The 281,588-nt window shown below is 36.5% G+C and overlaps 10 protein-coding genes across 17 annotated transcripts in view; 9 read left to right on the top strand and 1 right to left on the bottom strand.

The window, feature by feature from the left end:
- The window catches only part of LOC127968540 (WD repeat-containing protein 18), a 55,268-nt gene extending 19,930 nt beyond the window's left edge, over nucleotides 1-35,338 (top strand). Inside the window, exons 5-10 of the mRNA XM_052569823.1 lie at nucleotides 1,365-1,508; nucleotides 7,999-8,063; nucleotides 9,721-9,845; nucleotides 27,604-27,770; nucleotides 31,201-31,269; nucleotides 34,824-35,338. Of these exons, the coding sequence (XP_052425783.1) occupies nucleotides 1,365-1,508; nucleotides 7,999-8,063; nucleotides 9,721-9,845; nucleotides 27,604-27,770; nucleotides 31,201-31,269; nucleotides 34,824-34,952 (699 nt within the window). The 3' untranslated portion in view covers nucleotides 34,953-35,338. The remainder of the gene's footprint in view (nucleotides 1-1,364; nucleotides 1,509-7,998; nucleotides 8,064-9,720; nucleotides 9,846-27,603; nucleotides 27,771-31,200; nucleotides 31,270-34,823) is intronic.
- An 18,153-nt stretch (nucleotides 35,339-53,491) lies between these two features.
- grin3bb (glutamate receptor, ionotropic, N-methyl-D-aspartate 3Bb) lies at nucleotides 53,492-123,603 on the top strand. The gene is made up of 9 exons (XM_052568732.1): nucleotides 53,492-53,950; nucleotides 100,450-101,078; nucleotides 108,398-109,490; nucleotides 111,910-112,055; nucleotides 113,643-113,758; nucleotides 116,183-116,334; nucleotides 120,532-120,696; nucleotides 121,618-121,685; nucleotides 122,549-123,603. The coding sequence occupies exons 1-9, from the start codon at nucleotides 53,492-53,494 to the stop codon at nucleotides 123,048-123,050; spliced, it is 3,330 nt and encodes a 1,109-aa protein (XP_052424692.1). The 3' UTR covers nucleotides 123,051-123,603.
- Nucleotides 123,604-124,231: 628 nt separating this feature from the next.
- LOC127968080 (membralin) lies at nucleotides 124,232-134,122 on the bottom strand. Of its 2 annotated transcripts, none has more exons than XM_052568960.1 (11): nucleotides 132,809-134,122; nucleotides 131,507-131,800; nucleotides 130,320-130,482; nucleotides 129,200-129,310; nucleotides 128,446-128,568; nucleotides 128,256-128,356; nucleotides 127,698-127,755; nucleotides 127,466-127,549; nucleotides 127,193-127,325; nucleotides 126,625-126,724; nucleotides 124,232-126,540 (listed from the first exon to the last, which is right to left on the bottom strand). In XM_052568960.1, exons 1-11 carry the CDS (start codon nucleotides 133,016-133,018, stop codon nucleotides 125,869-125,871), a joined length of 2,049 nt encoding a protein of 682 aa, XP_052424920.1. In that variant the 5' UTR covers nucleotides 133,019-134,122; the 3' UTR covers nucleotides 124,232-125,868. The 2 variants fall into 2 exon arrangements, with proteins under 2 accessions (XP_052424920.1, XP_052424921.1); XM_052568961.1 differs by having other exon boundaries at nucleotides 130,374-130,482; nucleotides 132,809-133,841.
- A 1,173-nt stretch (nucleotides 134,123-135,295) lies between these two features.
- Nucleotides 135,296-143,607, top strand: med16 (mediator complex subunit 16). Of its 2 annotated transcripts, none has more exons than XM_052568959.1 (14): nucleotides 135,296-135,759; nucleotides 135,962-136,069; nucleotides 137,141-137,310; nucleotides 137,392-137,823; nucleotides 138,305-138,410; nucleotides 139,045-139,200; nucleotides 139,284-139,501; nucleotides 139,573-139,779; nucleotides 139,874-140,084; nucleotides 141,315-141,448; nucleotides 141,538-141,730; nucleotides 141,835-142,048; nucleotides 142,526-142,609; nucleotides 143,248-143,607. In XM_052568959.1, the coding sequence occupies exons 1-14, from the start codon at nucleotides 135,618-135,620 to the stop codon at nucleotides 143,372-143,374; spliced, it is 2,502 nt and encodes an 833-aa protein (XP_052424919.1). In that variant the 5' UTR covers nucleotides 135,296-135,617; the 3' UTR covers nucleotides 143,375-143,607. The 2 variants fall into 2 exon arrangements, with proteins under 2 accessions (XP_052424919.1, XP_052424917.1); XM_052568957.1 differs by having other exon boundaries at nucleotides 135,296-135,801.
- Nucleotides 143,608-144,855: 1,248 nt separating this feature from the next.
- On the top strand, nucleotides 144,856-153,212 carry LOC127967831 (phospholipid phosphatase-related protein type 3). Of its 2 annotated transcripts, none has more exons than XM_052568554.1 (8): nucleotides 144,856-145,418; nucleotides 147,726-147,829; nucleotides 148,222-148,407; nucleotides 148,661-148,790; nucleotides 149,018-149,213; nucleotides 149,423-149,480; nucleotides 149,947-150,120; nucleotides 150,773-153,212. In XM_052568554.1, the coding sequence occupies exons 2-8, from the start codon at nucleotides 147,749-147,751 to the stop codon at nucleotides 152,024-152,026; spliced, it is 2,079 nt and encodes a 692-aa protein (XP_052424514.1). In that variant the 5' UTR covers nucleotides 144,856-145,418; nucleotides 147,726-147,748; the 3' UTR covers nucleotides 152,027-153,212. The 2 variants fall into 2 exon arrangements, with proteins under 2 accessions (XP_052424514.1, XP_052424513.1); XM_052568553.1 differs by having other exon boundaries at nucleotides 147,722-147,829.
- Nucleotides 153,213-158,383: 5,171 nt separating this feature from the next.
- Nucleotides 158,384-185,234, top strand: LOC127968594 (paralemmin-1). Of its 2 annotated transcripts, XM_052569892.1 has the most exons (9): nucleotides 158,384-158,712; nucleotides 167,696-167,741; nucleotides 168,863-168,943; nucleotides 174,182-174,309; nucleotides 175,282-175,390; nucleotides 176,686-176,719; nucleotides 177,023-177,088; nucleotides 180,965-181,096; nucleotides 184,080-185,234. In XM_052569892.1, the coding sequence occupies exons 1-9, from the start codon at nucleotides 158,708-158,710 to the stop codon at nucleotides 184,643-184,645; spliced, it is 1,167 nt and encodes a 388-aa protein (XP_052425852.1). In that variant the 5' UTR covers nucleotides 158,384-158,707; the 3' UTR covers nucleotides 184,646-185,234. The 2 variants fall into 2 exon arrangements, with proteins under 2 accessions (XP_052425852.1, XP_052425853.1); XM_052569893.1 differs by lacking the exons at nucleotides 177,023-177,088; nucleotides 180,965-181,096 and having other exon boundaries at nucleotides 158,389-158,712.
- A 6,700-nt stretch (nucleotides 185,235-191,934) lies between these two features.
- Nucleotides 191,935-198,670, top strand: LOC127968383 (uncharacterized). 2 transcript variants are annotated; one of them, XM_052569566.1, is made up of 5 exons: nucleotides 191,935-192,080; nucleotides 193,796-196,172; nucleotides 196,756-196,997; nucleotides 197,250-197,288; nucleotides 197,379-198,670. In XM_052569566.1, the coding sequence occupies exons 2-5, from the start codon at nucleotides 193,814-193,816 to the stop codon at nucleotides 197,463-197,465; spliced, it is 2,727 nt and encodes a 908-aa protein (XP_052425526.1). In that variant the 5' UTR covers nucleotides 191,935-192,080; nucleotides 193,796-193,813; the 3' UTR covers nucleotides 197,466-198,670. The 2 variants fall into 2 exon arrangements, with proteins under 2 accessions (XP_052425526.1, XP_052425527.1); XM_052569567.1 differs by lacking the exon at nucleotides 191,935-192,080 and adding an exon at nucleotides 192,171-192,892.
- A 134-nt stretch (nucleotides 198,671-198,804) lies between these two features.
- On the top strand, nucleotides 198,805-203,321 carry si:ch211-262i1.4 (thymic stromal cotransporter homolog). Of its 2 annotated transcripts, XM_052569568.1 has the most exons (5): nucleotides 198,805-199,173; nucleotides 200,165-201,156; nucleotides 201,836-201,919; nucleotides 202,023-202,179; nucleotides 202,275-203,321. In XM_052569568.1, the coding sequence occupies exons 1-5, from the start codon at nucleotides 199,019-199,021 to the stop codon at nucleotides 202,312-202,314; spliced, it is 1,428 nt and encodes a 475-aa protein (XP_052425528.1). In that variant the 5' UTR covers nucleotides 198,805-199,018; the 3' UTR covers nucleotides 202,315-203,321. The 2 variants fall into 2 exon arrangements, with proteins under 2 accessions (XP_052425528.1, XP_052425529.1); XM_052569569.1 differs by having other exon boundaries at nucleotides 198,805-201,156.
- Nucleotides 203,322-215,373: 12,052 nt separating this feature from the next.
- Nucleotides 215,374-230,736, top strand: LOC127968281 (polypyrimidine tract-binding protein 1-like). The gene is made up of 16 exons (XM_052569382.1): nucleotides 215,374-215,470; nucleotides 215,982-216,032; nucleotides 217,332-217,362; nucleotides 222,094-222,154; nucleotides 222,248-222,420; nucleotides 222,710-222,856; nucleotides 223,415-223,570; nucleotides 224,318-224,428; nucleotides 224,947-225,124; nucleotides 225,221-225,301; nucleotides 225,401-225,546; nucleotides 227,293-227,326; nucleotides 228,088-228,180; nucleotides 228,711-228,927; nucleotides 229,011-229,088; nucleotides 229,513-230,736. The coding sequence occupies exons 1-16, from the start codon at nucleotides 215,463-215,465 to the stop codon at nucleotides 229,643-229,645; spliced, it is 1,698 nt and encodes a 565-aa protein (XP_052425342.1). The 5' UTR covers nucleotides 215,374-215,462; the 3' UTR covers nucleotides 229,646-230,736.
- A 3,661-nt stretch (nucleotides 230,737-234,397) lies between these two features.
- Nucleotides 234,398-236,723, top strand: fam174c (family with sequence similarity 174 member C). 2 transcript variants are annotated; one of them, XM_052569958.1, is made up of 3 exons: nucleotides 234,404-234,826; nucleotides 235,248-235,376; nucleotides 235,545-236,723. In XM_052569958.1, the coding sequence occupies exons 1-3, from the start codon at nucleotides 234,552-234,554 to the stop codon at nucleotides 235,546-235,548; spliced, it is 408 nt and encodes a 135-aa protein (XP_052425918.1). In that variant the 5' UTR covers nucleotides 234,404-234,551; the 3' UTR covers nucleotides 235,549-236,723. The 2 variants fall into 2 exon arrangements, with proteins under 2 accessions (XP_052425919.1, XP_052425918.1); XM_052569959.1 differs by lacking the exon at nucleotides 235,545-236,723 and having other exon boundaries at nucleotides 234,398-234,826; nucleotides 235,248-235,380.
- The last annotated feature ends 44,865 nt before the right edge of the window (nucleotides 236,724-281,588 follow it).

Genomic DNA, 281,588 nt, shown 5'->3' with positions numbered 1-281,588 from the left:
TTGTGTCATTATTCATTTCTAGTTTAATCAATGCAAATGTCAAAGAATCTAACGATTTTTATTTTTTTTGTTCCACACAATAGTTTATTAAAACCATTTCTTGATAACACCACTTCTCTGCAGGATTTCTGCAGGTCTTAAACAAAATCTTAATCCACGCTTTAACAAATTAAGGCCTTAAAAGGTCTTAAATCAGAGCAGAAAGTGCTAAATTCAATAAGTCAAGACATTAAATGTTGCATGCACTATGAAACAAAAAAAATCTTTTAGTATTTTGTTTTGTTTTCCAATGCTAATATCTAAACATCTGTAAGTAGAGGTACAGACTGAGTCCTGTTCAGAGTACGATAGTCAAATCACATATACAGATTTATTTATTAATGTGTAATATGTATTTGTTATATATATATATATATATATATATATATATATATATATATATATATATATATATATATATATATATATATATATATGTATATATATATATATATATATATATATATATGTATATATATATATATATATATATATGTACTCTGGTCTTCAGTGTCACATGATCCTTCTGAAATCATTCTGATATGCTGATTTATTATTAATATTTGAAACAGTTGTGCTGCTATATATACATATATACATATATTTGGCAACTGTGCTAAATGTTTTGACCATTTAGCACATCCTTGCTGAAAAATAGTATTCTTTACATTAAAAAAAAAGAAAGAAAAAAATGTACCGACCCCAAACTTTTAAACAGTAGTGTATATTGTAACACCAGATTTCCATTTTGAATAAATTCTGTTTTCATTTTAAAATTTAAATTCAAAATCAAACTGATTCCAAACCTTTTAACGGTAGTATATATATATTAAACGGATTATGAAAATGTAAATACACTGAATGAATGGTATTTAGAATTGTTACAACTCTGTTGCTTTAAGTTACATCATCTACAAATGTTAAATCTACAAATAAAATTAATGAATAAACAATGAATAACAAAAAATAAATAATAAATTGAGATTTATTCTTTACATTTTCTTTGCTTGGTCTTAAAAGGTTTGAAAATGTCTTAAATCTTCTTAAATCTGTCTATGATGAATGTGTACATCACCTGATTCATTGAAAGCTCTAACGCAATAGACCTAAAAAATGATTTATACATTAATTTTATGTATTCTTATAGGCAGAATATTGTATTTCTTGAAAACGCATAACTGTTTTAATACCAAACCTATGAGAACATATGAAACCAACTAAGAACTTGGCGTGTGTTTCAAACTTGATTATTAAAAGACCGTTGTTGTCATCTTGGACGTTATTTTTTTCGCTGACCATCCTTATTCTCTCTCCTCATGTCACAGGTCTGGGAAGTTTCCTCTGGGGAGATGCTCCTCTCTGTTCTCTTCGACGTTGGCATCATGTCAGTGACCTTTGACCCCTGCGAGTATTTCCTATTCTGCGGAGGCAGTGATGGCAATATTTTTCAGGTGTCTCTCTGCAGCACGGTAAGCACTTTAGACGCCGGCATTTCCTGATCAGTGGCATTTATCCAGGTCTGATGAGACCTTTGCAACAGAGTTTTTGTCACCATTGTGAAGTTGTTTATGAGATGTTTAATTGGCCAACAGCATATGGACAAGCAGCCTGTTGTGGTTTCATAAGCAATAATGCACCCTGTCTTATCTTCACTGCATTAGACGGAGAAGATTACAGTCATTTTAACTGGACTCCTGCTCGGCAGCGATTAGATGTAAATAGTTTCAAGTCATTTTCTGTCAAATCTACATTTCTTTTCTTTCACATAGTTCTCAGAGTAAACTTCTGGTGTGAAACGTTTATACGCTGATCTTTGTGATCCTCTGTCCTGATCCTTCACATGTCTCCTCAGCACTGCTGAGAACTGAGTGGTTATTTTTTTATTTTCTGGTGAGCTGTCTGTTTCAGTCCAGGTCAGGGCATCTTAGAGAAATCTCTCAGTGCTGGAAGGCAAAATTGAATGTGAAATGAATGTGTTTCCTCACATTCTCACCTCGCTTCACCTTTACGCTTCTCTCAAAGGGAATTTCAGATGAAACGTATGCAGGTGTCATGGCCATTGTCAGCTTCACTTAAAGCCTGTGTAGTTTTCCTGGATCATTGGAAGTAGGTTATTCCCCAGCAGGTGCCTTCAGATTTGAGAAGATATGAGGCTCTACCATCGGAAACATCTGTTTACAGAGAACATTGGTATTGGGAATTTTGTGTTGTGTTGAAATTAATGTATTTTGAAGAGATCTTCGATAATGCATTTACTAATTCTCATTTTGTTACAAACCTTTTGTGGGAGATGTTTAGCAGGAATGTTCATGCTAGGTGGGCGATGACCCTTTAGACACACACACACACACAAAGAAAAGAAAGTTGTCAGTTGAACAGTGTTAGAAAGATTTTGACATGCTTTATATTTAGTGTCGTGGTCAGATAGTCCAATAAGTTTATATTAAGTTTTATGAGCAATTTGAACCTTTATAAAACCAATTTTTCCTAAAAGAGTCTTTATCTTTTGAGTCAAATTTAAAGTCAAATTGTTACATTTTAATCACTGAATTAGAATAATAAGACATTTGGCTTAAACTAAGCAAATGAGATCAGTATCAATGAAATGAATCTTTGCAATGCAGAGGAAATGCAGAAGCTGCTTCTGAAGTGGCATTTAAATCTATTTACTCACTGTTTAATGCAGGACATGAATGCATTCAAAGCTGCAGTCCATTTTTGAGTTCAAAATATACATAATAAGCGAGTACATGAATCCATTTTGCTAACCGTGTTTTTGGCTTGTCCTGAATCACTACTATATTATAGGTGCAGCTATAATAAGTGTTTATATTCTGACTATTTAGACTGGTTTGGGTAGGTACTGCTGTGGAGTAGCCCAGTACCTGCGTGATTCGCCATAGAACATAGAACATTGAACTGTTGTAAAAAATCTATATCACATTTGTAATCATGGTAAAATTTGGACAAATAACAACACTCTTCATATGAAATTTTCTTGAATTTGTGATTATTTGAGTCTTGCAGTGAAAGAACACACTCTAAATACGCACATGCACTAGTCTAGACTTCATCATGTAATGCATACATGCATGCACTCTATAGATATGGCTTGTTTGGTTTTTGCAACAACAAAAAAAACAATGTCAAATTGCACATGGTTAAAACATCAATTACGATATTATCACAGACAATATATATCGAACAACGCTAGTTGAAACACAATTTCAGCAGTAAAAGAGGACTCATTGTGGGCTGCCTTAGAGGTGCTCATATACCGTATTTTTCGGACTATAAGTCGCACAGGTGCGACTTATTTATAAAAATTAATATGACATGAACCGAGAAAAATTAACCAAGTGAAAACATTACCATCTACAGCCGTGAGAGGGCGCTATATACTGCCAGAGATGCTGCTCAGTGCTCCTGTAGTCTGCACTGAAGACATAGAGCGCCCTCTCATGACTGTAGACGGTAATTTTTTCTCTTGGTTCTTGGTTCAAAATGAATGCGACTTATATTCCAGTGCGACTTATGTTTTTTTTCCTCATCATGACGTATTTTTGGACTGATGCGACTTATACTCAGGTGTGACTTATACTCCGAAAAATACGGTAGGTTAAATACAAAAACTTTTATTTGTCAAAATGCCTTGTCTTGTATTTTGCAACAGTATAATAGATCCGGGCAGCTCTTAAAGTGACAGCAGTCTAATATTCCTGCTGTCTGTCATTCATGTTAATCAAATAACGAAAGAGAGAACATTTATCTGCGTGGAAAATGGTTATTCATTTTGAGAATTACTAAGCTAAACAGAAGTTAGCATGCACAATTAAATATGTCATATCAGCCACAGTTCTTGCATTCGCATACCATTTTCACATTTATTAACTTTTGAAATATATTTTCATTAGTTCGGTCATTTGGGAATTTTTTTTTAATCATTATAAATCGCATATTAATATAACACATTTAAACTGTTATTAGGGGTGTCCATGGTTAACCGGTTAACCGATTAACCGTTAAAAATTGCGTAACCGAGTGAAACATTTTGCTCGGTTAAGTGACGTCAATGGCGTGCATTGAATTTAGTTGTAATACATTTTTGCACCACCAGAGACCGCCAGAGCGCTCCCAGACATTTGTAATGTCCACAAGAAGAAGTCATTTTTCTAATATGAAGCGGGCAAAAAAAAGTACAGCGTTGGAGCACTTTAAAATTGAGAGTGACGGGGCAAAATGCAAGTATTGCAATACAGTGCTTAGATATACTTCAAGTACAACCTCGTTGTTGTAATCTCAACAGCCAACACCCGGGCATCATTAGGCCGGTCAGGACACACTGGATGTGTGGTGATGAGCGAAAGCATCTCAGCTGCGTGGCGTGTCTGTTTTTAATTCGGCTCCCATGTTAACAGGTTAGAGCTTGCCGACTGCCTGCGTGAGACGCGCGGCTCAGGCGCGGCTCGACGCGTGCATGCTAGAAATAGAACTGACGCCTTGTTGGAAGCGTTTCCAGGCAAAATATAATAGGAAAATATGTTTATATGTCATTTTGTACACAAATACATATTAATTCATGACATTTTTATATTTGAAAGTCTATAGGTTGACATAAATTCAGATATAAATGTAATAAAAAAAAATAATTATCGATTTTCAAATATTGTACCTGTCAAACATATCATAGTCATAGCCTTAGCGAGGCGGCCGCGGAGCCTGCTTGTTACCTTCGCCTAAACACGGAAAGTTACATAACCATTACTAGAGCCTGTTCCTTTATAACATAGCCAAAGGTGGGTGTATATTTGCTTTATACATTTTAGGCTTATTCTCAAATACAGATTGTGTTAGTGGGCGGGATTATTAGGTAGTTTTAATAGGACAATTTGACCGGAGAGATTAAATTTTGTCGGACATTTCTTTTTTTTCTTTTTTTTGGCCAATGTCTGGAAATTACTGGACAACGGAAACCCTGGCGCACACTATGGTTAACCGATTATTAACCGCTAAGGGCCTCGGTTAACGGTTAATGAAAAACTTGAAAACGTGCAGCCCTAACTGTTATGGTTTCACGTTGAATCTCTGAATCAGTGTAGAAACAACATAAAATGGTATAGGCCTATAATAATGATTTGAATGGCATCTTAGTAGCCTGTTATTAATGAAGGCCAGTATCATTGAAGCTTGAAAGAGCAGGCTGTCTGAAATGGCTTTCTGATCCGTAATTGTTGAAAAACTCAATGATAGAAGAAGGAAGAAACGTTTGGAAGAACCAGTATTTTCTGGTCAGCACTTAATATGATTTGTCTTATAGCTCTCACCATATCATAAAGTATTCCTGAGCTCCTATTGAGAAACCGCAAGCTTAACAGGAGATGCTAGAGGCAGAATTTTTTATGAATAAACATGTTTCTTCTTGAGACAGTGTTTTCCGATTGAAGATTTCTTTCTTCTTTTTGTTTGTCTGAATGCATTTTTGAATTCAGTGTATGTGTGTGAGAGAGACGGCATGTGTTTCTAAACACCTTTAAACAGAGGTGAAACTGTATGCGATTCCCAATCTGTCCAGATGCGTTCATCATCATTCTTGAACATTAATCAGGGCATTAATTAGCTGGTGCTGATGTGCTTTTTCTCAGCCTCTTCGGTTTTTCATTCTGCTTGCGTCTGGAATCTCAGCCAGCCTTATTAGTCTGTAGGGTTTCCTGATTTATTTATTTTTTCATGTTTCTAAAACCTTTCAAGATGTTCAAAGGCTATTCATTGATAGACTCATATCTCTTTGACGTCTAAGGCTGGTTTTCACGCTTAACACTTTCGGTCTACTGTCTTAAAGTTGATTTCACAGGAAGATTAATTGGTGGGATGTAAGAAATGTGAGGATGCTTGGAACGAGGCGTCCTGACTTCTTTCCAAAACATCGGCCTCGATCTTTGCATTCTGATTGGTTCAGAATTTTCCCTTTGAACAAAATACAATACCTTGCTGGTAAAATTAGTGGAAAACTAAAAAATCTTCCACTCGGGACTACATAATGTGTCTTTATGGTGTTCAGTGGTTAGATTTCATGTCAAAAATGATTGTTTATTATGCAGTTGTGTCCTTAAACACTTCTTCTAAGCTTCTCTTCTCAGTCCAGTGGTTTCATTGACCTCTTCACCCTGTTGAAAGTGCTTCCTCAGCTCTGTTTCTTTCCCCTTGTTGTTCGGATTGTCTTGTCAGTGATGAACGAGGGTTGAATTTTTCATATTTAGATAGAAAAAGACTTTCTGACAGGAAAGCTTACAACTCCCTGGCTGCTCTAAAGACAGAAAGACAGAAAAAAGACCTAAAGAGAAGAATACAGAGCTGAGAAGTGTGTTACTGCTGAAGATTTTTAAAAACTAATCCTGTCAAGGTTTCTGACTCAGAAAGACATCTGTTTAACTTCGTTCTGAACAGCCCCGCTCTATACAAACACTTTAATGTAGCGGTTTCACTTAATTTAACTTTAAATTGAATTATTAGCATTGAGTATTATAAAATAGTAGCATTTTATTTTTGTTTAATACTCACTTTTTATTTAAAAATATAATCGTATGATCACACCATTTATTATTTTATTTGAAAATATGAAATTGAAATGGAAATGATAATAATACTAATCAATTTAATATCAAACCGTTTTAGTTAAGTTGTAGCCATTTTATACTAAATTAAACATGGGAGCAAATTACTGTAGCATTGCGACGATTTAACTAAAATGAGGGAACAAATTAATAAATTGTGGCTACAAATGAAACAATTTAGCTAATTATTTATTAATTAATTCCACTATGTGTGGGGCTCAGTATGTTCTAAAAATATCCAGAAATATATTAAGCAGCACAACTGTTAATAATAAGAACCACTATTAATAACTGAGAACCATTAATAATGAATAATAATTAAGCAGCAAATCAGTATATCAGAATGATTCTGAAGGATCATGTGACACTGAAGACTGGAGTAATGATGCTGAATATTCAGCTGCGCATTATAGGAATAAATAAGTTTTTTTGTGTGTGTTTTGCATTTTTTCATAATTTTACTGTTTTAACTGTATTTTTAATTCAGTAAATACAGTTTTGGTGAGCATAAGAGACACTGATTCTCACTCACATGCCTTCCTTGTGGTAGCTCTTTATTACGCTTTAATGCACACAGTGGTTTCACGTGAATCTTGGTAGAGTGTTTGTCTAGCATGTTTAAACTGGCTTTTTGAACAGTCTTTTCAAGTCATTTTAACCACAGACCTCCCTTTAATCTTAAATCAAAAAGAGCTATTCTGAAACCCCATTAGATATTCCAGAAGGAACTCATAGCTGGAAATTGCCAATTCTCTTCTGGGTTTCACGACTATAAACTTGAACAGCTCTATTGTTTGAATTATAACAAGGTCTCTCAAAACTATTTCGGGACCAGTGCGATGTCTGTCCGTATTAATGTGCAAATCTGAATATGAAAGACGTGCATTTCCTACTGGAGATCTCCTGCTGGCTTTAACTCTTCCTGTCATGTATTATTGATGCTCCTTATTGCCAGGCTTTAAAGAGGTGATGTAATGATTTGAGTCAGCAGTGGTCCAGTCCAGGCCACCGGACTTCTCCCACAGCCTCTTCCTTAATTAATGCCATTAAGTCAATCGATCAGAGCGTTTAGGAGACAGTCGGGACTAAAACCCATGCTACCTAATGTAGGCTGTGTGTACCAGGACTGTAAGCTAATTTGCTCTAGCCGGTGATCAACTGTAAGGATGTTTTTCAGCTGCCCTAGTTGGCATAAAAACATGTACTTGATCAACGAGACCCCAAACTCTCACCCCAAGCCAGCAGGCTGTCGTTATTGTTGACCCATGTTAGCATTTGGATAGTTTTCTCCACATTGTAATACTTTTTCTCTTTTGCTCTTTTTCTGTCTTTCTTTCCTGCTTGGCAGAGTTTAAGCCGGGATAAAACCTTCCAGACGGACAGCGACGGCAATCAGGTGTTCAAAGGACACAGGTGAGGTTGTCTGTGCTTTTTTTGTGACCCATGTGTCTGTCCTCGGTTATTACTTCAGGAAAAGACATGCGTTTTTGTGCCGGAGCTCAAAGATCAGACAGTGAAAAGGAAGAAAAGGTGAACGTTTCTGGCTTCTGCTCTGGAGTGAACTCATTTTGGATTAAGCTCCTTGTTTCTGTGCTTTGTACAGGAGCTCCGCCTGTGAAGCGGTGCAGGCAGGAGGTGTAATCACAGCCTCCATTTGTGCTGGTGTTTTCAGGTTACACACAGCGAGAAACGCAGAATGGCCGATGCTGGTGGCAGAAAAGCTGTCATTTTGGCATCATACTCTAACAAATACATGTTCATTTTTGTGACAGCTTAATATGGATTTGACTCTATATTAAATTATGTTTTGTATATATATATATATATATATATATATATGTCTTACAAATATCATTCATATAATTTTTTTGAACTTTCTATTTATCAGTGAATCTTGGACAAATCTAATAGATATTTTATAAATAGAATGTTAATGTATGTTTATATATATATATATATATATATATATATATATATATATATATATATATATATCAGTCCCTCCAGAAAAACGCGATTATGCGATCGCTTGATTTAATGCATAATCAGCCAAAGGCCGCATATTTATGCGGGGTCGCATTTTTTCAAATACGCCACTCTTTTGCCGCATAAATTACTGATTTCAGAAAGCAAAATATGCGGGGCTAGCATTATTTCATAATCCCTGTATTTTAGTTGCAAAAAACTCACATATATATTAGCAGAAAGATGAAACATGTTGCGTTTACTTCACACAAGTAAAGCGCCATTTCCCCCTATTGCCATTGGAACCTTATGAAGTGACATAATTATGTGATGTGAACATCATCTGCAAACCCCGCGGTGAAACCAGGGTGAAACTTGAAGCGCGCAAATAAAAAATAAGCGCAAAAGAACGCGCAAAGCAGTTTCCCGATTTGTTACATGACAGTGGAGCCAAATTATATTGCGAGAATTTGCGAAAACTGCGGTTTGATCAAATAGAGAAAAAAAGGTGATTCCCCCAACATCTCGCATATTCCATCGCATTTTTTAAGAAAACGTGCCGCAAAATCAAGGATTTTTGCCCGCAACAATCACAAAAAAATCCTGCGTTTTTCTGGACATAAATATATAATTTTAATGAAGGAAATTTTTAATTTTATAAATCAAAAATGCAAAATTGATTTAGATTTATTAGATAATATTGGAAATATATAATAGATATTTTTAGAATAGTGAACACACACACACACACACATTTATATTTATATAGATATATTTAGATTTTTTTATCTTGATACAAATTTTGCTCTTTCCACACACAAAAAAAACTATATATATATATATATATATATATATATATATATATATATATATATATATATATATATGTATATGTATATATATATGTATATATAACTGAGCATGAGCACAACATGTCTGGTGCATGTCTGCTAAGTCCCACACCATGATTTTATTTATTTATTATTTTTTAATACACAGTAAACCGTATTAGGTAGGCAGACTTGTTGGTTTGTAGAGCAGATAAACCTGTAAATAAATCTGAACCTGCTCTCTCCACTATAACATTCTCTCTCCTCCTGGACAGAAATCTGGTGACATGTCTGTCTGTGTCTATGGACGGGACCCTCATGCTGTCCGGCTCCAACGATGAGACTGTCAGGATGTGGGACGTTCAGAGCAAGCAGTGCATATGGTCCATCAACCACAAGGGTAAGCATCAAACACTCTCTCTTTCTCTCTGCATGATTCCCTGGTCTACAGGCTAGATCTGCTCTCTGTCCAATCACCTCTCAAGCGTCCCAGCATCCTTCAGTGCTCAGCGATGCTCGCTGACTCTTTCTTGCTCTCTGGCAGCTCGACCAGTCTACTCCAAATTGACGTGCCATTGGACACCTGCATCTTTTTCAGTTCTGGTGTCTGATCTCTCGTGCTTCGGCTGTGACTGGCTGGCAGTAGTGCAGGAATGATGAGATTCTGCAGCGATAGTGACACAGCGTGCTCTGTTTTGGTTCTTATCCGTGAATACATTCTGTCAGCGCCGCTGGGGTTTGACAGTAGTTCACCCTCCAAGGAACACTAAACAACCTCATGTTCCTTTCTGGGTTCCCTGGGTTATTTTTTTTTCTTTCTTTTCCTTGTCAATTATGGACACTGTGCAAAAATGGAAAATGGAATATCTAGGACACTTGAGTAACCAATTTAAGCAATTTTTAAGTCAGCAGGAAGTCACTATTTGGTCCTGATAGCTTTCTATTGCTTGGACCTGGTGTTATTGTGCACAATTCACCAATGCACATTATTTCTTCCAAATAAAAAACAATATTTTTCCTCTTTTCAGCTTGTATTCGGTTAATGCCAAATAGGTATTTTGGCTTTATTTAATAAGTCAATGTCATATAAATCTATCCAATATGTAAGTTTGTATTATATTTTTATATTAATATAGACAGAAAATGAACATCATTTTATTAAGCCTAGTACTGATGCTATATTGAAGATATGAAGACCCCAAAACTTGGGAACTGGCAAAACAGCTGCTAAAATAATAATTACTATAATAATAATATTAAAAATAATACTAATAAAATAATACTAATAAATAATACTAAATAATAATAATAATGTACATGGGTAAATAATTATGTAAAGTCCTGCTGTTCAGTTTGGTTTATTGTGGGTTGCAGATGCTATTTCTTTATTTTCTTGTATTTTACTTTGAATTAAATTTTTAACTATAGCAGCTGAAAAGCTGTGAATCTGTATTCCTGATACTGTATTAATAACGCTCCTTCAGCACTCCAAATATCCTTCAGCCTTTGAATGAGTCAGTGTTAAGACCTTGGCGATTCTGACGGACTACTGAATTCTCTCTCATTTTTCTCCCGTGAGGTGAAATCACTAATTAGCTCGCTTCACTCTTTCAACATACAGATGAGCTTTGGTCGTCCTGGGTTACAGGCGGGAGGATGAAAGTATTTTTCCATTAATTTCATTCCAGCAGACTCTAGAGAAACTCACATAGCCAGATTGCGTTGCACGGCCACTTGTCCTCAGCACGTTGTGTTATTTCCAGTATTGCTATTGAGCTGTTTCTCTACACAACTGCTTCACGCTCTATTCGATTATTTTGTTAAAAGAAAAAAAATCTATTGCTGGAAGGTAATTTGTCAAATGTGGAGGTGAAGGGAAAACGTTATTGCGATCTGAAAACTCGAGCTGATTAATTGGTTTTAGTTCTCGCCATTGTTGCCCCCGGTGGTCAATGAGGGTTAAAGGACCACAGATGGCAGGTCTCTTTGAGCAGGCAAGAGCTTTTTGAAGGCCATTGAGGGCTCTTGAATTGAACAAATTAGCACCAAATTATTGTGATAACCCCTAGCCTCTAGTTCATTATTTATACTTCTAGAAAGGGAGGGTTAGAAGAGTGAGCAGGGCTGTGGGGTTGAAGCAGATTTAGTTCATATGTTCTCAGATTGATGCAGGCTAAATTACCCTGTTGACTTTGAGGGCCTTTGATCAAATACCTGCTGTAATTAAACCGCTCTGAGAGGTTTAAAGGTTTTAATGAATAACCAGTGTGTTATGTGTCAGACTGACTCCCTCATTCCAAGAATTTTGTTTTGTTAAAAATTATTTTTCTGGGAAATTAATGATCTCATGGTGGTTCAAAGGTTTTGGGCAGTTTATGTAAATCCCTGCTATGGGATGGGCCAAGATGGTCGACGAATCAGATACTTGTCCAACTTTTGAATTGAAACTGTAACTGTTGAATTTGAAACGCTGTTTTCAGTAGCACGATTAATGGATAAACCCAGCATTCAAGAACAGATTAAAAGCTACGCAGGAGAGTCGTAATGTTGAACAAAAGAAAATTCTAATTGTTTATCATCTATCACTACTAATGTGTATGAATTTGAAATACTGTTTTAGATACCACCATTTATAGATCATGGATATCATAGATATAGATCATTTATGGGTAAACCCAGTATTTAAGAACTGATTATTAAATAAATAATCTGAAGTCATAATATTGATAAAAAGTTAAGGTCAAATCAATTGTCATCTATCTCTGTGTATGAATATTTATATTCACACACACACAGGTCAAACCTATTTTACTGGAACTAAAATGTCACCATTTATTGGAAAACCTGAATTATCTCTTTTACTGTATGGATTTGAAACAATGATTTAGATGCTACCACTTTTTCAGTAAACCTGAAATTTAAGTGTAAAAACAAGAAGTGTTAATAATGTTAGAAACTTTTCATTTCTAGTATTTCTGTGGCACTTGGCCATAAATTGCATTTCTTTCAGTCTTGCACATCATGTTACCCTCTTTATTTGAATTTGTGACAGAAATCCACTCTCCTGGGTCTGTTGACAACCAGGACAGGGTGCAAGCTTGTCTCTTATCTTCACAAGGAGATGCATCTCCGAGCGAAGTGGGTCCTGTGTACTCGCTCTAGCTGGACAAGGGGCAACGAATCTGTGCTCAAGGCTCTTGATCATGGAGGCAATTAAACTCAGTTTCACGCCTCATCCCCAGACGCAGCTGATACCCCCACTCCTCCTTTTATCTGTCTTCATTAAAGCCAGCGGGCAGCCTGTCAAATGACGGAGCGAAAAGAGAGCGACCCAAACAAACGCCTCAGCCAAAATGTCCAGAACTGAAGTGTCATTTACAGACATTTTGTGTTCAGAAGGCTGAAGGGCATAATTGTTCAGTTTACTTTATGTACAGCCTAATATTAAGTTCCTCTTAAGGAAGCTCAGAAATGGACCAAGATAGGGCTCAGCCATATGTCCAAAAATATTATCATGATATTTCTTTCCATATCATGCAATATCAGTATTTATCAATATATTAATTTACCATTAATGGGGAAATGCCTTCCACATGTTTTTAGACCTTGAGAACGAATGTCAGTGAGACTTGTTTGCTTGCAATTAAACTATGCCTAGTAGATGTCTTTTAATTTTGGGTTCTGTGAATTTTGTTTTACTTTACACAAAATTCAGTTTTCAGTCTTTATTTTTTCTGTATTCTTCGATTTCATATTTAACACAAAGTAACCATCAAAATGATGTAACAATAAAACTTTTTTTCAGATAAGATGCTGCACGACAAAACTGTATAAATTGGATGTAAAAATATCTTGGCTGTTTGATATTTCTTTAAAATAATCGTAATATTATATTGAGAAGTACATAATAGTAATATATTTCTGTCATAATTTCTTCAAGTTAAACTGAACTCTTATTTTCGTTGTTTGTCTTGAAGATCTATGAGCTTCAGTGTATGTTTGTTAGTTGTTTTTTTTTCTCAAATGAAATGGTGTGTGTGTTCATGTCTCATATTGAAACACCAGATGGTGAAAACGTTGTTAGCATCATGCCTGTTTGGGTTTTTTGTATAGTGGACAAAACAACAATACCATTTGTGTACAGAGACACACGCAGAACATGCAGACATAAGACACATGCACTGACTCGTTGTTTATTTCTGCTTTGTGATCCGCTATAAAGATTGAGGAAAAGTGTCCAGAACTTATCATTGTTAACAACATAAATTATATTGGTATCTCTATGATATTGTTCAATCCCTAGACCTAGACAAAGATAACCTTTTTTCTTGACCTTGCTTTTTTTGAGGGTGGGATGTTGATGTCGTTAAGACGCGGGAGGAAATTGAAAGGACTGCTGGTTCGATACCTGCAAGAAACGAGCCATGCGGCTCACTGTTGTGCCCTTGAGCAAGGCACCTATCTCAGGGTGCTCCGTGGGGATTTTCCCTGTAATAAGTTAATGAGATTGTTCTATGGCAAAAGTTACTCCAGCAGATTCAGCTGGCCCTGGTTGTTTGATGCGACTTGTTACAAGGAGTTTCTGATGCATATTGCTCTATACACTGTAAAAAGACCATGACTGGCTGAAATTGCCTGGGAATAAGTGCCCAGGGTTTTTTATAAGTCTGCCAGGAAACAATGTTTTGATTACAAGCTGCCAGGTTGAGTCAAGTAATTACTGGATTTGCCAAGCTTTTTGCCAGGTTAGTGGCTTCAGTGAGTGTTCATTTGAAGTATGTGAAGGCTATGACATTTAATTGCTCACTTGCCGTTAAGTTGTGCTATTTTGCATAATGGAAACATATTACTTTGAATATTTATATCATTTACAGAAGAGAATATTACAGCAAGATGCAGTGTCCTGCCGATAAATTGGGTTCAACCTCATTAAACAGTGCGAGCAATCTGTCAAACAACTTGACATTGCAATCCTAGCTTATGAAACTATTGGCTTATGACTTCAATTGAAATATTTAGTGTGTCCATGCTTTGGACAGCTTGGGTAGTACACTTATTTTTTTCTCTCTGCCACTTCACTCACAATCTGTTTTTCCACCCTGTATACACGAACATTCAAAAATTTGGGGTCTGAGATTTTGTTCATCAAAGAATTCTGAAAGTGGTTCCACAGACAAAAATATTAAGCATATTACAAGCACAGCTGTTTTCTACTATATAATACTAAGAATATTTTCAACATTGATAATGTTAAGATAATATATTTTTCTTGATCAGCTAATCAGCATGTTAGAATAATGTCTGAAGGATCATGTGACACTCAATACATGCATCACAGGAATACATTTTTACAATATATTTTAATCAAAATCCATTTTTTATTGTAATAATATTTCACAATATAACTCCTTTTTTTCTGTATTTTTGATCAAATGAATACAGCCTTGGTGAGCATAAGAGGATTCTTCCAGAAACATTAAAAAGATTTTTAAAAGAAAGGTTTTTGTGGTGCTAATTATTATTGTGCTATTTATTTAATAATGAAGCATTGGTTTAGTGCAGATAATTATTTGTATTAATTTTGTGTTTGTGTTTTTTTTTTAAAGATATTTTGCAACATTTTAGAAGTTTCTAAACATTCTGTAATATTCTAGTGGTTTCTGGAATATTCCAGAACATAATGGGAGGAGTCATAACAGACAAAAATTATGCAACGTACACTGAATTTTGTATGACTCACTTTTGTAAAATGTTTGATAAACTGTTGTTAATGGAGTATTATGCCATTTTTTTATGCATGAGTTATAACAGATCAGCTGTTCTTTTTATCATTCATTTTCATGATCATGTCAAACATTATGAAGAAACCTTGAGAAAAAAAAGCAAAACAACATTTATAAAAGTCCTCAGCTCTAAAGTTGCATGCAAATACCACTTAACTTCAAGAACCACAATGTAGAGTTTTATCACGTGAAACCACTTAGTTAGAAAAAGTAAATGGAAAAGCAAGAACATTTTGAAATATTTGAATAACTTTCACACGACTGAAAGTTATGTTTTAGTTACTCCCCAGACATCGAGTGATTAGTTCAAAAGTCATAGTGTAATGCAGAAGAGGTCAGGTTTGTTGACCCCTGTGTTAATTACTCAGCACTGGCAATTAACTACTGCTCATCTAATCTCTTAATCCCATCTGACCTAAAGACAAGAGCGCTCTGAAAGAAACCAGGGTTTAGAGAACACTAAAACGGCTCAAAACCAAATGGAGATGTCAGAATCACTCCATTCTCCTCCAGTCCCGTCTCCTGCTCGCTGGCCGTCTGTCTGCCACTGGATTATCAGATGGGATGGATTTTTCGGATTTTATTAGGCACGGCCTCAAATTGAGTTCATGTTTCTTGACCTGGTGATATATATGTTTTAAATATATGTTGAACAGTTGTTTATAATAGACCAGATTAGTGGAAAAAATAATGTATTTGCATATTTATTTCTTTTAGGTATTCAGATGAAATACAACATGAAACAAAGGCAAAACATACAGTTTTTTTTATTTATTTTAATTTACACATAAAAGGTTGTCTGACACCTAATATGCATGTGGATACTTTGCGAAATATATCATGCCTCGTGATTGCAATCCAAAATAAAGCATTAAAAACAACAGAAAGTTTGCATTTCATAAAGACATTGCGTTAAATGTTGCATGCACTGCAAAAAATTAGTATCATGCTCAGTATTTTTGTCTTGTTTTCCAGTACAAACATCCTTAAATCAATATTAATTTTTATTTGAATACATTTACTTAATATGCAGAATTAATACACGAAGTCTTGTTTTCTAAGAAACTGAACACAAAAAGTGAGTTCATGCTTGAAACAAAAACAAATATCTGTTAACTGGGAATGAAAACATGTTTTCCCTTTGAATTAAGTTCATTTTCTGAGCCCTTTGGCAAATATTTATTATTGTTTCATGCATAAATTCATTTCATTTTGATCTATTTCACAGTAAACAACATTTCTCGTCATTTTGCTTCCCAAATAAATATGTTTTGATTTAAGAGTAGACATTTGGATTGGTAAACAAGACAAAAACATTGATAAAAAGCAGAAAGCTGTGATCAGTAAACATGATTAAACTCCAGTTGTTTGGAGCAGAGCCATTCAAACCTTTTAACTGTTTTTTTAAATTAATGAATAGATGAATGAATAAAAAGTAATGGAATTTTTTTTTTTTACAAATACAACTCATTGTGGTCTCTAGATATTTACATGTATAAATTGATGTATTATGTTCCATTCAATTTATTCCTTACATTTTCTTTACTTGTTTTAAAACATATTATATTTATCTTCATTAAACCAGCAGAAACCTTGAGAAATTATATTACTATATTACTACTACTTAGGGATATGCCGTTATCACATGTTCATGTTGCGATTAATTGCTGATGCTTTTATCACGGTAAACGGTATTATCACAATATTGAAATTTTGTTTCAAAAAGTGGCCATAATACAGTATAACAGGTTTAATAACTTTTTTCATATAACAAAAATAACTCAATATTTAAATACAATAAAACGGTACAGAAAAAAATATAAAGTTAAACGTTTTACACAGATTAAAGTGCAGAAGAACTATAAAGACCAGTAGGTATTACTTTACAATAAGACCTCTTTAGTTAACCTTGAGCAATAGCTACAATTGCTACAGAAGTTATTAATCTTTGTTAAAAAATACAAGTCTTAGTTCATGTTAGCTCATTAAATAACACAGCTGCAACTTTTGATTTTAACAATGTGTTATTAAATATTGGAAAACCTATAATTTATATAACCTATAATAATTTTTTATTGGCAGTTTATGTTAACTAATGAATTAACTAATGTTAATTAATGAAGCCCTGATTTAAAGTGTGAACAATAAAGAATCAAAACATTTTCAAACAATATCTAAGGTATTTTGTAGTCCAGACTAAAATGAAAAAAAAATGAATAGCCCATTAAGTCTAAATAATTAAGTATATGGAGCTGTGATGAACAACACAGCAAATCCACAAATCTAAATAGCTATGTAAATCTATTTAACAACATTTTAGAAAGTAGCACAGCTGCTTTATTTATGGGGTTTCCAGTGTAAGGGCTGCATTTTCTGCATTTTAGCGCCATCTGCTGTCATAGAGTGGATGTGTTTTCACATGTTCCCTATGTACTACTGCCACTTGGTTGTTTACATCAGAGTGCACACCTGTCTTTCAAGCAGCATACAGCGGTGTTGTGCATTTTGACCAGTTGATGGGAAAAATATTCTTTAAATGCATTTCAAATTCTGAATAATTTGTAATGTATAATTGTTCACAGTATTTAGAAGTGCCCACGATAACGGTATACATTACCGTCATATATCGCATTACCGAATACCGGCACATGTCTACTATATATATATATATATATATATATATATATATATATATCTCATTAGTAGCAGTGCGATGTGTCTGTAATGTGTTTATACAACAGTTTGACGACAGAAGTTTTTTTTTTTTTTATAAAAAAGCAAGAATAACGGAATGCTTTTTAAAAACCTTCTTTTTTACAGAACTATTTCCATTTGCCACAGATTCAAATCTCAAGCTGAGCCCAAGCCTATGTTACTAATTCGAAAGCGAATTTAGAACTAGTAACAAAGTAACGTTGAGTTGCTTCTTTCAAAGCTTATTGCTTTATGTTTATTGTATTAAAAGCTCACATCTCTGAAAACATCAACAAGCTAATTTTCAAATAAACATTATCTTTATTAACAAACCGCATATTTGAAGTCTAAACAAATAAATTCTCACCTAAAAACTCTTAAAACTACATTCTGTGAAACAAAAACAGTTCTATTTATAAAATGAAAATGGGTCTGCATGTCAGCCATGACCGGCTATGAAAAATACTGCAAACAGAATGAAACAAACGGTGAAACATTTGGAATGCTGTTATCAGCACAATATCGCATTGCTGGAAACAGAAATCAGCCAATCGGATTTAAACTAGAGAGAACGGTTGTAGAAATGTATGTAAACATATATTTCAACTTGATAGCTTATATGCAACTCAGTTTTTATTTAAATACTGATTATTAAATAAATGCAATTCATTTATTATTAAATATTACTTTTGTTCTTGGTTTTCTTTTCTGTTAACATTGTATTATTGTATTATTTTGTTTTATTTCATCACTAGGCTTTTTGCCTTTCCTTGGATGTTATTTCCCTACTTCTAACATGAAAGACTATCATATTTTCTCTGGGAGCTTTTAAGGAGTCATGACAAAGGGCTATAGTAGTAATGGACATGTGTTGTGAAAAGCACCATTCAAATCAAGGTCCAAAAGCAAGATTAAAGAAAAAGCTCAAAGCCTTTGGGAAGGAAGCCTCTTGGACATTTGGCAGAATTACGGCCACAAATTTAACATCCATTCCGCCCCATTCCCTCTGGGGTGTCGTCATGCCAGGAGTCTCTGCAGTGCGCTGGCAGAGTGTGCATGTTACCCACCTCTTTGCACTTTTCCCCATCACTCCCAAGCGCCACGTTATGTGACCCGAGAAGCCGGCACACACAATTTATGACCGCGTGTCAGAGTAGCCTGCACCATTAGTGTAATTCTAGGACTGGAGCCAGTATCCCGTGAATCAATTGCCATGATTGAGTGGGAGATAATTAGCTGGCCCTGATTGCACACAACAAAGAATAATACTTTTGCTTAAGTACGCAGCACACAAACTACATTTCATGACTCAGTGGAGTTTAATTTGGGAGTGTTTATTGCTCCAAAACCTAGTGAGCTGCCTTTAAACGCAGCATCTAACTGACAAAGAACTTAAGTGAATGATTTGGAACAAATTATGTTCCTCAGGCGAAGCACATCACATTTAATTCAGTGAAGTTTAGTGTTAGCATGTTGCTTAGCTGAAGACATGATACTAATGCATAGCTTTAACTTGACTGTTTTATGATAGCACTTTATAGTTGGGTCTCATTTGCTAACATTAGTTTAACTCACATTGAACAATATAATTTTTAACAGCATTTTAGTTATTTATTGTTTCGTTTAGTTCATAGTGCATTAAGAAATGTTAAAGGGATAGTTCACCCAAAGATGAAAAGTCTGTCTTTTTCACTTTTTCCCCCCTAAAGTTGTTCCAAACCTGTATGAGTTTTCTTTCTTTTGTTACACACACATAAAATGTCTTTTGAAGAATGTGGATAACCAATATATTGCTTTCTTTTGTGTGCCACAGAATAAACTCATGCAGGTTTGGAAAAACTTGAGTTTTCATTTTTGGGTGAACTATTCCTTTAAAAGATGAGCTTGATTTTAGTATTACCAAATGTTGAAATTGACTAAGATTAATAAATGCTGTAGTATTGTTCACGTTAACTAATATAGTTACAAAAAAGAAAAAGATTGTAAAAAATAAGTACCGACTTTCCTAAAAGTTGCAATAAGTGTGTATTTATTCCTATTTGGATCTGATTTCTCTCCCTACTTTTCCTGAGTTTATGATTATTCATTAGCTATTTGTTTTCCAAATACTTTATTTCACTTAGCAGAGCATTTATTAGCACACCAAAACTCCTGGGTCCTGGAGGCACTCCAACACTGCAAGTTTTGTGTGTATTCTTAATCAAACACACCTGATTCAGGTCATCAGCTCATTAGCAGAGACTCCAAGACATAAAACATGTGTCAGAGAAAGAAGACATGCAAAATGTGCATTGGTGGGGTGCCTCCAGGACCAGGGTTAGAAACCACTGCATTAATGAACTCCCTTGTCAATGCAAAAAATAAAAATAAAAAAATGAAGCAAAAACTAAACAAACAGAAATGGGCACATTTATCTTGATTCTTCAAATCTAGAGACCGTAAGCAGTTTTGTGGAGGTTGCCTGCTCTTCACCAGCTGGCATTTTATGGGGTTTAAAATGTTATAAAAATGTTTCCGCTTTTGTAGAAGTGGTATATTTCTCTCTCATTTCGCTGAATGACAACCTTCGAAAAATCTTAGAAATGTCACTTCCAGTCTGGTTCTTTCCCTGTGACAGACGTTTATGGCATTACTTTCATGAAGCCTTGTCACGCTTTGTTCAGCCAACCTGCTTCAAGGTGTTTTTCTTAAAAGCTGTAGATGAGAATGAACAGACTGCATGGCTGAATGGCTAGTAACATAATGCAGTGCATTATTACAAGGCCATCAGCAGACGTTGCCATCATGTCTTCAGTGGTGTGTATAATTCACAAAATGCTTCGTAAATGGGGCTGAATCAGTTCATGTGTTCAGAGCTCTGCTGCGGTGCTCCTCGTTGTGCCGCATCTTTATAATATTTACTCTATTATAACATATGAGTCATTTATAGTAGGATACTTTATGGAGATTTTCATGCAGTATTATTATTATCAATAAAAATACATTTTTGTTTAATTGAAAAAAAAAAATCTGAAAATTAACTAAAATGTACATTTTTTGGGGATTATTTTTAAGTTTGGGGTATGTGTTGTATTGAAAAACGTGGAACATAAAGACTTAAAACACATCACTGTGCTGAGAAATGTAACATTGTTCAACATTTTTGAATTTCAGTGTATTAACTTTAAATGTGCTTAAAATATTTAATGCTTAAATTAAATACTAGTTCTAAAATAGCAGTAATAGATTATAAACAAAATAAAACTATACAAAATATTAAGAGAAAAATTAATTAAATAAATACTAATTTAAACATTTTAAATTACAATAAACCTTTTTTCTTTACAATAAGTCTATTTTTCTTTTAATTTTATGGTAAGAGCAACTAATACTGTATATATACACCGATACTAAATTTTTTCTGCCATTACCGATTATTCAGAATGAAATCTGCCGATACCGATAATCTATTTTTCTTACGGGAAAAAAAGCTCTCCAAGCTAATGCTGTAACCATGCAGGGACGCTTCTTATTTGGTACATTACTATAATATTAGAGGGTAAAATTAACAAAACTAAACTATTATATTCAACTGAGGGTGAGTAGATGATGACATAAATTTCATTTTTTGGGTGAACTATCCCTCTAAGTACAGTTCAGCTTTTACATTTCTCTATGCGTCAAATAAAATAATTTTGATGAATTTCAGCTAGCAAACTGGAGTTGTGCCAAGGGAATATATGATGAGGGGGGTTCCCTCAACATTTCCATGTTTGAGTGCTGTAAATCCACCCGCAGGCGTCCTTAATTTTACTACAGGAGGTCTTAAAACCTTCATTAACATTCATGTTATGCCTCCCGCATACACCACCAAAAATAATAGGTATCAGCATGGTTCACCCTGTAAGTCGCTGCTTGATTTGAAATGTCTCCTGCAAGTGTTATCTTTTAGCCTTGATTAATGAAGAGTGTCATTGAACATAATACAGCGTGACACAAGACGTGGGTTGCACCAAACCATCTTTTTCATCTGTAGTATTGTGATTTTGAAATATTATTCGTGTGTTAATTGAACATCCCAGCAAAATCTCAAGCTGACAATCATTCATTTCATCTTTAGATCATGACTTTCTCTCTGTGTAGGTGCATAAATGTGGCAAACACACACATACTGTAATCTTTATTTGATTGTGGGGTATCGGTGATTTTTGTTTAGTTGTACAGTCACTCAAAAAAAATTTTGGAGGCCATCACAGTTTCCCCTTTTGATTACTCAAACACTCAAGAGATGCAAATATAAATCCAAGTCTCGAACAAATGAGTAATTAAAATTTGAAGGGAATCAATCATTTCCCAAATCCCATCTGAATGAAATATTCTTGTGTGTTCCTGAAAATATGAAAAACCAAACAATCGTGGAGCTTCACTGTGTTGAAAATATGCCAAACGTTTTCACAGGGGTCTTTCAAAGGGGATTTACTTGATTTGAAATATTTGTCATTATTAAACTTGAGATGACTGCTGTCATGCCATCAAACTCATTTCTTCACATGTGCACCTTCTGAGAAATTTCTTTAGGCTATTGAAATTCATTGCATTCATTTGTTATGTACTTATTAGCAGACTGATGTGGAATCTGCACTCACAGATTTTCATTCAGTTTGAATGTCATCTTTCATAAAGTTATAAACATCCCAGTCCCTTTTAAGTTATTAAATTCATTGATTTAGATAAATGTTATGGGTCACCATTTACTAATGTAATTTGTTACGCGTACAATGGGGTCTACAAGTGAAAAGGCTACCATTTGTATTTTTAATTTTATGTGTACACATTTTTTGTTAATTTGTTAATTTTGTGCAATTAATTATGAAAAAAAAAATGATTTTAATTAAATTAACACATTCAATGCACAGTTTTTAATGAATGAAATTGTGATTGATTTTGTGCGATTAGTTGTGTATAGTAAACATTTTTTTTAATAAATATGCGATTAACGCAGCGCACATTTTCTGTTTGACCCGTTGCGTAGCCCATAGTTGGAGAAATGGAGATGCTGTGTTGCCAACTTAATGTGCTTTTACTAATAACAAATGTACTTTTGCATAAAGCATCTATATTTGTCCATGCCTATGTTGATTAGAGTAAAAAAAAAAAAAAAAAAGTATTAATTTAAGGTACATTTATAACATAAAATGTGTGATTAAGTTGCGATTAGTCACGAGTTAACTCATGACAATCATGCAATTAATCGCGATTAAATATTTTTATCGACAGACAGCCCTAATTTAAAAACATACATTTAATAATTTAGAGCACTAAAGTAGATATAATGAATTGTAGTCTTATATTTAACAAAATGCTTTTCATTAGATTTAATCTCTATCAAATACGAGCAGTAGACAGTGATGACTTGTCTGAGGTACATAAAATGCTACATGACATTTTGTTTAAGTGGTTTTAATGACGTCCTTTGTTGTTGAGACACTATTGAACGATAACATGAGGGGTGCGATGTTTATTCATTTATATTTTGCCTTAAAACTGGTAATAAAGAGGATGGGGTGTTCATTTGCTCTCCTATTGCCTGTCCACGCACTGTGAGCCTCCGCTGACTGCACGCACACCTCCTCAAATAAACGAGGTCTTAACACTTGTCACAGCACATCAAAGAGCATCACTGCAGCATGCACCATGCAACACATTTTTTCTTATTTAAATCTAATGCACATAATTCCACAGACTTCTCCATAAATAATGTGCACAAAATTTAAAAAGTCAGCAGTTTCCATCTGGGCCTAGTTATTGGACACATTAGTTCCACAAGCAAGATGGTGGTATTGTAGGCCTGAAAGAGGGCTTGTGTAAAGCGTGGGCTCTGGATCCTTTCATAACAGTTCTGATCCAGGTTGAATTGATGAAAAGACCCATATAATTTAATTGCCTTCGGAGAGGAGCGGCGTGTTTCTCCCGCCAAGTCCGCACTGCCGAGAGACCAGCTGCTGCATCACTGCTTACCTGTTTTATCATAATTGTTTTGGCATCGTTCAGAAACAGGGATTAATGTAGACACAGTTCACTGAGCCGCTGCTCTGCAAAAAACCTATTTATCACCGTCTTTTCTTTTCGCGGAAAGTGCAGGGCTGCTTCGGAAGCTCCCATTGCAAACGTGGCTTTGTGTTCATTTGACTGGCCTCAATAAATCAACAATTCTGAGTCGAAAGGCTTCAGAGGAAACGGGGGAGTCAGGTCGCTTTCTTTAATCGCTTCAAAAATAAAAATGGCGATTTGAACGCAGCCTGATGCTGATCTTTTAATTAGACCACATGGGCACACACTCATGCATTTTATATATTTTTTTTTAATGATTATTATCTTATTTTAACAAACAATTCCAGCCTGGCGAGATGCTTCCTGTGTGGCCAGTTTCAACTGTTGATGTCATCAGCGTCTGGAATGACTCAGTCCGTGAGTGATGGAGCTCATTTTTTAATTTTTCTATCAAACGCCAACACAGTTTATGAGTCTAATCTAATCTGCCAACAGACTCTTCTGTTTGATGGATCTCCTCACTCTGTCTCTTTCTGTGAAATTATGCAATGATTAATCTTTAGAGGATATCAGGATGACAGGACAAAATTGTGCTGTTGAAAACAGTTACTCCACAGCATCTTTGAAGTGTGGATACTTACCTTAATTATGTTTGCTTAATCCAGAAGAATTGTGGCAATGTCTCCAAGACACTTCAAGAAACCTACCTGCAAAGCTACGTGAAAAACAATGTGCAAGTGCACCTAGGACAAAAGCTTTTTTTTAATGCATAGTGTGGTCACACCAAATGTTGATTTAATTTAGTGAAGTTAATAGAAGTTAATTGATCAAATCTATTTTCGAAGGCATCCTCACTTTACAGCTTTTTTACACAAGTGCATAAAACTTTGCATAGTACTGCAGCTTTGCAGGTTTCTTGAAGTGTCTTGGAGACATTGCCTCAGTTCTTCTGGATTGAGTCTGTCTCAGTTTGTTCTGTTTCTTCATGTTATTCCAGGCAGACTAATGATGATCAGATCAGATCTCTGTGTGGGGCACTGGCTGCTGTCAGATTCCTTGTGCAAACAAAAATCTGACTGGATTATTACATTTAATGGCAAAAATAATGTTTGGAAATGTAAACCGATATTTCCTACTGACACACTACAGCAAAACATATAAATAACTGACTTAAAATCATTTTTTCCTGGTGAAAATACTAGTGCCCTAAGATTGTTTTATATGTGACCAATGTACTGCATGCAGCATTTAAATGAGGTATATTTGCATACATCCTGTTTTCTCAGAATTAGGTCCGTAAGTCTGCGAACATTTTGAAAATCTGTGTCAGAATTGAATGCAGACCTGCAATTCATGGAAATAGTTTCAGAATTTTTCCATGAAATATATTTGTTTGTATATATTTAAAATAATATATTTAGCTTGTTTATTAAATGGGTGGGAACTTTTGAACACAATGAAGATGGCCAAATTTGTCTTATTTTGTTGAAATATAATTTTTTTCCATTTAGTTCTGCCCTTCGTAAGCAACAGAAGATACTTGTATGTTTCCCGGTACACAAATGAAGTACAATTTACCTTGATCTTCAAATTTCATGTTTTCACCCCCCAGCTCTTAATGCATCTTGTTTCCTTCTGGAGCATCAGTGAATGTTTGAATCTTTTTAAATAGTTGTGTTTGAGTCCCTCAAATGTCCTCAGTGTGATAAGGTGTATCTCAAAATCATAAAGTCACTGCTGGAAAGGGATCAAATATGTAAAGATGTTGGAAAACTGAATAATCTACAGGACCTTAAAGATTTTTCTGAAGAACGCTGCTCAGTTTAACTGTTCAGAGCAAACAAGGGACTCATGCACAACCATCAAAAAACAGAAAGACAGTCGAGGATCATCAGGTAACAGAACACAGTATTAAGAACCAAGGGTTCCCAAACTTTTGAGTGGGGTTATTTTAATAATTTCTGCATTTTTTTTGTCTTGTGGAATAAATGTTAAAATATTTTATGTACAATATCTTACTCAGGACAGTACTAAATAAAAAATAACATGCATTTAGTATGATCTCTCTTATTTTTTGAAAATTACTCATATTTTCACAGATTCTGCAAGGGGTGCCCAAACTTTCGATCCCCACTGTATAGTGGGGCCAACAGATCTTTGAAAAAATGATTTTTTTTTTACTGAATTTAATTCTGATAATTAAAACCTTAGAAAACATTAAAACCATGGGCTATGATTCTGGCTGAATAAATGTTATGTTTTTTTTTGTTTCTAAACTTTTAAACATTTGAACAGTAGTGTGTAATATATTTACTTTATATTATTATCAAATGTATCAAAATTCCTTTGTACCAAAGTTCCAGCTTTCAGTGAATCATAACATGCTTTTTAGAACTTTCTCAAATCATGCTGAAGAACATGATTATCTTTTCTTTACACTCTTTTGTTTTGATCCATCAGTCTGCTTCAGGGTGATATTTAGTACCTGAGCTAATATATCTCCCTGGTACAGATGATTTGTGTTTAGCCCTTTTATAGAGGAGAACAAACAGCAGATGCCAGAAGCTCAGTTGGACCTGGTTGCTGTTAATTAATCTCAGGTGAACTGCAGGAATGCTCTTCTGTCCCTGAGAGTGTGTAGACACTGCGTCAAACTCTCTCCTGCCAGTGTGTTTCGGTCAGTGTGAAAGACAGGTTTCAGACACACAGATGCTGTTGTGATTGGTGTCGGTGTGTTCTACACTGACAGTAATGGGCAAATAAAAATGTCCAACACTGTAAGCGGGACGTGAAGAGCTCTTCAGTGCCTCCGAGTGCAGAGTTGTAAAAGATTATCTGCTGGTTTTATCTCCTCAGCTTCCAATCCAATTCCACTCAGCAGGGGAGAAAACTGAAGTGAAAGAATATATATATATATATATATATATATATATATATACTACTACACACACACACACACAGTATATGTGTTTTTTTAATTCTCTCTTGTTCACCAAGACTCCATTTGTTTGATAAAAATATACTGTACAAACAGTAATATTGTGAAATTGTATTCGTTTGACTGCCATCACAAATAAATTAGATTTAAAAATATATTACAATAGAAAGCAGTCATTACTTCTATCTTCAGTGTAACATGATCCTTCATTTCTTAATAGATTGTTATTATTCCTATTTACTATGTGTCCTGTTTAATTGAATTCATTTATTTTGATTTACAGAAAACACTCTCATTCATGTTATTCATTGTACAAATTGTAGATATAACAAGATGTTAATTAAGTGTCATTTTAAAGCGTTACCACTATCCTTCAAACCACTAGGTTTGTCCCATTTTTCAGCAAGAAGCATTAAATAATTAAAAATTTGAGAGAATATGATTTATTTTATATATTTTAATAAGTACAGGTTGGAGTTTGTTGTTCACTTTTACATAAAAATATATTTTACACTGAATAACAGTAGAGCACCATTTCACTGATATTATTATTTACATTTCATTTAAAACATTGAAGTTGAAGTTATATTGCTATATTAGTTATTTTGACTGAGGAAATGGTTTTTGAAGATTTCAATATTCACAAACCTTTACTAAACTGCAAGGGTTTTCATAGAGAACTGATATTTTAATCTATCTCGTCTCTTCGACAGGCCCCGTGACCAATGCTGTTATCATACCAGCACCTGCCAACATGTTCCTTGCTGACAGCCATCCATCCGTCCCACTGCCTCGGTTCAGTCGCCACCTGAACCCCTCCGAACAGGGTGACGGCACGGGCCCCGGAGGCATGTGTCTGAGACTGGGAGCCGACACACAGGTAACGACTGAAACACCGCTTGCGATTTAAAGGCCACATCTCATGGAAAATATGATGAGGTCCACTGTGAATGTTTATGAGATGTCACAATCGCTCATTTAAAACAACAGAGTTACATTTACTTATCAATTCATATTTGGTATGCAGGAACTTGGCCTTCCCTGAGAAATACAAAAGGTCACATGCAAAGGTTTAGCCAAAGCCAGAGCTCATTTACATATAAATGTGTTAAAAGATGCGGAAGCATAACATTCTCTGCTTCTATAAATCAGACATCATTAAGAGCTTGCTGTATGTTAGGACTGAATAATGTAGCCAGAATATTTGATAGTGTATAATAAATTATTTATCTATGTTCTTTTTTTTTTTTTATCGTCTTATTTAATAGTTTCAAAGGATTATTCTTGCTGTGGTTCTGTTCTTTAAATGCACATTTCAAAGTATAAGTAAATAAGGATGTTTCTTGATTTTTACTTTCACTTAAGCACAGTAAGATTTGAACATTATATTAATAATTTGCAGTTATGTGCAGAAACGTAATTTTCTTGAAGCAGTTTGAAATGATTTACAGAAATTAGCATAAACATGTTTTTGCTTCAAAAATTTAAATCAGCAACTGAATTTATCAGTTTCTTTATTTCCAAACTTTTCAATGGTAGTGTATAACATATCTTCTGTTATATATTTAAAATCTTTCTTGTCTTGATTTAATGAAGAAATATAGATTCCATTAGTGCCCGCCCACTTTTTCAGCACTGTTGGTTCTGGAAGAATTTTTTTCCCCAAAGTGATTTTAAAAAGTATTTGTTAAAGCATTATAAGTCATGAACCAAACCAAGAATGCTGCGAATCTTTTTTCTGCTGTGACTCTGATTGCTGGGATTTTCTGTACAGCATTGTAGGAGCGGGTGATATACTGTTCCAGTAGATTAATCAGTAGAAATCTGTCAGCTGGTTGAGATTGTTGACAGTCCTCTCTAGCAGTAACACGCTCACATGCCATTGCTGTGCTATGTGATCATGATAGCGTATCATTTGTATACATTTTTAAGCATTTTGGTTTAAAAACAACTAATTTTAAGCCATTGAAATGCAATACACATGCTCTCAGAGAGGCATGTGCACTTGATGATCATAGAGCGCTGGAGTATTTTATATTAACAAACCATACATCAATGGAAAACTTATTTATTCAGCTTTCAGATGATGTATAAATCTCAATAAAAAAAGAAAAGACATTTATGACCGGTTTTGTCTTCCTGGGTCACATATATATCATTACCATGAAATAAAATTACTCATATTGTGATATAAATTTTTTGGTCATATCGCCCACTGCTAGCATCATGGGAAATGTAGGTTTTATTTTTATTTATTTATTTTTTTTTACCAGCGATTGAGCTGTTAAATATGATTATTTTAAAACAGAAGTTGATGATGGACTGAAGATGAATGCAACATTTATTAACAGCCTCGGAGCTCTTTAGCTACCTAAATGTTGCTAAATATATCTTCTAAATAAATAATATTGGTCACAAAATAATTACAAATCCAACATGAATATCCAGCCATCCTCAAATGCATATTCAGGTGGTTGTTCTTTTCCTTTAATGCAGATGTTTAAGTTTCACTGACACTTGTAGAAGGTGTAACAGCTGCATTTGGGTGATACGATTAGTTCCAACCTTTTGTTATCTTTCTTTCCTTTCTGCATATCTGCCGTTTTCCTCTTCCTCCCCCCCTCTTAGCTTATTTACAGAGCGGCTAATCTTCCAGCCTCTGGGAGAGCACATGACATCTGGAAAACATGCTTCTTTCACCTCTGCACATTGAGAGGGATCTTAAAACAAATGTGCATGAATACTTCTACCAGGAAGCAGGAATAACTTTGACCCAGAGGCTGCACCCAACATCACATATTCAGCATGACTGGCGTTCCACACGGCGTCTAAATTAAAGCTGCTCTGAGAAAATTAATTTCTCTTATGGAATTGTTTCTCTTATTCGCTCGGAAGGCGAAACCCGGCCTGAATTGAACCGCTCGACGCTCTAAATAATCGCGACTCGAGGGGAAAGTCTATTAACAGCCTGACTGACTCTATTCAGATGGAGGTCAGCGGTAAGATGGGTTTCCATCAGACCTGTTGCCATCCTGAGTGGAGCTTGAGGACAGTGGGTTATGACTCTGAACTTTGCATAAAGATATTAAAGCTCTTATTTGGCCCTGAATTAGGCAGCTCATGATGGTGAGCTAAAGGTTACTGCCGGAGCTACAGAGGTCAACCGCTCTGCTTTCATAACTTATTCTGAAGCTATTTTTTATTAAGCTTAATCGTCTGCGATATTTGCCAGCTGTCTTTTTATCCTGAAAACATTTCACTTTAATTGAGCATTCGTGTTATTTTGCATTGGTAACAAGCCTCCACAATCTTTCCTGGTTGCGGTTGCCAGATTACAAGAGTTTAAATCCTCTGTCCAGTGGATTACTTGATGTGTCCAGCTTGGCAACCTTGCACATGTGCTCTCTCTGTATTACAATAAAAATGCTTCTGAGCTGAAAACACAGACAAAAAAATGTAAGTTTCATTTTGTGGTGGAAAAAAGTGCTAGTGAAAATTAGACTCCTAAAACTAATTCTACAGATTTATATGCACTTTGTATCCTACTTAAAACTTGTTCTTAATTTTGATTAAAAAGCAGTTGTGCTGCTTACTATTTTTATGGAAACAGTGGTTCATTTTTTCAATTATTGGTTCATGTTTTTTTTTTTTTTAAACATTATAAATGTCTTTACTGTCACTTTTGATCAGTTTATTTTGTCCTTTCTTTATAGTATTAATATTATTAATTGTTTAAAAGTATTTCTTTCAATACAAATTTTTACTGCACACATACTTAAATGGTAGTTTAACCAAAGCCTCCACAATAAGGAAATTATGTAGTGTCTTTGGGTGTTTGTATGAGCACAATCAAACTACTATGCTGAGCAGCAGCACCTGCTTTACTCCTCTTTCTGTGAAATCAGCAGCTCTACTGTATCCATCGAGGCAGGAACGGTAAATTCCCACAGACGGGCACTGATGGTCCGTAAATCAGCAGAGTAAGATGGCAGGATCTGGGAAGGGCTTTTAAAAAGAGATTGACCTTGCTGAGATTTTCATTGTCAGCCTTAATAATCTCGTTGGACCCTTGGAACAACGTCATCCCCTGCACAATCCCCCAGACACTTATTCACTGTCAGCAGTGATCAGCCTGCAGGAGACGGCCATGATTAGACTTGGTTTGTAATTGACCCTCTACCGTTTGGCACAGCTACTTCAGGGAAATGCCACACAAAAACACCTTATTTGCACAGTCGGTCATTATTGTAGCTTAACATGCTATTATGTTGATGTTTAAAGTGATTTGCTTTGTCTTTTCACTCTCTCAGGGGCTGGAGGGGACATATTTGGAGAAAGCAGACGAGCTCTACTCTCTGATGTGTGCTGTCACTGACAAGGTAAGCGGGGAAGTTCACCGCTACTGTCGTTACTGTGAGCTGAATTTTAGCAAGGCTTTTAAGGCGGAGATGGTTTGTAGCCTGTTGGCTTTGATTTTTTAGATGATCAGCTTGACGAGAGTGGAGATGGAGCACTTGTCATGAGTAGTGTGGACTAGTGCTCATCCAGGCAGAGTAATCAACACATAAATGCCAATTTAAGATGGCTAACAGCTATACCCATCTGGGCAAAGAACTCAACCTTTTTATATGAATTGCAATCAAATATTGTTTAAATAAAATGTTCAGCAAATTAAGGTTCTTTGCTATGATATCCAATGCGAAATTTCTCTGCCTATACCGATAACGGATTATTCAGAAAACTGATGATGATAGATTGGTTTTCTTAAGGAAAAATCTCTCTCATCTAATGCTGTAAACTTATACAGGGAAGCAATTAATTTGTTACATTACTATAATAATAGAGGTTAAAATTAACAACAGAGACCAAACTACTGTATTCAACTGCTATTTATGTTCAGATATAATAATCGCAGTCAAATAAAAACTGAAATGTTTGAGTACAACTCATTTGCACGTACGGTAGTTTTCATACAAACTTTTCTTTGTCAGATTTATTCAAATACACATAATTATCAATATTAATCTCCCTCTAGTGTGTTTTAATGCTAAATATCCAACTGTGAACACTGGATAACTTTCCTTAGTTTTACTTTATATTTCCTTTACTTTAACATAGTAGATGTAGTACGTCTGAATTTCCTTCAGACTACCCATATTCATACTACATAGAACGCACTTTTTTTGTCTTAAAGTTCAAATTCAAATGTAGTACCTATTCCGACAGTACGCGATTTCAGATACACTGTTTATTTCTTGTAACAAAGAACAAATCTCTTTGTGAGTACTGGACAGGAGGTGCATTAGATATAATGTTTGTTGAAGGGAAAAACATGGACATTTTCCATATAAGCATATCATTGCTTTTATCAGACGTCACAAATTATTGTCTGATGTGCTGGTGCATCCCTAATTAAATGTGGCTTCAAGGCAAGCCAACCAGGCAGGGTAGGTGATTTGGTTCAAAACCATTTTTTGTTTTGCTGGTTGAAAGTGTTCACATTCCGATAGCAATCACCAAGTTAAGTGGTCTAAATGTATTCATATCGTGTATGGAAGCCGTAGGATCCTTAAATGTTTGCCCAATCATAACGCTCAGTCAGAGGCCTGCAACCCTCCACCAACGCCATCTCACGTTCACATGTTTTTTGGAGGAGGCTTGGCTTTAGAGAGTGATCTGCAGATAGTGTGGGATCTTATGCTTTTATAGCTAGCTCGCTCTCTGAAATCACCAACCTTTAATTTTTGACGTGATCTACCTTCCCATTCGACTGGTAGACTGTAAAATGAGCAAAACAAAAATCACATAGACTATCATTCACTGAGGAATAAATGAATAAATTCTGAATTAATTGATAATAGTAGTGTGTTAGGAAAGGGTTTCCTGGGACAAGTCGGCTATACAAAATATTTACAGCAGCACGCTGTGATTTACAGAGGCGATCGATACAATACTACAATCTGTCATATAGAGCATCTCACTCACTGGCTCTTGCAGGAAATGAGCCACTTGCACACATCTGTCAGAGTCTCGGCTGATTCACACCGCCGATAGAGCAGCTCCACTGGGCCGCTCTTATCCCAGAGTTCTGCCTCTCTCCTCGGGATGTTGAAAGTGTATTTGAGAGCAAACGAAGGAGAACACCATCAGACTGGGCTTGAAGCTGAACTGATTAACACACAAAGCCTACTGTAAGAGTTTATCTTCTCTCAGCTCAAGCCTTTAGAGTAGCGGAGTGCCTTCAGTAGCCAATCCTACTGAAAATGTGACACCAAATTGTTGTATTCTTAATTTTATGAGCTTCCTTAATTAAGAGGGGGTGTCTGTATAATTTCGGCCTTTTTGACATCAGTTGTTCAGGGAATTAAATACAGGCAAAAGCACAAGCTGTGTACCTCATAACTCTGTCCAAATACATTATTTTAGCCTCTTTAAAATGTCAAAGTACAGTGAGGCCAGATGGTCCCAGCAATCCTGTCCATCTGGAGGGACCGACGGGTGTTTTGGGGTTTGTTGCCGTTATCTGCCTCCAAACGCGTTCAGGTCGCCATAGAGGTTGTTCCCTCTTCCTCATGGACCTCCTGACGCTTTTAAAGGGAGTTCAGCTCTTGCAGGACCATTAAGTGGATTAGTTTCACTCACTCAAAAGGGAGCTGGATCCTGCAGGAGAGCTCAGAGCCTGCTGTGTTTATTCAGGAGATGTACAGTATGTAAATAAATATTTAACTGGAGAGCAGGATAATTTTTTTTTACCCTCCCTACCGTCTTAATCTGGGGGAAATGTGCATCGCTGTCACCCGCCGTTTGCCTGCATGGGAGGAATCGAGCACAAAGGGAATGTCAATATTTCCTCCGATGGATTAAGGAAGCTCTAAAACGGGATTTGATGACCTCAGCGAAAATATATGATGAAACTTGAATTCTTAGCCGCAGGTGCAGTTTTTTTTTTCTTCTATATGAAATAACCTCACCTCCTCATTTACACAGCTCATCTTCTAATTTATATATGCTTGAGATTTAGCTCTTTTAGATTAAAGGAATATTCTGGGTTCAGTACAAGTTAAGCGCATTCGACATCTGGGACGTTTTTTTCAGTAACCACAGAAAATAATATTCTCTTTGCCAAGTTCTTTAAAACAAACACATTGTTTTTATAGTAATGCTTTTACAACCTAAGCGTATGACAAACTGCTGTACTAATATAATGAGCTGTGGTTGCTCCAGTCACAATATAATATAATATAATATAATATAATATAATATAATATAATATAATATAATATAATATAATATAATATAATTAGTTCTTTCAAATTATTAATCACGATTAATAGCATCCAAAATGTTGTTTATATAATATATGTGTGTGTATTGTGTATATTTATTATGTATACATGAATAAACACACCTACTGTACAGTATATATTTTGAAAATATTTACACTTATTTAATATAAAAACGTAGGATATTTTTCTTAAATATATACATGCATGTGTGTGTATTTATATATATGTAATAAATAATATACACAGTGTACACACACATATATTTTGTTAGCAAAAACTTTTATTTTGGATGCGATTAATCGAGATTAATCATTTGAAAGCACTAAAATAATATATAGAGTAAGATAAGCTGTAGTAATTCCTGTCACAAAGTTCATGGAAATATGATATATATCAAATTTTTGTTGATTGAGAGTATTATTTGAGACATTTGTACAATAATATGTTTGTTTAAATCTATTAATTCTGACGTATGTGCCTCACATACAAGTGAATATCTGTCCCAATAATTTCTAGAAAGTAATCCATAAGAACACGTACAGTATGTGTAATTGTGAACGACTGGAAAGGTCATGGAGATTGAAAGTGTTGGGACTCTGTTTGTCAAACAGCGATGTGATGATAAGTGTGGCTCTGTTCTCTGTCAGAGTGTGTTTGGTGATGGGGAGAACACTAAAGTTCGAGTGTCTGAACTGGAGGAGGAGGTGAAGACCCTGAAGAAGATCAATAAAGATCTGTATGAGTTCTCCACTCAGCTCCTGACCAAACCCAGCTAGAAGAGCTTCCAGCTGCAGAGGTCCTCCGTCAGAACAGTCGGATCAGTACCAGAACAACGGGAGAGAAAAATGCATCAATTGTGCCCAATTTTTACGTCCTAAGTGCAGGATTTTTTTCACATCCTTAAGCACAAGGACCTGGAGGTATATTTGTAGTGTGTTTATGTGGTGACATTTACTTTCTGTATTATCGTAGGCATAAACTTCAATTATTTGGTGTTTTTTTCTTAAAAAAAATATTTTGAACTGTACACTTCATTAAAAAAAAAAGTTGCCTAAAAATCACAGGTGTGACATTGTAATCATTTTTCAGCCTCTTTATTTTCATTCCAACCAGCACGTAAGACACAGATCTTTGAAAAGATTAAAAATACTAATAAACTGGTGATGTGTCTACCTAAAAGCTTATTTATTTATCGTTACCAGCCTTTGAGAACTTGAGTTTAACCCCATCACGGTAAATTTGGGAATTATTTACTGATAATTTGATTGGTAACTGCAGTATTTCTCTGTTTTGGTGTGTTTTGTGAAACGTAAGTCACACAATTAATATAGAATAATATTCCATAACATTTCCTTATTTTTTTTTAAGGAGAAAATGTCAGAGTATAACATGATTGAAAAGAAAGACAAAATAAGAATAATCTTCTCACAAATTGCATTTTTTTTGTGTGTTATTTTTATTGTTACTAACATTTAAATGCTTCTTTAGTTCAGCCCTGTCAAGGGAAATAATATAAATTATATACTTGTTGGCTAGATAACTGCAGTATTTTGTAAAACCCAATTAATAAATAATACTATTCCATCACATTTAAATAATTTTTTAAGGAGAAAATGTCACAGCAAAACTGGGTTGAGCAGAAATGCAAGTAAAGAATTCTTTCAAATTGTATTAGTTTATTTATTTATTGTTACTAACCTTTAAGTGCAAATTTGGAAATGATATACTTACTTTGATAGATAACTTGCAATATTGCAATTATGGTTTTGGAGTGCTTAGTAAAATGTAAATCTATACACAATATATAAAAATGTGTCAGAAATGGCTAATGCTAAAAGCATTTTTAAAACAAACAAAAAATTCCAAATAAAATGTTTACTTAAAAAAAATCCTGCAATAAAAAAAAAATCATTAAATGATGTGTGGGCATTTACAGTAGTATCAGAAACTTTCAGTACTTTATCAGAAATCTTTGTTCTGACCTTTGTCTTCAGTAAAACCTGAGACATGAGCTCATTCTCCTGCTGTACATCCAGCAGCTGTCAGCAAAGTCATCGTTTTGTAATTTGAAGCTGGCCAGAAAGATCAGATTAGCCGTGTTCATACAGCCTCACACCGTCGTCTTGTTCAAATGACACTTCGATCTGGCTTCCTCCACATATGCCTCTCTTTCGCTTTGCAGTGCAGCCTAAAACTTCATAAACACCTTTCCCCCGCACAGCGGCTTATTTTCCATCTCTTGTTACAGGAGAGTAAAGCTGCCCTCTCTGTGACCCCGGGATTTAAAATTCTGGAAACATCCACAGAATCTTAAAGAGGAAATATTAAAGCCTTTAAAAACTCAAATAAATAAATAAATCAATAAGAAACGAGTGGGAAAAAGACATCAGTATTCCGCCGGCATACTGTTGTGAATGCAAAGAATGCTTGATTTCTATCTAGTTAACTCAATTAGACCATGTGATGCAGATAAGACCCATCTGAGTATCATCGTCTTAGGATGGAGAGACCGACAGACAGAGAGAGACAGAGAGAGAGAGAGAGAGAGAGGAAGCAACACTGATAACAATTACAACTACCTCTCAGCACTTTCTCTTTGAAGATTGTTCTACTTCAGCTGTTCCTGCTCACAAGAGGGAAAAACAGTTCACTCCAATCATCGTGTGGAAACTCATTCTTTCACCTTGACAGAGTCATTCTGTGGCCCTCAGCTGCGGGAAGCATTGTAAGCAGGTGGTTCATGGAGGAACAGCTTCTTAAGAGCTTATTTAGTTGCAGTGGATGAGAAGGAAAGGTGTGCTTTGAGCCGCATGTGACGTGAAACACCTGGTCCCTGGGGAGTTTCTTTCTTCTGTTAAACTCCAAAGAAGATATTTTGAAGAATGCTGGTAACCAAACAGTTGTTGGTCCCCATTGTCTTCCAAAGTATGAAAACAAATATTACGGAAGTCAGTGGGGACCATGATGTTTACCACATTCTTCAAAATATCTTCCTTAGACAAAAGAAACTCATGCAGGTTTGGAACAACTTGAGGGGTGAGTAAATGATGATGGCATATCCCAACATGTATATTAGGAGAAAATTTTATTTTTCTGAAAGGTAACGCACATTTCCACCACTTTAATGTAATTCCCATTACATATCAAGCGATGTTATTGTGGTAGAAACTATCCGAGTCATTTATATATTACTATTTTTGGAATAAAATCTCCAAAAACGTTGGAGCAAATTTTTAAATAGGCTTTACCTTTATTAACAAAGCACATATTGGAAAACTTAAGTATTCTTGACTAAAATAAAATCTTAAAGCTACATTACATGACACAAAAAGAGTATTATTTATAAACTTCAGTGGATTTGGTTGTCTGCCATGACACTCGCTTGAGAAATACTGCAAGCGGAGTGATACAAACGGTGAAATAGTTGTAGTGCTGATATCAATCGAATATCAGATTTGAGGACATGAAAGAACTATTGTATAAAACTAAATTTACTTAATTTACCGTTGAATCCAAGCTAATATCCAAGGATATCATATATCCTTCAGTGCCTTTGATTTCATTTAATTTCTACCTAGAAATAGACGTTCTTCTCAAATATTCACTTGACTAGCTCACTTAAATATTTTCCAGATCATCAGATGTTATGTTTTGACGTCTTGAAATGTGCTCTGAGACCAGTTGCTTTTAAAAGTGCCTTGACGGTAGATACAATTAAGTCTATTAAATGAATAGTTCACCCAAAGATGAAAATTCATGTAGTATTACCTGCATTTAAATATATTCTTTTCATTCTAAACCTAAGACTTTCTGTATTCTTTGGAGCACAAAAGAAGAGTTTTGTTTTGAGCCCCACTGATTCACTATATACTCAAAAACAGATTAAACATTTGTATTGACGTTTTCGGTTTCTACAGGTTTAGTGGCTATATACATGAGCCTTGCATTATTGAACTTTCCCCAAACTCGATTCTTGATTACAATATCATTATAGCACTCAAATCTGTGCCGATTGCCGTCTCGCTCCATGCAGCTGTCATTCAGCGTATTTGTCATCAGCACTGCAGAATACTTCAATTCTCTCTGCTGGTTCCTGCATGCTGACCAAATCAAATGTTTTCTGAATGTCCTATGCAAATATAGCCCTCGAATTTCAACATGTTCTCAAGAAGGACGTGAATAATTTAAACGGCCTCTGTTAAACGGCTAATGTTGCTGTGAGATGACCCATCTGGGCTTCTGGGAAATTTGTCACAGCTGCATATCAAGGCTGAAGACGATGTGTGGCGAAAACAGCCAGCGCTTGTGTTTACCACCGAGAGCTGTTTCCCTTTCATGCAGAGCGCTCATTTCAATGCCAGCTTGTGTCCTTATTTACAAACTTCGCTTATTTAATGTCAAGAGATTTCGTGGATTTACTGCATGTGCTAAGTAGAAATCTGTCTCGTGCTCTTTCTTTGAAACACTAAATGTCATGTAATCTCCAAATCCATGTATAAATACTTTCTGGTAAACAAATAAATATAATAATATATAAAAATAAATAAATAAAAAGCAAAAAGGTAATGGATCTGATGTCCTTTTGGTTAGTTTACTTTCAAATGTCAATCGCTAAGGGCTGGGTCCTAATGCAGTAAATAAATACAGGTTAGCACTGAGCATGAGCATTTTTTTTTTTTTTACAGATTTTAATACGTCAAATCAGGTTTCAGTTAAATCAAACTTAAAGGGTTTGTTCCCCAAAATGTTTACAATTAGACTGTGTTTTACTCACCCCCGAGGCATCCTGGGTGTACATGACTTTCTTCTTTCAGATGAATCCTTGAGTCTTTGATCTTTCAAACTCTATCATTGCAGTCAGCGGGTGTTACATTCCTTCAGTCCAAAATAAGTGAAATAAAATTGTCCCTCCATAATAAAAAAAAAAAGTGTTTTACATGCCTCCTGTAGTGAATCGATGCATTTATATATATAAAAAATACCTGTATTCAAAATGTAATAATCACTTTTTTCTAGCTTGTGCTCACAGTTGTAAAACAGAAGCAGTTCCGGGGGAATGATGTAGAGGTCAGCGTTGCGCATGCGGCGGTGAGTCTCGTGAAAACCAACGTTCGTTAACAGGAGCAAAAAAGCTAAGTTTCCTTACTATAGCAAAGGCAAAGCAGTGTCCTCTTGGATTATATCAAAATCCTCCGACATTCTTCTTTACAAATCCTCATTTTGTACTTCTAATTAGTGACTGTAATTGGTGTTTTGTTTTGATCTCTCTGCTGCATTCCTGTGTGAGTCACATCTGAGCGGCGTAAGTCTACGTCATTCCCCCAGAACTGCTCTGTTTACAACTGTGAGCCCGAGATAGATTAAAGTGATTATTACATTTTGAATATGGGTATTTCTCTTATAAAAACACATAAATTTGCTACAGGAGGCCTTTGTTCACCGCCAGAGCAATGTCACTTTTTATTTATTTAATTTTTTTTATGTAAGGGCACTTTTTATTTAGTGTCTTTTGGGCTGAAAGAATGCAACACCCATTGACTGCAGTAATCGGGCTTGAACGATCAAAGACAATTTTTTATGTAACTCCTACTGGATTCGTCTTAAAGAAGAAAGTCATATTCACCTAGGATGACTTCAGGGTGAGTAAAAGCCTAATTTTTCATTTTTGGGTGAACTAACCCTTTAAACCTACTTCATTTTATAGCTCCCAAGCATGCACGTAATTTGCAGGGGGGTTACGGGGGTCATGACCCCCCCAAAAATCTGATCCAACTAATATAACCCCCTCAATATCATAACATCATTCAGATTAAAATAATATGAAATATTCAGAATGAATACTTTTGTTCGTTTTCTTTATTAATTTCATTTGCCAGCAAGAAAGATAGTATCATATTTTAAATAATCTGTAATATAAATTAGCATGTTACCTTTTACACAAGAAAATTATTCATATGCCGCGAGTTTAACCCCCCCAATGGTAGACCCAAAGTTACGCCCTTGCTCCCAAGGAAATATTTATCATTCTCATTCATTTATAGTAATAAAAATCTAAACCAAATAGGCATATTTAAAAATAACAGAAACACACAAAATTGCTAATACTTTAAATTAAATGAACATAAAAAGAGATCATTAGAAATGTGGGATTAATGGATCAGTGCTTTCATTGCAAGACATTTCTCCATTGATTTTATTAAATAAAAAAGAAAACAGTTTAAAACATTTGATTAAAAGCAATAATACAATTAAAAGTAATTTAATATTGGCCTAAGTGTGAATTAACTGCTCTTCTAAAAAAACACGGCAAATTAAACTACACTCTTAGAAAAATGGGTTCAATGGGGTTCTATATAGAACCGAAGGGTTCTTTACTCAACTCCAAAGAACCTTTTATGCTAAAAATATGTTAGTTTTTGAATATACTTGATACTGTTAAAAGGCACATCATTAAAACAAAAAATACGACTTCACATATCACACCTAACCACGCTCGGAAAACGTAATTAGAAATAGCTACTAAATTAGTAAAAAATGCCTATCCATATACAGCTATGATTATGCTCCGAACTCCCAAACTGACTCAAATGATTCGCGATCCAGCTCCGAACTCCCAAACTGACTCAAATGATTCGCGAACCCGCTCCGAACTCCCGAACTGATAAAAATGATTCACGCTCCGAACTCCCAAACTGACTCAAATGATTCGCGAACCCGCTCCGAACTCCCGAACTGATAAAAATGATTCACGCTCCGAACTCCCAAACTGACTCAAATGATTCGCGAACCCGCTCCGAACTCCCGAACTGACTCATGATTCGCGATCCCCAAACTGACTCAAATGATTCGCGATCCCCAAATTGACTCAAATGATTCGCGATCCCGCTCCGAGCTCCCGAACTGCTTAAAATGATTCACGCTCCGAGCTACCAAACTGACTCAAATGATTCGCGATTCCCAAACTGACTCAAATTATTCGCGATCCCCAAACTGACTCAAATGATTCGCGATCCCGCTCCGAGCTCCCGAACTGCTTAAAATGATTCACGCTCTGAACTGTCAAACTGACTCAAATGATTCATTCTCCGAACTCCCAAAAACTGACTCAAATGATTCGCGAACCAGCTTTGAACTCCAGAACTGACTCAAATGATTCACGATCCCGCTCCGAACTCCCAAACTGACTCAAATGCATATTGTGTCAAATGCATAAGATCAGTGAATATTGCACCGATCTTGAAGTTTCTGTGGTCATGATTGTTTGTGAGTTGTGTGAGCAACCTAGCCAGTGAATTGGCCCTTACCACTGTGGTAAAAAATGGTCAGTCACATCCCTAGTTGTTTGGAAGAAAGTATGCAAGATTCTAAGTTATCTCACAAATAATTTATGTTTTCCAACATGCAGGAATCAGTAAAGCCAACTCCGACTATAGTTTTTCATGAAGCTTCAAACCCCCTCCATGCAAAAAGAGCCAGCATCAATATGGAGGGAGCCAACATTGTGAGCGCAGAAATGGATGTGATGGAGGCAATGGATTGCCTCTTTGCTACTTATTTTATATTCAGTGTGGAATACCCCAGGCACATCACTCACATGATCAATTTTGTTGAAGAATACCTATTTAAAAAAAAAATTTAAAAAATGGTTTGTCCCAGTGCTCAAAATGTATAATCAATTATCATAATACTTTGATATTTTGTGAATAGTGCTAATGTAAATTTGTAAATATGAGGCGATTGATGTTATTCTGAAATGCTGATCGGAATTTGAATCTGTAATTACAATTCTTTATGAGTGATATTAATGTAAATTTGTAGATTTGAAGTACTTCTATATCAGTATATTTCCATTGTGAGTTATATTAAGATGGATTTGTAGTTTTGAGGTACTTGATTTTGTTCTAACCCTGATGTGAATTTAGATTAATCTGTATATTTGCATTATTTATTAGTGATAGATTATTGTAATTTAATAATGGACTTATTTTGTAATATGTAGATGTAGGCGAAACTCTATTTTCATTATTTATGAGATTTTTTTAAATGGTTGGTGTTTTAAGGTTGATTTTTGTACATTTAAAGCCTTGAATATTTGAAATTACTTTTTGTTGATATAAATAAATGACTAGTTCTATGCACTTTGGTTGTGCTTTTTTTCAGTATTCATGGGTGACTTTTTTATGTGAATTACATTTTTACATTTTAGGGTCTTGATGTTTGTCAATTATATGAAATATTTAATCCAGAAAGGACAAAAAAAATAATCATGAATGAACCTCTACAGGGTTCTTTTGATTGAAACCTTAAAAGGGTTCTATATAGAACCTTTTAGGGGTTCCAAATACATAGCGTCTGATAGAACCTTTTAAGGTTCTATATATAACCTTTTCTTCTAAGAGTGAAAAAAAAGAGTGAGTCAGTGAAAAATATAAAACACAATTTTATACAAGTAGATGACTAAAAGTATAAAAATATATTATTTTAGAAGTTAAAATGAGAAAATATTCAAATAAGTGACAGGTTGGACAGTTTGGGCTTATGAAAGATGACTGAGAGAGCCTTCTATTAATAAGTCGAGGTATTGATATTAATGTTAATTAATCAGTTACGGACAATATTTCTTAGGATCCATAAAGATGTGCACAGATCTGTTTTAACCCTCGCAGTGCATTATGTCCACTCAGACTCTGCTCTTTTTTTCTTTTCTTTTTTTTCTTTTTTGCCATTTATGTGGATATTTCAGGGGTGTATTTTATCACAACATTTCAGATGTCTGTTTTATTTCCGACTCTTAAAAATGAATTCAAAAAACTTCCATAAAGTGGATTATGCATAGCTGGTGTAGAGCAAACGACCCATGAGGCTTGTCTAATGTCTCATGATGAGACTACTGCTGTAAAAAATAAAATAAGTAAATAAATAAAAAGATATTTCACAATGTTTTACTGTATTTTAATGAAAGCAGCTGAATATAAGAGACTTCTTTCAAAAGCATTGGTATATATTCTTATTTGGATGGGCACTAAATAAGTAAATGTAACTGTGTGAGGATTGTGGAACATATTGTGGCGTTCTTCCAGTCTTTATACACTGGAGGAATTTGACCGCATGGCAAGTTGGCTGTCGTTCAGCAGGTTGGGCAGCGCAGTGGGATGTGAATATACTGTATAATAAAGAAGTTAATCCAGAATCCTCTCGAGCTCACACAAAAGAAACAAATCCACCTGTTCTACTACGCTTTGCTTGAGTTTCTTAGAGCATGGCCTGATCGTGACAGGATTTCTCTGTGACATTTACAAGAGGCCGGAGAAGAGAGTGAATGTGGTTTCATTGCTGGTCAGATTCCTCTTTTTTTAATGCAAGTCAAGTGAGCAGAATATGTCTTAGAATGTTTACATGTTTGTTACAGATGTAAAGTGTTAGTTTCAATGAGATACTATTATAGTTTGAATTATGGTGTATTTTAATTTTTGTTAAAGTTTGTTTTTGTGCATGTGAGTTTTTTTGTGTTTAATTTGTTTATACGTCTAGTTTTTATTATATATTTTTTTTCAGTTTACATTTTTAAAGCTTAAAATAGATTTTATTTATTTTTTACAAATTTTAACAAAAAAAAGAAAAGTTTTGTATGGATTTAGTCGTCATTCAAGTTCCAAATTCTGTTATTATTCTGATATTATGAAAACCCCACTGACAACACATACCAGCCTTTAGCTGTGGCTAGAAACCTTTCTGAAGATTATTTTAAAATGTCATGTGACATATTTAGAAAGGGGCACTGTCCCAGTGCATGTGCCAGTCTGACTGAAATGTCATACCCAAAAACCGACTCCATACTGTATATTTGAATATTGTGTTTCTGAGTTGAAGTATCTTTCTAAAAAGAGAAGATAAACAAAATGAATTATAGAAATGGAAACGAGTGATGCAGTTTTATATACAGTAAATAGGAAGATGAAATACTGAAATGGAATCAGAGGAAACGAAATGCACTGTAAAAAACTTAGGCAAACAAGCTAAAATAAAGAAGACAAATTCTTTAAATGAAATATGTGACTGCATTATTTTAAAGATTCTTCTCCATCTGAAACAACTGCATTGATATTTCAGAGGCTGGTCTTGTTTGTGCCAGCTTTGTTTCCCACATGGCTCATTATTTTGGGTTTACCCTTTGTCTCCACAGGTTCTCGCCGCAGTCACCGGTGTCCAGGTGTCTAGACCTTGTTGGTCTCATGGTTTCTTGTTAGGCTTCCCCGTAATGAGGCAGAGAATTAGGAAGGAAAGTCTTGGCAACAAGTTAACATTACTGAGATCTGCCTCAAGCTCCTCTGGCCCCCATCCAGTTTCACTGAGAACAGAAATCTGATTTTTAAGTGATTGGCTGAAAACAGAAGAGTGAAAGAGGGGAGGTTTATTGAAGTTTATGCCCGAAGGACGAGAAATTCTGTGCCTCACTGTTGCTTTTAAATAAAAGCTAGAGGGAGCTACAACATTTAACTTATCAACTACTGCATCAACACAAACAAAGTCACATTTCTGAAATTACCTCAAGAGTAAGAAGATGCCTGTTAGAGTTCAGATCATGACAGGACACGAGATGGATTGCAGTTCATATTAATAAAATGGGCATGATTATATTAAACAACTCTGAGGATTGTAATATGTAACATTTTAAGCAACATCATAAGCAAGAATGTTGTTGTTCCTAAATATCAGTCAGTAATAATAATAAATGTTGCAATTTGAAGTACAGGTAAGCTATTACCAATTCATGAGCATTGTTGGATAAGCTACTCTAAAAAAATGATTAGTAGCTATTAATATATTTGTAACATTGTAATTAGATTACTGTACTAATTACACTCTTTAAAAAGTATTGCATTACTTATTTACTTTTTAAATCCCATATCAACCGTGACCAGCTGAACAATACAAGGATAGGCATGCAACTGCTTTTAATTCTTTCAAATAAAATTGCATAAATTCATTCTTGAATTGCTCAATGTATTTAAAGATTTACGTTTTAACATTAGGCTAGACACTAAATTTTTCTATCAAATCCACTGTTGTTTTATATAGGATAGAATTGGTCTGTGTTGTATTGAATGCAATTGCATGAGAAGTAGCCTAACTGTAATTGAGAATAAAATTAAAAGCAACCCTTTACTTCACTGCACACAAAGCGCCACATCACTTGATCCGCTCCTGAACGAATCAGCTTTTTGAATGAATAGATTGAATAAATGACTGGTGTTATGATATGGCCTATCCTACACAGTATATTTACTGCTAAATGGTGCTGTGATTTTATTAAATAGTATAATATCTCTGTCAATAAAATAGCCTGCCTATAATAAAATATCACTGCAGACATTTTCTTATTCTAGCCAATCAGAATGCTTTTGAGGCACGCTTAGGATGTCCATATATGGGAAACCGGAAGTTAAAAATGTGGTAGTTTGAATATTTGTCTAATACAATGACATTCATGTATTCCACACCTTTCAGGACATTTTCTGAACAAACCATATGCTGATTCTGAATAACCCAGTTTGTAGGTTCCAGCATGACTGCTTGCTAAATTCTCAAGGCTCTTAAATACCCGAGGTGCTTCAACCATCTGACAGGTTGTTTATTAAGGATGGACGAATCTGACAGATGCACGGTGAATGAGAATTTTCAAACAGTGAGAAAGAGACAGAAACATTCACTGTTATCTGAGAGGATAATGAATAGGCTGCGAACGAATTGCATCGGCGATTCAGCAAAAAACATCTGTTTACTTCTTTCAGACGTGTGTGACAGTAGTGGCATCCTTTACTGTATTTTGAATCATTTATACTGTGAATGATAAATTGACCTTGACATTTTACAGTTTTATACCAGTGAAGTAACTTTGTAACTGGGGAGAAAAAAAAAGCATTTTCCTTTCAATTTATTTAAAAACCATCATCTACATCTGTCATCCCCAAAGAACAGCTTGGGTCATTTCAACATTTGTGGCATTTGTGGAAAATCCCCTTTCTTTTCATAAGCTTTGAAGATTTGTGATTCTCCTTGCTTCAGTCACCTGGCTTGAAGAGTGCACAAAGCACCCCCTTCATAGCCTGCTACATTTCACGCTCATGTGGAACTGTGGACGTCTCAGGAATGTTGAAACGGAAACATGACATTTAAAAGCTGACCGCCTTATTGCATCGTCACGATTCTCTCTGTCAGAAAACAGAAGGGTAAGACGGGGTTCCGCTTCACCTCAAAAAGGGACCTCAAGAAATGGGGTCTTTTTACAAAGGTGGCTGGCCATGCAGCATTTAGATTCTGGTGGATGATCTGGGGTGATTTATCTCTGCCATGTGCAGTTGATGATTTTACAGTAATACTGAAATTCAAATAATGTTTTCACAGCAGTGCCTTGTGAACCTATCCTGTATGGGAAGCCAAAAGCACTGAAAGTGGGATGAAACAGAGTAAACTCACAAGTGCGTGCTGATCAGTTAAAAAACACTTAATGTAGACTACGCACACAAATACGGTTAAAATGCTATGCAATATGGTGGTTGTGTTAACACACTGCCAACACATTTTGCATAATAGGTGCCCTTTAACTGTGACTTTTGTCTCAAGAAACAACTACTTTGCTGCTTATTAATAGTTAGTGAGGTAGTTGTTAAATTAAGGGATTGGGTAGGATTACAGATGTAGAATATGGCTATGCAGAATAAATGCTTTATAGGGTTACTAATAAACAGCCAATATGGTATTAAATAGCATGCCTATAAGCAACTAGTAAGGATTGATCCCTATACTAAAGTGTTACCTTTTTGTAACCATTGCATGAATTGTTTTGGAGGGCTACCCTTTATGTAATTTGGCTATTTGTAATTTTATATGATTATTTCTTTTAAAAAAAAAAATAGAATATTTAATTCAATGTTTAAAAGTAAAGATTTTCCCTTTTTATCACAAACCCTTCTTTTTCATTGTCCCTTTGAATATTTACACGTTTCAGCCACAGTCTGGTGTCACCTTCTGAAAGTCACTTTTTTTACAGGTCATTTATAACACTTATTTCTTTCAGGAGTTAACGCACAGTCCTGAGCTCTTAAGGCTGCTTATGTTCTCAAATGTTTGTGATATTGACAAGAACATGGGTACTCCATAGACAGGGAGTTATGTGATAGGTGCAGACATGATTTCAGCAATGACAAAGTCTGCATATTGGTTCTGGCTCAGGCTTTTTTTTTATCTTGGAGAGTAAAGTTGCATTTAATTGGTGTTGTCCTGTGTTGGCTTTTGCACAGGCTCCCTGTTAATCTCACCTCATTTCCTCTGCTGTTAAAACACAGCACAGTTGATAGGACAGTGGATGTTCACCTATTATCAGAGAAACTTTAGAGACAAGGAGACCTCTCTGGTGTGTATTAGCCGTGAGCAGAGCTCCAGATCAGTTGATCACGCGCTCTGATCAATATGTGGTCTCGAGGAAATTGGCTGGGGTGGTTGTGCTACATAAAAAGGTTTCAGCTGACAGCTGTGACTGAGGGGCTCCTAATGAGGCTGAGTGTTCCTGCAAGCTGGATGATGTTGCAACCTGATTATGTACTTTGAGGAGGCCTGATTGAAGAAACACACACACACAAAACAATATCTAATAACTGCTATGAGTTTGTACATGATCAATTATCACTTTCCAGGAGTTTTCTCATGTTCTTGTAGTTTTGTCAAAACTTTTCACTTGTGGACAGTAGTAGCCAGAAAAGAGACTCTGGGTGTGCATATGAAAATCTGGGTGTGCCACATTTATTGTCAGATTACTGTGCAAAATTATGGGATAGTATTTTTGTCACACTGCTTCCGTCCAACCATACTCCTAGTGTTAATTTGCAGGTCGTGTCAAAATGTAGTTAATTGTTAAATGTAATAATTTTCTTCCAAATACGATAATTTTGAACTTTAGCTATTTCATTTTGTTTATTTTTCATTACAGTTTATTCACTTTAAACAAATTATAATATATAATTATAGGATTAAAATGAATTGTAGTTGCTCAATATAGATCTTTTTTTTCATGTTTTTGTAATGTCTGGGAAGCCAGAATGCGCATGCATCAACAGAAATATTTATTAGCTGAACCCTGTTTTTTTTACGTGCCATTTATAGCAAGACATATTACAGATGATATTACAGATGCTTTGTCAGATTTAAGTTGAAGCGCGTGCCGAACCGTGTGTGGTGAACCGAACGGTTTGTTTTTTTTTATTTCAGCGAACCGTGCCATCCCTAATACCTCAATAATCAATCAATTACAGGCCTAAAACAATCATGTCCGAGCAGACGGATATTAGTACATCTCATCACACCGGCACCCGCGTCTAAATCAGTTGTATGGTCTGGTTTTCAGTCTAAAACAGTTGCATCAAGTATAAATGTCTCGCCTGTTTCGGGAGGTGCGCGCGCAGTCAGCGGAGGCTCGCACCTCCAAACTCGCACCGGAGGCTCGCACCTTTTTTCTCAGATTTTGAAAAATCTTCGCGATCGACTTAAAATGCTTCCAAGATCGACTTGTCGACCGCGATCGACGGGTTGGTGACTACAGATATAGCGACCAACTTTTTTTGAGCAAGCATTGATTATGCGTGACACAGTCTCAATTTGTGGGACGCATGTATTGGGCTCAAACGCTTTGCGCGCACGCGCTATGCGGGACGGGTGGTCACCCTACCTGGCACACCCGTCTAGAGTGTGTCCACCTTTGTGTGTGGGTCCATGTACATGCTGAATCGACAGGTAAAAAAAAAAGGCTCAAATATTCATTTATCACCAATTAATTGTTTGACATAACTTTCTGCTTCGATGTCCAGATCTGAATGTAAATAATCTCAAACAGGCTCCGAAGTCCCGATCTGAATCAACCGAGTCGCGAACAGGCTCCAAAGTGCCGATCTGAATCAACCGAGTCGCGAACATGCTCCGAAGTGCCGATTTGAATCAACCGAGTCGCGAACAGACTCCGAAGTGCCGATCTGAATCAACCGAGTCGCGAACATGCTCCGAAGTGCCGATCTGAATCAACCGAGTCGCGAACATGCTCCGAAGTGCCGATCTGAATCAACCGAGTCGCGAACAGGCTCCGAAGTGCCGATCTGAATAAACCGAGTCGCGAACAGGCTCCGAAGTGCCGATATGAATCAAACGAGTCGCGAACAAGCTCCGAAGTGCCGATTTGAATCAACGGAGTCGCGAACATGCTCCGAAGTGCCGATCTGAATCAACCGAGTCGCGAACATGCTCCGAAGTGCCGATTTGAATCAACCGAGTCGTGAACAGGCTCCGAAGTGCCGATCTGAATAAACCAATTCGCGAACAGGCTCCGAAGTGCTGATCTGAATCAACCAAGTCGCGAACAAAAAAAAAATATATATATATTCTAAGTAAACAACAATAGCCCAAGTTTAGTAAACATTTTTTATTGAGACTATAAAAAAATAATTCTGCATCTATTTTTAGGTGTGCCAGCTGCCACTGTGGGTGGCACAGGCACACCCTGGCACACCCGTGGCTATGCCACTGCTTGTGGATACAAAGCAGCTGCGCCGGTGATGTGGAGATTTAAGTGCGTATGTGTATAAATTAATATTATGTAAAAAAAAAAATGTAATTTTTATTCAAACATACACATTTACATTTATTTACATGCATTTATAAATTAATTATATACATTTCATTTAGAATTGAACTTAATTTTTCAAGTAGTTATATAATTCCATATCTTATAAAAGTGTATTATTATGAATGATATATCTTCAGTTATGAGGCTGAGTGTAATATGATTTGTTTTGTTTTGTTATATTTCATTTGCTGACTGAATGAATCACCATTATGCTAAATGAAATATGCTAATCGTGGCCTATAGCTTTATAGCCTATAGCAGGCACGTGCACACATAGACATCAAAGGGGGCTTGAGCACCTGCCCTTTTTATTCCTGGAGAGAAAGTGCCCTTTTTTCTGGGGTGTTTTTTTTTTTTTAAATAATATATATTCCTGTTTGCGCACAGCTTCCCTGTCAAACAAATATATTTATTGAAGAATAGTATATCTAAATATCAGGTCAGGAGTTCTCAAGCGCTCATTGAGAACCGTTTCTGTCAGACGCGTCTGATTCGTCGAGAACCGAGGAGCTGATGATACTGCGCATGTGTGATTCAGTGTGAAGCAGACTGACTCACAGCTCGTCTGAACCGAACTGATTCTTTTGGTGATTGATTCTGAACTGATTCTGTACTTATGTTATAAGCGCGGGTAAACTGAAGGCTTGAATTAAGGGCAGTCATCGCTAATGACAATACATCGAGCGCAAAAGAACCGGTGAACCGTTTTTTTTTCAAATGGTTTATTTGATCGAATTGTCCGAAAGAACCGTTTCACTTGAGCACCTGCTCCTTTGCCCCAAAAGTGCCCTTTTGTCAAAGCAAAATTTCCTCGAATTTTTTTTTGTAATAACATACCCTTTTGTGAATGCCTGCCAACGCCCAATCATAATATTATTACAATTTATTAATAATAATTTAGTCGTAAATAAATGACCAATATGATGACCTTTCACCTGACCGGGAAAATTCCTCAGGCCGCACGCGGATTTTTAATTGTATTTTCAGAACCGTGGCAGCTGGTAAGTGGTGTTTCATTCTCAGCGAAGTGAATTTGATGTTTATTTACTTATTATTATTTTACAAGAACGATATGATGTGAGAACATGCAGATAAGTTGCTGTGTGTAGCCTGCCCTGTAGTAGTAACACTAGCGTGCTGTTTGAGGGAGAAAGGTTTCACAGGCATCGAGGGGTCTGGTCTTTTTTATGTTATTTGACTAAACTTTTATTATATTACAGCACTTATTTATTTTTTAACACGTTGAGTGTCTTAAAAATAATTATCACAACACTGGTAAGGACTATTCAGATTTTCTCATTCTCTGAATTATCATTATAAAAATTCAGGAATTAATTATATAATTATATTTTAAATGTGACGCAATTTTTTTTTTCTACAATAGCAACAGTGTTTACAACAGCAAGACCACTTTAGCCTTTAAACTCAATAATATCTCTCTGGAAATAAATGTAAAAGTATCAATGTCAATAAAAAAATGCATAATATACCTGACATCAAAGTGCAGTGTGAAGGATATGAATAACAAATGTAGCCTGTCATTTGTTTACGTTGCAAAGGTGTTCAATTTTAGACAATAACAACTACAACAGTAATAATAATATTAATCACTATATTCCAGTGGATCAGTTTTTTATATTTTGTATCAATATTTAAGGTGGACTTATTGATTAGGTGCAAGAGTAGTAGTGATGGTTAAAATAATAGATTAATGCTGAAACAGAGAAGAAAAAGCCATCAGGTTGGGACAATTTAAGACATTTCAGTTTCTAATCCCAGAGCTGTTATTATTTTAAACTTAAAATTGTCTTCTCTATTGTTTCTTTGCTTCAAAGCATTTGCTGCTGTATCAATACATAACCATCCATATCGATACGTGAATCCGCAAGGAACGCATCACAATATATTGCTGTATTGATATTTTGAACAGCGCCATTTAAAACCTTGTTCCATGAGCCCCTTTTATACTTTGAGCACCTTCCCCTCCAAAGGTCTCTGCACGGCCCTGGCCTATAGCTTTACATACACTTTGAAATACAGCTGATAGGGAGTGACATTAAACTTGCACCTTTCTTTCCTCTGACTAAGGTAATCCGTGTTGCATAATGATTACTTTTTTTAGGGGAAAGTGGTAGAATATTGATAGTGGATTTTTTGCCTTTTGCTGTTGAGGCAAACCCCGCTATTGTGTACTTAGCACACAAAAATATGAGAAGGGTCCAATTTCAAACAATTGAGCATATTTGCTGACTCTCTTTTTTTATTCACTTTAAATCCAAAGATTTTTTTTTTTACTTTTGCTGACATTTCATTCACTACACTTAAGGAAAATCAACAGACAAACACGAACAGTGACTATTTCTATTCAGCTTTTAGTGCTTAATATTAGTAATTAAGGGAAATTCTACATTAGCTACACATTCCATGCTACTCTAGTTCTTTATAGCGTATTAACAGGGTGTGTGATTGGCCGAGGCTTCAGTCCACCTTCATCAGATTCCATTTTACCGCATGACTGGCCCGTATCGAATCCCTAATACCCGGGTCCAAAACAGTGACCCACTTACCATGCCCTGTCTTCTGTTAACTCTCTCTCGTTGTTTTTCTTTGTTAATTTAAATGTTTTCATCCCTCAGTCAGCTTGTTTATTCTATAATTACAGACTTGATTATATGATATTCTCCATTAAATGTTGTAATGTTTGTGTAAAACTACTTTGTAATATTTTGAATAATCTTCATACAGCTCACAACAACATTTATACATTTATGTTATATATATAACAGTATGTCAATGAAGGGCCTTCAGCATCCATGGAACCATTTCCATTCCACAAAAAAATTATTTATTCAAAAAAATAAAAAAATAACAAAAAACAGGAAAACAAATCGAATGTTCTTGCATCTGCTCACTGAAACCAAGTTTTGTGTGTGTGTTTTGTTTTTAAAACCCATTTAGAACCTTTATTTTTAAAATAATAATCTACAAAACTCCTGAAAAAAAGCTGTAAAGACCGAGTTTCCTTAAAAACTGACATTTTAGTGCTGTAGCAGAGGAGAAGACAATGATGACTAAACTTTTCATTTTTTTGGACGTACTGTTCCTTTAAGGAAAGGCATGGAAATTTCGAAGTGTGCGTGTACCTGCTGCATCCAGTAAATGTCTGTATGGAGGACTTCAGCATAAGATCCTGAATTAAGTTGGAATCTTGTTTATAATCAGCTACATATATGAGACTTCCTTTCTGAAACCCCGAACAACATGACGACTGAACAGTAAAAAAAAATTTTTATAATAATAATACGTCTTTGGTTAAAGAGAGGTTTTAATAAGAGAGTTTCTGTATTTCCGCTCAAGTCGTTCTCTCTCGCGCTGTTCTCTTAATGATTGCATTACTCCTCTCCAGCGCTTCTCTGTGTGTGAACGCAATGACATCCCCGCCTCTCGAGAAACCCCCTCCTCTCCTGAGCAGAGGATCACATTCACACAGTAACTCCATAGATCACTCCTCATACACTACCCTGCACTAAAATAAATTAAAACAAATAAAACAAAACAAAGGACGTTAAAGAAAAGCGCAGACAACAAGGCGAGCAATGCTATCTTCTGACAATGCCTCATCACCACCGTTGAGAGTGAAGCAGGATGAATTTCATCTTCTACACATTCTTGGCATACTTTTATTTGGGATCGCAAATATTCCTTCTCCATACCCTGCTCGTCCGGCCCGCTCATTCTCACCCGCAGCCCTGCCACATCCTAGCGCGGATAGGACACACCGTGCGCCTGGGTGCCCTCCTGCCTCCCCGCCAGTCGGTCCGGGTGCGCGCGGCTCTCCACCGCGCCCTCAGCGGTCTCGCCGACAGCGGCAACAACTTTCTTCCGTACAACTTGAGCCTGGACGTGGTGTCTCGGGAAGCCCCGAGCGGAGACCCCGAGTCACTCTTCAGGTGTGTGTGTCAGGATATAGTGGTCCAGGGGGTCTCGGCTGTGCTCGCCTTCCCTCAGACGCAGGAGGAAATAGTGCAAATGGAATTTATGTCCTCTTTTTTGGAAATTCCTTTTATAAGCATCATTGAGCACGGAGAGCCCCTCAAAACTCAGGTAACGCGTTTCATTTAAGCAGCAGACCTGCTCCTGATTTTAACCTGGTGTTGATTTGTTGACTTTTTAACGCTTGCAGCTTACGTCTGTGACGCGTTTTATGCTCAAATGCGACTTTCGCGCATCTGTTGACTGGGAACGCACAGGAACCGGTGTGAGTTTAGGGCTGTTTGGAAGCGAAGGTTTATTAAATACACCCCCTCTCCAAAATATTCCCACCCTTATGGTGGCCAAAGCACTTTGTGGGGCCGTATGTATGTTTTTAACATTGAACATGAATTTCAAAGTTGTTTTCAAACAACGTTTAAATAACAAAAAAGTTTTGCCGAATGCGCAAATTGTACGACGCAAAGCAGAAATCACTATAACCATAGCAACAGTTCGCTGCTCTAACACTTTCCATTAAGATTACTAAGATTTCTACTGGACTGTTGCATCGACGAAACATTATCACTTTTTAGATGCATGTAAAATAAATATATACATTTTTCAGTGTTTTATTTATAACGTTTTAGTTGCATTGCATTTAGTTGCATTGTTATAACAAAATAGTTGCATTATAAAAAAAACGTTGAAAATGTAATGATCTGGAATAGGTTATATTTAGTGGATAAACGTGAATTCTTCAAGGACAATATTCTCCTTTTTTTTTTTTTTTTTTTTTAATCACTTTGTTTTATATTTTGCCTGTTAGTAATAAGCCTCTAGTAAAAAATGGCTTAGTAAAATGTATGTCATTGTTTTTTAGAATAAACACATCTTCTAGTGTTATGACCTTGAGCACAAGGCTAATAATGATTCAATGAGCTGTAGAATTCATATCCCTGTTACTGTCATCCCTGTTATCCTTGTATGAAGGCATAGCTAAATCCAAAAATGTATTCATGTTTTTAGATTATTATATATTTTTGCTTATCCTTGACAATGAAAATGAAATCCACTTAACAAAATGACACAAGACAAAATGTTCAAAGATGGCAGGCTTGGTGTAATCGCCAAATCAGGTGCTTGTCAAGCAATTTATGCAAGACCTGATCTAACTAATTATCTACCATGCCCTCAATTTATGTGCTATCCGAAATGGCCTATAATATGGTTCAGAGTTTTGTGTTCTTTTTTCTCTCTCTTTGATGTCAATGTAGATTAATTTTGTGGAGATTTTGGCTTCACTCTGAGATGCAGCTTGATGTGGACTAGCTGATCATTCCCTCAGGTCACAACAGATCTCCTCTGCTTGTGTGTTAGGTTTGTGTTTGGATTGTTATGATCCACCTGCTCTATAGGAGAAAATGTTTCTCTGACAGGTGTGTTCTCTCAAGCAGAAATAGATGCCGCATCGCATTACACTCAGTCAGGTATGTCACACGCTGAGACAGTTTCACAGACATCCGTCTCAAATGAGAGGTTCTGCTAAAATGCTGGAGTTAATGATATGGACTGGAATACATTAGATGGTTAAAATGACATTTGCATGTAGCAGCTGTGCTGTTTCCAATTGAATTGTATTTCTCTCATTTGTTTGTTGTCATGTTTGATGCTGAATTGTTGGCATACCTAATGAAATATTATGGAGTTCTTTTGAGTGTATTAGATAATTTGCACCTGTCTTGGCTGCAGAGGGAAGCTTCATGTACTGGTGTATTTGGCTTGGAGCACTGGCTGAAAAGTGCTTACATCACAAGGTACTTTAAGAAATTAAAAAGGGAGAAAATACTTTAAATCTTACACCCAGATGGGGAAACGCATACATTTTTCTTGTTTAATATCTATCCATTAAAATCTCTTCAGGGGCTTCTTAACTACTGTACAAATGTTTAGTGAAAATCCAGTGAAATTCTCCACATCTAGTCATTCAGCTTGAACTCATGAGTATTCGTATGCCTTTCTAATTAAAAAATGTGTGGTTCAACAACACATACTCTTACTTACATTTGCATAGATGCTGAAATATACAATATTGACATACTGACAGCATCTAAAATATAAAATATTTACATTTGAACACTTATTAGATGTACCAATGTGTACAAATCTAAACCGTTAACTCTTCTGCTTATTGAGAATTGATAACATTTCGTTCTGTTCAGTGTGATTTCTGTTCAGCTGACACAAAAGAACGTAAACTGCCTGCATTCAGCTCATTGGAAAAAAATGGCACTATGGTGATGCAGAGAGAAACAGGAGACGAATTGCTGAAAAAGTGGTTATTTTTGTTTTCTTAGTTTACAAAAAGTATTGTTGTCACTACATAACGTTACAGTTGAACCACTGATGGCAGACGGACTATTCTTACAATGCTTTTCATACTTTTCTGGACCTTGACAGTGTAATTTACTTGGCAGTCTATGGGACAGTCACAAGCCTCCCCGTTTTCATCCAAAATATCTTCAATTGTGTTCCGAAGACGAATGAAACTTTTTCAGGTTTGGAATGACATGGGGGTAAGTGATTAATGGCAAAATTTTCATTTTGGGTTGGAGTATCCCTTTAATCGGGGGGGGGGGGGGGTGGGTGGGTGGGGGATGCTATTTCATGCATACTGAGTTTTTTTACACTGTTAAAGAGTTGGATTCCCATGCTAAACATGGACAAAGTTTCAAAAATTAAGTTGTACGTTTGAAGGAGTATTTTTGTTCCAAAAATACTCCTTCCAGTTTGTCACAAGTTTCGGAAAGTTTTTTTTCGAGTATAGCTCTGTGTGACGTTAGATGGAGCTGATTTTTCATTATATGGGTCCTAAAGGCACGTCTGCCGGAAGAGCACGCGCTCCCGTATAGCAGAGCACGGAGAGCACAGACATTCACTGATCAGAGCGAGAGCGTCGCGAAAAGTCACAAAAGAAGTGTGTTTTTGGTTGCCAGGGCAAGACAACCCTGCACAGATTACCAAAAAAAAAACCAGCATTAAGGGACCAGTGGACGGAGTTTATTTTTACAGAGCATCAACGGAGTTGTGCAAGTGTTTTTGTTTGTTCCCTGCATTTCGAAGATGCTTGTTTTACAAACAAGGCCCAGTTTGACTCCGGGTTTGCATATCGTTTATTTCTTAAGGATGATGCAATCCCAACGAAAAAGGGTCACGATCGTGTGTTGGAACCGCAGGCGGTGAGTAAAACTGCTTCAAATATCTCTGTGTTGTTAACTTAGCTATCGGCGCGTAAGCACATCAAGTAAACAACATGCGATGTTGTCATCAAACTGCACTTTCCACATGTACAGCTTAAAAAAAAAAAAAAAGACGACATAAAGTGGAACTTAGTCATTTTCCAAAACCGCTAAGCAAATATATACAGTTTCAGTACATACCACATAGAGACGTCGTTGCTGATGCTGCTCTTGTTAAATTTCAGCCTCTGGATCTGATTCTTGATCATAAATATACGCTGAAACTGACTGTTAGCCATGGTTTGTTTGGGATGATGGTTTTTTCCTCGCGGTAATGTCACAGCTTCCAAATGCTCTCAACGCAAAAGTGATTCTTTAGCTCCGCCCTCACGTCACGCCTCCAGCCGGTCGTGTTTTTCCGGGAAAAATCGGTACAGACTATCTTTCTCTTATGAATATAATAAAACTAAAGACTTTTTGGAGTTATGAAGGATGCAGTACTACTCTATAGGTACTCAAGATTAACAGGATATTGAGTGAAAACAAGCATTTCACCCCCCCCCCTTTAATGGCACAGACATCAGAAGGAATATTAAGCTGCTGTCCCTTTAAGACTGAATGCATAGATCCAATTTGTGTGTATTTGTCCATTCAAGCACAAGTGGATGTGAAAGATAAAAAAAAATTTTTTTTACTAAACGAGAGGCAGCTTTGGGTGCACTTTTTTTTCTTTTTCGCGTCTTCTTGTGCTTTAGTGCTTTAAAGTTGTATTAAGACATGCACACAGGAATTGATGAGCAAATTTGAAATGCATGTGTCTTATAGAATGCACAGTTCTTACTTTGGAACCGGGTTCTACAATGGAATTGTACTCAATACCCAGCCGTACTTGTTACAAGTTCAAAAACTGCCACCTCAATAAGTTTTATGACAGCTTTTATGGTAATGGCATAAAAAGCTCATTGGCTCTAGCCAGCATCATCACAGATGCGATGTGCTGTGTTTAGTGTGCTGCGTTAGACTCAGAAATGCCAAGATAAAATTTTTAACGAATGACGACTTAAAATTCTGCTCTGTAATTTACTCAAAACTATTGTATTTAGTCAGAGAGGACTGCGACTGCAGCACTGCCATAAACAATGAGACCAGACTGAATCATTTTTCTTAAATGGAAAGACTTACCAAAGCCATTATTTGAGGCTGAAGCCATACCTCCAAAAGATGTTGTCCACTAATTATTACATGACGCTGACACTGGAAAAATCAGACATTGACAGATCTCACTGTGTAGGCTGAAAACCTCTGTCTCTGTCCTTCTGCAATATACCAATCAGTGTAAAAGCTCACGGTGCTCTTAGTGTGCAACATCACTCAGGCACAAATAAAGGCAGGGTGATAATGGGGCTTGTGCTCTGGCTGCTGCTGTGATGCTTACAGGACACTCTGGAGCTCCAAACTGCTTGGATCCTGCTTCACTTGATCTGCTAATCTTGTTCTTTGAGGAGAAATGAGTGTTCTTCAGCAGGCTGGGCTTTTGCCTGTTGTGTTCATCAATTGTTTGAGCTCCATGAGGAGATGTGCACAGGGCAGTGTTGCAGTGTGAGTTTTTTTTCTCTTTCATTGTTTTGTCCCTCACAGTTTGCTCTGTGGTTGCAGTTCTAGCACATCAACTTTGAAGCTTCAACTCTTCTGTTAGAGGTCCAAAAGACCCCAAGGCCTTTTTAATTGACCCCAAACAGAAACAGTATTACTATAGTGGTTGACAATGACTTTCTGACAGAGAGCATGGCTGCTTGGTACAACAGTGGGGCAATGCTTCAGTAATCTCAGCTGCGTTTCTATTAGATCAGAGGAGATATTAAAAGAATGTGATGGAAAGATAAGAAGTTAAAAAGATTGTTCACACAAAAATTAGTTATCTGGCATCTTAAGTTTTTGTCTGCTGAACACAAAAGAAGATATTTTGAAGAATGTTGGTAACCAAACACTTTCTGGTCCTAAATGTACTTTTCCCCCCAAACAAAGTCAGTGGGGACCAGAAACTACTTGGTTACTCACATTCTTCAAAATATATCATTTTGTGTTCAACAGACAACAACTGAGTAATGACAGAATTTAAATTTTTGGGAGAACTATCTCTGTTATTAGTATTAGATACAGCACTGCAATCTGAAGGATTAATACGACAAAATACAGTTTGATGCAACAAGAAAATACTATTTTAGTCTTTCGCTTTCCTTCCATCCCAGATCTGCTTGCAGTGAGCCCAATTAAAACAATAAATGTTCTTTCTTGTCTCTAATCTGCAGTAGAAATGTAAAGGAATTACCAGAGGGGATGCCGTAAAATGAAAGAGAGACCCAGCGCACAGAAAAACCCAAAACACAAAGCTCTTTATTATGTGGAGTCTATATCTGTACAGCTGTAGCGATGTCATGCTGCGGAAGTATGCCATAAAGACCTACATGATAAAAAGAGCTTCCACTGACTGTTACAGAGCTCATAAAACGTCACTTTATTTAATCGCAGTTTATCACAACACTGTAAAATTGATCACAATAAGAGAATTGTTAAACTGGCAGTTGCTAAATAGGCAGTATTCGAGTGTGTTTGATTAGAAACCGTCTCCGCACACCAGCAATGATTTTGAAGCCAAAACCATCTAGATATTTTACCCCAATCATTGCTGTGTGTGTGAAAGGTCCCACATTTAGTTTGCTTGACACAGAAAATGTGAGATTTTAAAGGTCACCCTTGGGCAGAACTCAAGACTATTATTTGCTCCATGAAGTTATAGATCATAAAATCCAGGTCTTTTCTGAAACCGCACAAAATTGATCCAGCAATTGCATACGACTCTAGGTACTTTCATAAGAAAAAGTATGCAGTTCAAGGAGATTTTGTTGCTGAACAGTTAAAGAAACTTCACTTAACAGAATCAGCTTCTTTTGAAGGCCGTCTTTTGCTGATTGCTGGTTAAACATTCAATGTTCAGCGATCTTATACAATCTAGTGGTCATTTATTATTATGAAATAGGTTTTATTTTAACACCAGAATCGCAAGGTGAACATTTATGAAGTAACATATTGTTAGCTGGTGGATCTTAAAGATGCATGTTCCTGCTTTTCCACATTTTTTTGAATTTAATTGATGTGTAAGATCCATAAATATACTACTTCAGACTGTGTTGGTTTGTCTTATTCATTGCATTTCCTTAACTTCCCCCGCCTATGAAATAACCTCCGTGGATTGCCTGATAACTTGGTGGATAAAAATCAGAGCTGTTAATACAAAATAAAAATCAATTCCAGGCAGAGGTGAATCCCATGCGCTACCTAGCTACTGTAATTACTGAGATCCCAATCTTTCCACTGTTGTGACCTTGAACAAAGCGCTTGACTTCATGCTGGTCCAGAGGGACTGACCCTGTGATTGCTGTACTGTGGAGGCTTTTAGATAAAAGTAATGTTGCTTATCTTTATGTTGGATAATGTTATTCTCAAATTCTAGAGAGGAAAATCATGTCCCAAACTGTCACTTGCCTTTTGTTTTAAAAATAGTATTAATTCCAGTTCGATATTAATCAGAGATCATCAGTAGATTGTTAATTATACAAATGAAAAAAATAAATAATTACATTTGCTTATTATCTTAACCCCACTCCATCCAAAAACACTCTTTCAGACTGGAAATCAACACTTTATATATGTATAAAAAAAATCATAAAAATATGTTTATGAATAAAGACATTTCATAAAATAGATTTAAATGAAAAGCTTATGCTTTCTGTGATTGGTTGTATTTTATACAAAAAGTAAATAAGTCTATTGCACAAGTGGTTTCGATTCACTCTTAAAGTGCCTTTTTGATTATGACCTTTCACGCAGTGTGTTATGTAGCTGAATGTGAACATAAACTATCTGCATAGTTGCATGATAGATAAAGTTATTTTCTGTCAAATAAAAGGATCGGCTCTATATTGCCTAAACGAGTCATCAGGAATTGGCTCTACATCACGAAGTAACACATTTGGATAATGTTATGTCGCCAACTTGCCTGCCCACAAACTTAAATAAAAAATAAAAATGTATATGTGGTTCACATAATTTTGAGAAGACGGTGTATCTTACTCTGTTGATCACATCTCATAATCACACAAACTTGTCAACGCTTGACACTTACCCCTGAGAAACATCCTGTTCCAGTTGTGCTTGTGAATCAGTCTCTTGTGATCAGCCAGTTCAACCGTTTCATCATCAGACTCCGGCTCAAGTTGGCAAGCTACAATAGATACAATCTTTTCTATGTATTGGCAAGTCTCCAGTGCTGTTTCTCTATCATGGCGATTGGCGTTTCAATTCTGACACGCACTGTATGCGATTCAGAGAGTAATTCTTTGAACTGCTTCGCATGAGTCGTTTATGAATCATTTAGAAATTAGGTAAAATAAAATATATTTTCGGAGAAAACTAACATGTTTTTTCCTCTTGCATACATGTAAACCCGTTTTACCTGTTTCTGCCCTGGAAACTAGCTCAAATAAAATAGGTTTGTTTTAATATTAATATTAAATAAGTTATATTATATGAGGATTTAATTACAACAATGCTTGTAGACATTTTGCCACTTTACTTACTTGTTCTGGGTCAACACAAGTATCATGTTAATTACAGTTTAAGATAATATTTTGGCTTTTCAATATTTGGAGACCGTTTATATGCTAGCTTCAGAGATGAGTTTTTTCACAATGTGAGAGCTGCTCTCAAGCAACACATTACCAAACTTTAATGCTTCAATCTTATTCTCAGTTCTAACTGAATTATCTTTCTTAATTCACTCCCCCAATTTCAGTATATGCTGCAATAGAGTCAGGAGTTATTTGTGACATAGAGATCAGCGGAACGCAAAAATCAATATGAATTTAATCAAAATATCCAGGAGCCAGTTATTGGGCAGGATGATAAGGTTTGTTGAAGAGAGCGTGCTCTTTAACTAGCTGTTAATTTGGCCGATATACACACTCCATGACCTCAGCGCTCGGTGCAAAATGAGCGAACCTTACCTGTATCTCAGCATGGGAACTGATCCACCACACACGAATCCTTCAGAGAGCCATCTATTGTCTGAGATGTTTATACGCTTTCATGTCTGTTTACATCCATCCTCCTTACCTAAACCTCGACAAGAGAGTGATCAAGGAGGTCGAAAGTACCTGGAGAGAGTATGCATTAGCATTCCCATTCCCGTCAAAGAGAGTTGCTCGGCTGGCACAAGCCGGCCTGGGAGTACATGACCTACATGCCGTGTGACAGAACACACTTGAGCTACAGGAAAATGACATCCTGACAGATCTGACTGACTGATAGCACCCTGAGAACGGTCTCCAGTCCTTCACTAGCAGAGCAACAGATCTCTTGCTCCAGGCTAATGCATGAGCTGTGACGTGAAAAGCAGCAGACAGGGAAAAACATAAGTCTATTTCATGCTTTTAAAACCCTCTTAAATTGGACTCTGGTGAAACATGTAATGTAATGAATTTCTTGATTCATGTGGTTTCGTCGTCAGTACGTGGCTGCTGATGAATTGAGCAGCAGAAGACTTAATTACATAAGTCCAACTTTCTGACCACTAAATATAATGATCTCTTTGTAAAGGAACCCCTTTTTAATATATAAAGACAGGTATTAAGTACTGCAGTGATATTTTTTAGGCTAACATGTACATTATCATCCCTCAAAACCCAATATTTTCCATTTGCTTTTAAGTTATTGCAGAAAATATGCGACCAAGTGATGTTTTGAAGATTATTATTCTTACAGGATTTGTTCTTCATTACGATGAACACAACTTTTGATGATTTTGAAGCCTAAATACAATCAACATAAGTAAAAGTTCACTGTAGCCCGGGCTAGACATGAACTAGATGCTTTATGAAGTGTCCATTCATTTTTTAGTTGGAGTATTTCATTTTGTAGTTTAAAATGTAAAAATTTCTTGAGCTTTTGTTAACCCTAAACCGTATTAATGCCCAATTTGTGTGCCCAAAGACATTAAAAGATATTTAATTTTATTACATGTTAACTAGTAGTTTGTAAATGTCCTGATTGACTAAATTGACTAAAGTCCTTTGTCAATGGAGCTTGACAGCAAATGTTTATTTTATTGTAACATAGATATTCTACTAAATATCTCTATTGCGTTTCACATAAGAAAGAAAAGCATTGTTTGGAATGACGTGTGTGAGTAAAGTACATTAGACCTCCATTATTAACACCCATTCATTAAATACTCAACATCAAATAGAAACACATTAACATCAGAACCTGAGACGTGCTGCTGTAGCGGTCCCAGAGCGTGCCCTTGACATCCTCACACCATAGTGGCTAGTAATTCCCCTCTACCTGATGCTCTGTCTGCTGTCTGGATCTGTGGCGACCGCTCGCTGTGTCAGAGCGAGGCAGAGTTGATGAGCAGTGACTTGATAAGTAAAAAATTGAAGGAGTCCCTGAAAAGAAGGCTGTAGAGGCGTAGAGAGATAAGTTATAACAGTGCACAGGTGTGAGACAGTGATAGGCAGCATTGCCTCCTGGGTACAAGACTTCTCCGGGAGATTTTCACCCCTGACATTTGGAAGTGACAGTCGGGCCTCTGTGGGAATGTTCTAGCCTGTACTAACCAAATACTGGCACTATGAAGGAACCCAAAGGGCCAGTTTAACAGTGATTTCCTTTAACTCCCCTAACACATGTTAGAATTAGCATGAATCTTTGTTAGAGCATATGCTTGTCAAATGTTTGGCTTAACTTTCGGATCCGTGGGAATAGGGATAATTTTTCATCTGTAGGGAAGAAGGTTTCTGTTTTTAGTATGTCAGTGTTGTATAAATGAACCCTGAAATGACAGACTTCTCTCTGGTGATGTATGTCATCTTCTCAGCTCAAGCCTTAAAGCTGTTCCTTTTCAACAGTTGACTGCAAGCTTGCATTTATTTTTGATTGCATTGGCCACATCTCAAAATACAACCCACAATTGATGGATAGAACCATCATACATTTTTGTTTGTTAATTGGATGTACATCATAATATGGACGAAAATGTCACTGACAGCTACTGACAGCAGTTGTTCACTTTTGTTGATTACCACAAAAACCTCGTCTTCGTTTTATTGTAAAGGTGCAAAAATCAAGGCGAGACACTTAAAACGGAAGTAAATCAGTTATTCAATTATTACAAGATGCAAAACCTGATTTTACATTCTCATATAACAAAATACAAATTTTGCACAATAGACACTAAAGAAAGTGAAGAAAAAAATACATTATTTCTGTTAGTAGAATTTTTATGCCTTAATTATAGGACAGTTTGATGCACAAAAGATGGTTTTAGTCTCACTCAATCAAAAGCATTCAGACAAAAATGAATTATTTTTTGTAGAAATGAAAACAGAAATCTGAAGCTTAGAATTTTAATTAAATTCAATTCTTTAACATGAAGTGATGGTAAAGCTTTTAAGTTTTGAAGTTCTTGTGATTTGTATAGTTGATTTTGGGCTTAAGACATTTCATTGTCATGCAATGGAGAGATCTTTAGTACAGTAAGTGGTTATTTTTCACACAAACATTTCTGATTTGACCCATTTTAACGACCTAATTGTGCCTTTTTTCATTAAGAAAAATACTATATATCTATATATATATCTATATATATAGATATATATATAGATATATATATATATACATATATTGTGCTAATCAACATCCAACAAATGCTATTGAGCTTAACTTGAACTGAATATTCCTTTAAGAGCTTCTTTCATTTCCAATTTTTTTATTTTTTTTTTTTTTTATTTTTTTGTAATATGTTGGTTTCTTACCTGCTCACAGCTGACTTGACATTTCTTGGGGTTTAAATTGGCTTCACTTCAGTCGTTAAATTGGTTTGTAATTACCATGATATACTACCTATGTGCTAAATGAGAGAAAAAAAAAGTCTGTAATTTGGCTGCTTACCCACCGCTATCTACAAGCTCAATACTTATTCTTGATAATATCCCTAAAAGACCCAAGAGCAAGAGAAACATCTATCCACCACAATGCTTCTTTTTGCTCGGAATCAATTCGAAGTGTCTGGCCATGACAGAGTAAATGTTTGTCAGTGATAGCTATTTAGCCTTTAATTGAAGCAATGATTTACAATACTTGGAAGGGCTAGTAACTTGAATTCTTGTAACTGAGTAAAAATTAGAAAAAAAGCAAGAAACTCACACAAGTGAATACATAATATATACTTGAAATAAACGTTTACTTATTCTAAATGAATTCACCCAGAAAGGAACATTCTGTCATCATTTACTCACCCACACGTTGTTCCAAAATGGGACTTTCACCCAAAAGATATTTTGAAGTCCTTACAAGTCAAAACAACATTGGACCCTATTGACTTTAACTCTTTCCCTGCCAGTGATTTAAAAGGGTCATGAACTGAGAAATCAAAATCTTTTGAGATATAAGAGGTTATTATGTTATAAAAACATCATTTAAGTTCAGAACTCGTTATTCCTAAAATAGCTTATATTGAAGCCATTCTGCCAAAACAACAGCTTCTGGAATGTGTCACTTGATATAACATAACATAACATAACATAACATAACATAAGTGCGGCTAAGAAGATCAACGCCTGCTTCTACATCACTGCCTGTTTAGCCCCGCCCACCGATTCGTGCATGTAGTGTAAACAATGAGAGAAACCAAAAGAAGGCTCTGAAGAAAACAAGATGCTGTGCAGTGCCAAGCTGTGAAAAAATAAACACTCTTTGCATTGCCTTTATTCTGATCCCAACATCAGGAAAGAGTGAATTAACTTTATTTAGTTCCAGACTGCGTCAGTAGGAACTTGGTCCTTTGTTCACTATATTTTACCACCGATTTGTTCACAAACAAGTCACAATTCAAGACCGGATTTTCAGAAATATTGAAACTAAAAGACAATTCTGTGCCAACTATATCGACACATTGTCATTCATAATTCCTCACAAGCTTGGTCAGGACCCTTTAGCATCATTTTTCGACATTCAGGGTCCTCCACTGCATGCTTTAAATAAGAAACCCATGGCGTCAGTATTGCAACATGAAAGATACTGGGAATTTAATCATCATGATTAAATTATATATTGGGTAATAATATTGCCATTATTCCATATATGTTGTTTGTAATACTTTTATACTCCTTTTTTGTGGTCAGTTTTTGCAATAAATACCTGTGACTGTACTTATTTGCCTGCTACATGTTTAATAATGTTTCAGAAGTGGGTAGGTTTAGGGTAGGGATGGGGTTAGGTGCTCCAATGAAAATTTAGATCCTTATGAAATTCTTAAAATGTTTTTTATAAATACATGCATACCATTAAATTAAGACAAACAACTGAAAGCAATGGAGGATGCTGCATACCGAAAAATGATGCTAAAAGGATACCACTGTGCGTCGAAAAAAGACTCTAAAGGGGTACCTTGAGTGTCTTAAAGTGACACCAAGGGGTCCTGACCAAACATCAATATGTGACGAGTAATGTCCCACCACACAAGTGTAACTGTTTTTATTACGTGATCACTATTGCTTTGTCTGTTAAACAGATCATTTGATATGAGTATTAATGTGTTTTTAACTTAAATCACAGGAGCATCCATCTTTGAAGACTGGCACACATACACAACTGTTAGCCAATCATAGCAGTAGTATTTTACACAAAAATACAAAATATGTATTTCTATGTAAAAACCTTAATAACATAATAAGTGAACCTCAGAGAACAGTTTTATTTAAAAAATATGTTTATTTATTTATTTTGAACTAAACTGATTTAAAAGAAGGAGAAGAATGTATGAAAAAGATGGCGGTTCTTTTTTAAGGATCAAACCCCAATATTAATCCTTAATCTGTAACCACAAGCTACAACTGCTTTGCATTTTTTCATTTGTAATTTTTTTTTTTAGTTTCTCTGTTTTGAGCCTTTTCTTATTCCTCGTATCCTCTTCTTCTCTGTTCATCTACTCCATTACTCACTGATTGCGTTTCTTCTTCATCTACTCTTCTTGCTCTCTCTGTGAATGAGTTCTGCTGAGTATGCTTTGGCAGGTTGAAGCGTGAGAGGGGCTCTGCATTTTTTTCCCTCCTTTAAAACTAATCCTTTGTTTTTCACTATGACTGCAAACTATCTTTTGGCAGGCGAGAGCCTGGTTGGATTCTAGCAGGGCAGAGGAGCCTGCCAAAGCCTCGTCTCCCAACACAGCACTCTGATATTAGCCAATTCTGTGTCATGTTGTGCTCCTGCTGTTTGGGTCGTGACCACCATTTTCTGAAAATCGCCCCATCTGAGCTTCTTTTCTGATGCGTCGATGTCTGGGTCACTCGCGTGCCTTCGGCTGTCGACTGCCAGGGGTCTTGACAGAGGCTTTGCTAAACTGGGACAGCTCTGACCCAGTTGCTGTAATAGACTGTCAGGATAAAGAGGCTGAGGACAGATGCTTGTGACGAGCATTTCAAACCAGCCACTTCTCACTGACCGATGTAGCAGCAGGGGTGGATTTAACACCAGGCAAAGCTATACATCGAACAAGGACCCCCTTAGAAATTTGATGTATGATGAATTAGAAAATGCAACTGTTATATCATAGGTGGCACTAAAATAACACTTTATTTTCAGCACTGCAACAGTGCAGGTTAGATGCAAGTTAAGCTTCCACAACAGCATTTGTGGGATAATGATGCATGTAACTAATAAAGCTATACAATTCTATAAAATATAAAATATAACTTTTGCACTCCCTCAAAAAAACTTACATTGGCTGACTCCCAAAGTGTCAGAAAACTTCTGTGAGAAACTGGTGATGGAAATAATAATGTGAGGTGGGAAGAAAAACTATATTTCAGTGCTTTTGCAACCAAACGCAAAGTTTCCTGGGGGAATGAAAAATGCTAGAAAACACAAATATGTTTGTAGTTATGCAGAAAAATAAAAATGTTATTTAAAATAAATGCTGTTCTTTTGATCTTTCTAATCAGTATAGTTCTTTTAAAATGCATCATTGTTTCCAAAACATAAAACAACACATTTCTTTTCAACATTAATAATAATCTTGGTTGTTTTTTTCACTAAATCAGCATATTAGAGTGATTTCTTAAAGATTATGTGACACTGAAGACTGGAGTAATGTCTGAAAAAATTCAGCTTTCCTGGAATAAGTTATTTTAAATTGTATTTCATAAAAAGAAATTTACAGATTGGACACATTCATTTTCAATGTAGAGCTTCATTCTAACTCTTTGTTTATTTATGTAAGGAAAAATAAAAGTTTTTGTGCTAATCACAATTATACCACAAGTTTTGCTGTCTGTTGACCCAAGGGGAATATAAATATAATACAATGCATTTGAAATACATTTATTTCACCCATACATTTACATATGTACTTTTACTATACTAAACTGGCATACTTAATGTCTGCTAAATTACTAAACTAATTTTGTATTTAATGTACTTTTATTTGTGCAGAAATAGATAACGTTATACTGAAGTATATTTGATTGTGCTAAAGGAACTATTGCAAGTATAATTCTGGTGTATTTTATCTTGCATAAATCAGTAAGCCTTGAGCGATATGTCAGAAAATATGTTAATAGATTACTTTAAACATATTACTTCTTTTTTTTACTTTAAATCTAGAATATTCCTCTAATGCAAGCCAGATATTAAGGATGGGACTTAGCAACTGCAGTGCGGCAGAAAGTCTCAACCTTAAATGGAAGACCTAAATGATCTTTCAGTGTAAAATCATGATAGGCGATCATTTTAATTAAGCCTACACCTATCACCTCGAACTAAATGAACAGCAAAAAATAGCACAGTGCCAGCTGGGGAGAAACGTAGCTCCGAGAAAACCCAGTCATTGTGTTTTATTTTTATTTTGTGTTCACTTCTGTCTGTGTAGTACGATACGGTGCAATTTAGTGTGCTATAGTGCTGTGTGTAGCTACTGTATAATGGAATATAAAACTTCTAATTTAGAAGATGGAGCAGTTGAGCATAAGATGTTTATTGCGAGTTACGCTCTGAGGCGCTACAACAGTTTGTTTATTGCTTTATAACAGTTTGTTGTGGTGTTTAATGGAAGGTTCATGGGTATGAGTCTTTTTTAGCTCTCCTCACCAGACCACAGGCTTTATTCAAGCATATTTATCTGAAGTCTCCTTCTCATTGCAAAGCCAATTAGGTAAACACAGTAAGCCAGCAGATTCACCAACAAAGCCAGATATTACAGAATAAACTGGCTAGGCTGGTTGACCAGAAAATATTTGGCAAATTGGGATTGCACATTAGTGTCCTCTGATACACATGCCAGCATAGATAATTAACAGAAGAATGATTAAACCTGATTAAACAGATCATGTTTTCCATTGGTAGCACTTTATTTTAAAAACCAATTCTAACTATTAACTGGTTGCTTATTCGCATGTCTATTACTAGCATATTGGCTGTTCATTACTTATAAAGTACATATTAATGGCTTATTCTGCATGACCATGTTTCAGATCCCTTAATACCACTCGACTTAACAACTACCTAACTATTAATAGGCAGCAAATTATGAGTTTTTTGAAGGAAAACCCTTAATTAATTGTGAATATGTGTTCCCTGTTCTAAAGTGTTTCCAGTTTGTCAGTAACGGACACACACACTCACAATTACACATTTTGGCTTGTAATGCTTTAATCCATAATATCTCTTTTTAAAAACATATTTGTTATGAGCTTGAAGGTTGATATATTACATAATATAAGACCATTATTTTCTAATGGGGGAAATGCAGTAAAACTGGGTAGAAGAGAAATTTGCCAAGCCTGTGTTTATTTGATCAAAATATAGTAATATGGTGAAATATTACAATTTAAAATAACTGTTTTTCAATTTCAAAATTAAAATGTTTTCAATTCCTGTGATGCAACGATGAATTTTCAGCAGCATTACTCTAGTTTTCAATGTCACATGCTCTGTCAGAAATCAAGCGTAGCGTTAGTTCTGGAAGGTTATGTTAGTCAAACTCGCATCAGCTGACTCTCAGCTGATCCCCATTACCCAATAGTAATACAACACCTATCTAAGCATTCATATACTGTATAAGTTCCCTCAGTATTATCAGCAGTTTTCCCATTGCTCAATAGAGAATTACCCTCCTCCATCCCCAACTCCTCCCTTTTTTTTAATGACATCGATTTGATATCAATTCTCAACAGTCGCAAATTGATATTTTATGGTATTTTGTTTCAGCAAACATTTAAAAGAAGATCTGATTAATGTGAATCTTTTTTTTCATTAGTCTTCTCCACTTGATGTCACCTTCTTTTTTACTTTGCACAATGTTACAACCTGTTTTTATACAGTGTATGGTAACAGAAAGCCTGTCACTCATTCAGTGCTTGTCATGGCTGAAATACTGTTGAGAGGAACCAACAACAACGCAATATGAGTGATTTGCAATGCTCAGATAAAAATCTAGAGTAATACAAAAAATTTGCAGAAGCATTTGACATAACGTGTAAAGGTGCCATAATTTCCGCAATGAGTGAATAGCGGATGGTGCAACTCACAGTTTTGATTATACAAGCGCTGACGCTGCCCGTGGTGTTTTCGGCATCTGTATTCTCACTATTATGCTATGAATACACTAATTCCATCCCCAGCTGCTCTGAGAGTCACTTCATTAGTATTTTACCAATTAATTTAACAAAACTACCGTCATATCACATACACAGCAGCTGCAAGTTCCTCACGGCAACCCATCAAAATAAAGTTTAGTTTAACATGAAGAAACAGTCAAAAATATATTACTATTCAGCAGTCTTAAGACTCAAAGTAACAACAATGTTACTAGTACTACTAATAAATATTAATAAATTTTTTTTAAAGGAATAATCATGTGTTTTCTTTTTAATTTTAACATTAAACCCCAGTTGTCCAGCACTTTGCCAAAAAAATAAAAGTGTTTTTCATTTGATTAGTATAAATTAAATGGTTTTATTCCTTCATCTGATTACCAGAAAAAATAAGAAAAAGATTTTATATAGCCCAACTATTGTAGAAAAAACGACTCTATACAAAAAAAAGTTTAAAATACAAAAATGTAAAATAAAATTATTTTAATAAATTCACCCTTTGTAAACTTATGTTTACTGGTCATTTTTTAGAAATATCAGGAGCATTTGTATTTAGACTATATTCACTGAAGCTAATAATTTAATAATAATTTAATTTTTATAAAAAATAAAAATAAAGTAATAATAAAATTGAGAATCGAACCAAGAATCAAGAATTGGGACAACTCAATCGATACCAAGCCCTAATGTTTATTGTCAATCATCTTTGATGATAGTGGTCCTGACAGAAATATAATGATTTGGTAAAAAAAACTAAAATCTAATTATTATTGATGATGTTTAAGAACAGTATTTAAAAAAATGTATGTATTAATTTTTTTTGGTGGCAACATAGTTTTAATATTGCTTTTAAAGAATTTAATGTAGTATTGCTGAATTAAAGTTTCAATATTTTTTTTTTTTTTGAATAGTAGTGTATTTTAGTTTATACAACAGTTCTTTCTGGTCCTAGAACCTGATTGGCTGAGAGCCTTTTCCAGCACTGCGATATTCAACCGTTTTGTCATTTGTATCACTCCGCTTGCAGAATTTCTTGCAGTGAGTGTCATTGCAGATGCCCAAATCCACTATAATTTTGTAAATAATACTGTTTTTGAGTCACGGAATGTAGTTTTAAAGAGATTTTAAGGTGAGAATGTACTTGTTTAGATTTCAAATATGCAGATTGTTAATAAAGCTAACCTCTGTTTAAAAATTAGTTTCAACGAGTTGTGAGTTTCAGGGAGTCGACGGCCGTTCAGAGTTCATGAACCCACAGAGAGCAGCACCTCGGCCAGATCTTCTGGAATTTGCCGCTGGCTCTGATATCTCTATCGAGTATGAGAGCAGAGTGGAGCGGCAACAATTTCCCCTCCGCACTCTGGGTTTTTAATAATCACTCTGCTCTGGGTTTGCCATTTCCCGCTCAACTCTTCGCTCACTACAATCCGAAACACGGCTCCGCCTTCCCTCCATGAGGAAATTTATTGCTAAAGTATGTCAGTATGTTTTGAAATATCACAGAGGTTACGTTCATAACAAACAGTACAGACCAAAAGTTTGGACACACCTTCTCATTCAAAGAGTTTTCTTTATTTTCATGAGTATGGATATTGTAGATTCACACTGAAGGCATCAAAACTATGAATTAACACATGTGGAATTATATATGGAATTATATACGTAACAAAAAAGTGTGAAACAACTGAAAATGTGTCATTTTGCGGGGTCTTCAAAGTAGCCACCTTTTGCTTTGATTACTGCTTTGCACACTCTTGGCATTCTCTTGATGAGCTTCAAGAGGTAGTAACCTGAAATGGTCTTCCAACAGTCTTGAAGGAGTTCCCCGAGAGATGCTTAGCACTTGTTGGCCCTTTTGCCTTCTGTCTGCGGTCCAGCTCACCCCTAAACCATCTGGATTGGGTTCAGGTCCGGTGACTGTGGAGGCCAGGTCATCTGGCGCAGCACCCCATCACTCTCCTTCTTGCTCAAATAGCCCTTGATACCTTCAGTGTGACTCTACAATTTTCATAGTCATGAAAATAAAGAAAACTCTTTGAATGAGAAGGTGTGTCCAAGCTTTTGGTCTCTACTGTATATTAAAATAAAATAATTTTTTTTAGCTGGAATTACATTTACATTTTTTTCTTTATAATTCCTTCACAATGAACATCATATTAAAGAACGTTTAAAAACAAAACATGTTTTATTTAACATTTTCTTTACACTCTAAATATAGTTGCTCTTATTTACCAGTGAAAAGCCCTTACGAGTCACCCACTCCAAGCTCCAGTTCTGTTCAAGAGCCTAATAACAGGGTCTTTGGACCCTTATTTGACAGGCTCTCTTTAAGCTCTTTGGAAACACCACTGTACCTTGGCTAAATGCGAGAGGTCGAGGGAAACACAGATAGTGCTGTGTTGCAGCAGCTACAGAGCAGTCAGGATTACTCAAGGGCCCAACAGAAAGGATAATGAAAGCGCATCAGAGCCAGCAGTCCTCCTGAAACCACATCTATATCCTTAGGAGTCCACATAATGATGTTGAACACATCTCATTTAAACAAGGGTTATTATTAACACTAAGCTGAAGCCAAGAAAATTCATTCCTTACTACAAATAGCTCCCAGTTTGCTCTTTAGTTCTCTTTATTAGACTAGTGCAACTGACTTTTCACTGACCCTCGTGCTGCCGGCTGCCTCTGATACAGTCATAGACTTTCTTCTATTCGTATAAACGGGGTCTGGGCCAGCGAAACAACTGCCACGAGATCAGTGAGAAAACTAATGGACAGTTTCCTCTTGATATTAAAGAAACTCCTTCATCTACAGTAGATGCTGAAACCTTTAGCACAGATGATAAAATGAGCTCTCAAACTGTTAGCTCAGCCGCGGGAAGAAAGCATTCAGCTAAGAAGAAATAAATGTAAATGAAGTCAAATCCTCACTTGAGCTATATTAAGAATGGACTAAGCATTCACTGGTTTTTATACCTGGAATTCATTCATAACTTCTTTCAATAATTCATTTATTCTGAAGCAGAAGCTCTTTTCATGTTTACAGACTGGATCATCTGTCAATGGAGGCTTTTCTAGGTCTGGTTTGCTTTTATCTTCTGCATATGTTTGTGATGCACATTGATCTCTCAGTCTTGTGAGAGTTATTAGATACAGTGAGCTAGATAAACTATTATCTAACATAAAAAAAACCTGGCTGTAGCATGATTTGTTTCTTTTTAAGAAGAGCATTTATTCCTTTCTCTGTTGTTTTATTGAGTAATTGATATTTTAATGTTTAAGTAAGATGTTCATGTTTTTGAAAGAAGTCTTTTATTCTCATCAAGGCTGTGTTAATTTGTTCAAAAATACAGTAAAAACTGTGACATTATGAAATATGAGTGTAATTTAAATGAATCGTTTTCTATTGTAAGAAGCATTTCTGATTCTTATCAATGTTGAAAACATTAATTAATATAAATTATATTATTAATACTATTTTTTATCTTTATGTGATACATTTAGTTTAGGATGCTTTGATAAATGTAAAGAAAGTAAAAAAAAAATTCAGCATTTATTTAAAATAGAAATCTTTTGTAACATTATAAATGTTTGTCACTTTGTATTAATTTAATGCATCCTTGATAAACAAATAGATATAGATGAAAATAATCCACTGAGTTGGTATCCCATTCATCGTGATCAAAACTTTAATGATCAAAAATGTCCAAAAATGGAATATTTGATTAAAATTTTTATGCAAATGAAAAATATTTGGATCATTTCTACAGTGTAACGAAAACTGAAAGTAAATTGCATTTTTAGAAATCCATTTTCTATATTTTTGAGCAGTTTCTGGCCCTGTTCATGAAGCAGGCATGAAATCCAGTTTCAGTCTCTGTTCTCTCTCAGTTTCAGTCTCTTCTGCGTCATTTGTCAGTTTACATGCATAATAAATTCATTTGACATGTATTCTTGATTTTGTTGTTGCTAAAAGCTAACAACATAATTAATTTTACTCCCTAAATGCCTGATAACAGCCCAACATCCTGCTATTGTTATCAACACTGAAGCAATGCAGCTTGTTCACTGAACGCTTCTTATTTGCTAGTTGTGACGCAGGTCAAGGCCGTACCAGTGATCACAGCAAATGCAGTATATCTAAAGCTCATGGATTCTGGCAGATTCCTTCACTAATCAATGAATTTTTTATCCTCCACAAGTCAGAATCATCATTCACCTCTTTGAATTGAGCTTTGATTAAGACAAACTTTACATCAGATTTTGACATGGTTCTTTCTCATCCCATTGTGGTACAGGGTTTGCATCTGTCGTGATTGATTCCCCTCTTGTCTAATGAAGCGTTGGGCTGCAGGGGTTGATCTTTGGGCTCATCAATCACAGTGTCAGTCCAGTGACATTGGTTGCTCACACTCATTTTGGAGTCTGGAAAGCATGGCAAAGAACGACACCGGTGGTGTTAAGTCAGATGTGTCAGGGTGATACAACTGCCTTGATATTATCAATCTCATAAGTTAAAAAATAAAAGCAAAAAAAAAAAAAAAAAGGCTCAGATTTAATGATATAAATATATGCACTGTGTGTTTCAGCGTGGCACTGTGTTTTTTTTTACACACGCGAGCAGCTCATGAACCAGTGTTTTCAGTATCTCTGAGGGCTTTGATTTGCAATAAATGGTGTTTGACATGAACTCATCAATGCAGAAATTTCTCATCAATGAAGAACTTATGGTCACTATATTTTAAGATCTTATTCTTGCCATTAACACACCATTGCCTCACTGAACTTATTTGCTGGTTATTAATAGTTAGTAAAGTAGTGGTTAAGTTTAGGTTTTGGGTAGGATTAGGAATATCGTTATGAATATATGCCTTATAAGTACTGATAATCAGCCAATATGTTAATTGACAGCATGCTAATAAGCAACTTGTTAATAGTGAGAATTGGTCCATGTACTAAAAAGTTACCAAAATTATTATATCTTATTATTACCTATTTCTCCTATACAATTAAATTACGAACTCTCATTCAATGCACTGTTATGAATATTCATTTTGTTTACATTTATGTAATAAATAAATATTTACTATGGAAGTTAAATTATAGATTGATGAGAAAAGCTGTGTTCAGCATTATTTATTGATTGATTTAGTTTTGTCCTTTGCACTTTAATATTTATGTTTCTAGGAACTTCATAAAAAAATCTTAAGAAAAAAAAAAAGACAAATCACAGTCTAAATTTTTATACATTTTTATCAATTCATGCATCCTGCTTAAAATATCAAATAATTTTATATTTGATGATAGTTCAGGTTGTAGAATGTCATGTGGTGCTTTCCGAAAACTTAATAACATTTATGGGTTAATAATTTATGATATTTGTGAACAGTTCTTTTAATGTTGAATGTATCTGAAAAAAATGTTGAAGGATTTTTTTTAAATACAATGAGCACATTTGTAAACACTTAGAAATATGTAAAAATGTATGTTTAAAAAGATTTTTAAAAAACATTTGTAAAAATTCTGCTGTGTTATGAGCATGAATTTGAAAGATTCTCAGAATCATTGAACTGAATCATTTGTGATTTATGTGTGAGCAGATTAACACACTTCAATAACAACATGTGTCCCTTAACTTCGGTCATTAACCTTCACCTTGAATTAGCAGCATCACTGACGGAGAGCGCTGTAGCGGAAGATTGTTTTTTGGAAAGCTGGTTCTGGCAGTCTCTTTATCTTTCCAGGTCCTTGGGTCAAATATTAGTTTGTTGTTAATTGGCTCTGATTGGCCTGTAAACCGTGGCTGCTGTTTTCACCTGTTTAATCATTATTGTCTAGAAAGTGGATTAATTAAGATTAAACATTTCCTCACAGTAAGTAGAGATGTGATCGAGCAGTGTTGAGGTGAATGCTGTTTCCATTCCTTGTATTTGGGAAAAAGATTAGTTCCCCAACCAAACAGTTGATGGTAGTCATTGATTTACATAGTATGAAAATCACGTTGGGAAATCAGTGGATAGTCTTTGGTTACCAACATTCTTCAAAATATCTGTGTGTTCAGTGTAACGACTGAAAATACTTAAAAAATATTTTCTCTTCACTTTATGTCGTCTTGACTGAGATTTCTAAAACACTTATCATAATCCATAACAACACATACACGAACACACACATACACACACACACACACACACACACACACACCTCATCTATAATCCAGCAAAACTCTTTATTCTTCTCCGCTGTGTTTGAGGTTTACTGTGTATCAAGTATTTGCGTTCAGGGCTTTAAGTCTCTATTTCTTTTTCTCGCCTTTCTGTCCTTGAACCCCTGTGTTCAGTGTCTGTGGGAATATCAAAGGATTTACACTTCAGCATAGTCATTCCGATTACAAAAAAAAAAATTGGAGAGGGAGAAAAAGGTGTGGAATTTTCCATTCAATCTCTTTTATCTCCCAGAATGTCAGTGCTGGCATTGAGGGATGAGCACACTCAATCCGAGAAAGGTAATTTTAAGAAAAGAGAGAAAGGAAAAAAAGTCATGGTCTCAATCAGTCCATGTGTCCTGCACGCTTCACACGATGGGAACAGGAAAGAAGAGCACCAAATGACTCCTCTTACTCTGTGTAGCCTTTGTTTGTTGAAATGTGAACAGATCTCACTGAGACTCTAAATAGTTGTGTGCTTTCATTTATTTTGGTCACAGACTACGGCCCCCTTCCTCAAATCTTACCCTGGAGGTCCAATGCACTGCAGAATTGAATGTCTGCCATTTTCGAATGATCCTAAAGACATTGATTGGCATTGATTACCATGCTCAGGTGTGTTTGATTAGGGTTAGCGCTAAACTCTGCAGGAAAGTAGACCTCGAGGTCCAGATTTGAGGATCCCTGGACTACGGTATGTACAGTATAGAGAGCCATGGCAAATGAAAGACTGTCATTGTAATAGTGCTTTTCAAATATGCCCCAGCAATTACTGACTTAATTAAGGACTGTATGCTAATTCACAGTGGTACAAAAATGTCTGCTGAGAGCGAAAACCTAATGTAGAAGGTTAACGTGGCACATTCGATTTTTTCATTTTATTTATTTCCCCCTGAAGTTGACTTATAATGCTTTTTATAGTAATAGTTTATATCGAAATTTTTTGATATTTAATTACCTTCAGGCAAGGATATGGATGAGTTTGTTGAACACATTTACAGAAATTTAGCATTGCATCGCTTGCTCATTAATGGATCCTCTGCAGTGAATGGGTGCCGTCAAAACATAAAAACAGTGCAATAATGCACACCTCCCCAGTCCATGTTTGAGAATCAAAATCTGCGTGACTGTGATAAACAAATACATTGAGATCATTTAACTTTAAACTGTTGCTTCCTGCTAAAATAGGAGTCACCTCTAATATGCTTTCTCCAGTAATAAATGTGGTCTTTTCTGAATCAACAGAAAAATGTATACAGATCAAGCACCGTTTATAAGTGAAAACAGTCCAGAACAGTTCAAAACAAATAAGACAGTGGGTTTTGATGTGAGAGGACAACAGGATATGGACTTTTTTCAAAGTAGAAAGCCTTATTATTGGCTGGTATTTCTCCCAAAATCGACAGTGGGTTTTGATGTGAGAGGACAACAGGATATGGACTTTTTCACAGTAGAAAGCCTTATTATTGGCTGGTATTTCTCCCAAAATCACCCTTTGGCGTCACTTTTTGATGCACAAGGTACCCCTTTAGTGTAATTTTTCGATGTACAGGGTCCTCCATTGCTTTAAAGGTGGGGTAAGCGATTTCTAGTAGCCAATGTTGACATTTGAAATCACCAAAACAAACACGCCCCTACCCCCAAAGGGTCTCGCCCCTGTTTTGATAGCTCTGCCTCACACATACGTATATGCAACCCAGGCAGCGACTAGTTCTGTGAATTTAACAAAGCAAACCAATGTTACACTGTGTCTACAATGGACAAGAGTGGCGCTCTGCAACAAAATAGAACTATAGAACTCATTATAATCAGTGATTATTTCTACACCATATATATATATATATATATATATATATATATATATATATATATATATATATATATATATATATATATATATATATATATATATGGTCAAAACTGGATGCGACGTGGCATGACACAACAAATCCCTGACAGAAAACTGCTGCGTTCTATTCATGACATATTGACACAAATTTCAAATGATTTTCAACTGTCGCTTTGTCGCGTCCATTGTAATAGACAGACTTTAATTGTTGCGGCACAGACATGGTGTTACTCACCCATCAAGAAGAAACAAAGCAACATCGGAGTCCGATCGCAGTCTTCCACTCCTTGAGCTCTCTCCAGTGCTGGAAAGCTGAACCGAAATTTATACGGGTCCTATTTCTTGCCTTATTGCCTTAAACCTTCTTTTGTTCCACAGAGGTTTTCCTCTTTTATTTTGTATCCGTCATCTCTATCTCTCTTTCTCTTGGCTCGGCTAATTTCTGTCCTGTGCACTGAACGCTCTCTCCTCCACATCATGAGTAGACACGCCCCTTACTGCTGATTGGCTACAAGTTTGTTTTGCTACTCGGCACAAATCAGTTTCCTTAAGCTTTTTTGAAAAATCGTTTACCTCACCTTTAAATAAGAAACGCTTGGCATCAGTATGCTGATGCGAAAGGCATCAGGGAATTTTATCATCATGATTCAATTATATGTTGGATAATAATATTTATGCCATTATTGCATATATGCTGGGGTGTGATTTTTCAATGTAAACGGTCACAACAGAGCGGGATCATTTTCAGTGATTAAAATCTTTTGTTTTACTCTTTTCTTTGCATAAAGATATTATATGGCTTCAGAAGAATTGGAATGCAACACGACTTGTTTGTAATGCTTTTATACTCCTTTTTAATGGTTAGTTTTTGAAATTAATACCTCTGACTGGACTGTTATTTGCCTGTTACATGTTGTGTGTTGTTCAGAAGTGGGTAGGTTTAGGGTAGGGGTGGTGTTAGGTGCTCCAACGAAAGTATAGATCTATATAACTTTATTTCTATTTTTTACAAATGCATGCAAACCATTAAATTAAGGCAAACAACTAAAAAAAATGGAGGAACCTAAAACGGTGAAAAATAATGCTAAAGTGGTACCTTGAGCATCAAAAAGCGACGCCAAGTGGTCCTGACCAAGCTTCAATTCAACTCATTTACATCTTGGATGGCCTAAGGGTGAATACATTTTCAGATTAATTTCTTTTTTGGATGAACTTTGTATGTATTTTTGTGCTACAGTACCCCCCATCCCCCCATCTTCTCACTGACCTTAGGAATAGCACTGCTCATTTATTTGCTGATGGGGCTTTAGGTAATGCCTTCTTCACCTCTTTACAAAGCAATCTGTACTTAAATGTGCTGCACTAGAATCATGCTCAAGTTAAACTTCAACTGCTCATTTCTAATGGATCCTACAGAGAGGGATCTGCAGAGAAGTAGCCTAGGTGCTACACACAGCCTTTAATGAACTTCTGTAGTATATTTAATCTTTGACTAGAGTAATTTTTTGGAAAATTTTCATTTTAAAAGTATATTTAAAGGTGTGCACTTTTACTTTTACTCAAGTACATTTCTAACAGAATTTTTTTTTTACTTCGCTACCTTGGGCGATGTTCCTCTCGTTAATTTAGTGCAATACATTTTAAGAAACGTGTAGTCTCTTTTTTTCTGGGGTTGTGCAAGTTCAAAACAAATCTTTTTTGACACTTAGTTAAAATAAATGCTCTTTTTGTACTAAAGTTTTGATTAAGTTACATTATGTTTTCATAGCCTCAAAAAAATCACAGAATTGATTCCTCATGGTATGAGCTTTATAATTTTACCTTTAAAAACATGGCTTTTAAAAACGAAATGTGGTTGATGAAGCCTAAAACAGGTAGTCTTTTTCTCCTTCTCTGCACTTACCAAACTGACGTGTAATTTAGCTTGAACTCTATAGAGTTGAACTCTATATTCGTCATTTACGTTTTCTCTTGATTGCTACTGTAGGTGCAGTACATCACCACAGGTTTTTTTTTTTTTTGGATGTCATTTAATCTCATAAATTATTAATTGGCCATTTTCACAGCATGACAGCAAATTCTGTGACAAATTGCCGGCCTTATGTAATGGATTTTTAAGTCTTGGTTCATGTATATAGAGCATTTCTCCTTCATTCCATTTTCCAGAAAATATACATTGTCAGGTGCATACTTTTTAATTAAAATCATATCAATCAAATATCTTATATTTCTCACTGTTCTTTTCAATCAATCAATCAATCACCTTTATTTATATAGTGCTTTAAACAAAATACATTGCGCCAAAGCACTGAACAACATTCATTTGGAAAACAGTGTCTCAATAATGCAAAATGATAGTTAAAGGCAGTTCATCATTGAATTCATTGATGTCATCTCTGTTCAGTTGAAATAGTGTCTGTTTTAATTTGCAATCAAGTCAACGATATCGCTGTAGATGAAGTGACCCCAACTAAGCAAGCCAGAGGCGACAGCGGCAAGGAACCGAAACTCCATCGGTGACAGAATGGAGAAAAAAACCTTGGGAGAAACCAGGCTCAGTTGGGGGGCCAGTTCTCCTCTGACCAGACGAAACCAGTAGTTCAAATCTGCAGCAAAGTCAGATTGTGCAGAAGAATCATCTGTTTCCTGTGGTCTTGTCCTGGTGCTCCTCTGAGACAAGGTCTTTACAGGGGATCTGTATCTGGGGCTTTAGTTGTCCTGGTCTCCGCTGTCTTTCTAGGTGCTGATCCACCATCTGGTCTGGATACGTACTGGATCCGGGTGACTGCAGTGACCCTCTGATCTGGATACAGACTGGATCTGGTGGCCACGGTGACCTCGGAACAAGAGAGAAACAGACAAATATTAGCGTAGATGCCACTCTTCTAATGATGTAGAAAGTACGGTGTTATGTGAAGTGTTCCGGTTCCAGTTTACCTAATTAATGCAGCCTAAAAATCCTTTAACGGATTTGGATATTAAAAGCATATTAGTATGTTATGTGTATGCCAGGTTAAAGAGATGGGTCTTTAATCTAGATTTAAACTGCAAGAGTGTGTCTGCCTCCCTCCCTTTATGCCGTGTTTCGTGATTCCTCTTTAAACAGTCTAGTTTTAGGATGGTTGCATGTAATCTCTGTTTTGAGGAATATTGTAATAAGTATTTTGTAGCTGTGTAAAAAAACGTATTTATATGAAAATGTAAATGCGCTCTGATTCTGACCTCCGTTTACACCTGAAGTTTGAGGTTCCCTGTGAGACATGAAAATCTAGTTAAAACTTGCTCTATTCATGACCGTAATATCACCTGAGCCTCATGGATTTTTATGAGGCGTGTTGATACATTGGCTTTCGATAGCTTTTTAAAATTATGAATAGTTTGAAGTGCAGTTATGCCCCACTGCTGAAGTCTGGCATGGATTGTTTAATCCATAAAAAGGTGTCATTTTCATTTTCATTATCATTATGGTGGCTCTGTGGGCCTGTGACGAATGTTCTCTCAGAGCCGTGGAGCAGACACACTAATCTCAGCGTGTTTTGATTCTGCAGCTGCAGCAGTCAGAGGGCAGATAGCATTCACCACTGATCCGCTTTTCCGAACTGGAAAGGCAGCCGTTAATGAACTTGCCTTTGTTTGTTCGAACAGGGTCTGGAAATGGCAGACTGCACCGGCAGGTTCAGTTTTGAGCTTTGGGCAGTTATAGCAGTACTTCTTATATAATTTTGCTTCAGAACCCAGATTTTACATCAAGTGATGAGTGATGACCCATCACGTTTATGAACTTTCTGTTTCCTTATTTGGTCTTCCTGTTCTAGTTTTGCTTAATTGATTATTCCCCACCTGTCTCCAGTTCCTCCATTACCTTCTGTGTGTTCAAATACCCGTTCTGTTCAGTTCCTCCTGGTCCGTGATTAAATGTGTCTATATTTGTGCATGTTAACCTGAATGTGAATGTACTGCTGTTATTGTATCCTAACCTATTGTCAGTAAAAAAAGTATTTCGTCTAGCACTACCCAATTTGTAACAACAACATACCATAATTGTTTTTATGTACAAAAAGTAAATTTCAGGGTTGTGGGTAAATCATATGTGAATTGTGATTAAATTTTTCTGCTTCTGTGGATTTGTTAAGCATAATTATCTGTAATATGTGCCTGCTAGTTAGCTGTTAATTTGTGTTTTTTGCATTGGTAACACGCCTCCTAAAGCATTAATGGTTGCAGTTGCCAGATTTAAAGTAAAGTCGTGACATTTGCCAAGTATGGTACCATTGTGCTCTGCATTTAACTCATCCAAGTGCACACACACAACAGTAAGAAGTGAAAACACCATGAACACACACTCAGTAGTGGGCAGCTATATCCAGTATTCTGCTTAAATAAAAGTGTAATACAGCCTGTTTTTTTTTTTTTTTTTTTTTGGCAATGCACATTGATGCGGTAAATCTGATGAAATGTAAGAAAGAAAAATTTAAAAGAACAATAATTGTAATTATATTTTTAGCCAATATATTTTTGTGATGAGTTTAATGAGTTTGTTTATGAGTCCCTTGTCCCTGATCACATTCCTGAAATCTTTCCGGCCCTGCACATTCTGTGGTTTTCCAGCATATTAGATCAATTTACAACAGTGACTATGGCTTTGAGATCCATACTTTCACATGGATAACAACTGATGGACTCATACACAACTATTACAAAAGATTAAAACATTTACTAATGCTTGAGAAGAAAAACACAATGCATTAAGAGCTGGGAACTCATTATTTGTGACTCTGTTAAAGATGAGATGACATTTAAAGATCACTTATTGCAGAAACCAGTGGGCTCATATATGCTAAAAATTGAACATAACAATCATAATGAAAATTATAATAATATGTGTATGTGTATAGTACAATGGGGTGGTTAGCCAGTGTGTTGGCATTCCTTGCTGTGATATATTTCACAGTGCACGCTGCTGTTTTTGAGCCCATATTTTTGTGAAAAATAGGTGTTGCATATGCTACAGTGAGTCTCAGAGGGTGAAATCTGACAGGCTGAATGCAAACCTTCACCAGTATGCAACAGATTTCTCAACGGTTTTCTCTCTCTACGCCTTTGTCTCGGTCTCTGCTGGTCTCTCAGTCTCTCTTCTTGTGCTCAGTGTCTTTCTATATGCATTTCCTGACTGTGATTTGAGCTGTCGGTGCCAGTAATCCACATCCTCTGGGATTTAGGTTCCTCTCAAATCCTAGTCAGCTACACATATGGAATGCATATCCATTTTCCCTGAGCGACTGGTAACTGTGATTCTATAAGAAAAAAGTGCCATTGCACTTATTATAAAACTAATGCACTGCACAATATATTCTGTCCTCTGTCTCTATTTACATTTACATTCTCTTTTAACATCAAGTAATCTCAGTCAAGAAGGCTGTGTATTGGTCACATACATATCTACATAAATAGATAAAAAATCCCAACAAGCAGAATATAATACAATAGAAAATGTTTTGCTATATTAGTTTGCTTGTTAGTTTTCAAAAGAAATCACGCAGGAAATGATAAACAGCAGGCTCAGAGATGAACTTTTTTTCCTTTGTAAAGGCAACTTCTGTATGTCAAATATTTAAAAACTTTGTCAAATACAACTGAATCAGTTGCTTCAATCATTTTTGTCAAAATCAACAAAAGCCATCTGTAAAGGGGAAACTGATACACAGACTTTATTCTGCTGCTCTTGTATATGTATTTACACAAAAATTGCATATGAATGAAAAAACAGGAACTAATTAGGATGAAGCAGTATCATGGCAAAAACTTTACTCTGATATTATAATAATGTTTTTTAATGTTGATTTATATTAACACGTTTTTGGGGGGAGAAGCATGTCATGTTCTTGCTAGAAAAATCAATTAATCAATTTGTTTATTAAGAATTCATTTTGGTTATTTCAGTATCATGACAGACAAAATGGTTATTGATACTAGGAATATATATATATAAGTATGTATGGAGGGATCACTTTTAACTGCATACACTTCTGACTAATGGTTGGAGAACTTTTTGCACTATTGATAAAACACAACTACTGCTTTAACTAGGCAAATAACTATAAACGGCTATTAGCAAAAGCTGAAGACACTGAAGATGAACGCAAAGAGGAAAAAATACTGTAGCAGACAAGGCAAGATCACTGCTCAATGCATGAAATAAAATGCATGAAAAGAAAATCCAAAATAATGAATTGGGGTAGAGTTCATATGAATGTATCTCTGAGGGGAACTGACTGTCTTCATTAAAGTTTTGATGGTATTTTCTTTTGATCTTACCTTCGTTTAATGCATGTTAATTTAGTGTTTAAAACCACAGCTCTGCTTTGTTTACAGCTGTAACACAGGAAGTGCTGTATTTCTGCTGTTCCATAAGCGCCACCTGCTGTCAGAGAGTGAATTTGCATTCTCATTCAGCCCGTCTGCTGGTTTTGATTCGTACAGTTATGTTTTATTTATTTTAATTTTATAAAGATAACCTCAGACCATTATTCTGCTTTTGCCTTAAGTTTTGAAATGATAGGCTACTGTCTAATAAACTGCTCATGCTACATGTAGCATATAAAATGCAGTGGTTCTGAAACTGTTTCATGCATTCTGATTCATATAAAGGCACAGTCAGGGACAAACTGTGAAACTGTCAGAATCATAAAAAAACATGATACAGATTTTTGGTTAAACCGCGCCCAGCACTAGGCTCCTGAATCAGCTAATCAAGCTCTTCAGACTCTGTAGAAACTTGCAGGCAAGTGTGCTGAAGCTGGTTGGAGTTAAACTCTGGCCCTCCAGGAGCAGGATTGGACACCTCTGTCCTAGACGACAGCAGACTGAACATGGGGACAATAAATGTAGGATTCTGCATGTGATGTGGAAGTTGGAAGATCTGAACTCAAGACATTGTTAATGACGTCTAACAAAGTCCAGTGCACCTTTCCATTTGTTGGGAGAGACCGCAGGGGCTTGTTCAGTCCATGCCCAAAAATGTCTTTCAGGCAAATGCATTGCAGGTTAGACAAAATTTCCCTACATGTATTTCATTATATTTCTGTATTTCAGACAAAAGCTCAGGCCAGATGAATCCAATCGCAGCTGTATTTTTGCCTCCTGCAATTAATGTTTGCCTATTACTGCCTGCAGAAAACAGGTGCTGAACAGTTATTTGAAAGGGCTGTCTGATCTACTGATCATGACAGCTGTACTTCATTATCTGAGGATCAAAAGAACTCACTGTCCTAATGGTTTATGATGGGCTATAAAAAATTAGAGAGAAAAAGAAAATAATAACATAGGAGACCTTTATTACTGTGTGTCAAGGTCAGTAAGATTCTTTAAATATCAGATAATGTCAAGGTTAGTTCAGTTTGTAAAATGTAATGTGATGTCAGAATGTTATTTATGAATTAATAATTTATTATAAAAAAAATAAGAAGAAAACTTGTAATATTATTATTGTTGTTGTTGTTGTTTTTCCCATATGCCCTCTTAATTAATTATATTAATTATAATATAAATATTTATTATAATAACAGTATAATATTATACAAATTATTAATAATATTGATTATTACTTGTTTTGTTGGATATTATTACTACTACTATTAATAAAATGAATAATGATGATGATAATAATAATCTTAGTTTAATTTGAAAGTGATGTGTTTGAATTTTTCCTATATGTCCTTAAAATTAATAATATGAATTATATGAATTGTAATATTATTATATTATAAATATTATTAATAATGATTTTATTTGTATTGTTATATACTTATAATAATATATTTATTATTATTATTATTATTATTCATAAAAAAATGTATAACTCATAAAAAATTATAACTTAATGCCTTCTTCGTTTTTTCATTGTGAATATTTATATTTGTCATTAACTCTTTTAGTTTTTAATGGTTTTTCATACTGTTTTTAATCATTGATAAATCTGCTGTTCTTACGCTTCAGTGACTGAGTTCTGACTGAAATCACCAGTTTTTTTAAATAAACATTATCTGACTAACTAACGGCAAATGATTTAAAGCATAATGAAATAGCCGTTTAGTCCCAACAACTGTAAGCACCACAGAGCTGAGCTAATGATCTTATTAAGTCTGAACTTACGTTACCCTCTCCACGAGCATCCATAGCAAAGCATGCCCTCTTCTCCAGCCTTAAGAGCTCATCCTTTATTGTTAATCTCTTGCGCAGTCCTTGGTTTATGTGTCTAGTTAGATTCTCAGATGGAAAGTGGAATTGTGTCCCTGACTAAAGAGATTTTACGCTGATGCATGAGGCAAATATTCATCAGTTCAGTGAAATGCATTATTCTACTTGCCCTTGAGATTTTGAACTCTTCTCCTGGATCACGTTGACGGGATTGTCATGCTTTGTTTTCTGAGTTATAAAATGAATCATCTGTAATGTGTTTGGCTCCGGTGCTCATCGTTTAAGCGTTTGTCATTGTTTATTCCATTTGACATAGAAAGCACATATTTCAATAGGGTGAAATGATAACTTATTCGGGGAGCATTAATTGTTTTTTTATTTGATTAATAACATTATTCAATTTTATTGTATATTTTTATATTATTGTTGTAGATTATACTGTATTTTTTTCTTATGTATTTAGTCTTAGTGTGTTGGTTAAGAGCTGTGCTGTTGAATGTGATTCATTACACTAATCACATTACTGTATCTGTAATGAGCTAATGAATGGGGCTACTCTTTATTTTTTTGTAATCCTGTTATAATTACTGTTCTGTCATTACTACAATCACATATTATAGGCCATAATTTTGTTTTCCTCAAATCACTGTGCTGTCCCATTTTTATTTAGCGCTTCTCGCTTTTGATGGTGTCAAAGATGAGCAGAGATGAGCACTTTCCTAAACTGCACAGTGTTAAACACAGACAGGGTTTAAATGTTTCTATTTCAACAACAAATTAGAATAAAAACAACATGGTCTCATTAAAGAGTTACACTTAAAAACTGCCTTCTGTGCAATTCAAATGTTAATATAATATTATTATTATTTATAATAATATTATAAATATTAATCATATTGAGTATAATTGTATTCTTGATTATTATTACCCTTCACGATCACACTTTATTTTAAGATCCAATGACTTTTGTGCCTATTTTCAGAATACAACATTAATATGCACTTTATGCTGTATGTACTAATAAACAGCCAATACACTAGTAATATGCATGCTAGTTTATATTGAGAATTGGGTAGAATTAATTCTTTTTAAATAATTCTATAAACGTTTTTAAAAACTGTGTATTGCAACCAATATTTAAATACTTATATTTCAGCAAAGAACTGGAAGTTAAAACATATTCATATCAGTACAAAGTTGATCTAAAGGTTGCCTTGTGTGACATTTTAAATATTTGAAATATAATAATAATTTTAATAATATTATATTATAAAGTGTTTAAATCTTTATATTTAATTAACAATTTAAAACATATTTATAACAGTAAGAAATTGATCTAAAAACTTCTTTATGTGCAATTTAAATGTTTATACAGTATGCAGCCCTGGAGCACAAAACCAGTCTTAAGTCCCTGTGGTATATTTTTAGCAATAGCCAAAAAAACAAAACAAAAAAAAAAACATTGTGTGTCAAAATTATTGATTTTTTTTAATGCCAAAAATCATTAGGATATTAAGTAAAGATCATGTTCCATGAAGTTATTTTGTACATTTCCTACCGTAAATATATCAAAACTAAAATTTTTATTAGTAATATGCATCGCTAAAAATTCATTTGGACAACTCATTTGGCGATTTTTGTTGTTGTTATTATTTTTATTATTATTATTTTTTTTTTCAGTTTAGGTTTTCAGCTAAATGAAAATTAATTTCTGTTTCGGCACGTGGTTGCATCACTACTGTCAACAGCAGTCTTCAGTTTGGTCCAGCTAATGTAAACATCTGAGAAAACGAATTCACTAAAATGAATCAAAGTTCCCAATTCCTTCATTTGTGTCCAGTCTGATGACATTATCTTCTTCTATTTGTGGCAACAGACGTTGTATGTATCTGTTGACAGGTGCTTGGTCACAAACAATCAGTCACATACCCAAATAACGTGAGATACTGAGGGAGTTGTGGGACAGATCCACAGTGACTGCAGTGGAGGATATAGATGTAATCTCATTCTCTCCTTAGTCACTAGTGAGTTTAGATGAGCTCAGGTGGTGGGTAAACTTTTTTATTTTGTGCTCTTGCTTCTTTTTACTTAACATGTATAGTAGAGAATGACAGGTAATTATTGGGAAGAGAAAGGTTGAATAAGGTAAGGAAATGCAGGTGTCTCAAACCATGGCAGAAGCATAGTGTGTGTGTGGGCAGTAGTACTGGAGGAAGTTTCACTGTGGGCGGAGACAAAGATGACACTTTATGGGCTATGATGTCACTGCATTGAGAAGCTTGTCGTGAATGTTACTTAGCTGATGATTGACATAGAATTGACTGGGAATTTATTAGGGCTATAGGCAGATACTCAGATCTTTGAGGCAAAAAAGGCACATTTATCTGTTTTGGAGTAATATCAGGAGTGACAATCATTGGGAATATAGCCTGGATAAGAAATGTGTTTTTAATGTGAGCCTGAAGAGGTGGATATTTTAATATCAGCTGACTTAAATTGGCAGAGTTGTCTGGAAGTGCTGGCACCCTTGGGCGGTGGCGGGGTTTCCGGGAGGCACATATAACTTTTATCAGCTTGGCTCATGAATATTAATTATGTGATGTAACATTGACCAAATAATCTTACCTGATTTGCTGAAAGGCAGATAAGTGAGCTCTAGCCAGAGTAGGATTACTTCTTTCTTCTTTCACATTACTTCAGTCCTTTGCTGGTGGCAAAATAATGTTGTTCATAATAATGTGCCATTCACTTGCAGAACGCAAGCTTCTAGAGGACACACAAGTCTGAAGAAATGAATTTAGGTAAATGGATGCAGAGCCAGTGGTGGTTTTGTGGGCAGACATTAATGCATTGAATTTTATGCGAGCAGCGATTGGTAGCCAGGGTAAATTGATGAACAGAGGTGTGACGTGCATTATTTGCGTCTTATTAAATATTAATCTGGCAGCCGTGTTCTGGATTAATTGTAAAGGTTTGATAGAAGTGGCTGGAAGACCTGCCAAGAGAGCATTGCCGTAGTCCAGCCTGGACAGAACAAGAGCTTGAGCAAGGAGTTGAGCAGCATGTTCTACAGTGGGTAAAATAAGTATTGAACACCACATCCCCATTTTTCTCAGTAAATATATTTCTAAAGGCCGTTGACTTGAAATTTTCACCAGATGTTGGTAACCACCCAATTAATCCATACATATAAAGAACACAATAGAAATAAGTTCAGTTAAGTTCTCCTGTATGGAGAAACTAGTCACATGCATTGCTCAGGTGTGATTTTGGCCCAAGCTTCCACACAAACCGTCTAATCTTTAGTTCTGTCCATAGATTTTCTGTTGGATTCAAGTCAGGTGATTGGCTGGCCATTCTAGCAACTTTATTTTCTTTCTCTGAAACCAGTTGAGAGTTTTCTTGGCTGTGTTTGGGGTCATTGTCTTGCTGGAATGTCCACACTCATTTCATCTTCATCATCCTGGTAGATGGCAGCAGATTTTATAAAGAATGTCTCAGTGCATTTTTGTCCATTCATCCTTCCTTCAATTATATGAATGTTGCCAGTGGTACACCATGATGTTTTGGGGTGATATGTAGTGCTATTTGACTTCTAAATATGGTGTGCATTATGGCATCTGACAGGCTTGTATAAATGTTGTGCAGCAAACTTTAAACAAGCTTCAATATGCTATTTCTTCAACAATAGAGCCTTGTGTGGTGAGCGTGTATTATTTATTTTTGTATTTCTTATTTTCTTTGAAATAATTGTTCATGCTAATTCCAGGTTTTTCTGAAGCTCTCCACAAATGATCCTTGGCTCTTGAACAACTTTTCTGATAATTCTTGTCACTCCTCTGTCAGAACTCTTACAAGGAGCACCTGGTCATGGCCGGTTTATGGTGAAATCATGTTGTTCCCACTTCCAGATAATGGCCCCTAAAGTGCTCACTAGAACATTCAGAAGTATAGAAATCCTTATGTAACCAATGCCAGCAGTATGTTTTGCAACAATAAGGCTGTAAAGGTCTTGAGAAAGCTCTTTGCTTTTACCCAACATGAAATGTTTTTTGTGTGACACATTGGTAATGAGAGACCTTTTTTAATAGAATATTAATTTCCATTGACAAGGGGCAGGATTGCTTTCTAATTACTGATAGATTTCAGCTGGTGTCTTGGCTTTCCATGCCATTTTGCACCTCTCTTTCTTCATGCATGCAATACCTTTTCCATGTGTCATTCTACCTTATCACACAGAACTTAATTTCTGAACTTATTTGTATTGTTTTCTTTGTATGTACGGATTACTTGGATTGTTACTGACATCTGGTCAACAGCACATTTAGAAATATATTTACTGAGAAAAATGGTGACGTGTTCAATACTTACTTCACCCACTGTATATTATATAATGTTTATATAAATTATATATATATGCTTCTATATATATATATATATATATATATATATATATATATATATATATATATATATATATATATATATAGAAATATACAATAATTTAAGCCTACACATAACTCTCAAAAATATTTTTATAATAGTATATATATACAATATAATAATTATAAATGTTTATATTTAATTATAGATAATACAAAAAACATACAAATCTATAATAATAATAATAATCATCATATAATAAAATTATATATTTTTATTTATTTACATATTTATTAAAGTAGAATATAATAGATTATCACTCTAAACTGTGTGGTGAGGAATAAGGTTAAAGGTATAGGAATAGGTTTTTTTATTTTACTCCTAAGGTTCAGTAAAATCTTGAAGTCCTATCCCACAGAGATGTTTGACATGATGATGTATGCAGTCTGAGTAAGCTTTCTCTGTAGAAAAAATACAAAGACATAGTTCAGACACATAAAAGACAGAAAGCAATATTTTTCCTTTCTGAAACATCAGAAAACATCAGGTCCATCTTTCTTGCACTTTGATGTGGAGGCTTGCCACATAAAATAAAAGTCTGTTTTATTTGATCTTTTTCATTCATGTGTCGTTTTACGCCGCACAAAGTTGAGTTGTCAGTCATGGCCGTTTAGTAATTTTTTGCTCAAAATGAAAGTAATGACTTGCACAAACAGGAACGCAAGCATCTCAGTCGAAAGAGAAGGCCTTGATCAATACTTCATTCCTGACTCCAGTAGCATTGTCTCACAGATGCACTCAGCTGAGCCTGAACTGAGCAGAGATCAGAGGAATTCAATCAGTGGTGGTCAGGCCCGTGGGACGCCCAGCCCCAGAGTCATCACTGCAATCATTAGAGTCTCTGGAGATCAGCTGCCCTCTGCCTCCTGTCACCCTGAATCCTCACTGCACACTTTAACTATCATGGCCTGCGAATGAAATCCAGAGGACGAAATGTCTCTACTGTCCGTTAAGCATGGGAGGGGCTTCACTTGTGAACTTTTGGCAGGCAAAATTGGGGCTAGGGTGACGGAGGTACAAACTGATTTTCTGAGTGGAGATAGAACTGTAAAGAACTCCTGCAGAAATGGGCCTGGTATCTGGTATTAGTCTAGGTGTTGGGTCTTGATCTGGATGATTTTCTGTTTACTATTCTAGGTCTTGAAGACATTGGCCTACAACTTTGGTCTAGACAATACAGCAGTTTTGCAACAGGTCTGCTGATTTTAGATTCATCTGTAAGACCATAAATTTGTCACAGACTGTCCTGGGATGTATTATTTGTTTGTGAGGCTAACTGAATGCTGATGTCGAGCTGAGTTTCAATAATGAGACAGAACCAAATTGCCTTTCACAGCTATGCAGATGATACCCAGATTAACCTATAGCCTTATCGCCAAATGACTACAGCCCCACTGACTCCGTCTGCCAATGCATTGATGAAATTAATAGTTGGATGTGCCAGAACTTTCTTCAGTTAAACGAGGAAAAAAAAACTGAAGTCATTGTATTTGGAAACAAAGAAGAATTTCTCAAGTTGAATGTAAACCTTGACTCTAGGGTTTAAACAACTAAAGATTAAGTCAAAAATCTTGGTGTGATTCTGGAGACAGACCTTAGTTTCAGTAGTCATGTCAAAGCAGTAACTAAATCAGCATACTGTCAAAAACATTACAAGAATTAGATGTTTTGTTTCCAGCCAAGACTTGGAGAAACTAGTTCATGCCTTTATCACCAGCAGGGTGGACTATTGTAATGGGCTCCTCACCGGCCTTCCCAAAAAGACCATCAGACAGCTGCAGCTCATCCAGAACCAGAAGATCTGAGCATATCACACCAGTCCTCAGCTCCTTACACTGGCTTCCAGTTACATTTAGGATTGATTTTAAAGTACTCTTACTCGTTTATAAATCACTCAATGGCCTAGGACCTGAATATATATTGCAGATATGCTCACTGAATATAAACATAACAGACCACTCTGATCATTAGGATCGAGTCAGTTAGAATTACTAAGGATTCACACAAAACAAGAGGAGTGCGCTTTGAGCTATCATGCCACCCACAGCTGGAAGCAGTTTCCAGAAGAGATCTGATGAGCTAAAACATTAGACACATTCATATCTAAACTCAAAACTCATCTGTTTAGCTGTGCATTTACTGAATGAGCACTGTGCTACGTTTATGTAATCATTTTTACGTTTATGTAACATTTCAAATACATTTTTTAATCATTTTAAAAGTTTTTACATTCCTTGATTTATTATTGTGATTATTTGTAATGATTATTTTACTTCCTTTTATGCAAAATACTAATTATCATTGTGTATGAAATGTGTTAAATAAATAAACTTGCCTTGCCTTTCTTGTCCTGAGTCGTTGAAGAAGCGTCTCTGCAGTAATTCAAAGTAACATAGAGGCTTCTTACTGAGCAGTTATGCTTGAGCTTTTCAACCGTGTTGTAGTTTTACTTTGCTAAAAGAATCTTGTGTTCCAAATAATGTATTTTCTTGACATACCCACTTAGCTGAAGACTCAAAATATTTGATCCAAGTGTATTTGCTGATTAAACTTTTCTCCCTGGGTTGCGTTCTTGTAATCACGATGATGCACTGAGAAGGATGGAGTCTGAATTGGCAGAGAGAAATTCATTTACATTTACATTCACATTTATGTTCCTGGCAAACGCTTCTTACCAAAAAACTATTTACAGAATAGCAAAAAGGCTGGTTCACACTGCAGTGTATTCTGGCCAAGAATACTTGATCAGAGTGGAGTAAAATGATGTAAAAAAAAAAAAAAAAAAAAAAACACATACATATTTTGATTTTGTACATTAAAGTGTATCCTGTTTAATTTTACTAAAAAAATAATGATTGCCATACCTTTTTACCATGATTTACAGAAAACCCACTAAAACGTTATTCAGTGTAAAAATAGTTCATATAACAAAAAATAAGCATATAGAACAAAAATCATTAGATGACATTAAAAGTCTGTTTAAGGATCATGGTACAACCTAGTGTTGTCACGGTACCAAAATTTCAGTATTCAGTACCGATACCAGTGAAAATCCACGGTTCTCGGTACCAAAGCAAAACACAAAAATATGCTAATTAAAAAAATAATAACTTTTTAGCACTAAAAATAAAACCAGTGCCATTCTTTAAACTTATTTACAATTGTGTTTAAAGCTTTTCAACAAGTTATATAATTATGAAAAACAGTAAACAAGTTTCACACAAATTTAATTTGTCTTTTAATTTATGAAATTTAAACACATTTTATTTTTGGTAAATAAAAGGGATTTGCTATTAAAATTAAAACATTGAAGAAATATTGTGATTTATTTCTTTAAAAAATAAAGTTTTATAAATTTTTTCAACAGTAGTAGCAGTATCACATACATTTTACTAAATAATAGTAATATTTCTAGCACAATGCCATTTTAACTGAACTTAAGACTGGTGGTGATGCTTAAGATTTTTTTGGTCATTTAGGGTTTCTGTAAAAAAAAATAGTAATAGATCATGTTAATTATTATTAAAATATAATACTACTACTAATTCTACTATCATACTAATGTATATACAATGCACTATGAATTGATGAGCTGCTGGGTTCATGAATATTAATCAAGTTGTCTGCGTTCGGTCAAACTGATTTGCTGAAATCAAAACAGGGACGGTACTATTCAGCGCCAGCCAATGAAATTTCCATTTGCACATTAGCTCCGCCCACTACCGGAGAAACCGGTATGTATTCTGATTGTTCGAAAATAAATATGAATAATTCTAAATGAACTGCGGCTTAACATTTACAGATACTGGTCCATATGGAGATTTGATTTTATTAATTTATGCTAACTTTGACAAATTCCATGACTGTCCGTATTAAAATGTAAGTTTCATTTTCATGACTGGATTTTGAGATTTTGTCCTCATTTTCTGCTTCGCGGAAATCATAGCGCTGAACCGGGTTTGAACGGGACCTCGGTACTACCGGTACTTAAAGAAACCTGGTACCATTAAATTTTTTTAGTACCGACTTGGTACCAAAGTACCGGGTCTTTTGACAACACTAGTACAACCTGCAAAAAACGAATTCACTGTCATTTGAAATATTCACCAATCTTTGCCATGACCTTCAAACCAAGACAAAAGTCACTTGAAACATAAAAGCTGTCACATTACTTGCATTTAACATGCTACCTATGCATATAAAACACTTTTATACATTTAATTTGATGCTGACACCAAAGTGGGACGTCTCGTCTCTACTGATGATGAGCATTTCCTCTTCCATGAAGGAAAATCTCTTCAATACATCATCCTCGTGATAATCAATATACAAAAAAACATCTTGTCCATTCCTCGTGGCTGCCTTCATCCTGTAATGAATTTTATAAAGGTTTGGGGACAATTTATGCTTTCACATCCTATAGGGAAATGATACAAAAATGTTTCTCTTATGCAGAGTCGGCATTAGCCGTAAAGCTTCATAAATGTTGATTAGCTGTTGTTATGATGCCAGCACTTCGCATTATGATGGCAGCCTGCAGTATTCAAATATTCCCCTTTCTCTGTCTATTACCATAGTAATCTCACTTTTTTTGATTACATATGCACAAGTTTGCCTGATGTAGTCACGATACAGGTACACAGTCTGTTAGTTGTTTTTGCCACTGCCTCCGAGCTGAATTGCATGTAAAATAGTTGCGTAATTCGGCTCTTTGAGTATCTATCTGGACATTAGTGATTTGAAACATTTCTACTGCAGAGCCTGAGGGAACTGCTGCAGCTCGGGCTGAGTATATCATGTTTTATGTGAGAAAAGACAGAGCAAATGAGCAGAAAGCAGAATGAGTTTTGAAAGCCTCCGATGTGTTTTAGTGTATAATATATCAATGATCATTATTGAGAACGGCACTATAGTCAACACAGAAGACAAATACATCTACGCAAACTGCTATAAATTGAAAGTAAACATTCTGTCATCTCTTATGTTTATATTTATCCATCAAAACAAATCGTAATGCTCTGAATACAGTCGGTTCCTCTAGAAGACTATTGTATGTATTTATTTTTTGTGAACATCCTCTTATATTACAGCTGCATTCAGGTGGACACAAGAATATTACAGGAGACGTCTTCAGAATAAAGCAGGTGTCTGACATGGTCGAAATGTAAATTTATGGCTGCTTGCTGTAGTTATTTGCATTTTGGATTCCTGACTCCTTTAAGATTAATGAATCTCCTTCAAAAAACACGTACTGAAAGGCATCTGCTAAACATTCATCTCAAACTTTCTTCCAGGTTTCATTGGTAAATTATCATTTTAAGTTAAGATGAACTCATAAGTGTGCGTGTGTGTGTGTGTGTGTGTGTGTGTGTGTGTGTGTGTGTGTAATATGGGAACAAATATGCAGTAAACATTTAATAAAGGCTCTATCATTTCATTATTATCATATCATCTTGTATCATATACCATTCTGGTATTCTGTTAATACAAACAAATTCAATGAAATTAAAAACAGCATATACTGTACTGGTGAAGATCAATGCTTGTATGTTCAGCAGATCAGTCATTTCCTGCAGTATTCAGTCTCTCATTGAGAAATGCTGTGTCCAGCTTCATACCTGCTGTAAGGCCAGTGTTGCATGCTTTATTCACACAGTGCATGACAGTATGTTCTAGAAACATGCTGTACACTACATGGCAGCATTATAATATATCCTGACAGAATTAGACAGCTTGCTGTTCAGTTCCTCTCAAGAGAGCATCCTGAAACCTGAGCTCTTTGATACAATAATATGCTATCATATTAATAATATATACAGTGCCCTCCAAAGATTTGGAAATGCCCTAGGCAAACTGGGGTTTTGGACAAAACCTGCACAAATCTTCATCCTATTTTGTGATGAGTTTGTGAAAAAAATAATGCATTTAGAATACAGAAAACCTCGCTGAAGAAAAATCTCCTTAAACCAGCTAAGACCAGCAAACCATTTTAGGCTTATTCAAGCATTTTTATTTTTCATAAAAAAACTGGATTGTTCTAATTTGTCTGTTGTGTACCAGTATTGGTATCCAAACATTTGTTGGTAGCCACTGACGTCCATAATATAGAAAAAATACTATGTAAATCGTTAAAACTTTCCTTTTGTGTTCAATCGAAGAAAGACATTCGTACAGGTGAGGAAATTATGACAACATTTACATTTTTGTGTGAACTATGCCTTCAATTGACTATCAGTCTGTAGGCTATAAATGTGACCTGTTAGGTCTTTTTCTTCTATGGAACAGAAAAGAAGATACTTTGAAGAATGTTTTAGTCCCATGAAAGTCAATAAAATCCCGACAACAACACGGAACCTGACTGCTGAATGTACTTTTCGAGGAAACTGGCTAAAACAATTAAGTAATCTGTACTAATAACTTGAATTTAGTGAATTTAACTTAAAATGACTGTTAATACACTTATACATTTTTTACAGTTAAATGCACCAAATTCCAAGTTGATTTATGTTCATTTGAAATCATTGTCATCAGCTGATGTCCAATTACTAGTAGTTTTATTTTATTTTTATTGCCTGAACTAGAAAAAGCAAATAACACAAGTGCATTCTTTTTTATTTCAATTTAGAAATTGGCATTTTAAAACACGTAATCAGAATGGATAGTTTTATAAAACATATGCTGCAACAGTACAAATCAAACACTTGCTATCTGGAGCTTTAGCATGACTATTGGGAAGTCCGTTTTACACCGCAACAATAGCTGGACCCCATTGATTTACATATTATGGAAAAAATACTTAAGAGAGTCAAAGGGCACCAGAAACTGTTACACATTCTTCTAAAGATCTTCTTTTTTTTTTTTTTTTTACAGTAGGAAACAAACTCATATAGATTTGGAAACAATAAAGGGTAAATGATGACAAAATTTAACATGGTCAAAAAAAAAAATAATTGGATAAGTTTAATTAAAGCAAACAAAAACAAATTCTCACCATGACCAAAACACTTTAAACAACTGTACATGGTCTCTTTTGGATGAATATGCATACTGCACTGGATGTTGTGATGATGATAATGCTGATGAGTCCCAAGTGACTGAACCCAACAGCTGCAGGGACTTGGAGTGAGTTGATTTGGGTCCCATCAGTTCAGCTGCATGTGCAGGGACTGCATTAGACACTAGAGCAATTTATCCTCATCTTCCAGAGACAGGTGCTTTGGTTTCTGTGCTTCAGTCATAAAGCAATTGTATATGTACTTTATATGCACTACACATGTGAGGGTTGTGGGTTGTTTCATTTAATCAGTTACTATGATTATATAATCCCTCTGTGTAAATTGCATAATAAAACACTTTGCTTAAACTTTGATGAGTGTGAAATCATATAAAGGGCTATTTTGTTAATTTGCAAGATTAAGAGGCCACCATAAATTTCCCAATGGCACATCTTACCCCAACTCTTTTTCCCAAAGTGCTCTGTAGCTCTATACATCTTCATTTTCTGTGCATGTCTTCATCATGCATCTCACAGTATTCCCAACATACCCTCTGAACTCTTTACGGAGGTCTTTTCTGTCTTGGATCTGATCTTTGGTTCAGTAAACCTTGTTGAAATGCATTGCATCATCAATTGAAATCAGACCCTTGATTTTCTCCGGTTGTATTGAGAAACTTGGAAAGAGGTTTTTTTTTTGTGACTCACAAACTCAGAATAGCAGGCTGTATCTCCTGTCAGTGTGGTCTGGACTCTAGAGGGCCACCGCGTTAACACGTCAGACAGGTCAAGGAATAAACGTTGGCCTTTTGATTCAGACTGTCGATACTGAGATGAGTCAATCCTGAGATGCACATCCTGACTGTGTGCAATGATCTGTGTTTAACGGTACATAAGTAGGCGCTGAAGAGCTATGGGCCGTTTCTTCTGCATGGCATTAAAACTGCTGGTGTAGCACTGTCTGTCAAGCCCATGCTAGAGAGAGGAAATTTATTACAGCCTTTGGTTTTATGGTACAAAATCAATAGTGCAACTAGCAATATTGTGGAAGGACATGCAGAACTGTGGCCAAGAATACAAGATGGCGGGAAATGTGCCGTTATTTCATGTGAGTGGCATACTGACGAGGAAGGAGAGAACTTAAGGAAGAGTGAAGCTGAAAGGATGTGGACTCTGATGAAGGAAGCAAAGCACTTATTCTGTATTTGACCTTAAGGGGGACTTAAATTTTCAGGGTAAATTGCCATTTTAATGAATAACTTTGGACTTCGGATACCCAGAAGAAAATGTAATTGCTCCATGGTTGCTGTTTCTAAGCTCTGGTGTATTCTTACACATTTTGAATCTATTTATACTATTTGAGCTACAAAGTCACATTTGGCAGCTATAAAGACACAATAGAGCAAAGCAGTCATAAATCCAAAATAAGAAATCACAACTGCAAGAAATTAGGTTGCGAGAGTCTTTCTTTCTCAACTGTGAAAAATAAAGACCAAAATAAGTTACAATTGCGACATTTAATGTCAAAATGAAGAGAAATAAAAAAAAATTATAAAAAGTCACACTTGTGATATCTAAAGTCATAATTACAACACAACAATTGAAAAATATGGAGATAAACTCAAAAATGTGTGATAAAATGTGTAATAAAGATATACTTATCATAAATTCATATAAAAAGTCAATTGTCAGACCCAAAGTCACAATTGTGAGAAATAAAGATTAAAAAGTAACAACTGTGAGAACTAAAGTCCCAATTATGTGAAATAAAGCTAAAAAGTCATAAAAATTAGATCTATGATCACAATTACAAGTAATAAAGATGCCATTTTGAGAAATTCAGATAAAAGTCACAATTGTAAGACTTGAGAAATAAAGGCTGGCGATTGTGAGATCAATAAAGATGCAGTTAAGAGTTATGAGCTGTAACGTTGCAGTTGTGAGATATAAATCACATTGTGACCTCAAAGTCTGATAATCTTTCTGTTGCCTCCTTTATCTTCAGAATCGCTTCCACTTGCAGATGACAACCCGTATTCCCCCGTCAGGACTGGTGGAGCTGCTTCTAGCTGTCCTGCAGCGCAGCGGCAGGGAGGAGAGCATGGCGCTGCTTTGCCAAGGCTGGGAGGACGCGGGTCTTTTGGATCTCCTGAATCTTCAAGGCCGCTCCGACTGGGGACCCTTACACTGGCACCTGCGGGCCGCTCTGAACCTGTCCCACAGCACATCTCACACGACTAACATTTCTGACTTCCTGTCTGAGCACTTTAATCAGGACCTTTCTCCACCCGCCTCGGTCCTGCTTTTCGGGGCTGACCCGGAGTGTGCCTCTTCCGTTCTGCGCAGTGCGCATGACCTTGGGCTGACATTGCCCACATTACATTGGATTATGGGACATCCCCTTAGCCCAGACGCCCTTCATTCTATTGGTCTGCCTTTAGGACTGTTGGCCTACGGAGAGGTCGACCGCAAACCGCTGGACTACTACATCCGTGATGCCCTGCAGTTGGTCAACCGAGCTGTCACTGCGGCCACAGTTGTACGGCCTGATCTAGCCCTCATCCAAAATATGGTCAACTGTTTTGACAAACCCAACAAACATGAGCTGCCCTCATCCGGACAGTACATTGCCAGGTAAATCCATATTATCTCATTGTATCAGCTGGCTCAGTGCATTCTCTTTTAAAAATGGGTGCAGGTCCACGAAGTTTTATTATATTTTATTATTTTTTTGCCGTTTTAGCCTTTAATTTGATAGGACAGTGTAGAGAGGACAGGAAGCACAGTAGAAGAGTGAGAGGGGGATGGGATTGGTAAACATCTGTGAACTGGGACTCGAATTTGCACACCTGAAACAAAACAAAGCTTTATGTCGATGTGCTGCCCACAAGGCTATCGGCACCGACTAAACTAAAAATACAACTCGGCAAGCACCAAATGCTAGTAAAAATAAGCGTCGGAGAATATACATAACCACGTTAATTGTCAGTTGGCCTTTAACATTTTTACTTATTTTGACAATTAGTACAATTATCAAACTGTAAAAATTGCCTTGTAATTATATAAATATTTAATCTGATACTTTTAATGCGCATTTGAAAATGCAATGTGCATGAAACATGTTCTTAAGTTTGGAATGAGAAGCTTCCCTGTGGTTTGCTGCCAAAATAAAAGCTTTTTTAACAAAAGCCAAGAAAAACAAGCATACATATTAGTATTGTAACTTTACCATCGTTATAGATAAACTACCGCATCATGAAATAATTTACAGCTCAGTGGTATTGTTATTATATACATTTAAAGGAATACATCATGGAATAATGAACAGTTCAATGGTATAGTGATATTTATTGATTTGTTCAATTTGTATTATTTGATTAAGTAAATAAGTTATGTAACAAGTAAAACCCCTTTTTTTCACTAGAGTTGAGTTCCAAAAGTTAAAAAAACATTTCCAAAGTTCCAAATGATGTACTTCTCACTGTGCACGTACACTGCACATTATACTCATAGAGTGTATGCATTCATCTCAAGTGGAAAACCTACCGTTTGAAGCATGTGTTGTTATCCATTCTACTACATAAAGCTGTTTAAAGTATTTCTTGGCCCCCTCCACAAAGCAATGCATTATATTCCATAAAGTATCCAATTTTGTTGTTTCAGTTAAAGAAGTCTTGGTAATTATCCTGGTACTCTTAAGAACACACTATACACACAACTTTTACTACAAAATGGCATTTAACAGTGCAGAATTGTGTGAGATGGGAACAACATGACTACGCTAGTGTACTGTAGCATCAAAATGGCACCATCCCAGACCACCATATAAATTAATCTATTTATTCATAGATTCTTTGGAAAAGTTGCATGCTTTATTCATATGCTGCAGAGCCTTTTTTGAAACACGCATGTCAAATGTAGCTCTCAACAGCAACAGCCTACACCCTGACTGAAAAGACAGCAAGCTGTTCAGTTTCAGTTTTTTTTTAATATTTTGTGAAACAATGTTTCAATACATCTGTTTAGCTTTTGTATCGAGGTAAGCTTGTAGTCAGAAGAGGGTGTACGCATTAGTGTATGGCATTCTCACAAAGTAAGGGGTCTTCTTTACAGCATTATGAGGCAATTAAATTATGAATTAAATTAGAAGTGATTTTCCTCTTCAGAGAATCCACATCAAAGTGAAACATATAAAAAAGATAAATATAAAACAGATATAAAAAGACATTTTAAAGCTGCGTACATTCAAAACAAAATAATTAGATAAACAGTTAGTGCTTTTCCACCATCAGGCCAAATGGTTACAGATGCTAAGTTGTGCCGTTTTGTACCAAACCAACTTTGATACAGTTATAGTTTCTCTTTCAATGGAACTGTAAAATCAGTGTTAGAATACATGTAAACAATTATGAGTCACTAAAGCCATTAAACCAGCACAGATCTCCCATCCTAAGCATGGTTTGCTAACTGCGCTGAAGAGTCACACAGGTAATCTTACTGAACTGTGTTCTACTGACACTGTGCTCTGAACCAGAACGATTGTGTAATGTGTCATTCTCAAATTTGATAATTAAAGTTGCATGTTGATTGATATAATAGAGTGCCAGTATAAAAAAAAAACCTTTCAAGCATACTGGGGGGAAAAATTTGCCTGTGCCGATATTTCTGCAAAATGATGTTACAGTGCATGCTTCTTGACACTTTCAAAGTTAAATATCCTTAGTACTATTAAAAGTGTGTTCAGTTTTATTTTCTAAAACAGAAGAATGTGGCAACATTTTATTACATTAGTAGTTTTATGTATCAGCACAAAAAAAATCATGCACTATATAGTAGAAGTGTTTTTCATAACAAAGCATTGTGCAAGGAACTGCTAAAAAGGCCTTTATTATTTTATAATCTGCCTGTTTCATTATCATTTGTGTGAGCAGGAATAAAATTGTTGGTGTTTCACTACCACTTGTGATCATTTCAGCTGAAAACTGCAGCAAGTGAGCCTACGCTATAAAACAATGTACAGCACTGCAAAAGTACTTGTAAGTGGGAACTTCAAAAAAAAAAAATATATATATATATATATATATATAATATATAATAATATATATATAAATAAATTCCTTTATTTTCAAGGGATAGTTCACCCAAAAATGAAAATTTGATGTTTATCTGCTTACCCCCAGGGCATCCAAGGTGTGGAAGACTTTGTTTCTTCAGTAGAACACAAACTGAGATTTTTAAAACAAAGCGTTGCAGTCTGTCAGTCTTGTAATGTAAGTGAATGGGAATCACGGCTAAAACAAGATTCAAGATTTTTATTCGTCACATACACAGCATATATAACAAGCAGTGAAATGTGAGTCAGGTCCGCTCCATGGACAGTGCAATTATTAAAGAATTACATAAATACATAAATATAGCTATGAAAGAATGAATTAAAAGTAAACAATAAAAATATAAGAATAAAATATAAAAAAGATGTATACTTTAGAATTAAATATAGAATGCAAAATAATGTGCATGAGAGTAAACTGTAGTCTTAAATATTAAGATGTGCAAACAGGTTGACACTGTCAGTATGTTAATGTGAGGTAGAGAATGATGAATATCTTACTGAATATTAAGGGGAGACATGAAGATGTTAAGAGGCTGGTTTTGAGTTTATAGAGCACAATGTACTGTATTAAAGGGATAGTTCACCCAGAAATGAAAATTTGTTTATCTGCTTATCCCCAGGGCATCTAAGATGTAGATGACTTTGTCTCTTCAGTAGAACAAAAATGGATACAATAAAACTAAAAATAAAACATACACAAACAAAACCAGAGAAGAGCTTTATTGCCATGCTTGCGCATACAAGGAATTTGTTTTGGTGACATAAGCTTCCAGTTCACAGAGTCAACAACAACAACAACAGACAGTTGGCCAAATGGTTATAAAATAAATAAATAAATAAAAATGTGAAAATATAAATAGACACATATTGAAAAATAAATCGAAAAATAAAGAAATTGTATGACCATTGACACTCTATCTACAATCTCAATTAGGAGTGTCAATGGCCCACTTAGAGAGATACTTTTGTTTGTGTATGTTTTTTTTTATTATAATTTTTTTATGTTTTAGCCATGATTCCCATTCACATTCATTATAAGACTAACAGACTCCGTTTTTGTTCTACTGAAAAAAACAAAGTCACCTACATCTTAGATGCCCTGGGGATAAGCAGATAAACATCAAATTTTCATTTCTAGGTGAACTATCCATTTAATACAGTACATTGTGCTCTATTATTACTTTTTTTTCTTGCAGTGTACTGTTGGCTTTACTGTGACAAGTCAGATATTTATAGAGCATAAAATAGCTAACAACTTGCTACCCTGGTAACAAATTTAGGTTATTGTTTGAAAATAGTTTTGAAATGCTTATAATGTTGAAATGGTTAGCTTTCTTCTTGTGATTATAACATTACTTAAAGGCTACAAAATAATTTCTTAGAACATTTTACTAACTTTTCCACCCAAAATGTAACAGTATTTGTCCATTTATTTTTAAATATTTTAAGTCAGTTATTTTTTGTCATTATTTAGAACATTAATTTAATGTTCTAAAAATGTTTCTTGGAGTATTAATCACATACAAAAAACATCAAAAGGACATTCTGAGAATGTTGTTGAACATTCTAAAAATGTTTCTTAGAGTATTCATCACATACAAAAAACATCAAAAGAACGTTTTGAGATTGTGGTTGAATGTTTTCTTTCAATGTTATCAGAACCTATATCAAATATTATGTTATGAGAAAGTTCTATAAACATTCCTTTAAGAATGTTTTGTCCTAACAATTTTATAATTTGTAAATAACTAAATAAATAAAAGATGAAAAAAGTGAAAGTTCCCTGTTAGGCAGCTAGTGCTACTGCTTGTTATACTGCTACTATTTTACCTGTAGTACATCCAAACGCTTGTGTTGAATGCCACAATTGTGCCACCTCATGTTTTGTGGTGTGGACTCTAAGATGTGCTATTGTTGTGCTAAATGAACTGCTCTTTCAAATGGATTGGAATTTCATAATAAATAACTGGTTAGACAAATTAGATTCTGGAAATTCATAGATAATGGCTAAATAGTAATAAAATACACCAACATTCACTTTATTATTTGTCACATATTTTGAGAGACTAAATTGTTTTGATGTTTTATTCTTAACCTTCATCAGTAGAACATCCTACCATCTGGATGAGATATCCCAGACAGCTAGTGTCATGCTAAAGGACAGGCACATGGCCACTTTCTCATGCTGCAACAAATTACTGGTGTTTGCCCAGACACTCAGCTGGAATGCAGACATGCTTTAGAGCTTTAAGCTTTATTTATGACTTCCCCTCAGTTGCCTTTCCCTGAGGAGGGATCACTCTTATCAAAAGCTCTGGCACCCACCTACCACGCAGGCCCATCATTTTGTGTGGATCATGCCAGCACTCTGCCACACACCACTATATCTCTCACAACAAACAGAAGTGAAATGTGGCTGTGTGGGAAGCCGGGGCCTCTCATCACAACAGGATAAGGCTGAAAATCTGCCAACCGGACCCTAACATGCTGCATAATGCCGGACGATTGCGAGGGCATTGCTGCGGGAGAGTGATACATAGCTCTGCAGCTCATGCAAGAATTTGCCTGCATTGTAGCACTAAAAAAATGTGCAAAACTTTGCTCTTTTAACAATGATTTTGCAAATGCATGCATTTTCTTACCTTAAGGATATAAGCGAGTGAGGAGATTATTATTAGACAACATTATCTTGCCCACATATGACAGTTCAGTCATAATGTAGATGACTATTGTTATTCAAAATGATGTTCTCTTCAAGAAAGTTTACACAGAGAGATAAGACTATATATATTTTTAGAGTCAGAGTGGTCAATATTCATTATCCACCTAGTAACAGGCTAACTTTTTTATGCATGCATGTTTACACAGAGTAAACCTTTCTAATGCCGAAATGTCTGTTTGATTGTAGTGAATATATTTAGATTTGCAGAAACAATTCACAGTCCCCACTTCACAGAGGTTTTGTGCTGCATTTCAAATCTTTTTTATTGGTGGTGTTTATTAATATCATGGAGTAACAAAAGGTATCATCATTGTATTGAGCTAGCTTTTGTTGGAAGCTTTTAGAAAAGATGAAGTACTTTAAGTAAAGTCACAACAATTTCAAAGTAGCTTCACCTACAGTGCACAATTTGATTATTAGAAGTAATAGTTCTGTCTCACATTATTTTACCTATTCCTAATCTAACAGTCTACTAATAATCTAGTGAGAAAGTTACTTATAATATAAGTAGAATGTCTAAATTGGACTATCGAAATGAAGTGTTAAAAAAGGAGCATTATTCAGAATATTTAAATTTTTTTAGTCATCAGTTCTAAAAATATTTTAGCAATCTAACCCCCCCCCCCAGCCTCTGCCAGCTCTCTTTTCAGTATATAAAAGAACATAACGTAAGAGTATAATCAAAGAGGGCTTTTAAGTAAATAGCAACATGTCATTCTAACACACATACTGTGTTTTTGATGTCACTTAGATACACACTGTCAATCGTTGTTTGGTTAAATTGGACCATTTGACTTCCTGTGATGGGTAAAACTATGAATAAAGGAGCTAAATGACATGTTAAGCTTCACTCCTCAGTTTTTCATTAACTAGCACAGCATTAGTCAAATGTCATATCTATTATTTATGACTCTAGACATTAATCTTCAAACTCAATGTCAAAGCATTTCCTTAAGTGACCCGAGCTGCGCACCAGAGCAGCAGCCCTGCCGACCGAGTGGCTGTAATTCTGAAGAGTGGAAGGGGGTTTCACAATCAAATATATTGCTCTGTGAAGGCAACATTTGTAGTTTATGGTGTGACGGATGCCAGACTGTGTCAGTCATCCAGCTAGGCAGTCCCTCTCCCAGGCCTTCCCCCTATCCCGCAGTCACATTTTCTATCTGTTTTGCTTCTGGAGAGGATGAAGCTAGCTTAACCTGTGTTCGATCCTGTAACTTACTCAAACCTGAACCAGACTCTTTGTCTGGGTTCCCCTTGAGTAATTTTGCAGGGCTGATTAGCATAGGCCTATTAGCTCATGCTGGCATATGTTGTGGCTGTGACATAAACATCTTTGTTAACTGATGGCCTTTCAAAATTTTAATAGACCCTTCGCGGAGAGTTTGATTGACAGGTGATCTCACCAATAACAAAGCCAAATCTGCCAGTTCACATGATCAGTTATTGAAGTTACAAAAGTGATTTAGTCAAGAGTACTGAGAGATTTTCTCTCTTTTGTTGTTTGATTAACATGAATGACAGACAAAGGGAAAATTAGACTGCTGTCACTTTAGCTGCAATGTACTGTTACACAGTTTTTTTTTTTCACTTAAGACCTGAATTACTGTGTTTTACAAGGATACTTGCAATGACAGACATTTTGACACAAACAAGTGTGTGTATTTAGTAATTTAAGGCCTGTAAAGCGCCAAAAATAACTTGGTTCAATACATTCATGCTTTGTTAGCACCATCTTCACGTGTGCATGCCTCTCTGACAGCTCGTGCATATAGTGAAAATAGTTCTCTTTTGCTGAATTTTAATGGCTTAAAATTACTTGTTTTTAAACCTCAATGCTTAATGCGTTTTTTGTGACCACGTAGCAAAGCAGCGTTATGTGAGCATGTAACCGCGATAGAGACGATATTCCAAAATCTCTACCAGTTGACAAATTGCTTTGTGAAGGGTCAATTCTGGCATCCATTTGCCACGGTGGTTTTATTCTTCTGGAAGGTTCTGTCCCAGCTGAGCAATTTGGCATGAATAGGAATGCTAATGCATAGCTTTCTCCAGGTGTTATTGACCATCTACGCCTCTTTCGATCATCATCTGACTCTTGTATTCTTTCACCCTCAGGTTCCTCTCTAATACATCCTTTGTAGGGTTGACGGGCCCTGTCAGCGTTCAACGCAACCTCTCCCGTGTACTCACCTCTCAGAGGGTCCACATTTGGAGTCTGCGCCGTGATGCCGTCGGTCAGCCCACGTGGGTGACTGTAGGCAGCTGGGAAGGCGGTAGGTTGGATGTGGAGGAGCAGGGATTATGGCAGGGATCGCCCCCTCGGCAACGCACTGAGGGCCAGATGGGCAGGGGGGGTCGTAGATGGCGGGCCAGCTTTCCCGTGTCGGGGAGTCGTGTACGGGTGGTCACTCTAGTGGAGCACCCATTCGTGTTCACTCGAGAGGTAGATGAGGATGGGAACTGTCCCGCTGGGCAATACTGTTTAGATGCAGGGACAAATAACTCGGAAACCCTGGACCACTTGTACACTGAACGGGCTCAAGGCAACAGCAGCTTTTTGCCACCGGATTTCAGCAAGTGCTGCTATGGATACTGTATTGATCTGCTGGAGAAGCTGGCAGAGGACATGAACTTTGAGTTTGACCTGTACATAGTTGGGGACGGGAAATATGGAGCTGTCAAGGGTGGACAGTGGACAGGGTTGGTGGGTGACCTGCTGAGCGGGGTGGCCGATATGGCTGTTACCAGCTTCAGCATCAATTCAGCTCGCAGTAAAGTGATTGACTTCACCAGCCCGTTCTTTTCCACGAGTTTGGGCATACTAGTGCGCAGTAAGGACACGGCTGCACCCATCGGAGCGTTCATGTGGCCGTTGCACTGGTCCATGTGGATGGGCATCTTTGTGGCGCTGCACATCACAGCGCTCTTCCTCACCCTCTATGAATGGAAGAGTCCCTTCGGCATGACGCCTCATGGGCGAAACCGCGTGAAGGTTTTCTCCTACTCCTCAGCCCTCAACCTCTGCTACGCCATCCTCTTCGGCCGCACAGTTGCCAGTAAGACGCCCAAGTGTTGGACTGGACGTTTCCTGATGAACCTGTGGGCCATATTTTGCCTGCTGGTTTTGTCTAGTTACACTGCAAATCTGGCCGCAGTTATGGTTGGGGAAAAGACCTTCGAAGAGGTCTCTGGAATACATGATGCCAAGGTGAGATCCTTAAAGATGCTTCGCTTTAATTTAAGGTACATTTTACATCAGGAAAAAAAGATTTCTCAATAAAACAACTAATGGTTTCAATTTATGGATTTTGTCAGTGAAGCTATTCTGCTCGTCGCTAAGCTTAATTGTTAAACACCATTTTGATATTACATGGAAAATATGTTTTTTCTGAAGATGAGTTTGTCAACTATGTAATGGACAAACTGCATGGATTGACAGGTAACATACAGTGCCCTCCATAAGTATTGGAACAGTAAAGACAAAATATCTTTCTCTGCTGTGGAGTCGACATTTGCAAATATTATTAAAAGATGAATTAGCGACAAAGGTCTTTTTTTTAGGTCTTTCGACACACACATGTTTTACCAAATAAAAAGGACAATACTTTTAGAGTTCATCCCACTATTTCATGTGAGCATAAGTATTGGGACAGTTGAATTTGAGGCAGAAGGAAAAGAGTAAAAGCTAAAATTAAGTAGCAGATCCGTTGCATGCAATCAGAGCAGTGAGTCTGCAACCCATAGACATCACCAGACTCTTGTTCTCATGCTTTGAAATGCTTTTCTTCCAGCCAATTGCAACTGTTGCTTGTTTTGGGGAGTATCTGTCTTTAGTCTTCCCTTCAGCTGGTGAAATTAATGTTCAGTCAGATTTAAATCTGGAGACTGATTTGGGCAATCTAAGATTTAATTATTATTTTTTTCCTGATAAAGTCCTTGGTGTTTTGGGTCATTGTCCTGATCCATGAAGTGCTTTCTAATGAGTTTGGTGGCATTTTCTTGACTATTGGTTGCCAAGATGATTTTGTCCCCTTCCAAATTCATTCTGCTACTGCCATCATACATTAAGTCATCATTAAAATGAAGAGGTCCTGTTCTAGAGACAGCTATCTTTGTCTCATCGGTCCATCAACTCTATTGGCTCACATTTGTGAAGAATCTTGTCTTTCTATTGTTGGTGCTGATCAGAGGTTTGCATCTTGCTGTGTAGCTTCTGTAATTCTGTGTCAAATTCTCCTGTGGACTGTAGATTGTCAAAGCATCTCCCCAGCTTTCTGGAGGTTGTTGGTGATTTTACAGACATGTATTTTAGGGTTCATTTTCACAGCTTTTATGATTTGTCTGTCATCAACTACTGTTGTTTTTCTCAGCCGATCATGTTGACATTGGTTGCTGATGTCGCCAGTAGTTTCAAAACTCTTGATTTCTCCATATGCTCTTTGTTTTTTCCTATAGTTCTAATTGACTTGTTTTCTTTTAGCATCCAAATTGCTTGCTTTTCTTTCAGAGTCGGCTTCCTCGTCTTCATCCTGGTTTGTGTGTTTCATGATCGAATGCAAGACTTAGAATGCAGAAGCAATGGGTATAACTGATAAAACACATTCCCTGCTTTTAATATCTGAAGAATTAATGCAACAGGAAACAGCTGAACACTTAGAAAGACATGTGAGGCAACTGTTCCAATACATCTGTTCACATCAGACGGGGAGATGAAACCCTAAAAATGCTGATCTTCTTAGTTGACAAAACATCTTTCTGTTGAATCACCCAATAATAAAATGTGACATTCTGTAGTTTTGTCTCATATTTATCTTTTAATCATATTTACAGATTTCTTGACTCCACAGCAAACGAAAAGAACAATTTTGTCTTTACTGTTCCAATACTTATGGAGAGCACTGTAGTTGATAGTTTCACTCAATCAATGGGACTGGCCTTGTCTGGTCAACCAAATATTATTTTCTTGACCAGGTTAACCTCAAATTGTAATATTTATTTGAATTAAAATCATAAAATGATTCCAAACTATAACAATGTGTTTGGTTGGTAAAATAGATTACAGTTTTTGTGAATATGAGTACAACTAAATGTTTTCTTATACTGCAAGAACATTATATTAACATTATATTATAACATTAACATTATATTATAACATTATAAGTCAGTTTATTTTTGCATAGATTTTTGAACGTTTTATTAATTATTTTGAAAATAATAATTACAAAAACTGTAATTGAAGGGACATAAAGGCAATTATGTGTGAGATTATGGTGTGTTCTCTCTTAATGGATAAAATATGATATTTCAGAAGAAATTTGTTAGGAAAGAAAAACATAATTATCATCAATGGATAAAAAATTGACCCTAAATTATTGAACAACGTTGTTTACATTACAGTACAGTGCACAGCTGTTATATATCATAGTTCAAAGAGCAGTCCTATAGCTCAAACAGTAGAGTGTGGCACTAGCAGTGCAAATAACTGATACTTTGAATGCACCGTGGATAAAACCTCCTATATTATATCAATAATTGAACATGTATCATGGTTTATAATTATTTATTTTTTTACCACACTTTGACTCCTAAGACTTTAGCGTTTTTTTTCCCCCTGCCTTTGGCCTCAGCTCCACCACGCATCTCAGGGATTCCGATTCGGCACTGTTCGGGAAAGCAGTGCGGAGGATTACATGAAAAAGAGTTTTCCTGAGATGCACGAGTACATGCGGAAGTTCAACGAGCCCACCACACCTGATGGTGTCGCCACTCTCAAGTAAGAGATCAATTCATCCAAACAGAATGCATTTGGCTAGCAGATGGCAGCAAGCGCTCCTGGTGTAGTTATACTGCCAAACACTGTTAGCAAAAAGTGAAATTTACAACACATGGGAAAAAACCTTGTGCAGAGTGATCAATAATTCAAACAGCAGTTGCACCCTGTTCAAAACAATGCAAATGCAAATGCTGAATCTTTTCTCTAACAGTCCCCCTTAGTGACTCACTGGTGTACAATACTGCAGGTGTCAATATTTCGGCCAAATGAATTCAATTTTTGAATAATAAAATGAGGTGTTTGCCTAAGGCAATTTTTCTCTCAGTGTATTTGAGTCTAAGTTCTGAGATTCCCTCTCACTGCTGCTCGCCAGGCGAACCGTTTGTTGTTTCCTGCCAGCTGCAGTGCCACAGTCTGTCACACACATACCAAATTGTGAAGTGTGTTTTTTTTTTTTTAATTAAAATTTGTATTTGTTTTTATTTTTCGGCTATATAAAAAAGTGAGAAGAGAGCTGGCACAGCTATATATAAAAAAAAATATAAGGAGGAGAATTAAAAAAATCCTATGTGGTTTTTATCTAAAGCTTAATTAACAAGTTTCTTTCCAATGAAAGTAAACCACTTGATTTTTTATTTCCTTTTTTTGGCTGGACTCAAGACTTCTAACCTAGTTTGCTCTCACACCAGAGATGAATTTAGAAGGAGAGGAGAAAATATTAACATTTTTGAGAGTCGCCGCATCTCACTTCCTTCAATAATTCCTTAGTAGAGTTTAAGTCTATATGGCAGATGGCAGAATTAAGCCTGAAATCATGGCATAGAAGTTGCTTCATTTAATTTTTTGGATGTATCACTCAGAATGTAATTGGAAGAGAACTTAAAAGAGACAAACGTCTTCAAAAGAGTCAAAGATCCATGAAGTCTTTGAATTGGCTGAAAACACTTTAATCCTTTTTTTAATTTTGAGAAGAGGATCAGAGGTATCAGTGACCGTATGTATCGCAAAGCAATTCATTTCTGAAACATTTGGTTTTTTAAATTTATGCCACAGTCTGTCTGCTATTGGCTTTTGACGCCGTTTCTTTGCAGTCATGTTTGTAAAATTCAAGAGTTTTTTTTTTTATTTTGAAAGAAACTACTAGTGGTGAAATGTCAATAGCTTTGGCAATGATCATTTTGATTTGTACTGACAACATGGAAAATAACTATTCTTATCAACCACAAGTCGTGCTGCTAAATTTGTTTAATTTCAAATTTGCTGATGGCTGAACTTTTTGATAAATGACGTCTTTTATTATGATTACATTAAGCAAGGGTGGGCAGCTGCCCTTAAGGTGTCACTATCCATTAAAAGTCCTTTTTGGGCTCTATTCAGCTTGCATCTATAGCGTAACTGCTGATTTATGGCCACCGCTGCAGTTTATGAACATTTATCTCAGACAAATGATGTCTGTGTTCCATTTGCACCGGAATGAGATGCACAGTCTGACTTATGAAAATCATACTGTGCATGTTTAATGAGAGAGAGTGCGTGTGTGTCTGCCTGTGTGTAGTTTTGTAGCCCCCCTCTTTTTATGTTGTGAAGGACAGATCCGCCTCAACTTGATGCTTTTATTATGGACAAAGCCCTGTTGGACTACGAGGTGTCCATTGATGCCGACTGCAAGCTGCTGACAGTTGGAAAACCCTTTGCTATTGAAGGTAAGCAGGATGTACAAATTGAGTTAGAACAATTTAATCGGACAGATGATGTAGCTTATGGCTTATTTAACACTGAAGGGATAGTTCACCCCAAAAGTGAACATACTGTTATTGTTTACTCACCCTCATGTTGTTTTGGACCCTACTGACTTTCATTGTATGCAAATGGTAGCTATATTGAGATCACATGACCAGACATACAGCTTGCAATGGATGAAAAGAGCTGAAACACACATGGTCGAAATAACGATACAACCAGGGCCTAAAGCTAACATTTCGCTACATTTTATTTACTTTTATTTTATTTTTTATTTTAGCTAAGTTTTTTAATTAATAATTAACTAATGAGTAAAGGCCTGTTCACACCAAGAACGATAACTATAAAGATAACTATAAAGATAACGATATTAGCGTCCACACCAGCGAACGATATCGTCTGTTTATTCTGAGCGCACGAGCGTCTGCCGCTTTAAATCCTCGAGCTCGTTATAGCAGGATTGATTCTGATTGGATGTTAATGTTTGTATCGTTCATCAGCTGGGAAAAAATCGTTCTGAAAATGATTCCAACGATAACGTTTCTCTATGCCTTTATCGTTATAGTTGTAGTGTGGACTCCGCTATACTTTAATATTGAGAACGATTTTAAGAACTATATCTTTATCGTTATCTTTATAGTTATCGTGCTTGGTGTGAACGGGCCTTAATACTGTTACAATACTACGGTAGCATGGTATTTGTATACCAATATTAAATGTAAAGCATTTAATCTCAATTAGATTAAATAAACCATTGTTTTTCCTATTATTTTTTAAGACAACTTTGCCTCCCTTGAAAAATTCACTGGCATACAATAAATAATTCAAAATCATCACATGATTTGAAATATTTTATCAAACATATGTAAAAGCTAGAGGCAGATCGGCCAGAATACTGGATGATTCTTCTCTGGATGTGGAGAAAACTGCTGTGTTGTGTTATTCAATGAGCAAAATGAGATAAATAAAGTCATTAGAAATCTGGACTGCCATTGGGAGGTAGATACTGTGCTCGAAGGGAATCAAGAGAAGAAAATAGAGACAAATTGGTTAGAAGTATTCAAACTTCACATTTGCATTTTTTAGAATGTATTAACGAATGCACAACTGACAAGGGGAGAAAAAGGAAGAAGTCAACTTGGCAGAGATCTCTCCTGCTGTCATGCATTTTTGTGGGGAAGCCAATTTAAATGCAAACCTGGCTGTTTTCCTGAGCTGCCTACAGGACGCACAGATCTTTCCCGAAGGCGGCACTGAGAGGTGTGCTGGAGGAAAGAGAGAGCGCTGGGGAAAATAATTGTGGTCCAGTCTGTAATGATTTCATTTCCCAGGCCTAACCCTGAGCTGGGCAGCAGGGCTAATTGGGCTCATGCCCTGCTCGTGTCGTGTGAATTACATTAAGCCTGTTGTTTCATGTCTCATGTCTGTTCATTCCCCCTCAGCACGTATTATACCTCTGTCTCTGTGCTGGAAGATGTTATGTATGTTTTTTTAATGGATTAATAAGCATGGCCTCATGCATCAGCTGGAATTTAACAGACAGGTCTTGACCTTCAGTTTTGCCCTTAAATGCAGCAAAATTATTTGCTCAGCATTAATGACTTATATTTTAACATATTTCAGTTTTTTTTCTTTTAGAAGGTATATTATTGTTATTATTACTATAATTAATATTGCTCTGTTCTAAGCAGTAAACCTCATTATTTCACTGAATTTATAAATTCATATTTTTTTTAAATGATAATGGGGTATTTAAGAAATAAACGTGTATACTGCGCACCAAACATATAAGTGGTTATATTTTTCTTCTCTATTGTTTGCTTAATTACTCTCATCAATATAAAATGTAGACAAACATAAATCTGTAAAATTAACTAATGTCCCTTGTGAAAAAGAAGTACACTTCAGTATACTTTAATAAAGTGTTTATTATGGAAATGATATACTTTAAAAAGAATAAGTGAGAATGGAATTGATTTTTTTTTTGGACACATATTAATTGAATGTTAATTGCAATTACATGAAAATGTATTATAGTTGAAATAGATGTTAAATGCAGTTAGCTGAACTTTTGCTTTTGACCCACATAAGTATGACTTGAGTAGTTCTTATGGATATGGAAAATTTCATGATCACTGTCGAATGCACTTACAAGCAGATTGAGTAATAGAGCGTATTTTCATTTGTGTGTGAACTGGCCCTTTAAGAATGGTGATTTTACTCCATTCACTCCATTATTTCAGCTAACAGCCGTTTCCTATAAAACACTGAAAGAAATTATTTGAAACTTGGTCCAGAGAAAGGCAGTTTAATGATGCTTTGTAGCACATTATGTTTGTTCTGGGGGTGTTTTGATGAATTGGACTGACTGAGTGGTTCCCCCTCAGGTTACGGGATCGGACTGCCCCAGAACTCACCGCTCACCTCCAACATATCTGAATTCATCAGCCGTTACAAGTCAGATGGCTACATGGACATGCTGCATGACAAGTGGTACAAGGTGGTGCCGTGCGGAAAGAGAGTCTTCGCAGTTACAGAGGTGAACAGGATTCAGTCTAACTGAAAGTCAAAAGAAAAATCAACACTGGTGTACAGTGCAAGGCATCTTCAGAGGTGGCCCAAAACAGAACTGGATCATTTGGTTTTAACATTAAGAAATTAAAAAATATATATTTATTTGCATAATTCCTATATCAGTTCAATCCTTTTTACCGGATTAGAAGCATGTAATGAATTCATGGTTGGCAGTGTCACTTTTCGATCTCAAGCGTTTGAGCTGTTTGATGGTGTTCTCTATGCCATGTCAATGCTGTGCACTTGTGTTGATTTGATTTTTGTGGTTGTATGTTACATTTAGATTTCACCTAAATGTTATATTGTTGGGAAATGAAGATTATTAAGTTATACAGTGAATAAATAATGCATTCGTTTATTTTATAACTGTACTTTATCCCTCTTTCATTCCTGGGAAATGATGATTATTAAATGATACAGCAAGTAAATAATGCAAAATTAATAAGGAAAAATGTTTCATTATCCCACTTATTAGACAGTTAATTATCAAATAAATAAAGTAATTTGAATTAAATATTTATGTTCAGCCAAATGAATCAGAAATTTAAAACTTTTTTTTTATTTTTTTATCTTATTAGGAAATGGACAAAAATTTAGATGACATCATCTTGCACTCATGGGCGTGTCCTAATTTTACACAATCAGATGCTGTGTAGAAAATCATTCAACACATACACTGGATAAGAACATCCCGATTAAACCTCCCAGATCCATCAAAAAGTACAAGTTCAAGATCTACCAAACCCAGTAAAGGCTTTTTTTTTTTTTTTTTTTGCAAAGTCTAATAAAAGAAAATAAACTAGCTGCTACCCAAGGTGATTTTTACCTACCAGCCTGTTACTCAGTTCGTCATATTTTGCAGACCAAATAGAGTAAAATAGATTGTATCATTGAACCAAAGTCACAGAACCGGTCACCATTTACATAAATTATTAGTGATTTAAAACATTATCATCCAACGTAATGGCAGACAGGCTTTCCAACTAATGTCAATCAATATTTACATAGTATAATAGCAATAAATAGCAATAAATGTATCAATTTCCCACACGTCCTGCAAAATCACATCTGCAACAGAGCAATAAGCAGTTGGTCACCCTAATTTCACGGGGTCCTTCTTAAAGTGCAGACATAAAATCTTTGTGCCAATCAATTAGACCAAATCTCCAGCCTGTCATCTACTTCCAAATCACATTTTTCTTTAATTAATTACTGGCTGTTTTATCCAATCAAACAAAGCTCCTGAGATCTCAGCAGTGACACCATCCTGTCATTCTTCATATGAAACCACCAATAGAGAGCTCAAATGTTTATCAGCTCCACAGAGCCCTTTTAAGTCTGACAGGCTGATATGAATAAGTGATGTTTGCTTTAGAGGGGCTTCAGTTCTTACACATTGATTTGGCTCAGTACCTTCACTAACTCATCTGGTGTCATTATCTCCGGTGCTGACAGAGGTGTGCGTTAGATCTGCTCGAAACCTCAGAAGATTCCGGAGTAAATGACACTTTTGGAGCGTGCTGACGGCTGACATCCAGAACGGCCAAACTATCCCTCTCTCCTTAGACACTGATTTCTCTGTGCTCCCCAACACTTTAAAGGGGTCACATGATGTCATTTACATTTTTCCTTTCTCTTTGAGAGTGTTACAAGCTCTTGGTCCTTAAAAAATGTCTGTTAAGTTGCAAAGACTAAAGTCTCAAATCCAAAGAGATATTCTTTATGGAAGTTAAGAGTCAACCACTCCTACCTAAAACGGCTTGGACTGTTTCCTGTGAGAGTAGCCTACAATGCCGGTGTCTGTTTCTATAAAGTGGGGCAATTCCAACTTTGCAAGGACAGTCTGGAACTACTGACACACAGTCTGTAAGTACGTTTTCATATTTAAAGGATTTGCCACTGATGATTCAAACGCAAGTTTTGAGCAGTGTAGAGTAGCGCTTGTTGTTTGTCATTCCTCTGATCACAATTGCAGACATGGTTTTATGTTTAAGCAGCGCGATACACTACGCAACACGTAAAAAGACAGTACAAGTTATTATAATTAGTAATTATGTCCCCACTGTATGCGACAAATGCCTCATTTGTAATGGATTTAATTAGTTTTGTCTTGTCATGCTGGGACTCGCAACACAGTATGTTAAGGGGCGTAACATTTCCGTCACACGCTGGATGCATTCGTCCAATCACAACGCACTGGATAGCTGGCTAAACAGAGCAAACCTTGCTTTTAAGACCAATGCGCTTTGTAAAACATGTTTTAAGACGTGTTTCAGAAAGGCTGGTCATAGAGGAGAAACAATAATGTACATTATGTGGAAAATAATGTGTTTTTTGAACCTTAAACCACAAAAACACGTTGCATTACACCAAATACACAAAATAATGTTCTTTTTAGCAACATCATATGAGCCCTTTAAGCTTGGAGTAGCAGTGCCTGTTTTTTTCCATCTCTAATTTCAGGGGGGAAATTACCATTGCCTGAGCAGAAAAGATTATTCCTCATTTCCATTTCAAATCTCGGCGCTCTTGTGGCATCAGAGCCTCACAGAAGGACGAAGCATTGTGAGCTGGTTAAAACCTACACAAGATACACTCGGTTTTGAATCGATCCGACAACTGAACATGTCTGAGACAGAGCTAATAGGATGTGTTATTTCCCAGAATGCCGCTTGGCAGTACACAGCGGCCTTACAAAGATTTACAGGATTGGATTCATGCTTGTGGATCAGTAAAATACACAGTGAACCTGGCTTCATCTGCTCTCTCAATGGTTTTGAGCACACAAGGTACCCGAAAAAGAGTCTCAACTGTGCATCAGTTGAGAAGTTTCTTCGCCAAGATACAGGCCTCGTGCCCTGCGGTCTAAACACACAGATGAAAGAGTTTGATGTTTATTCATGTCTTTTTTTTTCTTTTTTCTGTTTTCTGGAGTCACTGTTTCTGTTAAGAGATTCTCAGGTCATCATCTGCACCAAACAACTGTGCAAAACTAGTGACTGTTTTCAGAAGGTTTCCACAAACACTCCCCCTTTTTCTATTGGTTTGCAAACATATAGCTCCGCCCCAAACTCAATCTATTGGCTGAGCTACTGTTGCTATGTCAAGCTGTTTAGAAAATTCAAACAACAGAGTCTTTTCAGGCTGACACTTTTCAGGTTAATAAACCTTCAAATGGTTCACGTAAAGTCGACTCTGCATTTATAGAAAATTATTTTAAAGAACCCAGGAATTCAAAATGCTATTCATCAAGAATCCATCATGGTTTCTACAAAAGTCATTTAGCAATGCATCTTGTTTCAACATCTTTAATAATAGAAATGTGTCTTGAGCAGCAAATCAGCATATTAGAATGATTAACAGTGCTGACAATTCAGCTTTACATCACAGGAATAAATTACCTTTTACAATATGTTCAAATAGTTATTTTAAGTTGTAATAATATTCCTCAATATTACAGGTATTTTTTTCTGTATTTTGATCAAATAAATGCAGCATAAGAGATGTCTTTCCAAACATATATATGCTTTTCTACTTCTAAAATCATCCAATATATACACATTTTATTATTTAAAATGTGTTAAAATTTTAACGTTGGATTACATTTTTTTTATTACATTTTGAGCAGATTTAATATTTCATTCAAAGTTTCTTAAACGTTTTGATGACTCATCTGAGTCATGTCCCGTCTCTAATGTTGCATGCAAAAAAAGGTCACACACTTTACTGTACCTTTAACTTTCAACATTTTCTTAACAGTCAACTTTATCTTATAATGCAGTGTGAAACACTTTCAAAAACCTATAGATTTATGATTTTAAAAAAAAACACCATTATTAGGCTATGTAGAGCTCTTTGATCTGATTCATTTTTTTTGAGTCTGTGTTTTAGTACTAACTATCTAGAGGTACATACAGTCCTCTAATATTGATGTGGCTCCTGCTTCGCTTTTAATAATTAAATTTTTAATGTCAATTAGTTCAAGTTGGTAGGAATCCTTCTCCATCAAAGACTCACCGGGAAGGCTTTGGGCTTCTCTGGGGCTGATCTGATGTCAGTCAGCAGTATTGTAGTGCCCTCCTGTGTACAAACACCACATCGCACTGCTTCGGTCCTTCTCACTGCAGTCTCATCTCTTCTGGATTTGCTCTCTCTCCTCCAGACGCTGCAGATGGGCATTCGTCACTTCTCAGGGCTGTTTGTGTTGCTGTGTGTGGGTGTGACCGGGGCCTTACTCACTCTGGCAGGAGAACATGCCTTCTATCGCCTGGTTCTGCCACACATCCGCCGCAAACAGAAGTTTAAATACTGGCTTCACACCAGTCAGGTGAGCCATGCATCACTCACCCATCTGACTTTGTTTCTCCTATTTAACACAATTGGGGATGTTTCGTAGTATGTCCTTTTTATAGTGAAAGCGAATGGTGATCAGGTCTTGTCAGATTGAAAAGTTGTTATATTTTCGTACACACACAAACACTTAACCTTATTTTCTTTTTATTTCAGTTTTAGTCAGTTTTGTAATTCATATGAATCTTATTTATTTTAATTAAATAATAAAATATCAATTGAATTTGTAGATTTGGTTTAATACATAATTATTTGTTTAAATAATTATTTGACAATGATTCCATCTTAGGTAATAAGTTGAAAGTACGATCAGAAGTTAACCTAGTCTTTATTCAATTTTCATTTAGCCAGCTGATGTACTTTGAGGTTAATCGATAAAATGTAAACTTAAAAAACAAATAAGAGTATTGTTGTTTTAAAATATAAAAACTAGCAAAAAATGAATACTAAAAAACACTTAAGAACAACAACAACGAATACTAAAAACTAAAAATCATATAAATAATATATTACCTGAAAAAATAATGAACGTTTGAAAAATGTCAAACTTTATGAGGGTAGATAGCCATAACTATTTGTTTAAATGATCAAAAAATACTTTTGAGCTGTCACCAAGTTTATTATTCTATCAGAATGTTTCCTTTCTTCCTTCCACTGATTACTAAGATTAAGAACGGCACAGTTGTGTTATTCACGGGCCGAGGCTTCGACTCTGTAAATGAGCTGTGCTTGATCTCTCCGGCTCTTTCTCTGAGGGCTTGTGGAGAGATTACTGCCAAGCCGAGTCAGTAATTGCCATCTCTGGAATATTGATTTTTAAAATCAAAAGCTTGATGTCAATCTCTCTCATTCATCCCTTGATGAGATAAATCCTTTTTTCTTTTCTTTTCTTTTGCAGAAAATCCACAGAGCACTGAACATGACTTATGAGGATGTGAAACGGCAGCGGGCGAACACAGAGAAAAGGTTTTGACTGTTTTATTAATCTATTTTTCATTTTAACAGCAGCTTATGGCATCTTACTTCATTTTGAATGTCAAAAATGCACTTGGGTTTAAATGATATTTCAGTGTTTTTACTCAGAATGCTGATGTTATTATAGCAAGAAGAGGATCTTGTTATGATAGTGGAGCTCTTTTAATGGTTACAGTTCACCCCCAAAATAAATATTATTATATCATTTATGAATATTTAGAATTCTTTTCATGTTTTTATTATTTATTTTAATTTGTTTTACAATTTTTGCTTTAGTCATTTAATATTGGTTTTAATTATATTTAGCTTTTATTTTTATTTCAGTTTTAATAATTCAATTGAAACCTGTTTTAAATCATTTTCAATGCAACATTGCTACTTTAAGTTTGCTATCTAATATTTGTATTTTATTTTAATTAGCTTTATTTCAATCAACATAAATGTTTCTTAATATGATACTATTATATTCATTAACATTTTGTTTCATTTTTATTTTCATATTGCAAGTTTTTATTTTACTTTTTAAAGTTTCAGTAGTTTAATATTTTTGTTTAGCATTTATTTTTATTTCCTTTTTAGTCATAGTTACTTACTAGTTGAATTATTTTCCAAGACAACAATTCTACTTTTACTAAGTTTTTCATCTAATATATATATTTTATTTCCGCTTTATTTCAATTAATGATTTTTATTATTAATGCTGCTGCTGCTTTTGTTATTACAGAAAGCTGAAGTTGTAAGGTTATGTAGCCAGGGCCGTCTTTTGGGGGGTGCAACTGGTGCAGTCGCGGATTTTCATTTTTGGGTGATCTATCCCTTTAACAAAATCACTTGTCTTGTCTCTGTCTTCCTAGTTGTAACATCCAGAAAGCTCAGCCACATCCACCACCTCCACCTGCTCCCCTCGGATCCTTCGCCAGATGGAACAACGAGAGCACCAAAGTGGCACAGGAGCCCAAAGACAACAAGAGGGTGCATTTCAACCTAGAGACCCTCAACACGCGCCGTCTCTTGCCCCGGGTCATGTCGGAGGGGGGTCAGAGCAGCTCCGGGGCTGGGAGTTTACTGGCGAGAGTGTGTGAAAATGGAGGGCCTGTTCAGCAGCCCACCTCTTCCTCAGTAAGATCCTCAAGCCCCTCCAGAGAGAGCGAGCTGGAGGAGCTCCAGGCCAAGATCGAGGAAATCCGCGAGCATTTGAAAGCTGCTCTGGCTCGTAGGGCGGAGCTTCAGACTACACTGGCCAAAGAACGAGCAGCTGCCGTCATCGCCCCGGTGACCACCACAGCAGCTCCGCCCACAGTCACAGCCACCATATGCCCCGCCCTCACCAAAGAGCCAGCCGATTTGAAAAGGTGATGCTCACAATCTCTGAAGTGAACACGGTACACATGACAATGGACATGTTTTTCTATCTTTCTCCTCCCCAAAAAATCTCCCTGGACTCTTTTAAAATCATCACGCTAAGGCAACATTGATTCTTGGAACGGTTTTGCTAATAATAATGCTAATAGGGTCTCATGTGGCTTATTTTCAAAAGCCCCGCTGTGAAAGTAGGAGCTACCTGGATTTGGACATTTGCATCTGAAATAGTTGAAAGCACCAAGCAAGTCCATGCTTTCTTCTCACAGCTTTGTTTATTTATGGAGCTTTCTCTCTGGCCGGCTGTTGTTTTCTTGGTGGATATGGATCGGAATAAACCCCTGTTGCACCTGAGGCCTTGTCATGGAGTCAAAGGTAGAACGAAGCATTGACTTTGCTGCTTTGGCAACGATTTTATTGCTTGGTTGTGTCTGATCTCATAACTGCTACTGTTATTGACCTTTCTTCCCTCCCTAGTCATGTGGATATATGAATGGCCAGGTTGCCTGTTTGAATTAAGTTTGATGTTGAATAAATAAATGTGATCTTGTCATAAATTTGTAATCTTACTTGAAAACTTTCAGCTCAGAGTTACCTGGATAGTACTTTATATGGATTACTATTATATACTATTGCAATTATCATCTTAGCACAGTCAACTTTTAGTTGATGCTTCAGTCATTTAAGTGATGGTTATAGATTATGATATTATTTACGCTTGCTAATATGATGCTGGCAAACATTGATGATATTCACTTTAAGCAGATGATGACAGCGATGCTTTCTAATGATGGTGGATTTTTTCCTCACAGTAAATTCCCAGTATATTCAACACAAACTCAAAACACCCATCTCATGATCTTTTTATATGTGAAATTTTAGCATTACACTGCAGTCTTTTAACCTGTTAAGAAGGTGCCTTCCATGAATGGGTTACATGTTATCTCATGAGAAGTGAATCAAACTGAGGACTTCCAATGTTTCGTGTTGATAAGCACACGTCACACATTAACGCACATGCTCAAACCCAGAGTTCACAAAGTTTATAGTGAGTGTTTATCTGATCTAAACCAGGTTCGATTTGTTTGGTTTTGTCAACTCTAGACCTACTTTGAAACAGTTACAACTTTGTGTGAAAGGCCACCGGAAGTTGAAAGAACCACAAACAAAACAAATAGTTCTAAGTGGAAATTAATTTCATCTCTTTATGCAAACATTACAGTTAAATACATTTGAATGACAGGATCACAGAACTGAGATTTTCTGTCAAGACATCCTACACGATGCATCTAAACACTACAATCATCTGTTTCCTCAGACGATGGCAAATAGGCACCGAAAAAAATTAGAATATTGAGAAACTGATCATAAAACCACAAATCACTCTTTCAGACCTATTATCCTTTATGGATCGGAGCCTTACAAAATATTGCACAATTTGAGAAAAAAAAAAAAATCCAGAGCCTGGCTTTTACTTGCCATATTGTTGCATAGCCTTTAAATGACCATCCCCATCCACAGTCATGTGTCACAACAGACAACAGTTTCCTTTGTTTGTTCTCTTAGTTTGCGGTGCATTTAGTGAAGTTTTTACAAATGGTAATAAAGATCATTCAAGCCTCTGATCTTCCCAAGTAAAACATATGGAGAAACCTCTATAAAAGCAAAATATGAACAACAGACTTTTGGATCAGTGACTTCAGCTGATGGGCTGCAATGCTGTGAAATGAGCACAGTCTGACTTTCACTGCTTACGGCTGTTCCCAAATCTTTCTGTTAAAGCAACTACATGTTCATTCTTGCCTCGGTTGCCATTCTCTCTACTGGCTTTGAAGCCTCTGGTAAGGCTATCGACCCCAATGTACTTGGCCAAAGACGGAAATACAAGGTTGATGATGCTTCAGTTTAAGAAGCATAAGGCAATAATATATACACCATCTCTCTCAAAGCCAGACTTGACCTGAAGAAAAACCAAAGACTCACTGAAGAGTCTGTGCAGAAGACAACATCTCTGTCTAAACTAACCACAGAACAAATGTCTCTTGATGAGGTTTACAAAGCCATGAGAATCATGTGGAAGGAGGACTTATTCGGAGTACAATGTTGCTTTGACGTCCACTTCAACTACATCAAAGCACTCTGACCACCATTGATTCTGACCGCATTGGATTCAGGAGTCAAGCTGCTCCACACCTAGGACCACACCATATCTGAATGCAACGGCAGGTCGAACATTTTGGTGGCCTGCTGTAGTGAACATGGTAGTAGAGGTCAAAACAGTTTTAACATGACTCAATTAATTTTCACCGCTTCAAGTAGGCAGCATTAAATGTTATACCATTAAAGGAATGGAAAGAAAGCCGAAAAAATCCTTGCACGAGATGTGCAAAGTGTGACTTGTATTCAGATTCAATGCAAGACTGCTGCCTGTGCAGCCCACTGATACCTGCAACTCCAAAATCAGGAGAAACAAAAGTACCATTATTGAGCGATACATCACGTTTTAAACTGAATAGTCCCTGTATTAAATGTTTCAATCATTAAAAAAAAGAAAATCACATATAAAGACTTCAAATGATCACACCCTCACACATGGCATCATTTGGACCATTCAATACGAATTTACTCTTAAGAACATGACTAGATGGCGGACGTCTGCTTCAGCACGCTTCATGTTCACGTCGGAGGTTTCCAGGATGTAATTACATAAAGCTTCATCACAGCTTCTCCTCTTGATGCCTTCTGGAATAATTTACAGAGAGGGGTGATGACTGTAGAGCATGGATTCATTCATTCAGAATGGGGTCTGTGCAACTCAAGCCGGGGTAGAGTGGGAGTCTGAGCTTTTGCTATTGGTCTCCGTCTTGTCATCCCAGTCCGTGGCGCCTTTAAGCGTTTCTGCAACTCTGCAGTCTGTGTGTGAAGTCACTGGCGAGGAAGTTTCGGATTCCATCTGTCCTCCTCCACCACCAGGGGGACCCAGACCCTGAGCGCAACTCTGTCCCGCAGGAGCAGTGGCTGCACTAATATTTACAACTTGGTTCTCTCCTGCAGTGTTCGAAGCATGCAGCTCTGTTACCCCTGAACCAGAGGACGCCGGTTCCTCGATCCTTCCCGGCTCCGAAAGAGAGTCGACCAAGTGTGGAACTGACAGGACGTCTGGGCCAATGCCAATCTCGGCCATCCAGTCGAGGTCGGAGTTTGATGGTTCGCTGGGCAGACCGGTATTTACCACCAAGCCATTGTGAGCTTCGAGGAGAGGTTGGTCGGGAGCAGCTTGCAGGTCCTGGCCGTTAGTGTTCGCATCAGCGGCTGCATTAGCCTGGACGGCGGGCGCAGCACTGCTAGTGTTATTGTTGAGATTGTCCTGCAATGCAGTCTGGTTTCCTTGACCCACCTGCTGATTTTGAAGCAGCATTTCCTGGATCCGGATCTGCTGCAGGATGGCGGGAAGCTCGTAGTGGTGGAAAAAATAGATCATTGAGTGCTGCACAAGACAAAAACGAAAAAGCTTATGAGCTAGGGCAATTCTATACTGTCTACACTGAAAAAAAAAGCTGAAATAAGATACCTGAATAAAGAGCCAGGAGGTGACCAGAGCAAGACTGCTGTACTGGCCGTTAAATCGGTAATGATACGCATAGAAGGCAAAGTGATACAGATAAAAGAATCTGGAAAACAGCACAAGAGATCTTTTAGATGCAGTATGTGGTGTTAACCACCAAAACAATCTAATGAGCTGCCTTTGTGTCCATTCCCTACATAAAGAGCTCACTTTGGCCATGTTTACATGCACAACTTTTGTTTCAATCTGAATTCATTCTAAATGATGAATCTGAATGTAGTGTTTACATGAACACTACATGAAGAGATTGGGTTAATGTGTGTGTTTATGTATAATGTGTATAATAACTCAGAACATGTGCAAACTACACAAGTTTCCCACTGTTTGCACATAATAACCATTCTCCTACACTACATTCACCAGACAAATATCACTTCTGGGAACTCAACATTGATTCCAGTAGAAGGTGATACTAGAAAATTATTTGTCAATGATTTTCAAAGTCAATGTAAATCAGCAGAGGATTCTGGTAAGAGATCTGAGCCATTGACATTTACCTGTGCTGATAACATACCTGAGCCAGTGGCGCTTGCTCGTATTGGTGTGACAGCAGATGGCATCATATTGGTCTGCCAACCAAACAATGAGGATGATGTAGAAGGCAGTGGTTGTGTCATTGAAAAACTCAGACATGATGGCCTCCATCCCTGCAGACAGGATCAAAAACAGGGTATTTAATCAAATGACATTTTAATAAGAAATTTATGTTATATATGAAGTCAAGAAAATTATAGTTGATGGATGAATGAGAACATCTCTCCAAACCCCAGCAGTGAGCTGTACCTACCCACAAGAGCCAGGATGACAGTGAGGAGAGGGGCGGCAGGGAAGGCAATTGTCATATTCATCTCCAACATCTGGAGAAGGTCCACTGAGAAAAACCGAACAGCAGAGATAGTCTTAGAAACTATTTTAAACAATAGTCTTAAAATAATAGACTGTATTACAGACTTGATCATGGAACATAATGATAAATGTTTCTTCACCAATGAAGACCAAAGAGAATGATGGGAACTTACCTATAAAAACAAAAATCTGGTGGTGCGAGTACCGCAACAGCATGGACACGGATAGAGTCTGAGAGAGAAAATAAAAGTGACTGAGTTTCCATTTGATTCAGCAAGGAATAGTTCAAATATTATAGTTCTCCCATCTTTTCCAATCAGAGCTTTTTTTTTTTTTTAATTCAACTCCTGGTCACAGCTGTTAACACCTCACGGAAGGGGAAGATCCTTAGTAAATGATGACTTAAATTTCAGTCCGTTTCATACCTAAATCTATCATATGACTTAGAAGATTCAGAATTTAGTGCATAGGCAGCATTAAGAATACTTTCAGCTGATTTTAAACTTTTTTTTTTTACTTGAAAACTCTAGGCACATTCATAAAAAACGTAAAAGTTTTACCATCCGTTCCATTTATAAAACTCATGGGAATAACTAAATGATCAATTTACATTTCTGGGTAAACTAATAACCTAAATGCGCAAACTGAAATAATGTGATGACATCACATATTATCCAATCACTAACAAGCAACTGTTGAGTAAGGGATGCTACGGTAGAGAAAGTACTTACAAAGATAACCATGATTACAAAGGCTGCTAGGTAGGAGGTACGAGCCATCCACATACTGACAAATCGGTAGTGTTCTCCAGAAACCACGTTCCTCAGAAACCCTTAAAAAAAAAAAAGAAAAAAGTATATCACTATATAGTTACGGCATTCCCAAGGAAACGGCATTCTTAAAAGGGAACGTCTAATTTACCTTTGTTTTCCTCGTTCTCTGCTAAAGCCTTCACACTGGACATCAGGATATCGTCATAACCCAGACATTCATCCAGGAGGAAGCGACTGAAACCATCTCCAAAGCACTGATCCTTCATGGGGTCTGCAGACAGGCAGAGAGAGATTAAATGCAACTTTATGCTTTCTATTTAAAAAAAATGTATGAAGTCTATTGGCCTTGTAGGAAGAGCTCACCCTCAAAAAAAAAATACAATAAAAATTCAAATTTAACACGCTCTCATATCATTCCAAATCTGAATTACCTTCTTATAGAACTCCAAAAATAATTGTTAATTGATTTTATATTTTTTAGTTATTATTAATTTTCCATTTTATGAGAATAACAGCACTTTCACATAAGCACAAATCAAGAGAATGTCAACTCGCCTGGTATACTAAATGTACCCATTTAAGAGAAAAACTCTGATTGGGGTCTTTAAATGTTTGATATCAGGCAACCCCAAACAAGAAAGCTTGTGTAGGGCTTGTTACCAATGCAATGTAACACAACCCCCAAATTAAAAATGAGTCTGTTTATTATACAAAGGCATAGATTATATAAGGTGACTGAAACAGCATGAAGATCAGTAAACACTGAAAATTTTTATTTTGTGGTAATAATTCCCAAGAATATTACAATATAACAATATATTACAATAATAGAAGAATATTCGATTCTTTTGTGGGTTTTGCCAGGTTTTCTGTTGATATTCTTGAGAGTGTGATGTACTCACCCAGGGTCACCACCATGACAGGGATGTTGAGTCGCTGCCGTGTGGCCTGGGACAGCCGTAGGAAACCATATTCCAAAGAATATTCAACAATATACTCTTCTTGGGGCCACACTGCACATAAACACAAACACCGATAAATGCTGACAACTTTATTGAATTTAGAAATTCTACTATTTTTCTACAATTCTGTTATTTCACAACAATGGTACTATAACGTTTTTCTGTATTAATAATAAAAATAAACTATGTTGTCATTGATTTTTCTTTTTATTCAATATTCAAAAGAAAGTGTTTATAATATGTACTTTTAAAAGATCCTTCCTTCAGGGTTTGAAGCTTTAATTTGGGGGACTGACCCCCCGAAACCGTCCTGCTCATTGTACACATTTTAAATAACTCATGTGCATCCAGATGTCAGGTTTGGAAACTGTTAATCTGTATCTTAACCAGTGGTTCTCAATTCCAGTCTTTGCGACCCCCTGCTCTGCACATGTTGTATGTTTCTTTTATGTCTTCAGACGTATGTTCTATTTTAACGTAAGTGCCCTGCGAAGTGGACATCACAGGCTACTCCACCATGATTCCAGTTCGAAGTTCATTGGAGACGTGAATTTATATTGTATTTATTTAGAGATATACGTCGTCACACTTGTCATTGCGCAGCGCAAATCGGTGAATGAATGTTCCGAAGTGAGGTAAACTTCAACAGATTTCCCCTGCTCAGGGAGCAGGGAACACAGTTCACGCACAACGAGCTGATTATCTGAATCAGGTATGTTTAAAAGAGAGACATGCAAAATATGCAGAGCTGGGGGCGGGAGGACTGGAATTGAGAACCACTGATCTAAATTAACAAATGACAGTATACGGGACCCTCTGACATCTTATCTTACAAAAGACCATTGTGATCGTTTCTGAAGCCATGTGACTCGCGCAGCACATGTGGCCTCTGGGAAGGGTAAGGGAATAATGTGGGAACAGAAAGGAAATCTGAGCAGGGGGCGAGAAGTGAGAAGGGCGGCACCTGATGGAGGGACGAGAGGGAATGAAGTCACACAGGAGGAAGAGGAGGAGGAGAGAACCAGATGGCTACGGAGTGGGGCGTATTTGAGATGTTTACCTGCTCGAGTTAGCATCTCAATCTCGGAGACAGTCTCCCTCAGCGGCTGCATACCTTTAGAGGGGGCCTGGCTGAAGGACAGATCCTGGGATTCATTCAGGCTGGAGCCAGGAACACCGCCACTCATCGACGGATTCAGACGGGGCTCGATGTCCAGCTCAAACTGTATGTGTGAGAAAGAGACAAAGGGCAGAATCTGTCAGAACGATCTGGACAACAAGGGCCATTTTAGTGGAAGAAATCCATCTATTAATAATATATCATTATTAACTGACAACCAGGATCTTCCAAAAAAGTATGCTATTTATACAAGTAGCTCCCACAGACACACACACAAAAAAAACATCAAAAACAAAAAATATAAAAAAGACAATACAAACAGTAGAAGCACCAAAAGCACATCCAACTTGGAACCAGATGGAAGTTATACGTAATTCTACTGTAGAATATTATGTATTTTATATACTTAATAATAAATAATAACATAAATATCCATCTTCTTAGTAGTAGCTACAGTATCTAATATTATATTATTAGACCTAAAACAATTACAATATTTCAATTAACAAATATTGAATTTAGAAATTAATATTGATTTACTCTTCTGATACATATTCAAACATTGACATATGCATTCATTCTATATCGAACAATAGTATTCATTTAAAATAGTATTATTAATAATTATAACAAGTGACTTATTTTTATTAGTGGTAATAGTTACAGTACATTAAATAAATTAATACAACTACAATTATTTAAATAAACAAATATTAGAAATTATAATATTGATTTACTGTTGGGCAATTGCATCCCACCCAACTATTTTCACATGAATTCTATAAGATTTTATAGAAAACAGCTGAAAGGAGCACACACACAAAAATAACAAAATAAAATAAAAAAATGTATGCATTTCTTTTCTATAAAAAAATCTATGGCAAGTTAAAAAGAACTTTATAAAAGCACCATAAATCCATGTGTGAGGACCAGTTTTAGATGGTAATTTATTATGGACAATAAATTAACAATAACAAATGTAAGAATTTAATTTTGATTTGATATGTTAACAGCATATATGTTTGGGACAACAGGAGACTGGATAATTAAATAATAATTCGCAATTTTTTAATGAATGATGAATGGCTCCCTATCCTTGTTTTCCTGTAGCTGTGTAACAAACTCACCTGTACTGTGCTGTTGTCAAACATCTCCATGGTCATCTCTTCCTCCTCTTCAGGGTCTGTGGGCACCACTGGCTGTCTGGTTTCACTTCCGTCCTCTGCTTCCTTCATGAGGCCCTGGATTCCCTCCGTCTCGGAGAACTGCAGAAAGATGGGTGCACGGCTGGAGTTGCGCTGGATCTCCACACGCAGGATGCCGTCGCGGGGCCATTTCTCCCGCACATGCTCCAGGCAGTTGATTGGAGAGCGCGAGAAGGCAATGTGGATGTAGGCCAGGATGAAGAGCATAAACAACGCCTGCCAGTCGAATGACATGAAATTAAGGGGAATTAAAAAGGTGTACAAAAACTACAGAACAGGAAACAATTAAGCATTAATCATTGCACTCGCATAACAATAATTCCTCTTTTTTATATCAATAAATCAAAATACTGAAACTTACACTGAAATTGATATCATCTGAATCATTACAGACTTTTTTCATGATACCATGTTTTTTTTGTTTTGCTAAACATAGGATGAGATTCACTTAATTAATTCATGCTAATTGAGTATATTGCAGACATAAAAGCATTTTTTAAGGATTTCTAATATGTCACAAATGTTAAAATTTTCATCAAAAACGAATGGATTTTTAAAAAAATAATAAAATAAATTATACATTCTGTATATAAACAAACCTGTGTCCAACAAAAGTGTTATTATAGTTAACTCAAACATTCAAAAAAAGAAAAGAAAAGGTAACTGAAATAAAGCAAAACTTATCTAAAAAAAAAAAAGAAAAAATTGCAGTTCAGTTGCAAAGGCAAAATGTCTTAGTTTTACTTGACGTACTAAAATAAATACAACTAAAGCTGAAATACAAAATGATTAAAAATACAAATAAATGAAAATTACTCAAAGACAGTGGTTAGATAATGTCACATTTTCTACTAACAGCCAATAAATAAATAATATTTCCTATAACTTATGTAGCGGTTCCATAGCTTTATAATTTGTATGAGATGTTGCAGCAGTAATAAACCAATTTAGTTCAGTAAAATGAAACCAGATACTCCACTGATTTTGACTTAAGCAAAAGTAGCAAACAGGATAAAGCTAACAGGTAAGACCTAAAGCCATAGGTTAGTTGGCATATAAATGATACTGATAAACAGCATCCATCCTGATGTTTAGGGAGCACAGCATTCTGCATGCTAACTGGTGAGGGAAGATAAACATTCAAAACTCAGCATGTGTAGGGCTTCTGGGAAGGATCACTACGGTTTAAATGTACAATATACATTAAAAGAGGTCAAAGTTCACCTTTAACAAGACGAGGAACTCGAATATTCGTCTGAAGGATGGTGGGAAGAGTCTGGCGTACGTGACTGCCATTTTAAAGAACAAGGCGTGGAAGAGTCGGTCTCGCACGTTGATCAAAGGGTTCTGGTTCATCGCGGGGTTCCGGATCCGGTTCGGCCCGCCGTTATTGTTCAGTGGGACGTTGTTCACATTGCCTTGGTTGTCAGACATGGTTGGTCGTTGTTCAGTATCTTGATAAGGAGAAAGCCCAGCTGTGAGGTCAAGCAGACAGCAAAGTGCGCAGATCCAAATGAGCAGGCCAGTTACACTACATCAGCACATGCAGATGATGATCCTGCTTCTCCAAATCTGGACTGAGCTTCAGATATCGCAACTAAAACACCACGAGAGATGCTGAATTGTGGAAGGATGTTGGTGGGCAAGGTATCTTCCACTCCTACCATGCCATAATCTAGCGAGCTAGCAAACTTCTAAATCTTTAGAGCATCGAACACAGCTGATAATCGTGTAGTTTATCTACTGTAAAACGAGAGAAGCATCTCAGGCTGTTGAAATATGTTTTAGAGTAAATACGTCCTGCAGATGTGACTCAGGCCTCCTGCATACACTGTCACTCCAATCAAACTAGCCAAACTTGCTAACTTGCGCAGTTATTGCTACAAACACCAGCTGAATGCATAACATTCACTCCGGTTTGGAAACAGAATATCGCTCAGACGTTGTAAACTGAGTGCTTAAAAATAAAGAACCCTGGAATATCACGCAAGCACGTCTTGCTAGCAGTGGTGAGCTAACAAGTTAACCGAGTTTCCTCTGAGGAACCCGTATGTTCAGGTTGCGTTTAAACAAACACCTCTTCTTATTACGCTGACAATATTCGATTAAATAAGGCCTCGACTACTTGAAGATATCTTGCCAGGATCATCCGATTGCGGCGACTGCAACCTGTCGTACAGACCATCTGTTTACACAACCATTTTCTGGAGCGGAGCTGACTTGGGAGTAGCAGCAAAGAAGCTTTTAACGAGGGAAGCTTTTCCACTATGGTCACACTTCCGCGGTTAGTCACGTGACATTGAGTCACGTGATTTTTAACCAAGCAAAAAATTTAACGGTTCCCCACCCTGTTTGATATGAACCCTAACGAGGAACTTTTACAATTTGTAATTTTTTTCCTGTCATTTAATTGAATCACAGTAATATATTTAACTTAAATTCAGTATTAAAATATAGCTCATTGTTTATAAGTTATTGTTAAACTGGTCGTCAAGTTTCTGAAGAGAGGAAGGGCTAGCCAGTACAGCCATAGACGTCTATGAGTACAGCAACTAAGGCGCATTTTACTCGGTGGAAGTACCATTTCTAACATTAAACTAGCAGAGCGCCCGGTTGTGGTGGGATGATCATAAATAAAAACTTAATTTCAATATACAACAAATAAATGGAAATTAACAAAACATTTAAAATGAAATAAAGCATTGCAAAAAAAATTCACTTTGTACAATAAGAAAAATGTATTTATTATTATTTTTCTTGGAGACATGAGCTAACGTTACTTGTTATTTTTTATAGTTTTTTTATTATAGTATAGAGTTTATTATATTTTGAAATGTTCAAAATCAGATTACAGTTACTTTTAATGGATTATAACATGATTACATATTATTCACACAACAGCAGTAAATGATTCATAACTTCTTGATTAGCTCAAATTCTTCTTTTAAATTCTCCTTTATAAAAATCCTGTGTCCAACCATTTAGCTTTGACTATATTCATAAATACTAGGCAAATTAATTTGCAACCATGCTTCTAAATTTGAAAGGAAAGCACGTCTCAAGCAATAAGACCATGCATGAAACAAATAATCATGCAAGTTAATAAATACTGTATGCATGTAGTTTTATAACTATTATTCCTATAATCAATATGGCACGTTTAATAGTACGTTTGAAACAAGTTAGATAAAAAGTCATCTAAAAAGTAATTAGAATGCATGACCTAAAATAGTAACCTACAATATGTTACTAACTACAGTTTTCATCATGCAACCTGTAATCAGTAAAGATTACAATTTGTAAGCAATCTACACAGCACTAAGAGGTCTGGGTCTGTTACGATTACATTCTTAAGAATATAATTGGTTCTCTATTAGAGATTGGCTATGTAGATCATCACTGTTTTTATGATCAGGTACTGCATCAACAAAAGTAATAACGGTAGAATTCAATCTGATTGCAATTTATTTTATTTGATATTTTATTTTCGCCATATTTCAATAGCTTTAATTTTTTGATAACAATAATAACCCTGATTTGCAGTATTTTGGTTCCATATTTTATGCACTCTAAATAAAATTACAAATGTATATATCCGATATATATATATATATATATATATATAGACACACACACACACACACACACACACACACACGCATACACATACATACATACAGACATATATTCGTCCTCCAGTCCAGTAGGGGGCGAAAACTCGTAGTCGACTCTCTAAACGCGGAAAGTAGCGACGAACATAGACAGTCAGTGATGTGCCGCTTCAAAGAGTAGCTAATATTATTCAAAATAAAATAGATGTCGAAATGCTAGGGCAGCTTTACCTTAACACATTTCTTTCTTTTCTACCTTAAAAGCAGACGGTGTAGTTTTATAACTGTTATCCCCTTCAGTTTACTGTGTTTTTGCCAGCATCAGGTATGCTAAGCGGTTGCGTCTACTAACGTTAACTTGCACAGCGATCGTCTATCGAGTAAAGGTACCAGTGCTCATAACCTTCAGTTTAATTAATCGTATGATGGAGATCGCGTATGTTTGCGAGTGGGAGAAGAGACCCAAGAGCAATCACTGCCCGTCCATCCCTTTGGTGTGCGCCTGGTCCTGTAGAAACCTCATCGCCTTCACCACGGACCTGAAGAATGAGGAGGATGACAAAGGTCTGGACAATGCCTTTATTACCAATATTATCACACCTGTTGGTGAGTTATAAATGAATGATGAAGAAAAGCATACACTTTCAACTGGTTCTCTGTTAGAGATTGGATATGTAGATCATCACTGTTTTTATGATCAGATACTGAATCAACAAAAATAACAACGGGGTAGTTATTTTATGAAATGATGGCTTTTCTGCTGCAGATCTGAGTCATATGATACACGTCATTGACACTGATCACCCCTGGGATGTGAACTCCATCAACTCTGGTCACAATGAGGTCATTTCCTGCCTGGAATGGGACCAGTCGGGTTAGTATTCGTGATTAATATATGAAACATGAAATGGGTGAAAATGTCATGGTCATATTTCACTCCAAAAAAAATGAAAACAGAGAATTATTTTTTTGCATAAAGAAGGATTATGCATACAACATTGTTTCCAAAATAAGCACATTTAAATCACAGATCCTGTTACCGTCATGTAATTGTAAATTCTTTCTCCTTCTTCAATTGTTGGTATTCAAAATGGATATTGTCTTTATTGTAATACAGTAGTTTTAGTGTATTACTGCAATGTAATGATTTTGATTATATTGTGATTTATTTATGCATTTCAGTAGCTTTAATTTTTGATAACGATAATAACCCTGATTTGCAGTATTTTGGTTCCATATTTTATGCACTCTAAATAAAATTACAGTGCAGAGAAGTTATTGCAATGTAAGGATTTTATTTAGATCGCATAAATTAGAGACAGAACAATAGATGCCACTGTATTGAATAAATAATATACAATTTAAGTAAAGTTATTTTGGAGATTATTAATGTATTTTACTAGAAATATTTCCTTCGTTTTCATTTGAGGGATTAGAGAAACATAAGAACAAAAGTACAATGGAACCAAATGACTGCAAATCAGGTTTATTTATGTTATCCAAAATTAAACCACTGAAATTTGGCTGAAATGGAATATAAATATTAAATGATAAACTCAAACTAAACTAGAAATATTGCCTTGGCAATTAACTAAAATCTGCACTAAAATATAATATTATAACAAAGTCTGAAATGAGAATTACAAAGCTAAAAAAAATCTAAAAATAACAACACACCTAACAAAATTAATGAAAATGAAAATATAAAAATAAAAGCCAATACAAGATATTAAAAACGACTGTAAAAATGTATTAATAATAATACTGAAAAAAAACTTTTGTTATCATAAGGATCACAATGCAATAAAAAATTATTTTCTTGATGCAAAGTATTTTGTACTTTTAGATTTGGTGTTAATGAGGCGGTTTCTTGAGATTGACTCAAACCGATCTGAAGTGATCTCAGTGTCATCATCGTGTGGTTGTGTGTGTTGCGCTGCGCCAGGTTCGAGGCTGTTGTCTGCTGATGGAGATGGTCAGATCAAGTGTTGGGGAATGACAGAGCACCTGGTGAACAGCTGGGAGTGCACACAGAGCAGCTCAGTGGACGGAGACCCGATCGTAGCCCTCTCATGGTTACACAATGGAGTTAAACTCGCCCTGCATGTTGAAAAGGCAAGGAAAGCTACTTATCATCTACTAAATAAACATGCAAATATAACTAAATAACACCCTGATGTCCTTGTTTCTCCTCAGTCTGGCTCTACGAACTTTGGAGAGAAGTTTTCCCGGGTGAAGTTCTCTCCCTCTCTCACGTTGTTTGGAGGGAAGCCCATGGAGGGCTGGTTAGCGGTGACGGTGAGTGGTCTGGTGACCGTGTCACTGTTAAAGCCGAACGGGACCCTGCTGACGGCCAGCGAGAGCCTGTGCAGACTGAGGGGCCGCGTGGCGCTGGCTGACATCGCCTTCACAGGCGGCGGGAATATAGTGGTGGCGGCCACCGATGGCAGCAGCTCTTCTCCGGTGCAGTTCTATAAAGTGTGTGTGAGCGTGGTGAACGAGAAGTGCCGCATCGACACCGAGCTCTTGCCCTCGCTATTCATGCGCTGCACCACCGACCCCGTCCGGAGAGACAAATACCCCGCTGTCACTCACCTTAAATTCCTCACACGCGAAAACTCCGAACAGGTGAGATGATGAGCATTCAAAACAGACATTATAATATTGTGATGCATTAAATCAATTTAGTATTTCAAAGTAATTCTTTTTTTTTTAATGTTTTAAATGTAAATGTTGTAATTTTTAGACAAAATAGTATAGATTTGTGTAAAATATTAATCTATATATACGTTTGGGGTCAGTAAGAAAAAGTTGCATTTATTTGATGTTTATTAAAATGTAGTTTATTCTTGTGATGCAAAGCTAAATTTCCAGCATCATTACTCCATACTTCAGTGTCACATGATCCTTCAGAAATCATTCTGATATGCTGATTTGCTGCTCAAGAAACATTTTTATCACAGTAGAATTTAATAGGATTTTTTTTTTTCAGGAATATTTGATGAACAGAAGGTTCAAAAGAACAGCATTTATTTGATATATAATTTTTTGTAACATTTATTAATGTCTTCACTTTCATCCTTGCTGAATCAAATGATGTTTTGTGAAGGTGCTGCTCTGTGCGTCCAGTCAGATGGGCAGCATTGTAGAGTGCTGGTCCTTGCGGAAGGAGGGTCTCCCAGTTAATAATATCTTTCAACACCGATCACCTGTGGGTAAGTTACATTAAACCAGATGTGGAAGAGTGTAACATTACAGTATTACACGCTTTTTAATTTTAAAATGTAGAAATGACTATAATGCAGTGTTTGTAAAGGCAAGACAACAAATGATACATAAACATTTACTTTCTTTTTTACACTATTTGGTAACACTTTAGAATAAGGTTCCATTAGTTAATGTTAGTTAATGTATTAATTAACATGAACAAACAATAAATAATACATTTATTACTGTATTCATTCATCTTCGTTAATGTTAGTTAATGAAAATACAGTTATTCATTGTTAGTTCATGGTAATTCACAGTGCATTAACTAATGTTAACAAGCACAAGTTTTGATTTAAATAATGCATTAGTAAATGTTGAAATTAACATGAACTAAGACTTATAAATGCTGTAGAAGGATTGTTCTTGCTTAGTTCATGTTAACAAAAGTAGTAAACTAACATTAACTAATGGAACCTTATTCTAAAGTGTTACCCACTATTTAAATATTATTGCATTTAATGTTGTTATTGTAAGCAATATATTACATAAATGTACATATTAAGCTTCTTTATACTTTATTATTTCCCTGAAGTCATCAGGGGTTAAAATGGTTGTTGTTTGTTTTCCCGCCATCCGCAGTGGGTGAAAAGCAGCCGATGATTCTGAAGTGGCGTATCCTCTCAGCGACCAATGATCTGGACCGTGTGTCTGCTGTCGCTCTGCCTAAACTCCCCATCTCCATTTCCAACACTGATCTCAAAGTCGCCTCAGATACCAAGTTCTTCCCAGGCCTCGGTACATCCTTGACACTTTTTCTCTTATTCCAACGAACGTAGGGTTAAGAGTGCTTTGGTTGATAATAATTTTGTTGTGCTTAGGTCTTGCCCTGGCCTTCCATGATGGCAGCATCCAGATTCTCCATCGCCTTTCCCTGCACACCATGGGAGTGTTCTACGGTTCCTCTGGTTCCTCCCAGCGTGTGGGAGAAGAACCTGCCATTAAACGTCAGAGAGCCGGCGGCCCGACGCTGCACTTCAAAGCCCTTCAGTTCTCCTGGACATCTTTGGCTCTGGTGGGAGTGGACAATCATGGGAAGGTATGATGGCTTGACACCTAGTGGCGACAGAAGCGCCCTCAGATCTTATAGTTCACCTCGTCTGATTTCAGTTGCACATGATCCGAGTGTCTCCATCCATGGGCCAAATGTTGGACATGAACACACTCCTGCGGCACCTGCTGTTCCTCCTGGAGTACTGCATGGTGACGGGGTACGATTGGTGGGACGTGCTGCTGCACGCGCAGCCGAGCATGGTGCATAACCTTCTGGAGAAGCTTCATGAGGAGTACATGAGACAAAACCAAGCGCTCCAGCAGGTAGATCATTATAGTATTACAGAGACTTTGACTTCAAATCGATTTCATTTTGACTTTATTGTGGTTTTTCTCTCTTTCATGGCTTGTGATGAAGGTTCTGTCCACCCGTATAGTGGCAGTGAAGGCGTCTCTGTGTAAACTCTCCTCTGCCACTGCAGCAAGAGCCTGTGACTTCCACGCTAAACTGCTCCTCATCGCCATCAGCTCCACGCTGAAGTCTTTACTGAGACCTCATGTGCTCAACACCCCCGACAAGAGTCCCGGAGACCGTCTCTCTGAGATCTGTGCCAAAAACACTGACACCGGTAACAACAAAAAATTTTCATATTATTCTTTGTTTTCAGAGCATGAAAGTAATCATAAGGTGTAAATAAAAAGTAATGTATTAGACTTGCATTGTAATTGTATGACAATTAAACAAAACAAAATTCATAATCGTGACCTCCGTACTTCAGTTTTGCCCATCCGGTCTCTTTTGTTGTTTTGATACTATAAAGGTGAGGTCAAATTCATTCATTTCAGTGGGAGTTTCTTTCAAGGGCAAAAAAGGTCCACATGCAGATTTTGCCATTGCTCAAGTTTGGAATTGCCGCACTGACCAACAGAAAACGTTTTGTTTTTGAGGAAAACATTCCAGGATTTTTCTCGCTATAGTGGACTTCAATGGGAGCCAATGGGTTGAAGGTCCAAATTGTAGTTTCAGTGCAGCTTTAAAGGGCTCTACACGATCCCAGCCAAAGAATAAGGGTCTTGTTTAGCGAAATGATTGGTCATTTAAAAAAAAAAGAAAAAAAAGATGCGCAGTGACAAATTAGCACTGAAAAGGCGTGGACCATTATTTTTGAGCCTGATCTTATCGAATATGCATTTTTAGGAGTTTCCCTTTTAGATGCAAAAGTTATGGGAGGAGAGTACTCAAATGAATCACCAATGTTTGCGCTTGTCAGATTACTGACCTTTGTGCCATTATATAACTCCCCAAAAATTGTTTCAGGTCTATCAAAAAACTAAGCAACTTAGCAAATCTTAATTTTTTTAGCTTCCGGTTCTTTTCAACGTTCTGTGGCTTCTTTATTCTTTATTTGCAACTATGCTATCTTGCGTTGCGCTTGGTATATTGCATTGGTCAATATGTAAATGAGATGTTGCGTCTGTGTTCCTTTAATTTGCGCATTGTTAGTAAATCACCCACAGAAATATCCACACCCATCGACACTGTTTCGGAATTGCGCTCTTGCGCTAATTGGCCCTATTTAGTAAAACTGCCCAAAATGTGAAATTAATAAGCTTTAGTCTGAAGGAAGTGACCTGACCCGCAATTTCTCTCAACCCAGCAACAGGAAAGGTGTCAGGGAATAAATGGGAGAACAGAGTAACTTGTTTGAAAAAGTAACTAACTGTAAATGAAAAAGTAATCTGATTACGTAACTCACATTATTGTAATGTGTTACCCCAACACTGCTATTGACAATAGACAAAAACTTGTGAATGTGAATGCACATCAATGGAAATTTCTGATCATTTAATGTGTTCAGATATTGATAAGGTGATGATCAACCTGAAGACAGAGGAGTTTGTTCTGGACGGACCACCCCTGCAATCCCTCCAGCAGCTCATTCAGTGGGTGGGAGACTTTGTTCTTTATCTACTGGCCAACCTGCCCAACCAGGTGAGCTCAACTAGACGACCTTTACCAGCAGTCATGAGGCTGCCAATTTTGAGTTTAACGTGCTGCTTTATGACTGAATATCTTTGCAGGGCTCCATCGTGCGTCCAGGGTTTGGGTTCCTGCGGGACGGAGCGTCTCTGGGCATGCTCCGAGAGATGCTGGTGATGATCCGTATTTGGGGCCTGTTAAAACCAGGCTGTTTGCCCATCTACACGGCCACATCTGACAACCAAGACAGCATGTTTCTGCTCTTCCGCCTGCTCACCAAACTCTGGCTTTGCTGTGAGTTTTAGACCCTGTTTCAGGCTTTGAGCCAACATGTCAGTTGAGCTGTTAAATGGGTTAAAAAAATGAACTCTGTTTTGCTCTTTTCTTTTGACTGGCAGCTCGAGATGAGAGTCACCCGCAGGACCCTGATGAGACGTTGATTGATGAGTGCTGTCTGCTGCCCAGTCAGCTCCTGGTACCCAGCATGGACTGGCTGCCCATCAACGACGGTGTTATCACTAAGGTCCAGAGCAAACACCCACTCAGACTGCAGTTCGGCAAACCGTACACCCTGCCCGGAGTCAACCCTAACGCACAGGTGGAGGTGTTCAGGTGAGCCGTTATGGCTTAGTTCACACAAAAATACATCTTTTTAGTGGTGTTGTCACAGTATCAATATTTCAGTAAGTAGAATTTTATGTTTTTTTTTTTTATAATTTTTATTTAACTTTTTGATAATAAAAATATATAAATAAATGAAATAAGTTAATTGTTAATGCTTTTAATAATTGTTAGTAAACAATAGCTTTCGAATAGTGTTCAGGTATGTAAATCTTGCATTAAAAATCTCAAATTAAAGTGACAAGTTCCATGACATTCCATTTTAATGGGTTCTGTGATTCCGTCCAAGTTTTCCACATCATAGGGTCCCTGCCATTTGTTTCACGCACATTTCAGATTTTAATGACTGAAAACTGACTGAATCCATAGTATTTGTTACATGAACTAATTTGACACAAAATTGTCTGATGATAGGTTTAATTGTTGCCGGTGGTTAATGCATTTCCTCTTTGATTGGTGTCGTTTCAGAAGTCCAGCATCTCAGAGGATGGACCACCTGCGATGTTTACATTTGGGCATCTCTCCAACAGAGGACAGCAAAGCCTGCACCAGGTATTGTTTGGAATGAAATTTCAAATGAGTTCAGAATGCCTTTAAAATGTGTTTTAAATTAGTATTTTAATGACATTATACAATTACACTTTAAAATGTTATGTGATTAATGTCATATGCATATGATATACATATAATGTATACATATATATATATTTAAAATGTCATTTATACCTGCAATGGCAACCTGAATTTTCAGCATCATTACTCCAGTCTTCAGTGTCATACGATCCTTCAGAAATCATTCTGATATGCTGATTTGCTGCTCAAGAATTTTTCTTTTATCAGTGTTGAAAACAGATGTGTTGCTTATTAGTTTTGTGGAAACTGTGATGTTTTTTCAGGATTTTTTTGAAGAATATGAAGTTCAAAAGAAAAACTTTTTGACTTATAGATGTCTTTACTGTCACATTTGATCCATTTATTGCATCACTGCTGAGTAAAAGCATTAATTTATTTCAAAACAATTTCACTGATCAAATAGATTTGTCGGCCTTTCAAAAAATAAAAAAATAAGCCTTTCATGCTATGTTCTTTTGTGGGTCGGTCGAGTCTGCAAATCTTTCATCTTCACATATGATGCTGGCGGCTGTCCCGGGACACTCCTCAATGAGCTTCTGTCTCTGTGGTCTGTTTAGGTGTGGCTGTGTCACCATGCTGAGATCCCCAAATAAAACCAACGCCATGAGACAGTGGGAGCAGCGCTGGATCAAGAACTGTCTGTGTGGAGGTCTCTGGAGAAGAATCCCCTCCACACTAACATAAAGCCCGGGTCGCCTGAATGCTGGGAAAATGTCTAAGCTGCAAGGTTCTCTCATGCTGAACACCGTATAGATCTTTACAACAAAGCAACCTTTATTTTCTTAGAAACATGTCCTGGTTTTCTCCCAGCCTCAGTGTCTTGCGAGAGCGGGAATAATGTCTTGTTTTCTTTGCTGTTGTAAATATGAACCATGCATTTAATGTTGTAGTGCATAATAAAGATTTTTCTAATAAAATAGGTTGTCTTCATGGTGTGTTCACTTCTCACTGCTGTGTGTGTGCACTTGGATCAGATACAAAAGATGCCTTACTGATTTTGTCGGCAACAGACCATTAGAAGTTGACAGCCACAGTATGAGCATGTGCCCACAGGAATCGGTGTGAAATCAAGGGGAAAAGTGTGTTGGACAGGCACTGTGCATTGGCTCTGATTTAGGAGGTCATCACGGCACGGGGTGCTCAGCAGAGACACGGTCAGCGGGCCGTCAGCGGGCCGTCTGGCATCTCTCCAGGACTTCAGTTGCAGCAGCTTGCCGGAGGTTCACACTTTTTCCTTTCAGTTCAACCATAGTTGATCCCTGTACGCAGACCACCTGAGAGCAAAGACAGACAATTCATTTCAAAATCAGTGGTTACAGCCAGAATGCCCCAAAGCTCATTAAAAACCATAAACGGGTAGATTTTTAAGATCATGATAATTTTTCATTTAACATTATGTTTGGAGTCAGTAATTATTTATTTATTGAAATGAATTTATTCAGCAATGTGTGACACAGGAGATTTATAAAGATACAAAATATTTTTTTTTTCAAATAAATGCAGTTTGAGCTTTCAATTCAATAACGACTGAGATAAACCACACGTTTCCACAAAACTCATAAGCAGCACATCTGCTTTTAACAATGATAATAAAAAGAATGTTTCTTTAGCAGCAAATCAGCATATAAGAATGATTTGTCAAGGATCATGTGATGCTGAAGACTTCGAGTAATGATACTGAACATTCAGCTTTGCATTACTAGAATAAATTACCTTTTAAAATATTACAATAGAAGGCAGTGATTTAAAATTAATTAAATTAATGTTTTTACTGTATTTAATGTCAAATAAATGCAGCCTTGGTGAGCAAGAGTCAAGAGACCTGGTTCAAAAATATTTGGGGGTCTTACCGACACAAACTTTGTATCTTCTTTATAAATGTATTTATCAGTGGTACATTATTGATATGTGCTACCGAGACAAAACTGTAAATGTTATTCATGAAAGATAAAAAAATATAATGACTTTATTATATTAGCATAATAGCCTAAATATGCATATCGTATCGTTTTTTCATGTCACCTGACGAGCTGATGCATATAAAAATTAAGTGTTTTTTTGTTTGTTCTCGATTTACATTGGATGACACATTTTGCAACAGATTTGCGTCATTTATTCCATCTTCACAATAAAAAGGTAGAAAACACATGCAATCGAAATTATTTGGTTTTTTGGTAGTCCCTAACAAGTCTGGAAGGACATTTGTAAGGTTACAGGAGAAAGGACATTGGAGATTACATACTTGGGATATTGTGATATTTTCTTTTCATCCTGCCACTGGACTCAAGTTAAACCAGTCCACCGCCTCTCCACCCCACCCTGCTATCTGAAGTGTACCTGTGCAGTTCCATGTTCTCACTGCTGGAGCAGATCGCACTCAGAAGATGCTCAGGAATTCTGAGGATGGAACGATACGACAGATCAATGGACGCAGCTTCATACAGCATTAACTGACAAACCCTTTTTTTTTTAAATCTCTGATATATCACTGAAGCCCCTCAGATCCTGCATGTCTGACTGCAGAAGAGCAGCTGGAACAGGAGCTCAGTGAGTTGAGGGATACTGTGGTTGGCTCCAGCAGTCAAGCATATATAACAGGAGCCCACGGCTGCGTGATTGCTCCGTGGAAAACGTGAGGAATATGAACTAAAGAGCCGCAGTCTAACGTCGCGAAGAAGGAATACGCTGGGAATTTTTAATCAGGGAATCGCCTGTTTTCGCAGACAAGGTGAGATTTTCCCTGTTTTACTACATGCGTGATTAACAGCAGCAGCGGAATAAACAACGCACTGCCGACGCGACGCGACCAGAACGCTGCCATTGTAATTATGTGTGGGAATTAAAGCGCGCGCGGGTTCGGTGGCGTCGCGTCGCGTCGCGTCCAGTGGAGATGCGGTATAATTACAATAAATAATCACTGAGATTGTCGCAGTGTTTCTGTTGTACGGCAGCGATTCTATTTTTACACAAACATCTCAGTCTCACTTTACTGCGTGAGTACAGATGATTTTGGGCAGACACATCTATGTAAACGTGTATGGATATTGTTATTGACTGCAGGTCATCTAACTATCTATCTATCTATCTATCTATCTATCTATCTATCTATCTATCTATCTATCTATCTATCTATCTATCTATCTATCACAATACTCTAGCCTATATGAATTAATAAATAATACATTATTAATAATTCCTATTTATTTTATATTAATTAATATGAAAATTTAATATTACCATAATTACTATCTGATAATGCAATAACACATATATGTAAAATCATGAGTTACACAACTCAAACACACATATAATTATAAAAATTATAACAATATTTTCAATTTCTAACTCTCAAGGTGTTGCAGTGTGAGAATCAGAATTGCCTGTGTAATTGAAATAATTGCCGTCTTCATTGACATTGCTCATGATTTGTGAACATTAGTGAGACGGATCTCTATCTCATTCTTGTCTGATTACATTATTGATTTTTCCGGAGTGTCTTCACTTCAAGTGTATAATGATTTTGCCTTGACTGGTTATCATGGCTTGAGATTTTCATCGACCCATGCATTGTTCCACAGTGTCTGGGTCAGTTTGCTTGGATTCTTGGCACAAGCAGTGGTCAGAAAGTAGCTGTGTTGCACAACCCACTGTTTAACCCCATTTCACAGGAAACAGATTCGTGTGAGAAACCCAGTCAAGTTTAATTAACTTTGTCCGCAGTCAAAGCCTCATGCTGTGAGTGTGTGAGCACAAACACTGTCTTTTATGGAGAGAACTCTGTGCCTATGGATTCCTCCCTAAAAGTCACACACACACACACACACACACACACACACACACACACACACACACAGAAATCTTTTGCCTGTGAGACACATGCGGCTCTCTGAGATAAACAGAGCTCCCACTCTTGAAAACAGACTCCCTGCTAATTTCAGCAGAGCCTCGCTCACTCCCACTCGAGAGTTGGGAGAGTGTCTTCAGGACAAGTGCCTTGTTTAGTCACTGCTGATTTGGCAGAGAGCAAGAAACACTATTCTCTCAATGCCTGCTCAAACAAAAGCCTGCATTAACATTTATTCGTTATGCTCTTTTGAGAGTATTCTGAAAGGAGCTATTTACTTAATATTTTTCCTTGGGCACACAGTCAGTTATCCATTAATTCAGGAGGGCCTCGTTCTGTTTCAGAAGAGAAAATAATCATTTGAACATTTTTGTGTAGCCATTTTCCTGCGGATAGTATATAATCAAAGGTAAAAACATACAGGGCTTGCACAAAATAATGTGAACACTTGGTAAACAGGTAATATTTCTTTATTAAGGATCTTCTGACCTTCTTTGAAAAGATGCAACTTATGAACAGTCTCCAACTGAGTGTCATCAATAAAAATAGCTTCCAGTTGGTTCAGAGATGTTGAAGGGAGGAATTGGCCAAAACTTTGATAATATTCAATATCTTTAGTTTGTATATTAACATAAAATTACAATTTTAGTAGATATGCACATTTAAGGAGCTACAGCCGACTAAGTTTTTCTCCGAAAACAGACCAAAAATTTTGATGACATCATCTTGCACTCATGATTCCCTAGTAAAAAAAAATAATGTTTTTAAAATAAATTTATTTCACACTAAGTATCCTATAGTTCAAATTTATTAACATATACTGACATCGCTGGTGACTTATTGGTATAATAATTATTGTTAAACTTTAATTGGAGCACTACTTATGCACAATGCACATTTTTTTTAATATTAAGCCCAACATATGTTTTAATGTCACTTTTGATGAGGATTGTATGATCTTTAAATGCAAGATATTTAAAGTGCATCTAAAGCATCCTTGCAGTAGTTTCACTTTAGCACAGTATGTCTTTATCTGGACTTCAGCACTACTTCCACATAATTAAAGTGCATTAAGTACAAAATTAGTTGTTCCTATTTATCTTTCATTTTACCAGTATAATATACTACAAGAAATAAAAATGTACTTGTCAAGTTAAATGTAATTTTTTTAATGATCTTATGTGTAGACAGATTAACTTCAGAAGACCAGCATTATGATGACTGCACGTGAAAAAATCAAGAAGAAACCGCCCAAAGACAGTCTGACGCTGTTACCATGCTTCTATTTCGTAGAGGTACATGCCATCATTTATTACCAATTTAATACTTCAGAAGAGCAATTCGTGTCTCAGGTAATTACATAACACACTCTAAACAACAGGGCTTCCTCAATTTCTTTGAAGACATAATTGAAAATGCATAATAGCAGTCAGTTTGAGTGTGCGACTGTGTTTACCTTCCTCCACATTGTCAGCCCTGGAGTACAGAACTCTGTGTTGACATTTGACAACAGCCATCTGCCACAGTTGCTCTACAGTAATTAAACTGTGCTCTGGTGTGGATATGTTTGCGTATTATCAATATTTAATACATGTTTGCACTTGAGAAAGACATGCACTTTAGTACTTTTAAAACTGATAAAAGACTTTTTCACTATGCACACGCTCTCCTTCCTCTGAGAAAATAGTTACCCATTGTGGCGTCCTCCATGGTTTCACTGTACTTCCTGGAACTGACGGATGTGCTCCAGCCGGCGCAGGTGGGATTCCGCTGCCATGACCGCTCACTCAGCATGCCGTACGTGGACAGCGGCGATGAGCTCATCCCTCTGCTCATGCTCCTGAGTCTGGCGTTCGCCGGCCCTGCTGCCTCTGTGAGATGAAAACATTGCATTTACATCTTTGCAACCTACTGTATATAGTCATTTACTCACCCTCATGTCATTTCAAACCTGTATGAGTTTCTGTGTTCTGTTGAACTCAATAGAAAATATAAATGATGCCATCTCTTTAAAGTCAGTTATGCTTAAGATTGTATTTTTTTTAGTAATAACTTGCTTCTCCATAGATTAATGACATTTACAAATTCCAATTTTTTATTTTTTTTAACAATCTTATTGTGTTCAGATCATGATCGGTGAAGGTCTGCTGTATTGTATGCAATCCAAACTGAAGGTCCGTCCAGGGATTGAAGGAAGCATAAATGCTGGTGGATGTAATTTTAACTCTTTCCTGCGGAGAACCGTTCGTTTTGTCGGTATGTAACACTCTTTTCATTGTTAGGCAATTTTATATCAGAATGTTTGAAGCTAAAGCATGAAAGTGCTGAATGTATTTATAATAAATAATAAATTCTAGCTGCTTTACTGAGCAGGAGTGATGCAGATGAACATTATGTAACATGAGTCAGGCACAGAGTGTTGCATGAAACTGATGAAATGAGTCACTGATGTTTCATTCCTCATGATCTGTCTCTCCTTCTAGGGGTTCATGTGTTCGGTCTTTGTGCAACAGCACTGGTTACGGATGTCATCCAACTGGCCACTGGCTACCACACACCATTCTTTCTCACAGTGTGCAAACCCAATTATACTGTCCCAGGTGTGTCCTGTGACAAGAACCCTTACATCACCAAAGACATTTGCTCTGGCCAGGATCAGCACGCTATCCTGTCTGCAAGGTAACTGAATAACATCTGATTTTGGGATTAACTGTGATCAACTTCAACTTTGTACAATCACCATTTTCTTTCTCCCTCTTGTGGTATTCTTCCTGTCTTTAGAGCACTTCCTACTCACTCCTTCTTTTAAACCTACAATCGTGTGACACTGACTTCTGTTGTATATCTGGTCTAGGCTTACTCTAGATGTTTGCTTTCCTTTGTGACAGGAAAACCTTCCCTTCCCAGCATGCAACCCTCTCTTCCTTTGCTGCTGTTTATATTTCAGTAAGTCTCTTCAACGCCGTCTCAATGCAGCATACAGCATATATTTTTTTATATATAAACCTTATAGGCTACTGCAGTAAACTCCTCTATGAGAGAACTCAGTAGTGTTTAGAACAGTTTAAACTGATTGTACTGTAGATAAAATATAATGAACTACCAACATAATTGATGTGCATGTCATATGCATTGACACAAGAAATAGATTTCAAAATGGATCGTATTATACAGAAAGGTTTGATTTAATATGCACAAATGCATTCTGTTCGCTAGATTAGAGAAAGTCTAATTATAGGCAAGTGCTTCACATGTCTAGCTATTTGGCAGGATCCACTTCAAGCGACAGACGTGGAGATAAGTTGTTGCTGCTTCCCACCTTGCGCTTGTCAGACTGTCTGAAGCTGCAAGGCAGTATGTTATTAATTTACACATGACAGCTGGAGACTTCTGTTGCTCTCTGCTCTTCTAGATGTACTTCAACTCAACAATCTCTGATAGCACCAAGCTGCTCAAACCCGTTCTGGTGTTTGCCTTTGCCATTGCGGCTGCATTGACGGGACTCACTCAGATCACCCAGTACCGCAGTCACCCAATCGATGTTTACGTTGGGTTCTGCATTGGCGCTGGTATTGCAGCGTACTTGGTGAGTTATTGGTTTACTTATATATTTTTGCAGATATTTTTGGTGTAGTATCCCATTTGAAAAAGAAAAAAAACATATGCTGGATATGTTTTGAAGCATTGTAACTGGTTTGAGCTGGTCCTGAGCTGGTTATGAGCTGGTTGTGAGCTGGTTTAAGCTGGTCATGTTCTGGTACTTGTCCAGAAGTTAGTTGCTCAGGACCAGCTTAAACCAGCTCGTGACCTAAGGATCGGCTCAAACCAGCTACAATGCTTCAAAACATACCTAACCATCATATGCTGTTTTTTCAACAGTGGTATTTGGTAAACCATCCTCCATCCTTATCTTGCTGTTGAGCTTAATGTGTTTTACCCAAGTAGATGTTTCTGCATCAAAGTCCATGTTGGTTCTGAAACAACATTATGACCAACAAGTATATTTTTTGGTTTGCGGTTGGGCAAAGCCTATCTGGGAATAGGCCTTAATGCCAACCCTAACCTTACCTATTAACTACCCCTAAAATCAGAGGTTGGCTGATATGAGTGTGGTTCAAGCTCCCACCCCAGGCTTAAACCTAACCCTAAACTGCACTGGGTGATTGGAATATTCTGTATTGTTGGGAAATAAGCAATGTAATGAAGCCACTGTAACTTAAAATTTTAAATCATTCCAGGCTTTCCATGCTGTTGCCAACTTCAAATCTCCAGAGGACACTGTCATCCTGCAACCTCCTCCCCTGCAGAAGGATGCTTTGAGAGCTCTGGCCCAAAGAGGCCACGACTCTGTCTATAATAAAGGCCACGCCTCTGAGAGCAATGAGGAAATAACATCCCCAGCATGTCTAGATGGCCTGAACCGGCCTGTACAGCGGGAGAAAACCTCATTGGGAAGCTTAAAGAGAGCCAGCGTGGACGTGGAGCTACTGGCACCTCGCAGTCCAATGGGTAAGGAGACCATGGTCACCTTCAGCAACACATTACCCCGTGCTACAGCTCCAGAGGAGCCAACGAGGCGTCTGGTGACAGTACCTGTTCCAGTACCACTGGACCCCATGCGGTCACATCAATTAGTGTCTGAATGGAAGCAAAAGTCAATGGAGATGCGAGGTGGCAGCTTGCCTGACGAGGACACCAGCGATCAGGGCTCAGACGGCGGCAACGACACGACCACAGAGGAGGATAGTGCCCACTCTTCAGTCTATTCATCTGTTCAACCATCAGCCAAACCGGTTAACCCACCTGCAGGGTCAAGGGTAGTGATGCCCCCTCGCCCTCCAGCACAGCCCTCGGTCCCTCCACCTGTGTCCCCTAAAAGTGCCAGCACTCGGGCCAAATGGCTGTCCATCACAGAAAAAAGTGGTGCTAATATTCCAGTTCATAAGGCAGGAAATCAGCCTCGGATCATGCAGGTTATTGCCATGTCAAAGCAACAGGGACTCCTGTCTGGATCGGCCAAATCCTCAGAGACCTCGTCCTCTTCTGGTACCTCATCCATCACGGGCACAGAATCATCGCCTAATCGTTCAGAACGTGACAACGGTTCAGGCATCATCACGGTTGATGCCCACGCCCCCCACCACCCCGTAGTCCGTATGACCTCCAACCCCAATAACCCCTGGGAGTGGAGGGGATCTTCTGATGGAAACATGGCCGAGTCGTACGAGCTTAAGAACCTCAACCGCGATGGGCCCCGCAGTTACCGCAATGTGAGGAGCAGTTCTCCTTGTTCCTCCACCAATGAGGCTGACCACGGGCCGCCCCAGCCACCACTTCCCCCTCAGCTCCCCCCCGTTGGTCACACCTCAGAGGGTCGCAGTCTGCGCCGCAAGACCCCTCTAGTTCTACTGGATAGGGAGGGCAATCTGAACCACATGGAACAGGACAACTACTACAAAAAGTTACAAAGTGGCAGGCATTTCAAAGAGTGACGATGTGCTAATATGTATGAGCACAACTACACTTTTTGGTCATTTGTTTTTATTTACTTGATTTGATTCCAAGAGGAATATCAGAATAACCGGATCCACAGTCAGTAGAGCTTTCGGGAGATGCTGCTTCTGACGACTTAAGAGCACAATGGTTCTGGCCCTCTGAGGGCAAACCAAACTACATTATCAAAAGTTCGATCAGATGTATTGTATTTGCATAATCTTATTATAATGTAAAATAAGGTTTAGGATTATTTTTATTGCTGCTTCTTTTGTTCCTACTTGACTCATTTAAATGTGTGACTGAGATGTCAAGTTGAATTCATGTGTGTTTAAGCACGATTGTTTAGTGTATGTTGTAGTGATACAATAATAGAAAATATTCGACTGCCTTGTAACACTCACAGTCGAAACCAATTTATAGTGTTTTGTTGGCTATTTATGAATGATAATTTCTTTGCAAAAGGATAGGGTCCGTTCATCGTACATCTGACTGTAATTGCTGATAAACTGTTTTGGACATTCTGCAAATCTACTGAAGACACCCTGTGAAATATGGGGGAAGCACTTTGAATAAGCACTTATAAATCACTTCATCTCTGTGTGTGTTAAGAAGTGAGGAGAACTGGATTGTCTGTGAGGTATTCCAAAGGAAAATTAGACTGCTCTGGACTCTTTAAGGAAAGTGTTTTCTCATAATCCATATAGTGAAACAGCAACTGGACAACAGGTCCGTGTGGAGAATTTACTGCAGGTCCCACATTTTATGTATCATAACGAGAAAGATTTTTCCAAAAGAAACACATTTTTGTGTGTAAATCACAAAAAGAATTTCTACAAACACTCTGGGATTTATCTGTAATAGTTAGAGGTCTCCTTGTCATGCTGTTTCCCAGAGGTTCTCCTCTAAATGAACTTGATGCATGTTATGTGAGTGTCGTCGAGGTGGAAGTGAAGCCTTGTCAGTGAAGAATTCCAATCTGTTCTAATGTACATGTGCAGCTGTCACTGCAGGTTAAAGACTGTGTGCGTCAGCTCTCTCTTCACGGTGCTCTGATCTGCTCCTGGATCTCTGTAGATGGTTGTCCGTAATGGATGCTTATTGCTGTTGATGCAGTTTCTGAAAAAAAAAAGGCAACATAAATGACAACAATAAACGAGCTGCTGTAAATTACAATGACCCTAGATTGTAATTTGTAACACACTGCAAACATTACCCCTCCCATTTTTGTGCTGAAATATTTTCTGTTTTTCTTTCATTTATAAAGTGTAAATCTGGTGGCTCACAGCAGGTTAGTGGTGGAGGTGTAGAACCAATCAGAAGACATTTGAGAGTGATGTACAGTACATGAAAGCTAAGCAAATAACCCAACAATCATAATATGCCAATTCTGCATTTAACATGATAATGTTTTTTTTCTTTGGTTTTATTTTTTTATTTTTTAAGATTGCTAATAGGTACATGTGTTGTTTGTGTTTGTCATTATTTGGCATTTGATTGTAACACTAAGCAAACTCCCAGGACAAAGTCAGTAATTACTCCAGAGTAATTTAACCAAACATATAAACCAGTAAAATACTGTAGATCTGCAAACTCCTAGGCTTTTAAGTTGGATTCAAATATGACATTCTTGCATTTGGGACATGATTTTTAAACAGCTTGATTTCTCATTAAAACTGTATTTTTTAAATTACTTTTTTTTATTATTCTTTTTATCTATCCACCAAAGATTAATTCTAGCCCAGAGCATTTCACAGCCTTGCTGAGGTCATACTTTAAATTCTTATTAAATGCAGATTAAACTGGCAGTGCAAGCATTCATACATATGGAGTTTGAATATGAATCTTTCAGACGCAGGATGTGGCAAGCCACAAATAATAAAGTGTCAGAAGGAGAAAGAAAAATTACATTTTATTTTTTCTATTCCAAAGCACACCATCTGTGACGAATTGTTGTTACTTACAGCATATTAACAGAAAGTATAATGATTGCAGTGATTTTTACCAAGAAATAAAAATGATCTGTGATGCCTCGACAGCATCCCACACCTGGGGTTTAATTATACTGTTGCCATGCAGTGCTCCGAGTGAGTACTGCAGAGATGCACAAAGGACGTTCTGTCTCCTCTAGAGACATCAACAATTAGCTTTCTGTCAATCCAAATGAATGTCAGACAATTCAAGATACTAAATTCGAAAGACCTCTCACTATTGCACTGCAACATCTCAAAGAGATTTCAGATGTAGTCTGCTAAATGAATACATTTTCAGATCATTAGGCACACTATGCAGGCTTACAGCTATATGTAGTAATGTTTCAAGCCTTTTTGAGTCATGCTGTGACCTCTTAAAAAGCCAGTGGTGCATTTGGGCCCATCTTGGTCTCATGAAATCCACCTGGCACCAGTATAAGCTTCTTCCACCAAGTCAACTCTGACGCCTACATACGCTCTCCAAACATGAGCAGTGCCCACGCCATACGCTGCAACTATCCTGAAGTCTGCAAAAGCACAAACAGAGCTCTCGCTGTTGCTATGGTGACTGGGTTGAGCAGTGGGGGCCTCCAGTGCAGAGCAATTTATCATTTTAATAAGAACTATATCTGTGTTTCAACGGGTGGGTTTGGACTCACTGTCATAGACATACAATTGATTTGATTACCACGAATGCTTTTGAAAGATGAGAGGTTGACAAAGTTTCCTTCATTTTCATCTGAGCTGTCAGAGGTTTATTATATGATATCTGATTTAATCTTTTTACAAAAGATGAGAAAAGTCTCTCTGGAATAATGTCACATAGACAATGGTATTAAACTGAAAGCTGTCACTTTGCTTTATTAATTTAATATTCTTCATTTGAAAGATGAAAGATGGGTTGAAAATATTTCTTCTTGCTACTAAATTCCTTTTAAATGAGTTTGGGATTTTTAGTCCAAAAATATTTCTCATTAATGAGTCTCGTGTTATTCAAAAAAGAAAGACAATATAGTATACCCACAGAATTTAATCATCCAAATACACACCAAAATACACTTTCAACATATTTCGTTTATTCGTTCAAAATTAATACGAAAGAATGCAATGAGTCATCTGGAGATAGTGGGGGATGACTTTCGCTCATCCTCTCCTGGTATTTCGTTTATTCATCCTGATTACATTCGAGTTAATTAAATTTTCAAGAGTGTTAATGAAGACAGCAGCCCTTTGATCTTCAGGTGCTTCAACTGCTCATGATGTGAAAGCTTTTCTTCTTGCACCAACTCAGGTGGCCAAATGTCACACTTTTAGCAGGGCTTCATGGAGTGAACCATTTCTGCAATGCTGCTAAGGTGACAAATAGGTATAGATTTTAACTTGCAAAACTGGTTATGATGAACTGTAGTTGGGAAGTCATGGCCTAGTGGTTAGAGAGTTTGACTCCTAACCCTAAGGTTGTGGGTTTGGTTCTTGAGCTGACAGAATACCATGACTTAGGTGCCCCTGAGCAAGGCCCCCCAACTGCTCTGTGTGTGTGTGTGTGTGTGTGTGTGTGTGTGTGTGTGTGTGTGTGTGTGACATATCAGGACACAACTCTGTATAATGACATGGGTATGACACAGGTATTACAAGGAGAGGGTGACTTATGAGGACATAACCCATGTCCCCATTTTTCAAAACGCTTATAAATCATACAGAATGAGTTTTTTTTGAGAAAGTAAAAATGCACAGTTTCCTGTAAGGGTTAGGGTTAGGGGTAGGGTTGGTTCTACATTATAAAAACCATTACGCCTATGGGATGTCCCCACTTTTTACAAAAACAAACATGTGTGTGTGTGTGTACACTTTGGATGGGTTAAATGCAGAGCACAAAATCTGAGTATGGGTCACCATACTTGGCTGTATGTCACTGTCACTAGTGGGTCTCAAATTATAAGGGGTCGCAGGGCCATTCAATTAGTTTGGTGTGTTTTCTGAACAGAATTAATACTTTTATTCTACAAAGTGGAATTAAATTGATCAGAAGTAACATATAAAAAACATATGACACACACACACACACACACACACACATATTTTATCCTTACATATAAGCATCCTTACATGTACATTTAAGTAAGCTTTTACTAAAGCAAATACATCCTCTGTTATATATTTTGGGTTCAAAATTGTGAATTTTGACAAGCTTACAGCACTTGATATTTTACCTACAAGTATATGAAACTTCAATAGCAAATATGTATTTTAGATTAATTTTTAATATATTCTTAATATCTCTCTGCCTTGCGGACCAAAACTCCCATTAACGTTAAAATCTTTAAGCCAGTATGTGTACAATGGATGAATGTAGACTCACTCATGTGATCATCACTAGACAGTGTCTTATGTAAGCATGTTATGTTCGATTTCACACTAGCCATGTTTCACACATCTATTGAATAACAAATAATACCATAAATCTTAGTTTTCTTTTCACATTGTTGGTGTGACTGACAGCATCTTGCTGAAATCAAAACCATTTCAGCCCCCTCTCCTCCTAGTACATTTAGACTCAGCAAAATCTGAAAGGATGATGATTTGAGAAGAATCCCTTATTACACACTTGAACTGATAGTTTTGTGTTATTACCGATCCAGAGCACTCGAATGAAATGATCTGCCTCATGAGTGATCATTTAACCCTGACCACAGAGGCCAAGAAACCACCCAGATGGCATTTCACACCCACCGCTTCCCTCTGCCTCCATTCCTTCCTTTGTGTCTTCCCCATCTCGGAGCGAGAGGGAGAGAGAGTTACGCTGCACTCCGAGCGAGCTGGCTTCCCTCCAATCCCCTGCGACGGCAACATTTCCATTGATCACAGCAAATGGAGACACGTCAAGTTACCACGGCAACTGGCAGGCCAGTGAGGCGGCTCCATGTGCGTGAGGACTGGCTGCAGGAGCATCAGGGTGGAGCTGTGTGGGCTGGAATCCTTCAAGAAGAGAAGAAAAGCCATTATCTTACTGCTTCGAACATAAAAGTGAGATTCAGAGTGCTTATGCATTTGAATATTTCTGATAGGAAGTCATGGAAGTCATACAGATAAAGCTTTAATGCTGTGTCTGATCACGTTTCAGAAAGCCAAGTTGGTGAGGAGGATAATATCATGCTCAGCATAATGAATTCAGCTTTCTATAATAGAGTCCTATATTGCAATGTATGTACAGCAAGAGCTGATCAGGTACTCCATCTACAGGCTGCCCACCGACACACAACATGAATGGCATATATATATATATATATAAAATCTCCCAATAACATATAACTCATAAAGACTAATTCTCCTCAATGCACACCATAACTCTCATGAAATAATGAGTGCAATTTGAGAAAACCAAAAATGACATACAAATTAATTCATTTACTATTCAGTTTTTTTAATTTATACTTAATTTAAAAATAGGAGTAATAAAATATAAAAAATATACTACATATAATAATAAAAAATTTTTTTGAGCTGCATAACATCTTTCTCTGTGTATATAGATAACATACATGTAAATATTTAGATATGTCCCCTAAATTTATTTGTGCATGAATATTTGTGCACATTTCCATTTGTGCAAGGGGTACATCAATTATTAATTATGAGCAATTCTGTACACGCACACATACACAAGGAATGTTATTTCCTCTTCTTAATTAAAGGGTTGAAAAGTTAATGTGTCATTTAATCATTTTGCAGTAGAAGTGCATTAGATTATGTTAAAGATAACAGATAGTTAATATAATTTTATAACGAAGCCCATTTGGGAGCAGTGCTATTTTAGTATAATATTTTCTGTTATCATTATCATTTCTGTTAAAGTTACAGTAATTCTGTGCGTTTTTGTTGAAAATTTTTATTTTTTAAGTTTGTTATGCTTGTATAATTTTAATACATTATATCAATTTAATACATTAAATCAAATAGTTATCTTAGCACATCAAGTTAAACTAAATGAAAAGTAGAAATGTGGACTTAAAAACTAGCTGAAATAAGTCTAAATTAATAAAATAAATAAATATTAAAATATTAAAACATTCATTATTTAATCAATGAAAATAATTTATATATGTTTTAGTTAGCTATAATAACCCTGATTGTGAGTTAACCGAGTCTCATATCATGTTCTCTTTATCTACATTTACATTATTAATATATATATATATATATATATATATATATATATATATATATATATATATATATATATATATATATATATATATTTGGAATGATTTGCATCATATTTAGTATCATATGTAGTATCTTCTACGTCCATGAGAGGGTGACAAATCTCCCCTTAATTATCATACTGGGCCAAATACAATTTAATATAAAACATCATTAGATGCGCATAAACACAAAACAAAGATCTCTGGGAAACCGGACACTCTCAGAAAGTCGATGAAGAGATGTTACACGGTGGACCTGTTTAGAGCTCGTTGACAGGGACGTGGAGTGTATTTTCCGGGTTGCGCTGGTCTGATAGAGAGAGGCAGATTCAGGGGAGGGACGCCAGCAGCAGCAGCTCCCGATCTCACTGCTCACACACACACACAGAGACAGAGGCTGACAACTGATGGTGCTGCGCCTCTGAGAAGAAGAAGAAGAAAAAACTAACTATCACTTCAACCGGGACAATTCACCTGAAATTTGAGGGAACCGCACTGGGACACTATGGAGTGAGTATAGAAACTGTTCTTCGTTTAGTGGGCAGGCCAGCGCGCGCTGGCCCTCATAATGAGTGAACGGAGCCACACCTGCAAAACATCCCAAGCTCCGCTCTTCTCTTGCAATTCATTTACAGAGAGTGTGATGCCTACCTATAGCACCTTTAACTATGTTTTATAAAAAAGGCTGTGTTTTTAATTTTAAAATGTATTTGTTAAGACGCATATCGTTACTGCTCTATTTTGCCGCGGTGTAATGTGTTCGGCACCGCGGATAACGGTATGACATCCAGCAGCATCCAGCACACATGCGCTCTGTATGCGTCCCGTGCTGACAGAAATAGGTTTCTCCTTCATGCCTTTGACACTCAGTTCAGTTGTTTACATGCCTAATTTAGAAACAGCTTGTCTCTTTTTCTTTGAGCTACTTAGTTACAAAATATGCTATCCATCTAATGTGCGTGTCTGTGTACAGTTTGTCGCGTGCTGTATTTAACCACGACTGCGATTTGAAATTAGACAGTCGGTAGTGCTGATATTGAGCACTACAGCACAATTGTGACTACACCTGCAATCAAGTAATAATAACGAGTAACTCACGGTTAAGACAGAAACCAATATATTTTTTTTTTTTTTTTTTTTTTTTTTGCATCTACAACAAAAATTGACCGAGAAGAAGCCAAAACAGTAGCTTTGCGTCTGGTCTAAAGAAGCAGTCAGCACAAAATAAAATCTGGGTCTGGAACGCTGATTAAGAATGGAATAGACTTACAGCGCTTTCCCTTCTGGGGAATCCATTCCGGGTTTTATATAAACCGCTCCGTTCATAACTGTGAATGAAACCTGTGTCATCTGTTTCCGGTTATTTTAGCGATACAGGTTACTCTCGTTATCAGAAACACACTGGTTTGTAGAGCAAGTAGTTTTTTTTATTTTTTATTACCGTTTACTGCACTTTGGTATTATTTTAGATATGTAGCCTAGCGGCTAATTAATCTGAAGTCTTGAATCCTTTTGCTTGTTATTGCAAACTGGTGTAACTATAATATTATTTCAGCTATCGGAATCATAAGCACATTTATTTGTATCGCGAATTGTTTTACCATTTATCTATAGCAGCTAATAAATCGAAAGTCTCGCACACTGAGAGAAAATACCTTGCTTCTGTGTTGCAATGTAAGGTGAAGCAAGAAATTCAGATCAAACAAAACAAAATCAAACATCTCTGCTTTCATTAGAAATAAGACAAAAGTCATTAGTTTTTTGCTAATTTGCATACTACATTGTGGATGGTCTGTTTTCTTGCACACATTTGCATACCAAACTGTTTTTTCTTTTCTTTTTTCTTTGGTGCATTTCTCTACATTCTCTAACTTTTTTAACTCATAAAAAAAAAAAAAAACTTTTCCCTTATGTAATGCATTACACTTGTTAAACTTTAGTTATGATGCCAAGGAAGTAGTGGCAGATCATTACTTCTGTATTGTGATCATCTGAGTGAAACTGATTTTCAAAAATGTTGAAAAAAAATGGGACTTGGATCTGTTCATCAGTTGTTGATTGGACGGAGGCGGAGCTTGTGGTTGGTGACATGAAAGGGCGGGGTTTAGCTTAATATATGATTGGAGAAATCTGGCATAAATAGTTAAAATAGTACAAAAATAAAACATGCATGGATAAATTGTTCAGAATAAGAGCAATAAGAAACAGAAATTTCAATTTAATGCTGTCTTTAGTGATAAGCAATGATAATGAGTAGAGATTTGAATTGATTGACTTCAGAATCTCTTTTTTTCTCACAGTGTCAGCTTAAAAAAAAAGATTTCTGTCGTCTTGATTTCTGTAAGCATGCAGTGAGCTGTATTAATATGTGAAACAGCGTAATAATCCATGCACTGAGAATCCTGTTTCCCTCTGTGAAACTGAGAGGATACATATAGCCTACATAATGACTGGGGCTTTAGCTAGAGGAGCATAGACAACTGCCTGCAGACTTAATTACTGTAATGTACTACACCAGAGAAAGCGAGAGAGATGAGGGGTGGGCTGACAGTTGCTCCTGGAATCTGAATGAAAGTCCCTGCCCATATCGGATGACACATGCCTCTCCATTAGTGACCACTGCATTCAGGGGAGGATGAAATTAGGAGCTGTTTTATTGGCGCAATGAAAATATCTTTCCTGAAATATGATCTGAGCTGCTTTTAGCCTGTAAAAATGTGGTGGTAAATGTATGGACAAACCTATTGTGTATTTTGGGGACGGCATGTTGCATTATGTCCAGAGCAGTTCTGGCAAAATTTGAGAATGCCAAAGCTGTTCATCTCTCTTTCAATAAATGCAGCGTTATTATCCTCAGGCTTCAGGGAGAAGGTTGATGGGCACATCCGTTCCTGTTGATGTTGCTTTCAAACTCAGCATGCATGCTATTTCCCCACTGTCGTCCGTGTGAAGTGCTGATTTCTGCCACATGTGCTGAGGAATGCTGGGAGGCTTCAAAGGATTCATCAGACTCCATGCCTGAGCTGAGCCCTAATGAACAAGCCTGAATCTGCTTGGTCAGGGTTCCTCGAAGATGGAGAAAACCGAGCGAGAATTGAAGCAAGTTAAAAAAGCAAAAGGGAAACCCTTCCCTACCATCTTTAAAATGAATATATCCTTTGCTCTTCACTTCCTGTCCATTTTGTTATTCTCCTTCACTCTGTTATTCACTGTTAGTGTGAAAGGAGTTTGGGGGTTATCACATTTATGGCCGACAATATAGGGTGAGGTGGTATAAATTAGACAGTGTTCTTTTCACTTCTATTCGCTGAACAGTTCATGAGCAAGTCCACAGGGTTGTGGCTGTTTCTCTGGACAGAATGGTGTTATCAAAAATCTGTGCAAAAGTCATTTAGTGTATTCTATCCTTAAAGGGACAGTTCACAGTTTCATCATTTACTCAACCTCCACTTATTCCTGTGGGAACTTCTTTCTTCAGTTGAACACAAAAGAAGATATTTTGAAGAATGTGGGTAACCAAACAGTTGACGGTAGCCATTGACTTATATGATAAGCCTATTTATTTCATACTATGGACCGGTAACTGTTTGTTTTCTCACATTCTTAACAGTGTCTTTTTATCAATTCCAGTAAGTCATGCAGGTTTGGAATGATATGAGGGTGAGTAAATGATGACAGAATTTTCTTTTTTGGTGAGCATTCCCTTTAATTTTAGTGGAGAACACAGACAGACACATGCACTGCTCGGTCTTTGGGTTAGTAGCACCAGCAGAATCTGGCCTGTCATCTCCCGCTGCTCAGCTGTGTCTGTGACCCTATTACCAGACATGATTACTGTGTTGTGACTGTGCTTCTGTCTGTGAGGCTGTCATGAGCAGCCCTGCACATGGGTTACACTTACCCTAGACATCAGTCTGAGTCTGAGTTTCTCAGTGAGATTTGTTCGTCCACCGATAGGCTGAATTCTTTTTAGACAGAACATGGGACAAATCTGTGGGAATACTAGATGATTTCAAACCTTTTAAAATATCACCTGTGAAAGCCTAGAGGCCTCCATCCTTCTCCTCTCTTCCACAAGCAGCACTAGTAAAGGTTAACCCAATAATCTCTGGGCACTGAAGTAGTTAGCCTTGACATTTAAGTGTGCCTCACTGAGTTATGGTTATTAGTTTTGAAGGGTCATTGGTAGGAGCATGGCTCATTAGGAGGATTCTGCTGCGGCTGGGATGCAGACTTAATTTGATTGAACATTTGTTATATTGTGGCATTCATTTTGTTTGGTTGATGTTAACTCTTGGAGTCTTTGGGTCATTCTCAGGAAATGATGTTATCCATTTCCCTTTATACATTTTTACAGTATGATTAAATGGACAGACACTGAACTTGGTTTTTTTAATTGGAAGTGTAAAATATGTCATTTAGTTGAGTCCATTATTTGTTATTTTTGTACTGTAATCTTTAACCTTGTTAAGTTATACCTCAGAAAAAGCCAAAGTAACTGAGCTGAAAGCAAAATGCCATCCGTTTTATATATATATATATATATATATATATATATATATATATATATATATATATATATATATATATATATATATATATATATATATATATATATTAAAAAGTGTAAGAAATTAAAGAATACCAGAATTTTTTAATCTTTTCAGATTATAGTCAAATATAGTTAAAATAAAATCCTATGTATTATTGAAAACTATATACTGTAGCATTTTATGAGTTATGGTAATTAATCAAATTATGAAAACAAATATTAGAAAACAAAATTGTGTTTATTGAAATTAACCTGAAATAAAATTATTAAATTAAAACCTTAAGCTTAGAAGTACTACGATACTAAAATAAAAAGAAATGAAAGCTCAATAGAAATATAAAAAACAATAAGAATGACAAAATTGATGTATATATGTGTGTGTGTGGGTGTCTTTTACATGTATTTTTATTATTTGTATTTTTTTATTTGTATTATATAAATAAAAATAAATAAATATATCTACACACACACACATAATGAAATGGTAAATAAATTATAATAACAATAATAGTAATTATAAATTTTCTGGCACTGGATGGACTATCAATTAATTTTTATATCCATCAGATTTGATGGAAGACAGGCAGGAAGTTGAATCCATTTTTGTAAGTAGACCACAAATGATTGATTTGGTGAGGATCTGTCTTGAATAGTCCTCTTAATGTCTCTGTGGTTGCGGGACACTCCAGCAGTCATGGGGTCTCAAAGCTGCTCTTTATGCCTCATGCTTTTTCACTGCAGGAGGACGTTTGGTCATCCACACGACCTCAAAACATCAGCTGAGAGACCTGAAATGGTCTAAGTGCTGAAACTGTTAGAAGAATGTATTCGGACCTTGTTGGCCGAGATGAGGTGCTGCTTTATTGAGTAGAAAAACATCTGTTTTAGTTCTCTAGCATGTCTGATGTCATTTCTTTAAGGTGAAAGAGATGCCTTGAATTCCTCCTTCTCTCTAGACTGTTTTCGAACAAGTGGTGCATGTCAAAAGCAGCTTAATTAGTGAAATATGTGATTAATTTAGCATCTAAAAAACCTGAAATACCTAACGAAGCAATAATGTCCTTTTATGGCCCCAGTCCTTTCAAAGTCATCATATTATTGCAGCCAGGAGAATAAAAGACAGATGTGGAATGTGGGTTTGCATGGTCTAAACCTGTTACTTAGTGTCTTTTGGTTTGTCTTACTGCTTGATGTTGTAATGTAGCAAATGTGAACATTCTCTATTCACTGTGGGCCAAGATGAATTTATTCTGTCCTGGATAGAGGGGGGTTGCTGAGGATAACTAGTGTTTGGCTGTTCATGTGATCACAAGATGTGATGCAACCTTCAGGCTAGTGACACGAGTCTCACGGGAATGTACATTTTAACTGTCAAAAACAGACTTGAATTTAGTGGTAAGTTCTTGTATTTACTTTTAGTAATAAGTAAATTATCCAGTGACAGTCCAAACAGATTATATGAAAACATCTTAATTTTACTGCTCAAAACTGAACATGATCCAAAAGTATTTTCAAGCCACATTTATACATATATCAATGTATCTGCATTAAATAACAAATATCAAACTAAGTGGCATTTTTAAGAAACATATTAAAATAGCTTAAAAATGCTTAAGAGTGTTTTAAGCAAATAATTCCTCTTTTTTAAATATAATTTTTTTTAAATAAATTAAAACTAATCAAACATTCAAATAAATGCTGTTCTCTTGGGCTTTCTATTCATGCAAGATTCCTGAAAAACATGAATCATGGTTGCCACAAATATATTAAGGTCTTCAACATTTATTAATAATACGAAAACACCAAATCAGCATATTAAAATGATTTCTGAAGACCGGAGTAATGATGCTGAAAATTCAGCTTTGCATCATAGGACTAAATTACATTTGAACATATATTCAAATAGAAAAATATACTTTTAAATTGTACAAATATTTCACAATATTACTGTTTTTACTGCATTTTTAATCAAATAAATGCAGCCTTGGTGAGCAGAAGAAAATAAAAATCTTACCAACTTTTGAATGGTAATACACTGAATAAAAAAATTGCACCAGTTATTTAAAAGTAATTGCAAAAACAAATTATTACATTTCAATGAAGTGAAGCTATAGATTTTCAGTACCGTCAATTTTATTAGTTACTTTGCTTGAAGTGTGACTCAGTGAAAAGAGCGACCTAGCTTAGCAGTTTTTGTAGCTTCCCCATCTCTGGCTCTTACATAACATTACAAGACAACCTGGACGTGCTGTTGACAGCTATTAAAGTGTTAAGCTAGTAAAGGAAATCGAATCAGCTGGCGTATGAGGCGCGCTGACCGGACTCGCTCTGAGATCATGCTGTTGTTTGTGCTAGCTGGGGCTGATAAGCATGTGACGGGAGGAAAATTAGCCAAACACATGACCCTCATTTCACAGAGGAGTGAGCCTCCGCTGCACAGAACCAGCAGCTGTAGATAGATTTAACAGAGAGAGAATAAATAATCAGTGTGAGGTGCTGGCAGTCCTGTCAGAAGCAGAAGATTATGTCATTTTATTCCTGCCAATGCTGACCTACTAACCCTGAACACTGCACTGTGGCAAACGCTCAATTTGAGTGAAAATGAAAATGAGATGAAAAGTGTTGATTGCAGCATTTCTATTTCTCATTATTAATGTTGAGTTTTATTCAGCACATGCAATCAGTGACTGAATTCTCCACTCTTGCTAATTTTCAGTGCAGATGCAGGTACGATGCAACTAAGAAATTTAGTTCACAACGGAGAAAGCTTCACTGGAGTTTTTCGAGAGTGCTTAAACTTGTGCTAAACTAATGTCAGTGATCATGTTCTTTGATGATGTAAATGTATAGGCCATTTTTGCTTACAGTTTATTCACTGTTATTCATAGCGATCTCGTTAAATACATATTCAGTCATATTTCAAATATTTTTGACATGACACCCATTTCTGGTACAAGAACGAACACAAACGATCATCTTGAATCGGACAGTTTGCATATTAATTGGGCACGTCCTGATTTTGCCAAGTCCGATGTGTTCCTAGGTCAACATATTTTGTTGACCCTGGAACAACATTTTACTCCAAAAATATATTCTTAACCATATCCCTACACCTAAACCTAACCTTAACCATGAGTAATCCCTAAAATCAGAGGAAATGATAGATGAATGACACTGATGTACAAGCACCAAACACTGATTTTAAGCATAAACTTCACAAAATCTATAAACTGGTTCTTCAAATCTGATTGGTTAATCACAATGTTGTTCCAGGGTCAACAACGATGTTGTCCCAGGAACATGTCTCACTTGGTAAAATCAGGTTAGGCATTAATTGGCACGACGCAACACAATTAGTTTACAAGGAGAGCTTCATCAAATATAATGAGTATTTGTTAGTTTTGACTGGTTATGGATTTCACTGAAGGCTATCATTTTTAAATCAAGTATAGCATTTAATATTTGTGTTGCATATTGATCTGTTTGGTTGTTTGATTAATGCTGGAGTGTGTTATGGAGACTGTCTGGATCTGGAGGTGAATTCTGCTGAGAGAGAAGTCTAGCAGACCTGCCAGACACATGCTATTGCATCTAAAATCACATGCACACATACAACTCTATAGGATTTTCAACCTGTTTTAGAACTTGCTAGATGAAAATTGTATTTCCAATCATATATTAAAGATGGTTGGGATATCTCGAATTCACTGTACAGAATGTACAAACACAGTTCAGAGAAAAAGCATGGCATAGGTTCTGTTGTTCATGTGACTTACATGTATTAGAAGCTTTAAATGTCATATTGGCTTCCATAAGGATGTTTGCATGATCACATCAGCTGCTGTGTCACCCGTTCAGGCTGTTTGTACAGGTGTTGTGTTTTATACTCATGTTGGGGGAAGGGAATGTAAGTGCGGCGGGTCGGAGAACAGCCTTCACATTCTTCTTTTCCCTGACGGCATCTCACCTCAGCTTCAAATGCTCCGTACAGGGGCCAGCGCTACAGCTGTGTCCTTCAGCAGACGGGGGTGTCAGCAGGGGTCCGTTTCACTGTCTGGAAGATCTTTAGGGCCGGGCCATTTACGAATGAAGAAATGTGTGTGTGTGTGGACAAGAAATGAGGGAATGAGTTGAATAGGGATGTTCCTGATCGGAAAACAGACTTCATTTGTCATTAGGGAGAAGGCTGGAGGATATGATCCACATGAACATGCTTCTTCAGCCATTCTCTGCTCTTCTTGGAATCAGTTGCACAAAACAAGCTTTTCAGTTTCACTCCAAAGTGGAATATTTTCTTCTCTTGCTCAATCAAACTCAGCATGAATCAGATCTCCGACTCATTTCTCAAACTTTTCCCTTCTTGCTTTGTGGGAAAGCACCATTTAAACCTGCATCTTGGCAATCATTATTATTTTTGAGACCTTTAACAGATTTCATTTCTACTGTTTTGTAGGTCTCAATCTATTTTCACAAACAGCACCAAAAACAGAAAATATTACAATAAAATCAGATTCAAGACTACAGATATCAGAGAAACTTAAACAACATACACACATTAATCATAATTGAAAGGTAATGTTCAGTCATAACTAAATAATCTGATGTTAATGTGATTTATAGTGTTTACTTTTTAATAATCACAACAATAATCTTCCATCGTGATTCTTAATTAACACTTAAAAGTCAGGGCTCTTAGAAAATGTCCCACTGGTAGTTACAGCAGCGTGGTGGCGTGTTATGATTATGTGTTATGTGCGGTTATGATCATATTGTAAACCTGATGCACTGATGTGAAGCCAGCAACTTTGTCATTTTACACTCAGTCCTCTGACTTCAGCACTAATAGCTAAAAGAGTCCAGATGCCAGAACAGGAAGCAAATCTGTCTTCTGTTTGTGACTATTGTTCTAGCAGTCTAACACATATATTCTGTGTCCTTCAGGATGTCAGAATCGGCCTCACAGCAGGAGCGGCTCCAGGCGATTGCAGTAAGTCAGATTCTCACACCACATGTTCCCCTGGAGGTCCTAATAAACCCACCTCCTGAACCCATTTCACAAATCTGAAAGTGGGTCGGAGATTTTTTACATACGAGGCTCATCGTGAAAACTGCTGATTTGGCTGCCCATGTCTAGAATTAAAGTAATCGAACAGTACTATTTTACTTCATTTAAGCATTAATTATATATATATATATATATACAGTATATAGTGAAAGTACTATATATATAGTACTTGCAATCTGTAATCTGATTACAGATAGATAGTTGGTAACGTAATCTAGGTTACTCATTTTAGGTAATGTAATCTGATTACATTTTTATCTAACTTGTTTTAAAATTATACCATTAAATGTACCATATTGATATATAAAAAAAAACATAAAATGCATTAATAGTAATATATTAAAGAACAATAATATATATATATTATATATATATATATATATATAAAAAGAACAATTATCAAATTCATCAGAGCATGTGTAATTTTAATAAAAATGTAAAAATAAACAGCCATTATTTTAAAAATTACAATTGCAGTTTAAACAGGAATATGAATAATGTTGAAAATCTTATTCATTCATTAATTCATTCAAATTCTAAAAATAAATGTAAAATGTTTATAATAATATTTTTTTAAATAATATTTTAAAATATTTCTTTAAAAATCTGGAGAAATGCTATGTTATCTGTCCACAAAAACACTGTATGTAAAAGTTCTTACTAATATATAAAAAAGGAGGGCTGTAACATTCCCTGTTCAGTTTGTTAAATGTATGCACCTTTTTTAGGCCTTACACACACATAGGTGCACACTTCACACACACACACACTCCCTGCTGGCTGGGTTCTCGGCCTCACTGATTGATGAACACATTGTTCTCAGCTCATTTCCTCTCACATATGAAGATTGTTAACACACATTATCACACATGCTTCGGTCTGAGAGCAGTGGTGTAAAACAAAAATATGTAACCCCGCAGAAAACCTTTTTTAGCCAACCTTCAACTCTAAAAGAACTATTTTCACAGAATGGATGTTGAAGAACAGGACAAGCAGTGTTTGGTACACAAACAAAAATATCCTAATAATATTTTTATTGACAGGAAAAGAGGAAAAGACAGACAGAAATTGAGAATAAGAAAAGACAACTCGAGGATGACCGACGGCAGCTTCAGCACCTCAAGGTAAAATAAAAAAAAGACGTCTGAGGCCAAAATATTTGTTCATTTACATTACCCCGAATACAGACACTGATGGATTTTATATTTCTTAACTCTTATAATCATTTGATGTCTGAAGCCCACTTATTTCCACAACATAAAAAAGTGTTGGTATAAAGTCATCCAAAATCTTTATGGTGACATTAAACATTCAAAATAATGAAATAATAATGTTGACATTCAAATTTAAAATGATGAGATATTTAATAATTATGAGATAAAAAGATCAAAATGATGGCATTATAAATCTGAAATTATAGTTACGAAAAAAAAAAAAAATAATGACATTTAACATGACATGAGAGATGAAGTCATAATTATGAGATGCTAAGTTATAATTATGACAAACCTGATCGTATGACAACTTAAAATTATAAGATCAAAATGTGACTTTTTTATGAAAATGAATTTTGTATTTAATAATTTCGACTTTTGTCAACTTAATGTAATCCAACTGTGGCTTTTTAGTGAAAAAATTGTGCATGTCATAATTATGACTTTCCATGTCAATTTAAACTTTTATCTCATAATTTTGAGTTTTATGTCATATTTTATGTTATTATGAATTAGTGTCTCATAATTTAGATTTTTTTAATCTTATTATTATTTGTCGTTATTATGACTGAACAAAGCATGTTGTTTTTTCTTATGTGGCAGAAATGTCTTTGATTTCACTCGTCCCTATTATTTCTGAATTAAACCAGGGGTCCTCAGCCTTTTTCAGGGTCAGGACCCTTTAGAGCCCAGAGGGATGTAGCAGTTCCCTGTTGTGACTGAGAGTTGTATTTTAAGCTTGTCTCATGCTAAGCTCTTGGCAGTGGGCCTCGAAATATTGGTGCAGTCTGGGCCAAGAACACCCTGTCAGACACAGGAAGGAGAATCTGCCATGGGGGGTGATGAGACATCCTGTTTGTGTGAAGAGGGAAATGCTTCACTCTGCTAAATATATGGCGTATTGTCTCTGTGGCCCTCAAGTCAGGTGTAAATTATTGTGAACTGTGGAAGGACTTTTCCCCATTTCTGTTTATGCTGTAGTTTAGAATAGACATTTTAATGTGTCTGCATATGTTTGGAATAACAGGCTACCATACTATTTACACTACATCTGTAGTGTGTAGTATGTATATAGTATGCAGGGGTGTTTGTATGCATATACGTGGATGATCTACTGCATTTGGTGAAATTCATATTCACTGGAAATACCAAAAGACTGTTTTCCACAATGCAGAGCTCTGGAATTGACTTAAAAAATATATTACATATATTATTGATTAAAAAATATAATAAAAATTACTAAATTAAAAACTACATTTAAAATGAATACATAAATTAAATAATATAAGATACTTAATACTATTTATATAATATATAACAGTATAAAAATACAAATAAAAAAAACACTGCCCATTTTCACAGTCAAGTAACCTGAAAGTGATATCAATCATTAAAACTCAAATTAACTTCTTAATAATTCACTGTTTCACAAAGTTCTTTTTTTTTTAATTGTGTAAATAATTCCGAGTATTATTTTCATTTCCTGGAAGATAATTAGACACCCCTCTCTGAATTAAACAAAGGCTGCAAAGTGACAAAAGCTAATGAAAAGAAACGTTTATGTTACATAATGTGTAGATTTACTATGAATACACACATACATGTATATATTAAGGGAAAATATGTTAGATTTATATATAAAATATTTATATTATTATAGATAATATAAATGAAATACATGTATAAATATATATACATACAAATATTTTTTCAAACCTGTGTCTAAATTAAACAGTGATGTCATATTACAACAATACTATTGATTGAAATGTTTATTATTGCATTTATTTTTTCTCACATACTACTATTTTCAAGTGCATGTTTCATAGTATACAGTGAACAATATGCTAGTATTGCATTTTGAACATAGCTTACAGTTATTATAGGAATTTTACTGTGAAATCTTACTTAGAGATTTGGTACTTTTTGGTACTCTTTGCACTTGACCACTTGACTACTCATATGGCGTAGTGAGGATGAAGACCTTTTCATTACCTGATGGGGCATACTTATAACTTATAGTGTTGTAAAAATGCTAGTAAATACATAGATTTATTTTTATTTTAAATACTTTACTCTTTAAAATCAACTTCTAGATGTCTGTTCAGTAATCTCTATAACATGACACGATTTAATTTGTGGTGCTTCTAATTATGTTATGATGTTGTCATTATGTCTTCTTGCATATCAACAACATGTTGCATGATGGGATACACTAAGCCTCGAACAGCACTCCAGAGCGTTATTTGGATTTAGTGTGTGTTCAGGGCATTGCCTTGGACAGTCTTGCACACTTACTTCCTGTCGCGCACTCGCTCTCAAGTGGCTAAGAACGCAGGTGTGTGTATTTGGACAAGGAAACAGGTTTAAATCTGGACTACATTATGACCAAGTACCAAATGTATCTTGTGTCTATCTGAGAAACATTAATGTGAAACTGATGCTTTTTTAATCAGCTACAAAAATATAATGTCTTTGCATTGTCTTCATTTGGAGGCTGCAGATATGAATATATAATTAATTGCGATTTATTTCAAATATTATTAGCATTTTGTAATTCACTTGAACAACATATCGATCATTATTGTCAGTGCTGCTCTGTGGAAGTTGGTTGTGTTTTTCTGTGTGTGTTTTTGAGGCGATCAGCTGTGGCTGAGAGACTTTGCTGCGCTGGCCAGAGATAAGATCCAAAAACTCTCCTCATTAGCAGTTTCTATGGAGCTCCCATTCAGAGTCAGCAAAATGCAGAGGGAGAGAAAAAGAGAGAGAGATGAATGGCCAGTGAAACGCTGAAGTATGGAGGGGCCTCTGAGAATCCAGAAAACACATGCTATCTGATATATGAGCAGGCTTTTGTCGATTTAAAAGATAAGGTTCATAGGGTTCTGCCTGAATACAGAACAATTCCAACCACTTGAGCTCCAAAGCTGTGCTGTTTCCGGCCTCTGGCCAAGTCGTGCTGAAGCCTGCATGTCTGTGTAATGTATATTAGCTATCATACTCATTCTTTGTCAGTATTTTGGCTCCAGAGCTTCCCTTGTTTTGATTGGCTCATCTGTAACTCCAGACTGATTAAAGGATGTCTGACCAGTGATCAGTACAGTATGTTAATGATCTGGACTGGATAGGTGTGGTTTGATTAGTGGGATGGGTTAACACAGATCACGTGACATAGGATCACAAGCAGACAAAAGTCTTTGTTTTAAGCTGTTGCGCAAAAAGCTGGATCTGTTTTACTTTGGAAAACAATGGCTCAGCCACTGGAAGCACATGGGAGCCTGTGTGCTTTGTTTTGTATTTTCGATCGCATCGTGTCAGTAAAGACGTGCTTGTGTGTGTGTGTGTGTGTGTGGTCAGTATACGCTCTCCTACAGTAGGTCTCTAGGGAGTGGGAGGTGGCAGCTCAGGCAAAAATGAAAATGGAGATGAAAGAAAACAAAGAAATAAAAGATGTGAGGTGCAACAAAAAAGTGATATGAGATTATTTGAATAACACTTATAATGATTTGATTGTTTGTTTATATAGACCAGTGATACTTAATATACCATACATCATATATATATAATTACTACTAGTACTTCAAGCTAAACCAAACGTGTGTGTGTGTGTGTGTGTGTGTGTGAATGCATATAATACACAAAACGTTTTTTTTTTTTGTTTTTTTTTTACATTTGTTATAAACTGCTTTTTGTAAAAACAATAGAATGCATGAATAAATGAATCATTTTTTTATTAATGGAACAGATAAATAAGACAATTTAAACAATATTTAAAGTATTATATATTATATACAATAAATTATATATTATATACAAAATTGAGTCCTTAAAGTAGCCTAGAGAAAACAGAGCTGGCATTCATGGACTGGTATGCATGAATCACAATATATAATGTTATATTAGCACATAAAGAATGTTATTTGACTTGTCAGAGAGGAAGAAGACAGAGGTTTGATCAGGAACAGCTGGGAGAGAGAGGCAGGAATGTCCGAGGCCTGCAGTGCATTGTGCAGTAAATGCCCAGAGCCTTTAGGAGCTGGACAGCCACCAAGTCATACAACTCGCATCCATAATGCTCAGTCTTCAAGTGTGCGCAGAATAACTTCTCTATGGTCAATGTGTGTGTGTGTGTGTGTGTGTGTGTGTGTGTTTTTTTTTTGGCTTGACTGCCTGTCATACATCCGTATATTGTGATGAAATAATCAGCATGATGTGCTGCAGAATTGTAAAATCAGCAAATATCTCAATTGAAGTGTTCTTGGATTGGTTTAGTATGGGTTACTGTAAAAGGTTTGCACAGGCACCATCATTGCCCCACCCAGAATATATTTCTCCATCCCCAAGTTTTAGAGTGACTATGCTCAGCTGCAGACTTTTAATGGCTGCTGGTAATGTGCTGGGCAGGGCAGCCTATGCATATGCACACATCTTATGTGGTTTGTGAACGGCAAACAAATTGCCATGTAGTTTAATGCTACCAGTAAGCAAACATCAAGGTCTGAGAGTCACAGGAAGTGGGTAAGATCAGTTTCAGAGAGTAAATCAGGGCAGTGCCTGGTTTGGTGCCAAGGCAGCTTTGTGCCAGCTCAACATTTAGATTTTAGTGCCAATTAGCTGAATAATTCAGGCTCTGAGAGCAAGAGCTGTGCACTATTTGGTTAGTAAAGATCTCTTGTCTCATAGGAGATCTTCAAAGGCAGGCGATAACAGATTTGAAACTCTCTAGCATCATTGTTCAACTGATGCACAAATCCCTTTAAATTGAAGAATATTTCACAGTATTTAACTTTTGATCAAATATGTAAAACATTTAGCCTTGGTGATCATAAGATACTTAATACGTGCAACATTATTGTATATCTATCTGGAATACTTTGTTCTGATTAGTCAGTTGCAGCTCAGAAACAAATTATTTCACATGTCTAAATTTTAACCCAATTGGGAGTAAATATTTTGTTTGGTGTAGAGGGCTGCATTGGGGCACATTGCATTACTTGCCACTGTTGTTTTGCTTCTTTTTAATAGAAATTAAAAATATAATACAATTCTAAACTGAACTTGTCTGCTCTGCGCCATATACAAGCTGCAGAGTATATTCTGCATATATTGGAGTATATTCTTGTTACATAAATTTAGAATTTTTTGCAGTCCAAGGCACTGAGGGAAAGATGGCTGCTGGAAGGTGCGCCCTCTGCAGGACCGGAGGAAGACGGGACCATGAAACAGCTGCGGGAAGATGAGGCCAAAACCAGAGATCTTGAGGACACCATTCTCAGGTAAACCAGCCACTCCAGTGTGATGGAGAGCTGTGTTCACATATTTTATAAAAGGAGAGTAGAAAACAGAATTCCTCTGTTTTGCAGTCCAGATGTGGTTAGACAGAAGGTCCCTAATGTGGGATCCATCAGCCTGGACTGTGTCAAATGGATCTAGTGGCCAAGGTTTTCTTTCTTATCTGATTTGTCTCAGTTTATTCCTAATGGTGAAAAATTGGCATGGGTCCTTCTGCTGGCAGAGCGGTCGGTCTGGATCTCCACTGCCTGATTAAATCTCTGCTCTGTCTGTAAGGGCCTCTGGTACAGGACTGGTATGCCAACCAATGAGTCATCCTGGTGAACAGAGGATGCCAATAAGACCTGGTGTGGAAAACACACTCAGAAAGGGGTCGTGGTGAAAAATATAAAAATATGTGAAAACAGATTTTAATTGGTGCAGATCATTATATATGTATTTACACACTGTATATATTAGTGCATTTATGTATATATGATGTACTGTATATATTTTTATGCATTGTTTTTTTTTACAATATTTTTCCCCTTACCAACAGATAAATGTGTAAATAATAAAGATAAATGGTAAAGAGCACATCCTATAATCATTTTTTGTAAATAATATATTAATTATATTATATTGAATCTTTACATAACAGTAGCCTTTTTATTAATTCATTCATGTATTAATAATACATAATATATTTTTATTTGTAAATACAATGCAAAAATTATTTATTCATTAGAATTGTAATTACATTAATACTTTCATTCAAGTATGCATTCAATTCATCATAAGTGACAATAAAGACATTTATAATGTTACAAAAGATTTCTATTTTAAGCAGCAAAAACTATTTTACATTTTTATATTATTTTACAATAATAACCCATTCAGATTTAACAAATATAGTAAGAGTTAACCTAAAATGCGCTTTATAAACTGCATGTCCGTCTTCTTTTCTTCGAGCACAGACTGGAGAGAGAGCTGGAGGAGCTAGAGACTGGTGTGTCTGCAACATCCACCAAAGAGAACCTGTCAGACGCAGTACAGGAAGTCAACATCAAGACAGTCGAAAAAACGGTGCGTTTAACCAGCAGCTCTTTCTAGCCCATAAACTTCACACCAGGGTGGGCAGCAGGGGATCCAGAGGCTTCTATTCAAAGCTTTAGTGCATGACACACAATGGGGGACCATCTCATGTCCGGCTACACAAAGGCCATCTTGATTAATGGAAGCGATGGATCTCATTGCTTACAGTGCAGAATTCAGTCTCACTCAAGCAGTGCAGGACTGACAGACTTTTGCTCTCACTGGTGCTGCATTCAGAGCGGCGACGCTGCTACAACACAAATTCTTTTCTCTGATTAGCCTTTTCTTTGGTGGTCAGTATCCTCTAAAGTACATCATATATCACTGTCTAGTGCCTGCTGGTCTCTAGCACTTACCGTTTATGTGTCAGGACTGTTGTTCAAAGTATTTTTTATTTGAATAGATTTCCACAGTAGGTAGTTGTTTTAGAGAGAAAGCTCCTTAACATTTTTCTTTTTATTTACCTCAATTTTACCTTATTTACATCATATCTCAAAGGATGAATTGTGTTCCAGTTATCTAAAAATATGAATTAAATAATAGTAATGTAAATAAGGAGAACATATGCAGATCCTTCAATTATAACAAAAAGAAAAAAAGAAAAACAAGATTTATTTTATTACTTACATTATTTATTTATATAGTAATATTTATAAATTGCAACATATTAACTATACATGATATATTCTAAAATGTAAAAGTAATAAACATAAATTAATACTTTTATTTAGCAAGAATACATCCAATTGATGAATTGTGACTTATAGTGTTACAAAAAAAATATATATATTTTTTTTTAAATAAATGCTGTTCTTTTGAACTTTCTATACATAGAAAAAAAAAAATAGTGGAAAAAGAAAAGTAATTTTTTTTATTACAGAAAAGTAATTTTTACACAATAATATAAATTAATACAATTGTTTAATTTAATAATATAATATAAGAACCATTATTAAATAGCATTGTTAAATAGCATTCTGTGATGGTGTTGGAAATTACTCTTATACCTCTTTAAGGCTAATTTCAAAGTTTTTGAAAATGTTCTTTTGGTGCAAAAATTGCACAGTTAATAATCTAACCCCCAAGAAACATAAAATAAAAATCTGAAACTGCATTTCTTATCTGATACAGTACTCTTGATGTAAACTGAAAATATAATGTTTTCATAATAACAAACTCAAATTTGACAGATGACAGTATTTGTATAATTCATATTTAATACAAACATGTAAATTTTTGATCAGTGAAATAAGATTTCTCTCTCTCTGTATGTCTTATTTTTGCAGATTGTGATGGACTCTATGACAGACTCTGTAACAGGTAACGTCATCATCTCTGACACCAGAAACACCTCTTAAAATAGCCTTTTCATGAGCAACATTTGATCAGAATTCAAAATTAGATTTTAAGAGCAGCAATTTAAAAGTTACACAGCCAAAAGATCAGTTTCTGCAGTTATTCTTGACATATTGACTGTGGTGAAGGACATTACAGTCAGTCTTCTGTCTACTGTAGTACTTCCTCCTTCCCATCATCCCTCTCTCTCCCCTATTCTACACTCTTGCACCTTATACCTTTTTATCATTCTCTGTCCTTCTGTGTCCTCGTTCATGACCCTATTAGAGGTCAAGGTTCACGTCAGCCCTCGTCTGGAGAAATCCGGAGGTGTCTCTGACATGATGAGAGCAGGTGAGTGTTGATCCAACCGTAGCTCACGCAGAGATCACACACTCTTCCTGCCGTTTTACCTTTCACCCCTTTAATTCTGAGATAAAGCTGGAAAAAGAAGCACTTAAATTGTTCTGTTTTTTCTTATTATCGATGTCATGTTCAGAACTTTGGGGTGATTCCAGTTTTTCTGAGTGAAAAGACCAAAAGCAGAAAGGTTCTTTTTTAGAACTTCTGAAAAAACCTAAAGGCTTACTTCACCCAAAAATGAAAATTCTGTCATTAATGACTCACCCTCGTGTCGTTCCAAACCTGTAAGACCTCCGCTCATCTTTGAAACAAAATTTTTTTGATGAAATCTGAGAGCTCTCTGACCCTCCCTTAGACAGCAACACATCTGAAATGTTCCCAGGTCCAGAAACGTAGCGAGGACGTCGGTAAAACAGTCACTAATCAGCAACTTTTGTCAATTGTTGTTTATGTTCAGAAGAAAGTGCACACATGCGACATGGTTCCCTCCAAAATTGAGGAAAACAGAAAAGAATTGTTGAATAAAGTTGTTATTTTCAAAAACAGTTTAAAAATATCTTAATTTGTTTTCCGAAGATGAACTGTGGTCTTGTGGGTTTGGAACGACACTAGGGGGAGTAATTAATGAAAGAATTTTCATTTTGTGGTGAAATAAACTTTTTAGAGCTATCAGAAAAAGCTTTTTAAAAGTATTAAGATTTAAATTCTGTTCATTAGTAGGGGTAGGCAAACACGTAGAAAATTGTCAATCGGTAGCGATTTTAGACTATCGTCTTTATCGCAGTTACACGGTCACGTGCTACGTGGTCACAAAAGCATATCGTTTTGCATGTGCATTGCGGTTTAAAAAACAGGTGATTTTAAGCCGTCAAAACGCTATTAGCAGCGAAATAAAACTCATTTTGCTATATGTGTGTGTTGTCAGAGAGGTGTGCGCATGTGAAGACAGTGTTCATAGAGCGCGGGAGTAGTGAACGGAGTCCAGTACTTTTGCTGCTTGGACAATTAAATAAACACACTTTTATATGTCAAAATGTGCATCTTTGGAAGTATCTTTGTAAACACAGTAGATCTTAAGTTAAAGTAAAACAGCTGAGAGAGAAAACACACATGTAACCGTATATTGGATCCAGGCAGCTCTTAAAGTGACAGCAGTCTAATTAACCCGCTGTCTGTCATTCAGAGCCTGTCCTCCAACAAAAAACGACCATAGGTCGTTTGTGCAAGCACCTTATTATGACCTATATTTACGTTTTAAAGTTAAGCGGCCTCTAGCGGGCGTAAAAATACAGTATCAGTATCGCATTGCGTCAGTCGTCATGAAATGACATATAACATCATTAACCAAACAAAACGCACGTTTTTTTAAATGCAATGTGTGGTTTTTTTACACCCATCTCACAGTAATTCATACATATTTTACTGGGTGGCTTATTCGTTCGAATGACCACACCTAACCCCACCCCTAAACCTAACCCTCAAAGAGCATTGCTTAAATTGAGCATATACATTTTACGTGCACGTCCATTCCCTGGGTTCGAACCCATGATAGCATGATTGTATATCAACGTATAACGCAATAATCTACCCATTGAGCTACACGAAACACAAATCACAGTGCAAATAAAAAATTACAAAACATTAAGATGAAAACAACCTTTTGCTGATGGGGCGCAATTGTAGTGTACGATCTGATGGGTTGCATTTCAGGGATTTGGACAAACGACCTATACGAGCGTATTGGTTGGAGGACAGGTTGCTCATTCATGTTAATCATACAACAAAAGATTGTATGCTCTTGACTAAATCACTTTTGTAATTTTAATATGACAAAATATATATTTAATTTACACAGTGAAGAATATGCAGTGTTTTTATACGTTTGATTACTTTATACAATGTATGTAGCATTTCTTATTTATTTGTTCTACTGTAGTTTATGTCCTATTGCTTGTAATTAGTTTCTTATTCATATTTAATCGCTTACTTGTCTTCAGTTAGCTTGAGTTTTTGGGGTTTTTTAGGCTAGTGTTAGTTTTTTGTGATATTAACACTGGTGACAAAAATTATGATATTTACATGGTATTAAACATTTTGATATCATAATGACCTTATCTAAAGTAAAAACAACTATATTGTGATATATATCGTTACCGTGAAATATGATATTCCTGATATTGTGAAGATTTTGATCATATCGCCCACCCCTCTGTAGTCAGATAAATGTAAAGTAGATTTATTGACAGTTGGATGAGTGTCTGTTTGGTGTATGTTTTTTTCAGGTTGCTTGGGAGGGTATATTCTTTAATTAACATTTTGTACATTAAACTTGTGGGTCTTATATATTGTCCTATAACAGTGTTTTAAACTTATTAATCCTGTACTGGTTTCATCTAATCTTGTCTTCTAATTCTCTGTTCTTTCAGCTAATGTGTGTTTGCATGTGTGTGTGTGTCTTCGTGTGTCTGCCATACACACTACATCATCCCTCACTCACATATTAAGCAGAAAAACATCTATTAGATAAAAAGCTATTTTTAGAAGTCGTACTACTAAAGGATCAGGTTACCATGGCAGCATTGCCTCAGAAATCACATCACAGCTTTGATTTACTTTTTCTGTGATAGAATTAACACAAAACAATATATGTGACCCTGGACCACAAAACTAGTCTTAAAGCTGCAGTAGGTAACTTTTGTACTTTTTTACGTATTTGTTAAACCTGTCATTATGTCCTGACAGTAGAATATGAGACAGATAATCTGTGAAAAAATCAAGCTCCTCTGGCTCCTCCCAGTGGTCCTATTGCCATTTGCAGAAATTCGCCGCTCCCAGTAAAAAATAACCAATCAGAGCTGCGGTCCGTAACTTTTTTATGTGTTCAAAATGTACAAAATGTATATAATAAGCGAGTACACCATGAATCCATTTTCCAAACCGTGTTTTTAGCTTGTCCTGAATCACTAGGGTGCACCTATAATAAGTGTTTATATTCTGACTATTTTAGATTGCTTCGGGGATACCGCGGCGGAGTAACCCAGTACCTTTGTGATTCTTCATAGACATAAACAGAGAGAAGTAGCTCCGGCTACAATGTTCTTCCACAAGACGCAAGCAGTTCTGTTTATTAACCGCTAGAGCATCAAAAGTTACCTACCGCAGCTTTAAGTGTCAGTTTTTCAAAAAAATTGACCACAAATGGAAAATACCCTTGGCCGAGATACAACTATTTGGAAATCTGGAATCTGAGGGTGCAAAAGAATCTAAATACTGAGAAAATTGCCTTTAAATTTGTCCAAATGAAGTTCTTAGTAATGCATATTACTTATCAAAAATGAAGTTTTTATATATTTACAGTAGGAAATGTACAAAATATCTTCATGGAACACGATCTTTACTTGATATCCTAATGATTTTGCCATAAAACTTGGCATAAAACATAAGACTTTTGTGGTCCAGGGTCACATACACACACACACACACACACATATATATATGGTACATACTATATTATGCTTTTTTAATATATAATGAATTACTATGTTCAGATTTTTTTTTAGGTTCTTGTTTTATTTAAAGTTACAGTTATTTCTAAACACTAATTTAGATAATTCATCATATATTACATTAGAACAGAAAAAAAACACCATGTAGTCATCAGTCATACTATCTGTCTTTCCACACCTCACTCTGTATTACTATTATCATAGAGCTCACCAGACAGTCTCTTAAAATCACACTTTACCAGCTTCATAGAAGAAAGCAACTGGCCTAAACAGTGTGTGTATGTGTGTGTTTAGTGACTTTATGTGAGTGTGACCGTGCGTCATTGCAGGATGGTAATGTGTTCTTTCATTGGCCCTGCAGCGATGTACTCCGTAGAGATCACAGTTGAGAAGGACCTGGTGACTGGCGAGACTAAAGTCCTGTCCACTAACACACTGCTCCCCAAAGACCTCTTGCAGCAGGGTGTCAAGGTCTATGAGGATGAACAGAAAGGTGGCTGGCGATAGAGCAGACGCACGTGGCTTTGCTAGATATGCTTGCTTTACGAGAAGTGTACATTATATAAAACACATTAATGAGGAAAAATGTTCTGAACATCAGCCGTAGTTGTCTTATTTGACAAAACTAGATGTTTATGTCGTTTTGGTTTATTTAAGGACAATTAACCCCAAAAATCCATGTTTTTCCAAACCCATATGATTTTTTTCCGTACACAAAATGTACAACATAGGCTTACTGAAAATAACATGTCTCTACCTGTAGTTTCCAGTTAAAATTAATAGTATTGGCAGTAAAACATTAAAACACCTTTAGTCCTTTTCCCACAAATTATGTTTTTAGGCAGATTATCGATTAATATAATTGAAATAATATAAACGTAATCCATATTTGATAATAATAAGTTAAAAAAATAAGTTTTTTTATTATATTTAAAAATATTAATTAGTGTTTAATGCCTTCATTTGATTACCACTGTTTTTTATAATTGATATTTATTAAATCATAAATCCTGAAAAATGAAAACAGACACTGAATTAATGAAAACATAGATCCATTCATAGTACCCTTAGTGTTGTAAAAATTTTAACAAATTAAATTCAGTTGAATATACATGCTTCCTGATTATTAAAATGTAATTAAACCTTAAAAATATAATCAATTCGGGGAAAATAAGTTTCAGAATTTAAATTTTATTTTACCAATATAATGTAATGCAATAAATAAATAAATAAAAGAAAGAGAGTAATAATTTAAATGTTAAAAAGATGATTTTAGGAAAAACTCCTGATATATATATTAAAAGATTTCATAAGGCCCTATATGTTGTGATCTCAAATCTCTTTTACCAAAGTGCATTATTTGTGAACTAAAACATTTGCATCACATGATCAGCTAAATTGGCATGTATTGTTTTCTAACATATTTAACTTTCTTGGTAGTTTATTTAGGACAGCATTGCAGTTACAATGTTGAGCACTCACAGTAAAAGGGCTCACAGAAACTAAAATGGCATGGATGCATCAGTAAATTCATTTTTATCTCATGTTTGCTTAGTATCACTTAGGGTTAGATGATATGTCCTTTTTAAGAGTAAGTTGATGCAATAGAGCATTAAACTTTTAGCGCCACTAATAAGTGTCGTACCACAACCAACTAATGTAATAAACCCCTGGCATTTTCACATTCATCTTTTTCACATAAATCTGAACACTTGTAGTGCCAATCACTGGACATTTCATCTGGAAAGTATTGCAAAACGTGCAGGAATCAACATAATATCATTTTGCAGAAAAAGCAGCCACAGGCACATTTTTACATTGAGTCTTGATTGAAAATTGATAATAAGTCATGGTACTTTTTTGTTCTTTTTGAAGCTTGATGGCCAATGTATGAATTCATTGTTATTGTATGGAAAAGAGTAGCTTGGTCATTCATCTAAACATCTCTTTCAGACTGGATGGGTTTGGAACAACATGAAGATCTTGTATTTGTCAGTTTTACTTGATTTAACATCAGAAGCTGGTCACTTCTCGAAAAGGAAGAGGTTAATTGAGCATGGCTTTAGATGCAGGGTAACCACAAATCCCTTATTTTTGTTGACTTTTATTGTTATTTTCTGTCAGAGAACGAAATACCCTGTTGTGCGTTAAACCCTCAGTTGGTCACCCTGCAACTTGACTGCTAGTTTTGGGCATGTTGCTGCCAAGCTTAGCCATGAGCCTCCTGGCTGACTTTTCTCTCTTCCCAGTGGTGTTACACAATGAAACTATAAATTTAGCACATATATTAAATATATTCTCCAAAGGTTTACAGATTATTAAAATACTTGTTTCACTGATACTGCATCTGTTTGTACTGCTAACGCCTCTAGCTGCTAATGCTAACACCAGTAGCACTGCTTTCTTCCTGCTCTGTTTACTCCGCTTGCCACACTTTCCTTGTGTTTGATCCCTTAGTCAAGTGAGCACTTTTAGCAAGTGAAGTGCACTTGATGCACAACTTTAAAAGACAATGCTAACAGTAGTCATTGACTGGGCACAGTTTGCTTTCTATGCGTTTTGTCAGTGGCTAGAATGATTATGTGTGCCAAATGTGCTTCAGTGTAGGTTAGAAGTTTGCTTTAACACTATAAAAAGGATTTATAGGCATTTTCAAGTATGGTGTCAGTGCTGTTTATTTAGGGTGACCATATTCCTTTTTTTTCAAAAACATGTCCTGGCAGGGATTTCTAAATTGCTTAAAATGTCCAGGGTTTTAGTTTTTTTTTCTTTCTATTGTTTTTCATACTTGCTGAAGGTAATGACTGAAAAGTGAAGTGACCAATAGCATGCAGGCATTGTACGCAATCGACCAATCGTAGCTTGCAAGAGTGCGGGAATTACAGAAAACGGCCAAAACAATGCAAATACATGTACATATAATGCATGGGGACCGTAGAAAAATGGTCAGTGGGAAAACAAAGTCAAACTTGGACATTTTAGGCCATTCGGAAATAAATACAAAATAAGTAAATAAAGGATGTAAAAATGGATGTATGGTCATCCTATGTTTATTATAATCTACAAGATTGCAAGATGTTTTTTTTTATGTTTTTAAAAAAAATACATGTTCAGCTTTGGTTTCAAAGAGATATCGGTCATAACTTGCAAAGAAAAATAGAGCAGACACTGAACATGGATAAAGCTTTCTATTGCTTTTGTGTCGACCACCCGAATTTGCGCACAACATCAAATTAAGTATACTTTGAAAGGCTACACGTTCTGCTCTAGTGTATGTGTACAAAAAATAAAGTATACTTGGGGCTTTTCAGTCTTAGAGTGATAGTTCACCTTCAGTTGCTTGTCCCCATTGACTTTGATAGTATAAGAAAAAACACTATGTAAGTTAATAAAAACCAAAAACTGAAGGTGAACTATCGCAGTCAGTCAGGGAAAGGTCTTTTCTGACTCAGTCTATCTTGTTTTTCTCTATGCAGTGGTGCATGAGGTGCGCAGTGTGGATGGTGCAGTAACCAATGGTGTTCACCAGCTCAGCTCTTCAGAGGTGGAAGAGCTCCTCCACAAGGCTGATGAGGTGACCATGAGCGAGAGCAGCAAGACTACACCGAGACTGGAGCGAGGGCAGGCCGAGAAGGTGGAGAAGGTAGAGAAGGACGTAGTCCCAGCCGCAGCCCCCATAAAGGAGATCACGGGTGTAGAAGCCAAACCTGCAGTCCCTCAGACAGAAGTGGGCGGAGCCAGTGCGGAGAACCCGGTCACAATGGTTTTCATGGGCTACCAGAGCGTTGAGGACGAGGATGAAACAAAGAAGGTTTTGGGGATGGAGAGCACGACTGTGAAGGCTGAAGTGGTGCTCATCGAGGATGGAAATGCCAAGGCCGCCACCGGTGATGCCAAGCAGGAACAGGCGCCCCCTAACGGCAGCTCAGCAGAGCCACCAAAGGCTGAAGAGGCGGCAGGCGAGTCGGGGCAGCCAGAAGGAGGCACTGCGGAGGTCAAGAGCAAAGAGAAACAACCCTGCAAGTGCTGCACCATCATGTGAGCCCAAACACAGACTTTACTGATGAAATGCAACAACATACAGAGAGAACAACAGCAAGGCTGAGAGGAATAAACGTTCAGTATCTTTTGATAAAAGCGGTTGTTTCTTTAATTGATTTTTACCTGTTTTACATTTTGTATATTACTTTTTTCTCTCTTGATCCTCTCTAACCTCATTTACATTTTATGTTTTTTTTTTTTTTTTTTTGTGGCTGGAATGAATTGTGTCATATGCGCTCCTGTGAGAGAAGGATCAAGATTTGACCCTTTAACTGAAATGAACTGATCAAACCCCTTTAATCAGCATTTCCTTTTCAAATGTATTATTTTTACCTTTCCATATGGAAGATTCAAATATTTCCCATAATTGTATAACATATATAATTTTTAAAAGCCTGTTTATTTTGAGTTCTCTTTTTGTAGAGCATCCATTGTGTGCACTGCAAAGTATTTTCACTTTCACATCAAAAGGAAAGATTGAAGAAAATGATGGATCTCAGCATTGTGCGCTGCACTGTATTTATTACTGACCAAGCTGTGAGAAATATTGCAATTATTTTAATAGGAATAAAACCTGTGGGACTGACAGAGCACACTCTGATTGTTTTAACCCATCATAGTCTTAAAGGAATGTTCTGGACAATTCAAGCTGAGCTACTGATTAATACAGAAAATAGTTTGACTCATCCCCTCAGTTTGCAATGAAAAAAAATATGTTATTATTATTAACACATTAATTGTTCCTTACAAAAAAGAAATGTGTTTCTGGGGCTGTAAAGTTTGGGGTCTGTATTTTTAAATGCTTTTGAAAGACATTTCTTATGCTTATCAAGGATGCATTTATTAGATAAAAAATAAGAAACTTTTCTTTTTATTATCAGTGTTAAAACAATCAAGCTGCTTGATATTTTTGTGGACACCTTTCACTATTGTTTCAGGATTCTTTGATGAATAGAAAAATAAAAAGAATGGTGTTTATTTAAATTAGAAATCTTTTATAAAAGGCTTTTCTTTCACTTGCCTATTGATAAATTCAGTGCATCCTTGCTGATTAAAAGTACTTCATTCTTAAACATATTGCATAATCAACATGATATTTATTTGCTGTTTACAAACTTGGGGATGAGTTATAATAATTTTACAGTAAATGAAAGCATGTCACTCACAGCTTATCCTCTCTATTGAACCAACATTCCTGTGAATGCACGTGCAACTTGTTTAAGGCTATTTGCTTTAAATGAGAAAAAAAAAATCATTGGTCAATGAGTGTTTTCTTCTATCAGAGCATCCTGTCTACTTTTCCCCTTGCTATTTCTCAAACACAGTAATACAGCACCGTTCTCCTTATTTTCCTTATCTTTGTTCTTCCGTGAGTTAAGTAGATTGCCCTCTTTCATATTGAAATGTAGGACAGGTGAGCTGAAGATATCTCAGTAAGCTTTGATGCTTTGCTGTTAGGTGGTCGTTCTCAGTTAAAAGAGCTTGCGAATTGTGTTTGTAATTGTTCCTTTGTGTTTCTAAGTAGTATATATATATATATATATATATATATATATATATATATATATATATATATATATATATATATATATGTGTATGTATGTATGTATGTATATATATATATATATATATATATATATATATATACACCCACCTTGAAATACTCTATTTGTTGGAAATAGAGATCAAGAGTAGAGAGTCAGTTGTTCTCTCGGTTACTTTCAAACTGCTGCATGATGTAAACTTGCATCGGATCATTTGTAGCCTTCTCATCTTTCATCTGCATTGCTCATGTGCATTTGGCCTTGTTCTGACGTTCAGAGGTGTGTATGTGTCAGGCTGGCTGTGTGTTTTTAATTTTATGCCAGTCCGCACTGCCATCAACCCTTCGGGAAGGGTCAGTGACAGCTCATTCCTAACAAGTGACATCAACAAACTGCTGCGGCCAGTCCTATGCAAGAGCCCTCATGCGTGTAAACTAGTGTCAGAGTAAGCAAAGCTCTCTCACTTCCACAGCAATCATAACAGTTCCCTGAGACAAGAATGCAAAGATATCCGCCCTTCCTTAGCTGTTTCAAGAAAGTGTGGCGAGGGGGAAAGATATGTTTAATAGGTTATTATACCAAGTAGGCCTGTTAAAGCTTTTTTCCTTTTTTTTTTTTTTTTTTTTTTGGATATTAAAAATAAATGTTAGCCCTTAAAGTAGCTATGATGCCAAATGCTTCAGTAAAAACAAAAAGCATATTGTTTTGTAGCCTGTGTGTTTGTGGAAGAGATGGGTGATGGACTGGTGCTTATTTAAAGTTATTTTCATCTTTTCCTTAACAGAAATAAACGTTATGACATTAAAGGTGCATTTTGTAGTCTGGTTTCACAATCAATATCCAGTTTTGTGTAAATTACACTGATACCATTGTGTTTCAGAGAGATGTTTACACAAAATTCAATTCCCTTATCTGTCCAACAAAGCTCAAGGCTTTATCCCTCATCAAATCTTGCCGTACTAATGTTTATGGACGTTTGTGTCTTTGTCTTTCCGTCGGTTGGTCTCAGACCATTTCTTCCTCTTTGGTTGTATGTGTAGTGATGGGAGCATTCAGCTTTGAGAATATTTATTTCGTTGGGAGCGTGTATCAAACTGGTTTCATTACATCAAACCTTTGCATCAAAACATTATAAATTCTGATCTGGTGAACACATTAACCAATTATTATGTAGGCTCATTTTAATTACTTTTAAGAATTTTAATAAGCATGCATATATAAGGAAAATTGAATGGTTATTGTTTAAAGTTAAACTGAATAGCCAAGTCCTGCTTGATACAAGCATATAAATGTATATATAAAAAAAATCAGACACTTCATATTATATTTAGTGGTATGCAAATTACATTCAGTAAATTATACTTTATTAAAAACATTTGTAATTGGTTTGGTCTGCAGATTTGGGCTGTCATCACATTGCATTTACACTACTTTGATCAGCAGGTGGTGTGAGCATGCTCTGTTTTGAGGTTCAATTAATTAAGTGTTTCAAAATGCTTCATCTCTCTAATCACTATATACCGGTAATGATTCTCTCATTGTCTCCGCTGGTAAGGCATGATCTTTGTATAATTTTCGTTCTTTGCATCCCCAAATAATTCTACGCTACTAGCAGCTGTGCAACTTGAGAAACACTGGAGCTAATGCCATTTCAACATGCCAAAATACATTTTGGGGGGAACGATCCACATCATATATAACTGAAACACATTTCATAGAATAGAGTCTTTACAAAAACAAAATTTATTTCTCCATTTGTAAAATTATTATTATTTTTTTTTTTAAATAAGCACCAAACTACTAAACGCACCTTTACATTACATTGGAAGTTTTTTTTTATTATTTTTTTTTTTTATTAATGTTAAACCTGTACCTTATAAATTACTTACTTTATGAATTTCATTTGAAGGCAATTTAATATCTAATTTTAGGAGAATGAAATTATGTGGCATGGTTAGCTGGTAGAGGTGTGCTAGAATAATGTGTGTGCGTTCTGCGTCTATGTGGTCGTATTCATGATTTATTTCAGTTAATATGTCATGTTTAGTTTTTTAGTTATATTACTGCCCGAATTGCTGGGATGAACTCTATGGAAACAAATGTGCGTTGTTCAAAAGCCCAGGAGTCAATGAGGTCAAAATGAATGCAAAAAAAAAAAAAAAAAAAACACAAAAAACTTTCCGTTTATCATGTTCTATCATGTTTACACACATTCACTTATCCATATTCACACTTTTCGGATGTAAAGCAGCATCAAATGAGGTTATAATTCATGGTTCAAGAACCAGTTTACTTTCCTCCCAATGATCATCTGGGCAACTTCTTTTAAAATCTTTGCATCACTGTGAGTTTCATGGTTTGCCACTCACCTTTACTGTCTGTCAGTACTAACATTCCAGTTCCAACGTGTTCCTCGCCCCTGAATGCCTTGTTGTCTTTGCCACGGGCCTGGCGTATCTCTTTTGTATAGTTGCATGCTTTTATAGGTACATACATCAAGCATATCTACATATACATATCCATTTCCATGTTAGATAATGTCCCTGTGCTTAAACCCATAACCCTTGATGACAAGCTGAGTTCAAAGTCATGATAGAACAGAGGACAATGTAGGGACATATAACCAGGGTCCTCTCTTATTGATTCTCCTGATAATGAGTTTGTTTGCTCTTACTGCCACTGTTGTCTGTGCATTGTGAAAGTCTGCTTTCTTATCAACCTGAAAGAGCTGTATAGAAGGAGTTGGAAGGATACATTAAAATGTGATGTGCGTAACAGAAATCACTGCATCTGTCTTGTTTTATTTATACCAGTAAATGTGCTGCTTATGATCTACAGTATGCACAACTCTTTATGTAACAGTATTTCCTGCTTTCTTCAACACCACAACAAAATATTAATTTTTGTCACTGCTAATTTGCATTCTGCATTGAATGAGATGCAATAAAAATATCACGCAAAGTGAAATAATGGCAAGAAATGGCTTTCTACTGACCTCGCAGGCTGCAGGCAAAAACTAGTTTTATACTAAACCTGGCATTGTATAATGTAAATATTGTTGGCTCTCTGACAAACTGCTTGCGATGTTTCTCATTTGTAAATCACCTTGGATAAAAGCATCTGCTAAAAGATAAATGTAAAAACAACATACAGCACAACCAGTGTAGTCTGACAAATTATTCTTTGAGCCTGTTCTTTTAAGTGAATCAGAAATCTACAGCACAACCAGTGTAGTATGATTCACTAAAAATTAATTTTTTTTTACTGCATCAAACATATACAGCGTGATTCCTGAACACTTATGAGTCTGTTATTTTTAGTGAATTGAAAACATGCAGCACAAGGAGTGTTTGATTTTTGAACAAACTGATTTTTGAACAAACTGATCTTATCAGTCTATTCTTTTAATGAAATAAAAAAAAAATCTAATTTGCTAGTTTGAATCAAATCTGACAAGTCATCAAAGTGGTTACCAAATCAACATCTGACACAAACTAGTAAAAAAAAAAAAAACTGGTTGCGGGCCTAGTAGTGAGACCTGAGGAACACCCCTGCTGCCATTTAGAACTAATCTAAGAGCCACTGTGGTATTGTCACCACAATTGTCAATGAGTAAATGACCAGGCTTCAGAGCAACTATGAGGTGCATTATGGGATGGTAGAAGGGTATTCTCAGCTTTTGTCCTAAGGTTGCTGATTGTAGCAGCATTCCAGACTGGTATCCCTGCCCTCAGCACAGACACAGACACACACACACACACACACACACATACAAACACGCATGCATGCACTGAATCTTTGACCATGGGCCAGGTCACCCCACACACAGTTTGGCCAATTTTGCTTAAGGTGATACCTTTTGTATTTACCATATTGGAGCCATATTGGAGGAGGAGCTTTTTACCAGAGCAACTGAGCCAAAAAAAATTTTTTTGGGTAGTGGATGAAGACTAACTGAATACTAGACTGACACCTGCAGCAGCACTGATAGGGTAAGCTGGCTCTGCTTTCACTGTATGTTTCAGCACTATTAGACACAATGGTCTCGCTGGATCCATCGGCCTGCAAAAGATGAGGTGAGTCATTCTGAATGAGGAATGAGAGTAAAATCAAACAAATTTTTATGACATATTACAAAAAAGAAATTATATATATATATAATTACACATATACACATACTAGATTATGGTGATTCATGGTAGGTAATGGTATATAAAATAATTGTTCTCTTCTATTCACTCTCCAGGACTCATCAGTATTGAGTTGAGTTAACTGCATGCTAGTGTTCTCCTGTCAAACTCTAGTACTGCAGCAAACACCATGTTCAGGTACACTCCTCCGTGGCAGGTGCTGTGTAACAGCCTGGATCATTCTTTTAAGGTAGGGCTGTACAAAAACATATCTTTCTTGAAGAAATGGTTACAGTTTTAGACTCTTAAAATGTACAGTTCTTTATTGGCATTGATGGTTCCATGAAGAACCTTTAACATCCATGGAAACTTTCCATTCCACAAAAGGTTATTCGTAATGAAAAACATTGTTTATATTACTTAAATGGTCTTCATACTAAGAAAAAGGTTATTTGGGGAGCCAAAAATGGTTCTTCTGATGCATTACTATGAATACTCCCATTTGGAACCTTTATTTAAGTGTATTAACTGTAGGACTTTAAAAAAATATACTATTTTATTCTATTACAAATTGACAAATTTGTCTCACTTAATCAGCTTTATAAAATAAGTAAAATAAAAGATAAAAACAATAATTGAAATTCCATATATATATATATAAAATTGTGTATAGTACAATACTAGTGGTCTTACTTTATTATGATGCTTATATTCAACAACTATTAAAATACTCACTATATTTAATGTACAAGGTCAAATTTTTGTTTTGTTTATTGTTGTTGGGGCAAATAAACATATACTTTACTAAAAAAAAAGTAAATATTGTATACACATACCATCATTTTTTTATTAGCTTAAGATAAAATAATTTGCCAACTCCTGCAGTACTGCAAGAAATTGTGCACTAAAAAGAGTTTAGTGTATTTTGTGGCTATGAAGCCCCCTTTAGTTATGTGAGTGGTATTTACTGTTGTTACTGTACCAGTGTTGTAATTAGAGTGGATAGCTGTATTTGTCGCTGCCGTGAAGCATCCACCAATTTTGTGAAATGTTGTACCTGCTCACCAAATTTACAAACACCCAAAACACACTTTTGGAAAGAAACAAGCCATTCACACTATTAGATGTCAGTGAACCATCAGAATGATTTTGAAAATTATATGTAAAGGTAAAAAAGTTTACTTAAAACCCCTACTTTAGATTTGTATTATTAAATCTACTACAAAAAGTCCAATCATAGGCTCTTTTCCACCTTAGCAGTTAAACAGTTACTAGTGATGATCTTAGAAAAAGAAATTTACTTGGACATAAACTCTGGAATGTGATATGAGTGTCATGTGCTGTACTTTCACTCATCCCGAGGGTGTTTTCCTCAGCTCATTGCACAGCTCGAATGAGAGCTTCAGCTTTAATTTTAATTGCACTGTTGTTGTTATCCTCACTAGGGTCCATACAGATACATGTAAATATAGTTAACAAGAATATTTATTCAGGCCCATTCATCATCTCTTATTTTCATTCTGCATACAGATGGTTTCGCAACAAGATTTTATATTAATATACCAGGTATCCATTCTTCCTCAATAACCCATCCACAATCTATCGATCTATCTACCAGTCTTCTGTGCTCCTTCAGTCTGGGTGGTGGGTGTGTCTATGCATGCATATTAACTGAACTTTGTCAAGTCAGTGCAGTAAAGACAGAAGTGTCTTCTGACGCATGTGACACTACAGGTTCTCACACTGCTACCGATGTCTGAGGGTGAGTGTTGCTCACTTTTCTTTGGCTGAAAGGTTTTGTAAGAATAAATTGTTCAGCTAAATAGTTCATATTATTTGCTCATTTGAAATGTGTGACATTATATGTTTATATTATTATTATATAATATTACAATTCTTAAATGCATTTTATGGGAGGAATGTTTCCTCTTTGAGCTATTTTATTGTCACTGCAGGCTAAAGGTTGATCAGGTTGAATACAGTTATGTATCTTATGATAATATTTTTTTATGAAGCACTTCGATCCGTCTGGAAGAAAGTGAAAGTGTGAGATTTTACAAACTTGTTTTTTTTTTCTTTTCTTAGTACATTCCACATTTCACTGAGCATCTAACAAAACATAGCTGTTTGTTATCAGCAGTTGTTTAGATATAATAAAATTTGCATTTGAATCTGGATATGAAGCTGTCATTCAATGGGCATATATTTAAAAAGGTAAAGACTCGCTGAGGCACAGTTCCATGAATCTTTGTTTTGGTCATCATACTTCTGTGAAGCTACAGTATATTTTCTAAACTTTTGGGACACCCCTCAAACAGTCTGAGCCAATCAGCAAAAGCAGAGCAGTGGTTTCCAGGAAACTGGCCTGCTGTCATTTTATCAGCGGTTCACAGTTCACGATGTCGCACACGGACACCAGTGACAGTGAGCAAAACTCTCGTACAACTACGTAAGCTTGTTCAAAATGGTAGACACTCTTATCTATTGTTTTGATGCAGTACACAGACCAGAGAATTTTTTGCAACAATGATAAATTAAACAACGGATTAGTACATATTTTTGTATTAACGTGAGGTGAGTGCCAGTGTTTTATTATTATTTTTTTATCTATATAATCACTATTTGAAGACCTTTAAATACTTAAAAGTTTATAAATCAGGAATGTTATTCAACAGAAATGACAAAAAATTCTAAAATATAAACATGAAATATTTTATTATCTTGCTCGTTTATTAAAAAATTTAAAGATTGAAAAATCATATAGTATTTAAAAATATATTTTAAATTACCCATCTAGTGCAATTGTAATGTAATATGTAAATTCTTACCACTGAGTTAGACAGGTGTTTTAGTACTTAGTGTAAGATGGGTTCTGACTTGTATACTATATAAAAAAGCCAAACAGAAACATGATTTGTCAGCTGAATAGTAGGCTAAACTGATGAAATTATGATGATTTCCCATGATTTAACTATAGTAGGAAAATGTTTTGATGTTCATTCTAAACAATTTATCAAGGGAATGCATTCTATTACAATGATGTCATATTTTTTAAATGTTAAAGTTGCAATTATACAGTAATTTCCAGTATTAACCTATAGAAATTAAACAAAACTGAACAAAATGCCAGTTAAAATACCCTTACTCAGTTACAATAAATGTGGTCACATTTTAGGACTGTTTTTAAAATCAGGAGTGAAAGTACTGTCTTTTTCTAGTGTTATATTTTTAACACTGTTTCATTTTTGTTAATGTAATGTTAAATGTTTGATATATGTTCTAAATGTACTTTTTACATGTTCTTCTCTCTTATTAGACACAACCTGTTAAACCTTGTACCTTGTAAACCATGTATGTTACATATCTGGAAATACGTTTTATTTACTTATTTACTCTACACACGGTGTGTTCATCATCTGATAGTCTGCACATTCCAGAAGTAAATCTGTTGTCTTTCTTGTTTTGGTTGTTACACAGAGACAGGCATCAACTGTGATGGTCAACCCATATGATGCATGCACTCACTCCTCAGTAGAGGAGCAGGCTGTGATCCATTCCCATTCATCTCTGAGACCTCCGATTCCCAGGACTGTCCAGAACCATCCACCACCCAGAGTTCCCATGACCAGCAACCCGAAGCGCTGGGTGATGAAGCCTTTCTCCCCTAAGCTAGAGCAGCTGGATTTGCGCTCCATATTGAGCCCTACAGGCCAACCACAGTCACTAGAGAACACGTGGAGTAGCAGTCAGGATGGTAACGCTTTCAGGTTCAGCTTTGAAAGCATAACAGTAACAGACGTGCAGCCCACTGTGATAGTGTCCTCTGGGTATGGCAATAGTCCTTCAGATGTGGTGGTCCAGGCTAGGCAAGTGACTGTGTCTGAGGATGGAAGTGACAGTGAAGACTTTAGGCCCAGTACTCCAAGCAACCCCAGCAGCCCTGGAACCACCAGCAGTACAGGCTCACATGTTGGATTCTATTCCTTTGTGGATGACCCAGCAAGTCCAGAAGCAGAGATGAATGAGGTCTACATGGTTTCTCCACAAAGGCAGGCCAAACTGAATACCCTGAAGGAGAAGAGCACCTTTAAGCTACAAACGTACACAGAGGACAAGATACCTGGAAGGCTTTTTGAAGAAACTAATGGAGATGAACATTACCGAATCGAGGATGCCTCCATGGTGAACAAAGAGGAGGAAAATCCAAACCGAATGCAGATCATCCGGAATCAGGCACCCAAGAAAAGCCTTAAAGAGAAGTGGAGTGCCTTAGAGAATCTGGACCTCAGTAACAAGCCCCAAAGTCTCCTGGATGGGTTAAGTCTAAGCTACAAACCAGTTAGTGAGAAGACTGAAGAAGCCAGGGTGGAGCCTGGCACCATAGTCAATGAGCAAATTGACTTCAATGCAGCACGAAAGCAGTTTCTAATGATGGAACAATCAAAACAGAACCCCTTCCTACACAGTCCTGAGCGGCTCCCTTATTCCCCCAAACTCTGGGGAAGAACTTTATCCTCAACGGCCAGCATCTTTACTCTAAGACAAGTAAGCGAAGAGAACAGCCTAGAGGAGAATGAGATCCCACAAGCAACACAACAAGAAATAGAAGTAAAGACTGAAACTGTGACTGAGGATTCAAAAAATGGAGGTACCTTAGATGATGTTGACTCTGGTCTTGGTGACCGAAGTGGAAGATTCGCCAGTGATGGTAGCATTTCAAACAATCCTTCCAATTCAGAGATGGAAAGCTACTTGACAATGTCAAGTGCAGAGGAGACTCCCATTCAAAGGGAAATTAGAATTTCCCAACAACGGGAAGAGAGTCTACGTCGATCAAGGGGTATTTCGCACAAAGACAATTCAGAGATGGTGGAGATCAGAATAAAGCCAATTCTGTCCCTGTCATCTCCACAGGTGAAAGTTGCAAAACCCAAAGAACCCAACAGAGTAAGTTTCCTTATTCAGAGACAGCGTGAGCTTGAGAAAGAGCAACAGATCACAAACGGTGTTTCAAGCCATGATATCCTAGAAAACCAAGTACAGGACAATAAGAAGTCATTTGAGTCACAACCGGATGAAATTCCAGTCCCATCTTTGGGGGCAAGTCTAAGAGAAAGCCCCACAACTGAATTAGAGCAAAGCACAGTCTATGCAAAAGATAAGTTGATTACAGAGAAACCTGCGCTAGTAGAGGAAGGTGACTTTTTGGACTCAAAGGAAGTTCTTTCTCTTTGCTGTCCTCATCGACATCCTGACGAATCTATCCTTCAGAGAAACTCTGAAAGCAGCACTTTTGGACATCAAATAGAAGTATGTGCATATCCTGAGGACCATTTTAAAGCAAGCATACATAAAGAAAATAGTGTAGAGTGCCAAACTAATACCCTTAGAACAAAGAAAGTGGCATCCTGGATTGTGGAAAATTACAGCAGCATATCAGGAAGGAACCGGCTTTACTCTCAAAATTCTCTGTCCCTACTGGAACCTGCAAAAACTAGTCGGCACACTCCTACCTGGAAATCTCACCTCGAGTACACCGACTGGAGCCCCAAAATGCAGAATGCCCCAAGCAGCATCCGTCAGGAAATTGAAGAAGACCTCAGACGAGAACAAGAGCTCCTAGAGCAGAGAGAGTTCAGTAGTCGGTCTTTCTCAGTTACCAACCTAGCATCTGTCAATCCAGTGCTAAGTTCTTCTGAACCTAGGTCTCCTCTAACCAGCGAGGAAACTGAATTTTCACCACAAACTCCACATGGGAACATGGCAGAAGTGGATTCGGTATTTTCAGAAAAGAAAACTAATTACAGTAATCCTTTTTCTGGGAGTCTGGACACTTCTCGATCATCCATTACAGGTATAACTCTTCAGCCTCACTGCACTCAAACATGTTTAACATAAAAAATTGATAAGTTGGTATACTGTCTTATTATTCTGTACAATGTTTGTGACAGGTGCCTTTCATAACTTTCTGGTTTATACAGTTGCTAACTGAACGCTTAAAGTTTATGGATGTCAGCAGCACCAAGGAATGAGTGCCAACGTAGTTTCTGAACTTTAGACATACCATGACATTCTGCTTCACTGAAGAATGATTAATCATTTACTTTATGGATATAAATGCACATTTGAAGTTAAAGATTGCTTTTCGCACAATCAAATGCCTAAATGCTATGTCTTGTTTTCCAATATAATTTGTGCTGGTGGATTCACAACATGCCAGGATCACAGATCACTGATCAGTTCAGAATCTGTATCAATAATGGAATTAAGACTACATTTCAACATACATATAGTATGTTAAGTTGTATTTGTTTCAGAAATGCTCTTAGAAAGTTCATTAGTAATTTCCTGAAAAGGTATTGGAAACAAATGACTTTTGTAAGTAGGTGAATGAACAGTTCACACAATCTCTTGTTTTTCTTTGCTTATCTCTCCAGATAAAAGTTCACAGTTGTCCTCACCACGACCCACTTTCAGACTTCCCTCTGTGTCGATTATGACACCCCAGCCATGGGGCAGCCCGAAACCCATGTCCCCAACTGTTTCACGGACAATCCCCATCAAGCCCTTGAGCGCGCTTGCTGACCTGTCTTCGCCTTCTTCCCAGAAAGGTCTTACTGAGACACTGCTAAAGGACTTTGAGGACAGACGGGTCCAACTGAAGCTGGAAGAAAGTGCAGTGAGTGAAGTCACAAATCTCTCAAGCAAACAACCCTTAAAAAAGATGGTTCACCTAAAAATAAAAATTGTATGATCGCCTTCATCTTCATTTCATTCCAAATCACAAATCCGTGGAAGAAAGAAAGTCATACACATTTGTAACGACATGCATAAGTAAAGAGTATAATTATTAGGTTGACCAATGTCACAATGCAATGTAGAGCTGTATAGACAGATTTTTTATTCACTTTATAACTTTTTCTTTCTTCAGTATGCTGGGATCCAACCTATTGATGCCATAAACAATGAGGTGAGTTGAGGATTTGATGTCTAGTGTGCGCTGCTGGATTTGGGAACAGATTCAGTTTGATCATGTTGTGTAACTCTGGTTTCTCGGTAGGTTGTAGTGGCCACCCGTGTAATAAGGCATAAAAACAAACGAGCCCTGCAGTGGGAGGCAGGCATGTATGCCAACCAGGAGAGCTAATGAATCCACAACGACATGACAGGACACACCAGAAATCATCTTCAGATGAGAAGGACTGGTTTTAATTCCACATTTCACCTACCAAGCACACTTCTTGTGTCACCTCACCATATAAAATCAATTAACATGAAACATGGACATTGCTTCCATCCCACTCAGTTTAGCTGGCTGTTCTGAATTGACTGGTGTGGTGGAAATAGGTGTAGGTGTGGAGAGCATTCACCTGTTTATATGGGGTGAATTGTAAGCTCTAGCAAACTGGATCATGAAAACTTTATCTATTTCTCCCCCCAGTCCTAACATTGAACTACCATCCTTAATACTTAATATACACATTTATACAAATCTGCCATCTGAAAATAAAACATCAGACTGTGTTCCAGATTATTCATGACACTAACCACTTAAATGGATAGACCAGCTTGCTTTTTATACAAGGAATAAAACCTACATATAGAGAAGGGACCGTGAGAATTTATTAATACACCTACATAGAGAAACCTACATAGAGAGGAGGGACCGTGAGAATTTATTACCGTAATACACAAGACTGTTGATAAAAAAAAAAACCATCTTTATTTTGAATACAAAAATATTAAATATCAATAGAAGATTTTATTTTGTATTGAATATTTATAAAATATCAATAGAAGATTATTTTTGTATAGAAAATACTGAAGATTCATAAAGTTGCACCGGAGATTACTGCTGTATTGTAAATTAAATATGATTATTTTTCTTATTTTTTTTTAATGTACAATCTACAGATTAGACATTGTAAATTATATATTTTCATTACTCAATTTTTTTGTTTCAATAATAGTCTGGTATGTCAAAATTAACTTAATATCAAAAGATGATATTGATGTATTTTGTGTCGTTAACACATAATAATAAAATATGAAATATATATAAGGATTGATTTTTAGTAGACATGTTTAATGTAAGTATATATGAAAAATTTTCAATTGAAGATTTTAAGGTTTAGCCCTGAACAGTGATTCCATGCCACTGGTACTGCAGAAAAAATTCAAACATAATGTAAAACGGTATAAAAAAATACTAGTCCAGTACCATTAATGTATACCCTCATAAGCAGCAAAAACCTATGTGCAATATCAGTCTTGTTGTGATTTCTATCTTCTTGTATGTTAAAGTTCCAGCAATATTGTAATCTCACTAATTAAAAACCATCATAATACTGACATACTTGCTGAACATTCTTCCTTCTCGTAGTTTTCCCTATGCAATATTTCAGATAAATGAATATATTAAGCTAAACACTCTTTCTTTTTTGAATATTAGCATGTATGGCCACGGCACAGCAGCGCCCTCTAGAGGATAAAATCCACTAATACATGATTTTCTAAATGCATGCAATGCAGTTTGCTTAATTGTTTGTTAATTTCAGGCGAGTGTCATTAAAAATATCTACATAACAACAGTGCCACAGATGCTAGACAAGACTCAAAATCCTTGTCTGAACCCATATGTATTAGTATCACACTTTGTTTTAAACTCTCAGAGGTGAAATTAAGGGAATCTCATGGTAGATGCTTTTACAAGCAGGAACAAGTTACCTTTTAAAATCACTTTCACTTCAATCACACAGCTTCCATTCTGCATTAAACTGCAAATCGGCGCCAATCGGGGCTTTCCACTCTTTCATTTCAATTAAAATCCATTTCCAGTGGATAAAACCTTTTGAGTAAGTGGAGGTCATTTTTTCCTGTATTTATAAATGAATATTCATATTAGCCTGCTGTAGTATATATATATATGCATTAGTGTGTTTTTATAGTAAGTGGGACAACATTTTATTCTCTATTATAATTTGGATCTGACAATGATCAATCTTTGGACCATGTGATTTGTTTATTTGCATGCAACATCACTTTCAATATGTAGGAACGACTGGGGCTAGTTGTCACACATTTTACTCTAGTAAATATTTTGTACGGTGGGTTAATATTTGTAAGTTTCTGTATAGACATATACCTTAAACTCTTGGCTCTTATAAGTCTCTTATACTTTCCAAGGCTATATTTATTTGATCAACTATAGAGTAACACACAGTAATATAGTGAACTATTATCACAATTTAACATGTTTTTTATATGAATTTATTATACATTTCATTTATTCCTGCATTCTATTATTATTTCAGCATCATTACTCCAGTCTTCAGTGTTGGTTGCATGATCCTTCAGAAATCACTCTAATATGCTGATTTACTGTTCAAGAAACATTTCTTATTATTATTCTTATTGTTTTCAAAGTATGATTTAAAAAAAATCAACAAGGACACATTCAAGTGATCAAAAGAGACATTTATAATGTTACAAAATATTTCTATTTCAAATAAAGGCTGTTATTTTGAGATTTTTATTCATCAAAGAATTAAAAAAAAAAATTTCATCATTGATAATAATAATAACCATTATAAATGACTGGTTAATGGCTGATGAAAATTCAGCTTTGCGGCACAGGAATAAACTTTATTTAAAGATTTATTCAACTAGAAAATTGTTGTTTTGAATTAAATTAATATTTCACAATATTATAGTTTTTACAGTATTTTTGATTAATTTTTGAGACTTCTTTCAAAACATAAAAAAATAATCTATAAATACACACGTTCAGTATCAATACTGTTTGTTTTTATTTATTTATTTATTTATTTATTTATTGCATTAAAGGTTACAAATTTCAGCTTCAAGCTCCCAGTCTGCCAATCAAATGGGGGCCATTCTGACTTTAGTGGAGCCAGTGGTTGTCATCAATAAACTGGGGACATCCTTCTTTGAGATGGCACTTACACAGACCGTGTACAACCAGTCACTGAAGGCAACTGCAGGAGACAGTGATCGGGCACAGGCATTATCCTCACGCTTTCTTCTTATTCAGAGTGTGTTGTCCTCTTTGGCGGCTATGTTGTCCATTATACCACTGAGCCGCATGGCAGAATGTCATGGACCTAAAGTCTTCCTGGTGGCCTCTCAAATGGGTTCAGTTTTGGGCATGTTTACTCTAGTCATCTTCATGTACTGTGCAGTTCCTCTGGAGATTCTGTACTTGGGTTCTGTGCTGCATGGTTTGAGCGGAGGCGGGCCGATGTTCTGGGCCGGGGTGGCGGCTTTGGCATCTCTGAGCTCGGAGCAGGGCAAACGCACTCTTAAACTCAACATTGTGGACTTCTGTTTTGGGGTCGCAGGGGTCGTGGGCGGTCTCCTGTCTGGATATCTGTATCAGATGGGACCATCAGTTCTCCTCCTGACAGCAATTCTAGTCAGTGTTGTGGCATTACTGTACTCTGTGTTTGCCCTCACTGACTCCAGACGTTCCCTATCCGAGAGTGAGCCACTGCTGGCTGAATCTGAAACTGGGAAAAAGATGGATCGAATCTCTGTAGGCATGCTGATGACAGCCATGGTGTTGTTCATTCTAGGCATGGTTGGGGCAGAAAACGTGCTCCAGCTGTATGTGCTGAAGCCTCCGCTGAGCTGGGACTCAGTTTGGGCCGGATATGGCAGTGCCACCACCAGCGCCATGTACCTGAGCAGTTTCATAGGGGTCCTGGGTCTGTTCAGATTGTTGGGAGACACAGCCCTCACTCTACTGGGTATTGTGTCCAACTGTACTGGGATGGCAATCATGGCATTCGCTGTAGAAAGCTGGGTCTACTTCCTAGGTGAGTTTCTTTTAAGGTGATTATAGGTGATTTATCGTGGAATGATGCACATAAAGTCCTCACCTATACAGATATCAGCGAAATAGGTCTACAGTAAATGATTATGCTTTTTTCCTGTTTATCACTGTGAAGCTGCTTCGACACTTGAAACTTGACTTGAAAGGGATGTAAAAATAATTTAAAACAAGAAAAAACAAGCATTAAAATAATTATGGAATAATTATTCCACCCCCAGAACATTTTGTTTTTCTTTGAAAAAAATCCTGGATATGAGGTAACCAAATTTTCAAAATGTGATTTCTAGACCTGGAAATGTCGTGAATTCTTTTTTAAAATGTTTTTTATACTGATTTTTTTTAGTTAAGACATGTCCTCAGGCCATACAAAGTGCAGATGAGTAGTTTATTCCCCAATTGGGAACAGATTTGGAGAAATTTAGCATTAAATCACTTCCTCTGCAGTGAATGGGTACCGTCAGAATCCAAACAGCTGATACAAACATCACAATAATCCACAAGCATCCACGACTCTTGAACGTCTTGTGAAGCTAGTTGCATGTTTGAAATAATCAAATTCATTATTAAGGCAACTTTAAATAGTTACTTATTGATAAAATAGAGTTTTCCATTCATAATATTGCTTTCTCCAGTGAAAGGTTGAGATGTGTTGTTTTAAACAGCTAGAGGAATCATGATGTTTGCCTGCGTTCCCATGCCAACACTGCGAGCCATGCTGTCCAAGAATCTGCATCCTCAGCAATATGGTAAAGTTACAACTCCAGAAACAAAAAGTTAAAATGTGCTTCATCTAAGCTTTAGTTGAGGTCATACTGCACATGAACATACCTCTGCTGTGTTTCTTGGCAGGGCGAGTTTTCGGGCTGCTCCAGCTGGTTCTAGCTGTGACTGATCTCTTGTCCAATGTCTTTTTTACCTCCATTTACCCACTAACTCTGGGCTGGTTCAGTGGCTTCTGCTTTCTCCTCTCCTGTGCTATCAGTTACATCAGTGCTGTCCCACTCATGTAAGTAAATCTGTCGTTAAAAGACAATAGCAAAAGTTATTTTGGTGGTTTCTTCTCAGATCATGCAGGGTAACAGTTGTTCATTTGTTTTCCAGTTATCAAAGTGGCAGAAACTTGAGACCTGGATCCATTTGAGATGTTGAACAATTTACATGAAAATGTGTCTGTTCTTATTTTGATTCAGTACTACAAAGCCCCTAATGTAATGAGAAAAATAGGATACAAATTTTATTTCAGCGCTTTTGTGTTTGCTTACTCGCAAAACTTTTGCATTGCCAGAGAACATTTGCAATCACTCACAAAACCTTTGTGTTCTCACAAAAACTATTGCAATTCCTGAGAAAATGTGTGTTTGTTCACAAAACTTCTGCATTCTTTCCCAAAAACATTGAATTCCCTGATAAATTTTGCATTTGCTCTCACAAACTGTCTGTTCTCTCGCAAAAGTACCGCATTACCAGAGAAACTGTGTGTTTGCACACAAAACTTTTGCATTAGCTCACAAGACCTTTCCGTACTCTCACTAAAATATTGCATGCCCACGGAAAATTTGAATGCTTTTGCATTTGCTTGCAAATCTTTTGTGTACTCTGAAAATGGTTTTCTATTTTTTTTTTCTCACCAAAAGTTTCAGATCCTCTTACAAAAGATTTGTTCACTCACAAAATGTTTGCATTGTACTTTTTACAAAAAAAGTAATTTCCCTGTGAATCTTTAAGTTAACTTGCAAAAGCACTGAATGTTTTTCCTTCACTGAAAGCTACATTTTTTTTTCTCCCACCTTATGTTATTTCCATAACTAGCATTTGTTCTTGCGGGACACATTATTTGGTAATATAAGTATTTTTATTGTGGAAATAGTTATAGGTGTTATTATAAAATACTATAAGCATTTTAGGACTGACACATAAAGTGTCTATCAGGGAAAATTATTATTATTATTTTATGTTGGAGAGCACCATTGCATATGGTTTTGTATTGCTACAGTAAAATAGTATGAGTTTCTTGTGTGTGTTATTCTCAATAAACAATAGATTGGTTATTTGTTTATTCGTTTTAGTCTTTAGTGGGCTAGTTTAGCAGCATGGGTGAAAGGTTCTGCGTTTCACTTTTTAAAACTTTTCTTCAGTTTTGAAGATTCATCACTATTATCTCCCACAGATACAGAGAGCAACAGATCAGAACAACAAAATAATATTTCAAATATTTTGAATATTTCATCATCAGTATGTTTCATGTGTAATGTCCAACAGCTGCCACATGGTGTCATCTTATCGTCAGTGCACGACCTACTATGGCAAGCGTGTTAGAGTAAAAACGAAATTGATTTAACTAATATTTAAGATAATTACTATTGTATTTCAGTGATGCGCAAACATAATTTGACTAGACAGAATGATAATTTAATGCATATGCAATTCTAATTTAATCAGACAATCCAACCAACTCCTAATGGACAAAACAAAGTCCTGTCAAATACTTTTTCTTTTCTTTTGAGAAGCCGTTTCACTCAGATATTTCAGAACGGGGGCAAAGAACATCACAATTGACTTTAAATGAGATTTGATTATAAAGAATTCCAATTCTTGTCTACTCAGATATTAGAAATATATCAAATTATATGTTTTACTAGCCTAGTGAAAATTAAAATAGAGATACAGCGTACAAATTATAGTTAGTAACAATTTCTAGTCATCAAAAACATATCCGAGAATATTATTCACAGCTTAAATATATAATTACTAGTCAAGGAGTCACAATTGCAGAACAGACATCTGGGATTTTTAACTAGTCAAAACTCAGTAAAAGCGATTAAAGCCAGAGGCATTAAATGCTTTCACAGCTTGCCATATGCCTTCTGCCTACGTATTTCAGCTAGCTTCTCGGTGTCTACACGAGCTTCCGGTACAGTATTCCCCGATAGGAAACTGTGTTAGCAGTTAACTCTTTCAGACATATTTCGATTAACTATTGATAACAATCAAATTAATATATTTTTACATTATATCTATATTAACTACAGTGTTATATCATTTAATACCTTATATTAAAATATAAGATCTTAGTAATGAGTTCAAAAACCTTTAAATATCTTCGTCGTGAAGGTGCATCGTCTTGATATTGCGGTGTCCCGTCCTGTAAAATGTCCTCAAGATTTAATTCTGTGATTAGTTTCCACAGTTTCCCTTTGAACAAAGAAACACAAAAAGTGGCTTCAGAATATCGAGCGTGAGGATTGTAATGTTACTCCTAATACAAGAGTCAGCAGTCGACACTTCAGGACTGAGGATTTCATTGAGCAATCGACTCGCACAGCACGCAGACTGCTGAAGAAGGGCGCCGTGCCCACGCTGTTCACGATGAACACTTCAGCACCAAAGCGCTCCGGGTTATGGAGGAAGAGACGCGTCACGTCTCCCTTAAAACAAGATCCCGCACCCACGGGCTTCCAGCATCATGAGCATGATTATTGTTCATCTCTCGTTCAGGATCATCTGAAAGTGGATGAGACCGAAGTTCTCCGAGAGGAGGTCGAGCGCCTGAAGAGGCAGGTTGCAGAGTTTTCTGTCCTTCAGAGGTTTTGTTTGGGGCGATTTGCTGCATCTGTTTCTTAACACAGTTAGGAAGTTCACTTCATGTCGCCTTTTCTACGCTTTAAATCATTGTTTTATTAATCTTTTTTGTTATGGTTTAAGGAAGTAGGTAGCCTACGCTTATTTCTATTTGTTGACTAAATTTAATTTTTGAAACTTTTATTTTTAAAAGACCAGATTTCGTTTTAACAAAATAGACAAATTTAAAAACCTTTTGTAATATAATAATAATAATAATAATAATAATAATTTTTTCTATTATTATTATTTGAAAATATAGTTTATTTGTTTACTTACTGTACGTTCTCTATTTTTTCACTCCAGTCTTGCCCTGAATATAGCTGTGGTAACTTGCATGGTGCTAAATTATATAATACAATATATAAAAAAAATATTCAATGAATCATATACATGACATACAAGTTTCAATAAAAAATGAATAAATAAAGTATATTTAGTTTACCATAAATGCTTGTCAGTACATTTTAACCATATTTTAACAACAATTTGTTTACAGCATTTATGAAATTACAAATGTGTACTTAAGGCCTACTTTAGTGGATCAGAAAAGCACTCTTAAGGTCACCTTATTGCGCTTAATATAAATTAAACTATTTTTTCATTTAATCTTACATAACATGCCATTAAGTGTCCGGAAATCATTACATTCAGTTTGCATGCAAGTATATTCTTTGAAAATGTGTTATTTCTTTAACAAGTCCTTACTAAGCATATTATTTAAGTTTAAAGGGAGGGTGAAATGCTATTTCATGCATACTGAGTTTTTTACACTGTTAAAGAGTTGGATTCCCATGCTAAACATGGACAAAGTTTCAAAAATTAAGTTGTATGTTTGAAGGAGTATTTTTGTTCCCAAAATACTCCTTCCGGTTTGTCACAAGTTTTGGAAAGTTTTTTTCGAGTATGGCTCTGTGTGACGTTAGATGGAGCGGAATTTCATTATATGGGTCCTGAGGGCACTTCTGCCGGAAGAGCGCGCGCCGTATAGCAAGGCTGAGCACAGACATAGATACAGATGGTTGGTCTAGGAACGCCCCCGGGAACGCCCCGTCACGTGATGTGAATTTAGCCCGTGGGGGAAAACATTGCCTTGGCACTTGGGACAATCACGCCGAAGAGTTGCTGTGTCGTTTTCTGTACCTCCAATAAACTAACAAATTATTGTCATGAGTCCGGACCCGGTATTCCTCCCTCTCACCACCAGAGGGCGACACTTCCCCATCTCATTCATCATTCACATACACCTGGTTCACTCGGTACACCTGTTTTGCATCCGTTCACTCACTTAGACACACACAGCTGATTCCCATTTGTTCACCTACATATATTCTCCTCTCTCCCACCACTCGTCCTGCCTGGATTAATTGTATTTGCACATCCACCCAAACCAGCTGCTGTTAAGATAGAAGGGGTGAATGCTTACTGTCCATACTGCGAAAACAACAGACATTTCTTTAATGGCTGTGAGATCTTCAAGTTTCACAGTAAGGAACAGAAAGTGACTTGTATTAAAGGTCAAAATAGATGCTGGCGCTGTGGGCGTGGTCATCATGCCGCCAATTGCACACTCAATCAGCCCCCTCCTCTTCACTCTGCTGACCCATGACTGCACACCTTCACACAGCTCCAACCTCTTTATTAAGTTTGCAAATGACACAACTGTGGTGGGTCTCATTAGCAACAAAGATGAGACAAACTACAGGAATGAGGTGAGCCGCCTGGCCAAATGGTGCAGTGACAACAATCTCTCTCTGAACGTAGAGAAGACAAAGGAGATTGTTGTAGACTTCAGGAGAGCACACACTCAGCACGATTCCTCTGACCATCAATGGTGCAACTGTGGAGAGAGTGAGCAGCACCAAGTTCCTGGGTGTGCACATCAGAGGACCTCTCCTGAACTGAAAACACCGCAGCACTGGCCAAGAAACCACAACAGCGTCTCTAATTCCTCCGCAAACTGAGAAGAGCCAGAGCCCCACCCCCCATCATGTACACCTTCTACAGAGGCACCATCGTGAGCATTCTATCGAGCTGCATCACTGTGTGGTATGGCGCCTGCAACGCGTCCTGCTGAAAGACTCTGCAACGCATAGTGAGAGCAGCTGAGAAGATCATTGGTGTCTCTCTCCCCTCCCTCCAGGACATTTATGGAACACGTCTCACCTGCAAAGCCCTTTGCATCACAGGTGATCCCACCCACCCATCACACAGCTTCTTCAGCCTGCTACCATCAGGGAGGAGACTGCGGAGTCTCCAGGCCAGGACCAGCAGACTGAAGGACAGCTTCATCCACCAGGCTGTCACGAAGCTGAACTCCCTCCCAAACCTGCCCCCCCCCCTCCCCTCTTCTTCCCCAGGCACCACTGAACTATGAACTTGAACTTGAACTTGAACAAAGTTCTGCTCCAAAATGGCCACAAATCCATGGAGGCTTATGCAATTCTGGATGATGGGTCAGAACGGACCATTATCCTACAAGAAGCAGTCCAGAAGTTGAATTTGAAGGGACAGCCAGAAGACTTGGTTCTTCGCACAGTCAGGCAAGACACCCAGACCATTCACGGGGCGGCTGTGACCTTCACTGTGTCTTCAGTAGCATACCCAAGGAAGGCCTTCAGGATACGGAGTGCCTTCACCGCCAACAGCCTGGGCTTAGCAGAACACACACATCCAGTCAAGGTACTCCAGAAAAGGTACAAGCATCTTGAGGGCCTGCCACTACAGCACCTTCACAAGGTGAAACCAGTGGTTCTCATTGGCTCTGACTGCCCTCACCTCCACACGCCAATCGAACCAGTTAGACTGGGCCCTCCTGGTGGCCCTGCTGCTGTGAGAACACGTCTAGGATGGACACTTCAAGGCCCAGCGCTGGAAATATCCAGCAGGTTTTCCCCACAACAGTGTCTCTTCACCAGCTTGCTGCCTAGTAATGACATTTATGCTAATGTGGAGAAACTGTGGAAAAGGGTAATTCTTCCATATCAGAATGAGAAGGTACTGACAAGGTCAAGTCAAGACCAAGAGTGCATCCAACTTCTCCAAGACAAAACAGTGAGAGTGGATGTTAACGGAATCCAGCTTTATGCTACCCCTCTTCTAAGGACAAAGGGTATGCCATGTCTACATGCACCCAAAGAAGCTGCCTTGCCACAATTAAGGGGAGTAGAAAATCGGCTCAACAAGAATCCTGAGCAAGCTGCAGCCTACCAAGAGGAAATAGTCAGGTTACAGCAAGCTGGCTACATCACCAAACTCCATCCTGAACAGGTGGACCATTCTAGAGAGAGTTGGTACATCCCACATCATCTGGTGGAACATAATGGAAAGAAAAGGGTCGTCTTCAACTGTTCATTTGCTTACCAAGGTCACAACCTGAACGAGTACTTGCTCCCAGGTCCCCCACTCAGTCCTCAGATATGGTCATTCCTCCCTGCGACACTATGACCATCAATCACCCTTGAGAAAGACCCTTAACTAGGTGTGTAACTGTGAGAAAGTGAACAGGACATTTCTGATAAGACAGGTGGGCTGTGATGTCCCCTGAATAATTAATTAAAGCGTACCAATAAAAATTACATCAATATAAGTAACTTTTAGCCTTCTAATGTTAGCTCATTTTAGCCTTACTCAGTGAATTTCAGTTGACAATGTGGGCATCATTCCTCTTGGTTCCTTCTTGTCAAACAAGTAAAACTCAAGCATGTTAATCAAATAATACAAAATGTACTTACCCAACAGTAGATTTTATATAATATACTTACAGGTTGTTCACGTGACATCTATGTCAACAAACTCAGTTTGAGTCTGCGCAGTATGCCCAACCCCCAGGAAGTGCGTGCTTCTAATTGACTTCATTTTTATCCGTTGAATCCAACAGGGTCGCTGTGTCCATTTCTTTTACTGTCTATGCTTCAGAGCGGGTCCACAAATCATTTGAGTTCGATCGGGACTTCTTTTTTTTAAATTATGTTGCTGAAATGTTCTCTGTCTCTATTTTTCTTATATTTTGTTATTTGAAAATTATTGTTGTGTTCTAACTGTTTAAAGAGCCACACAGATGGGAAATCAAAAATTACCTGTATTACAGTGTATGATGTAGCTGTCCATCAGTGTAAACAATGTGAAAGTGAAAGTGAAGTGACATTCAGCCAAGTATGGTGACCCATACTCAGAATTTGTGCTCTGCATTTAACCCATCCGAAATGCACACACACAGAGCAGTGAACACACACACACACTGTGAGCACACACCCGGAGCAGTGGGCAGCCATTTATGCTGCGGCGCCCGGGGAGCAGTTGGGGGTTCGATGCCTTGCTCAAGGGCACCTAAGTCGTGGTATTGAAGGTGGAGAGAGAACTGTACATGCACTCCCCCCACCCACAATTCCGTCCAGCCCGAGACTAGAACCCACAACCCTTCGATTGGGAGTCCAACCCTCTAACTATTAGGCCACGACTTCCCCGCAAAGTAATTAAACCAAAAAGTAAACGATTTATAAAGTTATTGGCTTCTAAAGTAAGGAGTCGACTCTGAATCGCTGAAACGAGTCGTTATAGATTTCAAATCTTTTGCCCATCTCTATGTACGTCACTAGGAGCACTTTGCATAATAATCTCTGCCTACCGTCTTGGGAGAAACTAAGCTCTGACCTGCCCCACCCCCCACACAGACGCTCTGGTTGGTGTGATAGCATCATGTCGAGGAGACAGTGTGTTTTTAATTGTAAAGGCAAGTTTGTTTTATTTTCACTGCCAAAGAATGAAGATCAGAAGAACCAATGGCTAAAAATTATTTTCACCACAATATCAGAGCAGTACAACAAATCCTTGTTGTGTTCACAACATTTCACTGATGACTGCTTTTCTAATCTTGGTGAGTACAAGGCGGGATTTTCAAAGCGTTTGGCCATAAAAGATGGTTCATTACCAACTTTATTTAGAACAACGAGCATCTCCGAATCACAACGCAAAGTATGATTATGAAGTTATGTGTCTGTTTTCTCCCGAGCATCTTATCAGTATGTGTGCTGTCTGCAGCCTTTGTTTGTGCTGATCGTCATGTACAAACACGTCATTAAAATGAAGTGTAACTCTGTGAATACTCAACGAAGAGACATGAGAGAGATATCTATAGAAAGCTTGACATGTCTACTTTAAAACTAAACAAGTGCTGCCGAAAACAGATATTCTGTGATAAAATAATCTATATGAAAACAACGCGATGTCTGTTTTTCATGTCTACCTTTTAATGTGACCACGCCCCTGCGTTGAACGTGCTATTCAGATTCAAACTGAAGCACGCGGCTTGAATACACACCCACACAGAAGAAAAAGCAGCGAGGCTGTTCAAGTTTTTTATTTTACTGTTTGCTTCACGGTAAGAGGAATAAGACATAATTCACTACAAACAGATGCTAACGCATAGTTTACCGTGGAGGTGTGTGCAGAACAACCAATCCAAACTGCTTATGTTAGTTGACCAATCAGAACACAGTATGCTACCAAAAGGTGGGGTTTAAGGAAACTGAATCTTTTGAACAGCTTCGCGCTAACCGTTTGAGGATCTCTGAGAATTGAGGTAATTTTAAAATGATATTTTGACAAAATGACAATGTTTTTTAACCTTGGATGGATTTAAACCTAATGTACATGACTTATAAACAGTGATAGGAAGCTTAGAATTTTCATCTTACTGGCTCTTTAAAATAAAGAAAAAAAAGTTAAATCAGGACTTCAGGGTGGGTTCGCGAATCAGATCGCGACATCAGAGCGGGTCTTCAAATCATTTGAGTCATATGAGTCAGATCGGGACGTCAGAGCGGATTCGCGAATCATTTGAGTCAGATCGCGACTTCAGAGCGGGTCCGCGAATCATTTGAGTCATATGAGTCAGATCGGGACTTCAGAGCGGGTTCGCGAATCATTTGAGTCAGATCGCGACTTCAGAGCGGGTCCGCGAATCATTGGAGTCATATGAGTCAGATCGGGACTTCAGAGCGGGTCCGCGAATCATTTGAGTCAGATCGGGACTTCAGAGCGATTTCGCGAATCATTTGAGTCAGATCGCCACTTCAGAGAGGGTTTGCGAATCATTTGAGTCATATGAGTCAAATCGGGACTTCAGAGCGGTTCCGCGAATCATTTGAGTCATGAGTCAAATCGGGACTTCAGAGCGGATTCTCAAACCATTTGAGTCAGATCGCGACTTCAGAGCGGGTTCGTGAATCATTTGAGTCATATGAATCTTTCTTTTACTGTTTATATTTCAAAGTTTACATTTCTGAGAATGCGTTCACCTGTGTTCGACTGGAATGTTAAAAGAGGGTTTCTTTTTATCATGTCTTTATTAATCTTGTCATTGACTTACCCAGTTGTCTTATAAACACAAAGATATTTGGAAGAATGTTTGTAACCAAGCAGATCTCACAATCTCACAAATCATTAACTGCCATTGTAGGAAAAATTATCATGATCATTAAGATGACGAGATTTGCTTAGATACAAACATTCTTCCAAATATCTTTGTGTCAACAGAACATAGAAAGTTATACATGTTTGTAGTAACATGAGGGTGAGAAAATTATGACTATTTTCATTTTTGGGTGAACTATCCCACATATAACACATTACAGCTGTTTGGCTCATTTCTTGTGTAACCTCCACCCTCAGCTCTTCTTGGAACGTGCTTCAGGTGTTCTGCCATCGCTGCATTCACTTCACTGCATCTGAAGGGAAGACAATATTTTTATTTTTAAAATAAAAAAATAAAAGTAAAAGGAATAAATGCGTGCACTTATTTTCAAAATATCTTTATGGTCTACAGCTAAAAAAAAAAAACTTAGAACAAGATAAATGAATCTTGAATGAAACATTAGAAAAAGGTAATCAACATGCATTAGATTTAATTTTTATTGTATAAAAGATTGTGTGCTTTATTGTAATGATGCCCTTGAGAAAGACCCTTAACTAGGTGTGTAACTGCGAGAAAGTGAACAGGACATTTCTGATAAGACAGGTGGGCTGTGATGTCCCCTGAATAATTAATTAAAGCGTACCAATAAAAATTACATCAATATAAGTAACTTTTAGCCTTCTAATGTTAGCTCATTTTAGCCTTACTCAGTGAATTTCAGTTGACAATGTGGGCATCATTCCTCTCGGTTCCTTCTTGTCAAACAAGTAAAACTCAAGCACGTTAATCAAATAATACAAAATGTACTTACCCAACAGTAGATTTTATATAATATACTTACAGGTTGTTCATGTGACATCTGTGTCATCAAACTCAGTTTGAGTCTGCGCAGTATGCCCAACCCCCAGGAAGTGCGTGCTTCTAATTGACTTCATTTTTATCCGTTGAATCCAACGGGGTCGCTGTGTCCATTTTTTTTACTGTCTATGCTTCAGAGCGGGTCCGCAAATCATTTGAGTGATATGAGTCAGATCGGGACATCAGAGCTGGCTTGCAAATCATTTGAGTTCGATCGGGACTTCTTCTTTTTTTAATTATGTTGCTGAAATGTTCTCTGTCTCTATTTTTCTTGTATTTTGTTATTTGAAAATTATTGTTGTGCTCTAACTGTTTAAAATAAAGAAAAAAAAAGTTAGATCAGGACTTCAGAGTGGGTTCATGAATCAGATCGCGACATCAGAGCGGGGCTGCCAATCATTTGAGCCATATGAGTCAGATCAGGACGTCAGAGCGGGTCCGCGAATCATTTGAGTCATATGAGTCAGATCGGGACTTCAGAGCGGGTTCGCGAATCATTTGAGTCAGATCGCGACTTCAGAGCGGGTCCGCGAATCATTTGAGTCAGATCGCGACTTCAGAGCGGGTTCGTGAATCATTTGAGTCATATGAATCTTCCTTTTACTGTTTATAATTCAAAGTTTACATTTCTGAGAATGCGTTCACGTGTGTTCGACTGGAATGTTAAAAGAGGGTTTCTTTTTATCATGTCTTTATTAATCTTGTCATTGACGTTGTCTTATAAACACAAAGATATTTGGAAGAATGTTTGTAACCAAGCAGATCTCACAATCTCACAAATCATTAACTGCCATTGTAGGAAAAATGATCATGATCGTTAAGATGACGAGATCTGCTCAAGCAGAATATAGAAAGTTATACAGGTTTGTAGTAACACGAGTCTGAGAAAATTATGACTATTTTCATTTTTGGGTGAACTATCCCACATATAACACATTACAGCTGTTTGGCTCATTTGTTGTGTAACCTCCACCCTCAGCTCTTCTTGGAACGTGCTTCAGGTGTTCTGCCATCGCTGCATTCACTTCACTGCATCTGAAGGGAAGAGAATATATTTATTTTTAAAATAAAAAAATAAAAAAAAAAAGATAAATGACATGCACTTATTTTCAAAATACCTTTATGATTTACAGCTAAAAAAAAAAAAAACTTGGAACCAGATTAATGAATCTTGAATGAAACATTAGAAAAAGGTAATCAACATCCATTAGATTTAATTTTTATTGTATAAAAGATTGTGTGCTTTATTGTGATGATGCCCTTGAGAAAGACCCTTAACTAGGTGTGTAACTGCGAGAAAGTGAACAGGACTGTTGCTTGCCTACTTAAACTATCAGAATGGCCCCTTGTTAAAAGCATAGGCAAATGATTAAAGACCAGACTGTTGGAGGATAGATTAAAGGACTGTAATGTAAATGTTAAAAATAAACATGCAAATATAAGTAACTTTGATACGTTTCGATATGCATGTAAATAAACATTACTTTCATAGTGTTCCTGTAAACATATGATAGATTTTATAAAACTTTTCTTGTATGCAACTGTTTTGTAAATGTAATTATAAATAACTTTGATACTGTGTTTCTATACCTAGTTATTTATGTTTTATAAAGTTGTTTATATTTGTACAAAAACACTGTATCAAATAGATAAATGTACCTATGTAACTTTATACAATATTTCTGTAAACATAACTATAAATAACTTTGATAGTGTTTATGTGAAACAAACAAAAATTTTATAGTGTGTTTATGAAATGGAAACATGCAAATGTAAATTATGTATGGAAACAGTACCAAAGTTATTCATGCGGTTATTTCCCTGTATGCCATTGTAATGTTAACATACATATAACTTTGATATGTATCAAATATCTGTATTTTATGTAAGTAATAATTTAAAAAAGAACTGTGTTGTTAAACTACTTTTTTTTTTACATTGCAAGAAATAGTCAGCCAACTATATATATATATATATATATGTAATCAAACCAGTCTAATCCTGATAAATGACAAACACATGTACCCTACTGTTCTTTCATAATCAATTATTTCCAACTGATTATTTTTTACAAAACAATATATTGAAAACAATACATTGATTGTATTCTTTAACTGATTGCTCGGCCTCAACTCTGTCCAGTTATCTACCTGGCCAGGTCATGTGATGCCTTCAGTTGGCTTCCTTGGAGACATTGAGTCTCAGTTTCTGTTGTGGCCCACCATCTATTATTTAGATTTAAGCAGGTGTGGCACAGGGGAAAAGTAATTTCCTGAGTGAGACGAACAGGTAATTATTGATGATGATGTTACCTGATTCCAAAGATCTCCATGTCCCATAGTCCTTCTGGACAAGACATTTAAAACATTTACATAGAAACAAGTTTCCATTGAAACTGTCATTTTAGTTCACATCACATATGCTATATCAACTTGGTTTCTATAAAAGAAACCTTTTTTCATAGTATGCATTTTCTTGGATACAAGGTGGTTTTACAAAACCAGAACTATTTTGTCTATGAACAAAAACAGTAAAACTCTCCTCAGCCAGGTGTTCACAAGAGACTCCGTCTCACTCCAGAGACATCAAGGAGATCATGAGGCCTTTGATGCTAGAGGCACTTAAATCTAACTGACAGCAATCCAACTATATAAGGGTCGGATCACGAGACTGTGTCTACAATGTGTAACAACAAAAAGGGCCAAAGGCTATTTTGTCTGAAATTCACTGGATGAAGTTCGTCCTTCATCACTGGTCTACTTTGGCCACCATCAGTGATGCTGAAAACTTCATGCATTTCATTTACATACGCATTATTATTTTTGTATGTTGTGGAAACAGCAATCAAGTCCTTAGTCCGACATAATGGGTCTCTGCTACCACTGCAACCTAAAATATTCATGAAGCTGATTATATTAGCTTTCAGTTTGTTGTTTTGTCTGAAAGGTATACTGAGAACTTCTTTAAGAAACTAAGAACTACAAAAAAGTGTATTCTGTTAGAGTCATTGTTATATATCATAAATATATTAGATATCATACATTTATTTCATTATGTAAAGTTACTGTTTCACCTACAAAATAACACGTTAATGCTTTGATTGAACCAAATGCAAGAAACATGCGGTTTCTTAAGGGAGTAGTCCATTCTTCAGAGACGCAGAACAATACTAGGATGCGCGACACGCACTTTCTTCCCTCCACAACTGTAACCGCCCTTTGCTTTCATCTCGCCTTATCCAATCAGAATCCTCCTCGTGTCTCGCATTCCCACTGTTGACCAATCACCGAGCTCATCGCTGAGGCTCCGCTCAACGCACTCCGCCATTTTGTAGCGCTTTAAGAAAACTCAGCCAAGCAACAAAGTTGCGGATCAGAGCTGCTGTTCCTCGGTGTGCAATGGACGGGTAAGTGATGCTACGTTACTGCGAATGGAAAATAAATTGAGCTGACCGGGCTATAAGACATAAACGAATAAAACCCTGCCTTTATCAACTGTAATGCATTTTTGTTTTCGTTTGTTTGGACAGCGCGAAAGATTTCATCATTAGCAAACCCATAGTTTAACCGTGAATCAGGTTTCTGTCTGATTCTCGACGCTTTGTTAAACACATTTTCCCCCTAAGTTTGACTGTTTTATTAGTACGACGTAAACCAGAGTTCGAGTTTTGCAGCCTAAATAAGGCATTTATTTTTTTCTGCGAAACTAAGGAGAGTTCCATCGAGAGGACTTGTTGCATGCAGTGAAAAAAGTTTAAGTAAAAAGAGTAAATAACAAAAATCTTTAAAAGTCACAAATATAGAGAATCCCAAAAGTTATGTTGTTCTTTCTGAACAGGAAACTATTAATAAAGTGAGCATAAGTAAATTGAATACTTTGGTTGTGTGATGGCATTGACATTTTTTTCCCTTGTGCAGCCGCCTAGAGACTGAACTGTATCCTTTGGGATCGAGTTACGCAGAATTAGAGTAAGTCTTTCTGAAATTTTACAGCTCAGAGCTGGGGTTTTCATTTTTCTTTATTACCCGCCAACAGATTACACTATTTATTTGTTATATTAGTCAAATATTAGCATACTAAGGTACCTCGCTTACAAAAATCGTCATGGTTGCCATAGTTTCCATCAAAACACAGTAACGTTAGGTACGTTATTATTCTAATTTCCTGAATATGATTCATATTGGTGTGCCTTGACTTGTTTTTTATTGATAGAAGCACAAGTCCTTTTTTTTCTTTTTAATATTTTCAATTAAGGTTTATGCTAGAGCATTGCAAAAATATGGGTTTTAAGGTAGACTTGGTAATTTTCGGGTTACAAAATGGCAAACCAAAAATACATGGAAAAATAAATAGGTTTATAGGGAATTCAACTTCTTGAGTTTGATATACAACATTTTCTCAAATTTAACAAATATTTTAGAAGTTTTAGTCACTGTTTGTTGAATAGCAACCTAGTTTATGTGGTTTACACCACATAGAGGTAACCATTACTGTCGTGACTACATGGTAAATGGTTGAACCATGACTGAATGAACCAGAGATGCACCATGTAAGATGATACACAGAAACTAAAACCACACCCCAGGTATTGTGAAAAATGACCCCAGTCCACAGGGCCCCCTCGTTTAAGCTCTCACACCTATTTGCATGAAGGTTTTTTCCCTCTTGGGAAAGATGTATCGGGACTTTGTTTTGGTACACTCAGTTTCTTTTTCTTTCCATTGTTTCAAACATAAAAGCTTTCATGGTGCGCCGTGTTGATGTTAGGGCTTTTCGAAGACCCGAGCCAGAGGAGAAATTCTGGTATTGCGTTTACTGGGAGTTCATGTGAAACAGGATGTGGGGGTTAATCTTCAACCATAGACTGACCCAAAATACCACTCATATTTCTTGCTCTAAGGAAGATCTGTGGGAAGGAACTAGATTACACAGTATATCTGCAATCTGCTTATTCCTTTAATGGGAAAAACATCTAACCAACGTGAGCCAAATGCAATATTGAACTCATTAGCCCCACTTTTATGAATTATGGTTAATATTTAGACTAGGTTGAGGATATTAATTTCACAAAATGGTCTGGATTCTTAAATTACATAATAGATATCTGTCTATGCATGTAATGTTTTTCTGTCTTTACCTTTTTGTTTCACTGGGACTATTTTAGACAAGTGCATGGGGTCAGAATGGTTTTTCTTTTCCAATTTCATGCATTTTGTTTATGGGTTCCTGCTCTGATTTTAGTTTTCCATTTCTGTTTTCTTTTGCAGCGTCGTTCACGATATTGCAGTTGGAACAAAGGTAAGAATCTTTTTTTTCCTTTGGAAAGTCACTACGACTACATGTGCTGTACAGCTTGGGTTGGTTTAATAAGAGCAGATTGTTTTGCTTATCTTTCTTTAACTGTTTGTTTGCCGGGACTCTGTATTGAGTATTCACATAGCCTTTTGGTGCTTTTCCACTGGGTGGTATAACTCGGCTCGGCTCAGTTTGTGTCCACTGTAGGTTAGTACCACTTTGGAGTGGGCGGGATCATTCACATGTTGTTATAGTTGCTCCTGCTCCAAAAAACTTTTTCATTTAAAAAGCTCTCATTTAACCTGCTCTTTGGCTATCAAAGAGAGGAACGTGTGTACTTCCTCAACAGACCATGAAACAGAATTGTTGGTTGTTAAAAGGGGTGTGCTCATTCAAAACAATTGCGCTTGTTTCTTTGCTGGTGTGTCTCATGTCGCGAGTTCAATGACGCAGGTAGTGATTATTGTCTTCGGCCAATCAGTGACCAGCTGAGTTTACACATGGTTTAATAACGGTACGGTTTGCTTGAAACCTCAACCGAGGTGGTAATGAAATGTGCCGTACTATGCAGTGGAAAAGCGCCATTTTTGACTTCCATGTCTCTTGCTGTTGCTCCTTCCAGACATGATTCATCCTGGCAATAATGTAAATCATTTCAAAAGTGAATCAGAGATTTGTTAGAACAAGCACTATAGCATCTTGCCATACCATGTGCTTCCTCAACTTTTTATTAACTTCAGGTTGTGATTTAATTTCCAAAATAGATTCTGGCTCATAATATTTGGCTGCTGTGAAACCCATAGTTAAGAAATCCTTAACTTGCTGCCTGGATCAGCCTTCACGAGGCCACAACATGAACACTCCCACTCATTCCCTCATTAAAGATTATTTCCTGTGGTATGTGGCTAGTGAGGAGGGACCCACAGGATGTAGAACAAAAGCCTGATTCATGAGGTTCATTTAAGTTAGTTACTTACATGCTGTAGGTCATGCAGGAACTTATGCAGCACGAAACCTACAGGCACTGCATTTGTCTGAGGATTAATACAGTACAGAGATGGGCACTGTTTTAAGAGTTGAATGCTAATTTAAGGTTTTGGATTTGAAATATCTGTTAGAGGCATTTTTTTGTGTTATGTCACAGGTTCAGATCGAATAGACTATGGGATAAAGAAACATGAAACTCCATTCAGAACTCATTTGGTTTTTGTAACATGAGTGATATAGGAGATTTGATAAGAAAAGTTGTTAGCCAGGGCTTGATTTTATACACTGGGAATTGATTGGATTGTGAAAGTGAAGTGACGTGTGGCCAGATATGGTGTCCCATACTCAGACTTTGTGCTCTGCATTTAACCCATCCCAGTGCACACACACACAGTAGTGAACACACACACACACCTGGAGCAAACCAACAACAATTGCTTAGCTTAGCATCCTCATGTATTTGGCTAATTTAAACTGTAAATTCACAATATAATAATGTTCCACATGTATGAGTGAAACCAAACATGGTTTATACAACTCCTATTGATCTTGAGCAGTGGGCTATATTAATATTTCATTTAATTTTTCTATAGCTACACACTGCCTTTATTATCATCAAAAAATTGGGTTTCTTTATTTAAGCCATTAGAGGCATCAAAGGCATTAATTAAGAAAAGTAGATGTTCTGTTGTAATTTGATGTCTTAAAATTGGTCATCAAATTGGATGTTCTCACTGTTAGATGATCTTCAGGTGACAAGCATTTTATTGTTTCTGCGCACTTTTTACCTCTGCTTAATGATTGAACCCATTTCAAAGACATTCCTTAGAGACTGGTTTTGGCTGTTGATATGACGAGATGAATGCAGTCTATTCATCAAATGCAAATATGTTTTACCTCATCACTCAGCACACACATGTAGCTCTTGTGTTTGTTCAGCAGTGCTGATCAGAAGGATGATGGCAGGGGGAGGTGCTAATGGGTCACATGGGGGTTCGCTTGATGCTATCAGTCTCTTTTTCTTGTTCTCTGTATCTCTTGATGAAGAATGCAGGTCAATAGCTTGTGGGTTACAGCAAGTCCATGATTCTCAATAGTACCAGCTTGTTTGAACTGGAACTACTGTGGATTGTCATCTTGTTAGATGGATTTTAAATTAGCCCAATATATGGGAATCTGAAGCTTTCCTGTGTTTCCAGTTAACATGAAATCATGACATTTTCCCTGTTCATTTTTTTTTGTGTGCGTGAATGATTGGTGAATGTTATTCTTTCTTTGATCAAAATATAAATGCAACATCCACTAAAACTACTTTCCTAGTAAGTACTATCTGACAACTAACTACTATCTGATGACATCATCTAGGTCAGAATAATGTTAACCAATAGACAAACAGCCATTTAGAAGATTTGAAAACTTGCATTCAATCAATCGCAATTCTTGTCTGTTTCACAATTCAGAAAAAAAAATCACCTTTTCTCATCAATCTCGTATCCTATTGTACTCCGATCTGAAGCTGATACTTAATGCAGAAAAATGCAACTATTTTAAATCCAATCTCGGAACCAACTTTTTCAGTTGCTGACTAGTGTCCAAATGTTTATATGTTAAAGTCTGTACAGAGTCATGGACAATTACTATTAATATTATAATGTAAAACAGAAGTCTGGATCAGTGCTCTTAACCTGTATGGTTAGTGTGGTAAACGGCTCAAGTTTGAACAGTAATTGTGGGTGAAAGGCACACCTGGGCGTATGGAGATAATGGGTCTTGTGTATTCAGTTCTGGGTTGGGTTTCAGTTACCTGCAGCTCAGGCACACGGTCTCCATGGTGAGCACATTACAATCAGAGCTGCTGTGTTTGTTGTCGATTGTTGCAGTCTTCTCCCCTCCCCCGTCTTTCACACATTTGATTCTGTTTAACCAAGTATCCCATCATGCCCCACCCAAGAAAAAGTTGACATATTGAATGTTTGTGTTTGTCATGCTCGATAAAGTTTATTTAATGCATTGAAGTTTCGAGGAATGTTCCAGTTAATTTCTATCAGCGGCATATGTAACATACTGTTGTTTACAATAGAAAATATTTTCGATTGGTTAAAACATGGAGAATTGTGTTTTTGTTGTGATGCACTACTTTTTGCACTGGGAAACAGATAAGCTGATCATTATTTAATGCTATGGCTGTTTTCATTTGGTTAAAAAAATTCATCTTAAAACAATTGAACTAAACCAAATTTAATTCATTGCATTTTCAGTATTTTAAATGCTTCAAGGTAATTTAGGCATCGTTACATTTATAATGTACTGTATGAAATAAGGATACTTGTATTGAAATTTTCTCAAGATGTTTTTATGATTTAACTTAATGTTAGGAGGAAATAACACGCATGACAATATGTATCTGTCTGCAAAGTACTGGTTACATTAAACAAAGCAAACTTCTCTAACTAATTCTGTAGGTAACACAGAACCCGAAATTCATTTGACTATAATAGTTGTCAGCTGCTAAAATGATAATTTAGCATTATTGTTCTCACATTATTACTATAAACATTGCAGGTTTGTTGTCAATTCATTTGCAGTGTTTGGTAACCGGAAACTGTGAGCAGAGCTGTAAACAAAGTTTCTGTAAAAGCTTTTCTGTAAAAGCTCCCAGTTTAGCTTGTTTTGCAGTAAACGATGGTTTCTTAGCTTAGTTTGCTGTACCAGATGCTTGTTGTGTAGCCACCCCCTCTGGTTTACATCTGGTTTTCATTGAGTCGTTTGACTGTGGAATTTTAATATGTGGTGGGCAGGCCTGTGTGGTTGCATGGAGTTTCTGCTGAATACACTTAATTCACTCTTGCTTTAGTCATGCACACAATCTTAATCCAGCCATCTTTTGTTGCTTTGTTTGTCTCAACTGTTGGGACAAAGACGCATGTTATTTGCAGAACTGTGCTTTATTACTTTTGTTAGTCACATCACATGTAATCTTGGTTTAATGGGACATTTGTTCCAAACCTCTATGCATTTCTTCCACTGAACACAGAAGCAGCTATTTTGATATTTTTAAGAATATAGATAAGCAAACTGTTGCTGGTCCCCACTGACACCAAGTGTTAACTGTCTGGTTACCCACTTTCTTCAAAATATCTGCTTTTATGTTTAACAGAAGAAACTTGTTCAGGTTTTCATTTGTAACTGATGAGAGTTTCCATTTTTTTTGGTTGATCTCTTCCTTTGAAATGTGGTGTTTGATACCATGTACTGAGGTTTGGTTGTATAAATGTCCTGGTCTTTCACGTAGACATGTTCCGTCCTTCTCTAAATACGAGGAAGGTGTAAAAGAGCAAATTCCACATTCAGTCTGGACATTCATTCCTCCTGGTTGATGACCCGGAAATGTAAAACTGCCCCTCTCCCCATGTTCTACTGAGATCTTGCTTCATAGGTTTCTGGTGGGGGATGTCTTGTGGTTGATCTCTGACCCCACCCGCCCTTAAGGATTTGCTGTTTGCACAGGAAAACTGAAAGCAACATTGTCCATTTCCTGCATTCAGTTTTCTGATGTAAACTTGTCCTTATTTGGACATCCCACTATCATTCTTTCATTTACTGGTTGTTGTTGGCATAAGGATGGATTAGTCTGCCATAGTTTTTTCCTGTTTACTTCAAGTGTTCTGTTTGTAAACTGACTGTCTAAACTTCATAGAAATGACTGAAACGTGTTTAACCTGGAGCTTTTCTCTTTTCTTTTTTCAGAGAGGATCTGACGAGCTGTTCTCCTGTGTTTCCAGCGGGCCCTATATCATGACCTCAGCAGGTAGGATCTGTTTGCTCTTGACTCGTTATTTCCTTGTTAAATGTGTTTAGTTTTGTCCTAGCAACCCGTCCTGATCATCTGCTTTCAACACAGCCAACGGCAACGACAGCAAGAAGTTCAAAGGTGACATCAGAAGTCCTAGCGTCCCGTCCAGAGTTATACATGTCCGCAAGCTGCCCAATGACATCAACGAAGCGGAGGTCATCTCCCTCGGCCTTCCCTTTGGCAAAGTCACCAATCTGCTCATGCTGAAGGGAAAGAACCAGGTATCATTCCCTCTCCATTTATGACACTCTTAGAATTAGCTCGAAAAAGGAGACAAGTTGACTTAACCTACCTAGAAAATCTATTCATTAAATCTTTTTTATAATATTTCACCATAATACTAGTTTTTCACCAAATAAATAAAATCTTGGTGAACAAAAATAGACTTAAAAAAACATTACACAAAAGGGATACATTTCTGTGAAATGGAGTTTGTTTAGCTAGAAGTGTTTGTGTTCTTATGCATTTTCCAGGCTTAAGGCAAATGTCATGATGTGCATTTTTGTGCAGGCTTTTTTGGAAATGAATACTGAAGAAGCAGCCCAGACGATGGTTACTTACTACTCCTCCGTAACGCCCGTCATCAGGAATCATCCCATCTTCATGCAGTACTCAAACCACAAAGAGCTAAAAACAGACAACTCACCGAACCAAGTGGTATGTTTTAAATTCTCTCAGCCCAGCACATGCACCACGCACAGGGGTGCACGTGGCTTCATTCCACATTTCTGAAATCTTGATTCATTTGTAAATGTTTTACGTAAATAAAGACAGCCAAAATGTATAACGCTCAGTTATTTGCAGCAGCTGTGCACTGGATGATTGATACAAGTGGTCTGATTTGCTATCTTCTGTGCATCTTGATTTTGGTTGCCGCATTTTCCTCTCTAAACACAGTTTATATACCACTAAAGGCCTTTAATGGATTATGCCACAGCTGTAGCCCATCAGTGCTCATTTGGAGGATTGCTTCATTTACTTTGCTTCGTTCTGTTTGAGTAAACACAGAAACGTGGCTTGCAGTGTTTACTCCATACTCAGTTTTTATTTCAAAATAAGCTGTCTACAAATTTCACTCATGCATTTTCAGACATAAAAATGTGCATAGGGATGCATAGGTGTAAAATTAATCAAATGCAATTAAAATGGTTATTTAAACATATGTGTGAATATTTTTTTTTTTTTTTTTTTTTTTGTGTGTGTGTGTGTCTACAGAGGGCACAGGCAGCACTGCAGGCGGTGAATGCTGTCCAGACAGGTGGCATGACTCTAAGTGCTGTTGACCCATCTGGTTTGACTGGACCCAGCCCTGTCCTGAGGGTCATCGTTGAAAACCTCTTCTACCCCGTGACCCTAGATGTCCTGCACCAGGTATACACTTGCTCTAGTTCCTTTCTTACTAAAGAGATAGTTCAATGAAAAATTAAAATTATAATCATTTGCTCACTCTCAGCCATAAGGCTTTGGGTTATTTTGGTGGCACTTTGAAATCTTTATGTATAATACATTATACAGGTATTTGTAATGTACGTTGTAATGCATTTTGTATTTTCAGTAATAATAACCAGAGTTCAAATGCATTATAATATTTGAAGGTTCGTTGTCATGTGTTTTCATTATAACTGTGGTTATAATTATTCATGAGACCATACAATGCTTTATAAAGTGCATTACAAGGCATAGTTAATGCATTCAAACTACTTTTATAATAAAAATTGTTAATAACTTTTTCAATGAAACCTGAGACATTTATGTCCTTAAAAGATCCAAAAAGTTCATAAAGTTGTTGTGAAATGAATAAATGGGAATTAAGAGGTTTAATCAAAGCTTTGTCAAGAAATGCCATCATTATATTTGATGAACAGATTTAATTTAGTTTTTTATTTGCAATTAAACAATTAATAGACAATTAGACAATTAGAGCTTGGTTATCTGGACTATCAGTGGAAGGACAGAAACCACTCAGGTTTCATTAAATATCTTAACTTGTTTTTCGAAGATTTGGAATGACATAAAGTTAAGTAAATGGTGAGAGAAAAATTATTTGTATGTGAACTATGCCTTTAACTGTTGGCAGTTATTGTGTTTGATACTAAAATATGTTTGGTTCCTCAACAGATCTTCTCGAAGTTTGGCACTGTGCTGAAAGTGATCACTTTCACAAAAAACAACCAATTTCAAGCTCTCCTCCAGTTTGTTGATGGCCTGACGGCACAACATGCCAAGCTGGTGAGTAGCGCCATCTATCAGCCATAATCTGTAATGACCAGATAGTGTGCCTGTGCATGGTTGCTAGGTTGAGAAGATTTAGTTAACCACTAAGCAGAAAATGTATCGATTGGGATGTATCAAAAGCTCTGATTGGGGGATTTAAACTCTGGCTACCGCAATCATGAAGGTTTGTTGAGGTTAACAATGCAAGATAATGCAAATGCTAAATTAAAATATGACTTCGGGATAAATAATTTGCGGGCAGATGTTGCATATGATTATGCTCAATAAATCGAGAGAAACAGAAATCGTGATCATGACTAAAATGTGATTAATCATGCATCTGACTTGAGTTAAATATCTTGACTGTCTCCATAGTTGAGTTTCCATAATTGATTCTGCTGTTTATTGGTGAAGCTGCTTTGACGTAATTGTAATTGTATAAAGAGCTATAGAAATAGGTTACTTGAGTTACGATAATTCAAAACCTGTAAAAGTATGTGAAACTCTATATTTGAAAATCTCTCTTTCCTCAGGCTCTAGATGGACAGAACATCTACAATGGCTGCTGTACCTTGCGTACCAGCTTTTCCAAACTTACCAGTTTAAACGTCAAATATAATAACGACAAGAGCCGTGACTACACTCGCCCGGACCTGCCAACTGGGGACAGCCATCCCACTATTGAACATCATGCTATGGCTGCTGCTTTCGGTACAAAAAGCTGTTAAATTACATCCAGCACACTATTCTTAACCACATTCCCATTCTACCTCTCTTAGAAGGTCTAAACGTCCTGGTATTTTGCAGCTTCTCCCGGGATCATCTCTGCCTCACCATACGCAGCAGCGCATGCCTTCCCTCCGGCTTTTACTATCCAGCAGGCTGCAGGTATGAAGGCACACAGCTCAACTCTAAAGCCTTCTGTATTTCATATTTGTCTGAATTCTAGTGTCTTGTATTGTATAAAACTGAATCCATCTTGAACAGGGTTGACAATACCTGGGGTTCCCGGAGCCTTCGCCTCGCTGGCCATGCCAGGGTCAGCGGCGGCCGCAGCGGCTGCGAGCAGACTGGGGTTCCCCGTCTTCCCCGGCACCCATTGCGTCATGCTGGTCAGCAACCTGAACCCTGAGGTTAGCAGTTCTCAGTCTCTTACAGACCTAGAAAGTGCTCAAGATAAATGCATAAGTTGTATTAAATGTAGTCACAATTGCAAAATTTCAGTAGTTGACCACACACTTTTTATATTTTACATTTCACTTTGTTTTTATAATATAATGATAAAATATTGGTTTAAATAGTAATGGTTTAAATGAAAGCAATGGTATCACAGCAAAAACTAAATGGAACGCTTTTATTGAAACTAAATGTAATTTTTTTTTATTTATTATTTTTGAATTTAATTTAAAATTAAAACATTTGGAATGGCACCACAACAAATGTTGCTATAAATATATTTTTTCCATTAAAAATGATAATTGCACCACATCTCATCTTGATGAGAAACATTTTTTTAAAAAGTAATCTTTATTTATTTATAAATTAACAGGTAGTTTAAATTGAAGCCATGGCACCACAACTTAAAACTTACAAAATAACTTTTTTTTAAAAATATATATAATGTAAAAATTTTGATAAGAATATTTTCAATTTAAAAATGAAAATGCCACCACAAAATAAATATTGGTGAAGCACTTTTTGTCACAATTTATAAAATAAAATGTTATGTAATAATGTGTAGTAGAATACTATTAATAATTTAAATTGAAATAATGGCATTAATGGCATGAAATAAAAAATATAAAAGTATAATTTATCTTGTATTGTTAAATAAATAAATAAATAATTAAATTAACACAGGTGCACCACTGCAAAAACTTAGTGGATAAACTGTTTTTGTTTTTTTTGTTTTTAGAAAACCAATGGCATATAGCCAGTTTAACTGAGTCAAATTAACAGTACAATGGATATTACAGACTGGTGATGTTACTTCTGCAATACTGCTCAATGTTCCTTTAAATTTAGTGCATATATAATCTGTTGTCCCTCAGTAATTGCAGTGCATGGGACAAAAAAACGGAAGCTGCGCCTCTTTATTTGCTCAAGTGTCCTCACCCCTTCTACAGTGCGTCGTGTCATTTCTTCCTCTAACATCCTCCGGTTTCGCATAAAATTATCCCATTCATTTGAGCTTCATTCTTCCTGTTGCTTCCATTTGAATATGTTGCTGCTTTATTTCACATTCCACTCATCTCCTCCAAAAGGCCAAATTGCATTTTCTGTTGGTCTGTTCTGTTCTTTTATTTGTATTGCTTTGTAAAACAGACCATCGGAAAGTGCATTTACACATTGACATGAGCCCATTGTTTACTACAGTAATGAGTTAGTTTATGTTGGTGTTAAGTTCCTTTGTTAACTTTAGCACTATATTTTGTATTTCTTTATGTATACTGACCTTGTTTTTTACCTCCTTTTTTTCTCCTATTTCTCTCCCTCCCCGTTCCCCTCATCCCATTGCTCTTTTTTTGTTTTGGAAACTTTGTTCTCCTTTGCCATCTGGCTGCACGCACCATATGTCTCCCTCTACTCATCTGATCTGTACGAACAATTACACCATCCAACATCATCCCACAATCACACACACACACTCCAACATGTCTTTAAACACACAAACACAAATCTCTCTCTCTTCTATCCCCCCCACTCCCTCCCCTCTCTCTCCGCTCCCAATCCATTAACCATCTTCATGATCCAACCATCGTTTTTCGCCATTTCCCGTGGAACTGCCTCGCTGCCTCGGATATGTTGAACCTCCACTCTGCCTCCGATCTTTACCTGTCTCTTCCTCCTCCGCTGCCCCCCTCTGCTGTCCTTTAAAGAGAGTTACGCCCCACTGCCTCTTTATTCTCTTCGGTATGTCATCCTTTAGCATCTTTTTTTGTCACTCATTTGTTCTGTTCTTTTAATTTGATTTGATTTCCTCACAAGGCATCTGTGAGGCCCGATTCTTTGAGTGTCTTGCTTGTTTTCTGCAGTATTTGGTGTGGTGAGATGAGACGCGTCATGAAAAGCTCCAGCTTTCCTTTGAACACAGATGGAAGGCTGCAGCTTTTTAATGACGGAACAAAGCAAATTGGCGCCTCATAAAATATTGCATGCTTTTGAGAACTGTTCCTTTTACCCTTTTTTTATTGCATGTCTGTGGAGTTTAAAATACTTGGTTAATAGTCAAGACTCCTGCTGTTTTATAAGTTCATTCTTTTTTGGGTCAAAAACATTTTCATCCCCTCAACTTTTTATCTTTCGATTCTTATTTCAGTCAATCCATTGAATCTGTTCCTCAGGAGATCGAAAAGCAAAGTAAACACACGTTGCAATTTTCTAAACTTTTTTTTGAACTCTCCTCTGCATAATTTTTTTTCTTAACTAAGAATTTTTCAGTCTTTTCTTTAAAGCAAGTCCCTTTTCGTTTGAATGAACCCTAGTTGCACACTAGTAATAATTGTATATAAATCTATTTTTTGTTCTTGAAGTGCATGTGATGGTGTGATATAATGGAGTATCTTGATTGTGAACTGAAGTTGTTTTATAGCTCAGGCTGGTTTTGATGAGATGTGTCTTATCATAATGTACTGTATATTTTGTATCTGACATCGTACTGTTTCTCTTTGTAGGTGTATATGGGGATGTATTGAGAGTTAAAATCATGTTCAATAAGAAGGAGAACGCTCTCATACAGATGTCTGATGGGACACAGGCTCAGCTTGGTAAACAGCCTTAAAAATGATTAGCATATGCTTGCAATTGAGAGTTTGTGCCAATATGAATTTTTACAATGTTTCTATGTCTCTTATACTTACCAAGGCTGCATTTATTTGATTAAAAGTGCAGTAAAACAGCAATATTATTAAATATTACTACAATATAAAACAACCGTTTTCTGTATTAATAAACAAATATGTAATTTAAAAGTCTTTAATTGTTACTGAATTACTGAAATAATAATAACTGTTATTATCATTATATAATAATTATAAAAATTTATTAACAATGTTGAAAATTGTGCTGCTTAATTTTTTTTCAGGATTATTGAATAGAAAGTTCAAAAGAGCAACTTTTTTTTCTTTTTTTTTTAAACCGTTACAACAATGATTCACGATGAACAAACAAAGGAAACCAGACCAGAGGGCTATGCTGTGTTTTACTGTGAATACTGATTGATGTTACGAATGATGTACACTGATACACTTGTAGTCCAGTATTTAGTTATTTCTATATGTATACATTCATATTTCAGCAATGAGCCATCTAAACGGGCAGAAGTTGTACGGCAGACCGCTGCGCATCACGCTGTCCAAACACACGACTGTCCAGATGCCACGAGAGGGACATGAGGACCAGGGTCTCACCAAAGACTACAGCAGCTCTCCTCTCCATCGCTTCAAGAAGCCAGGCTCCAAAAACTACTCCAACATCTTTCCTCCCTCGTCTACCCTGCACCTGTCGAACATCCCGTGAGTTTATACACATCAGTGTCTTGTTTTTCTATTCATTTAAAAACCCATATAGCTCACGGATAACTTTGTCTCTGTTTCAGGCCCTTGGTTGTTGAAGATGACCTCAAGATGCTCTTTGCTACCAGTGGTGCTCTTGTCAAGAACTTCAAGTTCTTTCAGTAAGCGTGTGCAATTTGTGGTATTATATTTAGTATAACATAATCTTAATTATTGATGCTGCTCAGTGCTCCTGTAGTCTACCACTGAAAACATAGAGCGCCCTCTCGCGGCTGAAGACGGTAATGTTTTCTCTTGGTTCTTGGTTCTAAATAAATGAGACTTATAGTCCAGTGCGACTTAAATGTTTTTTTCCTCAACATTACGTATTTTTGGACTGATGCGACTTATACTCAGGTGCGACTTATAGTCCGAAAAATACGGTAGTTTACTTTTTATTATTAGTTAGTTTATTTCTTTTTTTCTTTATTTGGTCATTTGGAGTTAAAATTGGCCACAACAGTCTGTTGATTACTGAATTTGTCAGCACATAGATTCTATAACAGTGCATCCACAAGAAATACTAACAAATTCATCAACTTCCAGGAAGGATCGCAAGATGGCTCTGATTCAGATGGGTTCAGTGGAGGAAGCGATCGAGTCCCTCATCCAGTTCCACAACCATGATCTCGGAGAAAACCACCATCTTAGGGTTTCTTTCTCCAAGTCCATCATTTGAGACAAAAACAGTCTGAAAGGGATGGAGTGGCCAGTCATTTTAAACCTTACTGAGTCTTAATCACAAAGCTCACTTCCATCATTCCATTATTTTATTTAAGAGGCATTTTAAGTGGATAATTACATATTTTTAGAACAGCTGTATTATTAGTTGGGCCTGAAAACGTCCTTAACTTTATCACTCCATCTGTCACTTTCAGCGTATTTCAGGCTTCAGAAAATGATTTCTGTAGAAGCAGAGATGAACCACTACAGGCTTTTGATTCCATTCGTACCATTTGTGCCTTACTGCTTCAGATCTCCAGAACCACAGTCAAACATCTGCAACTAATGTTTGCAAATCTGGAGTTTACAGTCCATTTCGTGCCCTCAGGGCCAAACATACATACTCTTATGAGACATGGGTTATTTCATCAGGCTGATGGTATAGGCCTAAAACTCTGCGCCTTTGCGTTACATATCTCCCAGTAGGGTTATACTCATATCCTTTAGCTTTTGCATGTATACTGTATCTTTAGACATAGAATGTTTACACGCATTCCCTCCTTTAAATGTATGCAATTGTTTGTGTATAAATCCAATAGTGTTGTCTAGATTTGATTTGTTTTTATACTGTGGGCCATTGCATGTTGGCGTTATTCAGCGGATCATTAACCGCTGTCCGTTTACTGTTTGTCCTGTATTTGGTGTAGATGTTTAGTGTCGGGCTTCGTGTTGTGTGATGTGATAGATTATTTAAGCTATTCTACTTATGCCCCATGTATTTTATGTATTTAGGTACCTGTGTGTACACTACAGCTTGATACCAAAGCCTTTCCTCCGTGTACCTTCGTAAGGGACATCCTGACACCTTTTAGCTTCATGACAAACGGCGTGTACAGACAGGTCCTCTCATAGGGCCTTATGTCCGTCTCTCTGTGGAGAACCGTGTGGTGGAAACAGTTCAGGTGAATTGTGATGGCCGCCAGATATGACTGATAATCAGCACACCTGCTGAATTGTGCACGTCACATAATGCCAGTCTTAACAGATGGCCTTTAGTGACCTGTAAAAACAGCTGGGCCTTTATCCACAACAACCCCCCCCCCCCCCCCCCCCCCCCAAAAAAAGAAAATGAAATCTGACAAGTGCCTTTTTATAATAATGTCTTTGTTGACTGAGAGCAGTCCATCCTTGTGACATTCAGTGGCATTAGCTTTCAGAAGAGGTTAATAAAGGCCTGAGGAAGGATGGCCTAAATTTGACATTCCGACCAGATGATATTCAGAAAATCATATTCTTAGCAATGTTTTATAGTGGATTGAGTTATTTTACTATTTTTACAGTAGGTCATTTTACAGTAAGTTCTGTGTATGATGTTTTTTCCCACTTTATTACGTTTTACTGTTTGTATGGGACCAATCTAAAAAAAAATAGAGGTGGCGCTTTAAATGAATCTAAATGCTCCGTGGATGTAGAAAGTTTCTATCATGTTGTTGATTCTTTACAGTGGCTGGATAAAACCTGATTATGCATCCTTGCACAACATTAAAAACCCTCAATATACAACATCTGCCTTAGATTATAAAGTGCTTTTTCTTATAGTGGACAGATGAGGTGTAAATACTATTTTTGTATCACAATGTTAAAAGTTATGGGTTTTTATATCCGTTAAAAACATGTATATTTTGATTACAGCTATGGACCATCATCATGCGAAAATATAGTTCAATATAAAATGGTTAAAATCAAGATTACACTGTTTTCAGTCTTTATCTAGTTCTTCATGACATTCCTAGTTGTACTTTTTGCCTTCAATAAATATTTGTTTACTCAAGTCTGTGTCCATGACGGTTATTCTTGTGTCAATAAATGAAGAACAGCTGAAACCAGGGGCAGATCTAGAAAAATATTGATGGGGTGGCAGGAATTTTTGAGGGGTAGCAACATATGGCAGACGTATATGTACTGAATTTAGTCAGTTATTACAGTTTGATGATAAATATATGTGCACACTACAAAAGGGCACAGGCTATCATTTACAAACTTAATCTCATGCAATCAATGTCTTGCATTTGAAACAGTTATAACCAACATTACAAACATATAAGGAATAAGTGACCATGCCCCATAAGCACCACCACACTCACTAATGCATACAGTATGCATCAACATGTAATTAAGAGCATTATAAAAGGTTCAGTGTTATCAATATGTCAATTTATTATAAGAAACACAAGATTTTAACAGCCAATGACATTTCCAGCTGGGGAGACTCAACTGATTTTCTACTGTTTAGTGTTAATCACTATCGAACTCAACCAGTCAAGAGCTACATTTAGCCTTAGATGTTATATGAATATGGTCCCTGAAGCATAGGTTTTATTAGCTGACAATAATAATAAATAAATAAGCATTATAGGCCCAAATACAAATGTACTTTTAGAAATTGTTTTTTAAAAATATGGTGTTATTGTTTGGGCAAGCTTAAATTAAAACTTCTATGAAAACTTGTGTGATATTCCTTTAAAATAATGTTTTAGTATATCTTTTTTTAAGTATATTTTACTAAACAATTTCTTACATAATTTCTTTGAGTTAGACCAAACTTTTATTTTGGTGGGTTGTAACCAGAGTTTCTGTGTTTTTTAATTAACTATTATTATTAGCTAATAGGAAGTATAGCATATCAAGTATGCTAATACTTGAAGTATAGCATACTCTACTGTGCAATAGTACTATATTTCTGTTTGAACATTGCCGTTTCTGTCAGTCTGTGTATACGATACGAGTGAATGGCGATAGTTTTATCAAATGAAATGGTGAAATCCACTCAAAGCGCGCTGACGTGCACATGTGTAGCCTACATCATGCATCAATATAGTGAAGAGCTGAAAACACCACGCGTGCTTCTCTCTCTCTCTCTCTGTGTGTGTGTGTGTGTGTGTGTGTGGTAGAGCACACATTCCCAGAGACGAGTATAACAACACCTTAAGGGTTCCCATAAGCAGGATTGTCTTGGTGTGCCTCCCTTTCTCAAATATGATGATGGAAAAAAAAACTACTCTAGGGGTGAAAAAATATCAGATTAAAAACTAAATGAATAAATTGTATTATTTACAAATCACAATTGTAGCTCTCGACATTTACCTGTGGCTATAACTTTATTATGACTCTTTATTAATAATTTATTTTATAGTCTCAAGCAATCAGAAATCATGCAAAAGGAAACTAAGCAGTTTTGATATGATAAAACCATGGTTTATTTTTGTAAGGGTTGTGATATGCACGTTTTTTGTTGAAGAAATTATAAAGGCTGTGTCATCTATAGCAAAAAGGTGGCCAAAAATGAAAGATTTAGTGAATATTTGAATGAAATGTTTGGTCAGTAGCCTAAACAAGGATTTGATTGTCCTGTAAGTGTAACAGCAGCAATCACATGGCATTTGTAATAACATGTACATAAATTGTTTATTTTGTATTTGCCTACATTATGTATTTAAACAGTGTTATTATTAACAAATCATTATTGCCTCATTATTTTTTTTATAATGCATTTTATTGATGGCTTAGGTCTGTTTTTATAGCAACAACAACAACAACAACAAAAATATTACAGTATATTAATAATTTGTAAATTATTAGAGTTTGGGGATCGCAAATCATTTGAATCAGTTCGGGAGTTCAGAGCGGGTTCGCGAATCATTTGAGTCACTTCGGGAGTTCAAAGCGAATTCGCGAATCATTTGAGTCAGTTTGGGGATTTCGAATCATGTGAATCAGTTCGGTAGTTCGTAGCGGGATCGCGAATCAAGTGAGTCAGTTTGGGAGTTCGGAGCGGGATCGCGAATCATTTGAGTCAGTTCAGGAGTTCAAAGCGGTTTCGCGAATCATTTGAGTCAGTTTGGGGATCGCAAACCATTTGAATCAATTCGGGAGTTCGGAGCGGGATCACGAATCATTTGAATCAGTTCGGGAGTTCTTAGTGGATTCGCGAATCATTTGAGTCAGTTCGGGAGTTCCAAGCCGGTTCGTGAATCATTTGAGTCAGTTTGGGGATCGCAAATCATTTGAATCAGTTCGGTAGTTCGGAGCGGGATCACGAATCATTTGAATCAGTTCGGGAGTTCGTAGCGGGTTCGCGAATCATTTGAGTCAGTTTGGGGATCGCAAATCATTTGAATCAGTTCGGAAGTTCAGAGCGGGATCACGAATCACGAAAGATTCGCGCTCATAAATTTCCAAATTGGCCATAATTCGTTGCTGCCAACTGGGGTGGCAAGGCTTTCTTTTAGGGTGGCATTTGCCTATTTCTCTATGCCACCCCGGTAGATCCGCCCCTGGCTGAAACACTTTTAAGCAGGATTATTAAAAATTACGTAAACACAAATACGCGAGCGTTATTTGGACAAAACAAAGTTGTGGGAACGCAAGTGACTCGAGACGTTAGCTAGTAAGGGTATGTTTTTAACGGCTCTGCTAGTAGCTAACCTTACCGTTTTATTCGACGGCGTTGCTTAGAATATGATTCAACCATTAAAATTATGAAAATAGCCATATTTTCAAAATACCACAATGGATGCTTTAACGTTAAACGCATCCGTTCCCTAGTGATCCTGTGGCTCAAGTGGTAAAGTGTTAGCAGCGCAAGGTTGTAGGTTCGATTCCCAGGGAACATATGTTAGGTAAAAAAAATGTTAGCCTGAATGCACTATAAAAACCGTCTGCTACACGCATAAATGTAAATTCCCTCAGATGGGAACCTGATTTTGCTGTTGATTCCCCTCAGAACACAATTTACCGCAACACTCCTTGTGTTGTCGTGACGTCTCCAATCAGGAAGAGGAACTGGATTCTGTCGTCAAAGACAACTTCATAGTTGTGTGTGTTTATTCTCTCGTCTTTAAATATCACGAACGCAAGCTACTATGATGCGTTTAAGACTGCTACCTCTGGTTTTGACTTTGTGGGCTGTTTCTTTCGCCGATGACACGAACAGTAAGACCAACGCCACTAAACCCACCACAAACAAGAACACTTCCAGCATCAATAACGTTACAGAAGAGTCTCAGAAAAATGCTGCCACCACCACCAACTCAAACGTGGGCAACGGTCTGGACGGCGCTATGATAAACAGGGCTCTGTATGTTCTGATCGGGATCACAGCCATCGGAGTTCTCTATTTCATAGTGAGAGCTGTCCGGTAAGATCTGGAAATCATGTCAAGAGAGGTTCTGTGTTAAGTGTTCCTACCTAGAAAAGATGCTCATTGTATATGTTGCTTATACTTAGACAGTGATACAAAATGCAACCTTATCTTGGTAAGAAACTTTGAGGATTATGTCATATAATCTGTTTGTTTGTTTGTTTATTTTTACCTCGAGAAAGACTTTCTGGGCTATGTTCTCTTTTTACAGTACTCTTTTCCCAACCAAAACATTTCAGGGGAAAATGACATTTGGTCACCCTAACTATTACTAACAATAACAACAACAGTGTGTTTTCTTTAGTAGCTGACACTTAAGTCATAATTTGCTGATAAATATATTAATAAGCTTTATAGATTAATTGTATTTTTAGTTTGTTTCTTCAAGTTTATATTGTCTCTGTGCTCTCATTCCAAGTCTGAAGAAAACTGGTGTTCAGAGAAAGAAATACGGGCTCCTGTCAAGCTATGATGACACAATGGAAATGGCCCACCTAGAAAGCGACGAGGATGACACCACTGTTTATGAAGCCAAATCTTTGAGAAGGTAGTCAAACACTAGATTATCCTACCAGATCTTCAAATATTGACAGAAATAACGCTTGGTCTCTGCTTAGCTTCAGACTTTGGACTGTGATGTTGGAAAATCTATACTTCAGATATTATCTCGTCTGACCTGCTTTTTACCAGCTTTTCTTTTCTGCTTCTTCAACAGATGAATGTCTGGGGGTGTTTGATACTGCCAGAAATATAATACGATCAAGACAATCCCATTATTTCCACCAAAATGGTTGTTGAATGATGTTGTTGTCATGAGAGGATCTAGTCACTATGCTTGGATGCCTTTTTCCAAGATTAAGTGGAATGTGTAGGGTTTAAACTAGATATATTTTGGACTGATATGGCCAAATAGATCTTCTTGGACATTTCTGGGAAGGTCATAAATTTTGTTGTGGCAGAAGGTCAAAACTGTGTTTTGTGCCAAAGTTACTTATGCATAATTTTTAGGGGGTTTGAAACTCTTGTCGGAGTTGACGTGTGTTAATTTTGTTAATGTTTGGGCTATCTGAAGTTGTCATTTTTTAGGTGTACTGTCAAATTATGATAGATATTATGCCTTTTTTATGTTTTCTTTCTTTCCTTGTTTTTGTTCTTTTCTTTGTGTCTTTCTTTCATTATTATACTGGGACTGTACTGGGTATTGATTTCAGATGTGAATTAATGAATAAGTGTGATAAAGTCACAGATTCTGTGTGTATGATTCTGCCAAATACCAGCATATGTAAGCGATGCACTTTGATTTTTAGGGTTTAGAAACTACAAAAGCAAAACGTGGTATTATATGACATGGTGACACTCCTGACGACTCATCAATGTACCATTTCAAGATTTTTGCATAAATAAAAAGGAATTACTTTTTTTTTAGAGACTAAACATTCCCACACAACGTTGGTTCCAAATGTAGATGTGCTTCTGTGTTCAGTGTTACTCAGCATGATAACTGAGGTTTTGTGAGTCTCAACCTGCATTCTTTTTTTTTTTTTTTTGGGTGTGATTCTGCATTGTGTAATGGTAATATTCAATGTGCTGTGAAAACGGCAAGCCATCTTGAGGTATATGGATCCAATATCAGCATTCTCAGATTTCCAACTTGAACATTTAAGGGGTGTGTATGACAGCGTTGATGACACGGTGTTCTTTGAAATACATTCACTGGTTATTGATGCTGTCAAATACTGCTGAACTGAAATGCATGAACTATCAGTATCACTGTATAATGTACACAATTTCAATGATTCCTGAATTGTGCCTTTCATTCATTCACTTTTTGTACTTGCATTTGATTGGATGTGATTTGGGCTCTTTTGAAATTAAATTGTCTTCTCTGTTTTCATCCTCGTGATTTTTTTGATTCTCTTTTGCCTTTTACATAAAAACATGATGTATTTAGATGTAATAGATTTCAGAAAGGCCCCTATTATTGCAATGTGGCAAGAGTTATTTTGTGCTATATATTTTTTTTTATTAATTACTTTTGTTTAAGGTTTAATAAACAATATATTGACTTGCCAATATAGGGTTAAATGCAGTGTTAAAAGTTATATCTGATGCAATATAATAAGCCTATGAGTGTCTATAAGTCTAGCTAGCTTATATAGCTCTATGATATCCTATTTCTCATTTAGGTTCAACAAATTTGATACCAATACAACAGTGATTTCAGTTCACGTCCTATGTCACGGTCATACTTTTAGCATGACAAGTAGGTTCTCTTTTCAATCAAAGATGATTGTAATTTTTTACTAAATGTTACTAATCAGCAATTAGTTGTTAAGCTACTCGCCCCTGTTGAGTGATAGTTTAAATTTGCCTACTCTAAATATAATATATGCTGCACTTAATCTTTAAATCCTTAATTTTTTTCTTTTTTTTTTTTTTGTTAGAACCTTAGCATTTGCACTGGTAATGTTGCATTATTAGAATTAATATTTGCTAGTCTTTAGTGCATTTAAAAATTTTGTAAAACCATAGCATTTCTTTCTCTTGTCAAGGTGCTTTCTTATTGTTTTATATAATCATATAGTGGTTTCTGTACCTCAGCGTTTTTCTCATTCTTATTGTGTGGTTTTGAGTTAGATTTTTTAAATTATTCCCGATTTATATTCTTTCAGTCACTAGATGGTGCCATCTGTCTGTCTAATATCAGAGCACGCTGAATACATAAACACATACACACACTCACACACACTGTGTTGCCCAGGTGAGTTTGGCTTCCTTCCTGCCTTATGAACCATTAAAACTGCTAAATAACATGGAGAATTAAGTCTATAAACATCATTATACTGGAACAACAGAAAGGTTCATATTCTCCAAATTCAGCCACATCTGACGCATCAGCACAGAAACAGCACTCTTAAAAAAGGGGTCAAAACACACATAATCATTATATTACATTAACACCATAATGAGTTTGGTCATTTTCTGCTCACATCATCACTGCTTAATGAGCAACAGTCTTTCAGAAACACCATATTTCAGAATCTCAATTAAAATCTGAGTTTGAATAGACTATAATTCTGTTGAGTTGAAAGACGAATATGAATGCTATGACAGATTAATGAAAACCTCAAAAAACACTCACTTGATTCTCAGAATGATCCAATGTTCATTATCAAACAACAAAAGCAAGAATAACATATTATAAGATATCAATATCACAAATAATCACAAATTTTTGCCATTTACTTTGTCAATACCATGAGATTGGTTTTGAGGTAGCCTACCTTGGTGTTCTTTATACACCCAAGTACATGAATATGGTGATTTACTGTACCTTGGTAGTTTTTTTGTGATACTATTTCAGTAAAACTTTACAGTAAGGTGTCATTTGTTAATGTTAGTTAATGTAAAATAACATGAACAAACAACGAACAATAGATTTATTACATTATATATTAATCTTTGTTTATGTTAGTTAATAATAATAGTCTTTAATTGCTTGTTTACATTAGTTCACAGTGCATTAATTAACGTTAACAAACACAACTTGTGGTTTTAATAATGCATTAGAAAATGCTGAAATGAACAAAGATTGATAAATGCCGTAGAAGTATTGTTCATTCTTAGTTCATGTTAACTATTGTAGTTAAGTAATGTTAACTAATGAACCTTATTGTAAAGTGTTACCAATATTTCTATTTAAGCAAATAAAAAAAACATCCTAAAATTAATCATTTTTAATAATTTGTCAAACTGTTAAAAATCCAGACATAATATTTTATCTTTGCAATAGTGTAGTAAAAAAAAGCTGACAAAATCCACTTTTAGTAGATACGCATTTAAAAGTACTGTTTGTAATTTTTTTTTTTTTATTTTTTTTTTTTACTGTAGTAATGCTTAAAAACACCATAATTTGTAGATATTCAGGAAACATAAGTTCACATACTTGTTTCTCTGAAAAACATAGCTACAGCCAGTTAATCTACTAAAAAAAGTTTTTCTGTGTCGGAATTTCTGTTTTTGTTTTTTTTCTGCGGTGTGATTCCAACCACTTACAGTTTACCCGACCTGACCTAAAAATCCTCGACATCCATCTAAAAAGCTCTATGACCACAGACATATTAAAAAGCAGATTTATCTACTCGTCAGTTTACAGTGCAAGGTTTGTTGCCTTAATTCCGTTGTCAGTTGTGCTTGTTCGTGTTGCGTGTCCTCAATCTGGCAACCCACATGAGCACTGAGTCTGAGGATGGGGCAGGAGAAACAATATTTTTCAGCCACTAGCTGTCATTATTTCTTTTCAAGTTTTCAGTCGTTTCTTTTGGAAAAACAAAGCAAAACATATTGATGACTCATCCTGCATCACACAGATTTCTGACCAATCAAATTCTCCTTGAATGAGAATGTCCCGCCTCCTAATGCCACAAGCAGCCAACTAGCAAGTTTGTTGCTGCCACATTTTTAAATAGTATTATTAATTTTATTTTAAAGAGATTAACTATTTGATATATTCTGTCTAGGCTTTCTTTTTCAACAAAAATTATCAACACATGAACAGAAAATTGTGCTCATCTAGTGGTTTTTAGAAGGGGGTTAAGTATATTTCATTTGCCCGTCTTGAAACGTTTTTCAATATTTAGCAGCAAAAGATTTTTCTTGCTGGAACAGTTCAGTGTCCTCTGATAGCATTCGCTTTTGATGATTCCGTTTGAATCTAGTCAAGACCAATTTACCGACCTCCTGAAAATCTGGCGAGACAAGCCAACAAGGAGAACAAATGACAAGCGCTATTGATCGCCACAGCAGGAATTTGGAAAAATGCAGAAAAAAGGAAGAAATACTAGAAATGCACTGGCTAAGCTCTGTACAGAATCCCACTTTTAAGAAGCATGCTAGAAGAGAGATTAATTCAGGCCAAAGAAAAAAGGAAAAGAAAAGAAAATCCAACTTAGTGGAAAGCTACGTTCGGACTGTTTGAAAGGCAGAAGAGCAGTGGTGTGTTGTTGATGATCATCCCAGCTTGATTCAGCACTCCATCTGTGCTCTCAGCCGTGAAAAGCAGCTCCCGCTTGATACCTCTTAGATGCTGCTCGGCAGATAAAAAATTACCTTTTGTGCCTCTTTGTCTGAAATCCGGAGGCTGGTGTGGAGATTTTCCTGGTTCCCCACTGAGTCGCTCTGGCTTTCCTTGGCTATTTGTCCATTGTCTGCACAGCAAGCATAAAATATTCCTCCTGGAAGTTTCATGCAATTTTCAGCTAAAGCTGTAGCATTTGTATTGTGTTCTTCTGCTGACTGAAATCTGTTAAAAAGTGCATCGGCGTCCGTCAAACTCACCCATGGGTCGGAGAGATGCTGAGGATGTTTCTGCTGGTGGGTTTGGTGCGTGCATGGTGATTTTCCCTGTTGACCAAAGATGCCTGTCCCGGGAAGTTCAAAGGTGCGAAATCAAACTTCTTCTCATCTCTCTAACTGCTATTTTGCATCCTCTCTCAGCTTTGGGACAGCATCTGATTAAATCTATAAAGAATACCCATAATTTCACAAAGGACAATTTCAATATGACGTACTTTACTTCATGACAAAAAAACGATGCAAAAGCACCCCATTAGATAATACTTTTTTTTTTTTGCCCAGTTTCACAATACACACACACACACACACACATGCACACGCACACACACACACACACACACACACACACGCACACACACACACACACACACACACACACACACACACACACACACACACACACACACACACACACACACTCACACACACACACACTCACACATGCACACTCAAATGGTATAACATTAAAATTTTAACAGTAGTACTGATATTGTTGATCTTACCATGTTGTATATGTCCAGTTATCATCAAAATAAATTATATTAGATTTATTTCATAAATCAAATGAGAAAAGAATACAAATCATGACTATCTACGTCTGTTTCATTAATCTTATTGATATGGAAGGTCATGTGCATTGCATTGTGGGATACACATTACTAGTGTAGTGTGCACTGCTGTATGCTGCACATTTAGACAAATGTAGTAGGTTTTGCAGTATTGTATACATACAGAAAATGTGCATACTGTGCACAGCATGTATACTACAACATAACCCAATCCACATGACTCATATGCAAAAAAGATTATCTGATGCTATATATTCCAAATAGTCAAAATCATTATTTACAGTATATTCTGCAGAAATAATATGAATAGTATATTGCTATTGTGAATGTAATCAGACGGCGTTCTGGGATGTGAGGAACTGCTAATATCCCCCTTGGGCTTGAGTTAGTTAGTTGATCAATTGACCTTTAATAATTGCCTGTAATTGTTGGATTGTAGCTCCACCAGAGACTTTAGAAAGTTAATGGAAAGGAAATCATGACACTGTTCTCTATCGTATGGGTTTGAGTCGAGCGATTGAGCTTCATTTTGCCAAAGGGTTTATATTTTATGCGGTAGTAAATCTGATAGAAATGAGATGGAAAGATGGACCAGTATCTTTCTATAGTTATCTACCGTGCTTTGTTCCTTCTCTTTTCTTTCATGCTCTTCCTTCTCTCCACAGACCCTCACGGTGACGTCCCAGTGAACAAAGCTGGATTGTGGGAAAGCGTGGGCATTGGCGGCTCGGTCACACACGCTAGTCAAGCACCCCGCCTGAGCAAGCGTTACGCCCGAGTCATTTTTGGACAGGAATTTTTTTCTCTCCCAAATATCATTTGCATAATCCTTCACTAAACACCCCTCAAACGTGCACGCGCACACACACACACACACACTCCTTCACTCTGCACACACATCTATTGGACCATGCTCAATATAAAGTTGACAGACACTTCAGAGAAAGCAGATCTACACTCAACAGTAGAATTCAAGCAGGTGATGGAAGATTTGCTTTCATTCTGTGGCTCTATTGAACTGCTGCTGTTTCTCATGGATGCTGGAACAAAAGCTGGGAAGTGTTTGGTATCATGTTCCCACAAAGGTGAGATGGTAAAGTGGGAAACAGACTGTAAAGTTTGTTACCTTTTGTCTTTTCGTCTTTTATTATTCATTAATAAGATATTAAATTGATACTGACTATAAACTATCACTGCATCTGAAAGAGTATACATGATCATGAGCATCTCGTCAGTAAAGCCGGTTCCGTGATTAGTGGTAAATCCCCATCACCTGCTTTCCAATGGAGCGGAGCCGAACTACACAGAGCCGTAGTTCACTGACAAGCTACGCTATATTGTGTTCATTATTGAAGATGAATCACCTTCGATAATGAACTCAATATAGCATAGTTTGTCAGTGAACTACGGTTCTGTGTATAAACTGAGATGTGGATGACCATATCGTTCAATATATTGTCCAGCCCTAGGCGAAATGTACCCAGATGATGAAATACTCTGGTTGCCTAATATATATTTGGCAAGCAATTTTTGAGATTTCAGGATTTCCCCATTCACAGTGACAGGAATAGATGCCTGAGATGTCCAGTGGTTTTGCAAATATGGCTGCAAAGTGAACAGTCTCTCCTTGTTAAGGACTTTGGCAACAGTAGAGAGTCTAGAGACATTAAAGGTCCCCTTCTTCGTGATCCCATGTTTTAAACTTTAGTTAGTGTGTAATGTTGTTGTTAGAGTATAAATAATATCTGTAAAATTCTAAAACTCAAATTTCAATGCCAAGCGAGATATTTTATTTAATAGAATTCGCCTACAAAAAACGACCCGTTTGGACTACATCCCTCTAGTTCCTGCAGTAATGACGTCACTAAAACAGTTTATTTGGCTAACCTCCGCCCACAGGAATGCACAACAAAGGGGGCGTGGTTTTGTTGCGCTCCGACGGAGAAGAGGAAGAGCTGCATTTGTGTTTGTCGTCATTGAAACGCTGTTATTTTCATCTCGGAGTCCAACCATCTTTTTTTGGGCTTCCCAGGGACGCTCTACTTGGAGATTAATGGTTACAATTTATGTTTAACACGGTTCCCGAAAATTATAATCCACATGTAAAACTATGTGCAGCAGATTTTGCTGAGGACAGGGAGCTTCCTCAGTCTCAATAATGCCGGATTCGAACAAAGATTATTCTTGAAAGATGGAGCAGTTCCCTCTTTGTCTGGAGAAGGTGTTGTTTATGGGCCATAACCGGTAAGTGTATTTTATTATTTAAGTTGGTGCGTTTCACTGTTTCTGTAACTTATTACACAGAGGGCAATGCTGTTTAGCTTTGTTAACTAGATGTTAGGGCTGTGCAAAAAAACGAATGCGATTTTCATGCGCATCTCGTCAGTAAAAACGCTCCTGTGATTATAAGTACATCTCCAGCACATGCTCCTACCCACTTGCTTCTCAAAACTACTCCAAAACGAGTCCAATGAATCGCGTTTGCAGGAGGGCAGTGTGCTGTAAGCTGCTGTCGAATCACAACACAGGAACCGCTGGCCCAATCAGAACTCGTTACGTATTTCTGAAGGAGGGACTTTATAGAACAAGGAAGTCATCAGACCGTATTTATGACAGTGAAAACAGCAGCATACAGATAGGTGAATTGTGTGAAAAATACTGTGTTTTTTTACACGCGAAACATGAACACATGTTATATTGCACACTGTAAACACAATCAAAGCTTCAAAAAAGCGCGTAAAACGGGACCTTTAAAGGACCATGTTTGTGGTCGAATACACAGTTTGTAATAATGTGCTGTAATTCATTTTGTTTACTCTTGGATTTATGATCTTTGTAATAACTAATCCAGACAAGCTCAAAAAGATGACAACCAAGTTTGAGATTCCAGCTGAACAGTATTTCAAAGCAGAATTTAAGTGTTTTTCCCCCCACAACCAGATTCAACTTTATTAACCAAAACAATAATTACAAAAGTATTAATTAAAGCAAAAAATAAAAGCCATGCTTATCAAATGCCCATTAAAAAAAATCTATTTATTTGGCTGGAATAATAAAAAAAGGTTTTGAAATTGAAAAAAGACAAATATTAATTCTGTTTGTGACAGATTGCTTTGACAGAATCAACTTATCTCCCACATCCTTTCTTTGAGGTTGAGAACAATGCCAGAAGAATCCTAAAACACAAATTTTCAAATCTGAAAGCCTTGGTAACTAAAGAACAAAAAAACTTATATTAAAAGAAGTGCTCCACCAGTCACAAGAGACTCAATGAATTTGTCATCTCTCAGTGGACTGTTAGTAAATGTGGAGAATTTCACGACTCTGCCAAGAAACTGTTCCACAAAGTCTTCTTTTTGAGCAACATGGCCATATATCTTGTGTTTTAACGTGCTAACGTACTGATTTGTTCCAACAAGGCCTACAGGAATTCAGAGACTGTTTTGACTTCATGCTTTATGGGGAAAAGGCACTTTTTGCAATGTTTTAAAGAGAGAGAATTGAGGCTCTTAAGAGCTGGCCGGTGTAGAATTGTTTTCTAGTTTCCAGTCTTTATCTTAACGACTGAACACTCAAGAAACTCTCGGGACTTCTTCCTTGGTGATGAATGTAGTTGCTGTAAATCTCGTAAAACATGGTATACATTTCGCTATAGTCTCACCCACTGTCGGCTGAGAGGGGCAGATGGATGGTTAAAGTTGAACAGATAGCTGAATTAGAGGCAAATGAGGGCTGATGAGATTTTTGGGGGGTGGATGTTGGGGGAGTAGAGTAGGTTACCCTGAGGCCCTGAGGATTAGGTCGCAGTCATGAGCAAATGTAAGGCGAGGAAATTATTTTTTCCGTTCATTTTAGTGTAATGAGGTGTATATTGCTTCTTGGGAGAGTAATGAATTAGAGAATGTGATTCTTTTCAAAATAAAGTGGTACATTCTTCCCCGGCTCATTTTTTTCTCTCCCACTCTCCTGCAGTTCTTTGTGTTGCGCTGTTTTATAATCAGGGTGTCAAGCGGCAGAATATAATAACCCATAATTTCCTATTAGGCTCATGAAAAAGTCATTTGGGCTCGGAGAAGGCAGTGTGAAAATCTGCCGCTGTTTTTTTGCAGATCTTTTCAGAGTCATAACAGGTATAAATAGGCCACTGAGTCTTATTTGCTGAGAGATTATTGCTTGCTGCACTTTTTATGCAGAGTTTACAATAAAAATGTAAACTTTTATGTTTAAAGAGGTGAGGCAACTTTAAAAGGCCAATTTAAAAGTTGCTGGGGAATTTGTCAGGGTGTCACAGGACTCCTGTGATCTCTAATTAGTAATTAAACATTTTGCGCTTTTAAATAAGTAGTTTTTAAAAAAATATTTCAAATGATTTAGCTACATCCACGCCACTAGGTGTCAGTGTAAGTCCAAGACAACCAGTAAAACATAAAACGATAAAAGACTACTATAATAAAGTGCTGGAGTGATTATATTTTTTTGTAGGCGAAAGCCTGAAAGTCAGTGGTTGTCCTGGAGTCAGTGGTTTTTAATGTTGAATGGGTTTTTGGTTAAATGCCTGAAATAAGGTCTGTGGTGAGCACAAGAACAAAATATTTCATCCACTCATTAGTCACAAGAAATGTTTTAAAATAAAGACTGAAAGAGTTTTTGCAGGCTTAAAGCTTAGTTCACCCAAAAATTATAATGTTGTTCCAAACCTGAAGACCTTTGTTCATCTTTGCAAAAACAAAAACAAAAAGAAGATATTTTTGATGAAATCCAGGAGCTTTCTGACCCTGCATAGACAACATTGCAACTGACATATTCAAGGCCCACAAAAGGTATTAGGACGTCGTTAAAATAGTCCATGTGACATCAGTGGTGCAACCTTAATTTTTTAGAAGCTAAACGATAGACACAAAAGAAAAGAAATTGTTGAAAAAGTCAATATTTTTAATTTCTTGTGTGCATAAAAAGTATTTCCATAGCTTCATAAAGTTACAGTTGAACCACTGATGTCTGATGCAGTCAGAAAGCCCTTGGAATTCATCAAAAATATCTTAATTTGTTTTCTGAAGAAGAGCGAAGAAGTCTTACGTGTTTGGAATGACATGAGTAATTAATGACAGAATTTTCATTTCTGGGAGAACTATCCCTTTAATTGCGGTGACATTAAAGTCAAGAGACCATTGTGTAGTTCATACATAGCCTACATTTAGAATTTTACTTCTTCACTTGTGAAACCATGTAATAACCATAAACGTTTACATGAAAATATCTTTAGCTTGTTTTAACCACTGACCTTATTTGACGCCAAAAACCCATTGACTTCAAGACGATGTAATAGAAAGTCCAGAAATGGCATATTATTTGTGAGTTTTCAGACTCAATCCTCTGGCACCCCATGGGTCTGCATCATTAGTAGATGCCATGCGTTTTAAAATGAGAGAAAATCAGATGACTGAAAAGCTCTAATCGCCAAACGTAATTATATTTTGGATTATTCTGAAATGTCATAATCAAAGACAAAAAGACACAAACTTCAGTCAAGCTCCTGTTTGTTTCTCGTTTTCATTGAACTCGTAGTCTCTTTGTATTAAGAAGCTCAGTTGAATTAAGAGTATTAATAATCTTTTGTTTGTTGCCATAGTTTCTATGAAAATTCTGTCATCATTTGCACCCTCATGTAGTTCCAAGCCTGTATGATTTTTTTCATCTTCTTGGAACACAAAAGAAGATTATATTTATATATATATATATATATATAAATGCATTCCTTAAAGTTGTTATTGATTTTTACTTGAAAACATGAGTCTCTCTCTTTTTTTTAAGTGACTCTTTATGTTCCATTAAAGAAAGAAACTATTACAGGTTTTAAACAACATGAGGGTGAATAAATGACAGAATTTTCATTTTGGGATGAACTATCCCTTTAATATCCTCTCATTATTAAACACACACTGCCTTTTTCCTCATTCCAACACGCACAGCGGTGCCAAAGAAATGTTGAGTATTTCTGCTGGTCACACCTGCAGTGTGGCCTTTTCGTCTGTGTGTCCTCACACTCACACTTGCACATGTACTCACACACACACACACTTGTGAGTGATGCCGCGCACTTCTTACCAATTCCAACATATCACACATCTCCTACTGCTTTTTAAGATCTCTAATCTCTTTATTCTAGACAGAGAGCTGTGGGCCTTCATTTTCCCTTCATGCTCTTCTGGTCACAGTTCAAGCCATCATCTCTCCTCTCATCTCTTTCGATTTCCTGTCGAGTATTTAATAGATTATTCCCCTGCGTCTCCTCTGCCATACGAGGCCCGGCGGGGGCGCAGTGTGACCGCAGTGGGGTCATATGTTGATGTACTGCACGCTGTTGTCTCTGATTAGCACCCGAGAGCTGTGTAGGGAGCAGCGCACACTAATTAAAGGTATCAAACCCCATCTGTGTCCGATGACAGCGGAGTTTAGGAGTGACACCACAATCCTGTGTGTGTAATTAGACGTCCAGAGGCAGCTCCCCCGGCAGGCTCCTAATGACGGCACCAGTCGACTCAGGTAGTTGTGAGTGGAAGCACTTGTTGTCTTCTTTTGTCTGTTTATCAACTTTGTCTGTTTATAAACTTAAAACAAGATAAACGGTATGGTCACTTCACAAGTTACTGATGAATCAACTTTGATAATGTAGTATGTTAAGATATAAGCTACTCAAAATTTAACGCAGTTAAACTTTTCTATTAACAAAGTAGTTAGCTCAAGAAGGAAATGAGTAGATGTTAGCGTTAGCATTCTCATTAACCTCAGTGGCAGTAGCAGGGGCAAACTGAATCATGTTAACCAAATCTTCACTTTCCTTGAGTTGTTTTATTCTAACCTTTAGGCCACGACATCCCACATAAGCACATAGACTATGAAAAAATAACAACAGAAAAACGAAACTGAATTGTATAGTATGTGTACAGTGCAACAGCAAAGCTTTTTTACATTTGAGAGAAGTCAAGTTGCAATAATGAACGTGACCACATGGTGATGCCAAAAAAAACCTAAACCAACCGACGGCTGACTGCATATATTTATTACAGTACACAGATCCATTCGAAATTACTCAACAGCAACATACACAAGACATTAAAACATTATCGTAAATGTTTGTGGAAACGTGAATGTACAGAAAAGTCTGTGCCTGTGCATAAATACAATGTGCGATCAGTGCGTCAAGAGCACTCATACACGCATTATAATAAAAAAGTGAAAGTGACCAAGCATGGTGACCTATACTCAGAATTAGTGCTCTACATTTTTCCCATCCAAAGTTCACACACACAGAAGTGAACACACACACAAACCATGAACACACACCTGATCAGTGGGCAGCCATTTTTTGCTGTTTAAATTGTGTTAAATTACTTTAACATGCTAAGGATTGTAAAATTTATCACATGCGTTAACGCTTTAATATCAACAGCCCTTCATTCTGGGGGTATCACACACTTACATTCTCCTTTCACATGCATATATTTTTGCTCTCATAGTCACATATTTTAATGCACACATTCATATATTATATAAATATATATTTACCTCTTTTATTCACATATTTTATGCACACGTTTATACATTCTGATATGCAAATGTTTTGCAAAAGCGCCTAGCAACAAATTTAGCTATTTTTGAATTTTATTTGGCACCTTTAAGCAACTCAAGTGGCTCAAACAATAAAAAGGCCCAGATTTTCCATCTAAATTTCACAAGAAGAGGACACCAATATGCAGTTTTGTTAGTTTGGCCAGTAACAGCGCAAAATAAACAGTTACTAAATAAAATGAAAAACGAAATAAATTGGCAACCAGTAAGGAAACTGTCCCAATTTATTGTAAAAAAAAAAAAAAAAAAAAAAAAAAAAAAGAGAGGAAAAGTCACGGTTCAGTTCGTTTTCGGCACAGTAAGGGAAATAAATGAAAACATTAAACTGCAGGTTGTTTATTACTATAAACTTTTTTTTAACAATTTGTTTACATTAAAAAAAATACTTTTTAATAAAATATATATTATAGTTTTATATATAAGTTCTCCACTAAATAAAATACTCTCAGTCTCAAACCAATATCATATAATAAAATATAATGAAAAATATAAATAAAAAACTATGATTACAGTGCAGCATTACCAATCCCAGCTTTGTAGGCCTGCTCATATTTAAAAATATATATATAACTTTTCAAAGTAAAACGTGCAGCATAAACCGTTTTAGTTTTTAGACCTGCTCAGATTTCGTTATTGCGTTGGACTGATCGGAATTAAGAGCAAAGGTCTGTTTAAATGCCGACTGGAGCTGCGTTTGAATTACAATCGAAATATTTACAAAAGAAATATTTAATAAATGCAAATGAATCACTGAAACAAACTGATTCACTAAAATTGATCAAAGCTGAGTTTCCCCCAAAGCATCATAAGCCTAAGTAGATCATTAGAGACCACTGGTGCCAATGGTTTCTATGATATTCTTGGGCTTACAATGCTTTTGGGTAATGCCGCCTTAGATAGTTCAGTCTGGCCATCCGTCCATCCACTTGTCCTCCATAGGCTCAGACATTGCCTGCTGACAAAAAACGGACAAAATGCAGTTAAGTTAGTAGCACCCCTACTTTAAGTTAGTTACAACCTAAAGTACGAAATCACTTGTGGCTTCCCAAAATGAAAATCTGCTCCGCTTCTGTGTCTCTCAAACATCACACCAGAGGTGGGTAGAGTACCCAAAAACTTTACTCAAGTAAAAGTAAAAGTAATTCTAGAAATATTTACTCAAGTAAAAGTAAAAGTACTAGTCTTGAATAGTTACTTGAGTAAGAGTAAAAGAGTATCGGATAAAAAATCTACTCAAGTAGTTAGTTACTAGTTACTTTGGGTCATATATACGGAGCCTTTTTTTATATAGATATATAGACAAAAAATGTAAGTAATGTATGTGTGTGTGTATAAATGTATATATTTCATCAGCCTTTAATCCAATTTATGTAATTTATTATAAAACCCTGTCTGTTTATTTAAGTAACAAATATAGGTATCATGCCATAACATATTTTTAATACGACTGACTTTATTTTAAATGTGAATTTAACATTGAAAGTTAATGTGATATAAATATTGCTACTAATCTTTCATTGTTCAGAAAGAGAGCAAATAACATTTACATTAAACATAATTTTCACTGACAGTCTAGATTTCATTCACTCTCAGAAACTACCATTAAAATCACTGAAACTGTTAACACTGTGAAATCAATATCTTAATTATAGATTCGTACACACATCTGCACTTTGTTGTTTCTGACGAGAGAATTCGGCAGAAAGAGGTATTCAGTAAGTGAGCGAGTGAAGGAAGCACCGGCATTTCAGCGATGACTCATAGGAACGCCTCTGATTGGCCATTGCATTCAAAAGCTCAACAGAACCGTGTGTGATTGGTTAATGCGCAGCGCTGTAAAAACGCGTCTGTCTCTGGCTCAGCGCCAGCAAGCGATCACAGATCTAAATTTAGCAGCTGATGATATGACTTCCTGAACCTACTCGCACTGGTGTGATTGTATTCAAATTAATAAAATCTTAATCGGCTATTCTTTGTCTTTTGGAAGCTGCATTCAACCTGTTATAAGCCACACACGTACAACAAACTAATGTCACAGTGGTATCCTGTACTGTAATCGAATGTAGCCCAAGTTATTACCTGTTAAACAGTAGACAGCACACGCGTTCATCTAATAAGGATCTCCACCGCAAGCAAATAATAGCCTTTGCAGATTAGCTTTCAATTCAGTGCAGTTCCATAGCCACGTTTTCAACGCTGCTGGTATTCTTAAACGTTACAACTCTGAGTGAACCGCTTCAGAGCTCAGCGCGTGCAGCATGGAACTGAACGACTCAATCAAACTGATTCATGAACCAATTCACTCGTTTGCCGACTGGTTTGATCAAGCCTTTGAACAGAGTTGACTCAAAAGAATGAATCATTCGCGAATGGGCATCGCTCATTGTCCAGAGAAAAGTAGACGGCGCGTTTGGAATAAACTGAAGCATTTATTGCATTAAGATAAAGTAACGAGAGGGGCGTCGCCCACAGTAACGAAGTAAAAGTACAGATTTTTCCCAAAAAATGTACTCAAGTAAGAGTATAAAGTACCCATCTTTAAATATACTCCGAAAAGTATTCGTTACCCCGAAAAATTACTCAAGTAAATGTAACGAAGTAAATGTAACTCGTTACTACCCACCTCTGCATCACACACACACATATTCACAATGGGAGGCAGGTGGAGCATCTGCGTCCTCCCTAATTGAGGCTCTAAACTGCACATCTCCATCTTCCTCTGCATCTGATGGCGGCACCAGGCTGAGCCAATTCTGCCCCACTCGCCGTCGGCCCCGCATCAGCTCTGTGCTGCCACCAGCAGTTAGACAACAGTTCAAAGATGCATGCGGCGATCACTTCCCACCCTGGAGTTCTCGCTCAAAAGCCATCATGAGTTTTCCAGTTATCAGCAGCAGCCGTCGGTGGTCTGTAAGTTATTCATATAAGCCGGTGGAGGCCCTGCACTATGCCTACTGTTGCCGCCTGCGTTTTGAAATTGTAATAAAGCAATAGAGATGCATCTATTTTTTCTTGTAATGCCTTTGTAGGGCATATTTGAGCGTGTGTGTTTGAATGCACCCCAGTGCCGACATTAGACACCCTGTTCTAATTGATTTGTGCACAGATAGGGTGTTTATCAGGCTCTGTTCTCCTGTTGGCTCTCCGTATGTTTTCAATGAGCGATTGTGTCGATACCCACCCCTGTCCTCACTGTGCTAGTGATGGCCGATTCGTGAACGAATCGTTCAATTTAACCGGTTCTTCTTAGTGAATCGGTTGAACCAGTTCACCAAATCGAACTGAATCGTTTGAAACGGTTCACGTCTCCAATAAGCATTAAACCACAAATGACTTAAACTGTTAACTTTTTTAATGTGCCTGACACTCCCTCTGAGTTCAAACAAACCAATATCCCGGAGTAATTCATGTACTCAAACAGTACACTCACTGAACTGCTGTGAAGACCGAACTGAAGATGAACACCGAGCCGAGCCAGATGACGAACGAACACGCCCACTGCTGGAGCAGTTCTCGTTCTCGAGTCAAGAACCGGTTGCATCGGTTTTCGGATCACCAGTACACTGAACCGAGAATCGTTTCTGTCGGACGCGTCCGATTTGAGAACCGATGAGCTGATTCTCGTTCTCGAGTCAAGAACCGGTTGCATCGGTTTTCGGATCACCAGTACACTGAATCGAGAACTGTTTCTTTCGGACGTGTCCGATTTGAAAACCGATGAACCAATGATACTGCGCATGCGTGTGGTTTTCAAAGGCAGTTTTCATAACTTAATTACAGTCTTATCACTGTATGATCATGTGATTGAAGCAATTAATATTGGAGCAAGAGAAACATTTTTAAAATATTTATTTAAAATATGAATGTATCTGTGTGTCTTAAAGGACTTTGTGTAAGCTATTTAATTGAGGATTCTGTTAAAGAGTTTTTTATGATTTTGTTTAGGTGTTGGACCATAATAATTGAGACGCTATGTTTAACATGAAACAAGGGATGATTTATGAAATACCTGTAGGCCTACTGTCATTATAGTTAATGATGAAGCATTCATAAATTGAGTTTGTATTAAATAAGCAATATTTTAATAAAATTGTATTAAAGTGTTCAGCAATACAAAAATTTTTTTCAACAATACAACTGCTGGAAAAGTGCATTTACACACTGTAATTAACTCTAAATGTTTTACACACTATATTTAAAAGGTACTGCCTGTTGTTTGTAAATGACTAAAGTTATTGTGCATTATCAAAAAAAAAGAAAAAAAGAAAAAAAAAAACATGTTGGAAAGAAAATTGAAAAGGCAGTTTTAAACAGAGATTTTAACCACTGTAGTGAAAAGCTGTAACAACATGCAACTTGACCCTCTCTTATGAGGGTAGGTTTGAATTCAGAAAAACAATCTGCCTAACTTTGTTAGGACTCAGTCTGTTTCGCCTTTCTGAAATAATCTGACCCGTTTTCGAAAACACTCTCTCTGATGGCACAGATGTAGCAACTATGCAAAGTCTCCTCTTCATGACGGCTGTCAAACCTTCATATACTGCTTGCCTTGCTTTCCACCAAGCTAGTGGGTCTTCCGTTCTTGGAATCAAGGTCTCTGCAAGATACCCTCTCATTTCAGCCACTGCAGTGGATGTTGGGTTGCTGATGCTGACTGCATCAGCCACTCTTTCATCAAAATCCTCCCAGACTGAAGACTGCTGTTCAGAAGACGGAGGGGCTGGAGGAGATGTGTGCTCAGCTTGAGTTTGCTCACCTGTACTGGACCAAACCCTTGCAGCAGCTGAACTTATGCTTTTGGCTGCGTCATCTGCTGCAGCACTATCATGAAAGGCCCTTTGCTTAAATCTGGGGTCAAGAAAGGTAGCCTCAGAAAGCAGACGAATATGCTCTATGTTGTGGAAGCGATTTTGCATTTCCTCAGCCAGTTTGTTCATCATTGCAATAACTAGGCCATGTTTAGACACAGCACCCCGCAATCGCTGGACAATTTTTTGCAATCCTCTTGCCATCAAAATGACCTTGGATGCGGTCACATATCTGTTTTAATAAAAAGACAAAATAACTTAATTAGATCAAATATGTGTATATATATATATATATATATATATATATATATATATATATATATATATATATATATATATGAAAAGGAAATGAGCATAAACTAGGTGGGTTGAAATATGTCATTCACAAAGTATTTCACCAGTGGAAGCAGTTATGTTAAATTAATTTATACATACCTTTCAGCACTGATTTCAACAGTGACTTCTTCAAAGGGCTTTAAAATCTCACACACATCTTTGATTATGTCCCACTCTTCAAGTGTCAGGGTTGGAAGGCTGGGGTTGACCAATGCAAGCGTTGCAATGATTGCTTCTTTCTGCATCCAAAATCTTTTCAGCATGTAATAAGTGGAGTTCCACCTTGTTATTACATCCTGCTTAAGCTTCAGCTCTTCAAGGCCCATTTGTTTTTGTGTTGCTTTTAATCGCTCTGTTGCAACAGTGCTTCTGTGGACATATTCAGCAACATTCTTCACTTTTGCGAGTATCCCCTGAATTGGTTTTAAGCTTTCCCTCACAATTAAGTTTAAAGTGTGGGCAAAGCATGGCAAGTGCTTCCATTCAGCTTTACGGATAGCTGCTTTTATGTTGCTAGCATTGTCAGTGACACACGCAACAACTTTGTTTGCGATTCCCCACTCATCACAAATCTTTTTAAGTTCAGCTGCCAGATTGTCAGCAGTATGCCTCTCTGTAAATGAGAAGCAGTCTAGAAGAAATGATGAAAGTGTAAAACTTTCATCAATGAAATGACAAGTGACTGCCATAAAACTATTAGTTGTCCTTGATGTCCAGCAATCAGTGGTCAGACACACAGCTGAAGCTTTGCTGACTTTCACCATCACCTCTTCTTTAATTTTGCTGTAGAGCTGTGGTACCAGAGTGTTTGATATGGTCTTTCGGTTTGGTAAAACGTATGATGGATCAAGTGCCTTCAATAACCTTCTAAATCCTGTGTCATCAACAATTGAAAAAGGTTGTAAATCCAGTGCAATCATTTTGACCAACTCCTCATCAACTTTGCTTTGTCTGACAGGGGCAATTGGTGTTCTCACAAAGCTTGTTATTTGACTCTGTCTTGACCTTTGGACACTGGTGCCAGTTCCAGATGCAGAAGAAGTAGAAGCAGTATCTGAAGAGACGGTAGCTGTAGAAGCAGTACCTGAGTCTAATGTTGATTCTGTAGACTCCTCTTGTCTCACTTGCACAAGCAATGCAGTCGGATGCTTTGTTTGCAAGTGTCTTCTATAATTTGATGTGGATCCTCCTTGGCCTGACAAAATAATGCTACAAAGCTTGCATTTTGCTTTCTGGGGTCCAGCCTCATCAAAGTGAAGCCAAATATTGCTTCTTTTTCTGGAGGTCATCTTTTGTGGCTGTTCTTTCTACCTCTCTGCCTTGGTGGTTGTTTGTAACCTTTGGGGTGAGAGGTGTCAAAAGAAGGTGACCCTTCTCCCCAATCACTTTACAGCATACAGCTATGTGGGGGAAGGGTATACATGCCCTTTCACTTTTGAGGTTACAATCAGATTCCCTTAACAACAGAGAGTTTTAGCAGACTAACCAATAGAAAATTGATTGCTCTTTATTCCTCTTAAAATTTATTCTGGCAAGTATTTTAGCATTTACTGTAATGCTGTAAAAAAAAGGTTTCTTGTGCTTTTCCAAATACACCATAACAGATTAATAGCATAAAACATATACTGTACAAGAAAATACATGCAAAATTAACAAATATTTTGTTATATTGTATATTGTTTGGAAGCAATTCATTGTTTGTAAAACTATAAAACTGAACATTTATTTATTTAATATAATCCATTTTTTTCAACAGTTTATTTAATTTCTAAACAAGATGATATAAAGATAAAAAATAATATAATCAAACTACAGCAAGAGCAAACAAGCGACTCCTTTTGAATCACACTTGCGTTTCTCGAATCTCGTTCTCGAGTAAAGAACCGGTTGCATCGGTTTTCGGATCACCAGTACACTGAATCGAGAACCGCTTCTTTCGGACGTGTCCGATTTGAGAACCGGTGAGCTGATGATACTGCGCATGCGTGATTCAGCGACAGCGTGTGTGATCTGAACTACCGAACCGAACAGTAATGTCACAGCACAGCAGCTGCAGCTCCGCCCGCCAGACGCCACAGAACTCTGAACCAGGCAATTGATGCCAACGTTGAACTCGGTTGAAACGAGGATAGTGAACAAATCCGGCGAAACGTAAGTTTACTTAATTACAAATAAACCGTAATGGATTATACATAAGTGGAGCATAGTTTCTGCGCTGATGAAGACTAATTTATTGACGCCATAACTGTAAAACATCCTAGTTTGCAGATCAATGCCTGTATATGTGTTGATGCTTTAGATACGTTTCTTAACATTCTGATTTTTGTATAGGATTATAATGATGTGTTAACTGACCGATGTTATGATTTCTGACTTGATATTTAAATGTGTTAAGCCCGCGATAGATTTGACGGCTTTGCGTCATCGCCAATGACGTCATTACGTCGAGCGTAAAAGAATCGGTGAACCGGTTTTTTAAACCGGTTTATTAAATCGAACTGTCCGAAAGAACCGGTTCGCGCAAAAGAACCGAACTTCCCATCACTACACTGTGCTCCGAAGCCATCAACACTCTCAGTGGGGATACAATGCCCCTGCTGGAAAACTATTGGAATTTGCCTTTGGCTGTACTGTTGCTCTTTCCTCGAGGTCTGGACGAGCACTGACCCCATGACCCAGACTGAAGCAGGATCAGCCCACGGAAAATGAGGACTAAGGGTTGAACTGTGAGGCTCGTAGGACAGATGAACACCCGAGAGGTGTGCCAGTCATGCGTGAAGCTCACATGGAAAATGTTTGGAGGATAACTCAAAGAGTCACTTGGATTTCATCTTCATATTTGGGTTTATGAAAGCAGTCTGAATGGAATAAAGTACATCAAGAGTGCACAAGAGAAAGAAAATTGTATTCAGAATATACACAGTTCAAATTATATTTATTGATCTCACATATACAAATAACAATGAATTACAAATTTAGAAATTAAAAGACATCTTTGTATGAATTGCATTTTTAATATATTTTTAATAAATAAAAAACAAGCATAGTGTCACTGACCAAAGATCTCAACAGAAGAGTGTAAGGGCTTTAGGTTGGTTCACATTTACCTTTGTTCGCCAAATTATCAGTGGTGCAGTCCAGTCTTTGCAATGGGAATCCATGTGATCTGGAAATTCATGTGAGGGCGAAAGATTCCCTGCACTGATTCCGATTTTGAAGATGTTTACATGGATTTGCCGGACTGACCAAGAGGAGGCTGCTTGGTGTGAAAAATCTTCATACACTGTTATGCTACATCATGCTTCATATGTCGTAATTTAATACAAATAAGAACAAGGCTGTTAGGGATAGACTTGGTCTCTACAATGGCAAATCAAAGGTCCCAGATCACATAAAGGTCTTTTGACTTTTTAATGAACATTATGGATGGGGATGATTACCACAGAAGAAGTGGTACTGATAAACACAGGAAAATGTTATAGCTCACAGGATGCTATATCACGGAGTTCTCACTCATATTTTATTTAATAGTCAACTTTTTTTTTTCAATTTTCCCAAGATTCCATTTGGAATCTAGAGCTGTAAAATAAATGTTGACAGAAGCTCCGATCATTTGATTGTGGACAAATTTGGTATTGTTTGGTATGTTTGGTATTAAATGTTATTGTAATAAAATCTAATAACTATTAAAAATGAAAATGAAAGTGATACAAAAAATAGAATAAAATATGACCATTAGATGAAAAACATCCCCCCAAAAAAGAGAAATGTTGCCTTTAAGTCGAAGTACTTAATTAGTAAGACTGTATTAAAGCTGTATTAACATATTTTAAAATGTCAAAAGCATATATTTAAAGCACCAACATTTAAATGAAAATGAAAATTTGTATATAAATAATTCTAAAATATCACTGGTAGACTTTAATATTTATGTTTTAAACTCTAGAGAAGACGGAAGATTAGTGTTTATTTATCCATATTCATTTATCAGGAAAGGCCAAACAGTTTCTGATCCCCATTGACTTCAATTATATATATATATATATATATTCACTGAATTTTCCAGAAGTCAATTGGAAGTCAGTGGGGACCAACGACGTCTTCAAAATATCTTTTGTGTTCAACAGAAAAAAAGAAACTCATACAGGTTTGGAGGATGAGTAAATGATGACAGATTTTTCATTTTTGGGTGAACTATTCCTTTATCTCGAACTTACAGTTGAAAAAAACAAAGGAGTGTTGAATGATTAGGCACTGATACTTCACGCTCTGCTGCGATTGATTTAATTTTGAGTTTTGGACTCAGTTAAGACTGATGCCCCTCACACATGACTGGTGACGTGTTTGACAGTTGAGACATCTATCCATCTTCCTTCGTACCTTTCCGACTCATCCATCGTTCTGCTCTCCTTGCCCATGCATCCATCTTCCTGGTCTCATTCCTCATCAGTCCGTCTTCTCGCTGACGCTGTCAGAAGAGGCAGTGAGAAGGTGTTCATGGCTTTTCAACAATGTTGCTGGTGCTGACATCTTTAAGCTCGTCCAAACTCCTACCACAGCTCCCATCCAATCAATCAGAGAGATGGAGAGAGAAAGTGAGAGACAGAAAAAGAAAAAGCGTAAAACAGAGGTGAGCAGAGAGTAGCTAACTAAAAAACTGTGACGTTAGTAAATACATTTTTAGTAGCATGATAGTAGCTCCGTTGTTTTCAACAATCTGCTTTTCACCAAAAAAAATGTCACATTGTTTGTGCTTGTAGCTCTTTCTAATATTTAGTGTTGGAAAGTCTGATTCATTTTAGTGGTTCAGTTTGTTCAAAACAGTCATTTTAAATAAGTCTGTAGGTTTGGAAAGTTCATTTCTGTATCATTTTGTCAGTTTGTCCAAAAAGATCACCTTTCTCATATGCCAATTTGGAATATTGTATTCATTCTATGATTTTTTGCTGTATGGGTTAGGATGAACAATGCACATTTTTTTTGTGTGTGTGTGTGTGGCCAAATTATATGTTAAATATGTGTTAAATGTAGTCACAGTTAAATAAAATATATTTTTGACACTTAGTTTCAACACTCAAGTGCCGAACTATATTTCAAAATGTATGTATATGTGTGTGTGTGTGTGTGTGTTATTTATTTCGAAATGTCCACTTTCTTTTTTGCTGTATGGGAAATTCTAGTGAAATGGTTTGAGTGACTTGGCTCATGTAATCCATTCACTTCACCAATTCTTGTAAATGCATGGCATTTTAGATTGTTCAACAGATTTATTTGGTATTCTAGTTTTTAAGCTGTATTTAGTATATAGTGTTCAATGTTAACACTGAAATTTTCCTTTTAAGTAGCTTTAGTTTATGTGTTAGCTAATGTTAGATAGGTTGTGTTGCAGTAGACCACCTTAGGCTAACTACTTTTACAAAAGACTAGTTTAACTGCAGTTTTAAACTATTTTAAATAATGAGCAGCTTAGCAAGCTACGGTTTCAAAGCATCTCCACCACTGGAGCTGAATGAAGAAAATGGCTTCCTCATCAACTGTTATTTTTATGGAGATATGCAAGTCGTCGTTCTAGTTACCCTCGTTTATCTGGAAGATTGGGACTGATGCGGTGGGTGATGGAGACGGGGGCGTTTGTCATCACTCACCCACCGAGAGAATCGTCCCGGGGGCAAGAGACGGTATCGTTATCATGCTGAGAGGAAGTTAAGCTGATTTGGCCTGAGCGAGGTTCATTTAACCCTGCCTCTCGGGAAGACCGAGGCTTTGCAGAGGAAATGATGATGATCTTCAGAATGTCATTAGCTGCTGAAGATAAGAACAAACTGATCGCTCAAAATCTCATCTCAATCCAGATCTTTAAAACATTTGTCACGGAATTAGGTGTTGAGTAATTGCCACCTCCGCTGCACTGAGGTCAAACCAAAGTCAATCACGGGTAACACTTAGCACTCGGTAGTCTGACAGAAAATGTTTGTGTGCGCTTGGGAAACCTAACTAGAGTGTAAATAAAACTATCAAGAGAGTCTTTCCGAACATGGAATCCACTCAACCGAAACATACACATAAATATGCTTTCAGACACCAAACAGAGTTCGGTTACAGGAATTATAATCAAAAATTATAATACTAGGGCTGTCAAGCGATTCAAAATTGTAATCTAATGAATTACATTTGATGCGCTTATTAATTAATCACATATCAATTTTGGCTGAGAAATTAAACCCCGAAATATCATTTAAAGTCATTATTGTGTTATATGAGGAAAGTTTCAAATAGACACTACAAAAAAAAAAGCTTTAGAAAGAAATGTTTTGATCAGCATTGCATAAATATTGATAATAAATGGTTTTGGATGTTTTTAAATGGTTAAAAATAGAAATGATATGCTAAATGTGAATTTAAAACCACTGAAAGGTGGCAGCAGGTTACAGTTTTAATGAGTGAGTCATTCATTCAACCAATTCGTTCAAACTTGAAAGAAATGAAGAAATGAAGCATGTCTTATGTATTTATCAAGTGTGCGACACACGTCTTGAAAGTGAAACCAAAAGTTTCAAGTTTTATTTATATAGCACGTCTACAAACAGCAAGCACAGCTGACCGAAGTGCTGAACAAACAAAGACACGAACACATGGCAACCCACAGATTCATGCCATAAACTCACAATGAATTAAAAGCCAAAGAAAGAATAGTAGCATATATATATATATATATATATATATATATATATATATATATATATATATATATATATATATATATATATATATATATACGTTCAGAGCAATATTCTAACAGTTCAGATGGTTATGCAGAAATATATTTTGTAGTTGTCAAAGCCAGTTGCTATATATCTATGTTGATAAAAAAAAAAGTTTATAATGTTACAGTAGACCAGTTTGACCAGTGGCTGTTTTTTAGACATATTTTTCACTGTTTGGTGCATTCCATGTCCCAGCTCAGGATAGTCATTAATAAGAGAATTGAGTGGTTGATGTGGTGCCATCAGTCAATCAACATGAGGCCTTTCAAGACATCATTTTCTGGTGACTTCATTTGAGTCACATGGCATTTACGATCTGAATCCGTGCCTATTTTATATCGAACTCTCATGAGGCACACATATCTGCATTCTAAACTCTGCAGCTTGTTTTTCTCCATCACTCATCAATACTTGTAAACTGCCCTTTACTTGTTTACTGTGGTGCCTAGGGTCTTCATTAAGTGGACTGTGTGCATATAACGCTGCAGTTTGTATCTGTACAATTATTAAAGCAGGGTCCAGACTCCCACTTGTCCGAAAATGGGAGTATAATAGCGGTAGATCAACTTTTGCTAATGGCTGCCATGTTTATGTATGCATTGGGCCTGCAAGAATTAACTCGCCCAAATGAAAAAGTTAACTCTAAACAATTTCAGATCGACTTTGTAAGGTTTTTAAAGGTCAGAACGCTCTGGCTGACTGCACCAAAGCGGAAATCACCAAGTGAGCGAATAGTTTGTATGCTAATTCCTTCTATCCCCATAATACACACAAAAACACACAGCTAAAAAATGGCCAAATGTAGTGGAGATGCTCTCCCCCCACCGTGCAAACTACTTATGGCACATCTCCTGCCATATCCTGGAAGCGGTAAGTGCTGCCCAAATCCTGGCACATCGTCGAATGATCACACTGTCAGAGTGATCAATATAAATTGCTGTGCGCGGTGTCGAGAGAATGGAACAGGAAAGGTTTTGATGTGTTGTATGGTGAGGAAAAGATGAGTGAGCATGCATGATTTGACGCGTGAAGGCAAAACGCTGCACCAGGCCTTCCTAATGGCTCCATTGGCTAGTTAGGCATGTCCACAGTTCAGATGCCCCTGTCAGCTTGCCGCTTTTGCCTAAAGGGGTATTATGCAAAGTTCTGGTTCAATGCCTCCCGTCACGAGTACCTTTTTCTCTTAGCGGTACTGTTTTGCCCTCCACCGCCCACCCACTATCCCTTGCTTTTTGCCCATTCCATTTTTTATTTACAGAAAACCCTGTTGAGAGTGAATGGCCAGATAATGGTGCTGGCATGTGAGACGTAAATAATTGCCCATTTTCTTCCTGCTTTCGACCTGCCTCAAACCACTCTACACCATTCCTGCTTCCTCTGAACAAACTATTAATTGGACATGTCTCCCTTTTTCAATTACTCTAATTGGTTGCACTTGTGAGGTGTACAGTGGGCAGAAAGGACAGTGTTTTTCCGCTCATCATCCTGCTTAGACCTCCGGAGAGCCTCTGCCATTCCCATCACACTCAAATCCTGAAGGACCTTTTCAACACTTTGATTGGACGGAAGGGTCTTTTCCTGCAACAACACAATAAAGTACAGCCCAATTAATGCCTGATGGGTCCTCAGGCGATCTCTAGCTGGTTATTGTGTTTCCTGTGATGGACGTCTTTCTTTGAGCACCTGCGTTCTTGTCTGTCATCTTCGTTTGCTTTAGAGGTTTCCGAGTGCGAATTTAGTTGAAGTTGTGAATGTTGATTTAGTTTGTATGCATTTCGCATGTGGTTGTTGAATGATGGCGAAGCTTGACTGAAAGTACCACTTACTTAGTTGAAGCTGAGGAGGCTTGTGTGACCAAACTACAGTTCCCATGATTCTTAGTGGCAGCATATGAAAGCATTAAAAGCTACTTGGGGAGATCCTACATCCAAGTCTAATTGAAGCATTAGTTATATTAGTACGTTAGTGTTAAAATCCTGTCTTTGTGGAAATGAAAAAGAGAGCGAACCCATTTTATTTAGTCCAATATCACTTACGCACACATCATGTTGAAATGATGACTTCCCTGGAGGACTTGACCACAGCATGAGCTTCTTGTTGGAGCGTTAAATCTTTCTCAAAGTTTCTCATGTTACGTTTGATTCTGAGAGTCGTGTGTTGATGAAGGGAAAGAGGGCCGGGGGAAGGAAAGAGAGACAGAGACGGCGGGGCTCTCACACAAGTTTGGCAGGAGTCGCCATCTGAGACGATGAAGGGTGACGGCCAGATTACGGACTGTCAAGAACTCCACTGGGACTCACACGTTCCCAGTCTCTTCTCCCCTCATCCCTCAAAGCCTTTCACCTATTCATCTTCCAGAAGGTGACAAAATTGTCAACGGCAGCTACCGCTGCGGCCGGGAGCAAGCAGCCTCTCCCTTCGGCCACAGAGCTGCTGTCTTCTTAGGCTTGATAAATGTGTCTGGTTCCTCAAGCCAGCTATCTCTGTCATGTAGAGTGTTTTACCGGGCACCCGAGAGACAAGCTGTGATGTAACCAGTGAGGATCTCAAGTAAATCTCCACCTACTCTTTCAGGGAAACTGTCTTTTGTAGTGAATTTGCTGTCTCAACTGCAGGCTCTTTTCACTTTGTTCAAGACCCCATTCAGATTCAGTCCCGTTACTATATATATATATATATATAGATGTGTGTGTGTGTGTGTGTGTGTGTGTGTGTGTGTGTGTTTGTTTTCTCAAGAAGAATTTTACAAATGAAAAATATTTACTTTCATCTTAGTATGTATCTTGCATAAATCATACATGTAAATTTGACATTTAAAATGACCAACTCTTTCCTTCAGTAAGATGGTGGTTAGAACTTTTTCTTTCTGGCAGTAAACTGTTCTGGCTTGTGTTGAAGTACACATACCTGCACTCAGTTCTGACGGCTGGCCAGTGTCATAACCCAGCCTTTAACACACTCTCTTAGAAACACCACATCACAAACACATGCATCACAAACCCAAATCATGAACACATCACCTACACTCAAAAACAGACACACACACATATATATATATATATATATATATATATATATATATATATATATATTTTTTGTTTATTGTTTTGACATTTAGAAAAATAGGACATGCCTAATTAGTTAAAACATGTATTCTATTTATAAAATATTGACTGTGTTGAATTTCTTTTAAACAATTATTTCATGTCATTCTGATAAAATTCCAGGTCAGTATTCTGTGGGTGCAACCAATTCAAATTATGACAAATCTCCTGAAATAATTCAATTTTGAATTTCACATAACCTTGAATTTTGATTAGAGGTCCCGTTGTGACTCAATGTCAGAAGCCGCCCAGTGATCAGTGACTCAGGGGTCAGGATTTGATCAGCGTCTCTCTCAGTCTACAGTGATGTTGTACAGCTCACACACTGCTCCTGACCTACATATGCGCTCATGTGTTCCCTTTTAGGTTCCTTTAACTCCTCTGATTAGCTCTTATTGTGTATGCCAGCGGGTCGCTGGTTCTAATCAGGTGGTCTTTGGTCAGCTCTGCGTCTGGGACTAATCGAGCTGTGGTTTAACCCCTTCCTACAGTCACTTCAACGTCTGAATCACCAAACTGGTGATGTCATCACCCTTCTTTTACCTCTTTGTCCCAGGTGAGTAGAAAAGCCGCCCAGGACTGTTTCTTTTCCACAAAATTCCCCTCTCAAGTCTGAGACCACATGTAAAATATGGATTCTTTTTTTTTTTTTTTTTTACCCTGGAATAAACAGAACCCACCATCCAAAATAATTATTTTCAGAAGTGAAAGTAGACAATAAATAAGTTGTTTTTTGGATAATATTCAGCTGGTCGTGTGATCCAACTTGGTTTTTCCCTTGAGGTGACCTTAAACAGTTTTTATCAGGCTGCTGAAATGATTGGAATCTCGTGTTTGTGTACATGATTTTGCAAATATGTCTTTTATATTAATCATATTTTTCAAAACTACCATTATGGCTGTTTACAGTATTTTAACAATTAGAAAAATGGGCCATGTACACACGTGAACACACACACACACACACACACACACACACACACACACAAACACACACACACACACACACACACACACACTTATTTATTTATTATATACATTAGGGAATAAAAAGATATAATTATTCCAGATTTATTACTAGGTATGTTTTCATTTTCACAAAACTGCATGAGACTGTGTTGAAAATAAACAGCTTTTTTACTGGAATAAGTGTACATGGTTTATATATACACGTAAGTAGTGTAGTAAGTAAAGTATGTCAGATATATATTTTTGTGATATCAAAAATATGATTCATTCTGGCATGATAATTGCTGTAACGACATAATCTGGTTCTAATTATTATTATTATTATTATTTTTCACTATTGCAGTGTTATTAGTAGTCTCACTGAGAAAATAGTTTTACATTATATAATTTCGATATTGGGAGCATTTTAAATTGGCATGGTATGGTATGGTATGGTATTTATCTATTTATTTTTGTTGTTGTATTCCAGTTTTAGTTATTTTAGTTTTGTTTACATCAAGTTAAACTAAATTAAAATGATAAATGTTGCCTCAGAAACCAGCTGAAATAAAATTTATATATATGCACAATACACTCTTCTTTAAAAAGTGCTCCGTCTCACCTGAAAACTTCTCATTGTAGTGATATCACAATATTATATGCATCCATATACACCACTGATGTACACCACTGATACATATATCTCAAACTTTTTTATTTATATATTTTTTAAGTTCAAGCCGAGGTGGGAGGCTGAGCTCGGAGACTGATATCTTCTAACTATATACCAGCATAGTTTTCTCACACCGTAACATCACTTTTTGATAAATCTGTCCATTTTGTGCATTCTTTCTCCTCTCTGTCTTTCTACATCTGTCAAGGAAACATATTTTCATGTGCCCTCCTGCTGAAAAACATGAGTGTATCTTGGGTTTTGTTTGTGGATGTGTTTGTGAGTTATTATCAGACGGGTGAAGGCAGAAGAACAGAAGCCACACAGACATCAGAGCACCAGGAGGAACAGCATGTGACCCAATCCTCACACTCATGAAGACCACAGTCCGATTCCTATAGCTTATTAATAAAAACCATCAAGATCCCATTGAGATTCATAGACTGATGTAACTGACTTTAACAACACAATCCACATGCTTCTCAAATCTTTGGTACAGTTACTGGATTAATTAAAAGAATAATTAACCCCAAAATATAAATTTGTCATCCAAGATGTAGATGAGTTTGTTTCTTCATCAGAACAGGTTTGGAGACATTTAACGTTAAATCTAGGGCCGGGACTTTAACGCGTTAATTGAGATTAATAAATTACACAAAAAATAACGAGTTAACTAAGATTAATTACAGAAAAAAAATTTCCGCATTTTTAATAACTTTTTTTTGCACCGCGGAACGTTTCTCACTGGATGAGTTTCGGTGGACCGATTATACTGGAGCACCAACTAGCGTTCGCATATCACGCAGCACATCGAGCCTCAAGTATCACCTCAATGCAAAACATATAGCAGCTAGCGTGGACTTTACACTTTATGTTGAACTATGTATTATTTTGTTGGTGCAACAGTTTATGTTGAACTCTTTAGTGTTTGGGCCAAGGTTATTGAGAGTTGGACTTAGTATGTTATGGCCTCTGAAGCAACAGAGAGATGTTTTCTAATAGTCGGTGTTTCCAATGTTCTGAATGTAATTGACAGTATTGTATTTTACTTAAAAAAACACTTTACAGAAGGTTCAAGCACCTATAAGCTTCCTGAATTTCTGAAATGTACTATTGCTACACTTCATGGCAAAATTTGCACTGGTCTGCTAGACTTAGTTGAACAAAAATAAACAATATTTTGTTGCTTAAGCTTATGTAATTAGTCATTATTCAATGGTATACTATAAATCCAAGTGAAAAAAAATTACTTCTCACTGTTCAAGGTCAAATATTTATATGCGATTAAAATGTGATTAATTTCGATTAATTAATTACAAAGCCTCTAATTAATTAGATTAATTTTTTTAGTCGAGTCCCGGCCTAGATAAATCATTTGCTCACTAATGGATGCTCAGTAAGTGAATGGGTGCCATCAGAATTAGAGTCCAAACAATTGATAAAAACATTGCAATAATCCACAAGTTATTCAATTAATCACTGAACACATTGAAAAGCTGTGTGTTGTACGAAACAAATTCTTTACTAAGATGTTTTTAAGAGTCCTCTATCCATAATGTTAATTTCTCTAGAAAAAGTTGCCTTGCCTTAAATCAGAAGAGAAATAATGCACAGATCAAGCATTATTATATAACAGTCCTAAACAATTCTAAACTAACATGTTGGTGGATTTTGATGTTAGCGACAACAGAATATTTGTTTTTTGTTTTTTTTTTTTACTGAAAGAAAGTGTTATTATGGACAATGGACTCTCATTTCAGCCAGAAGTGACAGTTTAAAGCTAAAAACACTTTAATAACGAATTTGTTTCTTACCAACACGCAGCTTTTAACTTCACAAGATGTTAATTTATGAACTGGAATGATATGGATTGTGGATTATTGTGGAGTTTTTATCCGTTGTTTGGACGCTCATTCTGACGGCACCCATTCACTGCAGAGGATCCAATGGTGAGCGAGTGATATAATGCTACATTTCTCCAAATCTGTTTCTACATCGGATGGTCTGAGGGTCAGTAAATCTTTATTTTGGGTGAACTGTTTCTTTAAACTCTACACACTGAAGGTTCAGAAGTCGATCTGCAGGTGTTCGGCTGCCTTTACACCTGCCCAACTCAAACACACTGATGTGTATAATTGGTTGGGTTCTCTATTATGCCATTAACTGGTGGTTCTAAACATTTATCTATCCATTATTCCTGCTGGGCATTTCTAGGCTATTAGCATAATTAACAAAAGTGCTTATTAAATGAGTCACCTAATAGCCTCATACTGATCTTATTGCTCCTGTATTACTGCATATACTAATTGGAGGCCTGGAACGACTGGACTGTTGGATAGACAGATCTGGTCTCAGTCAGAGACATTAACAGGCTAATTATAATGCTAATTACAACAAAGGAAACTTAAATAGAGTTAATTTATTTTCTTCTCCGTTATTCTGAACCATGAGGCTATAAGGTTTGTTTTACTGTTATGAGCAACTACTGAAAATTGCTTTGCATAAATGGAAGTTCAGCTTAAAATAGCGGTTGAAATTAATGAATTACAGTCTGAAATGTTGCTAAATGATATGGCCTTCTTCAAAACTATGAAGACTGACCACACTGCAGATAGCTGCCAAAAAACACTCAAGCGCAAGTTTACAACTTCCAAGTATAAAACTATTTATTGCAGGCAGTGAAAGGCGAATCCTGAAATCGCGGGGGGGAAAAAACGAGTGTAAGCCCTGATGAACTGAACTGCTCAAGCTGAACAAATGGAAACACTCAGAGCCCTGGGAAGTGAGGTGTCTAGAGACGACTAAAATAGGTGCACCTGGAGTCCAAATTTCACTTGGTGCTACAATGAATAAAACATGGTCAGCTCTCGCTCTCTTTCTTCTCTCTCTTTCTCTTTGTTCCTTTCTCTCGGTTTCAGTTTCAATTCACTGAGCTTTATTGGCATGACAAATAACATTACATTTGGATTGCCACAGCGGTAGCAGACAAGCTGCGGACAATCGTTTTAATAAAGAGCAGGGCCTAATAAATGATGAAATATGTTCAATGAAATATGCCTCATCAAGTATAATGACTATAATAACGGAAAATGTATTATTTAACAAAGTGCAAAGAATACATTTGTTTGGTTATGTGCTGTTCTTGAGATAATGGCACTCATATCAAGGTCATATCCTTTTAAGTTCAATTTACAGCCGTCTTTGTACCTTAAAAGCGTCACAAATATATAGAAAAAAATGTATCATGTATAATGTATAATGTAAATGTATGACAAAGGTATCGTACACAATTGTTCAAAAGTTTGGGGCCAATAGGGTTAGGGATAGAATTTGTTTCTTTTAAAAAAAATAAGGCAGTACAGTAAAATACAGTAAAACAGTAATATTATTACAATTTTACACAACATATTCTGTTTTTATGTGTTTTAAAATGCAATTTATTCTTAAAAGAATCTCATAATTCTCAATATTGAAAAAAAGCTGTTGCTGCATAATTTGTGTGTGTTAGTGTAATCTGGGATCCAAAGTCCAAAAGAACAGTGTTTATGTATAAAAACTTGTAGAAATCTTTTGTATTACTTTTGATCAGTTTAATGAACAGAAATGTGAATATAGATTATATAAAAATTATATACAATATGGATTCTTTAGCTTAAATAATGCAAAAAACTCATTTAAAGGGACACTAAGTAGGAATTACTCCCATCTAGTGGTGAAATTGTATTTTGCATTCAAACTAATTTTGCTCTCCAGCGCCTCGCTTTTTCAAATGCGCGTTGCATCTACGGTAGGCGATATGTACCAACGAATGTTACAGTATGAATTACTGACTGTGGAAAACATGAAATATTGTAATTAGTAGTTATGTCTAATTTATTCGTTTTATATTTTCTGAATTATATGCATTGTTAGATATAAAAAAAATATTATAATATAGATTGTAACACTGACTTACCTGTCGAGAAGAAAACTGGCCACTTCAGCGTCTCTTTTGAAATCTTTATCAAGCATTAGCTCTTTCCACCTAGAAAAAGCTTCCCCGACATTAACTCGTTTTCTGTAATCTACGGTCACGTTTCCTTTTACGTTCTATTTTTGACTGTTTTGGCGACGATGTTTTCTTCTCCTGTGGCGCAGCATTTGTATGGTCCATAATAAGAATGCAATCCAGACTTTTAAACTTGCCGGTGCAGTTTCAAGCGCCTCTCACTGCTCTGCACCTGCGTTTCTGGCTCTGACCGAAAACGCGTTGTGGAAACGCGTTGGCTTAGTACCCTTTGTCCCTCTCTGCTTTTATAGTTTTGCAAGATGGCGGAACTACATGGAAGCCTCCGTCGACCTACCCGTCCCATGTATATAAAGATAATAAATTCTTCATTTACGAGGATTAGTTTAAACATTGGCATAGGTATTTGTACACCATTGAGGGCATATTTATGAATAAAAATATTGATTTTAGATAATAAAATACCTAAAAAGTTACTTATTGTCCCTTTAAGTTTGAATGTGCATTTCGGGCATTTATAGATCAATTTAATATTTGTATAAAAACTGTAGTTTAGCTTGTGTAGGCTTACATCAGTGATCCTCAGATCTGGCTTGCGAGATCCACTTTCCTGCAGAGTTTAGCTTCAACCCAAATCAAACAAACCTACCTGTGATTTTCGAATCATCCTGAAGACATTGATTAGCAAAACCAGATGTGTTTGATTAGGGTTAGAGCTAAACTCTGCAGGAAAGTGGATCGCACGAGACAGATTTGAGGATCGGTGGTTACATGGACATGCAAATCACTTTTAGATTCACACCAAAACACCTTTAGGATATGATATTGGTTCAATTAAAATTTTGGTGAGAAGGCAATTTGATCCAGGGGACCAAAGAACCAGATAATATCTGTAATGATCCCTAGGGTTCTAAAACCAAAAATGTAATGTATAGAGTAAATAAAGCACCCATGAGTGTTAGCAAAAAGTCTTATAATTGGATGTAGTTAAAACAAGTAATTATTTAGTAAAATTATGCTGACCATGGTCTTCTGTGGTCCATGAGGCGCTTTAACTGCCAGTCCAGTAGGTGGCAGGAATGCTATTTTCTTTTTCTTCTGCTATTTTAATGGTGGTTGGCAAAACAACATTAAAAGGTGCATTTCTACCTCTTTAACTGCTTAAAAGTAGGCGATTTCAGAGAGGTTAACAAAATCAAGTTAGCTTTGAAAACATAAGATCCCACCCTCCATCCAAACAACTCTCCAAAGCTACGCCTCCTCCAAAACACATGGATGTGCACAGACAGACCAGAGGTTAACCAGCGACACGATGAGAGATGGTATTTTGATATTGATATGGAAACTGATATTTTGAAAAATGAATGACCAGTTTGCCTACATGTGAAAGATGTCCATAGAGAAAATTCCATTCCTGCTGCACCAGACTGAAGGTTAGGTAAGTAAAGTAAGCAAAGTTTATTAATATAGCACTTTTCACAGATAAAAATCACAAAGTGCTTCACAATAAAATGTAATACAATAACAATTTAAAAACATTCTACAAAATACAAACAGCAAAAACAACAAACAACCATAAAAACCCCTCAACTAACCAAAAGCCTGCTTGAAGAGTAAAGCCTTCAGTTGTTTTTTAAAAGAATCGACGCAGAATGCAGAAAAAGAGGCATTCTGTTTTGTCAGAATTCAGAAGCAAAAAGTTTTCACATAACCCCTGCCCTATTTGATACCAGTCAGACAGTTGATTAAAGAAGAAAATTTAAAGAACTCAATTTCCTTAAAGGGACACTAAGTAGGAATTACTCCCATCTAGTGGTGAAATTGTATTTTGCATTCAAACTAATTTTGCTCTCCAGCGCCTCGCTTTTTCAAATGCGCGTTGCATCTACGGTAGGCGATATGTACCAAAAAGCTTTGACGGGATTTCTTCTAATAGCACTTCGTCGAGTTTTCCTTCAGGTGAACAGGTGTGTTATTTCAAACAAACAGCAACATGACAACTAACAAACGAATGTTACAGTATGAATTACTGACTGTGGAAAACATGAAATATTGTAATTAGTAGTTATGTCTTCTTTATTCGTTATATTTTCTGAATAATGTGCATTGTTAGATATAAAAAAAATATTGTAATATAGATTGTAACACTGAATTACCTGTCGAGAAGAAAACTGGCCACTTCAGCGTCTCTTTTGAAATCTTTATCCAGCATTAGCTCTTTCCACCTAGAAAAAGCTTCCCCGACATTAACTCTTGTTTTCTGTAATCTACGGTCACGTTTCCTTTTACGTTCTATTTTTGACTGTTTTGGCGACGATGTTTTCTTCTCCTGTGGCGCGGCATATGTATGGTCCATAATAAGAATGCAATCCAGACTTTTAAACTTGCCGGTGCAGTTTCAAGCGCCTCTCACTGCTCTGCACCTGCGTTTCTGGCTCTGACCGAAAACGCGTTGTGGAAACGCGTTGGCTTAGTACTTTTTGTCCCTCTCTGCTATTATAGTTTTGCAGAACCCCGAGGTACCCCACACGACAACTCTGCAGTTTCAGACATAATCTGATTCACATAAACACTAAAACTTCTACCAGACAGGTAGGATGAAAACCATTTTAAAACTGATCCAGACATGCCAACCAGATCAAGAAGTCTATTTATCATAATATTATGATCAATAGTTTTGAGATGTCCAATAATGCCATTTCTGTGGAATGTTTTTTACGAAAACCAGACTGGAATTTGTCAAATAACTCATGTTTCTCTAGAAAAAGGGTGAGTTTAAGGTTACTGTTTATTTTCCATTTTTCTAAAGTTCTTATAGATCCATCTCCTCCTCTTTGCAGTATCTCATACTAAGCTGCTTGTGTTGTGCAGAAGTCTTTGCATTGTCCTAGGACATTACTGAAGGTTCAGTTTTCTTCATTGGTTCAGATTTGACTTTTATCAAGTTTTATGCCTACAGTCAGCCTCTTCCTCTTTCTTTATTGCTCATTCTCAAATCTAAAAATAACCTTTCCATAAAAGTCTAGATTCCCTGTGTCATTTTGAAGTTTCATGGCCCTCATTTGTGTTGTCAGCAGCAGCAGTGTGACATCAGCAGTGATCCAATTTACATTCACATCCCCTATTTCACTTGGAAATATGTCACATTATGGAAGTAAAATGGATTGTGAAGTGGAACCTATAAAATGTCTTTTGGAAAACATTTTTCTTATGTAGATTTATTTATTTATTTGTGTTATTTGTTTGATATTTTGTTACGTAATAATAAAATGCATTTTTTTAATGGATTTAGCATTACATAACTTTCATTAATGGATCCCCTGCAGTGAATGGGTGCCATAAAAATAAGAGTCCAAACAGCTGATAAAAACACCACAATAATCCACACCCCTCCAGCTCATCAGTTAACAGTGGAGAAGCTGCAAGTTTTTAAGAAACAAATTCATCAAGACTATAAACTGTGGCAAAAATTGTTTTCTCTTTCCGTTATATCACTTTCTCCAGTGAAAAAATCTCATCTGGATCAGAAGAGAAATATCCACAAGCAGTGTTTACAAGTGAAAACTAAATACATGTGTGGAGTCAAAACTTGACTTTTATGGATTATAGACTTGTATTTTGGCCAGAAGTGATGTATTAAAGTTAAAATGCCTAAATAATGAATTTGTTTCTTACAAACACACAGCTTTTCGTTTCACATGATGTTAGCTTGTGGACTGGCATGGTGTGGATTACTTGTGGATTATTGTGATGTTTTTATCAGATGTTCGGGCTATTATTCTGATGGCACCCATTCACTGCAGAGGAACTGGTGAAGATATATTTCTCCCAATCTGTTCCGATGAAAAAACAAACTCATTTACATCTTGGTTGGCCTGAGTGTGAGTAAATTTTAAGCAAGTTTTCATTTATTCCTTTATTTGTCTATATACTTTTAGTAAAAAGTTTTTTTTTTTTTTCACTGAAACATCATGGCCTGACAAGCTTCATTTGTTGCCAGGCATGTGCACATTTACAACTGGCATATTTTGCATGTATCCAGGGCACAGATTAAAACTCAAATCGCTGGGCTGAATAACATTGTCAGTGGTCTTTAGTCCACTGATAGACTTAATCTGTGTCCGTACATGTGTATTATCAAGAGCTCTATTTATGGTATGATTATGCCAGCCAGAACTCAGCAGTGCATCTCTTATAGACCGTCCTAAATGGATCTCTCCTGGAGCGGAGCGGCTATTTCCATTATGCTACATTTGTATCTCACGCTATTATTGCTCGGATAGCACAGAAAGATGCAGTTCTGTTCTGGGTTTCTGTTACAGACCTTGATGGGTCTCCATTTACATTAATGGTCCCATTTTGCTGGATAAAAGCCTGCTGAGTTTGGCCTGTAGCTTAGAATGGCAGATCCTGGATCACTCGCTGTGTTTGTGAGGGTTTTAGAAAAACACCTTTGCTTAATTTTTTAGTAGTGTTATTTTGGTGTTTATGCAAACAACCTGCACTTTAGAAAAAGGGAATTACATTTTATCCATCATAAAAGGTTTTTCTGGAACCGCATATACTAAGAAATTATTTAGAATCCATATAAAAAACATGCTACCCTATCAATATTCCTGCAAAATGTTAACCAAACAATTATTTTTTTTTTGTTGTATTTGTCATAAAATAATTTATTAGAAAATTATTTTACTGTTTGCTATTAATCAGTTTACAGAAATTGATGTAGTTTATACTTCTGAATTGAATTTGCTTGTTAATTTTAGCAATTATTGCCAAATTTACAGTCCTTATGTACATTTTCTATTTGAATTGGCTACTATTATAGACTCTGATTGTTTTGTTGATTGCATGCTTTGTTTATGATGTTGTTTTTGTTTATTTGTTGTTGTGTCATCTTTTTACTTGCTGATGTTCATCGATTGTCGCTGTTTGCGTGTTTAGGGTCCATATGATTCTATATAAATGATTGCATATAAGATTTGCTTTGCCAGACATTCTCTTGAGGCAAAGATTGTGCAGTTCTTAATAAATAAAAGTTATGAGTTATGATAAAAAAAAAGTGATTTTAGAAATAATAATAATTTGCTAGTTGCTAATTTGCTGAACAATAACTCTTGCCAGAACAAGATTTTTTTTTGCTTTTGCCCATTCAGGAGTGTTTTTGAATATTTCGAAAATATTACAAGCGAAAATGTTCGAAACTGCACCAGTTTCAAAACTTTCCACCATAGTGAGCAAAACCCCAAATCTGACTGGCAGTCAGTCAGTCATTATTGAGTCATTGATGAAGCAATTTGGGTTTTCAAAGATAAATGTTGTCCATGAATCCTGAATATGTGGCGGCTGTTAATTTCCTCTCTGATCCCGATGCTTTGATTATTAACTTTCTCAATAATGAAATCATAACAGTATATTCTTCAGCCATTTTAAAACATCCAAAAAATCTAATCAGAAATCTTTGGTGCTCCTGAAAATGCATTTACACAGTTCCAGTTTTTTTTTCTTTTTCTTTTCTTTTTTTAAAGAGAAGCGTTTCAGATTCAGTGTGGTTATTCCATCCGTCCCAAATCATCAACACACCATTAGGACACACATATGCCGGTAATGCTGTGTTTGGCAGTGTGTTTAATATCTCATTTTTCCAGTATATGTCCATCAGCACATCTCCCTCTTTCATATAATTCCACTGCACGGATCTTCTTTAACAACTGAAGTTCACATGAAACATCCTGTATGACCATAACCATCTCTCAGTTATTTTGAGTGATCAAAATAAGCACTCTGACCCTTCGGGACCCCAGCTGTGATGGCTTGAGGCCTTCTGATGACCTTCAAACGATTTGCCAGTAGCTCTTCTCCTGGCTGATGGTGACAGAGTGCCATACCGCCACACAGTGCTGCGTAATCTAATAGCGGGGCAGTGCCGGCCGGCCCACGCTTACCCTCCGCTCGCTCTCATATGAGGAGGAGGGCTAATGTAATCTGTTCAAGCCGCTAGAATCAGCCGGTAATTAGATTTGTCTGTTCATGATGTGTATGTGGAGGACTGACTCATCTTTTCCTTGAATCTCTGCTGCACAGGAATGTGTCAAATAAACTCTCGGTTTGCCATTGAACTTTTCAACTTGTGCAGTGGAACCAAAAAAGGCACTGCTGTGAAGGTGAGGTGTTGCTTTCGTGATTCCGTCCCAGTACACATAACAAATGGGATAAGACCACCCATCTCTGACCTGTACAGTGCTGAAGGGATGACATCAAATAATTTTTAGGCCAAAACCTGGAAATGACGTAGCATTTTAACACTCCCAGTTCCATCACCCTGAAGTTATTTTAAATGGGCTTTTGGGAAAATGCCTCAAATATAGTTTGTGGTGAACATAAACTCAAGATATTTTCATCTTTTATTCTATGACATAAATACATTAGTATACCCACAGTGATTTTTTTAAGGGTTAATGATCCAAATTGGACTTTGAAGATTATCAGGAACATTAAACATCATCATGTCAAATGTTATCCATTAGTCCACTTTTACATACTGGTTGTGTTGACTCTTGCAAACTATTCTAACTCAAACCTTCATGGAAAATGCTTTTTAAATTAAAACTGAAGGAACTTCAGTATATCGGGATCTAGTGTTAGCAATATCCTGACATCTAATAGAAGACCAACCACTATGTTCTGAAGGAACATAGTGGTGATACTAAAGTCATGTGACAGTGTTGTAGTTCATTAATAGCCTGCTTTTTGCTTTTTACTTTTGGTGATTGCATTTAGCTAGGCATCAAAACTCATGAATGTTTTCATGTGTAAGAATCAAAAACCTTTTTGGTCAAAGAGCTTAAATTCTCTCACAGACAGAAATACTTTTAACTGGGCTTTAAACATAGGCATAACTAGAATAATATTTACTTATTTGATAGTAATTCTAAAAGTAAAAACATGCTAGATGGTTAACAATCTAAGGGGATTTGAAATGTTATTATATATCATATATGATCAGTTATTTTTTTTAAATTAGAATTTTAATGTTACCTGTTATTAAATGAATGTTTATTACGTTTTTTTTTTTTTTTTAAGTGTTTCATTCATTACCTTGATGGTGTTTTGTATTTTTATGACATTATGCACCTTTTAAATAAGTATTTACTTTAGCTTATGAAAAATGATTTGCTTGTTTAGCTAGCATTCTCTTTACCACCTGTGTTTCTGTGGTGGTTGTCAGTGTTTTGTAACAGTTCAAAACTGCTTATGGTAATTCAGTAAGTATTTTCTGTAAATTTTAGTTTAATCAGTAAAACCTTATGGTAGCATTTTTTTTTTTTTTTTTTACAGTAATGTTCTGGCAACCACAAGTGTTTTTTTTTCAGTAAATTTAATGGATGGATGGATGGACATATTGATTTATTATAGATATAAGAGTAAAAAATTAAATTATAAAATTGTTCTTAATAATTTAATTGATTAATTTACTGATTTGCAGTTAATAAGTGGTTGGTCTTCTATTAGATGTCAGGATATTGCTAACACTAGATCCCGATATACCTTGATGCCTTCCTACCGCTATATAAGAAGGTAAGGCTACATTTTTCAGACACAGCCAATTTGAAAAGAGATAATTCAGACCTTATATGTTCCCTTGGTGACACCTGCAGGAGGCAAGGATATTTTTTTTTTTTTTTGCAAATGACATATTATAAATCACAAATTTCATTTACATTATAGTAGATGTTTTGCCAGTGGGAGTCTTGTATTCGCCGAGCAGCTTTGAGATGAATGGGATTGCTAACGGATAGCTTTCTCCAGGCATTCTAGAATCTGCTTGGCTTATGATCTGCTCATGCAGTACTGCAAAAATTCAAAAGGGGGCGCACAACATCAGCAGAGATAGGCTACTCACTGGAGGCTGAGAGTTAGATTCAGGTTCACAGTTCACCCATGATCAGATAATTAATGAAACCTTATGAGATGCCATGAATCCTTTCATTACGCTAAATGGAAGCAAACAGATGGGATTGATTTCTAACTTTTTTTCGTGGCAAAGAAGTCACAGGGCACACTGAATGTTTACTCCGCATGGTAAAGTGAGGAACTGAAATGACCTCCGCTGTTATAAATTGCTCATAATCCTCTGGAGATGGTTTTGATGTTATGATATTTGTCTGCATCATCAGAGCCTTTGTGTGTGGGTGTGTTCAGTAATTTTATAGCACATCTGTTGATGCGCAGTCTTTTCTAAAGCACTGCTTTCATGTGTGTTTCATTCGCCAATTAGTCTCAATGACTTCACGTGTTTTTAAAAGGATCTTTTTGTGAAAGTCTCAGCTTTTAAAGGGCTAAAGTGAGATAACCCTAAGATATTAATTTCAGTGGACTGGCCGGTCATGGAATCCGTATCTGCAGCAGTTTTGTGCCAGCAGGCATCTAAAGTTTACAGTAGGGCTTCATATGGGACTTGATGACCTTCACAAGCTTCATCAGAGGAGGCCTGTCTGCAGCTGCAGAGACATTTCAAATTCAGCTGTGTTCTGTGTCGGGGACATTTACTTTTACAAGGAGTATGGGGCTCACGCTTTCTGTGGTTACATGGACCTTTGAAATGTGCAGGTCTGAAAAACTAGTGCAAGATGTTGTTTTCAAGTCGAGGATGTTGAAAGTGTGTCGAGGGCTTGATAAAATGCAGTGCCTGCAATATTAATAGCGGGTGAGTTCACTGATCTCTATATACAAAATTAAGTTGATCATTACTACTATGCATTGTGCATCTTTCAATTTATTTATGTTTTACATTTTCACACACTCTCTCTCACACACACATGTTTGTTTTTGTGAAAAGTGGGGACATCCCATAGGCGTAATGGTTTTTATACTGTAGAAACTGTATATTCTATCGCCATTCAACAACCCTACACCTAAACCTAACCCTCACAGGAAACTTTGTGCATTTTTAGTTTCTCAAAAAAACTCATTCTGTATGATTTATAAGCGTTTTGAAAAATGGGGACATGGGTTATGTCCTCATAAGTCACTCTCTCCTTGTAATACCTGTGTCATACCCATGTCATTATACAGAGTTGTGCCCTGATATGTGACAAAAAACATGCCCACACACACACACTCTCACACACACACACACACACACGCACGCACGTACACACACACACAGTACAGAAACATTATAATTTTAAATGTTTTTAATGAAGTCTCTTATGCTCACTAAGTCTGCATTTATTTGATAAAAATAGTAAATAATGTTTTGAAATGTAATTACAATTCATTTAAATAAAAATAACCATTTTCTATTTGAATTTATTTTAATATTAAAACAGAAAATTAGCCTAGTTAATTAATATTTAATATAATGGAATATATTCCTCTGATCTTGTGATGAACTTTTAAAATAAAAGTTATAGTTAATAAAGTGCCTGAGGTGGATGAGAGCGTATTTCTGAGTCTTTATAGCAATATTTCCAAACAATCTCAAAGCAAACATAGATTTATTTGTTGTCCTAAAACATTGTATTAGACTAAGTGAGGAGTAACACCTAACCTGAAGCAAAACTGACGTGAGAAAGTGTTTGTATATTTGCGGTTTCTCCATCTCATCTTACAAAATGCTCAAGTAAAGCTTTAGCTGCCGTCCGACAAACGTACAGCTCTGTTTGAAGCTTTATTGGAAAGGTATGCTTGTTCCCTCATGTATAGTTTTACACACACACACACACACACACGCACACAAACACACACACACACACACACACACACACACACACACACACACACAGCGGTTGCTGGCCGTGTGCAGCAGATCTTTCAGGAAAGAAAAAACAGATGTGGCCTCTTGTCTCTGTTAGCCACATCTCTCTTCAGGCCAATATACATTTCCAACTGACTGCTTTTAAGAAAGTGACCTATTACGCTGACAGATATATTTTTCGAACATTGTCCGGACTTGTCAAAAGATTTCCACGAGGGAGAGTAATTTGTTTATTAGCAGCAGCGGAAACATTTCCTCTCAGAGCGTCTATTAGGGCTTTCAGTGTATGAATATGACTGCTGATGGATCTTATGCAGCAGTGAAGGACGAGATAAGACGAAGTCAGAATGAAACAAAGTCAAGTGAGAGAATCCAGCCGTGGGGTCAACTCCAGTGAGTCACGCTGCCCTCTGCTGGCAAACACTTCATGTCAGGCCAATACCAGTAAAAGTAGTGTGAATCACTTTTCTGTCTATATATGACCCTGGAGCACAAAACCAGGCATAGGTAGCACTGGTATATTTGTAGCAATAGTCAACAATACACTTTCTGGGTCTAAATTGTTGATTTTTGCCAAAAATCATTAGGATATTAAGTAAAGATCATGTTCCATGAAACTTTCCTACCATAAATATATCAAAATGTAATTTTTGATTAGTAATATGCATTGCCAAGAACTTTTGGACAACTTTAAAGTAGATTTTCTCAATATTTAGATTTTTTTTTTTTGCACCATCAGATTCCAGATTTTCAAATAGTATTATCTCAGCCCAAATATTGTCCTATCATGACAAAGACATTAATACTTTTATTCAGCAATGATGTTTTAAATCGATTAAAAGTGACAGTAAAAACAGGTATAATGTAAATCACTGCAACCACTTTTCAATGCGGATAATATTAAAACATCTATCTATCTATCTATCTATCTATCTATCTATCTATCTATCTATCTATCTATCTATCTATCTATCTATCTATCTATCTGTCTGTCTGTCTGTCTGTCTGTCTGTCTGTCTGTCTGTCTGTCTATCTATCTATTTATCTCATTGCAAACAGTGAGCATCTTGTCTTTTTAAAATTTGTCATTAAAATGTTAATTAATGAGCAAGTCCTATGGTGAGATAAACGCAGTATATAATGCTTCTGATAGTATCTCTGAAATCTTTCTCATTCATTTTCATCATAACATGTCTTTACTGCAAAATATATAAATATATATATATTTTTTAAACAATTCAAATACAATAATCTAAGGAGACTTCTCTTATTCAGATAGACACATGCTGTTTTTAATATCAACAATATTTTCAAGTTGAGACATCAATCTATTTTAATATCATTGTATTTTATAATAAACAAGCACAAATTTTAGTTAATATTTTGTGACATGCATGATTGTGATGTACCTTCCCTGTTGTGTCTCCTCCTTTCTGTGTACTGTTTATGAGGTATAATCATTTCACAATCTCCTCCACAAGTCATTAAGCACTCCATGCTCCATACATATATGCATAAAACTCCTTTAATACATGAGCACCATTAATCTCTGTAGCATCTTTAAAAGCAGAATTAAACTTTCATTTGTATTTTTCTTTGCTATGTGTCCGTTGAGCCCACAGCCTACTCTACTGCTTAAATATTAATCAGTGCTGAATCACACATTGAGGAGTGACTCTCTCTCTCTTTCTCTCTTTATATGCACATCCGTCTCTAGCAGTTTTACACTAAACACAGCAACAAGCACCATCCCCCTCTTCTCTCATTTTATGATTATCCTGGATGATGGAGCTCTTCCTGTGATTTTACCATGCACAATCACTGTCCTTGTTCTTCCTCGACCTGCATGCCTATCAACCAATCTAGTTTTTAAGGTTTGATTTAGAGATTAGTTTTAGGCTAAAGACTTGGGTTGGACTGTTATGAACCTACAAGTTTCTTCTGATGTGTGGTATAGTTATTCGTTTTAGGATGAAGACTATGTTTATTTGTTAGGAATGTTGTGGAAAAAGAACTTGCCATAGTTGGTCACTTTAAAGAACTACTAGCATGATGCACTGTAATTTTTCCCTCCGAAGTTGTAAATAAAAGAGTATTTGGAGTATGTTGAATAGTAGGTGGCTCTATGCCCCGCTTGTTTTCTACAAAATTCCCTCCTTCAGGCAAGAGCAGTCTGCTCTGTTTGGCCAACTGACCCAGTGCATTGTGATTGGCCGAACACAGCAAGCACTCATCGGAAATGTAACGCCCCTTTCCATAATCCCGAGCTTCATCTTTCAAAATAAATGTAAAGACAGTTAATAATGTGATGAAGCTCGTATGTGACCGTCTCTCACTCTCTAACACACACACAACATGCAAAACTCTGCATCTGAACAGTCAATAGCAAATACATACAGTCCTGTTCCTCATGTAAATACTATGTACTTATTATAGTAATTACAATAACTAACTAGGTACTATACCCTGAACCTACCCCTAAACCTAACCCTACCCCATGTAGTTACCTTGTGTTATCAGAACTTTCTTAGATAAATACACTGTAAGTACACTATAAGTACATGTTAGTACACATACTGTAAAATTAAGTGCAACCAAAAGCATACTTGCAGTAGCTGATTCAGAATCGTCTGAAGTCAGAATGACCTTCTCTCCTAGGTTCACGAAACGGTCGTCCATAAAATGCGTTACTGTTCTGTTGTAATCTTAAAGATTCCTAAATCCTAAATTCCATAAATCTACTTTCCGAAGGCCAAATAAAGTGCTTTTGTATCTTGTGTATCTTTTGCCTGGATACACACTGCATT

Source organism: Carassius gibelio, chromosome B11 (genome assembly GCF_023724105.1).
Source record: "Carassius gibelio isolate Cgi1373 ecotype wild population from Czech Republic chromosome B11, carGib1.2-hapl.c, whole genome shotgun sequence".
NCBI classification, from domain to species: domain Eukaryota; kingdom Metazoa; phylum Chordata; class Actinopteri; order Cypriniformes; family Cyprinidae; genus Carassius; species Carassius gibelio.
Note: the sequence above shows the minus strand (reverse complement) of the source record. Positions and strands in the feature narration are given on the sequence as shown.

Excerpts from the sequence above, each read along its gene's own strand:
- LOC127968281 (XM_052569382.1), top strand. Across the intron at positions 216,033-217,331 it reads TCGAGTTACGCAGAATTAGA|CGTCGTTCACGATATTGCAG; the intron begins GTAAGTCTTTCT and ends TTTCTTTTGCAG. Across the intron at positions 222,421-222,709 it reads TGCTGAAGGGAAAGAACCAG|GCTTTTTTGGAAATGAATAC; the intron begins GTATCATTCCCT and ends ATTTTTGTGCAG.
- si:ch211-262i1.4 (XM_052569568.1), top strand. The coding sequence starts at position 199,019 with ATGCTTTTACAAGCAGGAACAAGTTACCTTTTAAAATCACTTTCACTT. Across the intron at positions 201,157-201,835 it reads AAGCTGGGTCTACTTCCTAG|CTAGAGGAATCATGATGTTT; the intron begins GTGAGTTTCTTT and ends TGTTTTAAACAG. Across the intron at positions 201,920-202,022 it reads TCTGCATCCTCAGCAATATG|GGCGAGTTTTCGGGCTGCTC; the intron begins GTAAAGTTACAA and ends GTTTCTTGGCAG.
- LOC127968080 (XM_052568960.1), bottom strand. The coding sequence starts at position 133,018 with ATGTCTGACAACCAAGGCAATGTGAACAACGTCCCACTGAACAATAAC. Across the intron at positions 126,725-127,192 it reads AGCAAGCGCCACTGGCTCAG|ATTCTTTTATCTGTATCACT; the intron begins GTATGTTATCAG and ends GCTGTTTTCCAG. Across the intron at positions 126,541-126,624 it reads CCTCCTGGCTCTTTATTCAG|CACTCAATGATCTATTTTTT; the intron begins GTATCTTATTTC and ends TGTCTTGTGCAG.
- fam174c (XM_052569958.1), top strand. The coding sequence starts at position 234,552 with ATGATGCGTTTAAGACTGCTACCTCTGGTTTTGACTTTGTGGGCTGTT. Across the intron at positions 234,827-235,247 it reads TTCATAGTGAGAGCTGTCCG|TCTGAAGAAAACTGGTGTTC; the intron begins GTAAGATCTGGA and ends TCTCATTCCAAG.
- grin3bb (XM_052568732.1), top strand. The coding sequence starts at position 53,492 with ATGAATTTCATCTTCTACACATTCTTGGCATACTTTTATTTGGGATCG. Across the intron at positions 116,335-120,531 it reads GAGTCTTCGCAGTTACAGAG|ACGCTGCAGATGGGCATTCG; the intron begins GTGAACAGGATT and ends TCTCTCCTCCAG. Across the intron at positions 120,697-121,617 it reads ACTGGCTTCACACCAGTCAG|AAAATCCACAGAGCACTGAA; the intron begins GTGAGCCATGCA and ends TTTCTTTTGCAG.
- med16 (XM_052568957.1), top strand. The coding sequence starts at position 135,618 with ATGATGGAGATCGCGTATGTTTGCGAGTGGGAGAAGAGACCCAAGAGC. Across the intron at positions 141,449-141,537 it reads TGGCCAACCTGCCCAACCAG|GGCTCCATCGTGCGTCCAGG; the intron begins GTGAGCTCAACT and ends ATATCTTTGCAG. Across the intron at positions 141,731-141,834 it reads CACCAAACTCTGGCTTTGCT|CTCGAGATGAGAGTCACCCG; the intron begins GTGAGTTTTAGA and ends TTTGACTGGCAG.
- LOC127967831 (XM_052568554.1), top strand. The coding sequence starts at position 147,749 with ATGATGACTGCACGTGAAAAAATCAAGAAGAAACCGCCCAAAGACAGT. Across the intron at positions 148,791-149,017 it reads GAGAACCGTTCGTTTTGTCG|GGGTTCATGTGTTCGGTCTT; the intron begins GTATGTAACACT and ends CTCTCCTTCTAG. Across the intron at positions 149,481-149,946 it reads TTGCTGCTGTTTATATTTCA|ATGTACTTCAACTCAACAAT; the intron begins GTAAGTCTCTTC and ends CTGCTCTTCTAG.
- LOC127968383 (XM_052569566.1), top strand. The coding sequence starts at position 193,814 with ATGGTCAACCCATATGATGCATGCACTCACTCCTCAGTAGAGGAGCAG. Across the intron at positions 196,173-196,755 it reads TTCTCGATCATCCATTACAG|ATAAAAGTTCACAGTTGTCC; the intron begins GTATAACTCTTC and ends TTATCTCTCCAG. Across the intron at positions 196,998-197,249 it reads TGAAGCTGGAAGAAAGTGCA|TATGCTGGGATCCAACCTAT; the intron begins GTGAGTGAAGTC and ends TTCTTTCTTCAG.
- LOC127968594 (XM_052569892.1), top strand. Across the intron at positions 168,944-174,181 it reads GGCAGCTTCAGCACCTCAAG|TCCAAGGCACTGAGGGAAAG; the intron begins GTAAAATAAAAA and ends AATTTTTTGCAG. Across the intron at positions 181,097-184,079 it reads CTATGAGGATGAACAGAAAG|TGGTGCATGAGGTGCGCAGT; the intron begins GTGGCTGGCGAT and ends TTCTCTATGCAG.